The 226,841-nt window shown below is 42.2% G+C and overlaps 4 protein-coding genes across 12 annotated transcripts; 2 read left to right on the top strand and 2 right to left on the bottom strand.

The window, feature by feature from the left end:
- The first annotated feature begins 408 nt into the window (after window positions 1-408).
- Window positions 409-26,348, top strand: NAB1 (NGFI-A binding protein 1). Of its 5 annotated transcripts, none has more exons than XM_058809308.1 (8): window positions 409-444; window positions 5,799-6,629; window positions 12,039-12,172; window positions 13,113-13,164; window positions 18,630-18,740; window positions 21,054-21,201; window positions 22,423-22,572; window positions 23,672-26,348. In XM_058809308.1, the coding sequence occupies exons 2-8, from the start codon at window positions 5,814-5,816 to the stop codon at window positions 23,761-23,763; spliced, it is 1,503 nt and encodes a 500-aa protein (XP_058665291.1). In that variant the 5' UTR covers window positions 409-444; window positions 5,799-5,813; the 3' UTR covers window positions 23,764-26,348. The 5 variants fall into 5 exon arrangements, with proteins under 5 accessions (XP_058665291.1, XP_058665289.1, XP_058665293.1 ...); XM_058809306.1 differs by having other exon boundaries at window positions 422-658; XM_058809310.1 differs by having other exon boundaries at window positions 422-658; window positions 22,423-22,548.
- Window positions 26,349-41,817: 15,469 nt separating this feature from the next.
- On the top strand, window positions 41,818-134,028 carry GLS (glutaminase). Of its 3 annotated transcripts, none has more exons than XM_058809897.1 (18): window positions 41,818-41,854; window positions 83,143-83,239; window positions 83,721-83,842; window positions 88,550-88,679; window positions 89,411-89,490; window positions 91,109-91,272; window positions 94,137-94,195; window positions 101,699-101,731; window positions 101,981-102,039; window positions 103,106-103,172; window positions 103,716-103,766; window positions 106,166-106,342; window positions 107,447-107,578; window positions 109,298-109,390; window positions 129,210-129,271; window positions 130,196-130,272; window positions 130,418-130,481; window positions 130,814-134,028. In XM_058809897.1, exons 3-18 carry the CDS (start codon window positions 83,772-83,774, stop codon window positions 130,968-130,970), a joined length of 1,476 nt encoding a protein of 491 aa, XP_058665880.1. In that variant the 5' UTR covers window positions 41,818-41,854; window positions 83,143-83,239; window positions 83,721-83,771; the 3' UTR covers window positions 130,971-134,028. The 3 variants fall into 3 exon arrangements, with proteins under 3 accessions (XP_058665880.1, XP_058665878.1, XP_058665879.1); XM_058809895.1 differs by lacking the exon at window positions 41,818-41,854 and adding an exon at window positions 74,743-75,170; XM_058809896.1 differs by lacking the exons at window positions 41,818-41,854; window positions 129,210-129,271; window positions 130,196-130,272; window positions 130,418-130,481; window positions 130,814-134,028 and adding exons at window positions 74,827-75,170; window positions 110,225-113,314.
- A 476-nt stretch (window positions 134,029-134,504) lies between these two features.
- STAT1 (signal transducer and activator of transcription 1) lies at window positions 134,505-157,350 on the bottom strand. 3 transcript variants are annotated; one of them, XM_058809414.1, is made up of 24 exons: window positions 157,105-157,345; window positions 155,345-155,473; window positions 154,554-154,698; window positions 153,768-153,866; window positions 152,394-152,489; window positions 151,683-151,761; window positions 150,980-151,071; window positions 150,603-150,754; window positions 150,212-150,370; window positions 149,124-149,216; window positions 148,648-148,707; window positions 147,470-147,499; window positions 147,290-147,383; window positions 146,351-146,392; window positions 145,797-145,880; window positions 145,139-145,237; window positions 144,524-144,659; window positions 142,688-142,743; window positions 141,665-141,759; window positions 139,504-139,643; window positions 138,152-138,337; window positions 137,583-137,658; window positions 137,053-137,155; window positions 134,505-136,545 (listed from the first exon to the last, which is right to left on the bottom strand). In XM_058809414.1, the coding sequence occupies exons 2-24, from the start codon at window positions 155,470-155,472 to the stop codon at window positions 136,522-136,524; spliced, it is 2,268 nt and encodes a 755-aa protein (XP_058665397.1). In that variant the 5' UTR covers window position 155,473; window positions 157,105-157,345; the 3' UTR covers window positions 134,505-136,521. The 3 variants fall into 3 exon arrangements, with proteins under 3 accessions (XP_058665397.1, XP_058665398.1, XP_058665399.1); XM_058809415.1 differs by lacking the exon at window positions 157,105-157,345 and adding an exon at window positions 156,831-156,935; XM_058809416.1 differs by lacking the exon at window positions 137,583-137,658 and having other exon boundaries at window positions 157,105-157,350.
- Window positions 157,351-158,836: 1,486 nt separating this feature from the next.
- Window positions 158,837-196,766, bottom strand: STAT4 (signal transducer and activator of transcription 4). The gene is made up of 23 exons (XM_058809417.1): window positions 196,639-196,766; window positions 195,024-195,168; window positions 182,442-182,540; window positions 181,547-181,639; window positions 179,607-179,685; window positions 177,976-178,061; window positions 177,198-177,349; window positions 175,889-176,047; window positions 174,867-174,959; window positions 173,975-174,034; window positions 173,160-173,177; window positions 172,986-173,079; window positions 172,020-172,064; window positions 169,746-169,829; window positions 169,379-169,477; window positions 167,989-168,124; window positions 166,549-166,601; window positions 165,654-165,748; window positions 164,974-165,110; window positions 164,367-164,558; window positions 163,094-163,160; window positions 162,511-162,619; window positions 158,837-160,372 (listed from the first exon to the last, which is right to left on the bottom strand). Exons 1-23 carry the CDS (start codon window positions 196,764-196,766, stop codon window positions 160,346-160,348), a joined length of 2,250 nt encoding a protein of 749 aa, XP_058665400.1. The 3' UTR covers window positions 158,837-160,345.
- Window positions 196,767-226,841: the final 30,075 nt, after the last annotated feature.

A 226,841-nucleotide genomic window follows, 5' to 3' on the forward strand; every position in this document is an offset into this window, starting at 1 on the left:
CCGGTTTCTGCGTGTCGCACCCCAGGCCGGCCCTTTCAGCCCCCCGGCCGCCCCGGGGGCGGTGTGCCCGGCCGGCAGGGCGGCTCGGCGCGGTTCCCGGGCTGTTTTCCCGAGGCAGGCCCGTGGGGATCCGCGCAGTTCCCGCGGGGGGGTCGCGGCCCCGGCCCCGGCGCGCTCCGGCCGCTGGGGGGCGCTGCCGCTGCCGGTGCCGCCCCCGCCGGGCGCTGCGTCACGCGGCGGCCGCGCGTGGGCGGGCGGCGGAGCGCGCGCGGGCTCTCCCCATGTGACCGCGCGGGAGGGGGCGGCGAGCGGGGGGGCGGGGGCCGCTCCCTCCCTCCCTCCCTCCCCTCCTTCCCTCCCTCCCCTCCTTTTCCCTCCTTCCTTCCCTCCCTGCCGCCCGCTCGGCCCCCGCGCACGGCGAAGGCGCGGCCGCGACGAGGCGAGGTGCGGCGGGGCGGCCGCGCGCCCCCCCGGCGGTGGCGGCGACAGCGAGGCGGTGGCGGGGACGGGGACAGGCTCGCCCACCCGCCCCGTCGATGGGAAAGGAGGAGCCTGGGCGGGGGGGGCGCGGGCAGGAACTTCGGCGGGGCTGAGTCTGCGGCCCCGGGACGGCACCCAGGGGGGCCCCGGGCAGCCGGCGGCGGCGGCCAACTGCAGAGTACGTGCGGGGCGGCCGGGGGGCGCGGGCAGCGCGGCCCCGGCGCCGCGGGGCACGGCCGGAAGGAGCGGGCGGGTCGTGCGTGGGTGCTTCCCGGAGAAATCCGGCGCGGGGGGGACGGGCGAGTGGGAGGAAAGTGCAGAAGCGTCCCCGCCGTGTGCGCCGCGGCGCGGGGGGGCCGCGGGGCGGGGGCGGCGGGCGGGACGGCGCGGCCGGGCCGGGCGGAGGCGGCGCCCCGGCGGCGGGCGCTGCTCCGGCGGGGTCCCGGGCGCCCCCCGGGCTCTGCGGGGCCGCGCCTCTCCCCGGCGCGGACGGCAGCGGTTGTGCGGGAGCGGCGGCGCCCCGCGGGGCAGCCCCGACGGAGAAGGCGCCCCGGGAACGTTCCTGACACCGGGCTCGGCGACCGCGAACTTTGTGCGGGGACCGCGGCTGCCCGTCCGTGCCCGCCGCCGGGGTTTCCTTGCCGGGAGCTCCATCCCTCGGTGCGGGACCCTGCTCTGGAGGTATTTGTGCGCTCGTCTCGTCCTTACGCGAAGGGTGTTCTTGCATGTTTCGAGTTTCTCATTAGTTGAGGCGAGGTACGGGTTTGTACGTAAACGCGGAGCTCACTCATCGGCTGTATTTTGGCACATCTCAGAGCTAGACAAGACTATTTAATTTGCGAAGTCTCTCTTCTGCAGCTACATGTAATTTTCTCCTCCTGCTAAAAGTCCTTTGGAAACGCTGCAGAAATGTAATGAATATGCAAAGCAGCCAGCTCTCAAACCCAAACCCAGTTTGTCTTCAGAGACTTTTCAAAACGCCCAAAGTCATCAAGATACATTATGAAATAATCACTTTTGCCTAAAATACAGGGATGTGATGTTTCACACTTTCTCCTTGTATTCCTAATTTAATTGGTGACAGCTCAATTAGAATTCACCTGAAATAAAATCTCTACAATCGGTTCGCGTCGCTCGCTTGCTTTTACTTCCCGTGCAGCCTTAAAAAGCAGGAAAGCTGCTCAGGAAACCCTTGTCCCATGCGTACATCCCACAGCTCCCGAGTTTTCCTTCTGCCGGTGCTTCACCCACATCCAGCACCTGCCTACTTGAGCCGCGCATCTTCCTTCCACCTCCGGGAAGTGTGTGCGGCTCCGGGCACGGAACCGGTGCTTTCCCCGGGTTCAGGATGCCGAGCGGGGCTGCCGCTGCCCCGCTGTCTTCATAGAGGGAGCAGGAATAGGTTGTGATTCCTGCGCTAGTTGTTTACAAATATTTAAGAGTGCTCTGTGGTGTCTCTGTGGTTTTTGTTTTCTTTTTTCCCAGGAGTTATGTTTGTGGTCAGAGTTAAGGTGACAGCCAGCGTTTGGAGGGGAGGGCATGGCGTGTAGGGTGATGGGCTGTGGATGTGAATGAGGTAATGTGGAAAATCAGAATGCATGGTTGTGGGTTGCAAAGGCTGAGTGAAAAATCTAACTTGTGATTTCCTGGTTCTCCCCTGGCTATAACCGTATGCAGCCTTGTGTTTATTTTAAACAGCTTTGTCTTCTGTGGGGAGTTTTCTGGCTTCTTTGTTCTATATGTGAAAAACTTAAGAGATGGCTGCCCTTCCCTGTGTGTTCTGACTCTTCTCACTGGTATGGACAGCCAGCAAAGAAGAGGGAGAAGTAGCAGCTGAAGTGCTGTGGCTGTGTTCATTTATTCCTGTAGACCTCCCCATGCTAGCTTTGCATTCCTGCCTCTTGCTGGAGAAAGGGTTTGCAGTTGTGTCAGATGTACCTGCTCACTCCTGAGGCAGCAGATCGTTCAGGCTGCCTTCTTAGGATTTGCCAGAGGACATGACCAGGCTGTTACTCCTGAACCAGGTTGGTTTGGGATCACAGATTAGACAGCCTAAGACTTATCGAGCAGGCTGCAGAAGAGGAGGATCACACACGGTGCCCCAGGGTCTTATCCAAGATGCTCTTCCTGGTGAGGAGCAGACACAAATGTCCTGGCTGTGAGCTCTCCCTCTGTCTTCTCATTGTGTAACCTCTTCTTGTGCTCACCCTTTGCCCCAAAAGCACAGTGCCCAGTGCACTAAGAAATGAGAACAGTGGTGGAAAGCAGTGTTTCAGGGCTCTTAGATGCAGCTTAAAGGTCACCTGGAAGATGTGGGGCGCTGAGACTTGAGTGGGTGTGCTAAGGCTTTGTGTAGCTGGCCGGCTGAGCAGGGCCAGCAGCAGCAGTGCCAGGTGTCCTTGGGGCTCACAGCCTCCTCGGGCTCAGGCAGTGCTGTGCTGCTTTCTCAGCACTCCTTGCTCATTGCTTGTCCCCTTCCCAAGCCTCACTTACTCCTGCAGGTGGACTAGCAGAGCTGCTTCCCGGGCTTTGTGGGCTGGGAGCGGGGCGAAGCAGGGACTGGAGCGCTCTGTCGGGAGAGTCTCGGAAAGGGGAGGGAGCCTTCCCCTTGGGACAGTTCAGAAATAACTTGGGATGGCATTGAGGTGAGTGCTGGAGGAGCTCTGTTTAATGCAAGGAGAAGAGAGGTTAAAGGAGGAGTGTTGGAAAGTGCCTTCTCTGCAGAAATCGGTAGCAGTCGTACGTGGAAAAATTGCTCAGCCCTCTCAGGAGTTACTGCGCTGAATTTGAAAAACAGAATGGGTCTTTAAAGTATGAGACAAAGGGATTTCAGTCTTGCTTTAAATGCAAATCTCAACGCAGTCTGAACCGTGGACTCTCTGCTGGTGCCTCCATAGTACATATTAATCCACTTTTATCTGTCATGAGGAGATTTGTTGATTAGAAGCCTCTGGGTAAAGGCTGCTCGTGGACTGGTGCTGCTCTTCCAGCCTGTGGGCTGGAAAAATGAGTTCAGTTCCATGGCTTGCCTGCAGCTCTTGGGCTGTGTGTAATTCCACTGCCACCGTCCTCCCAAAATTCAATTTAGCTCTCTGCACAAAGTCCATTTATGTAGATTTATGTAGATTTTGTGCTAAGATGAATAACTTTCAGAGGAAATGGGCCTTCTTTTAGAAGTTATATAAGTTAATTTGTGGTATTGATGGTGAAAAGTCAGCATCATTTGAAATGGGAGGGTAGGAATAGTTTACTGGAATGCCACTAAACCATAAGCTGTTAATTTTGTTTATCTTGACAAATTTTGTTAAGAATGGGAGGATTTTTCTAAGAAATTCAGTGAAATAATGGCACTTTTTAAAACAGTGAATTCTGTGTCCTGTAAAGAGTTACCTTTAAGTGATTTTCTTCACTTTCCTTGTTTCTTGTATCTTTGAGTGTTGACAGTACTTGGTTGATATCCTGCAGTTACCTATTCTTTCTGAAAGCCAAACTGTGTTTCTAAAATATGTAACTCTTAAATATTTACATTTTCACCCTGAGTTCCAAAGTGTGTAGTTTATTAGCTCTTAAGCTCACCAGCAGCTCCTTGAGGTTGCTGTTTGAATCTGAACTGCTATTACTGCCCTTCTGCTTTACACATACTGGCACACATATCAGGAATGATATGTTCAGCTGGTGGTTTGGGGGTTTTGTATATTTTGAGTCTTTTTTTTATTTCCCCTGGGCTTCATCTCTCTTCCTGAAGAGATTGACTGTCAGTATCCTGTTGCTGCCACATACATTCTGGGAAGTTTCTGTTGGCCTCCTGATTTTATTTTTCTCTAGTACAGTTAAATCAGAATTTTGTAGCAAAAGCATGGTCTTCCAGATGCCTCCTGAATAGAGTTTGGGCTCTGTTTATCTGTATGTTTGACTTGCTGAAGAAGAGGCTTATGTTGTGAAAGAACAACAAAAATACCCAAACATTTTTTACAATGTTTTTCATCTTCTACAGTATGCAAAAGGACACACTGTAAAAATAATTTCTGAGTTTTACTTTTGATAACCAATCTCCCAATGCCCCATAGCAAACGTATTTGCTTGCATTGCAGTTTTGGAGGAAGGGGAATTGCACAGTATTAAAATACTGTTTCCCTAGTGCAAATCTTTCTGTAGGTGTTGTTTTTTAGGTTACTACTGTGTGTTTTTTCAAGTCCAGTGTGATAGTAGAGGCAGAGCAATGTTAGCAGACCTGCTCAATGTTTTAGTTCTGTTACTTTCTCAACCAACTATAAATTACATGCTTTAGACCTTATTGATTGGTGGTTTAGTGTAATACAGTAATACTGGAAATTATCTGCTTGTTTCTGTGAAAGCCACCACAGAGTGAAGAGGTGTGTGTGTGAGATCCTAGAATTCTCTGAGGAGTTTATTAGTTGTGCTATAACTGGATAAGGGGTTTATGAAGTTGAAACTTGTGCACATGTTTTTTCCTGCCACTGTAAGAGCTGAACACTGCAGAGATCTGTCTGTTGGGAGCCTTTAAGCACAATTGCTGTATTGCTGGTGGTATTTCATGTCTCAATGACAGGCAGCCTTGTTAGCAAATTAAACAGGCAGGTGAATTCAAACTAAGGTTTTTAAACTATATGTGTTGGAGTCCATCAGTAGTTTAGCTTTGTCTGCAGCTGCTGTTGCTGCCATAATTAAGATGAGCAGAGGCATTAGATCCCTTTTATGTGGAATAGGTAAAACTGTAGAAATACTTGATTCTTTAACACTCCTTTAGTGACCCAACTTCATTAATCCTCTGGGGTTCTGTGAACCACTTTTCTTTTTGTTTTCCTTTTGCAGTCCTCCATACCTTCTATGGGGGAAAAATGATGCGACAATTGAGAAAAATTGAAACTGATGAGATTTTTTTTTCTTCAGGGAATCAACTATTCTGCAATTGTTCAGAATGTGTTTTTGGATCATTTTGATCTTAAGATACAAAAGAGAATAGAGTAGAATCTGTGAGTTATATTGGCTGACATTCTTGGGAGCAAACATGAAGTAGGAATGTTGAAAACAAGCCGGCTTTGTGTTTGAATCATGTTTTTTTTTAGGTGCATCACAACTATCTGCTGATTTGGTTTCTTTCAAAAATGTTTCCATTAAGTTAACAAGTCAAAAAATAGAGCTTTTGCCCCTTAATCATTTCTGTGGGTGTTCTTGTAATGAGAGAAAGAAAAGCTGTCCTCTGAGTTGACAGCCTTGTGGAAAGCTGGGTGGTGGGACAGCACATCTGGGTGTCGGTGTTTTGGTGCTCATCTTCTCTCTGTTCTTACTGCTTGCAGGTTCTGTCGTCCGTGATGGCGTCAGCTCTGCCCAGAACCCTTGGAGAACTGCAGCTGTATCGAATACTACAGAAAGCAAATCTCTTATTCTACTTTGATGCCTTCATTCAGCAGGGTGGTGATGATGTCCAGCAGCTCTGTGAAGCAGGTGAAGAGGAGTTTTTGGAGATAATGGCTCTCGTGGGCATGGCTAGCAAGCCTCTTCATGTCCGACGGCTGCAGAAGGCCTTGAGGGACTGGGTCACAAACCCTGGCCTTTTTAACCAGCCTCTCACCTCCCTACCAGTCAGCAGCATTCCAATATATAAGCTGCCAGAAGGGTCTCCTGCGTGGCTGGGGATATCCTGCAGCAGTTACGAGAGGAACAGCAGCACCAGAGAGCCTCACCTGAAGATTCCAAAGTGCGCTGCCACGACGTGCGTGCAGAGCGTGGGCACGAGCAAATCTGATGTGGGGAGCTTATCACTGCAGAGCAGCAGCGAGCCCAGGCTCTGGCAAGGACACCACACCACAGAGAGTGAGCACAGCCTTTCCCCAGCTGACCTTGGCTCTCCAGCCTCACCAAAGGAAAACAGCGAGACTCTGGATGCTGCTGCTGCTCTGTCAGTTGCTGAGTGTGTAGAACGTATGGTGCCCTCCCTGCCCAAAAGTGACTCCAATGAAGTCAAGGAGTTACTGAAAACAAATAAGAAACTGGCAAAGATGATTGGTCACATCTTTGAGATGAGTGACGATGACCCTCACAAAGAGGAGGAGATCAGGAAGTACAGTGCAATATATGGCAGATTTGACTCGAAAAGAAAGGATGGCAAGCATCTCACCCTCCACGAGGTAAAACAGCCTGAGTGGAACTGGGCTTCCTCCCCTGTTCCTACACCTTTGACAAGATGTGTTTACAAGATACTCTTCTTTTATGGGCACTTCTTGCTGAGTGATGAGAGCTGTGTGTCCGAAAGTTGTGCATTGAGTGCTGTAGGCAGGCCTGGCCTCACATGGAAATCTCGGGTGCAGCCCAGGTCTCCTTTTGTGGGTGAGTGTGTGTGTATGTGCACGTGGTGATTTGTTGTCATCAGAACTGCTCACTGGCTAGTGTGGCCTGTCAGACAGAAGGTTTAGAGAGTTTGGCACCCAAATAGCAACCACTAGCACCCTGAGCATGGCCTTGGGGATTCTTAGGATTTGGTACCTTCTTAAAGATAGTATTTCCTTGCAGCTTTGAGAGTAGACTTGTTTGGATCAATAACTAAAATTCCTTGTGTCTGATGTGATTGCTACCCTCTGCTGTCTTCCCTCACCTCAGGACTCTGCTCTGTAGCTTGTGCACTTAGATGAAAAGGATTCTGTCAACGAGGTCCCTACACCCAATGGCATGGATTATTTTTTGTTTGTTTGTTTGAATTGGGATGAAGCTTAATTATATAACCTGTGGCTTTTTTGGGCATAGTGGCCTTAAGCCTGTCAAGTGACATGCAGACTGCGTGAGGAGGAAAGGAGAGGATGTCTCAGTATTGATGGGTAGTTCTAATCTGAACGTTTGTCTTTTCATCCCTGAGAAGCATCTCTTGCCTTTGAAAGTTCCTGTGGGCCTCCCTTGCTCCTCCTGTGGCATTCCTGAGGCTCACACTGCATGTGTTGTAACGCAATAGGTGTGTCTGTGTGGGGAGTCGTTTCCTAGTGCCAAAGTACTCTACAAGAGGAGAACAAACATTAATTCAGAGCTCTGCCAAAACGCTGTTGATACGAATGCTGCATCAGCATTTTCACAGTTAACAGTGATTGCAAAATTTCAGTTGGATTTAAAATTTGGCATGTAAGGCTTAGCTCCCAAAAGGAAAGGCAGTGTTTATGTTACAGGAGTGCCAAAAAAACTGTACTGGCTTTAGCCTTTTTTCGCTTCAAGAAGAAGTTTTGTAGGTGTGTGATCCATAGCATAAGACTGAGTTCTCTTTATGCTTCTGAGTAGAAGGGCAGAAGGAAACAAGGCGTATTTCTTGACATTTTTATTTACATATTTACATTTATAAGGCAACTGCACATCACCGGCAGTGACTTGACAAGGGCTTTTACTGCAGACTGGGGAGACACTTCCACAGTAGTGAGCCACATTCCAACCACACAGTTCTAGCTGTGCAGCTTACACTTACGTGCTCTGTGGCTTCATGTCAAACATTTATAATCTATGAATTCATCTACTGTACAAGATGAGATCTCATCTTACTCCCCTGACCTTGTGGAAGTCTCCCTTGTAAAACAACAAGCTGTGTATGAGATGGAGGCAGGATTTGAAAGGATTAATTGTGTAGATGCCCTGTATACATGGCTGCAGATTCAGGATTCAGAGAAAGGGGGTTCTCCTCACCTGAGGATGGAGGCACTCGAGGTGTACAACAACGTGTGCCTCTGTGTGCTTTCACAGCCTCTCTGTGGGGTAGCAACTGCAGAAAATACTCTGAAATCTGGGCAGACTGTTTGTAGGATAATTTTCTGGCATCCAGCAGTGTACTGGAAGGTGGGCTCCAGGGGCACCTTTGTGTAGGCTCAGCTGTGGCTCTGCAAAACTGGGGGGATGAACCCTGGGGTAGTAATTGAAGGAGCGGGATAGCAGTGAACTGGAAGACAGGACAACTGCTCTGCCTTGTTAATTTTTTTTAGTATTGCACTACAGATCTTTACTACATCATTGTAAAACCACGTTTAAAAATGGAATGAGAGCATGGTTTGGCTTTAGGAAATATTTCTATCGCTATTGTGATTAAGGGCACAAGATCAAAGGAGTCTGTGGTTGACTTATGCCTCACTTACGCATGTGGGGCCTCACTGAACTTGATGGGAACTGCACGCATGCAAACAAGAAGAATTTGCTTGTAATTAGTTTACTGTTGGCTTAAAGAGGCTGGATTTCACAAAGTTTTGCCTTGAACAGTTTTGTCTTCATTTTCTGTTTGAGGCAGAAAATAAATAGCAGCAATGAGACCAAATTTTTTTTGTTTAAAATCTGCTAAACCAGAGTTTGGCTTTTGTAAAATCAGCCTTAGTGGTTTTTTGGTTCTGATAGCTTAAGGAATTTGCTGCTCAGAGGGAAGGACCTTAAACAACCAGGGAGGTAAGTTCCTGCAGGTCCAGAGACTTTTTCTGCACATGTTAATACGTTCCAGAGCTGTCATTCTGCCTCACAGTTCAAGGTTTCTCCTTGCAGCTGGCAAGGAACAGCTGAAGAAACTTCTCTGTGAATTTAGAAAGCTTAAGTAATGGTTAGCTTTTTAATGTAAAGATTTGGGTATCTCTGGCTCCTCAAGCAGAGCAGGGTTGGATGCAAATTAAGATCAAACATGGTAGAATTATCAGTGGTGAATTAGTGAGAATATTTTGTTTCAGAATGAGCACTGAAGTGTCTCAGAGGGCTGGAGCAGCCATTAGAGGCCTGTGAGAGCTGCAGACACTGGGCTGGTTGGAAAGTGTGTGCTCTTGGTAGGAGTATTTGCATAAAGCATTAATCTGACGTAAAATCTTCCGAAGGCGTTCCAAAACTAATAAACATGCTGTCCTTAATCCATCCCATTGTTTCAGTGTTACACAGCTTTTCAAACACAGAGAGCACTTAATGTTTAAAGTTGGACTGGAGGAGGGATGAGTACAAGGCATGCCCCTGAACTCAGTGACCTCTGCAAAATTGAGTCAAGTTTGTAATTTGCATTTTAATTTTTCAGTCTTTGTCTCAGTACCTATAAAAGGCAAAAAAAAAAAAATCCAGTTCAGTGGAATTAGAAAAACAAGCAATGAATTTTGTCTAGCTAAGTTTCTTCCTTTTCTTTTGCTGACTCACCAAAACAGTAGGGCTTGGTATTTAATTATGTGGTTTCTAGTGGAGGAGTCTGTGAACCCCATCAGATGGAAGTATATGCATCCCTCTCTTGCATGGTTCTGTGCTGCTCCATATCCTCTTTAAGGCTTCCAGCAAACAGATTCTTTATTTTTAGGCATGCAATGCTTTGTATCTGCAGTATTATGCCTCCTGAAAAGGCAGAAAGCCATGATGCACTTCAATTCAGTGAGTCTGAATGTGACCTGAAAGAGAAAACAGGAAAAACAAGCAAATAAACATTTGGCTTTTCTCACATATTAGGATAAACAGCATTTGCCTACAACTACCCAAAGCATTTTCAGTCATTTCAACTCTTTGCAACCTTTCAGCACTTGGAGGGATAAAAAATATCTCAAATTATTTTGTAAGCATTAGCTGTATTATTCATCCTTGGCAAAGTAATAGCTATCAGTGTTACAGAAATTAATGCCTCCTTTGGATGGTAATTATTTTAATCGGTGTTGTAGTAATCTTATATTGTATCTTTTTCCCCGTTGTGTTATTTTTCTGGAAAGACAGACATTGTGGAACAGCTGCTCCTGTCTAAGGGGTAATAGTTTGTTTTTTAAGTACCTGGTATTGTACAAACATAGTAACCTGTTCAGGTTAAGCCCTTGTACATCTGATCTCTGTGAGATTTGAGGTTTTTGTCTGCACAGAGACTAAAGGATCAGGCAACATATCTAGTTCACCTGTTAAAAACAAGTTTGTGCTCTAACATTTAGATGCCATAGGAAGTGCCCTACTGAGATCAGAGGCTTTTAGGCTAAACACAGGAAAAATTGCTTCTGAAATATTAGGAGCAGCAGTTCTGTGTGAGGTTTCACTAGAAATACTGCACAGGCTGCTGAGAGAAGAATCTCAGCTCTTCTTAAGACATGTTTTTTGTTTTCTCAACCTTCCTGGAGAGCAGGTGTTGCATTGGGCAAAATAAATGTTTGATAGTTTGGATGCCACCAAGCCCCATGGTGAAGGAGAGCGTGGCTGTGTGTTGTTCATGTGCTGTGACAGCTTCCATCCTTCAGGGATGGAGCATGCAGCGATTTGCATGAGCTGCTGGCCTCTGCTTTAATTCACAGGTGACCCTGCAGGGTGGCAGGGGTCAGGAGGGGAGTTCTTGTCCTTCTCCCAAGGGACAGCTGTAAGTGCAGACCTGCTGGTCTGTGGGAGCAGCAGGTTTGGTGTCTGAGGTCACACACGTGCTCTGCCGCCAGGTGCGGGGTCAGGGATGGCACATCTCCATCCATCATGGATGTGCTGACTGTGCTGTGGAAACCAAGCTGCTCTGCAGTATTCATTCACCAGCCTGGGACAGATACTGTTGACAGTAGCTCCAAAGTAGCTGTGCTCCTTTGCCAGAAGCCAAGCCTATTCAAAGCAGCTTAATTTCTAAAAGTAAAAGAGTAGAAAGTGCTGTGGGCACTTGGTAAAAACACCTGTAGTATTCTCTTGGCCTCTTGCTGTTATGCCTCATTACACGTTCTGGTGGCTCTTCAGCTGAGGAAAAAGTGAGAAAGCCTCTTCAAGCCCTGCTTGCTGTGGAAGGAGCTTGGAATAGCCTGTCCAGCATCTCAATTTGTGTCCCATGGCATTAATAATGTTGTGTCCATAGTGCTGACCATAGCTTCTTGGACAGCAGTACTTTTAAGCTGATATAATTCATGACAGTATCACAACTTCTTATAGGCTTCTGAAGAGCATTGCAAAACCATTTGGAGCTTCAATTTCAGGCTTTTCCTCCCCCCCACCCCAACTTCTTTATGAATCTTTTGCCAGCAGCAGAGGCACTAGAAATGTGTCCTGGCAGGCTCAGGAAAACATCCTTGAAACAAGTTACATTTGATTCATGTCTGAAGATAGTCTTCACAAACACGAGGGTGAGAAACATAGCTAAAAAAAGTTTAATCGTTTCTTAAACCATCACCTTCTACAGAATTTATTCTGTATTCACAAGGGAAAGCCATCTGTACCCACACTGTCAGGGTGGTTGGTTTTTTTTTTCCCCCAAGTCTTGGGCATATTGCGTTTATAAAAATAGTCTTCCCTGTAAGCCAGGCTTTGGGAGCCAAACACTGTGAACGTTCAGAGCTACTGTTTTATCCTGAGATTTAATTAGTGCTGGGATGAAGCAAAAGCAGTGCACATTGAGACAGTCTTACAATAATGTTTCACTTTATGAACCAGCTACATTCATATCTTTCCTCTTCACAAAGAGGTTACCTGGTTTAGTGAGGGGTATAAACAAACTGAAGAAACACCCCAGGGTTTAGTGTGCAATTATAGATGATTTTACTTGTGATCAAAATTCTTTATTATTTCAGAAGATGTACATTTACAAGCACAGTAGGTGAAATTGTGCCTGTGTGTTTGATTTGCAGCTAACAGTTAATGAAGCAGCTGCCCAGCTGTGTGTGAAAGACAACGCCTTGCTGACCAGGAGGGATGAGCTCTTCGCCCTGGCCCGGCAGATCTCTCGGGAGGTCACCTACAAGTACACCTACAGGACCACCAAGTAAGGCTTTCCTTAGCTCAGAGGGTCTGCACTTTTGGGGAACCAAGCAGGCTGACAGCATTTCTTCTGAAGCACTGGACACACGTCTTCTTGCTCTTCAGTTAGTCCCGAAGCTTATAGACTGATAAGATTCAGTTGTCTTGAATTACCATTTTATTTGCTCTCTAGTTTTGCAAGTATTTTGAGGATAGTGCACATTAAGAAGCATCTGAGAGGCTGGTATTTCAAGCATTTGAGGCATTAATGTGTTTTGAGGTGAATGTAAATTGGCGTAGTAGCTAGAGATGCTCAATGCATCAATTTCCTTTTTTCCATACACAGATTTGGCTTGTTAGCCAAAAAGATAAGGTCAGGGGGAGTGGCTTACAAGCTTCCTTTAAAGGAACTGAAGCTGAGTCCTAATTTCAGTTGTTACTGTTCTGTCAAATGAACTGCTGTAATGAAATGGTGACAAAGGCTTAACAGCTTTTAAATACAATTAAAACCTTAGCATTAGTAAGTATGATTGAATATCTTGATACTTTCCTTACATTTTTAAATGCTGATTCCCTTGCCTGTAATGTAATATCCTTTCAAAATACATTTTGCTACCCTTCTAGAAAGTTTTCCTTTGTTCCCCTTTCTTCCATAGAGATTCATATAAATATACAACCATTCTGGATAAGCAGTGCCAAGGGCATTTCTGTAATTCTCTGTGCTTTCCTTTCTTTCTGGAAGGAAGAATCCATGAGTGTTTTGATGCTTCTGAAAACAACACAAAATACTTGTGTTCCTCTATACTTGAATGACTTTCATTGCCATGTCAAATTGAACTGGAGGCTTCTTTTGTGCATCTTGTTCTTCCCTGATCTGTTTTTTTTTCCCTTGACTCCTTTTCATTATTATTGATAATTGGTGTTAATGTGCTGTTTACTGATCGTGTATGTGTTTTCTCTTGTAGATCTAAATGTGGAGAAAGGGATGAGCTGTCACCAAAGAGAATCAAGATAGAGGTACAGTAATGTGACTTCTGTATTTTGACCTGTGTGTGCTGAAATTCAGTTTTGTTTTGAAGAGATCTGTCTTAAAGAAATTTGTCAGAAAAACATTTGATAGACAGTTGATGGGTATGAGAGAGAGAGGGTGGGAAGACATCACCAGTGTCTCTGTAAATGTAAGTGTTTGATGGAGAAACCTGTAGGAGCAGGGGTAAAGAGTAGGATTTGTTTAATGGTAAAGATACTCTCAGTGTTTTGCACTCAGAGTGAGTAGGAGGGGAGGAATGGGACTGACTGACTTCCTGTGGTGGAATAAGCTCAAGCACTGTAGGAGATGTCTTCCCATAAGGCCTGCTGCTTTTCAGTCAGCATGAGGTGGAGTTTGCCTAATTCACTGGAGTCAGCTGTTGATCATGTCCAAAATACAGAGTTCTGGATAAGGACTGATGGCAGAATATTAGCCATCTCTGACTGAGCCATAAATTAGGACACAGATCATATTGAAAAGTCAAAAACTATCTAAAAGGTGTATATCTCAACACAAAAGGTTGTGCCTGTAGATATTAAATTACAGCTTTTTGTAATGAGTTTTGTGTCTAATGCATGTATACATGGCTTATGTATACACTTGCACAAGATGTTGCTTAGGGAGATGATGGGAATTCCTTGTTAAGAGTGCAGGAGCAGCATATATGTAGTTTACCTTTTTCTTCAGTTACCACTGCTGGAACGTAAATTTGAGGCCTGTTAAAGTTACTTGTAACAAAAAAATAGAAAAAGCAAAACGTACATATATATACCTATTACCTCATAAGAATAGCAGATCTTTCTTTATAATTTGTGTTTTAAACAAATTACTGTTTCACCGTTACGTGGGTATCTAATTCATCTTTAGCATTGTGGGTGTTTTTTATTGTACTATCTACTCAAAAAGGTGTAGGTTAAATGTGTGTTAGAATATGAGCTAGATTTGTATGTGACACAGATAGGTGATGTATTCTCTAACTGTAGAGGAAAATTGCAACACATTCTGAAATGTGTTTCTCATATGCAATGCATTCTGTGATAAATGATGCACTGTATGTGGTAATGCTTTAATTTTTTTTTTTTCAGTACTGCAGTGCTTTCACCTGTACAAAGGCTTTTCCTGTGAGGGAAACTGGTGAGAGCAGTTAGTTTTGAAAAGGTATAGAGAAGTTCATCTTATTGAAGTGAACTTATACAAAGTTCCATCAGTGCATATACAGTTGTAGTTTTGAGTTTATGTAGTGCAAAATATACACGTGCAGTGAGGATTCACTGGTAGCTTTGATAAGTCAGCAATGTCGTTTTTGTGGGTCAGGATTTGCTTTTCACCTCTGCTTGTTCTTTGACCCACAAAAAAGAGGAGGGAAAAGCTGCATGAAATGATTTTATCCAGCTTCACCTTTATCAACAGCCTTGATCAGCCTGTTGCAGGGTGGTTGCTTGGGTCTCCTCTCTTTTGTTCAGTCCAGCCCTAATTTGCAAGAGCTGGTGGGGAGCTGCCACTCTTCTGCTTGAAGTAGTATTTCAATGACTTGGATTTCAGCATTAGAAAGTTTTTCCTTCATTCAGTAATAATTGATGATGAGCAAGTGTCTAAAATGACACACTGCTAGGGAGGTGCTTTTTTTTTTTTAAATCCTGAAGATTTACAGGATCTTCATTGAAAGAAAGAGTAAAATTAAAACCCTGAAAAATACAAGCTGAAACTCAAGGTTTTCTGGAGAGCAGGATATCTGGACAGCTTTAGGGGATGTGTAGTCTCCTATTTTCTGCATGGTGAAATCTTAAAAGTGTGGAAGGCCTGCTTCTTTTATACCCTTTATAGTTCAATAATTCTGAGAAAGGATATTTACTCGGTTCTTGTTTTATTACCAATTATATTATAAAATGCTTGTGAAAATTTCATGTCCTAATTGTACAAATGACTATTTCAGAAATAGGTCATTTTCCCAAAATAAGAAATTGAAAATTAAATTGAATTAAATCTTCAATCTGATAGCATAGCATTATTAATTTTGAAATTACTGATATTGTTATCAGTAGAAATGTCTTTTTTCCTCACAACTTTGGGAGTGTTTTAAGGAGGAGAAAAGCATTATTTCTATGCATTTTAGATTTGAGGTACACTGTAAATGTTGGGCTTTACTTCAATGAAATGTAAAAAAGATGCAGTGTGACATAGTAGATCACTGCTGGTTTGGGTTCCTAGTGCTTGCATTTTTAAAAAAAAAAAATAAAAAGTCCTTTTTTTAGTAATATGTTCAGGGATTTTTTTGGTTATGTTTTGGTTTGGTTTTTTTGGAAAGGTGAAAGTAAAAAGGAAAATGGTAGCAAATGCAGTTCTGGGTAAGATTCCTTACACTGTTTTTGTAGTTGTAATGCCTCATTGTGGATCTGTTTGCTCGCTATCATGAAAATACAGAAAGGACCTGAACATGGGGTATATTTTTTGTTGTTATAACTAGTTCTTTTCTGTTTTTTTTTTCTTTTTTTCTTTTTTTTTTGAGAAGAGTCATTTTGCCTTTCTGTTTTAAGGCTGAACTCTGTATTTTGATTCACCATTCCTTTAACTATTAGTCATTAATGTCTTCGTGAAGCGTGGCCTAAAATTACTGGGACTTCACTTTGGAAAGACTTCACAGCCTGTTTGCATAGTGTAAAAGATTACTTAAAAAAAAGATGAGTTAATTTCCTGAAATATAATAACACTTAAAAAAGCCTCCAGAGAGGCTCTGAAGGTCATCCTTGAGCAGAGCCAGCAGAGAGCTGTGTGTGCAAGCTGCAGCTCTGTCAATCTGCAGCCACATTGTAAATTTATCCTTTTCATGAATATGAAACCCGCACAAGCATTACAAAGAAACAATGTGCCATGAATTACATCAAATTACCTGTAAAAGCCTTTCTCTTCCCCTGTGAGCTCTCCCCCTCTTATTCGTTGAGTGGGTGGGTGAGCTGTGGGAGTGAAGTGTAAAGAGGAGAAGGGGAAAAAATTCCAGGCAAATGACAGACTAAAGGTGTGGAGGGAGTGAAAAAAGGAGTGGAGTAAATTGGTATTTGGGAGCAGATTATAAAAAAGGAGTTGTAGTTCCTAAATCTGCTCTGGACAAAAAGCAGGACAGGCAGATAGGGGTGGAAATGGCACATCCTCCCGCAGAGCAAAGATCAATCCTGCTTAGGTGTTGTGTGGCAGGGGCACCCCTTATTTTGTCACCTTCTGTGACTCAGTGCTGGCACCACTCAAAGCAGTGAGCTGTTGTGGCAGCAGCTTAGAAAGCAAAACAAGTCACAGGTACATCAGGCAGAGGTGGAGGAAGAGGCTCCTCATCGCTGTTGGGGTTGACAAAGTTCCCCTTCAGAGTCTGTGTGAACAGCCTAGAGAGGAAAAAAGGAGAATTTAAAAAAATATTCTTGCTGTCTGTTGTCGGAAGAAATGATTTTGTGTGTCTGTGTCTCCATTCATCTGAACAAGAGGGGTGGGAAGAGCTTTCAAAACCTCATTCCCCAAAGCTCAGTGGGAGTCAGGGGGCACAGGCAGGGAGACCTGAGCGGAGGCTGCAAGGAAGCATCTTCCCTTGGTGCCAGTATGGGTGGAAGAAGGAGAGAAAAGCCCCACCTCCACTGTTTCTGAGAAGGCTGAAAAGAAAACCAAAGTGTGGGATTTGTTTTTTTCACAAAAACAGCAAAAGCAGTAGAAGGTACTGTTTTCATAGGAAAAATGTCATTAGAGGGAGCGAAAAGGCACATGTGGGACTGGGAACATCTGCTGCACAAAACCGCTTGGAAAACAACTAAGCAGCAGCATGGCAAAACAAAAATGCTGCAGTGCATGCAGGAGGACCTCAGGCAACCATGGGGCAGAGCAGCATGGTGCTTGGTCCAGCATTCTCCTCATCCCTCGGGGCACTGGGGACAGGCAGCAGTGGGAAGGGCTCTGGGAAGGTGATCCAGAAGGTGTTATCCTTCAGGAATTACCTGCCTGGCTGAGGGGGGACTGGCACAGCAGCAGGCAGCCAGAGCCACCTTTGGGAAACAGCCTGGTTGGTTATAGGCAGGTGATCACAAATGTGTTGTGAAGCACTGTGTTACCTGTTTTGTTGCAAAAATAGGATCCTGAGTGATAGGGTTTTGTGTGTTCAGCTTCTCATCTTACTACACACAATCATTTTCCTCTCCCAAACAGATGCAGGTCTTAACTGTAGAAGTGGTCAGTGCTCATGGAAATGTGCTGCAAAGCCTTTGTTTCCAGCTTAGGCTAGAGGCTTTGTGGCAGTTAACCTGGCTGTTGTGTTTATTTGTTCTCTGAGGGAGCGTGTTGGGTGTTTTAAAGCAATATGCAGCGTTCTGACAGATTTTAAGGTGTTTCCCTGAGCATAAAGAATAGGTTTAATGGCATTACATTGCACTGAGGTCCTGGCCATCTGCCTTGGGTCAGACCCCTGCTCTGCAGGTCAGTGGGCAGCCTGCCAGTGGAGGGAACCTTGTAGTCCTTCCCCTGTGTTTTTTCTGGAAGATCATTTCTATTTTCCTTGGGCTGTAACCCTTTTGTCCATCTGTTGTCGAAAACGTAATTATTGACATGTATGTGTCTTTGGAATCTACAGGGCAAATCTGTCTAATTTAGTGTGTTTTTGAGACTGAGGTCTGTAGAACCTCAGTGACAGATGTCATTGTTCTCAGGTTTGGGTCTGTCTTAAGATCAGTGGCTTCCTCTCACATTTCAACAGAGCTACCTGTACTGTGCTTTTGTAAACATTTCTGGATGTTCCTCTAGTGCACATGAGCTTTCCTTTTGTAACACCAAGATAGATAAACCCTTCATTTTGAACCTTTGCTTCAGTGATTGTTTTAATGGAGTCTGGCAGGCTTTCACAGGAACTTCATTTGCTTTATTGATACATATGCAAGCAGCAGAAGAGATTTGCATGTCATAAGAATTTCAGACTGGAAGAATTATTGAATCATGCTTTCTCATAGTCTGTAAATTTTCCACTGTACTTCTGAAATGGTGATATTTCATTTTGTGATACAAGTGTAGGTTCTGTGTGAAATATGTTGAATTTCAGGAGGCTTTCCTCAGTTTCACAAGGTTAGTGTATATCCTTGCCTACATGTAAACTTGATTCCTGAAAAGTGACAGAAACCATAGGCCTAAATCTGCCTGTCAAGGCTGAATGTAAACTAGTTTAGTGTGAGTAACAAGGCTATTCTGGATTCACCTGAAACTTGAGAGAGATGAGATTTTCTGTGCCATTAGGTATATAGCAGTTGCTGTGGTTTATGCACAAACTTAAATGAAGTGGATAGCCCAAACATGTAAATTGCAGTCCGGAATTTTCACAGAAGTTCAGGAATATGATTTTTAGGTTGTGTTTTTTTTTTCTTCTATGTGTACATAGAAGGTAAAGAAAAAATAATATGTCCCTCTTGGTTTGGTTTCTTTTTATGCTCAATAGGATGGTTATCCTGATTTCCAGGACACAGTCCAGACGCTCTATCAGCAAGACAAAATGCCACTTGCTTTGGCTAAAGGAAAGAGTGAAGACCCAACAGCTCTTAATTCCCAGGTAAACCAACTACACTGCGTTGTGAATAATACAGGCTGTGTCTTTGTACATTGGTTTTGATGTTGTTGTTTTGATGACTAAATTAATTCCCATCAGTTTTAAAAGGCTACCTAGCTCAGCTGTGATTGCATCACTCTTAATTTGGGTTTACCTCCCGAAACTGTTCTGTCACAGTACTACAGCTTTGGCCTTGTTAGTTCCAAGGAGGTAAGATGCAGCATAGTAGGCTTGAAAATCTGTGGTTGCCTGTTGGGAGCAAGTAGGGTAGTATTGGTACAGTCTGTGCTGTGTTACTTGCGTTATCCATTGCTATAAATGGAAAGCTCAAGTTTCTGAGGCGAGAGGAATAGAGTAGGCGATCTTGGAGTCCTCTCTGCTGACATGTCTTACAAGAAGAAAGACCAATGTGTTTAGGAAATAAGGAAACCTCTGGATCTGAGAGGATAAATTGGCTTCCTAAACAGCACCTAGCCTGGTGGAAGTGCAGTGTTCTTGAGCAGACAGAAAGCTTTGTATAAATGAAGACAGGTTGCCAATTTTTATTTTGTCTTTTCTGTAGCGTATCCCAGCCTCGAGGCAAAATACCCATCTCCTACTGCCAGTTCTTGCCAAGGAGGGATTTCATGCTAAGTTGCAACAAATTTGTTTTGTATAGATGATTTGGGGCAAATGTAATCACCAAATTTGCACATAAGATTACATTTAGGAGTTACCTTCCTGTTTTCTGAGAATGGATGTGTTACCCTATCATTTACTTCCTTCTATTGCAAAGCAGTGTTAAGTCACACAAATCTGGGATACATCAAATGCAGTTACAGCACATGTTCTGATGTCACAGAATAATTACATGAATTGTTTTGTATATAAAGTTTTTGTTGGTCGCTGCCACATAACAATGGACTACAGATTTAGTTCAAGCTTAAACATATCTGCAACTCAGTAGGTTTTTTTGTGGTGATCAGAAGCATAACTGAAGTTTAAAATTCTGGTTTTATCCCAAGCAAACAACAAAGATGGCATGAGTGAGAAATATTTTATTCCTTTTAAAAATTAATGTATAGTTCAAAAGTTGGTAAGAGGAGTGACAGAATAGCAAAGTTAAACCACACTTGTAAGTAAACTGAAAATAGTTTCTCTTTTTACCTTCCTCCCAAAACAGTGCTGGAGCTCTCAGTGTTCTTCTGCAGACCCTGATGAGCTCTGAGCCAGATTATGTAAATGCTGGCCATGCCTTACCCTGCTGTCAGGGTCACCATGGTGCTGGAGAAGCCCAGGGTTTGCTGGGTCTGTTAGGCTGTCATTGTACATGTTCAAATTATTGAACTATGCTGAGCAAGCAGCCTTTTGTGGGAAGTCAGGGCTTTCAGCATCTCCCCTGAAAAGTGAAATGCTCTGCAATGAATAGACCTCTGTAGCAGTTGAAACAATTATGGCATTACCTGGAAGGAAAATCAATTTTTCCTATCAATTGTACGTGTTAAGTTTGTGTACTTTCTGTTCTTATGTTCATTGTGGCTCTTCTAAATCAACTTTCTTGACTTGTGATTTTCTTCTTATTTTTGCAAGATGCTTATTTACATTCTCTCAAGAACAAGATTATAGTGAAAGTTAGAATTCTCTTGGCATTAAAGTCAATGACAAACATTCAGACGCCATTTCCTCCCACATTGCGCTGGATTGTTTAGCTCCACTCTCTAGAGGTGTATAGGTCTTGTTCTTCTTCTAGACAGACATTTCACACCTTTATCCCCCACAAACATACTGTCATCCTACACTTTCAGAATGGCAGATTTTTAAGCTTGTGTAGTGCTGTTTCCTAAAATAAAGATTCCAAGATGTCTGGTGAAATCTTGGCATAAGTTTTTAGCAGATGTTGCCATTGCATTTAGAATACTTTCTGGAATACTTTGTGAAGGCATATATTTGAACAGAGCTAACTGGATAATTAAAACATTCTTTTTTGCTTTTCTTGAGATTTTCTTCACGTAACCTGCAGTCCTAAAGTGCAGGAAGTGATTTTTGTGTGTTTTTGAAAAACAGAATTTAATGTTGCATTTCTGGGTAGATGAACTACAACAGCTTGCATTTTAAGTACTCTTGAGTGACTCAGATGTACATTATGAAAATCTCTATGGGTGCAAAAATATTTTGTTTGCTTCATAGTTTTGAAGAAACCGTAAAATACACATCTGTACATATGAGTCAACAAAAACCACTATCTAGGCTGTTAGTCTTTTCATCTGATCCTGTTTTTCCCCCTGTGTTTTGACTTGCTCTATGTATGTATATAGAGAGAATCTTTTTTTGTTTCAGTTGCAGTCGGAAAAGGTGATGGCAAAACAGATGGAGTTTCTCTGCAACCAGGCAGCGTTAGAGAGACGTCTTTCCACAGGGTGTTACAGGCAGAACTCAGAAGAGCACAGCCCCAATGGCATGTCATTAGATAATGCTGATGGACAAGGTATGGTAGCTCCCATAGCTCCCAGGCACACGCTGCTGCCAGCACGGACATTTGATGTTATGCAACCTGCAACCTCTGTCAGTGGTGGTGTTTATCTCATGCAGAACCCTGAGCACTGAATGGACAAGACAAGATCTCTGTCTCTGCCCTGAAGTGCTTACTGTGTAAATAATGCAATCAGATGCACACTGGGGTTCTGTTCTGTTCCTGTTGTGCATCTGGGCGAACTGCTTTCCCCAGGGATAACTTGGGGAGGGCAGGAGGTTGGGTGCACTGCTGTTCCTGACAGCAGGACTTTGCTCTAGCTTTATCCTCAGTTTTGAAAACAGAGCAGAGTGTTGCATTTCATTTGTGTTCTTGCTTTGAGAAATTGGAAATAAAGGAGGTAATATAGTTGGTACCCCTTTTTGTTTACCTGTTTGTGCAGTCTAGGAACAAAACCTGAGGAGCTGGCTATGTAAATTACTTAGCACTAAGCATGTTCTAATGATGTTCTTAGTGGCTTGTTATTCTTCAAAAAGCTTACAGTTCTGTGGTTCTCTTTGATATACGAACTGGCTATTCCTTGTCTTGAATTAATTTTAGGAGTGTTTGTTTTGCTTGAGCATTTCTGTTTAGATCACTTTTTTTACTGTTGTGAATTGAGACAAAATGTTGCAAACAAGAAATACAACCAGAAGTTCTTGTGTCTGTTTTTTAAATGCTAGTTTTTCTAAGGGGGTTGAAAAGAACAGTAGAGGGACAACTAAGGGAATCAATACAAGCAAGTGTTAAAAACCAGATTTTCATTTGTGTGAATTGGTCAAGAACGAGGTACAGAAGTAATCATGAAGAATAGGTGTGTGGATCCAGCTTTCCTTGGCCCAGCAAGCTTCTTTGTGCCATTTAGCCATTGTGCAGGGAAACTGGAAATTTTTTGGATCTCGGAGGGATTGTGCAGTGGGAGAGGAAAATTTTTGTATCTCAAGAGGATTTTTGAGCAGGATAAAGGGTTTTTTCAATTTTTTTGTTTTTGTCTGGCTGAGTGTCCCTTCCTAGCAGTGCCTGTGAAGTAGTCTGCAAGGCAATATATTTACATAAGCCTCGTTTTGCTAGAAAACTTCTCTGAGCAGCTAGAATCTAGGATGCACTTTTGCTGGTAGAATTAACATGTATTTAAGTCTGTTTTTTCATACTGATTTTCTTTTAATGCATCAATATCTCACTGTGAACAACCTGCAGGTGAGAGACCACTGAACCTGCGGATGTCCAACCTGCCAGGCAGACAGATGCAGCACATTTCACTTGATGGAGAGCAGCACGTTGGGAAATCTCTGTGCAGTGACTTGATCCGGCTTTACCCCAGCGGTGAGGCAAAGTCCCAGTCCTCGGGTTAGTGCTGCCCCTGAGAAATTACCCTCCATTCCTTATTTTCTGTGATCTCTCTGAGGGAAGCAGCCAGGAAGGCAGGCTGGCATGCATTGTGTGTAACCATGCCATCAAGGCTTTGGAGAAAACTCCAAGAGGAGTGTGACTTGCTAATCTAGAGTCAGGTTGAATATTATTTGGGAAAAGTTTAGGAGATGCAGTAGCTGGGATCAGATAATCAAGTCCTGACATGTGTCTGTCCTTGGTATTGACCCAGATTACTGCTATTAAATACTTACACTGCATCACAGTGACAGCAACATGATTATGACAAGGCTTCCTTCTGCATAATAGAATCAGGCTTTTTATAAAGAAGATGTCTTTATTTTGATTTATAAGGACCTAGCACTGTTTCTCTGCTGTGAACTGCATGTCATGCAGTATGTCTTTTCCACCTGGGTTTCTCATTCAGTGACCTCTGCTCACTGCCAGTCTTGTCATTCACCTCTGGCACTGGGAGAAACCCACTCTAAGTTTGATAGAAGAGAGCAAGAATCTCTGTGGGTGGCTTCAGTGTAATACTCAGTGCACTGAGCTAAAGCCAGGAGTTCTTGAGAGTCTTACAACTTCAGAAGCAATAATTAAATCCCACCTGAGTTTTAAAGATGCAGTGGCAAAGAGGTTATTTGAAAGACAAGGTGCAAAAATAGATGTTTTGAAAACCAGGCAGAATCTTGTCTGTTTCACTTTGGGATACTGCAGTCTTGGTTCACCTCTTCTGCAGATTTGTCCCAGTCCCAGTGCTAATACACTTAGTGAAATCTCTAGTGGAAGATTTTTACCTATTTTCTCTCAAAATGCAAGTGCAGAGTGCATCTCCATTAGCCCCTGCTGCCAAAGGGGTTGAAGTGAATCTATGATGCTTCTCTGTCATCACTGCAGTGTAACCGAGGTGGTTCTAACCCAGCTGGGTAGGTTAAACACCAGGAGGAGGAGGCAGAATTTATTGTTTCATCTGTTGGTATTTATGTGGTTCTTGGACCTTTTTGTTAATTTAAGAACAAAACATATTTGCTTCCAAACAGTGTTTCAACTTCTTTCTTTCTTTCTTTTCTCAATGCAGAAGGCCTTGGTATATTAAAGGATTTTCCTCATTCAGCTTTCAACAACATTGAAAGGAAGGTCATAAAAACAGAACCTGAAGACACAAGATAGTCATTCTGCTCTGGAAAACAGTGTCATAGTAAAGAATGAAACTTCACAAGAGAAAAAAAACCAGCCTTAATAACCAGTGTTGCCTCATTCAAATAAGAGATTTCAATAGCCAAAGCCTAAGAACTGGTACAGTAATCTGTGGAAACAGGAAAGCAAGAGACACTGCAACTAAAACAGTAATACAGGTGGATAAACATTCCTGTAAAAGTGGTTTTATAATGTGGGAAGATTCACAAATTAATATTGTGGGTCTTCATTATTTAAGAATGTATTATGTATTTGTATAACTTATCACAGTAAATCTAGATGTCAGGACGTGTATTGAGTCCAGTAGATGTGGCTACAGTTCATTTTACTTGAAATTTCAATGTCTACTTCCAGTGTACCTAGCGTAGATATGGTTGTTAAACATTTGAATTAAAAATCATTGGAGAATTAGGAATGCAAACCTCGTGACACAATTAACAGCAAGTTTGCAACAATATTTGTAGAAAAAGGAAAATGCATACAATATTTTCATGGTTTAAAATGTTATGTGGATATAGCATTTGATAGACCTAGACCCTGATTCTGTATCATAGCAGATGTACTTGACACTTAACTATTGCTACATCACTTCCAATGGTTCCAGCAGCCTTTGTGTAACACTCTCACAGCATAATACCTACACACAGCTCAGGAGTGTGGGAAATGCCAGTTAGAGGACGGAAGAGTCCACATGATTGGCTCCTATTTCCTCAGGAAAAACTGGGGATTGAGGTACCATATAATTACTAAATTTCATTTGGTAGGAAACTCGAGAGACCAAGTTGTATGGACAGGGCTGCAAAAATTGTCATTCAGACCATTATAACTTCTTGGACTTCTCTGTGGATTTAAAAAAAAAAAAAAAAAGGCATCCCGAGTGTGGCAAAGATGAGAAACGGTGCAGGATTTATGCATCAGTGTAAAAGGTTGCACTTGATATCCAGAAACTATAAGATTTTTTGGAGGAGAAAAAGGAGTTGTCTTCAGCACATAACTCCTTACTAAGTGCTGTCCAGCCCACATGATTCTATGAATATACTGTATGCTGCATACAGTATGCCAATACGTTTCTTTATGTATGTGATTAATTAACATCTGTATTCTTTATTTATTTGACTTTTTTTTATTTTTTGTACATGTTCACTTTTGAAGATGTCATTTTATCTAAGGAGGAGTAGTTGGCATATAACTTTGGAATTTACCATGGTGTGTGTGTGTGCATCCATCTTTCCTCTGTGCTGCTCTGCAGTCAGGACAGTTACATGTCTCCAGTTCCAAACACAGTTTGTGCTTACAGTGTGTTCTGGAGGGGAAAGGGAGAGCTGAAGAAAGTGAGTTACCATGTCAGAGGGTAAACTTCCCTATTCAGGTGTGCACTTCATGTCTGCAGTTTACTCTGTGTCCTAGGTGTGTATTAACAAACCAGTCAGTCTCTGTTGTACTGAAACGCTCAGCAAAATGTGAGCTGAAATGTCTACACTGCAGTCTCTTACCACTGTAAACATATCTAATTATTTTATCACTTGATTTGTGGAACAAAGCTTTATAGTAGAAACACCAGTAAAACAACTTTTTATACTATTAAAATGTTTGGTTTTTTTTAAAAAAAATGTTTCTTGAACTGTATGGTACTGTTTCACTTACTGAAGTATCTTACTTTAAGCAATGGAGTTTGCAGCTTTGCTGTTTAGGCATAAGAGATTGAATGTGTAGTTATATTTCCTCTTTCCTGTTGTGTGAGTTAGTAGCACGGATGTTTCTTCAGTTTGTAACATTAACCAGTGCCCTGGTTAGTACCTGAGTAGTTTTCCTGAGACGTGTAAGGAACTTGTTAAAGGACAGTTTAAGGTTTGAACTGTACAGCTTGAGCAATAGAAGGTACCAAGCAGCAAACCTTTAGAGATGCAGGAAACATTTGGTTTTCTCCAACATCTGACACCATCAAAAGTTGTGTGTGGGTCACAGAAGAAGCTCTTAAGCTTGGTGGTCTCTTCAGTTAAAGTGAGAGGAAGGAAAAAGAACTTGCTAAGCAGCACGCTGTTTCAGTTGAGTCCAGAATTTATTTTGTAAACACTAATGTATTAAATTTGCTATAAATTAAAGTCTATAACAGTTATATTTTTGAGTTGTAAATACAGTACTTGTGTCACGACCAGTTGGTTATCTCCAGAACGATATTTCAGTTTATAGTCCAACAGGCCATTTCAGTCTCAATAAGCTGGAAGCAATTTTTTTTACTGGTTTGCAGCTGTATGATTTTTATTTTTTTTTATCCTGGGGTGGGGGAGGCGGGAGGTACATTCCAAGATTGCACATACGCTTGGTAATAGCAAATACTCAAGCATTGGTCTTTCCATGACAAAGGTCTTGGTGGACTGCATCCTGGCCAGCCTCTGGAGTCACAGGTAAAGGCTTGCCCTCGTCTGCTCGGGAAGGTTTGCTAGATCCAGGGTACTCTGGATCAAAGGCCAGCCCTGCAAATGATGCCTGTTTTATTCACATGTTTATATTGTTGCTTACAAAATAAAATTCACCGTGAGAACTCTTTAGTTTCCCCAGGGTTTGTCCTTTTTGGTTTTTTTTTAATTGTGTTTTCTAAAAGAAGATGTTAATTTGGGGGGGGATAGGGGAGGAGGGAGTACCTCGAACTGCAGCTCTCAGTGGAGGAAGCCTTTTCCTGCTCTTGTGGTTGAATCCTCATTTAAGGGTGGCCTCATTATGTGCACAGCCTGCAGGGTTCAGTGGGCCCAGGCAGGAGGGAGGAACTAAAACCTGGGCAGGGTCTGCAGCACTAAGTGCTGAGTTCCCTTCCCTCCTTCTGCGCTCCTGCTTTTGCGTGTGCTCCGATTTACACGGGGTTGCAAACAGCACAGAGCTGCTACAATGGGATGGCAGGCGTGTGTGAGTGCTCTTTGGGAATGGGGGAGCCGCAGTGATCCACCCTGTCCCAACTTGCTTTCTGAGCGGCAGCCCACAGCTCTGCTGGAAGGTTGTTAGGGTGCAGAAACTGGAGGGGAGATGAGGCACTAAAAGGGAGAAGCAGCAAAAACTTCAAAGAGAAGGCAGGGGGGACAACCCCTCTGTAAACCTTCAAAACATCCAGATTGCTGAGATGGCATGGAAGTCAGGAGTGGTTTGAAGCAGAGATGGGGTCAGAGTAGGTGCAGTCCCCCTGCCTTCTCCCAGTCCAGGGAATAGTAAACATGGAAATTCTGGACCAGTGGCTCAGCATTTGCTGGCTTTTACCTTGCACTTCAGTGCAGTCTTGCCCTGTTCTAGGAAAGGAGGAAAAGGGAGCAGCTACATACTCTTGTGTGGAAGGTACAAGAGGGGGGAACCACCACTATATTGGTCTGTCAGGCTGCACACAAGTATAACTGGAAAACCTTTAGATGTCTAGTTTTTCTAATTTGCTGTGGGCTGAGCAGTGGCTGCCTGAAATTCAGTAGGAACCCAGTGGTGCTGGAAGGGCACCATGCTGCTGGAGCCCACACATTTGCTCCAGGCCTGCCCACAGAGTCAGTGTCTTACCAAGCTGTGACATCCTGGGTTGGAAAGCACTGCTGGATGGGACAACTTACACAAGGGTCATTAATGCTCACTTGAAGCTTCAGGAGGTACAGCCAAAATTTAGATTTTATTGCTGGCTACCTGCCAAAGCTCTTTTTTGCTAAATACGCATTTGATATGAGGGTCAGCCAGGAGGGCCTTCGTCTGTGGCTGAGCCTCCACTCACAGCAATGACTTTGCCCACGATAACAACAGCAGAACTCATTTCCTTCCCATTTTCTTTTCATAATACAGAGAACTCATACACAGCACCAGTATCAGACCTGATGGAAACATGTCGGCAGCCCCTGGTTAAGGCATGAAGGCTTGGAACTGTGGCAATTGAGATTTGGGAACTGTGGTTTGGATGTGGGCCCCCGAGGCCGTGAGGGGAGCACGGCATGCTCAGTGCACCCTGCTCTGCTCCCTCCCTTGAGTGTGGAGCTATTTTCCAGCTAAACAAGCAGCATCATTCCAGGCACCCTCATGCAGGCATCAGGATGTGGTTTTGGGGTGCCAGCTGGCAGAAGGAGGGGTGTATGCCCCCAACCAGAGCTAGCAGGATTCGTGTTGTTCCCAGCCTGGAGCTGGGGTGCAAGTGGGTCACATTGTGGAGCTTGCTGGCTGTCTCCTTAAGCAGGGAAATGAGGAGAAATGCCGAGAGGCTCTTTTGTGCTGTACAGAAGGGTTGAAAAGATGTTGTGCTGCAGTGATTCAGTGGGGAAAGGATAAATCCCTCACATACACCTACGCACCACCACGAGAAAGAACTCCGTGGGCAGAGAAGGAGCAGAACATGAAATATGAATTTCCTCGAGCTGCTCGGGAGGGATGGCTTCCCAGAGCCCTTCCCCCGGTGGCTCTGGGCTCCCCCTGCCTGGCTGAGCCGGGATGAAGGCCGGCCCCGCAGGGCAGGCTGCAGGTGGGGCTGCTTGCCCTGCCCCTCACTGCACCTGCAGCCCCGGGCGAGGGCGAGGCCCCCTCACAAGTGTGGGGTTTTGGGCTGTGGCTCTCAGCCGAGGACAGGGCTCCAGCTGACTGGCCGTGCCTGGCTGAGCTGGCAGTGCTTCAGGGCTGAGGGGTATGCTGGAGGTGCTTCCCACTGCGGGAAAGCTTGGGAAGCCCTACCAAAACTTTGGGTTGTCAGATGGTGTTCCAGACACCTGCTGACTCCAAAACCACCACTCAGCCTGAGTCCTCATGCTCCTGTCTTGCTGTTCTTTGGGTAAGTGTGCAACAAATACTGCTTTTGACCATTTAAAAAAATATTTGGAAGTCGTCAAATCATGTTTGTTTGAGGTGCACACTGCCTGTGATGGGTGCTGGTGAGGCAGGGGCCTTGTGGAGCCTGGGGCACATAGAGTCTCTGGAGGAGCCATGGCAGCAAAGGTAATCACTGCTGGTTTGGGCAGATTTAATTTACATTGCAAGAGGTTTTATTCAATTCTATTTGCTTTCTTAAATATTTTATATTACTTCTCAGTAAATTTGAATTCCTCCTATGTCTATGGAGCATATGGGGATGCAGTCAATTTCCTATTACCTTGGGGATTTCAGACAGCTTCATTCTCAAAGCTATTTAGAAAATTATTTAATCACCTTAGAAAATCCAAGCCAAAAAATCTTGTGTTTACTTATTACTCGGTTGTAAATTTGTGATGCAAAACATAGCAGTACTGGGTTGTAACACTGCAGATAAGCCTCCATTGAAATCCAGTGCCAAAATTAAAAAAAAAAACAACCCTAAAAGCCACACTAACTCTCTGCATGCAGTGACACTAATTTAGATGAATTTTTGCATCATAAGGTTGGGGAGGAATTTCCGAGGTTTCTGTGGAGCCGAGTAACCCGCAGATGCAGGGTAGCCGGTTGTGACACACTGAATTAGGATGTGACCATATTTACGCATTTTGAAACCCCGTAATGACTCATCCCCATGCCGTTAGAAGTCTGCTCTTCGTAAATGTGTGCTTGGCTGCTGTGAAGGGGCCATGTGAACGCCCACGGGACCTGGGGAAGGCAGCCCTTCCTCCCGCCGCCTCCGGCGGGCAGGGAATGGAGGAAGGGATGCTGCTTGGCAGTGGGTGCCTGCCTGTGACCTCCGTTCTCCTCCCACTGGTCACCAAAATGGGATTTGCATGGACACCAAGCCACTACCAGAGGGAGCCCTTAGGTTCAGCATTGCCATAAGAAGAAGTGTGAGCTGGTCCCACCCTGAATACAGAAATATTGGGGGACACATTCTTGTGTTTGGCAGGGACCTGTGGAAGTCACCCATCTCTGTGCTTGGCACCACAGTTCGTTGGACTTGAGACATGTATAAGAACGGCCTTATTTTTAAAGGACAATATCCAGCTTTCCCCCTCACTCTGGGTGTCTGGTGAACCAACTGCTGAGCCTGGCAAGGGGCACGGCCCCAGCCTGGGCTTGACGTGGGCTCCCACTGGTTTTGGTGGAGCGGTGTCAGCCCGACGCCCACACGGCAGCCTCAGGATCCGCCCTGCACTCATTCAGGAGCTGCAGCTTCTCCGCCACGCTCACACTGAGCTCAGAGCATCCCTCTCGTATCTCCCCTCCCTGGCTCCCTTCCAGACTCTCCGTGTGCGCCTGGTTATTACTGTAGCATCCAGCATGTTTTACTTCATATTCATCTCCCTTGCACGTACCGGCCCACTCATATATTAGATCTGAATCCCTTTTTTTTTGTTCCCTTTTTTTCCAGCTTGTTGCTCGACAGAGCGGTGAGGCACGACACGCTGCGTGTTGTGACACATCCTGACAGGTCCCGGCGGCATGGCGTGCCGGGCTCGGAGCTGCCATCTCCCCGTGTCCTCTTTTCCCACTGGCCAGACCCACTGCTTCCCAGGGAAGCAGAGGAGAGTGTTGGATGCTATGGGTGGTGATGGCACCCAAGGTGTCTTGGCTTTTAACGTGCTTCCTTGCCAAAGCAGGGGAAAGGCAAGGAAAAACGCAGCCACTCAATATTCCCAAAGCCTTGCTTGCTCTCTTCTTGGATAATGTTTCATTCTCTCAGGTGGTGGTGGCTGTGTTAGCTGGAGGTGGCTCCATAGGGATGGTTGGGGCCATGCTGGGTTCCCTGATGCACTGGCAGAAGTGAAGTGCCAGAAACAGTGTGAATACAGAGTTTTCAAATTGTTTTGGTGTGTTAGGCCTGTGGCCAGTTTTGAAGGGCTTGTCACTGTGCTCCTGAGAAGGATAAGAAAAGCTTTTGAAGCTGGATAGGAACAAAGAGTTGTGAATGGGAAGGAGAATGGAGTGTATCTTGCCAAGGAGCTGCTGTGACTGCCTGGGGAAGGCAGCACCGGTGCATGGCTGCAGTGGGAGTGGGGAGGGGAACATTTTCTGAAATACTGCTTTTTGATTTGCTGATTTTCCTCCTCTGAAGTGACCTACTCAAAAGGCTAAAACTAATTCTTCTGGTTGGTGGAGTCTGGGTTTTATTTAAATCTGAGGAGGAAAAAAGTCAAAATGATATTCAAAGTGGCCACCTTAAAGTATGCATCCACTGCAGGAGATTCCTGATGTAGCTGTGTATGTTTTAATTATGAGATAGAGGAGAATTAATGTCAGTGCAAATGCAAACCAAGTTTACATCTCAACCTCACGTAAGCATCTTTCTCTTGGTGGCCAGAGCAATCCCCCAAGTGTTGGTGGACTGGGATCCCATCTTGCTGCCCAAAGTTTCTTTCCTTCAAATAGTGATGAGCTGGCCTGGAGAGCAGCACACTCTGCATATTGCTTTGTTGGCCCCCCACTTGTGGCAGCTGTTTCATTTCACCCTTTGCTGTGCCCAGCAGTGGCCAGACAGTGCTGGGTCTCAGGCTGGGCACTTGCTGAGGTGGATTTGTTTGTTTTCTATCCATTTCCACGCCTTTGGAGGCAGTGAAAGGATCAATGTGAACTCCACGCCAAGACAGAGCCAGTGAAGCAGGTGGCAAACTGGCATCGGGTGCAGGGAAGAAAAAATCCTTCAAACCCAACTGAAAGCCTTTTAATTAAAACAAAAGATTAGATCAACAAGGTATTACAACAGGTGGTTAAATCCTGCGGCTAAACAGTCCAGGCTTTGTTCTCCGAGTCTGATGCATGAAGAGAAACCTTCTATAGGGCAAACAAGGGATGCTGAATGCATGGCATTAAATGTTTATTAAGGTAACACAGCAGAACTGGCCCCTGCATTTCACAGGGAGAGAGCAGAGACATGCAAATACGCAGCTCACATCGAAGGGCGCTCTCCAATGGTGTCAAAAGTTTGCGTTCCCATGAGATGGCGAGAGGCTGATTTGGTTTGCTGCTTGCTGGGGCTGTGCTGGAGCTCCTGGCAGCCCTGTGCACCCAGGAGGGGGACACTGAGGGACTGGCACTGCCTGGGCTCCTTGTGTCCTGCCCCTGCCTGGCAGGGAGGCTGGCACAGCCATCACTCCCGCACTCTACACCCTCTTTGTTGAATTAATGGGACGTGTTTTGCTCCTCATGGGCTGTGGTATTTGCAAAGCACTTTGGTGTGTGCATTGTTAGGGGTTCTGGGCAGTTCTGCAGCCATGCTGGGGAAGGGGCTGGATGTGTCACCTGCTGCTGACCCTGCTCCCAACCCCATGAGGTGCAACTGAAGGGCCTGCCAGAGGTGCCTTGGTCTTTGTAGATGAGCTACATCTCAACTTTCAGAACCACTGCACCTTATTTCAGTCTCCTGATCTCGCACACCTAAACCTCAGGACATGCACCTGATGGAATGAGTTCAGAGGAGAGCCACAAATGTGGTCAAAGGGCTGGGCCACCTCTCCAATGAAGATGGGCTGAGCTAGTTCAGCCTGGAAAAGAGGAGGCTTTGAGGAGCCTTATAGCAGCCTTTCAATACCTAAAGAGGGCCCACAAGAGAGCTGAAGAGGGCTGTTGGCAAGTGTCGGTTTCTCAACTGTTCAGGTGACCTGGAAAGGCCCGGGGTGGCCTTGGACAGCCCGCGCTTCAAAGGACGAGAAGAGGCTTCAGATCTTTTCTCGGTCTCGGTGTTTATTAATTGTTTATCTAAAAGATTTTCTCTCGGCCCGACAGAGGTCTGCACAGCAGCCAGCCATGAGCACACTGCGAGCCCCCGGGGCGGTCACCTATCTTTATACTCAAAGTTACGTATACAATATTTATCATTTTTCCCAATACCTTTTACCCTTATTAACCAGTGCACTTTTAGTAATAACCAATCCCAAAGTGCCAACATCACCACAGAAGATGGAGGCCGAGAAGAAGAAGAAGAAGGACAGGACACGCCCCAATTCCTCCATCTTACTTCTTTAGACCCCCCTGTACAGAAATCCTAAACCCTGTGTCTTACACTCTAATTAACTTATCCCTTCACCATTTACCCAGTGAAATCCTCCTATCCTCATACAGGTGTCGTCTCCTGTGTAGGATCAAAGTCCAGCCACCAGACACTTCTGGCAACATTCCAGGACTCCCGAGCCCCCCAAGGGTGGTCTCAGTCCCTCTGCACCTCAGTCCCGAGGTGCTGAGATCCCACAGGCAAGGACAGGTAGTGACAGGACAAAGGGTAACGGCTTCAAGCTGACAGAGGGCAGGTTTAGATTAGTTATTAGGAAGGAACTGTTCCCTATGAGGCTCTGGCACAGGCTGCCCAGAGAAGCTCAGAGTGTCCCATCCCTGGAAGTGTTCAAGGCTGTGCAGGGGATGAGGCCAATGCAATGGGGATGTGCTCTCACTGCAGCTGAGCACTGCACTGAAGACAAGGACTTGGGGAAACAGGTGAGTGTTCTGCCTGCTCTCACAAACACAAATGATACCAGGGAAAGGAAGCCCTATTCAGAATTGTTTGAATTCTCTTTTCAATTGAGGTTGGAGGGAAAAAGAAAAAATGGAAAGAAGAGACCCACCACTGTACTGTTTGGTTGCTTTGCTCTAGTCTGCATTCAACAGAATCTGGGGAAATTACTATCTTCCTGAAAGACAACCTTTAATCAGAAAAAAAGTCCAACCTAAAATCCTCATTGAAGTGCTCCAAAGGGAGAAGGAATTGGATTACCTATGGCTGTGCACTGGGAGAACCAACGCCAAGCTATCATCTGGTGCTTTTAAAACATAGCAGGGACACCATTTCTGGAGGCAGGTGAGTGTGGCAGGTCCCAGAGCAGTGATGCAGCTCTCCCACAGAGTGGGCACTGCAGGCACAGGCCCAGCTCCAGCGTCACTGCCAGCGCAGGATCCCTGGGAAGCGGCGCTGTTCCGCGCCTCGGCACCGCCTGCTATTTTCTGCAAAATGAGGAAAACGCTCTTGCCTGACCCAGGGGCTCCTTCCCCCTGGGAGAGCACAGATGGTCTCCTGGTGAAGGTGTGGGCCTGGAAATTGGGAGCTCTGGATGCCTTTCCCGGCTACATCAGAAACTTGCTATGTGGCACCACCTACTTCTACGCCCGCGTTTCCTCCTACTCCTTCTCTCTCGCTCGCCGCTTTTTCCAGACCTTTCACCTCGCTGCTCGAATGTGTTTTTCCTTTTGCAGAGTGCTTTTCTCAGACTCCAGAGCCTCCTGGTGTGCTGTCACCAGTACCTGGACCAGACACCCACTCTTGCCCAGGCTTCTTCTGCCTCTTCACCCTTCCCATCAATCTCTCCCTTCCCTTGTAGTGCTGCTGCTGTTTGATGTCTCCTCCTGACACTGCTCATGGCCAGAATTCTCCTTGCTCCTCTCTGGGAATGTTGTTCTCAGTCTCCCGCAGGCAAAGTGCTCAGAGGCAGAGCTGAGGTGGGTTCTGGGGGCAGAGGCAGCAGCAGGCAGGCTGTAGCCCCTGCTCGGGCAAGCCTGCTGGCAGGAGTGCTGGGAAATCGATGGATGTGACTCACAGCCTGACTCAGCCCATGGGTTTTCTGCTCTGGACTGAATTAAACCCTCAGAGCTGGGACCTGCTCGTTCTCTTGGTTGCGTTTGTCCTGAGGCTCTGCGTTTTGCTGTAATTTGTTGCTTCAAGGTGATGCTCCCCATTTTTGGCTGGAAGCGTGTGCTTCATGGAGCAGGCACTGCCTAGCAAATAAGCCTGGGACAGGTTTTTTCTTCCTTAAAGATGACCTGTGTGACTGTGCATCCCCTCCCCAAGGGCTCTTTGCAAAGGCTTTTCTTTCTGTGCTCCATCCAAGCTGGCTGTGAACATCAATTGATATTGAGTGACTAATCACAACATGCCAGTTATTTATTGTGCCTAAAAAGGATCAGATGTGCACTCCTAAGTCAAAACATCTGCAGGATTTCTAAAGCCAGATCTACTCTGTGCTGCCAGGCATGTGCTGCTGTTCCTGGTCACCCAAGGGCTGGATCAAGGTGGTGAGCCATGGCCAGCAGTGCCCACATGTCAGCAGTGCCAAACCCTTCAGCAGCATCCTCAGCAGCTGCTGTTACAGCTCACTGCTGAGAGTGAGCACCAGGGACAGTGTGGGGCTCACTTGGAGGCACAGCCCTGTTTCTCTGGTGCTCCCACTCGGGATGAGATTTGGGATGAGACTCAGGCTTGTTCCAACCCATGTTGATGCAGCTTGTGCCCCTTGGAGAGCTCTGTTCCAGCAGTCCCATCCCTCAAAGTCCCCCTTGGTCAGATTTTACCTTGGGCACACACAGCAGTGGCTCTGTGACTTCAAATCCCAGTAGGAGCCTCCCCTTGATGGAATGAGAGTGTATCTGTTGGGGCAGGAACCCGGGTAATTAATTGGGTATTTTAGTGGTGGAGTATGGGAACGCAGTGGATGCTCCAGTCCTGGTCTCCAGCCAGGAGTTTGGTGGGCAGACTCATGAAGGAGCAAGCACAATGTCATCTGGATCCAAACGTCCAGGGAGTCTGAGAACACCAGTGGTCCACTCCAAAGAGGAGTGTGCTTAGGAGTGGAGACCAGAGGCATTTCCTCCCTTCAAAACACCAGGGTGAGGAAAACTGGCTCACCTAGTCTGCAGAGAAAAGCTGGGAATGAGGGAAAGAAGCAATGCCGGCAGGATAAGGGGATGCCAGGATATAACCCTCGAACCTACAGTTCACAGCTTTCATTTTTCTGGAGATGTCCCAAAGGTGGCGCAAGCCTGGTGGTGCTGGGAGTGAGGTCTGAAGCTGGTGGCATCCCCACACACTGCAGAAGGGCAGGGAGAGAGGAGCAGCTTGGGAATGTGTGGCAAAGCAAAAGGTGAACCACAGGACTGGGTGAAAATATCTCTACTTTTCATAACCCAGCAATCCATCTTGCATGTAAATGAGGTGTCTGGAGTGTTCCCACCACCATCAGCAGGATTTCTATCTGCCTGCAAGAAAGGCAGCTGGGTAGGAACCTTGTGTTACTGAATAATCTTGCAAGGGGAGAAAATACAAGAACTAATTAAATTAAGTCTTATTTAATACTTGGCTCAGGGATAGGATGGTAATAAAAGAAGAGAAACTGTTTCCTTGTTGTAATATGGTGGAGCATTAATTAAGGGGAAAAAAAAACCCAAATGGTTGTGATGCCAAGCTGCATTAATACCCAGCTGTTGTGCTCTGCATCTGCTGGAGTGCCGAGGCAGTCCTTTAAAATATGAGGCTTTGGGTTTGCATAAATAAAAGCAATGATCAAGGCTGAGGGACAGCAAATCAAAGGGAAAGCAGAGGAGCGGGAGACAGAGTTTATTACGGACCACCAGAGGAGAACACAAACCCCTGGTCCTTCAGACCTCTCCTGCTGCCACTGCAGCCTCCAGCAAGGCTTCTGCTCAGTGGAACTGATGGGCTTTTCCTTCCCCTACTCAGCAAAAGAGGTGGCCACTAGCTGATGAGAAAAACAAGGGAATATTACTTCATCCCTAAACCTGCAATCTTTTCATCTAGAAATTGAGGATTCAGAAATGTCTTTCTACCTTTTAAAAACCTTATACAATTAACGCACAAATATTTTTATCAAAGTATTTTGACAATTTGTTTTGCTATTTTAATTTATAAATGTATTGTAAATTTGAAGAAAAATCTTAGGTTCTCTAGGACCTTCTTGATGAGACAGAAATATGCCTTTGAAATATTTTGGATTTACTAAATCTGATATTTCTTTTTGTCCTTGGAGATCAGCTGGTTCAGAAAGAATTCAGCAAACTTCTGTGATAATACATCACATACTAACCAAATCAGGCTTCAGCAGACATTATGTGAAGATGGTGTTTTATAAACCCAACATATGACAGAGAGATAAAGTTCAGGATTGGATTTCAGGATTCTTATAAAATGCCACAAAAGAAAATAATCTGTAGCTGCTGAATTGGAACAAACCCAAATATTTTCAGTTTTTCATAAACTGGAATTTGGGAAAATCTTTTTCTAATTATTATTTTTTAAATTATTTTAATTTTTTTTTTAAATTTTAGAATGCTTGAGGAAAATCTGGTTAGTGTGTGCGGATGTTTTGCCATTCCAACTTCTGTGTCATCCCTGTAAAGGGAGTGCACAGGGATGCCTTACAATTACCTACACATCATAATGTGATGTAAGAGCTTCAGCTATTTTTATTTTTAATTTTTTAATTAAGAGTGGTTTGGCTAGATACTGATTAATCTCCCTTGCCTTTGTTTCTAGATCAAAGTGCCTCATGTTCATGTTGTAACGAAACGGTTTGATGACTTCACTGGGGCACAAGCAGGAGCCACTTTGATCTAGAACAAAGAAAAGATGTCTTGAACAGCACCAGATAACAGCTGCTCTTTGTGATTGTAATGGCAAGTAAAAGGAGAATATTTCAACTATTATTCCTGTCATAATATGACATGATAGAGGAACTACTTCTGACATGTAATTTAATAGGTAAAAATAATATTATTAGAATGAAACTCCATAAAATAAGATTTTTTTTTTTAATGGAGGAGCCTTCATTTATAAAGTGGCAGCTTTCATCAGTGTGCATGTTTCACCAACAGCTGAATTCTGTTGTGAGTGCCTTTGTGACAGAAAATACTTAGTTTGACCAAAAATTAAGGAACAGCTGTCGTTAGTTTGGGGTCCTCACTGCACAGCCCCTTGGGATGCAGAGATGCTCTGGCAGATGTGCCCTGTACCAGGGGACAGGTCAAGAGCTTTGCCCTGCTGGGACAGGAGGGGGATGCTGGCCACCACTGAAACGTGGGGAAGCTGCAGGATTTCTTCCAAAAAGAAGGGTTTTCTTTGCTCAGGTGTTTTCCAGAGCTGCATGTAAACAGGCCCTGTGGTCTCAGGATGTGACTTTGTGACCTCACCTTGTGGCTCTGACTAATGTCTCTCCCTGCTGTGGGAGGGGAGGTTTCCTCATCCTCAGCCCACCACAGCTGGGGTCTCACTGTCCTCACTCCAAAATCAAAGACTCTGCCTTGCTGCCAGCTGTGGTGTCGTGTGGCCATGACCCATTAAACATCCCCGTGTCCCCTGGCAGGTGCCAGGGCAGGCAGGGACCCAATACAGCCCTTCCCCATGTCCCTGCAGCCTGGCCACCAGCACACCTGGAGGCACAGCCAGGTACAGAGAGGTCTCCTGGGATTTGGGGCCAGGAGGCCCAGTCTGCTCCCAGGCAGCAGGCAAAGTTTGCTGGAACTTCAGGAGCTGTCAGCAGGGCTGCTGGCCAGCCTTAGCCACAGGTGCTGCAGTGAGGAGCAGCAAACAAAACCCAAAACTATTTAGTGTGTGTAAATTGTCTCCTGAAACAGGCGTTTGGCAACCCTAATGGTTTTCTGCATGCCGGGGTGTATCCAGGCACTAAAATAAGTCAGGATGTAGGAGGGATGGGAGGTGGGAGATAGGGAAGACTCTTTTTATATTACTCCCCTTGCTATATTAAGAGGCACTGTTCCCTTTCCTGGCTTGAGAAAAAGCTCTCCCTTGCCTTGCAGTCTGTCTCCCATCCTGGTTTAACTGCTCACAGAGCAGGATTTAGAGATCCTTGTTCCTGGCCCCACCACCTGCATCCCTGTGACCTGCAGGGATGTGAGGAGGCCCTGGCCAAGCCTGGCTGCAAGGGTGAGGCTGTGGCAGTGCTGTTAGCTGACACCAGGCTGCAGGGGTTGCCAGTGTCCTGAGAGAATACAGGTAACTGAGCATTAGAGGGAGGTCCTGCTCTTCCCAGAGAAGGGTGGGCTGGCCGAGGGGATTGCTTCTTGCTTCTCTCATTTTTTTTCCCTCCTCTTTCCCCCCACCCAAGGCTCGCAGCTGGGTGTTGCTGGGGGTGAGGCTGACAGGGGGTGGATGTGCATGTTTTAAATCATGGCACTGAGCCCAGAGCTTTTTGCATGGGTGGTGCCTTAGTATTGTAGAAATCCAGGGAAACAACTAATCACTGACTCTGACAAAGTCTCTGCTTATGGCCGGCTACTACAGGTGAACTTCATCCCTCAACAGTGACAATTTACAAGCGCTGCAGGCACTCTGTAACTCCTGTCCTTGGAAAAGAATCAATGAGGTGTTTAACCAGTGACCTCCCCGTAGCTCTGGAGTTGCACCTGCTCTGCTGACACGACTCTTGCCTCGCTGGCAGCCCGGCACTGCTGGAAGCCGACAGCAGTGAGGAGGAACTGAGAGCAGGCTGTTTTCTTCCCGGCGTCAGTGGGAGTAGGGAGTGGGCGATGCTGCTCCCCCGCTTGTCACAGCTGTTGTTTTCCGCCTGAGCGAGGGGAAGGGATGCAGGCACGGAGAAAGCTGGATCCCACTGAATTGCTGTGCCCCACGCTCCCTCCAAAGCCCAAACCCATCCCAATCCATCCCAGAGCTCAGAGCAGTAATTAATGGGTGTTACAGAGCCCCCGAACAGAGGAGCTCAGGTGAAAAGCAAAGCAGAAACATGGATAGCCCCAGGTGCCCTTGCAGTGCCTGGCAGGTTTGGCATGGCTGGCTGGGAACCGTGGGCTCCTGGCCACAAAGAGGATGGGAGCAGAGACTGTGCCTGAGGTCAGGGAATGCCGGATAACACCCCGAGCTGTTTCTCTGAATGTAAAGATTTATTGTTTTTCCATAAGCCTAACTACCAGGTTGCAGTGGAGGTGACTGTAGCTTTTAGTTCACCAGGGTTTAGGATGAAAAGCAAGTCAGGGGAGTGATCCCACAGGGACATGTGTGGATTTATTCACCCTGCTTATTGATGTTTGTGGGCTACAGCCTGAGCAGAGCAGCTGAAATTACACTCTTTGTGTAGATATCGCTATTAACATCTACCCTTAATGACAGTGTCATCATTCCTACACAAATTACTTCAACAGACAAAATTCAGAGGGGGGGTCCCTGCAGTCAGAGCATCCTGCTCCCTCCTCACTGCTTGGTGTGTGAGCCAGCTGCTGTGGCAGAGCCACATCCCCCAAATGCTCTCCTTTTCTTCAGCAGTGCAAAGGGAGTAAAACGTGAGGTTCAGGGTGCTCCATGGTTCATCCTCATACGGGGATGCAGTGGAAACAACCCTTGCCTCTGTATTTCTGGCACGTGTAGGGATGTTGTGCTGATGACTGGGCTGTGAGGAGGAGGAGGAGGGAGCAGGATGCTCTGACTGCTACCCACAGGAGTGACAGCTCTTTGCTGGGGCACACCCAGTCCCTGTAAAACGATGGCAGCTTCCAGGAGTGTAGGAAAGACATTAAGGAGCATATATCAAAACTCAGTAATGACAAATTAACAAATTCCTCAGTGATGTCTAGAGATTTCCCCCCCGTGCTCTCATCATGTAAATGCTGATTGACTCAGGAAAACCCAATGCATATTTTAAAGCCTTATATGCCATTGTAATAACTTTGAGTACCAATTCCAGAAATTATCCACTCCCATTGCTGGAACAACACCCCACCAATTTTCCACAGTAAGGACTGTGTTTGCCTTGTGCTTTGTATCAGATCAAGGTGTCCTATAGAGCCTGCAATACCAGGAGACAACTAATACAGTGTTTTTCAACAGGAATGTTTCTAGGGGTAGAAAATAAGCCATTTGTTAGCCATTACATCTATGTAAGTGTCATCCTGAATTTTATTCCCTTTTTTTCTTCCTTCTTTCCTCACTCTGTCACTTTTTCTCAAGCTCTCTAGAAACAGCTCCTGGTGCTAAACGGAGCCCCAGTCTGACAGTGTGACTATTGAGTACATCCAAGATTTCTTCCTGCAATATCAGGTGTGCTTTGAGGATTAGACAGCAGAGCCCTCACCAGATGCCTTTGCTATCAAGCTTCATGAAATCTGCTCTGACAGGGGCAGGCGATCCCCGCTCAGAGCCTGCTGACAGGGCTGTCTGCCTTGTGATGCTCAGCTTTATTTTTGGAGCGCTCGGTGTCTTCAATGTGTTAGGTTCTGAGATGCCATTTTGCTTTCTCCAAAAATAAATTCACAGTCTTTGTATTTGAGGGCAAAAATGCCAAGATTGTATTTTTCTTTCCATTGTTTAAGAGAAGACAGAACAATTATCTTCTAAAGTTACTTTTTTAGGTATTTCAAAGAAGGAAGAAAAGGCATGAGGTCCTTTTTGCTCTGCAGATCACCTTGAATTCCCATTTGCCATTCCCACACCACCCTCTTGGTCCTTGATGAAAGAAACCAAAATACAGTGACTTTTTACTGCTTGGTTTGTTTGGTTTTTTTGTTTGTTTGTTTGTTTTTACACTTTGCTCCCCATCTGAAATCAAAGTGTTCCTAGTGCAGCTGGGAGAGGGGCAGCAGCTGACCCCTGTTCCCCAGGGACTGTGCTGTTACATTTCCTCTGGGGAGGATGGGATGCAACCTGTCCCTCCTTGGGCTCCCCACTCAGAGTCTTTACTAAAATTTCTCTTCTAAAAAGAAGGCAGAAAGCATATTTAAGCAGATACTACATTTTTACTTGTTTTCTTTTTTGCTGTGCTGAGGACTTCCCTTGGAAAGGATGGAGAAGGGAGGATGTAAGAGGATGGATGTTACCACAGTGCCTTAGTCTTTGGTGATATTAAAAAGCCTCCCTTGTGGTCACTGGAAGTTGGTAGCAGAAAGTAAAGGTGGGTGACACTGGCTTTTGCTTTGCTGTTTGCATGAAATTTGTCTGCGCTGATCTTCAGGTCAGCAGGACATCAGCACTCCTGTAATGCCAACTCAGGCTCTGTTCATGGCAGAGGGGCTCCCAAAAAAGGGATTTGTTCTCCTGTCCAAGCTGAAAAATCATTTAATTCATTGTGGGCACAGCTGGGTTGTGAATCAGATCAACAGGAGATGTTATGGGTTTCCTTGCTATTGTATGTGGTTGTAGGCACACACAGTTTGTGGTGATTGGGAGTGGGGCTGCAGCCTCATCCCCAATGGGTGCAGCTGTGAGCAGCACTGACAGCAATGAGCCATGGAGTGCCCAGGGGCACTGACCAACACCACAGGGAACAGAGGGCACACAGGTGCCATGCATCAACAGAAGGGGATAAAAGGGTGGGCTAAAGAACAAGAGCAGATGCTTGAAACCTTCTGAAGTGGTAGGCTGCCACTCTGTACATCGTGGCTGGCTCAACTGTGACATTTGCTGCACCAGGTGGGAAATAAAAAGGTATGTGGCACTTAGGGACATGGTTTCATGGTGGATGTGGCAGTGTTAGGTTTATGGTTGGACTCAGTGACTGCAAGTCTTTTTCAACCTAATTGATTCTGTAATTCCAAGGTAAATAAAAATGAACATTTAGATATCAAATATGTTGTTAATATCCCAAATGGTGTACACTGCCAGTGGGATTTGACCTAAAGGACTGACTCTCAGTGTGGCTGTACACAGATGGATTTGAGGTGTTTAACTTGGGAGTGTTTGATCGGGCTTGCTCTAATCAGGTTTACCAGACTTGGCCTTTCTTTTCCCTTCATTTGTTTAGCTATGGGCTGAATTGATTTTTAATTAAATAGACTAGAACCACATACCAAGTGAAATTGACCATTTTCTCAAGCTAAATAAATGTTTGAAAAAGGGTTTAGGCTGGTTAAAGAGTCAGCGGCGGGGGAGGTGCTGGCGCTGGGGGGACAGCCACAAGCCCCATCCCTGTGCCAGGTGTCTGTGGGCTGCCTCCCCTCCACAGAGCGCTGCCGCGGCTCTCGGGGCCCGGGGCTCCCCACCGAGCGCGGCTTTGCTGCTCGGAATGGCTGCGGCTCCTGCTGCGAGCGGAGCCAGCAGCGCCCGCGCCTTGGCATCCCCGCTGCGAGCGGCTCCCCTGGCGCGGCTCCTGCGCGCTGCACCAGCGTCACTCCCTCCCTGACACGCAGCTCCCTCCCCGCGCCCGAGCGAGAGAGCAAATGTTCCCCCATTCAGGCACAGCCAAGGGGCTTTCGGCAGCTCTCAGCAGAGAGGGAGGGCTGCTGGGGAGAGCGGCTCAGTGCCAAGATGCTGCAGAGGGGCGAGGCTGAAAATCCGTGCTCAAAGGCCGCTGAGGTGTGAGCCTCCACCAATGGGACAATAAATATCCCATGCCCCACCAATGTGCCCTTTGATCACAGATAAAATTTGCAATGAAAAAATATTTAAACCAAAAAAATTGAGCGTTGTGCAAGGCCCTGGGAAGGGCCTGAATTGGAGCGTTCACCCTGGCTTGCTCCAAACCTCTGCTCCTACAGGCAAACACCCACCTGTGCCTGCCCACACACATGGCTGTCGTGTTCCTCCCACCCCCTGCACCCCAGGATGCAGCAGATGATTAATGCCAGCAGAGTAGGCATGCAAGTAGTATTTGTCTTGATCCTAAATAAATAAGACACGTATGGAAATAACTGAATAAACAACAATATTTTAACTGCGGCTCCTCTGGAGTGTATCATTTAGGGCTGGTGTGTTAGGAATAATAGGGGAAATCAGGCAGTTTCCATGTGGTTTTGTGATTCATTTTGATTCTGCTTATATATTGCATATCCTTTATGGACCTGGAAGACAGAAATTCTCCCTCTAGTGACTTGCTTGCCTTGCTGCTTCCCACTCAGAAGCGCTGCAAGGGTCGGCAAGGGCTGAGTGCCACTTTCTGAGCATGATGCTCAGTGCTGCTGATGGCCATCAACACCCTAAAAATATTTGAGACTGCTGAGACTTCAGTTACCATATAATATCTATTTTCTTAAAACAGTGGGTATCACAGGTTGCCACTCTGGCTATTCAAAAAATGTTATTCATCTTCCAGTGAACGTGTTGAAAATTTGGGTTTGGCCCAAGGCAATATTTTTCAGGCTGGTGAAATGTGCTGTTTTCCCAGACTTGCATGCATCATTCCCATCGAGCATAAAAAAAGCACAGGGAAAGTGCAGTGCAATTCAAATCAAATCACACAATGTTTTTTCTACCCCTTTCTCTCCCTCCTCCCCCAGTTCTCTTGAAAACAAACAAAAACAAAATGAAAGAAAATGAACAAAAACAACCAGGGGAAAAAAGGGAGAAAGGGTTGTTCAGTACTGAAGTACTACATCGTTGTAGGTTTTCCAGAAAAAAAAACACCCAGGGAGTGTTAGCCCTTGCTGTGCTCCCTGGATCACTTGGGCTATTTTTGGCACTTTTTGGGGTGTCCAGGAATTGAGTTCAGCCACATTTTGCAGTAAGGATTGGTCCAGCCTCCTGATGTTGCTGTTATTCTTGTAAAAAATTACCACATTGAGATTCATGCTTCCCTAGTTCAAGATGTTCCAATTAATGAGCAGCCCCCCTCCAGGCCGGCAGAGCGCTCCCTGTGCCACACCCTGCAGTGCTCTCCAGGAGGAATTGCTGGAAGATAAAGCACTCAGCACTCCCAGGGAGAGCTGGGACCCGCTGTGGCCGGTGCAGGGGGCGCTCATCTCCACAGACTTGGTTTAAATAAACCTGTAGCTCCCAGAGCTCCTTTGCAGCTGGGCTGTGTTTTGCAGATGGATGGCCCCTGGTGCCAGGCATGATGGCAGTGCTGAGACCCATTAGGAGGATGGATGGGGAATATAAAAGGGTGAGCCCAAATATCAGCCGCTGGGAAGCTTTGAAGATTTGGCTTTCTGTTCCTCATCTGCTGTGCAGAAGGGAGTTAATTGGTTTTATACTCAGGGAGCAAAGGGAAGCAATTTGGCCCCGGGTTTCCCATCTCTAATTGCATTCCTGCAGTCTCTTCTTGCAGGGAGGTGACAGAAGCTTTGCCACAGACTTCAGGAAGCTCAGGTGTAGGCTTCAAGTTTCACATCTTTTTTTTTTTTCTTAATATTTAGCATTTTAGGCATGTCTGGGAATTATCCTTGTGACAACTCCATGAAACCCATCTGGCTTCTCTTTTTTCTTTTTTTTTTGTTTTAATTGTGCTTCAAATGCATCTGTGCAAACCTAAATAAGCCCTTAGTGATATACACCCTCTAAAGTGTGAATTCCGTGTCCTTAGAGCTTGTTATCAAGGAGTGCAAATCCACTAAGCAGGGCGTTGTCAAGGGGGCCTCCTGTCCTTGATAATTCAGGTGGTGTTTGCGCAGATAAATCAGGGCACCAAAGCATTTATTTGCTTTTAGTGACAGGCACCATCTGCTACTTGCCTGTGAAGCACTCAGGAAGGAATGCTGCCTGCCTGCTGTGCGCAGGGAGGCTGTGGCATGGGAATGATGCTGGTGCCTGCAGCAGCAGGGCTTGAGGAAGGTCCGTTTTCAAGGTTGAGTGCTGCCTGTGAGAGGGGAGGGGTAGCTCAGCTGCAGGCTGGCACGGCCTGGCCAACAGCCTCCGGGCGGGAACGAGCACCTCTGACTATCCACCCTCAGCCATGACAGCATCCTCCACAAACCACATAACGGCTGGGAGAGATGGCAGGCTCAGGAATGCTCCCCATGGCCTTTGTGGATCCACCCACAAGTGCTGCATTGATCACCAGGAGACAACACCCGCTAGGAAAGAGTTTGGGTACCCTTGGGGCACAAATCTGCCAGACAGTAGGCGTGAAGCCTTGGTGGTAGCCTGGGTGTCATTAGTGCCTTCCCCTGTGACAGGAGCCAAACTGCACTGCCCTGAGGTGTCCAGGACAGATCATCGCCCGTGCCTTCGTTAAGGTGCTGCCAGTGGCAGGCTGGCTCCTGCCAAAGTGCACTTTGAGCTTTGGCACCACCGTGCTGCCATCTGCAAAGTGAGGAGAGGGTCATAAACTGGGGAAGGTGGGAAAAGACTGAAGAGATTTGGTGGAAAGGGGTTCTGAGCATCACTGTGGCCTTGTATCCCAGAACAATGCTGTCCCCACTACCTAAGCACATGTATATAATTTTTTAAAGTCCAATGAGACTTTTTAATATAAAATAATTGCTCTTCTTTTTGGATAAGTAAGCAATTCCCTCCTGGAAGAAGTTCCCAGGAGTTTTGTGCTCTCGCACGCCTGTGCGCTTCAGCAGGGTCAGCCCTCTGTGCAAGCCAAATTCATGCAAAACACCGTACATGCAGGCTCTAGTCTACTGGGTTTAGATCAGAGACGGATCAGATGACTCACAGGAATCTATGGAAATAGATCAAAGTAGCAGCACTCATTTGAAGGGAGCGTTCGGCGGGGAGCGGGGCTTTTGGAGCGCGCCTCGGAGCATGAGTCACAGCGTGGGCCGGCGTGGGTGTCGGCGTGGGCGGCCGCAGCTGTGGGTGTCGGGCCGAGACAGACGCACAGAGATGGCTGCAATTAAGTAGTTAGTGAAATGACTGGAATAGTGAAATGAATTTAAAGGCGCAGGTTGCGAGAGCAGCATTTCCCGGAGAGCTGCTCGGGGGCCGGCGGGCGTTTCCCGCTGGATGCCGTGCTCCTGGAGCCAGTTATCCCTGCTGGTGTGGGAGGTGACTCCAGCAGCTGCTGGTTGGACATGGGCCGGTTTCCAGGTGCCCTGCACACCTCCATGGTGAATCCATGCGTGGGGCTGCAGGCGCTGACCTGCAGAGGGAAGGAGAGCTGAGGCGAGGAAGGAATGCCAAGCAGAGACAGCAAGGGAACAAGGAGAGGAGAACAGATCTACATTTACTGGGAATAGTTGCAAAACGCCCACGCACTTCTGTGGGACTAGGATCATGCCCAGAGCTCACAGAAAAGCTTGAGTTGGTGGGATTTTTTTCTTTATGTTGCCCATCACTATCACTTCTAGGGACTGGTGCTAGATCCCAGTTGTGATGTGACCCCAATACTCCAGCCCAGAAAGATCTTGAGTGCTACTGCTGCCTTTGCAGTCAACGCAAATCCCTTGCAACCAAGAGCCTCCAAGGGATGTGGGTTTGGCTCCTTTGCTGTTTGTCTCAGTGCCCCTGCAATGGGAGCAGCATCCAAATTCCGCTGTCTGGCTGACTCCATCCCATGGGACCCCACCTCGCTGCAGCCCCGTGTGGCAGATTTCTGGGAGGAGGGTGGAAGTAGAGCGAGACTCTTCCTCGCTTCTATTTTCAGGGATTGCTATTTCATGCCCTGCCAGTCAGGTTTGATGAGTGTGCGTGACGTGAGAGAAATCTGATTAAAATAAATAAATCAATAAAGCTTTCGTTCGGTAAGGGATGAAGGAAACTCAAATCTTGTGGTCACAAACCTGCATAACCAGTGGAATGGCACCTGCTTTGGGCTGATACCTAGGCTTTTGATGTTCAGGCTTCACTTCTATGCAGCAGCACTGCTGACTTAATTCATAGTATTAATTTACTTGAGTCTGTTAGTAATTTTTATCTGTCTTGAGGTGAAAAAATGTAAAAAGTCATTCTCCAAGGCCAGCTTTGCCATTCTGTTGCAAGATGAGATAAATTATTCCCTATGTTTTGCTGCCACTTTTAATGATGAATTATAATTAGATTTGCTGCCAGCAAGTGCAGGCAGCTCAGGCATCTCATGTGCCATGAGGATGCTGTGTGCTGAAGCACAGCTCCCAGAAGAGATGTCCTACAGGTCCTACAAACAGAGCCCTGCACATTTCCAGGTCTACCAGTTCAGGATGGCCTGGATGCTTCAGAAAACCTCTAAGCTTCTGATGGAGAAACAGTGTGTGTGTTTTTTAGTGGTATTTTGATAAAGTGGCTCTGCTAGAAGACATGTATGCTGGGGATTTCCTTCTCCACACAGATGGCTGTGGAAAGAAGGCTTTATAATTTATTGATACTTTTTTTTTTTTGTGGTGGTTTTGTGCACAGAGAAGGGTCCAAAGGATTTCTCTTCACTCTGATTGATATGCAGAACAAATTTTAGCAGGGAGAAAGGGTGTTATTTTGAATAATTAAAAAAACCCACCCCAAAAAAACCCAACCTCTTGAAGTAGTAGATGTGTAAAATTAATGTATTTTTAAAAGTCAGTGTAAGTGCTTCTAAATGTGTCCACTGTATCATGCTCTGCCCACGCAGTTGCAGCATTTCCCAGCACGAATGAGCAGCCCTGTCTCTGTTGTCAGAGCTGAGCACGGCCACCATCAGCTCCAGTGCCCAAATCTCACCTGGTTCCTAAACCTCAGAAACTACTCCAGGTCTGCAGCAGGCTGTGGGTGCAACAATTTGATTTTTGTGGCTGAAGAGGTCACACTGAAACAGCTGCCCAGTGTGGTACCTGCACTGCTGGTTATCCCTGCCAGCAGGGAGGAAAGGCACCTGGTAGGGACTTGAGAGACTTTGGGCTGGGTGGTGGATGTCCTGTGCAGAGGTGAGGAGCTGTACAAAAGTGAGATGAAACTCTGTCACTTCCAGCCACCTGGTGCTCACCTTACTTGCTGCACTTCCTGGGACGTGGCCTGCAAGCAGTTTCATGGAATATAAGTTACTGGAGATAGTTTAGGTTTGCTTATTAAATCTTTTTTATTTACAACACTCTCTGGCGACATCATAATTTGCAGAGGTATTACCCATCATCATTTAAAATACTTACATTTCAAATTATGGATTAGAAAGGGAGAGAAACTTAATTGCAATATGATTTTTTTTGGAGGCACATTTCTATTCCTGCCTGTTCTCAGATTGGGGTGCAATTACAGAGCTCAGGTTTCCTTTGCCCTCTTTGATTGCCAGGCAGTCAGACCCCTGCCTTTCCCCACCCTGTAATTTAGCTGCTGCTCTGCCATGACACCTGGCTCTGGTTTAATTGGGATGATCACTCAAGGGGGCTGAGGCTGGGTTCTTTGAGCCCCTCCTGCTTGAAGGCTGTTCTGGAGCCAGGGCTGCTTCACAAAGCTGTGCCCAGCAGGCCATGCACCTGGCAGGAGGGCTTTGCATCTCATGGGAGAAGCATTTTAGGCTGCAAACCAGGATCAGGGCACTGCAAAGCTGCCAGATGTGCAGGATGCAGGAAAGCCATTAACCAGCAGCTTTCTGCTTTCTCATTCTATGTAAAAGCAGGTCTTTGGTGTATTTTGCTTTTTCCCTGTGGCAATTGGAGCCCATGTGTTCTTCAAGGACCCTTCCTGAGCAGGATTTCTGTGCCTGCCCACTCCCCAGTCCTGCTCATGGCCCTCACCCCAACCCACTCACACTGGCTCATCCTCCTGCCCCACTGCACCTTCACAGGCTGCTGCTGCTGCCTCACCACTCCCTCCATCACTGTCTTTTTTCTTTTATTTTTTAAAAGCCTCTTGAAGAACTTCAAATCAAAACCAATCTTTCTTGCCATCTCCCTTGTCCACTGGGAATAGCAGTGAATGGCAGCCTCTTTCCATGCTTGTTTTTCACCTCATACTCTCTGTGGTTCAGTCAAGATATCAATCAGCTTGTGAACCTGTCCAGGTGCTTCAGGAGACAGTGCAGAGGTCCCTGAGATCCTTAAAGCTTTGTTCCCCCTTAGTCCTGAGTCCCACCTCCCAGCTGGATGAGCACCTCTCTTGGCTTTGGTTTCCTGGTTGTGGGATACCAGGTAGGAGCATAAGAAGTGTTACTTTTAAGCTGCTTCTGCTAAATGTCAGAACTGCACTGTTGTTGGACTTCGTATGTTTTGGGAATTGTTGATGCCAAGCCATCTCTCTCATCTGTTTTTCTGGATCAAAGGGTCTTTTGCTGGGCTTGCCCTGGTGCTGCCCTGTCAGCAGCTGCAGCAGGGCCTGGTGGTGGCAGGGCTGTGTTCCCCCCTCACAGCCTGTGCCCCACAGGCAAAGGTGCTTTGGGTTAGGGAAAAAACAACTCCGGTTGGAAAGGTTGCAGTGGGAAGGAGCACTGAGATGAAGAAGGGAACAAACAGAGTGGGAGATACTTAATGGATGCAAGGAGATAATTAATTCCCACCACTGGTGTTCCTGCCCCACCAGAGTTCTGACACAATCAAGCAATTTGGCTGTGGCTGCACTGGGCTTGCAGCAGACACTAAGTGTATGAAAAGGATGAAACCGTAAAATTTTTTTTTTTTTCATGTAAATGTATTAGTGTTTTTTAGTGATGGCAGTTCCCCACCTGTAAGGGAGAAAGGGCTAAGTAATTTAATGTGCAGCAGCCTGGGAGATGTTTCTGGCAGTTTGGACTTGGGTCAGGAAAGACTCTTATGGAAAAAAATCATTGTGACTGTGCTTGTGCTGTGGTCTTTCTGCAAGAGAAGGAAAATTGAGGAGCAAACCACAACTGTGCTCTTCCCAGTGTCTTTCCAGTGTCAATTCATAAGGATGACAGGGATGGAGTTCACCTGATGGAGCATCTTCCCAGGGTGAGCCTGTCCTGCTGCCCTGGCCCAGCTGGCCCCTTGTCTGCTCCCTTTCCCACCCCTCACCCTCTGAGTAAGAGGAGAGGGGTCCTCCAGGCCCTGGCATTGATGATGCTGCACTTGGTGAAAAAATTTCAATATTCAGCCATAACAAAAATGTGTCAGAGTACAGAGGGACAGTTTTGAGGCAGCACATGCTTTGCTGTTTGGTGTAACATCAGCCTCTGTTCAAAGCCCATTAATGTGCAGTTGAAAGATGACATTTAATTTTCTTCTGATTTTTCCTTTTTCCTCCTTCTTTTCTCAGTTCCAGTTTCTTTTATCTCTGCCCTGTCACAAGGCTTGGCTTTTGCTCCCCAAGGCTGTAATCTCTGAGCAAATATCCTTTGCTGATACACTTTGTGCCAGCTGAGGAGCAGCTCCGTGTACCTTGGGAGATCCGGTTTGGCCACACGTAGCATTTACAGAGGGAATTTGTTTATTTAAATAAAGTTTTGTATTTTCTCCCTACTTGAACATTGGTGAATGCTGGGGTGCCAGAGCCAGCTATACTCTGGAGAGGGAGATGGGAGCAGCTGGGTTTTTGTTTGCTGCCTGTAGCCACTGGAGCAGCAGTGCATGAGGGCACATTCCCTGCCATGAGTGTCCCAGAGCTCCAGGATGAGTGAGGACTGGAAAATGAAAGCTGGGAACAGGTGGTGGGGAAGTAGAGGGATGGTGAGGTGATGGGAATGATGGGGCCATGCAGTACTCAGGCCACACAAGCACTTCTTTCTGTGTGTTTTTTTGTCTACTCCTTTCCCTGCTGCATGGGAAGTGCCACCCTGCATCCCTGATGGAGCATCTCCCTCCTGAGATGATGCCTTCAGTTGTGAGCTTGATTGTTTTCGAGCACGAATGAGTGTGGGTCACTTCAACCCCAGTACTGTGGAGCAGTGCTAGGGCCACAGGTGTTCCTGTGCCACTTGTGCTGCTCAGGCTGAGCTGTTTGCTCAAGGCCAGGAAAGCAAATCTCTTACATTTTGCTTTCCTGAGCATGTCTCAGTTGTTGGGTCTGTATTGGTCACCGTTTTCTTTAATTCTTTAGTTTCAAAGCCTTGCTGTAGCATTTAATTTCTGTGAAACTCATGCTTTTCTTGGTCTTTTAAAATTTTATTGCAAGTCCCTTACGAAGGAGGGTGATGGAAGTACATTAGCCATCAGTCCTTACAAGTGACTCATCTCTGTTTCAAGGTATTTCAGGTTGGCAGGGGCTGATGGAGCCTGTATGCAGGAGATGGCCTGAGGGTATTGGAAGCTGTGCAGGGGGATGTCAGACATTTTTACTCCCACACTTTCACAGGGCTGTTGGAAATAGGTTTCTACAAAGCATCCATCCTCCCCTTTGTGTTTGTTCCAGGAGGGGGACAAAATATGGATCCTGGGAAAGATACCCACATTCATGGAAGCATTTAGAAGCAAAACCAAAGCAAGAGAACATGACACGACTCCTGACTTTATGAACCATACTAATCAATGGTTATATTTAATAGTTATAATTGCTTTGATTTGCTCCCCTGCTGGTCCCTCAGCAGCTGAGGCTTTGTGGCCCAGCAGCTGCTTATGTGGAGGGTTCCCCAGGTGATGCCTCCTTTCTGGGTGTGACAGAGCTGAAGCTCAGGCCTCTCCCTTTGGGCAAAGCAATGGCTGTCACTCCCTCTTAGCAGTGGTCCAGCACAGCCAAAGGCACTCACCCAGGGTGAAATTCCTGTTATCCTTGCGCTGCTATCCATCTGATGGTTTCCCAGCCCATGGGGCACCCAAGGACTCCTTTTGCAGGCTGCCTGTGCAAAGATCTCTGGGTCAGGGGAGCCTGCAGTGCCAGTGGTGGTAGAGGTTTGGGTGAGTTCCTGGTGGGGTGGTTCCATGACAGCTTCCCTCTAGGAGATGGTGCTGGGCTGATTTGTGCAGCTGCTGTGAAGCACTGATGAAGCCCCCGGTGTTTCTGGTGAGCTGATTGAGGAGAGATTTGGGCTCCAGAGGATCCCACTAAGTGAAAGCAGTTGTTGAAGTGTTTTTAAAAAATGCCCTATATAGTGTTTACCTCAAGCTCAGAAATTGCTGTGAGATGAGAAATTGCTATTTGCCTGTGTTTTTTCACTTAGCATTCACAACTCACATCTTGGATAGGGATGCTTTGGGAATCCAAATGCTTCTGAAAAGAAACACCACTCAAAGCCTTGCTCTTGCACATCCTGCTAAAATCCCCCATCCCTGCATTTACTCTGGCATCCTGGAGGACCTAGCTGTGACCTCTTGGAGAGGGCAATTCAGGCTGAAGTGGCACAAAACAGTGATATTTCCTGAGAAAAAGGGTTGTGAAGCATCGGTGTTGTTCGTGCCCCTAAGGAAGGAGCTGAGGGTCACTTGTCAGGCATCCTTGCTCTGTATGAGGGTTTTGTGTCCTGTTAGAGAAGTGCCCATTGAGAGGCAGCTCCTGAAACCCCAGCCAGGTCCCCTGAGGGGCATGTAAGGCATATCTGGGTAATTCTGGTCCTTGTCCAGGTGGAGAACAACTCCATTTATCTCATGTTCCCCAGGCACCTTGATTTGGGGTCAGCTCGTTGCCCCGGGCAGGGGATGCGGTGTCAGCTGGAATGACAACTGACTTCCATGTGACACCTGCTGGTAAGAAAAGGCACGGCTGCCCTTTGCAAACGAGACCTGCTCGTGCCTTTTTGTTTTTCCAGAAAGCACTCAGTTCCTACACCCCTCCTCTGCGGGGTTTATTTTATTGGTGCTCCTCGTTGGTATTCTCAGCACTCTGACTCATTTTGGCAGGTTGGAAAGTACTTTTTCCAGGGCGCTTATGCATACAGGATGTATCTCTTTAGGTGCTTGATTTTTTTTTTTTTTTTTTTATTCTGCAGAAAATGGGCTTTCAAAAAGCCCCACCCCTAAACTAATTAAACTTCAAATTATTTCAGTGCCAACAGAAGCTGCTCTGAACGTGAGCCAGTACAATGAGCTGACCTGGCCCACAGGGGCTGGCATTACATCCATCCACATTTTATGAGGAAAAAGTAAATATGCTGGCTGCAAAAGAGATATGCTATGTGCAGTCCTTGATAATGTTTGTGGTGAGGGCTGCTCCCTGGTTACAGTGCAAACACTGACTTCCTGAAGGCTTCTCTCTGCTTGTGCAAATCCTCCTGAGCTTATCCTGAAATCCAGCATCACCCTGAGAGCTCTGGCAGGCTTCAAACATGGCCCTGAGTGCTGCTAAGGTTGTGAACCCTTGATTTACAGGTGTCACTATATTCTTTGGCTGGCTGTTTAAGAAGAATATCATTCAACAAACAGTAGTTGAATGCATTCATGTCAAGTGAAATCATTCCTTTAAGAGTTTTAGTTGTCAGGTATTCATTAAAGCAGGTTTCACATCAAAATGATAGTCACTAATCCAGTGAAAACATCTTTTAGAGCTTTCAGGATTTTTATGTTGCATGGTATAAATGCTGGATCTCCACTGGTATGGAAATGTCTTCCTGGACCTACAAACTGTATGTGTACCTGTGGTCCCCTTCAGAAGAAAATGAATGTAGTATGTCAGTGTGGTAGGAACAAGAACATTTCCTGGGAGTCCTTTATGTAAATAGGGTGCAATGGATTGTAGCTACAACTTCAGCATAGCATTCCCATCACTTTTGCTAAGCTGTTTTCCACCTTGTAAACACTAAAAATTGGAGTTTGTATTTTATTATTTCTGCAAGGTGAAAATTGTCATTCTAACTTCATTTAAAAAAGAAAAGATTCCTGAGTTAAAAAGCAGTTCTGGCTTAAGAAATTGAAAGTAAGTAGCAATTTGGTAACTTCAGACTTTGGGTGCTTTGGAGAATTTCACTCATCTGAGAGACTGCTAAATCACCACTTAGCACAAACCAGTCCCTTTTTGCTTGTCTCAGGCTGGAGAAACCCAGAGGACACTGCTAAGGCTGAAATGGCAGGGGGTCCCAAATTCAGGTTAATGGGAGCTGCAGCAGGCCCAGCTCTTCCTGAAAGTCAGTCAGGTGCCTAAACAGAGATCCAGGCAGCTCACTTCAGACTAGCTATTTTTGAAGCTCCTGGCCCTGGTGTGTGAATTGATGGCATTTCAGTTGCAAAGAGCAGATGGTACTCGCTAGTGATCCAGGACAGCTTTTTTACATTAGTGTCAAAAATAGATCAAGTGCCAGCTGTAGCTCTTTTGGGTCAGTGGAGGTGAATTCACTCAGTGATGTGCACAATATTGCAGCAGAATAGGGAAAAATCAGGTGTCCCTTTTAGGACCCCAAAGTGCTTTTAAGTGTCTTAAACTGCTGTTTCTCACATGGTTTTGGACACCTCAATCTCAAGTGTATCCCACTCAGCAGTGAACTAAACTGCCTGGTGCTGTAACAGCATTATTCTGTGTAGCTGTAGCTTTCAGGGGGGTGAAAACTTTGGCTTTGCTGGTGGGGCACTGCCTGGGGACAGGGTCCCTTCCCAGCCCTGTGAGCTGCAGAACTCGCAGCCTTCCATGGAGCTGGAGGGAAGCAGGAGCTGCCCTGCCTTTTTGTGCCTCCCCAGGAAACCTGGTTTCAGCTGGGAAGGATGCCAGGCTGACCTGCCCAAGAGCAGGCAGTGTAAAGAGGAGTTTGGGAGTGTTTATGTTTATTAGAAAAAAACAGAGGTGATTCTGATTCTCAGCCTACTGCTCCTTTTACATATTGCTGAAGTTTTGCTGTATTGTAGTGAGAAACTACAGAGAGGTGGTGCAGCATCAGCAAGGATGATCTATTCTTGTTAGTTTAATTGGGTCATGGACTCCTTTTTTTAAAGAAAGCTACGATGCATGAGGAGGAGAGCTTGCATCATTTAAGGCAAAAAATGAGTTGTGTGCAGGAAAGCTGGTGCACTGGCACACCCCGCTGGCTTGCAGTGGGAGTGCAAAGGAAATGCATGGCTACACATTTTATGAAGAGACTGCATTCCTGTCTTTTTATAACCTAAATTAACTTTTTTTACCGTGGTGTCTCTCTTGGTTTTCACTTCTGAAAACACGAGCAGTGATGTGTGAGCTGCTAAGGAGGGACCTGCAGAAGTCAGGGAGTTGCCTGGCCAGGAATGCTCCCACAGCAGATTCCAGTACTTTTGTAAACATCTACCAGATCCTTGTGCCTACCAAAACGACTTCATTGTGCAGCTGAAACTGCTGACTTCTAAAGTAGGGTGTATAAGACATCTCCATGCCCTAAGAGAGGTAAAAAACACGGTGAGCTTGACCGTTGTTGAGATTTTTCTACATTAACAAAATTACCAGAATAGCAAAACAGAAAAACCCCCTGTTCTTTGATTCTGCTCTGGAATCTCTCCCAGATGCCCATGTGATGATTGCCTCCATATGACTTTCCATCCAAAAGAACAGAATAATAATAAAAAAAAAGAGAATAAATAATGGTCCCTTTATCCCTGAACAAAATATCTGCAGTGATTCGGAAATAGTTATTCCAGCCAATTTCTGCACACCGACCTGCTGCAGTTAACAGAGTGACTAAATTACCTGGGAGGAGTAAAGGTCTTCAGATTGGATCTGGCCTTCACAGGGCATGTAGGAAGACTGATATTTTGAAGAGTTGTAGGTGATGGTTGGCCACCCCATTTGAATCCTCTCAAGTGGAGCCAATTTAGAAAAATTGCTGTGCAGCTGAAAGCCAGGCTTTTTTAGAGGTGTCAGCCCTGAAACAAACCTTGTTCATTAGTTCTGGAGTGGCTGAGCACCTGGATTTTTCAAGACACAAATTACAATGTTCATATATTTGGGAGTCAGGAGACTGATGGGGCCAGAGCTGCCTGGGGAGGGGGATTGAAAAGACCCCTCACTTTTGGTGTATGACCCTCAGGGGGACACAGCTGACTGAGCATTAGCAGCCAGGGCTCTCCTCTTCTCCCCCCACCCCTGATTTGGATAACCCTGACAACCTGGTACCAGCACAGCCCTGCCCTGCAGACCTCATCCCCTGGCTGTGGGTTATGCTCCAGCTCACTGGACCCACGTATGTTGGTGAGACTGGACAAAAACATTGCCTGGTGATCAAAGTAATGTCCTGGGGATGCAGAAATACGGAGTTTGGACTATTTCCCTGTGACATTGCTGCAGGAAAGGGGATGGAGGCAGAAGAGGTGGTCAGCAGGGTGAGCAGGCTGCATTCACAGCTACTCAGCAAGCTCCCTGAAGAAAAGGAGCCTTCCCTGGAGGCAACCCACCTTTCCTTTTGCCTTTTCTCCTTTCTGTATCCGGTGTACGTAATGCTCTTATGGACTCAAGTGTCTGACTTGTTGGAGAAGGAGGTGATATTACAAATTCAGTGAGTAATTCACTCCAAGGACAGAAGAACTTCGAGGTAAAACCTTTATTAATATGATGATCCAACCTTCATTCAGTGTTTTTCTCAGTACCCAGTGCTTGTGTTCCTGTCAGGTTTGGAATTCCTCTTCCAGCCCCTTGCCCAGGAGGGTTAAGCACAGGCCCTTGCTCTGGAAAGGGAACGCTTGGTTGCTGGCATGGGGACCTGTGGAGCTTTCTGTATCCCTTTGACATCCACCACCGTTTTAACCCTGTCAGGAGGACGTTTCCCTGGTGGATAAGCTGCTTTTCCATGGCGGTGAGCCGCGCTGGCGCCCTCAGCCCGGGTGCAGTATCAGCTTGTACCTGTAGGTTGTGCCTCTGGATAGCTTTTCCCATCAGCTCCGATTGCTCTCCCAGAGCCAGCCCGGAAAATGACGCAGTTTCTGTCTTACTGCTCGCGGATTATCTTAGTTGGGGAAGTTATTAATCACTCGCATTTGCTAGATTACCTTTGCATCTGTATAAACCTATCATGAGCTTATGAGAAATCAGAGCGAGATAGCTGCTGCAGGGTAAAATAACCAACAAATGCAGCAACAGCCTTGGTAATAATAACAATCATCTATGCAGATACTTGCTTGTGTATATTTTATGATGCTTTCATATGATGCCAGCAGAGCACTTCAAAGCCTTGGGAGACAGATCTTTGCCCCACAGCACTCTTGGAGCAAAAGCAGTTCAGAGGAAGGGCGATGAGGGAGGGCCTTGTCTGGTTGGGATGTTAGAGCAGCGATGTCATTGAGTGATTAATTAACGTCAGTGGCATGATGAAAGTGCTGGGGCTGATGTGTTTTCTATGGCTGAAGACTTTTTTTCTGTTGAGTCCTTTGCTGTTCATGAGGAAATACCTCTGTTGCTGACCGCACCTGATAATGTGCCACTCCTCAAATGTGGTGAAATGCAGTGAAAGTCCTGTGCTGATTTTGCTGTTACAGTATGAAAGGGCTGTGCCTGGTGCTGCTAAATGGAGAAGTAGCTTGGATATGGCAGCGCAGGAGGAAACAGGCAGCTTGGCTCGGAACAAGTTGAATTTAGTTACAACAGGTTTTATTTTGTTTTGCTTAATGACTTTGTAGAAGAAACAAAAATATCCCTTGTTTCTGCATATCCAGTTTGCATTGTTTTTACAGCATGTTCCTTTCTCAGCTCTCCTCCTCCTCTCGCACATAAAAAAAGATGTTATTTTGGATTAAGCCATCACTGTGGTATGCATGGTGGTACTACTCAAGGAAGTAAACAAAACAAAGTGCACCACAACTCTTCCTCTTGCGCTGCAAACCTACTGGTCTAAAACATTTTTGTTGTTCTCTGGTAACTTTTCTGATCTCCCCGCCTTCATTCTGATTGCTGCAGTAGATTTGTAAAATAAGCCATGAAAGCAGCAGTAGACACTACGTGCCCTGCCTGACAGACAAGCCTCCTGTGACACAGTAGCCCTGGTTGTCTACAGCGAGCCACACACTGGTGCACAAATACCTTGGATTATGATGAGATTAAATTTGGGTGGAGCAGTAAATCCCCATTGACTCTGCACATGCCTCAGCGCCCATTCAGCAGGGCTCACGTGCTGCTGCTGGAGTGCAGGGTGGCAGACACAGGGAGAGGAGAAAGGATCATGGGGTCCCACAGGGAGAGGCTGTTACGTGCTGTTTTTGCAAAGTGCTCATCCTTCAAAAAGGAAACAACTCTTGGTAAGGCGATGTTCCACCAGGCAGGTAACAAACAAACCGGGCAGCAGCTGCAAGGTGACAAATTTCAGCTTCTCCCTTCAGCTGACGTGACTTTTTCCAGTGACACTATTCCAACAGAATGCTCTTGGGGTTTAAGAAACCACCACATAACTAGTGGCATTTCAGTTTTGAAAAGTGAGTCATCTCCAAGCTGAGGAGCACACAATGATGCCTTTCAATGGCTTTTAAGAGCAGGCTGACTTGCATTTATAGATCCAGTTAGCAGTCTATGAGTAGAGCCATGGCAGGCATGTAGGAAAATCAACGGTGACACTGCTAATCCTTTATTAAGAAATAATAAATTCTGGTTTTAACTATACCAAAGTAATTGCTCTTGCTTAGGAAGAAGAGGCTGACAGCTAAAGATACTCTTAGCCACTGGCTTGCTAATCCACTGCAGACAGGGCAGCCAAGGATAGCATCATCTCTGTCACTTTATTTCAATAGTTCATTGAATCTGTGCCTGAATCAGCATCTGAGCAATAGCTTTTCTTTATGAAAAGCACATTTTAAGGCAAATCTGTAATCCACTTTACACAGCTGTGAGGTGTTAACTGCTAAGACTCCATGTGTTAGGATGGTTGACGCAGAATATCTTTATCCAGGGCATCACAATTGTGCAGAGCTAGGTTCAAACTTGCATCTCTGCAGCTCCTTTGAAAATTCAGCGCTTGAGATCTGATATAAGCATTATCAGTGCAACCATACACAGGGTCAGGCTTAAACCTGGCTTCCAGCCTGAGTGTAGTATAAGTATATATACCACAATCAGAACACTTTATGTCTTCCTTTTGCTTCTCAGGATTGCTACTGCAGTAACTGAACTGCTTGTCGTCTCCAAACTGCTTTACCCTCCCTGGATTTGAGACAATAGCGGGGTTTTTCTGGCTAAGGGCTCAAAAGGGAGTTAGCTGGGCTGGCATGTTTGTTATTACCGATTCTCTGGTGCCCTTTGTGAGAGGGCTCTTGGGAGGGATGAGTCAGGGCCCAGCCCAGTCTCCTTGGAACTGAAGCCGTTTTTGATGGGGTTTTCACTATTTTCTGTAGTGCTTACATGACGGTGCTGCCCGGGGATCAGAGATGAGTGGCAGAGCTCTGCCGAGTTAAGCACTGGACGAACATGTGATGAAGAGACAAGTGCTGAAGAGTTTGCAGGCTATTGTTGGTGGGCAAAACTCATGGTACAAACATTACACATTCTCTGAGCTGATTGTTTTTGGGAGGGAGGCGGGGTGGCTTTTTCAAAGGAAGAAGTCAGCTGGCATTTAGCAAAGGCAAAAGGAGAATTCTCTTTTCTTCTTTCTGGCTTGGTACAATGGCTTATCAGAGTGCAGGACTATTTTTTTGCACTGAAGACTAAAGACTAAGGGAATAGCTAAGTCCAGCTGAGCCCAAAGCTTTGCCTTATAAGGGAACTGCCCGAAAGTGCAGCTCTCCGGCAAGCCTCTCCTCGGGAGAGAAATCAGCGCGGTGCTGATGTGTCAGAGCGGAGCTTGCAGGGATGGCCGGGAAAACAACGCTCCTTTACAGAACCTGCAAAACTTCAGCGTGAAGGAGGCCACCAGCTTCCTTCTGAGGAGCAGTGTGTGCAGTCACACCAAAGGAGCAGCAATAAGTTTGCCTGAACAGGAGCCTCCTTTGTGAGAGCCAGTGCAGTCTCCGTTCCAGGCTGGTACTTTAGCTGACTTGACAGCTGGAAGCTATAAACACTTTCTGACTACAGGCACTTTCAGCTGGACGGAGAGAGAGCTCTTTCCCCTGGTTTAGGAAATGCTCCTGGTTGTCACCCCAGGCAGCAGTGTGAGCTGTCCTCTCTGACTGCTGGGGCAGAGAATTCGTACCATGGTCTGTAAAAGCCTCACCTATGTGCAGATGTGCCCAGGCAGCTCAAGGGTTCTGAGAGAGGGAATGGGGCCCATAGATTCTCCTCTCATGCCTTGGGTCCCTTCCTGAGCTCACCTGCTGTTTGCAAAGATGCTTTGCAAAGACTGCTGGCTCAGCAAAGAAGGTCGTAATTTTTTTAATTAAAAGGCTTAGTGGTTATGAAATGTTCCCGAAGCCGGAATGTAAGTAGACATTGAACCAGTTGTGTTTGAAGCATAATCAATTTAAATAGATCTGCTGGTGTCTGCCGCGCAGCCATGTGACTGCCCTGGGTTTGGCATCTCGCAGCCGCCCTCTGCAAGGGGCGGGATGAGGCACAGCCCTGTGAGAGCACAAGGTCTGCTTTGTACGGGAGGCAGCCTCCCAAAGCACAGCGCCGTGCTCTGCTTGTGCTGCCTCTGGTGCTGCCGTCCGGGCTGTAAAGTCAGACAGAAATGGAATTTGCAAGCCAGCAGATGTGGGGAACTTCCTCATTTTAGAAAGCAAGGGCCAAAACTGGGAAATCCCCAGCAGCTTACTGTGCACAGACTGTCATCCAACAGGAGAGCTTCACCTGGTCCCACTTGGTGTTGAGCCCAGCTCTGAGTCCCCAGCACAGGGCAGTGACTGAATTCCAATACTTTGGGAATTCAGTTTGGCCAGCCTCCTGCTTCGGAGGTACATGGCTCCTCCCTGGAGGAGAGGGATACTTCTGAGGAAGCTGATTAGTGCCAACTGTCAGGGATGCTGAGAGTCTGGTTTTGACTTCTGTGGGAGCAGGTTTTGGTCTAGAATATACCTTGAGGGCAAGTGTTCATGTAACACAAAAACCTGCTTGTGACAGCACCCAAGCGAATCTTCCTCTGCTGTTACTGGATACGGGTGATGCTACTGTCACATAGCTGTAAACCTGGGGTGATTCTAGGTGTAAATGATGATACGCTGGTGTTAATTAAAGAAAGCTTCAGGTCCCCTCACTAAAAGATCAACACTAAAAACTGATTAAAAAAAAAAGAAATATATATATATACAGCTGTGCATGGAAAAAATGTTTGTGCAGAAACATCTGATACCCGAGAGCTCAATTAGGCCTGATGAAGGAGTCTGAAGTTGCACTTCAAGAGCAGCCTTCAGAAGTGCAAGGTTGTTTCCCCACATTAATTACACACACATGTAAGTGGCTCTGTAGAGGTCTGAAACATCATCTACTGAGAGCAGGTGCAGGAACACAGCACCTTGTCAAAAACTCTTGACAGATTTTAGCAAAACACAAAGCCTAAGGATAATTAGGAACAATAAATATTTTTTCATAATATTTTTTCTATCAGCACGGTAAAAATTTGAATTGAAATTAAATCAATCCCTCCTCATCAGCATTTAGTGCAGGGTCCTTTCTCCCAGAGGGATCACTTCACTATAGGTTGTATTTTACCTCGTGTGTGGGAGCAAGGCACACCAGAACCTGTCAGATCTAGAAACACAGGGAGGTACCTGTCTCTCAGGGAAGTTAAACCTGTACACTTTCATCTCAAGCTGGAGTTAATAATTGATATGCCTCAGATGTAAGCTACCTGCTTCTGAGGAATAAAAACCAAACATACATTCCTGCGTCAAACAAACATCCCTGTGCCCGAATTTGAATTGCTAATGAGTTACTTTAGCATCTACTTCAGGAAACAGGTATAAGCTCTTCTGTTTAAAACCCTTCTTGGGTAAAACTTTTATCATTGTCTTTGAAAGTACTGCAGCATCTAGCTAGGGGTCCTTGAGCATCTTTTTTCTGATCTGTGCTTTCCCTAACCTCTTTTCCCATTCTGGTGTCTATCCCTAAATGCACAATGTATCTTTTTGAAGCGGACAGTCACGCAGATGTGTTGTTTCAGGTGTGCAGTATGACTTGTGTTTGACTCAGAGGTTCATCTGAGGCTCTTGCTGTTGGTGGCTCTGGAGCAGCCTTGGCAGTTTGCAGCACTTCATTCAGCACTACAGGATGACAGCTTAATGTTGACTTGTATGATTTATTTTCTTTCACTGTAGAAGGAAAATCCCAGCTTCTCTCAAGGTGGTGGTCACCAGAACCTAATGGTGTGGAAAAAACACCACCTCACCCTAACAGAAAAAACCTGTATGGCTATTGCCCTGCTCTTCATGAAAGACAGTATGTTTGAGCACCCATCTCTAGCACTTGTCTGTACAGTCACAGACAGCTCAACCACCATGGCCATCCCTTCTTGCACCTGGAAAGATGTGTGTTGCATGGTCTATGTGTCATTGTTTTCTCATTACAGCTATCGGCTTATTAACATAATCTTTTAATTGTCATTACACTGAGGAATTACATGCTGGGTGCTGTTGCACACTCCAGGAAGGCAATTTTCCTTCCAGGCATGGCATTTGCTCCTCCAGGATGACTGGCAGGGCTTATCTGAAAGGGATGGAGTCACACCTGGCAAGCTAGGGGTGTCCTGTCTCCCCATAATTCTGTGCTTTCATTTATAGGTTCCATGTCCTTTCCTGAAACACCATGTCTTCCCTCTGGTGTATGAGTTTTTTTAATTTTTAAGTTTAGCCAAAATTCTGGGAACTCAGACCTGACTTTAGTCTGGTGACTGTAATTTTCCCATTTACTTGACAGGGGTGTGGTTTTGACTGAGCACCTGTTTGATGGAGTGGCACTGTCATATCCTAGTGCTGTCAGGGTGCCAGTCAAGTCTCTGGTTAGGGAGTCAGCTCAGAGGGTGTAGCAGTGCAGGCCCTGAATGAATCCTGTATTACCTTATGGGCCTTACTCCACAGAGCTGTGGAGACCAGGTACCTATTTTGGTGTTTTGTGAAGATGTCTGTTGTTTCAGCCTGGCTGAGATCTGAACACATTCTGTTATCTAAGCAGAGACTTCAAATAGGTAAATTAGTTGACCTGGATGCAAACCTTTATTTTTGATGTGGGTAGATGTATTTTGGCTGTGCTAATGCATCATCTGGACAGGTTGTGAGTGGTGTTTGTGTAGGAGTCTGGTCTGGTGCTGCCACTCAAGGAGGTGATGGTGACTAACAAGATGGTCAAGTTGCCATCTGTTTCTTGGTGGCTTTACTGTCTCATGTGTTCTGTAGGGCAACATTGACTCTGGGCAGCATGCAAGGAGGAGGAACTTCCCTCAGTGCTGCCAAACCACATGAGTTATGCTGGACACAGGCAGGAGCAGGGGGTGACTCACAGGATGATATGTCAGCTGTGTGACCTTCTGAGCTGGGGCCTGGGGCCAGCTGGAGACCACTGACCAGCTCCCTCCAGATAACTCATGCTTTCTTTGTTACTGTCGTGCAGTCTCTCCAGGGCCATGGTTGCTGTTGTCTGCATGTCCCAAATCAGCTGATGATGCACTTGACTGCTTGTCCTCTCAGTCCTCTAGCAGAGCTTGAGTACTGAAATTAATGTGGAGAGGTAGGAGTGGAATTCACCTTCAGATGAATGAAAAGGATCTCTTCCACTTGCCCTGTGTAAGAGCTCCTGGGATGATTTAGTATATTAAAAATGCAGGTGGTTAAACACACTACCCATATTCTTGCAAATGCTTTCCAGACAGAAGACATTGCATTTGTGTGGTCGTATAATACTATGGCTATGGTATTATGGCCTCTTGTATCCCCCACCTTTGTCAGGGCAGGAACAGCTTGCTTTGTGCAGTTGTGGCACTATCAGGTTGCTGAAAGCCCTTGCTTCATTTATCTTCAGCTCCTTGGAAGTGCTGAGGGCTGCCAGCCAGGCTGCGAGGTGAGAGTGATCATGGCAGTCCCTTGCAGCAGCAGCTGGGGAGGATGTTTTTGTGAGCACAGGTACACAGGCCTTGGCTGTGCACAGCTGAGAGCATGGAGAGGAAGATTTGTGTGTGTGTGTTTTAATCTCTAGGGTCAAGAGATGAATATGTGCGTGGGCTCACAGTGAGTGTGTCAGCCCTGCACATGGAAGGCTGCCCAGAAGTGTGGAGATGTGCCAGCAACTCTTATTTCAAGTGCTGGGGTAGGTCATGGCTGTGCTGTGACTGCCTGAGCAGTGAGCCTGCTCCCTTGCATATCCTCCCTGTGTCTGATCCACACTGCCCTGGGCATCCAGGAAATCCTTTCCACTGAGTCAGAGGAGGGATCCTGTTGTGTAACAAAGGGCTTGCAATCCATCATGGCTTCAACACAGGATTAGGGCAACATCCACACTTTCCCTAAACTAATCTGCAAGTATGCTGGCGGGGCTGGGGCAGCCAGCCTCCACAGGGTGTCCCTGACAGTGTAAAGGGAATTAAAGGGACACTGAAGCCCCTCTTTGCAGGGATGAGCAACAGGCACAGAACTTGCCAGGGAGAGCCAGGTTGCAGCTGCTTCCCATCACTTCCATTTCCTGGATAATAGTGCTAATTTCTTTCCAGATTTGACTTGCCTGGGAACTCAGTAACATCTGTTCCTCCAGGTTTCATCAAAGATGAATTTCATTGTGGCAGAAAAGGCTTTTAGAAGTTGTTTTGTCTTCCCCCCCCCCCCCCCCCCCCGGTTTTGTTCTCAGAGCAGTGACTTCAAGTGAGGTTTATCTCTAAAGGACAATTATAAAAATGATAAGCTTGCCCTGCATTTGGCTTTCTGCTAAACAGTTTCTGCTCTGACTTGCTCATGATGCCAGCTCCAAAAGCCCCTGTTCCCACTGTTCAGGGCAGCAGTCAGTGCTGGTGGCTGTGTCCAGCTCCCGTGTGCTGCCTCGTGTCACACAGATGCTGGACAGATTGGCAGTGCCACTACAACACACTGTGCTACGGCCAATTCTGCTGAGGATTCACAAAATGTAGAGGTATGTTCAATCTGCTACACTAATAGGAGTTTAAAAAAACCAAAAAGCCTCACAACAATGATAATAAACAGATTATTTTCTCAGTAAAAACAATCTCTTTAAATGGCTGTTTTCACGTGTAAGCCTGCACTCAGAGTTCTGGATCTTTTTAGTGGAATGTGGCATAGTTCATCTCTATAGGATCACTTACAGAACTTAGACTTTTTTTAATTATTTTTTTTCTTTTCATAAACCCAAATCTAATTAGCTTTGTTAAGAATGCTTACCTCATGATTGCTTGTAGCATCATTCCTCATTGCTTTTCTCTTCTTTTAATCTCATTATTATAGGGTCAAAAAAGCATGTAATTCTTTAGGAAGGAAAAGTGAAGCAGTTAAAAATAATTTTATTCTCATGCAGCCCAATTCTAAAGCATTTCAAGCACTGAGCTGTTAGTGCCTTCAGTGGACAGCCTTGTGCCACCTGTGAGGAAGGCATTTATATAAATGACCTCTCTCTTGGGCCATGGCACGGCCTTTGCACACAGGCAGGCGTGACCCAGTGGACTGGCTGTTCCCAGGAGATCCCTTTCTGCTCCAGGGAAAGTGCCCTGACATCCTTCTGCCTACTCTGCTTCGAGGTAATGTGTAACAGACTGCCAGACCTTTTGGGAATCATCTTCTCCATCCACTTGCAGCTCTGATCTGAAAGCCTGTGAGAGCTGAAGGTTAAGCAGTTCAAGTTCAGGCTGGAAGATGCTGCTGCCTTTCTATGTGAACTCTGAAACAGGCACTCAGAGGTTACCCCTGCAGCTCCGTGGCACAGCTGCCTCCTACTCATGCCCTTGAACTGACAACGCCAGGAGGCAACAGAGACAGGGACAAACCAGCTCTGTCCTGCTATGGGCAGGCTGAAGCCAGTCTGCTCTGCTGCTGCTCTCTTTGGAGCACAGCAGTCCCAATATGGAGTTTCAGTAGTGCTCAATTCAAAACTGCTCTGTGTCTGTCTGTCTGTCTGGGTGACAGCCACCTGGTGACTGTACTGCTTATGCCTTCATCTCTTCCAGTTTTTAAGGTGGAGGTCTCAATGTGCCAATAAATGTGCCCTAGACATGAGAAGCAGGCAAGAGACAGAAACAAGCTGGCAGAAAAGCACAGCTGTAATGCTATTAAAGGTGCTCATTCTTTTTCTCCTGCTTGTGATGTTTACTTGGCAGCTTTGGAGCCAATTCTCTGCAATCTATTTGGGGCTACAAAAAAAGGCTACCAGCTTTTTTTCGGAGCTACTATGTGGGAAGAGCACTGTTCCTCACAGTTTTCTTTTTCCATACAAGCACTTATCCTGAGCCAGACTCAGTGCCATTCAGGTGGGGTGTGCCAGGCAGCCAGAGCCTGGCCAATCCTCAGGAAGTGATCAGCAGCAGTCCATCACACAGATCCTTCTGCTTGTCCTGAAGTACAGGGTCATTGGGTTGAGCTGGTGGATGTTTCAGCTCATTACCTTCCTAAGTTAATGGTTCTTGTTACTCAAATTAGTACTGAGATGTAAATTAACCTTTTCCCTCTTACCTGTTAAATAAAGGGTATAATCTCTATATTCAGGATGTTTCTAGAAGATTATTACTTACTAGCACGTGGTTTCATTGATTAGTTCCAGTTGTAGCAATCATTAACAACTACTGGTAGTTTAAGAATTACTTCTTATTTCAAAGGGTGGAATTCATTTGGCTTTACACCAAGGCAGGTGCAGTAAACCCTGCTAAGCAGTTACCTTTCTCTTCAATCATACTTCTGTATAAAAAGGCAATACATTCTACTGCTTGTGCCTTTTCAACTCTGAATTTCACCTTTACTGTTAAGAAAACATGTTGACATATCAAACAATGTAACTAACGGCAAAGAAGAACAAAATGAGTCACTATTTAGGCTATTTTTTTTTTCCTTTTAGACTATGCTTTCCCTGTTAGCATATATCAATCAAAAGCCAGAAATACAACTTAAAAGGTAGATAACCAGAAGAAAAACTTGCAGAAATGTGCAAGGTGAGATAAACTGGATAGAAGAATTGCATGGAAACACGCTTAATGAAAGTGCAAGAAATGAAACAAAATGTAACTTCTTGATTAAACATGACTAACAGGGCATGTGTCTTCCTGTCTTGGGAGTTTATAACTGCTAAAGTCATGATACAGTAAGTCAATGCTGGGGAGGAAACAGAAAGGTGGCTGGATGATGTTTTCCTAACCATAATTATGTGAATAATTACATGTATCTGTTCTACATGCCTTCTGGCCCAAAATACTCAATACAGTTCACTTTTTACTTGTTGTCTCGAAGTATTTTTAGTTGAAAATATCCTCCCTACCACAGCTGGGCTGCTCAACTATGCCACTGTTCCCCAACTCTGTTTTAGCAGAGCCAGTCCTCAAATATCCAATGAGACTTTAGTAGAACACAGCACATATAGCAAACAGCCTGGAAACAAAACAAAAATTCCTACTGCATGCACCACAGTAGGGGCTTAGATTTGTTCTCAAATTAGGCCCATGATGTCTTGGGTGATTAGTGTGGGTATTACAAGGTTACTCTCTGTGCAACTATATGGCAGAATATGAGGTGTTCTAGTAACTCCAGAATTTGTATTTCCTAAAATCAATATAATCATATTATTCAGATAGGCAACTGGTTTGGCCTTATGCCTTCTTATAGGGGTATCTGATTGCCCAAAACTCCATTTGTTGATCAAAGAACCAGATGAAACTTTATCTGAATATCCCAAATATCCAAGCCACGTGGTCATAGTTTAAAAACTGCCTGTGACAGGAAGGCTGTGAAGTCTGTTATCTGCCAACATCCCTTTCCTGCAGTACAAGGCCAAGTGTACAGAGAGAAACAAAATTATCAGCATTTCTTGGCTGCTGCTCTTCCTTTGAGCCCTTCTACAGCATGCTAATTCAAAACACCTCAATACATGTTTCACAGCCTTATCATGTGAAACTCCTCTTTCTCAAAGCAGAGAATGGTGACCTGTCAGTTTGTAAGGCAGCTTGTTTCACTTCTGTTTTGTAGTTCAATAGCTGTCTCAGGACAGCTGTGGGGGAGTGACAAGCCATGGCACTTGCATGGGAATGAGTGATGTTGCCACCAGCGTTCATGTCATGTTAGAAACACACCAATTTCCACATCACAACCCAGTCAGTTGAGGTAAAAGCCCAAATAATTTGGTCTAATACTGCTATGGAAAGTATGCTGAGGGCTAAAAATACTATTTAAAAGGTAGAGTTTCTTGTCTTGTATGATTTCCCATCAGCTCCTGACTTCTGAGAGTTGTTTCAAGCCCTGTCTGAGAAGATGGAGCATTATGGAGCAGTTAAACATGATGTGAAGAAGTTCTGTGACAGCAGTTAATGTTACTGAAGCACAAATCTTTGGCTTCCACAAGTGTTTCAAGTGCACCAAAAATACCATACAAAATTTTTGAATGTTTTTCTTCTTGGAATTTAGGATGAGCATACACATGTTTAAGCAGTAGACTAGTTACTAGCAAAAACATGTACTTAATCCAGATTATTTTAAAGTCTTGATTGCTCTGCCTTTTAAATCTTGGGATTCAGTTTGCAGATCTTCAGTTTCCTGGCCTACTGTTGTGGAACTGTTCAAAAGTCCTTGGATAAACATTAAATACCCTTGGAGTATGAGGGTACACCATGTACTACTGGAACTGCTGTTGGTCTTTCTTGCTTTCACCTCGCTAAGAAAGTTACATGTTTATAAAGAGAGACTTAGATGTGGGGGAAGGAGGGAAATCTTTCAAGGTTACATCCTTCAAGAACTAAAAAAACTTGTCTGTTTTCTCATTAGTCTTTATGGGACCTTTTGTTTTTAAGTAAACAGGAGACTGAAACACTCTTGCAGCTTGGGAGGAGACTGGCAACTCACAGCAGTTGCAAAGGAAGGCTGAGGACTCAATCACCTGAAGCGTACATTCCTCTTCCCTCAGTGCAGCAAAAGAAATGAGAGGGTGCCAAAAATATCAGGGCAGAAAAGAAGCATGTGGTGTTGCTGATTAATTTGCCATTTCAGAGGCAGTGGGATTGTGTTGATGCTGGCATTATACTCTGTATCCAATCAGAGTGATTTCTCCTCTTCTTCCAGAGGAGCCTTCTGGAAGTGGAAGACTTTGAAACTATTTTGACTACCACTTATGATGAGACAGTTTCCATTACAGTCTGACTGCTTGTTTTGCTTGCTTCATTTTACCTTGTTTTATTTTGTTTCTCTGCTTAAAACTGGATGTTTTGTCCAGCTTAAGCTTCTACACGGCCACAAGTGTTTGTGAAAAAGTAAAACCAGGGCTTTTGCTTCACGGGATTATTTAATTGGATGCACTTCTATGCTTTGGATTGAAAGCTTGCATCTTTCCAAGGGTCTTTTTAATGTGCTGAAATTCAGAGCTGAAAGCAACCAGCTTAGGACAAGGGAAGGATGCAGCACACACGGTCTTCTCCATCACTTTAGGGCTGAGGTGGCACGTGCAGATCGTGGAATGGATTTGGGTTGGAAGGGACCTTAAAACCCCCTCATTCCAAACCCCTTCCATGGAGAGGATGATCTTTCACTAGACCAGGTTGGTCCAAGGCCCATCCTACCTGGCCATGAGCACTTTCAGGGATGTGGCAGCCACAGCTTCTGTGGGCAACCTGTGCCAGGGCCTCATCAGCTCACAAATGAAGAATTTCTTCCCAATATCTGATCTAAACTTGTTCTCTGTCAGTTTGAAGCCCTTCCTCTTGTCCTGGCTCTGTGTTCCCTTGTCAAAAGTCCCTCCCAATCTTTTCTGAAGGCCCTTTAGGGGCCTAATAACTAAGGTGTTAAGTCAGCCAGTGACTGCCCAGTGCTGTGGAGCTCTGTACATGACAAGGCAGCTGGGGCCAGCCCAAGTGCTCTGACCTCTGCCAAATGCAGGCACCAATTTTCCATGTCTGCTCTGAAGAGCAGCAAGGCATGAGCCCATGGGCTGCCCTGAGCTCCCTCATGCATGCTCATCTCAGGCATATGATGGGGCAGGTGGATGATGTTGTCACTTGTTTCTTTTTGCTTGCACAAGATCACCTAGGTGATATTTGAGCACTGGGTGTACAAACAGAAGATCCAAATTTGCTCCTGCTCCCTGGCCTGTGTTAATATCAAGACTGCAGTTTGAGATGTTATCAGAATTAAGCATTAAATGTGACTGTGAGTGGAATGCATGGGGTATGTAGCACTGTGATTTAGGTATATTGTAGTGCAAATAACATGCAGTGTGCTGGATGCAGCAGGGAATGCTTTTCTGTTAGCTGCTCAAGGTAGGTGTTCTGATTTGTAAAGAATTTTACATCTGAAAAACGCTAGGACTGATAATGAGAATGAGGAACAATGGTGCTGTCTCACCAACCAAGATGAAAGGAAGCAGGTTAACCAACAGAGTAATGGGAAAAAATTGTGCCAGTCTTTGCAGGTCATCCTCAATAACTCTCTTCTGTGATTTGCTTGCTCTTGTTAGGTATGCTAGAACACATCATATGCTGTCTGCTAACCACGCTAGGAATGTCCCAGGCCCTTGTAGTCTTTCTTCATGTCAGTCTCAGAAAATCCTCCAAATATTCTTCCCTTTGAATTAATTCCTCACTGCCTCTGTTTGCCTGGAATGTGAGTGATATGAACTGAACTATTGACTCATCAATGCGCTATGCAGGGAGGGCATTTTTGATTTTATTTTTATTGCTTGTCACTTGAGGTCACTCCCTCAACCATTTCTTTCCAGTTAAATAAATCCTCTGAATGTTTTCCTCCTTGTTGGATTTTTGAGCTATGATGCCCAAACATTTGAACATTCATTTTCTTAGATTAAATAGTAACTATTTACTACTTATGCTTCCAGGCTCAGAGGAAACTGTTCTGTATCCTCTGTACAATCCAACGGGGAATGTTTGTTGTGACTGAGCACTTTTCCCTTGAATCAATATAAAAATGTTACCCACAGGTGCAGCAAGTTAGCCTCACAAAATAAAAGAATAGTCTTAGGAACTGCTGCTAGAATGGGTAGAAATACTTGAATAGATAATAGTTGTCTCTGGTCCTTAGTTCACTTTTGGAAAGTATCACCCCACAACAAATGAAATGGAGCCAACATAACAATTTAAAATAGTAAAGTAAACAGTTCATGTCGTAGTCAAGATAATCCTTAATTTCTGCTGCTTATCTGAGATCTGCCCTGCTGATCTGATGGGAGGATTTAACCTTCCTGAAAGCTGTTATCAGTGTATGTGCTTGAACTGGGAAGACCTCTTTGCACCTGCTTTTCAGAGCCCTTTCTCCTAGGAGATTAATGCTGCTATGCCCCTTTTAGAAAGGAAAACCTCTGAAATATGGATTATTTTTAGAGAGCTATACTTGGAATATTTTGCTACAATACAGCTTAAGGGAAATACTTTAAAAAGAATGCCTGTTTAAATGATCCTCTTTTTTCTTTCCTGAAGAACCTTGTTGCCTTAAATTCAAATAATTTTTGTCTTACAAAAGAACATATATAGTTGTGGTAATTAAAAAGAGAATAATTGGCTTATGGTTACTGCTGGTTATGTAACCAACTCAAAATAAAAGCTATGGGGAATTTTAATTTCAAATTTCTTTGCTCTGTGTGGAAACCATTTTGTAATTTTCTGTTTCTCTTGGGATACTGTGTGAAACACAGAATGGCAGAGCAGATGGCGTGTCTTCTCTTTCCAGAGAGACAAGCAATATCACTGTGTTCAAAGGAGAAGTCTAAAGGGGGTTTCACAGGGATATGGGAAAGCCCAGTCCAACATCTGGATCAATACAAAAATCAGTGTCAGTTTAACAAGTTTAATGTATAATGCTTTCCCAAGCAAATGGTGGTGGTTTTGATGCTTTTGTTTTTACTACATTTCTTATGGCTTATTTTAAATTGGGGGAAAAAAAAATCTGTCTTCAGATTAAGAGTCTCTGGTATACCTGTGCCAGTGGGAGGAGGGGAGAGAATCAGTGGGTGAAATGTCTCAGGCTTAGTCATAGTAGGAGCAAGGAGTGATGGCCTGAATTATGCAGCAAAAGTTCTCAGAATAGTGAATGAGTCACTATTGCCCTTGAACTTTCTGGATCTGAAACTATATTTATCATTTTGCATTGTTCCCAAGCTGTGTAGCTGCAGTCCCACACACAGAGCAACTTGCATTTTCTGCCCTCACCAGCTAAAAACACAGACAGGGGAATTTCCAGGGAGAGAAGTCGAGGATCGATTTCTTTAAGTGAGTTGTAAGAAAAGCTTTAATGAAGAGTACCTGCAGTAGGAGATGACTAATGTAGTAATGTGAAGGCAATACTAAAGGTTAAATACAGGAATAAGGCAATAGTATACAAAATAATTTATTTTTTTTTTAGAAAAGGAAGTGAGTAAAATTAAAGAGTTCCTGTAGGGTCAAGTATCGTGGGGTACTGTTTTGAGAGGCAAATATTTTTTTGAATGTAGTAGCCTTTTCTTTTCCTTCCTACCACCTTCTCTGAACAGAAACCAGAGCACTGAAAGGAAAGATCCAGATCGTTACATTTTTCATTCTTCCACTTCTTCTCCCCCTACAGTATAAGAGATGAATTAGACAAGTTTTTGCACCAGGTTGTGGCCAAACAGCTGGCTTAGAAAAGAGTGCAACTGTCATACTAACAAACCACCTTGGCACTAAAATTCTGAATCTTGTAGTGTCTGCAGAACTGTGTGTTCAATTAGTGACCAAATGACAGTCTGGAAGAGACAGCACTCAGAGTCTCTGGTCTTAGAACAGCAGACTCTAGAAGAAATGAAAAAGGTGCTTGAGAGACTTCTATCTTTAGAATATTTTACGTAACACAATTTTTAAAATGAGAAATATTATTATTGGGCAGCAGGACAAAAGAGGCAGTATTGGCTTGCCAAAAAGGACTTAGCAAATGGAAATCCAAAATTAGTTCCAGGAAATATAATAGGTAACGTAATAAGTACGTGAGAAATGCAGGTACTTTGCATTTTTGTATGTGAAGTTACTGCAGCACAGGATTACACATCCCACACTGGTATTTCAAGTTTCCTTGATCAGTGGGAAGCAAAACCATTGGTGTGTGGAGGCTCATTTTATAGGCATAGATTATCAGCTATCTTTATATCTTCCTCCAAAAGCCCTCATGGCTGTTGTGACAATTTATTAGCATAGGGAATTCCTGTGGGTATTTGTGCTGCCGGGTAAGTGGAAGCACAAGGCAAGACTACTCTCCATGTCTATTTGTAGTTATCTCAGAGTGCATGAAAAATGGGTAACAGAACCTTCTCTGTTTTATGGGGTCTGTAAGAGGAAGTTACTATGCCTAAACAGCTGAAACTTTCAATCTGGAGGGTGGTGGAAAACAAAATATCAGTATCTTCAGAGTAAAGCATTTCAAATAAAGTGTGCAGCAAGATCGTTTTAACTCAGAATTGCAGCTTTTCTGCCCCCACCCCTGCCAAACATAATAAACATAGCAGATGAAATAAACCTCAATGCATGGGGAAATTGTTCACAAGGAAATTTAGCAGTAATAAACTCCCAGCTCCACAAGTATTTACATTTTTGCTCCGAAAATTAAGATTCCTAAACTGAGAAGACTAGGGACAATAAAAATCTGGTTTGCATGTTGGCATTACTGAGGAAGTAGGATGATAGGAAATCTTGTCTTCTACTGTTACCCATAATGGATAAAATTTGCTAATATAGATTTGCACTCATCCAGGACAAATTTAGCAGTTGGTGATGTGAGCAAAGTTTCACCAAGTAACTGCAAAATCTGTGACTCCCAAAATGCCATATCCTGACAGCTGTGACAGAAGCTTAAGTGTATATATAAAGAGTGACATTTACACCTTGTGCTGAAGCCCTGCAGTTATTTTCTGCTACTTTTCTCTGCTACATTTTTTCTTTTAGGACTTCACAACCATGGGTCAGTTGCTCCCAAACTGGGACCTGTAGGCGAGCAGCAGCAAAATTTCCACACTCTGATTAAATGTTTGATAATGTGAACATGAAGAATGGCCGCACCCAGTTCACCTAGGCAGCCAGGTGGTTGATTTTTGTGGGTTTGTGTTTGGTTTATTTATTTTTCTCAAAACCCAAAAAATTTGAGACATTTGACCAAGCCTTACAGCCTCCAGAGTAAGTTTTGGCAATGAGCTATGCAGTTACCCTTTTATTGAAAGTACGTGGAAACCCCTTAGGAGCTCTGCTCCTTGCCGGAAGCGTTTGACCCCAAAAATGTGGGAACAACCATTTCTTCTGAGTGCATTTCCAAGGGGCTCCTGTTCCCTGAGCCTTTTCCTAAGGTGTCTGGTGGATGATGGATGCTGTCTCTGTGCATTCTTCTCTCTCCTCTGGGCTGAGCACTGCAGTTGTGTCAGCAGAGCTTTAGGTTGGATTTTAGAATGTGTTTCACCCCGAGGATGGTCGGGCATCCCCGGGGAAGTGGTCACAGCCGGGCAAGAGTTCGAGAAGGGTTCGGACAAAGCTCTCAGGCACAGGGTGAGGGTCTTGGGGTGTGCTGTGCAGAGCCAGGAGCTGGATTCCATGATCCTCGTGGGTCCCTTCCAACTCGGCGTATTCTGTGCTCCTGCCGGCACGGCGGAGGCGGTGCGCTTCGTAATCAAAAACATACAGTTTTAAAAAATGGCCATATCCATGGCAACCTGAACCCGACACCGCCGCAGCCCAGCCCGCTCCCAACGCCTTTACACGTCGCAGAGCGAGGGAGGGAAGGAGGAAGAGAGGGAAGGAAGGAGGGAGCAGAGGAATGAGGGAGGGAGGCGGCGCCCCGGGGCCGCCCTCAGCGCTCCGGGTCCGCCCGCTTGGGGCGCTGCTGCTCCCGCCCCGCCGGCCGCGCGCGACACCAGCGGCCCCGCGGGAGACTCGGCCCGCGCCGGGGGCGTGGCAACAGCCTTGAGTGACGTCCTTACTGACCAATGGTCGCGCCGCAAGCCTGACAGTTAACTGGGTTCGGCCAATGGCGCGCAGCAGAGGGCGGGCGCGGCGCGGTGCGAGAGGCGCGGCCGGGCGGCGCGGCGGGCAGTCGGCGCGGTGGCGCAGGATGATACGGCTGTGGCGCTCGGCGCTGCTGCGGGAGCTGCTGCTGCTCGGCCCGCCGGGGGCGGCCGGCGGCGGGGCCCCGGCCCCGGCACCCGCCGCCGGGACCAGGCGCCTCCAGCCGCCGCTCGCCGCTCTCGGCGCTAGCCCGCCTGCCGCCCGCCTCGGCCCGGCGGCGCTGCCGGCAGCGCGAGGTCTGTGCACCCGCTCCGAGGGAGCCTTGGAGGAGCCGGGGAAGGGGGCGCAGGCGCCGTCGCCGACTCCCGGCGAGCCCCCCGCCGACAGCGGCCACAACAATAACCACGGCGGCGGCAGCAAGGAGATGGCCGTAGGCGGCGGCGGGGAGAAGTGAGTGTGGAGGGGGCGGCGGGCGCGGGGGATGATGCGGAGGCGCCATGTGAGCGCCGCCTCCCCCTCGCACGCGTGGTGCCTGCGGAAGGGGCCGGGCCGCGCCGGGCGGGCGCTTCCCCGGCAGGTGCGGGGACCCCGGGGCTGCCGGGTCCATCCCGGCCGTTCTCCGGGCGGTGCGGGCCCCGCTGCCGGCGGCTCGGTGCGGGAGGGAGGCAGGCAGGCGCACACGCGTGGCGGGGGCGTGCGCGCCGCTCGGGGCTCCGCTCACCGCGGCGTGCGGCCCGGGCAGTGCCCCGGTACCCCCGGCCATCCCTCCCGCCTGTGTGCGGGGGTGCCGTCCCTGGGGAGGCCCGGCACAGGTGGTAAGGTGGCTTCGGTAGCGCTTCCACTTGGCTAAAAATATTTTTCAAGAGGAGCTAAAGCTGTGTCATCTCGCATTAATTATTAGAGGCAGTGTGCACGGTGCGTAGTGCTGCCTCGGAGGTTTTGCAGCAATGTCTTCTTCTCCGTGGGTGCGTCCCTGTGTAACCTGCCCTAGGGTGACCCGGCCTTGGCAGGGGCACTGGGAACTGGGTGATCTGCAGAGGGCCCTTCCAGCCTTAACTATTCTGTGATCTAGTGCAGCCAGGCACAGATCCGTCTGTGGTGAGTACAGATGTTTATAGGTGCTGCAGGATGTGTGCCTGTGCCAAGGTCCTTGCTTGTCCCTTAGAGACAAAGGTATGTGCAGGTAGTACAATGGTAGGGCTGTATATTTCTATGAAGTTAATATTCCTTTAGTCAGAAACGGAAATACTCCTTAAAAAGAAAAACCACCCAAAACCCGTGGGAGACAGGTGTATCAGCTCCAGTTTTTACACCTGGCAATGGATACCAGAGGTTGAGTATAATAATGAGGATAATGGTTTGATAGAGCGTTCTTTTCTGTTAGTCTTCAGCATTATGCAAGTCTTGAGTATTCGTTTCCTAGCATCCCCTGTCTTGATAGTCTGTACATTGGCTGGTTGAACCTGGGTACATTTAGAATCTCAGAAAACCTTTTACAAGAAGTTTGACCGCTTAACTGCCAGCCCCATGAAGACTTCTCCTTTGTTGTATATGTTTGAAATGTACCCCATGGCATTTCTGTAGGCACCCTGTGCTCTGATTATGGGGTGGCATAATTAAAATTAAACCCAAGCTGCTTTCCCAGGCTTTGCTATGCTTATTACCTGGATGAAAAGAGCAAATGACTGAAGAAACAGGGCTGAGAAAGGAATACCTTGTTTTGACACTGAGCAAAGTCTCTGTTAGTCTAATGCTAAGAGGAAGTCTGGGGAAGATTCCACAAAGCCAGTCAGGAAGCCTTCAGCCCTTAGCTTGTTAATAGTTCTGCTTTTGAGCTGTGGTTTGTGGGGTTTTTTTTAGCATGAACTTCAATATGACAGGTGGGGAGAGAGGCTGTGACCTTGTTCTTTCCTGCTTTTTCCCTCCAGATGCATCAGCTACTCAGCCTGGTTCAGTGGGGTACAGCCTGCTTAAAAGGCATCACCAGTTACTTCTGCTGTCAGATGCCTTAAAAAATGCATGCCTGTCAGGTTATGTAACCCTGCAATATAATACACAATCATAACGGGTAGTATTTCTAAATTTATGCCCTTGTTCAACAAATATGAGGTCTTCTCTTTGAATTAGCTCTCTAGATAATGTTTTGGAACAAAAAAAATATCCTTCTGTAGTTGAATAGGTGTGGTTTATAAAGCCTGCACTTCTGTTTTCAAGCAGAAATACAGACATGAAAAACTTTGGAAAAAACCAGCGTGCCAGCTGTGATGGGTTTTTGAGGATATTGCAGAGGTGATTTATTGAGGAGGTAACATTTTAAACCAAGCTGTTATTAGCTTCCTACAGCTAGCATCAATTAGGGAAATTCTTTCATTTCTAACATGTGTGGTAAAGCTATGTAGTCACAAACCAGTTAAACAATTTAAATAATTTTTGGCTTTTGACAAAAGGATGTATTTGAAAGTCAGATGTTTGTTCTTTAAATCTTACTGCAAAATGAACAGGGAGAAATTCTATAAAACATCTAGCATGTAGTTACAAACACAGAAAAAGCTAGAAACTTTCTTTTCATTTCAGGTTGTGCAGGAGTTCCTGGTGGCACGTCAGTCAGGCTACTAGATACTTTCATTTTTACTTTTCTTGAAGCAGAACTGTGAAAGTCTTCCTTCAAGCATTTGTCAATGGTACATTCCATGTGGAAGTCATTGCTATATCAAGACAGAGTGCAGGCTCGAGAAGAGAAGTGAGGTTCTTCAAAAGACAGGTGTTTGAACTGCACTGACACCTGGGCTAAGTCACTGCAGTCTGTGTCCTGCTGATTCCAGTGCTTTGCCATCCTTAGTGTCTGAACATTTGAGAGGTGTTTGACAAGTGGATTGTGGACCTAACTGGCAGTAGCCTTTTTCTTTTTTAGTTAGTGTGGGGGGACTTTTTTTTCCTATTTGATTACAAGGTCATGGTTCTGGGATACTGAAATAACCCATGATGTCAAAAGACAGCAGTAAGGTTTTCCTGTTTATTTGCTTTCCTAACACTCCTTGTGTACAGAGTAGGAGTTGCAAGTAAAAGCCTAAAATGTTCTCTGCAAAGATTACACAGAAATTTAGAACAGTTCAATTCCTCATAGTGAGGATAAATTATGAGGTCTGTGGCTGATGAAATAACTAGTAAGTATCCCATTGCATAACCAGATCCTCTGGTGCATTTTTTTCCATAACATCTTCCACCACCTCCTTATCCCTGCTCTACAGCCTTCACACTGTGTATCCAACTGAAACAATGTATTTTGGACAGGAAAAATAATTGAGCTTAAACCGAGAGTGGTCACAGACCGGTAAATTTAATTAATAGGAATTGTGGATTAAAACACAATAGTATCTATGCTCATGCCTGAGTTATTAAACACAGTAGCCTAAGACACTCCTCAGTTACAGATGTGTATAATATTTAATACCCTTTGCTTCTGCTTTCAATGTAACTGTTCTTCATTTGTTTTTACTTTCAGTATAAGAGTTCCTTTTGTACTAGACAGTAAAGAGATGAAATAGTTTATCTTAGTAGAAGCTATTTCTAAATTAAAAAGGCCTTGATTAAGGTGAGAGGGAAAGCAAAGTGTGAGTGATTCTAACTTTTGAAAGCTAAATTGGTCACTTTTTTAACTAAATTGCAATAGTGCTAGACAGTGGTATATAGAATATCACAAAACAGTTAAACGAAGTGGTTTTGTTTTGTTTTGTTTTTAATGACAAGGGAATGGTAGTGCTCTTTTTAAGGGCAGGGATAAATTCTGGGGATACTTTTAAAAATTAATTTGCTTTTACAGACCAGATAAGAGAAGAATAACAAGTAACCACGCAGTGTTTCATTTTGCTGATACTTCTGATGGAGTGTGGATACAATATTCAGCCATGTGAGAAACAGAAGTGCACTTTTATTAGACCTTTCATACTTCTGTAGAGGCCAAGGTTTTGAAGCTAGAGTTTTGTTTTTTTTACCAGAAACACTCTAGCTATTAAACATGTCTGTCTTTGATCTAAGTTTATAAATATGTAGTTTGCTCTTGAACAATGGCAGCTCTTGGGTAAATAGCTGCCCGCCTCTGTTACAGGACCAATGTCTCACTGTAGGAGTGGACAGAGAGCAGTTACTGAGTCACTTGACAAGTGTTGGGAGATACAACCAAGATATACAGCATCTGTAGTATGGTGACAACTTCTTCACAGTGCCTGTCTTAGGTAGAGTGGCTGCTGACTGTGACTTGGAGCTTTCATAGAATCCCAGAATAGTTTGGGTTGGTAGAGACCATTTAAAGGTCACTTAGTCCAAACCCCTCTGCAATGAGCAGGGACATCTTCAGCAGCCAGATCAGGCTGCTGAGAGGCTCATGCAATCTGACCTTGAATGTTTCCGGGATGGGGACCTGTTTCCAGGTCTGGACAGCCTGTTCCAGCATTTCACCACTCTCACCATAAAATTTCTTCATTATATATCTAATATAAAGCTGCCCTCTTTTAGTGGAAAACCATTATGCCTCATCCTGTTCTGACAGACCCCGCTAAAAAGCCTGTCCCCATCTCTCTTATAGACTCACTCTAGGTACTGAAAGGCTGCACTGAGGTCTCCCAGGACCCTCCTCTTCTCCAGGCTGAGCAACCCTGATTCCTTGAGCCTTACTTCCTAGGGGGACGTGCTCATCCCTCTGGCCATCTTGGTGGCTTCCTCTGGACCTGCTCCAGTGGGCTGATGTCATTCCTGTGCTGAGGGCCCCAGAGGTGACTGTAGTACTCTGTGTGGGTCTTAGCAGGGTGGAGTAAAGGGGAAAATCCTCTCCTTGACCTGCTGTCCACATTGCTCTGCATGCAGCCCAGGACATGTTTGGCTCCAGTGCCTGTGCCTGGGTTGTGTCCAGCTTCTCCACCAGCACCCACAGATCCTTCTCAGCAGGGCTGCTCTTGGTCTGTTCTTCCCCTGGGATGTGTTGATTGCAGGAGTTACCGTGGCCCAGGTGTAGGACCCTGCACTTTACCCTGCTGAGCTTCATGAGGTTTGCACCTGGACAAGCTTCTTGAGTGCATCCAGGTCCCTCTGGATATTGGCCCATCCCTCAGGCTTGTCACCTGCACCTCTCAGCTTGGTGTCTTTGGTAAACTTGCTGAGGCTTCATTTGATCCCACTGTCGGTGTCACTGATGAAGATCTTCAATGGCCCCTGAGGGACAATTGTTTGTGACAGTAATTGTAACCTCATTTTTATGACTGGTGTCATATTTGTTACTAATGCCAGAAACTATTACTAGCAATATCATATCTGTATATCATTTGTTGTTCTGTAAATCCTGTTCTGCATTTTGGCAGTTCTATCCTGAAGTACAGAGTAAGAATCTTCCACATTATTTGAAATTTAATATTGTTTTTATCCTAGAAATTCAGCGTTTGTTAGAATGAAGTCCCCTCTCAGAATCTGGTGTAGATATTGGACTGATGCAAAAGGAAGATCTGAAAGAAGGACTGCAGAGTCCTTGTGGTTGGAATTCCTATGTTGGCTTTTCTTTGTATTTAAAAAACCAGTCCACCTGTATTGTAGTCCACAGATTAGTATACTACCAAAGAATTCTAGTTGTTCAATAGTCTAGTGCTTTTTTTTTTTTCAAGAAGGTAAAGAAAAACCAAAAGTCATTATTCATGAAATCAGGTAAACTGGAATTTCCACTTAATTTGACTGTGAAAATTGCAAGTTCCCTGACCTGAAAAACAGCTTTTTGCCATGTGTGGAACAGAATTATCTTGCTAAGTGTGTTCACAGTGCCAAAACACATCTTTTAGGTTAAGCAAACATCAGTTACTGACATCACTGATCTGATAAAGTGCAGAGCAAGCCTTTTCACCCCTATTTAGCTGATAAACTTTACCAAAAGATGGACTATTTGACAAGGAGCAATTTTCTGTAAATATATTGAATGTCATCCTCTTTGCTTTGGTCGTCTGTGCAGCTCCATTGTTTAATTAGGCTGAGTGACCCAATATTGAACAACAGCAGATGTGAAAGATATGAAAACCATGTTGAGAGGTTTTCTGCTGTGGAAGGTGCACGTCTCTAAAATAGATTAAAATCTTGTGAAGAGGCAGGTAAAATCTTGGTTAAATGGCTGAAGTACTTTTCTGCATCTTTCCAGATAGAAATTCCATACTTGGAACAGCTGTAAAATTGAGTAATTGCTCAGAAATGTGTAATTAAATAGGTTATCAGTTAACATTTCTCAGTGTGTTTGCTGGCTGGTTTTGCCAGGGTGAAATAGGAAAGTTTCCTCTGCCAGACTTAAGCAGTCCAGAAATGACTTGTGTAGCAGAGACACTGCTAAAAACATGAAATCTCAGCATTTTGGGGAGCTCAGTTGAATGCTTTGTATAAATGATGTATATGTAGGGGTGTAGATGATGTAGCTTAGCATAACTTTTAGAATTAGTTCCCTACAGAATTAGGATGCAGACGTCCTAAAGCTTTCGTTGCTGTGTTGGTAGTTCTGGTTCTGTTGGCTTGACTGGACATACAATCCCCAAAGGACTGAAAATGAAACATGCTGCCTGGAAGACCTGAATTTTCTTTAGCAAAAGGGCTGCTCAGTAATTTGCTTAAGGTAGTTGTAAGCATTTGTCCTGGTTGAATTGCCAGCCTGTCTGTGCATTAGTCAGCCAGCATAATTTAAATTAAAAAAAAAAATTCTAGACTGTAAGACAAGGAAAGTTCTGTTGGCTTACAAAGCTGTCTTCTGTTCTTAGTGTGTAATACAGGGTTTTAAATTGGAAAATGAGAGGTGATATTTTTTACTACTGGTTTTCACAGCTAGTTACAAGGAAAGGAGGGAGGCAAGGGCAATCTAGAGGTTGTCTTAAATTTATAAGGGTGTTTGGGTACAATCAGATTTTTATTAAAAATAATCATAAATCTGACTTGTGTAAGTATTGGGAGAGGAAAGGATTAAACGTCAGCCAGTAAGATTGCATTGGCCTACCTAGGGTCTGTGCTGAGCTGGAGCATTTTGTTTTTGCAGTTGTAACCCTGTGTTCTGTTATTCAGAGAATTACTAATCTCTTCAAAACTTCAGTGACTAGAATTTGGACCCACTTTTTGTAAACACATGCATAAATGTATAAAAATACATAAATTGCCACTGAGCATTCTAGTTTCAGGCAATGGTTTCTCTATTGCTGTATAGTAACAAAGTATTGCCAGTATTAATAGATTATAAGATAGACCTTTAAAACTGCTGGTTAAAATAATGTAATACTGCATACTCTACATTTAGTTACTATCTACATATTTATTTCTTTTGGTTTGATGTGTTTTTGTTTGTCCAACATTGGAACATTGGCTTTTTTGTCTGGAAACAAACCTGGGCACTTCAGGTGACCAAAGAATCAGAATCCCTTTGCTGTCACTGCCCCTCAGTCTGGAAGTGCAGTGGGCACTGCTTACTGGGCAAGTGTAAAGACTTGGGCTCCTGCCTGCTGCAGGGTGCTCTGCAATATCAAGAGATATTTTTATATTTTTTACAGGTTAAATCTGTAAACTTCAAAGGGAAGGGAAAGCTGTCAGTACTACAGCTTTCTGTCTTAGAAGGAATCTGAGTGCTTTGTGTGGTAGGTTTCCTTCAGATTTCACATGAAATGGAGATGCAGGTAATGAAAACCTGCAGACTAGGGAAGCACATCAGAGTGAAATAGGTAACACCTGGGATCCTGAGAGAGGGGTGTGTTTACACTGATAAGCACAGTGACCATTAAAGGTGCATCTACACTGGGTTTACTTAGCTAAGTAGGTGTGATGAGAGTCACTCCTTCTGCTTCAGGTGCTCCATTATGCTGCAGATGGCTTTGCTTGCCTCATGGTAACTGATGGGGCTTACATAAGCTTCTAGAAGGATAAGGACTTTAGGACTCCTCTGCGGAGTCCTGAAAATGGGATTGTTTTGAAGAAAACATTACACATTTATCCTCTCCTTCTCTTGCCTGTAGAACGGTTGGGTCGGTATGCTCTACAACTTCATTATGACGCATATACGTCCTGGAATCTTATAAATAATTTATCCTCTGCAAGTGACATACCTATCCTTGGTAACATCAGAAAGAGGGATATGTGATTAATCTGCTCCCAAGAAAACCTAAATATAATCTTAGTGGTAAATGTGTGACAGTAAAAATATGATTGAGTTGCAGTTAAGAATGTCTGCTGCTGTAAAATCTATGTATGCTGCTTGTAATATTACCATTTTTTTCCTACTTGAAGTCTAAGCTTTGTGTTCACTGATGAAAATGTTCTTTGAAATTAGTGGTAGCAGTGAAAATGTATTTGCCTGAGGATAATGCAAAAATGTGTATAAATAAAAAAATAGGCACTAAAATAATAGATTTTTTTTTCTGTTTTCCAGTAAAATAAAACAAGGTCTCCTTCCCAGCTTAGAAGATCTGCTTTTCTATACTATTGCAGAAGGACAAGAAAAAATACCAGTTCATAAATTCATAACTGTAAGTTTACTGTTCCAAAGTGCTGTATGAAAGCTAACTACTGCAAGGTTATTTTAATATTTTAAATGCAAGAATGCAAAGAAAGAACTTCTGTTGTACATGTTTATCTAGAAGGAATGTATTGTTCCCCCCAGTGATGTTTCTGTAGTTAAGTAAGAGAATGAGTATATTCATGTTATTATTCACTTCTTTGATGTGCAAAAGAGTATGCTTGAAAGCAGCTGTGCCTGTGGCATAGCTCAGTAGTATTTGTGCTTGTGTAAAATCTAGTTGGACCACTGGATTTCAAATAACATTAATGTTTTGACATAAAATGCAGCCAAAATGGCCAAAGGAAATTGCTAAAGAATCAGTAAAGTGTCACAATGTCTCTGTTGATGATGCAGTGGCAGATCTCTTACAGTGTTAAATGCTGAGCAGTAGATAACTTGATTGTAATAACACATCTTTTCACTTATTAATTGCTGTTTTATTGTAATAGGCACTCAAATCTACAGGATTACGTACGTCTGATCCTCGATTGAAAGAGTGCATGGATATGCTGAGACTGACTCTTCAGACTACTTCAGATGGTGTTATGCTGGACAAGGACCTTTTTAAAAAGTAAACTTTCTGTCAATTATGTAATTCCGAATGAATGCTGTCTGTGTGTGACTGAGGGTGTCTTAAGGAGAGACACGAGATATATAAAGCGATAAAAGTTGTTCTCAGATTTCATGCAGCAGACAGAGGCTGTGTGATCTCCACAAGAGCTTAAATTGTCAGTGTTGTTTGCATGTGTGTCTGAGCCCATACTGCAGCTCCTGGTCAGGTGCCAAACAAAATTAATTGATGCAGCATGAAGTGTTTAGTATGATTACATAAAACTGCTCTCTCTCCGTATTGTCGGTTTTTAATCAGAAGTTCAGGATGCTGCTTCTGTGTGGCAAGATGTTCAGAAGGATGTATGTAATTCTCAAAGTGAGTGTGAGGAAAACAGTGACGTTAAATTTCAGGATAGGTGGAGGTGAGAGGGGTTAGCATTGCTGACATTGGTCTGTTTTGGAAAAGATCTGTGAGCTGTATTTTAGTGATGCTTTTGTTTGGTTATTTTTAGCAAAGTCTGTAGTCAGCTGAAAGTATAAGCACTGTTCACGTTGTCTTCTGCTCATTTCAAGCACCTTCTTTGCTCCTCTGCTTTACAGCTTTTGTGTGCCAAAAGACTGGAAATGTTGAGGCTCTTAAATTTTGAAATGAAATTTTTGGACTATTTTTCTGTCTGCATTTTTATTCCATTTGCAGGGTAAATCATAATACCTAAAACTTTCTTGCACATACAATTTTCCAAGTACACACATATATATATATATATATAATACATACATTTTATGTACATATAGGTATATAAAATATATACAGTATATGCTTATGCTATACTATGTCTTATGTAAGCATAAATGTAAATATAATTTTTTTAAAAATAGATTGAGAAAAAGTTAATGTCTGGATGTGAAACAAAAAAGCCAGTCAACTCCTTAAGCAGATGGACCTTTACCTTGCTTTGTTAAGGTCCTGCATGGACTAACTTTACTCCTGTGTTAAGTTCTAGACCAGGTCTTAATTTTTTTAATTGTCAGCCGAGTAAGAACTCTAAATTGTTAGATTCAGAAACCTTCCTGGGTGCATGGATGGATTGGAAAGGAAATGCATTTGCTGTTATCTGTTATATTTGTACTAAAAGGCTTATTTGTCACAGTAAAGTGAATTATGTTTTAGGCAAGGGCTCTTCATTTGAAAAAGAATTTATTTCTAATTAGCAGGATTATCTTATGTTCTGTGTCACATCTCTGGGATTTGATCCTCTGTGTGAGGACAGTAGTCATTATTATAACGATTTGTGGAAAGCTTACATGGTTGCTTCCTGTGTAGGAAGAGTTTTGAATGTGAATCTTGTTTCACATAGCAAGTTTTTCTCTGCAGTAGCAGAAGGTTCCTTTGTCACTTTTTTTTGTGAATTAAAAACCCCTGAACTTCAATTACCTGTTTCTTGTAGGGACACTGCATTTATTGTGAAGAGGCTTGCACAGGGTCCCTGTATTTTCTTCTATGAGTATTTAAGGTGTGAAATATAATAATGTGTCTAGTCAGCTGTACTTACCTCAGGACTTGAAAGCTTCAGTTCCCAAAACATAGAAGTCAGGGGTGTAATTCTCCTCTTGAATTTGAATCCAAAGCTGCCAGATCAAATAAAGTATCAAGATTAAGTGATCTGGAGTGGTGGTAGCATAAGTTTAACTAAATCAATCAAGTCCAGTAGAAATTACCTGTAAAATACACCAGCTCATGCACCTGTATTGTCTGTCATTCTGTATGCCTTTTTAGTGGTTCTAAACATTAGGCTGCAGTTCAACTAAAATTGCATTATTTTGAAGTTTTTTTGGCTTTACAGCACTCTCCACATTAGAAAGAATCTCCATATTACAGGCAAAGCAACTTGGAGTTTTAATTTTTCATCTGCAGAATTTCATTAAATGAAGATTTCTAGACTGCACATTTCAGAGAGAGTGTTGATAAATTAATGAATTAGCTGTTAATGTTGCATTTGTGTAGCATAATGTGGTCCTTGCAGGGTGAGACCAGGCTGCTGATGAAAGCAGTGCAACATGCTGCTTAGCTTGCTATCAGAAATTTTTTTCTTTCCTTTTTTTCCTTTTTGGTACTACTTAATATAATAGTACTCTGTTATAATAGTAGTACTCAACAAATTCATCTGTTGTTAGATGAAACTTGGGCTGCTTTATGTAGGGAAGCAGTAATAAGCAATCTGAGTCAGAACTTGAAAAATAATAGATAAACCTAACAAGGTGGTAAAGGAAACAAAGTGATCCTAACTTTGTGCTAAAGAACGAAGATGCAATTTCCAAAACCCTCAAACTGTTGCTTTCAAAGTTGGTTATACAAGTCACTGACAGTTAATATTGATCATAAAACTTGTAGCCAAATCTTCCTAACCAAAATGTATTGGGAAAATTTATAGTTTGAAATTACATTTTTTAAAGCAGGGCAAGAAATACTTGGATTGGGATTTGGCAAGAGAGCTCTGGGGGTTTTTTCAGGCTGAGATTCTAAAGTTTGTTGAAATGGAAGAATGTAAAGTAGCACTTTTTAGAGTACCTATTCTGATCGCCACTAAACTATGTGAGAGATAAGGGCCAAGTTGTTCACAGTATTTGACTGTGGAAAGGTCTTTATTTATCAGTATAATTATTTACTTAAATTCCTCCCTATGATCTCTTCCTATTGCTCCACTTCTTCAGAGCCTGAGGCCAGCCATCTCCAGAGAGTTACCTGGAACATAATTAGTTAATTACCTAGGTGGGAGGAGATGTCAGCTGCAGAATTTTAGAGGCTGTCTTGGCTCATGTCCTGCCTGCCTGAAAATTGTCAATCCTGTTTACTGTCCTGTTAAAGGGAGACCCAAGAACTCTATTATTTTGTCCGTGCACCTATTGTTCTGCATGCCCATCTAGATAACCTGAACCCTTGTATTTAATTTAGTCTATGAATTCATAGGATTTGTTTGGGTTAAGGAGTACCAGGATAAATACCCAGACAATGACCTTGGGAGAGCCTGGGAAAAATTGGTAACAATAAGTAAATATCCTTCACCAGCACAGCCATTTCTGTAGTGAGTTTTAATTCCTACATTAAAAGGATTGAACTGCTGAAGTGAGCATCATGGGCTTGGTGTAAATTTTAACTATATAAATGCCCTTCTTGTTTCATAAACATAAGGTCATCTTAAGAGAACTGTATTTCAGTGCACACTGCCTTCTTGTTTTCCAGACTTTGTATAGAATTGTTCTAAAAGGTTTGGGTGAACTTCAGATATTTGTTTTTTCTTGTAGGAGGGCTTAATGCTGCCCAGATAGTACAGACAATGTAGAAGTGCATCTGAAGTTTGAACCTAGTGCATGTTGTGTTGTTAGTCCTTCTGCACACATAGCTGCCATCAGTGTTATTAATTACTTTTGAAAAGGGGTTTTGCACCTGGACTAGGTGACTGTAATTAGAAGCAAAAGCAAACAGCAGTTTTTGCAAGATACAGAAAAAAATGACAGATTGCAACAAAACCAACTCAACTGCAGTTTTCACATAGGCTAAGAAAGTGGTGTATTACAGATAGCAGTTTGTAAGGTGACTGTACATCAGAAACTTCAGTTTCTCTTTCACTTTCAGAGAGGAGTGCTTATCAGCATTTGAAATGGATATCAGTTCAATTTAAGATAAAGTCCTCGAAGTAGGAGGAGTTTAAAGGCCTAGAAAAAGAGAGAGGATTCAAAGGGAAGATAATTCGTAGCGTGTGCCTAGATGTTCTTTACTTTCCATTTCCCTGCGGTAATAGTATGTGCCTGCTTCTGTCAACAGTGCCAGAAGGCACGGTGTGAAGGTGTTAACTGTTTGTTTGCTGTCAAACCTGCCTTTGTCCTCCTTGCCCTGGATAGGGCTGTTAATGCCCTTTATCAGGTCGTATTTCAACTGACTTGATAATGGCTGCCAATTGCTCTCCTCTCTCACCCACAGCCACACCGCTTTGAGCATGTCTCAGTTTGTGTTTTCATCCTTCCTTCTGTTTGTCCTAGATAAGTCTCTTCCTTTTTACCTCATCGTTTTTTCGCTGTCCCAGATGGGCTGGCGTTCAGAGGGTGTGGCCGATAGTGTAACTGTGTTTTCTGGGCTAAAAGGCAACAGAGATTCCTTGAGTACTGGGGATTTGAAACAAGAAACTTGCAGTATGGCTCACTATTAACTTTTGCTTAGTGCAGGAGATGTTATCAAGTTTTTCCACAGGGCTTTTTCCTTATTAAGAGTGGAATCACATTCCAGTTCGGTCTGTTGGCAGAGTTTGCACCTCAGTTAGTGGTGAAAGGGTGAAATGAGTGAGAGAAAGCAACCCTGAACCTCCCAAGTCTGATTTGTTAGAACCTTTTTTAGACAAGGACTGGGTTAGATAAACTTCAGATAATTTGATCCCAAGAACTGGGTGCTTTAGATCCCTTTTGCAAGCTGAGGTGCTACTTGAAGGCAGATTGGTAATACCTTGCAGTTGAAACTTCAGAAGAGAGCTTTAAGTAGAAAGGAATAAAAATGCATGCAGTAAAGCTATTACAACTAATTTTAAAAAATGGAGTGGCAAATTGGAAAAGTAATATAGACTCCTCCTCTTAGGCATGTAGCTTCAAGGGACTGAAGGTCCTAATTAAATTACATGTAATTACTTTTTCACGCTACGTTGTCCAAGTACTAATAAATGTTTTTAACTTTTTGCAGGTGTGTACAGAGTAATATTGTGTTGCTTACTCAAGCTTTCAGAAGGAAGTTTGTCATTCCAGATTTTATGTCGTTTACTTCCCATATTGATGAGCTATATGAAAGTGCTAAAAAACAATCTGGAGGAAAGGTAATCTCTGTGTAAATTGAACTTCAAACTTCTGTAGATTTTCAGTATTAACCAAATGCATAATTTGTTAAGTAGACAGTTTTTTCTTAACATTTTTTGCAAAATTAAACTGGTAACTTGATGAAAGAGTTTTGAAATTCAGTTATGCCTGCACTGTGTAAACTGTGTTAGAAATAAAGTTCACAGCCTCTAAGAATCTTGTAGCATTTTGATGTTGGAATATGAAAAGACCATTATTCTTTCTTTATATTACATAAACTATAAAGCTGTTGAGTACTTTATCAGACTACACTTAGGCTATAGAAAAATTATACAGCTCTGCACATCTGTCTGGATTGTGTGATGAAAATAATTGTTAATACTGCACATTGGTTAGTAAATAAAATTAATTTTCATGCTTATTTTGCATATGTTAGTTGAAAAATCCCAGACTGTGTTACAAACTAAAAATTTTATATTACTTGAAAATGATGGACATGCTGTTATACAGAACACAGATACCTCTCTGAATATGCTGAAAATTTTACTTAGAAAAATGTTTTATTTGATAATGATCTAGTGAATATAATAATTTCTAATGAAATTTTAGGTATATCAAGTGATAATTTATAGAATAAATCAGTTGTACCTTGTATATAGAATAAATCAGTTGAACCTTGATATTTATTTTAATAATTGTAGAGTTAAGTATTTTGGATATTGTAATGTGTGTCTATTTCACACTGTGATAGGTTGCTGACTATATTCCACAACTGGCCAAGTTCAGCCCCGATTTGTGGGGGGTGTCACTTTGCACCGTGGATGGACAGAGGTATATTTTAACTTCTACATTTTGTAACTTCTGTTTTTTGTTCTTGGAGTAGTTGAAGGAAAGATAGAGGCAATGCTTCTGTAGCAATAATATTTGGAAGTTGAAAAGCTTTGTCTAACAGTACCTGTGCATCAAGCTGTATAGCTTTCTGTGTAGGTCACAATGTACTTAAGTGTTAGCTCCTTCTCTGCATTTTAATGTTTTAACTGTAACATTGTTATATAATCTCTGTGTCACTGAAAAAATGCGGATTCATGTTCTTTAAAAAGAAAAAGATGATGTGGGAACTGGACAGAGCTGAATACAATTTTGCTTTTCAGGTTTATCAAGCTTTCCCCTGTAAGGGTGTCTGTAGATCTGGTCAGAGTGATTTTATTTTTCTCAGTATCAGTAACTCAGAGTAGCAGAGACAGTTAGGAGCCTAGATGCAAAGGGATACCTTGCACCATCTAGCTGAGAAGTAACATGAGCTCTGTGTCTCCCTTTGTGAGTACACAATGCAAGGTGCTCATCAGCTCTGCTGACCTGCAGTTTGCTGTGCTCCTACTGCAGGTTCTGGAAACTTCAATTTTTAGGTGTGTTGTTTGTGAATGGGGCATTCCTGAGAGCATCAGACTTGCTTCTGGTGACTGTGGCTTGGAGTTCATTTTGGAGTTCATCTTGCCATGATCTGTTGAGATCCATATGTTTGCTTATAATTAGCCATATGTTCTGTAATCTCAGGGGAGGAGCTGTAAAAGTAAGCAGAAGTATTTTTTTCATCTCCCTGTTAAGGTGTCTGAATTAGAATCTATTAATAGTAAAAAACCTTATACTTTAAATTGACATTTTGCTTTGTTTTGGATATTATGTGCTAATGAAAGTTCTTATAATGTTAATTTTTGTAATGCTTAATGTTGTGTAATGTTAGCTTTTACAATGCCAAAATGGTATGGTGATTTTCACTGAAGCCTTCTAGTGTTTTCTGCAAAGAACAGAAGCAAATCCACTCCTGATTTTGCCATCAGACAAGTGACTGCTGCAAGCCTTTTGCTCTCTAGATGTGGCATATGCTGCTTGCATGAGTCACTCTTTGGTGCAGTCTGACATAGATGCTGAAAGTAAACTTTCCAAAAGATAGCAGGTAATAAGTGCTATATCTTTGCCATTATTAAAGGAAATGTAAATATGGCCATTTCATGATTGTTCTCAAATGGCAGAAGCAAGCTGTATCTCATCTTTGTTTATATAGACATAAATCAGTATAGTGGCTCTATCTGGGTCAGCTGTACCCTGCTGAATATGTGGGTTGCAGTTGAGTAGGATAAGTGTAAGACTAGAGCTTTGAGGTGATTTTTGCTCTGGTACAAACCCATTTCTGAACTTTGTTTTAATTTTGTTATCTCTGCAGTAGTCAGCAACTGACTTTGTTATTCTTGGCTTATGGAGTCAGTTGCTAAAACCTCTAAATCTCATTGTTATATTCTTTAAAATCAGACTTAGTAATAATATACTTTGGCTTTTTGGGATGTTTTTGTTAATAGTCCTTGTATGTTGAAGGATAGATGAAGCATTTAACACTCTACTGCCACAGCTGACAAACAGGAAATTTCAAGGCTGTTCATCTCTGTTTTCCCAGGCATTCTGTGGGTGATACCAAAGTTCCATTTTGTCTCCAGTCCTGTGTGAAACCTTTGAAATATGCGATTGCTGTCAATGATCTTGGCACAGAGTATGTGCACAGATATGTTGGTAAAGAGCCCAGTGGATTGAGATTCAACAAATTGTTCCTGAATGAAGATGGTAAGAGATACATTATACTTAATAATGCAAATACTCAGGTTTAGAAAATTAGGAGGCAAGCCTACACAGTTTTTTCAGTCTTTTTGGTTTTACTGTATCCTCTTAAATATTGATATATTTTGTCTTATTATTAGGCAGTGTCCCAGAATATTTTGCTATCAGCAAGGTAGACTTGGTCTCTGTTAGTCACTTTTGCCTCATTTAGAATGCTAGTGAAAGATGTTTTATTGCTTCTGTTCTATTTGCTAGTTACTGAGCTGTAGGAAAACCCAAACAGTGCAGGCATTTGAAATTTGGTTAGTTGAGGTGGTAGCAAGAGTTCTAGGTTTCTGTAAAATGGTGGTGAAAGAATCAAAAATGTTAAATTGATTTTAAAAAACATATCACTTGTCAGCCTTCTGAGAAGCAGGTGCTGGTGCCAAAGGCCAGCACTGACTAGTTTCCAGAAGGCAAAATCTTCCCACAGTTTATTCTAAATGGAATTTGGCTACTGATTCAAAACAATGTGTTTATTTTTTTCCCTGTGGCAGGATTATTTTAGCAAGAATTTCTCCTACAGCACTTACCTAGATTATTTATTTTTCATATTATATTATTTTTTAAGCATGGAAAATTTTTTTTTTAATTTTATGGGAAAATTTTGATAAAGATGACTCATGTAGCCTTAGAGGAAATACTGGATGTTATCTCTGAAACACAAATGTTTCTTCTAGTGGGTCTGTCTCAGTAAAAGAACAGGCAATGTTTCTGTTGCCATGGTATTGCAATTAATATTTAATTACCAGCATAAGGCTTGGATGACATTTTTGTCAAGGGCTGTATTGAATTCTGACTTAAATATCTGTAGTATTAATATATTAATGATACCTAATTATATCTATTATGTTTTAAATAAATGCAAATTATTTATATAAAAATTATTTATTTATACCTTAAAATCCTCTTTCCATACATAAAATTAAAATATGTCTTTGCAATTTATTTCTTCTCTTTTATTATGTTAGTAGGAATACATTGCTAAGAAAGGATTAAGCATTTTGTCAAGTTATGCCATCTTATTTTTGCTTTCCTAGTTTTTCCAAATACAGTGTTGTACAGTGTGAAGACTTGTCTTTCATATCCTACAAAAGCTCTACTATAAAAAAAGCTTTGATGGTGCTGAAAATTGCCCCTTAATTCCTTTGAACTAATATAGGTGTTCTATATTTTCTCTTTTTAATAACATGACAAAGTGTAGTAATTATTTTCTTCTTTTATTGCTACTTTTAAAATTGAACTATTGGAGAAGATTAATTGGGGGGCTGTGATCTTTTCCATTACTGTTATACTTCAAGAGTGTTTATAAGGCTGTTATACATAAGAGGATTTGGACAATTGAAGTTTTGACCAATGAACATGAACTTAATAGAGAAGACTTAATTGACATGATAGAAAATTGAGTTTTTAAGTATGTACTTCTGTGGTTGATAAGAGAAAAAAAATACTGGAATGACCTCCTTTACAGATGGCCTCTTTTACAGTCCTTAAGAAAAGACTAAAACAGAAAGTAGAAGTCTAATAAATAGAAACATTTCAGTAATAGTGAGAGAAAGGGAGGTTGAGTTTCTCCAAGTAAAGGAAGAGGAGGGAAGAGAAGGATTTAAAAGGTTAAATCTACACTTGTAGATTTAAACCACTGTATGAACTTCAGATATGCAGACTATTTGTGAGTTTGAACATCCATAAATACTTTGAAGACGAAATTTGAAAATTTAAAAAAAATATTTAATCTATTTACTTTCTAAATATTCAGACACAGTTAGATTTTATGTTTGTAATCCAGATTTTATGAAGTGATAAACAGGTGTTTGAAAACTGTTCATGCATCTGAAGGTGCTTTTTCTATACTAACTATATGGAAGATTGCTAAAACAGGATATTCTTGCATTTCATTGTTTACTAGTATTGAGATTCAAGCTGGAAAGAATGAAGAATATTTTAAGCCAGTTATAAATTATAGCTAAAAATGCCAACTTAAAACAAAAAGCTGTTGCTGTGTTTTGAGTGTGATCTGTGCTGTGTGATGGAAATTTGGAAACTTCTGCATGCTTATGAATATTGACTTTTAAAACTTGTTTTTGAAGATTGATAGTCATAGATAGCTAAGTGCCATTGACCACTGTGCAGTTTTTGAATCAGTATTTTTTCAGATTTGGAGGTAAAAGAACAGCAAATAAAGAGTTCAAACCTGTCATGGTACTAATGTACTGAGAGTTGTTTGAAGTTTTCAGATACCACAATGCCCAAAAGTCAACATCCTAGTTAAAAGGCACATCAAAAATGTTAGTTATAAAAGAGAAGGGTAATATGTGGAAGGTACATGATATGGGAAAAGTAAGATGGGTGATGAGAGGTTTTTGAGAAAAAGGAGATACAAAAGCAGGTGATTTATTCAGCAGCCAAGAACAACTTGGGAATGCAAAGATACTGTTAATATGGAGATCAGTGAGGAAAAAGGAAAATAGAAGTGTAGCAGGTATGTGCAAGTCAGCTATGAAGTAAGCTAAATTCTTAAATGAGAGGATTTGTAATTTTCAAGAAAAGAAATGATACCAAACCAAAAAAAAATATTACTGGATTATTAAGTAGCATAAGGCTGAGTGTGTTCTAAGCTGTAAAATATTGTGCTTATAATGGTAAAATATTGTGTATAGTGTTGGATGACAGTATTTTTTAAAGGTTTAATATTATATGATTGCTATTCTGTAATAGTAGCTTCTCAGTCATACTTAAATCTAGAATAGTTTTTCACTTAGGCACCTCACTGGTTTTGTTTGACAAACATGTCTTGGAATATATTTGTAATTGAAAACTTTATTTCACAGACAGGCCTCATAACCCTATGGTGAATGCTGGAGCAATTGTGATCACATCTTTAATCAAGGTAAAAAGTTAATTTTTAGTTTCTCTCTGAGTATTTTAGTAGAATGTAGAAAAAATGTTTTGTGCACATTATAAACTATATTTGATTTTTGTCTGCAGTATCTGGTGACACTTTACTCATTGGCAGGTAGACAAACTGATATTTTGGGAATTGTAACCCTTCCAAATGAATGCAATGTTAGAATGACAGTTTCTAACAAGTATCAGTGCATCTGAAAAACTCTTTTTCCTTGATGGTATTAGATTTGTTTCCTTCTTTAGCTGCACAACACTTGATATTCTCTTGAGAGTGTTGCCTTCTACTTGATAATTGCTGAGGAAGTATATTTCTCAGGAATATACTTTCTAGAACTCAGAAGTACATTTCTGAGTGTCTAAGTGCTCTTAAAGAGCATAAAGTTACAAGAGTATTTCTTGCAGTGCAGAAGAAATGGAAGATGCTGTAATTTGTACAGGAGCAATGCTGCTATATCTGAATGTCAGTCTTATGTTGAATTTGTGTGTCATTAACATCCTGCACCACTAAATTATGTTGAGCTTCTATGGTACATAGTTGCTTTTGGGATGTAAGTGTGCTTTCATAAACAAGAGTGTTTGAAAAGAGGAGCTTATTTTGCCAAGCACACCAGGTCTGAATGACTTTACATCTTCAGTCCATAATCTTGATACTTTTGGAAAGCTCTATTTTGTTTTTCCTAGAACAGCTGTATAAATGTCTCGAAGTTGTTAATGGTATAAACTCCATGTAATGTTAATGCTTGCCTGATACTTGACTTGTATTTTCTGCTGGTTTTAGTAGCCATAGGTACAAAAAATTTTTTTTTTTTCCTAAGGGTACCTGCATAGAGTTCTGGGGAACATGTCAGTTCCCTGGAATTTTTGAGTTGTGAACTTGATACTGTTACTTCAGAGGTCTGAAAGTCTTGTTTACAATCTGTTTCTTGGTTGCATTTCTAAGTCCATTAGCTACAGTGTGTTTCCTACCCCCTATTTCCAAAAGGTTGATTTTAAAATTACTTAGATCATGATTTTCTGTTATTTTATATTTAAAGAAGGTGTAAGAACTCCTGCTTAAAGACATTTATCTTTGATAGCTGTAGGTGAAAGAAAATGGCCTTAAGTATGACAGGTAAATTTATTCACATTTAATATTTTTTAAAGGTTGACTGAGCATTGAAATTCACTTGGATAATAGTGAATTTTAAAATCTGACTTAACACATTTGTCTGAAATGTTAAAATGTTAGTCCAACTCCAACTTGCCCTACTGATCATAAGGCAAAACAAAAGCCTGTGCCTCTTGTAGAAGGCACGTAGTTCTTGATAAATGGTGTACTTCTGAATAGATAACATGGATTTGTTTAATGCATGCAACTGTGCTATTTGTTAGAAGGATTGGGGATTGGTTTTGCTGGGTTGCTTTTTTTTAACTTTTATTTGGGTTTTCTCCGTAATGTTATAAAGAGTATTGCATTGCACTAACATTTCTGCATGTGGTAACTGCACGTCTGGACTCGTATCTTACTTATCACACCATTATTTGTTCTCAGTGTGATTAAAATGTAGATTTTCTGTACTGCTTTCACTAAGATCCCATTTATCATTTGAATAACTAACCAAGCTAAATATATTCTGAAGGCAATTACATAGAGGGTCACCAGTACAAAACTACTTACTAGTTGTAATTTTTGTGAAGTAACTTCTTTACAATCTGCAACTTAACATTATTGCTACTAACCAGTGAAATACATAATTCACATTTGTATTTGATCTAATATCAAACTTACCTTTTTTTCTGAAAAAGGTGGCTTCATTAACTCATGTTTTACCCTCAATTCCTCTGCATTTATTCATTTTATTTAAGGTGTTACTTACATGTCTTGAAAACAGTGTATGGCTCTTAAAGTGCAAGAAAATTTGAATTCACTGTGCATTGCAGATTTATCTAACTATAGCATGTTGATAACCACAGAGAGATTGTTGCTGTATTTCATGGTTAGGAATGCTTTTACCTCCTTTGGGATTCATTATCTCTCTCTGAGAAATGGACCTAAAAACTCTTTCAGTGTTTTCACACATTGTACACATTGAGTTGAGCAGCTATTAGTAGATGTGATCTTGCACCCAGCTGTCCTTGGAGCCTGGCACAGATTATGACTGTGGATGAGGGATGATGCTTGGAGTAATCTATCAGAATATATTAACCTGCAATATGTTAACATTTTAGGGTTAAAAAAGGCTCTTGGCATCACATACCCAGCAGTTCTGAGTACTGTCAGAATTTGTTGTTCCTGCCTTGGAACAGATCAGGGAGCTAAACTATAGTGTTATATTGTCTTTGCAATCCATAATAATAAATAATTAGGGGTATGTGCATGTTAAGTGACAGGTTTATTTGAGTTGCTTTGGCATGGCTGTATCCTACTCCTGCCATCTTAAGTGATTTTCCAACTGCCCTGTGTTTGGGATTATGCTGTATTTACATTTTGGTGCCTTAACCCCTGCCCCTGTTCTAATTGTACATCCATTACACTCCACAGACTGTTCCAGCAGTTCAAAGCATGTGTCTACAGTAAAAATGCTTTAGCAAAAGGACATCCTGCAGGTCACTTTTAATGAAATAAAGTTTAAAAAAAGACACTGAGGACCTTTTCCCTTGTTGATAATTGTACAGCCATTTGCCTGTATTACTAGTTATATAAATGACATAGTTACAACAATTTTCAAATAATTTTTATCAAAAGAAATTGTAGTGACAATTACAGGAGTTTATGGAAAAGTGGTATGAGATAAAACAGTAATTTTAATCATGTCTCCAAGGAAATACAGGTGCTTGAAAGAAGGTGATTCAACTCCTGTATGGATTTAGTACAGATCCAGTGCAGCTTTCTGTACATCACATTGGCTGAGAAAAGTCTTTATTGCCTGTAGTATGGATAGATTTTACTGCTTTGATCTGTTTAAGTTTTCTTAAACCTAAACTCAATTCTCAAAGCTTGTTAACTCCAGGAATATCAGTGGTTTTGTCAGGAACTTCCCACTTCCACATTACCTTTTCTGACTGTCACATTAGAAGCACAGGTGAGAGGAAGAGGAAGGGTTTAGATAGAAATATGTGGAAGAAGGCAGATGGCAGTGGGTGGAATCACCAGAGGACAATGGATTAATATTAAATATTTTTTATTGTATGCTTTAACATTCCATCTGTAGATAAAAGTTTTCCTAACCTAACAGCAAAGGTTCAGGCAAATACAGCATCTTTAGATCTTTTAAGTGCTGGTAGCCACATGCAGGACCTTTTTTAGGAGTGGAATGCTCATTGAAGGGAGGTGTGCTGTGGTCTTGGATTATATGGGAAGCATTTAGACATGTTGGCAATAGCAAAATTCATAGTTTTTGCAAAAAACTTGGTGTACTAAAAATGAAAAGGCTGATCTTTCTGACCTTTAAAAAACCTTAGTTCAGTGGAAGCTTATTTTATTTTGTATAAAACATGGAGAGGGTTGTGATACATTTAAGAACTTGCTGAATATGCTGATAAATCACAAAGTAAATGAGGCAAAGAGTGGTAGAAAAAAACGTGTCTAGCTGTGCCAAGGGTCTGTTTGCTGTCAGGATTCAGGTATTAGGAAACCTATGCAGTTACAGTTCAATACTTGAGACGTGGGAAAATGCATGGTTTATTTGACAATACAATTACAATGAATACTACTGATTTAGCTTAATTGCTTTATGCTGTCACTGGAGTTATCCTTCCCGAGAGGCTGATGTGTGAATGTGCATACAAACCACTTTACAATGTGTTGGTGTTGTGATCTTCTCTGCCAGATACTTGTCTTCACTTTGGTGACATTCCCTCTCTTCCTAGATTACTGATTTTCTTACGGTAACTATTTGGGATAGAACTTACATCCATGTTCTTCTCCACTTTTTGTTAAAACTCAAGTATATTGGATGTTATCTGACATAGAATATGTAGTGGATTCTGTGAAATAACATGTGTTAAGTGATCACATGTGCACAGAAGTGAAGGATACAAAAAAAATCTTGCAGGTGTTTGAAATTTTGATAGTGTTGGACTTAGGTCAAATACTGTCTGTCACAGTGTACTCTCAAGTATTTTAGAGCTGAAAATGATGCACTAAACTGAAGACACAGAACAGGACCATCTTAACAAATGAAATATAAAAAGTGTGTAAACAGAGAAAGCTAAAGTAAAGGCATCATTAGTTAACTTCATGAAAAATGCAGACGTGTTTTAGAAAAAGTTTTATTGCACTCTGACGTAGAATTATGATTTTTTTTTGTTTCTGGATATTTTCATCACAGTATAGTGTTAGATTATAAATTTGGCTTTAAATATTGCAGAAATTAATTTTTAATTTATCTTCTATTATTAGAAGATTATGAACTTCTCATGGTGCAGGTGTATTTATTAGTTTTGCTTAGGTTCAAAATTGAGAAGTTGCTTTAACAAGAGACACGTGGTAAGAGCTTATATGTTCTAATCATAGAAACAGTGTTGATCAGTGAAAAGTGGCTAATATTAACTACTTTTCTAATAAATGTTGCCTAATTCTGTTGTTGCAAGCTCTGGTAAGTATCCATGGGTCTCTCTTTCCTATGTAGACATGTAGCTTTTGCAACTGTTTATATGTTTTAGTAGAAATACAGGTAGTACAGTACAAGTACCTTTTTTAGAAAAAAAAAAAGGGAAGATCACTAAAACCTGACACAGTCAAAAAATTCAAATTTATGATTGACAGCCATAGTGTCCATTGGAGTTTTAAGTGTTTATAAAATTGTATTGAGCTGTCTTCTGAAAGTTTGAATTTTCTGCCTATCAAACTGCTTCAGTCTTAACATTGTAAATTTAATTTTGTATTCATTTAGAAGTGTTTTTTCATATGCATATACACACAAGCATGTATAAGTGTGTATATGAACATGTTCCAGTAAATGTACAAAGTGTTTGTGGAGTTTAGTGCATGGAATGTTTTCTTTGGTGTTCTAGACAGGTTGAATTGCATCTGAACCTTAAAAATGCTGTTTAAGAAATGTTGTGCCCCCAACTCATAGGTTTTTACAGTCAAGCTTAAAATAAGAAACACTTGTGGAAGAACAGAAGTTCCCTTGTCCCTTTATATTTGTTTAAATTATGATGGAAAAGCTGCTCAGTACTCTGAATGTTAGGATTTTATATTTGCAATTGATTTTTAATCATAGAATGTGTGTTGCCACTGTGTCTCTCCAGCTTTTTAGGAGGAGCAGGACACCTCTGTCAGCTGCTGGAAGAGGGGAAATAATCTGTTGGGGTTTTTAGTCATCATGCGTATGGAAGCAGAGTTTCTCACTTCAGTGACGTGTTGTAGTAAATCCCTGCTGAGGTTGTGATCATGTGGTTGCTTCAGCAAATAGTTCAGGTGTATGAGCAGTCTGGTTTCAGTGACAATGCTTTTGTGTGTGATATGAAATACCTCTACAAGTGCGTGGAACATCAAGGACTAAAAACCCATCATCTGGCTTAGTGTGCAGAAGATTTGCTTCCCAAAATACGAGTTTAGTTGGGAACTTTAAAAGGAACTTTTTTTTATAAGAAGTCGATGTGGAAAACGTTTGCATTGAGTCTTTTGCCCACCAATTTTATGTGCTGCTGGTAAAGCCATGTTTTTGTTGAGGGAATATTTTTTCCACTGGGCAGAACAAAAAAGTAAAGTATTATGTATTTATATTTTTGCAGAAAGCATGATCCCTTTCTCCCTCTTTTCTTTTTTTTTAACAAAAGAACCTGTTTCAATTTATTATACATGTCTAACCATACAATTATCAATGCAGCATCCCATAACTAATGCTGACCCACTTTCCCAGAAAAAGATGTTCATTGTGCATTTGAAAGGTTAAAAAGGTTTTTGTGGTTTAAATGTTGTTACATATTTTACAGCATTAGGATCTATGGAATATTTTGACAACTGCAACAGTTCAATGAAGTTGGTAATTTCTTCTTTTAATTATTTTTCATTGAACAGATTTGGAGTTAAATTTTTAAGATTTGTGTTCTGGTATATTATACAGGAACATTTTGATAAAATGTATCATGCATTTTTTATCTAATTGCAAATTAGCTAGAGTTTATTGCCTTTAGGAGTGAGGTTATTAGCCTTTAAACATAAGGTAACCACTGGCACATAATTTTGAGAGAACAGTGTGGTGCTCCTTTCACCAGTGATTGTACGTGTGTGTCTGCACATCCTCCTGTAGATGAGCTGAAGCATGGGCTTCCAAGATTATCTGCAACACCCTAATCCACATACAGAGTGGGAAATGAGACTGGCTTTATGCATTTAATTAAGTAAAATACTGGTTGATAGAAAGCTTCTGTTTTTTCCACTTTCTTCCCCATCCCCACACTAAACACAGTGCAAGTAGCGTCTTGAATTGTTTGAGATTTGTTAGTCTTGTTATTCTAAATAGAATGTCTTTAATATTAAAATCCTGTATTAAAATATCTTCTCCAGATACATTGTTCCACTTGTGTATGTGATGCCATTGGTTTTTAAACTTCCTCCAAAAATTCTACTTGGCTACTTAAAAAAAAATTAAAACTCCCCCCAGTGGACCCCGTGCTATCTTTTACCTCCCAGTCCTCTTTGAATCTCTTTCTATAGGAATTTGTGAAAGGTCACCTATCAGAGACCTCTAAAAAAGTAATGTCTTTAACTGGCAGCTACTAAATTTGAGAATGTTCTTGAACAAGGAAAGAAAAAAAATCCTCAAAATAACAACCCCTCATCCTCCCTGAAAAACCCAAATCAAGCCCACCCTAAGAATTAAGTTCCACTGTCATCCTTATTAAGTTGGGTTTAGATTTTCCTGTACATTGTTAGCACAATGATGTGCCCTATAATGGAAAATTCTATTTTCCTAGCTGTTCAACAATTATTAATAGGTAGGACATTATTCAGATATTTTTAAATTAATTGCATTTATTTTCATAGTTAGGGATAACACTTCATTTTAAGTCTTCAGTCTAAATTCTTAGTATGGGCGCTGGCCGTGGAAATATTAAGTAGCCTGAACCTCCCTATGCTCAGCTCTGTTGGTAATTTGAGAATACCTTTGCCTTACTAATCTATAAAAAGTTAGTGTTTTTACTGTAATTATCCTGTTTGTAGTTACTTTTGTATGTTTTTGCTTTAGCTACTGCATTTACTTATGCTAAGCATGTAAAGTTGAATAGAGAGCACTTAAAATAAAGCATACCGTTTCCAATTTAAATTAATCTCCAGCATACAGGTGTTTAAGATGCATAGGATTATTTAAATGATAATTAAAGATTTACTTATCTAACATGTAAATTTTTTCATAAATTTATGAAGTGATTGTAGTACCTTATTCTTAATTAGACTCATACCTTAGTTATTTGCATTAAAATCCTAATACTGTTAAGTGAACTATCTTTGCTCCTTTGTTAACAATTTTTGTAAATTATTTTTCTTTTCTTGCAGCAAGGAGCAAATAACGCAGAAAAATTTGACTACGTAAGTTAACATTTTAACTTCTCTTTTTAAACTAACTTCAGTGATAAAAGTTTCAAGATGGCAAGGGAATTGAAAGTGAAATTTTAGTCATAGCCTGGGCTTTATCTTTGTAGATGTACTTGGTTGCTTAAACATTTAGTTATTTGTATTGCATTTCTAAAATGGTGTTGCAAGATTTAGGGTAAGGCTGGGTTGAAAGTTCATAACCTTTTTATGTGTAAAAATACTGCTTTTCTTTGTCTCTGCCAGGTGATGCAGTTCATGAATAAAATGGCTGGTAATGAGTATGTTGGATTCAGTAATGCCACGTAAGTATTTTTTTTCACTTGGTTAGGTGGAAAGTGGTTCAACTGATAACTGATATTTTGAGCCTATGAGAAATTCAGTTATTTACATTTCAACCAGCATTTCATCCCTTTTATTGGAGAGTGTCTTTCACTTAACAATTTACAACTAAAGTTGTGCATGTCTCTGACATCAGTGTGGCTAAATTTCACCTAAAAGTGTTGGTTACCTCTTTGAAAATGTCATTATTCTGTCTTAGTGCTCTGTTGGTGCTATGGCAATGAGAGCTGTAAGTGCAACTCTTCTCTTCCTGGCATTCATATTAAAAATTAAACTCTGCATGTTGGTGGCTGCATATCAAATACTTAGGAGGTATAGTTGATACAACTGGGACTTCTGCTTTTTTTATTTTGCATATTTAAATTCTTTTCTCAAACAAACAGTTCCCCTCATAAACTCAGTGTATAGCATTCCAAAAATCTTGAGAGCTTTATCAGGCAGCACAAGGTAAATTATGAAGATTCCCTTTAGCAGAGTTGTTTCCAGTGCATGTGCAGAGGTGTTTTCCTGAGCTTTATTTCAGTAAAAGGTGTGTACTGCAGAAGGAACCGGGCAGGAGTTCCTCCTTTAGGTTTCATCCTTTCCTCTGTCATCCCAGTGAGGAGTGCAGCCTTTGTCTGAGCTGCTGTGTGATCCTCACGTTCCTGTGCTTTGGGCAGGGAATAGTGACCCTTCCACTGTCCCAGTGTGGGATGGTCCATCCCACTCTGGCCTATTCAGAAATGCTTCCAGGATGAGGATTTTACCTTCCTTTGCCTTCTCTCCAGGTCAGCTTGTGTTGTGTAGGTAACCAGTGCTGTGTGTATTTGGATGTCAGTGCTGATTCACTCCAGCTGGGTGAACTGGGATGAGCTGCTGTGGCCACTTCTGTCCCATTAGTAGAATAGTTGTGTTCAGAAGTGATGGATCCTTTACATGGAATTTTACTGAATTACTTTATACGTCTTGAGTTCAGCGATTTTGGGGGTTTTTTGGAAAGTCTGACATGTTGCCTTGTCTTTTTTTTTTTCTTCTTTTTTTCTCTTTTAGGTTCCAGTCTGAAAGAGAGAGTGGAGATAGAAACTTTGCAATTGGCTATTACTTGAAAGAAAAAAAGGTTAATTTTTTTTTTATCTTAAGTGTATTTTGAAGATGATTTGCTGGGTTTTATTTGTAATATGTGAAGCCTTTTAATTTATGTACAGTAGGGCACAAATTCATACTGGACATGTCTTACCCGTGTTATTCAAATGCTGTTGTTTAAAAAGTGTGATATTTATGCCATTCTTATAAAATACCTCTAATATTTTTCTGTAACATAGCCTTGGCAATTTGTTTTCTTTGTTGTAAAAAGTGTAATCTGTGCTATAGAGGTGACTTTATAAAACTCCTGGATGCATTTTTCCATTTGCTTATGTAAAGATGTTGAAAACTATACTGGAAAATATTTTAATACCTAGTTTATTGATATTGCTGCACTGTGTTATTTTTAAGTCTGATGTCATTAAGTATTTCTACTTACTACATTTGAATATTTATATTAAAATACACCTAATGTTTAGTATGCTGACAACAGTATAGCTAAAGGTATGTCTATCTAAAAGTGATACTTAAAAAAAATAATCATTTTATCTAAAGACTCTTCCTTTTTCTTTCTCAGTGCTTTCCTGAAGGCACGGATATGGTTGCTATACTAGACTTCTATTTTCAGGTAACTGACTTTAAAATTGAGACTCACCATAGGCTTAGAATTGCTATTATAAGCAGTAGAAGCTGATGTGCCTAGACATGGAAGCTTTAATGACGTGCAGTTAAATGTCAGCTTCTGTTTAACTCTGGAAATGACAGATGTATGTGTGATGTATCCAGATTTGCTTTTGTTTAGGTGATCTACTCAGGTGTCTTTGTTGCTAATACAAACTAGCATTAGCCTTTAAATCACTTGAAGTTAGAAGCTTGAAATGTCTTGTATAACCTCAGTGAGTTTGACAAAACACTTCCTCTTTGGGTAGCTGCTTCTTATGGTGCTGTGGAGTAGTTTAACCTCTGTGGCTGGAGAGTGCATGCTGAGCTGTAGGCTTGAGGGAGTGCTACAAGGGAAGGAGTGGGAATATCACCTCCTTTTGGTTTCATTCAATGCTTTTGAGTAAGAATATATATATATATTTCCCTCCCTCCTTTTTTTTTTTTTCTTTTTCACTTTCAGCAAGTTATTTACAACTGTCACAAAATGAGAACTTGCAAGTGTGAGGTATTTCCTCAGTAAGCGTTTCCTAATGTTCAAATGCTCACAACTCAGCCCTGCTGTGTAGAGTTCTCAAGAGGCAGTTCAAGTTGTGTTACTGATTCACTTCATCTGGGAGAGTTTAAAAAAAGAAATACAGAGTTCTCAAAATCTGTTTTTGACTTGGAGATTCGCTGTTACTTATGCAAATTGTAAGGCATTATTTTCAAAATGCAAATTTTATTTGAGTTTTTTGTGTGGGGATGCACCTGCTCTCTTATGTTTAGATTGGATGAGTGTTTATGAAGTAAGGTATGTGTGATTAGGTGTAGTTGACCTCCTGTTGAGTTAGAAACTAGGTACAAGCTAATAGTCTATTATGAACTTGTGACAAAAGAGAAAGTGTAATTTATATGAATTTACTGTATAAAAATGCTTTTTAAATGCCTTGTATCCCACTGCCTGATGTGTTTTCTAAGTGGAAGTTATTCATAAGTTAAGAAATGCTAAAGCTTACTTTTCTGATGTATTTTAATTTGGCCTCATTTTTGTGCATTCTAATCTCTGATTTAATGACCGTGTGTCATTGTTTCTTTTTTCCCTTGAAAAATCCCCTTTTCACTCCATGCTCAGGAAAAGAGTAGCTCATACACGAGCAGCATTTCTTTTTTCCTGTTAGGGTACAATGCTTACCTTTCCAACACTCAGATTCTACTTAAAAGTCTAGTTATTTCTTTTCTTTGGGTTTTCTGTAATGCTCCTTCTTCCCTTTTGTGACTGGGAACTTTCTGAGCAGGAATAAACGTACTTGCCTATTATCTCTGTAAAGTGAGGATGGATAATTCTCAGTTTAGACAAACGAGGTACAGAATGCAGGTGCTTAAACTGAGAACCTAGAAACAATTTTTTTTTTGAAAGTAGGTGATATTATGTATTACTTCATATGTTTAAAACACAGTTGCCATTTTAGATGCGTCTCTGACAATCTCTTGATTTGCAACTCCAGTTGATTGGACTAGGATGTATTGAGTTTGGCACCCGGAAAATAAGAATTCCAGGTAGTAACTACTCATGCAAACGTGGCTTAGGTAACTTCATGAAGTATCATGTAATGACTGTTTGGCAGAAACAAGGATAGGAGCACTAGTTTGTTTACTTTTTAGAGCAGCATTTCAGCTTCAGGTTGAAACCAACTTATCTTTTGGTTTCTGCAGAAATGAGGCAGCATCAGGTGATGGCATCTTATCACATTTCCTGATGTGTCACCAAAGTATGTATAGTCTGTACTGAAGCAGGGATCCTGGGAAAAACTATGGTGTGGTTGTATCATTACTATATAAGAAATTAAATATGAGAAAGGTGAAATAAGGCTGCATCAGCAGGAAGTGCTGGCATTAACACTTGCATGTGCTAGAATTTGCAGCTTTAAATTGTACTTCTAATAATGTGTGGGATCTTCTAAGGCTTTAAAATAAAAAGAACCCACCACACGAAACAAGCTCAAATTGAAAAAAATAAAAACCAGTCATTCTGTGGCTTTGCCATTTAAGCAGATGCAAAATACTTTTTTAGAGATTGTTTTACAGACCTCTTCCTCTCAAAGGAACATAAGGGGGGTGGGGGGAGGAATCGAGCAGAGACACTAACCCATAAAAATACTGTCCCCAGCTTTTAAGAGGGCTTACAAACACTGTCACTGGGATCTTTATAGCAGAAAGATTCAGACTGTAGTAATTGATGCTACTAGTGTAATCTGTAAGAAATGTTATGCTACAGGTGATTCTGAGATATTATTTTAAGATTTCAGTATTTTGTTGGTCCTGCTGTAGTTGGCCTCACTCTGCTAGAAGTACCAGTGCTTATAATCTCTATTTCTTTTCCATAAGCTTTGCTCAATAGAAGTAACATGTGAGTCAGCAAGTGTGATGGCAGCAACTCTGGCTAATGGTGGCTTTTGCCCAATCACTGGTGAGAGAGTCCTGAGCCCCGAGGCAGTCCGGAATACCTTGAGTTTGATGCATTCCTGTGGCATGTATGACTTTTCAGGGCAGTTTGCCTTCCATGTAAGTACTTCATGGGTTTAAATTACAGCTGACCAGGAAGGTTAATTTCTGCTAGTATTTTCTATGTTCTAAGGATTGCTTCCTTGTTTTGAGGCAGAAGAAAAGGTGTTGCATGAATTGTTTAGAAATTGAGCGCACTGTAAGGGAAAGTCTCACCAAGGATTCATGGCTCTGCTAGTGTCACATACCCTAGAGCACTCTGCCTTTACTTCAGGGAATCCTTTTCATATCAAAAGATAAGTCTTCCTTAGGAAGGCTGTTCATGAGAGCAACAGAAGCAACATTTCTTCATGGCTGAAGCAATCCTGCTGTATGGGAGTCAAGGATAGCAGAAAGCCTTTGCAGACAGTTGATTTTTCTTTAGTAACTCAGGCTCAGAAATTGTCCTTATATGTGTGAAAATGGCTGTCACACATGGCACATGTACTGTGCTCCTGTTTTCTAGCAGTGTTTTCCTTACATGTTTATAATTCAAGATGGAGTGTATCTTATGCTTTCAGTATTTTCTTTTCAGCATTTTTAGTTTTTCCTTACTGCATACACATAAAATTGATTATGGTGCATTGTGTGACATAAAAGTTGCTGCTTGGAGAGCCATGAGGATATGTGACATGTTAGTTCCTAATAAAAAAAGTAATGCCTTTGTTCAGATTGTAATTAAGTAGGTTATTGTATTATTTCATAGATACTTTCCAATTTTCTTGTGGTTTTTTGCTTTTTATCTTTTCCAGTCAAGATTTTTACAGCTTCATTCTACCACCTTGTTGCAAACTGTTTGTGAGACATACTCTTGTTTAGTACTGCTCAGTCATAATTACTTTTTAAAAAAAATAAATTTAAATTATGTTCTTTCACAGCATTATTGACCCACTGTATTCCTGTGAGCAAATAGTTTTATGATTGTGAACCTTGGATTGTCACAAACTGCATCAGGTTATTGTTTATCTAAAAAGAGATAAGTAATAATGCTTTCCCAGCTTCAAGTGCCTTCCAGATACATGTTTTATTAATGCTGCACAATAATCTTCAGGAAGATGCTGATGCATTGTGTTACAATAGTGAGGAACAATTGCAGAGGCCAGTGATTCTCTGATTATTCTGTAGGTTGGTCTTCCTGCCAAGTCTGGAGTTGCTGGTGGGATTCTTCTGGTTGTTCCTAATGTCATGGGCTTGATGTGCTGGTCACCTCCTTTGGACAAGATGGGCAACAGTGTTAAAGGAATTCACTTTTGTCATGTAAGCACCATTGCCCTTCGGGTTTGGGTTTGTTTTCTGGGTTTTTTTTGCTTTTGCAGCTGGTGTTTACTGAGCTTCAGTTGGCATAGCTGAGATCTAAGTGAATTAAATAGTGATTTCTGATTGTTCCCTACATAGCAAGTTTCATCTGGTCCAAGGGTGAAAGTCGAAGAATAGTGTTTGCTTTTTAGTAGTAAATAGCACTTGATTTCAGTGAGCACTGAAGAATGATGCCAGAAACACTGGAGAAATTGTTGTGAAAAAGCTTTGAGAAGGACCACATCATGGGGAAATGAAAGTGCTGGATTCCAGTATATTGCATTAAAACTGTAGAGCTCTATTTAGAGACTTTTTTCCCTTTCTTGTCATAAAGTGCAGTTTTCAAAACACTGGAAATGCAACTCTTATTTCATTGCAATAAAAGAAAAAGACTGTAATGAAATACTTCCATTTTGATGTATTTTTAAACTGATTATTGTAAACCATCTGACATAAAAGATATCTTCATAGATGATACCCAGATGTTGGGCAAACTCTTCCATGCTTCATGTTGAGCCAGTGAAAGAACTGTGGATAGTCTGCTGATAGGAGCATTAGAAGCAGGAGAGATTTTGGGGAGGACTTTGCAATGATTAATTAAGGTGTTCTGTGGGAGAGGAGAATGTAAAAAATTTCTTCCTTTTTTCTCCCTAAAACTGCCTAGTAATGATGATTGCTTAATTATAAATGGGAGGTTGAGCAGCAGTTAAAACTTTCCATGCTTCTATTTATCTAACATTTACATAGTTTCAAATTAAGAAGTTACTGATTCTAGTTAAAGCTCTTTAAAGCTTCATATTAAATGGTGTGGTAGCGTAATTCTAAATCCTAGAATAGAGGGGTGGGTGAAGAATTTACTGCATCAATTCTGTGTTGCAATGAGACCTAAAAACTGATACATGATTGTGGCATACAAGTAACATGAATGTAGCAGTCACTTTTAAAAACAGAACAGCATTGCCAAGTCTTGTAATTATAGTCTTTCATGTTGTAATTCATACTGATTGAGAATCCCTTATGTCACTCATTTCCTTGTTTCACCCTTTTGATTGAAATTTTTCTGTTCCTGAAGGGTTGCATACAGCTCATTTATGCTTTAAATCCCTCCCTTTTTTAATCTAAAACTCCAGACTGTTGATACGTGAGTTTTGCCTAAAGGCAGAGTTAGTTTTTTCCTGCCCGTTTTTTTGACCCATCTGGATTTTCATGAGTTTAGGAAGATGCATAAAACAGAGCTGATGTTCTCTGAGAAAGCAAGCTGCTCTTAATTAATTTGTTCAGGTATTGTTAATTTTGCATAAACATTTGAAAAAGCTCTGACTAAACCCTGAATAATCTTCATTTAGCAGAGTATTGTAAAAGGATGGGCTTCCTGTCTTCAAGTAGGAATTTATTACAATAGATATTTTGCAAATTTGCTCCTTGTTTCATCCTTCTGTAAGAAGGAAGATATTATAAAGGTATTATTTCAAGGTATTATTTCAAGGCATTATTAGAATTTTATCCTGTAGATCTATTATGTTCAAAGTGCCTTATGGACATGGGTATTGATTTATTAAATAAACTTCTTACTGTTTAAGTTACTAGGATATGATGCAAAATGTAAGTGGTAGTATTATTATTGAGAAGCATTTGGCTATCCTATGCAGATAATAATGCATGTTCTCTAAATACTTGCAGGATCTGGTTTCTTTGTGCAATTTCCATAACTACGATAATTTGAGACACTTTGCAAAAAAGCTTGATCCTCGCAGAGAAGGAGGTGATCAGCGGGTAAGTTACTGTCTGTGTGCAGTGAGTATTGCTCATAGACTTCAGGGGAAATATGGCAAGTTCTTCTCTAAATGCCAAACTGCTCAATGACATGTATTGCATCAAAGCTTTCAGATCATCTAGTTAGTGTACATTATTAGTGGGCACGCACCTGGGTGGACCACACTGTCACAGGGTTTTGTGTTAGGAGAATTCATTACTAAATTTGTAACTCCATTTCATGCAGTTCATCCCCCCTGCTAGATTAGGTAGATGGTATCTGATGGAGGTTGCCAAGAGTTTTACTGTACTGGTTGCCTTTAATAAAGACTTGACCAGCTTGTGGGCTTAGCCTTTCTGGTGTGTGCTGCAATGCACGAGATCTGTGTGTAGCTGTGTTTTCACAAGGATATCTCTGACACCACATGACCTGCTGAGAGTTGCACAGGCAGTGAATTCGGGCATGAATAGTGCTGCAGACAAGAGCCTGCTACTTAGGGAGCAGCATAAGCAGTGTCTGGGAATGAACTGAATCCACTCCAGCTGCATTTTCAAATGATACAAGCATGAGGGCATTGAGATAAGGAAAACCTCTTTGTTTTCAATACCATTAATGTTTTGACTAAGGCATGAAAATTTCAATACAGTAGAATGATTATTAAAGTGCTTCTATTTGCATGTATACATCTAAAAATCACCCAGTTTTGAGTTTAATTTTTTTATAAGTGGAAAAGTGAAACTAACAGTTTATGTGAAGAGCTGAAACACTTGAGTCTGTTAGCAATGACTGCAAGTATGGATTTTTTTTTTCCTTCAAGTACACTAATAAATAATGTATGTTGCTTGAACAACTAGCATTCCTTTGGACCAATGGACTATGAGAATCTCCAGCAAGAACTTGCTTTAAAAGAAACAGTATGGAAAAAAGTGTCACCTGAATCAAACGAGGACATCTCCAGAACCGTAGTGTATAGAATGGAAGGTCGGGGAGAGCAGAACTAAACAAATGGGTTCTAGTTCCATTAAATTCTTCATTTTAAAAACCCTCAAGCATCTCTAGATTTAATTTTGATTTGAATATTGTTTACCTGGTGTTTCATTTATATATATTTTTTGTGTAAATTTTGTATGCTATACCAAAAAGATTGTCAAAGTTCAAGGGTGTGTGGGAAAAAGCATGTGCAAACAACCCCAAAGCTGTAAACTGACTTTTGTAGTTACTTAGAACACATTTAGTTAAAAAAAAAAGGTAAATCTTAGTGTTTTCAAAGATACATACCACTTTTGTGGTGTATCTGTTTATTTTTGTTTATATCTGAGATTTTTAAGTATATGAACTTTGAGAATGGGTAAAAACTTGTGTCCACTGAGCAGGGTCAGCATGTAAAGATAGAATATTAATTAAAATATAAAGTAGTATTTGGCAAAATACAGCAAATTCCTGAATTTCTAAATAATTGTATATTAAGTGGAGATAGGTTCTGAGTCATATTATTACCATATCAGAGTTTCTTTAATATGAGCTTTCAAATTTGAAGAGAAATGGACCTTTTGCATATGCCATGCTAGTGAAGATTATTTTTTCTTTTTATCAAACCATTAATAATTATTAATGCTAATATTGTAATAAAGGGAGCAAAAATGCCTGGGCAGGAGTGGGAGAAGTGGGGAGGAGGAGGAAAAAAACCTTTCTTGTTTGCAAGTTTACTAATGCAGCAGAGAGATTTCTGTCCCAGCTATTTGGAGTGTCTCTCTTGCTGCCTGTGCTGCCAGCTGGTAGTTATGACTCAGAAATCTGCCTCACTAATAGTGCTGTGCTCCACCCTGGAAAGGAATGTAAGCAATCTGGGGCTTTGACTGGTAATCAACTGAGCAGTGAGCAGGAAATATGTTCACAGGGAAGCAGATAGGTAGATCTTATTGGGACTGTTTAGAGCTGTTTTTCAAACATAATTCTGTGCATATGTTCATATATGAGGTTTCATGTACACAGGAGCAAATTCTTAAGTTATAATTAATTGCTATTTTTTTGAAATGATTTTGGGTTTGCAGCTCTGTCAGCTTACTGAGGAAGAGGACTTGCATTTTTCCACAGCCAGCTGCATCTCTTAAGCTGCATAATTTGATAATTTGAGTATCTTGAGTAGGGTGTAGCTCCAAATGATATATTTAAGCTTCAGATAGGCTCAATAGGCAGTTCTGAACAGAGGTCAACAACTTGCTAAATTCTTAACACTTGCAGGAATTAGATTCTTAATAATGCAGAAAGTCTTAGAAAAGCATTCTCTATATAAAAAGTTTTCTCCTCTATAAATGTGCAAATAATCTCATGTGTCCCATCCCTAGTACACATCACACAGAGTCCTGGTTTATCAAACTGGAGAAACTTGTCCAAGCCATGATAAATGGTATTAGCTGGTAGAGGATTTTAAGAGACAGTGACAAGCAGTTCTGTAGTAACACCTTCACCTCTTCTCTCTGCTTCCTTCTCCAATCCTTCTCCCTTTTTTTTTATCTAAAACTCCAAACTGTTGATATGTGAGTTTTGCCTAAAGGCAGAGTTAGTTTTTTCCTGCCATTTTTTGACCCATCTGGATGTTCATGAGTTTAGGAAGATGCATAAAACAGAGCTGATGTTCTCTGAGAAAGCAAGCTGCTCTTAATTAATCTGTTTAGGTATTGTTAATTTTGCATAAACATTTGAAAAAGCTCTGACTAAACCCTGAATAATCTTCATTCAGCAGAGTATTGTAAAAGGATGGGCTTCCTGTCTTTGAAGCCTAGGATGGAAATATTTAAGCAAAACAGTACAGAACATCAATTTTCAGTGAATTTGATGCCCTACTGGGATGAAGAGGTAAATGTTGTGCAAATGTCAGTAATAAGTGTCAGTCATGAATTGCTGAATAATAACTATTTTATAATCTTATCTCTAATGATAAGGTTAGGTTTGTTAGTGTTTATCCTCAGAATAAAGGCAAAGTCTTCAATTATAAAAATGTCTTGCCTGTTTGAGGATTTTGCAGTAAACTAGTAGCTACAGAGACATAACAAGTATTCAGATCCTGCAGAACTACTTTACCTGAAATACCCTCAGTTGCAAGAGGGAACATAATGTGTCTGTGCTGCTAATGGAAAGTATTTACAGTGGTGACATGTTGCTGGATGACTTGCTGATTTAATTAAAAATGGAAAAGGCATGATGCAGGATTTGCTTGGTCTGACTCTACCCACCTTGATTTTCAGTACTGTTTGAAGCCACTTCTAAAGATGTGGTTGAAGATGGACAATTTTTCCATATGTGGTAGAGTCAAGTCCTGCATGGGAAATACAAAAATGAGAAAACTACTAGGTCTTTAATATGCATAATAAGAATATTTAGGGTACAGCTTAAACAATCTTTAAATATATATATAAATATATTACAGTTCTGTAATATATGCTTTTGAAGCCTGCCTCAGAATTGAAGGCAGCTTCCAGCTAGGAAGGGTCGGGAGGAGACTCCTCTGAACCAACTGTTCTGTAACTTGCCCACACTTGTTGTTTCCTGCCCTGGCTGCTGCCACGTGTGCAGATGGCTCCTGTTCCTGCAGGGCACCTGGGGGCCAAGGTCACCCACCACGGGCCAGGGCCACCGAGGTTCAGTCATTCCATGTGTGAAGTCTGCAACGGTTCTAGTGTTCACCTGTGCTACAGTAATAGCAATTCTTGATATTCAAGCATTTTAGCTGTTTGTTTGTTTTTCTTTGTCAGCATCATTAACATTTCATTAGAAATGTAAATGCTTTTTAAAGATTTATTTTAGCGTTTGTGTTGTACCTTTTGGCTCAGTTGTTAAGTTACCTGTCTCGTTTTCCATTTTTCATTTGCATTGTATGTTATTTATGTATCTTGATTTCCAGCATGCTTATTTTTGTATTGTTTAATAAATTTATTTTAAGCTGATTTTTTATTGTATTTTTTTTTTCTCAATGGAGAACAGATTTATTCAAACACGTTTTTTAGATTGAAGTTGAGATAGTGAGTACTCTGTTCGAAAAAAGATTCTGGAAGAGTAGGTGGAATAAGCAGTTTTAGTTAAACCAGTCACTGAAAACTTTCCTAAGATTTTGTAAACATTTTATACAATAATTATTTTTCTATTTGAACTGTTATCTTAGGAAGTTGAAGGCAAAAAATCAAGGTAGCAAAACTTTGTCACTATGATTTTTTAATAAAGAAGTCCTGGTGCAGGTGAATTTTAACATCACTGTGCTTTTGTCTGGTTTTGAAGATACTGATTCAGTCACATGGAAAATGTATGGTTAATGGTGCCAGTGTAGTAACTGCTGATCCTGAGCATTATGAAGGGAAAAAATACAGCTTGTGTAGCAAGGGAGGTGGTCCAAGCCCCACATTGTTCTGGTAGTGATGCTGGGGCCTGCCTCTACTGAGGATGGTCAGAATTGTTAATTTAGCCTTTCTGCAAACTGGTTTATAAGCTGAAGTTCTTTGTCCTATGGTTGTAAAATGAGCTGTATGTTCATTATACTTAAAAACATCACATATCAAAAGAGTTTATACTCTAAAAGTCATAAAGATGATGAAAAGAAAAACATTAGTAGGTACACAGAGCCACAGGTGATTTACTGTAGAATTATTTTGGCTCTTATATTTTGGTTTTCAGTATATATTTGTGTCAGAAGACCAATGGGTGGGTAGATGAATAAAAAGGCAACGAATTCTGAGGAGGGAGGGTGGGAGGGGGAGATGGATTATGTTGGTTTTTTATTGCTCATGTATCTCTTGGTCTTGATACATACATGTCATTGATGCACAGTAATTTGTGAACAAAGGAATTAATTATGAGCATAATTAATGTATGATGTTTTAGTATCCTATATGTTGTTTGTAGGCATGTACTGTTTTTCTTTTTTTAAATTTTAAATAATATTTCTGTAGTTTTTTTGAAGGTTCAGAATCAGTTATTGCAGTGAAACAAGAATAAACTTGTTTCAGCAGGTTTCTTATTAGAATGACAAATACACCTAATAATTTGCCTTCAGTGCAGTCTCCTTGAGGATTTGAGTCACGTGTGTCTGTGGTGGTTGGAGGGTTGGCAGGAGGCTTTAAATTGGGTAGAAATCTTAACTAAAGCTATTTTTTTTAATCATGCTGGTACCTTGTCTGTTCCACATTTGTCTAGTCTGGAAAGTGCATGACTAACTAATATATGTAAAGACATGGTTGAATCATGCACAGCCCCACTTTCTTTTAGGAATTCGTGTCCTAGTGTGTTGAAAAATTAAAATAGTCTAAATTATTAAACTACCTGCCTTGAATCAAGCATGGTTTCTGACTTGCTGTTTGCTCCTAGAGTATATTGTGTGCAAAATTAAAAATGCCCTCTTTTCTTTTGGTTTTTTTGCAAGTAGGAGTTAATTTTCTTACTGGCATCTAATCTTGCTTTATGCAGACTTTTTGGTATGACTTGGACATTGAACATTTAAATCTTTTTGCAAGGCTTGAGTGGCAGCACTGTGCACATGGCTCAGCTAATCCTGAAAACGCCACGTGCATTTCTCCTGTGCATAGCAAGGGTGCCTAATGGTCACATCTGAGGCTGCAGCTTAGCTGAATAAAGCCTGGAATGGAGTTCAGTGGCAGAACTGTGGTGGGGGCAAGGTTGTTGGGTATTTTGTTTGTTATTTTGGTTTTTTACCAGTTTAATTTGAGCAGGACTTAACTGAGTCAGTAAAGCTGGCATGGGTGCTTGACTGAGGACAAGGCAGGTGGATGTCTGGAGAATAATGGACACTTTGCACGTCAGCACTAGGACTGGGGAGGAAATGGGGTTGAAGGAAGGACAAGGGGAAAAGGAAGTACTTCCAGAATGTCTTCCTATCCTCAAAAATGTTCCAGCCAACCAGACTTTGATGTATTTAGTGCCAAGCAGGCACGTGAGGCAGTGTATCTGCTGTAAGGTGCTGCTTCCTGTTGGAGCTGCTGCTCTGCTCTGACTCTGACTCAGCTGGCACATAGTTGTGCCTTCATCTGGTTTTACTAGCTCATGTGCACACTGTGAATTGGACATTTATCTTCATATTGTACCTTGCCTTAAAGGTCAGATTTACTCAGCTGGGTGCAGTTATTGTAACCTGAGGTTCAGGGAGTGCTAGTGACTGTCAGCAACCTGAGGAGGAACCCACGAGGTGACAGAGGCTGGGAGGGATCTCTGGAGATCTCAGAGTCCAGCCCCTGCTCAAAGAACCATCTTGTGTCACTTGGATTGTGTTGCTCAAGGGCTTTGCCAGTCAAGTGTTGGAAACCTCCAGTGATGAGGTTTTATCATCTGGCTGGGTGAGTTATCCCAGTGCTTTAATGCTTTGATTAAAGAATTTTTTCCTAACCTACAGTTGGAATTTTCCCTTTCTATAGTTTTTGATGGTGACTTCTGTGTTTTCACTGAATGTGATGATTTTACCATCATGCTGTAATCTGTTGGCTTTTGGAGAGTCCTAGAAGTGGCATAGGTAAAAGTGGCTTTTGGGCAGCAGTAATTAGTATTTTCACTTCCTGCTGTATTTTTCCTACCGGGTTCTAAGTATTTTTTCATTATGTCATTGGAAATGAAATGATTTAGGGATTTGAACAGGCCATATTCCCTTTATTTGTCTATTGAAGCCCAACAGGCTGAACGCAGACATGGAAGGGTGCTATTTGCTGAGGGATGGCATGGTGCTGTTAGGACCCCTTGTGATCAGAGCACTTGTCAAAACAATGAACTGAGAGCACAAGTGGAGTGATAGGAAGAGATAATGCTACTCATTTCCTGTTGATGTCATCCACTAGCCCAGCTTTTTCCTTGAGGCAGGCAACTTTATTGTTTGTTCAGGAATTACTCATGCAATAATCAGGGTTTTTTTGGACTCATAGACCTGCTTTTGGTTATATGTGTAGCTTTTACTTTCTGAATGCAAAGTACATTTCACACTTCTTTTCAAGGACCTCTCTTAAAATTCTTCAGCCTGTTATTATTGCAAATCAAATAATTAAAATGTAATCTTGATCTGAGAATGAACTGTTTTGATTAAACATGTTTTAAAAAATCCCCACTCATTGCAGAGCAGGATTAACAATTATGATTGAGAGTATAGAAAAGCAGGCTAAAACAGCTGAGTATATTTTATTCCATCTACCAAGGCTGCTGGGGAGTAATATGACTGTTTGCAGTGTTTAAAAATAAAAGCAGGGAGGAACAGGATTTATTTAAGGTAATAAATATTTTCAATACACGGAAAACTTACCTTTCAATACAAGGTATGGAATGCATAGCCTAAAAATAATAAGTTTTATAGAAACTTGATCATAGTATTTAGAGAGAACCTTCTCAGCAAGAGCAGAGTGCAAGCATCTGGTAAGATTTGCCCATTCTGCTTTCAGCCTGTAGGGTGGAGTCAGTCTGTTGGCAGTGCAGGTGCCCTGTGTCCTTCTGGAGCAAAGTCCTTCCTTTTGGCTATAATTCCAGTTCCAAACCTGTATTTAGGAGTAAACTGTCATCCACAAATTGTGAGTGCCTACAGGCTGGGAAGCAGGAGCATTGCCCGGCTCTGCTCTGTTGTGTGGGTATCAATGGTGTCAATAGGTCCTTGAAAAGGCAGACATCCTTTTGTCCTGTCTGCTTAACACAGCTCTGCCACTAAAGCAGCCATCAGCATTCCACTGGATTCATGTGACAGCGTTGATCCCAGTCCTTTGGTCCCAAATCTTGCACTGTTAGTGATGTCTGTATCCATTACTTCAAAGGCTCTTGTTATTTTCACCTGCATCCAGGATCAATGGCTTAGCATTCATTCCCCCTTTTAAGGTTTCTCTGTATATTCCCAATGTTCTTTGTTGCAGGGGTTTAGTCTTTGAAAAGGAGCCACCAAAGTAGGTATAACATTTCTGCAATAGTTGACTGCAAGAATTGTTTTACTGTTTTTTAACTTCCAGCCATCATTGTTTGCTGGCAAAATGTTTTATTGCTGATGAGAAATGCTGAAAATGTTTCACAGTGTGGAGTAAGTTAAACTATTTAAAAGGGTCATTTTTAAACAAAAATTGGATTCTTTGGACATTGGTGTCATTACTGAAGTATTTTCATCCAAGCTGCTGATGGCAAATGCATGCCACCTAGAAATGAAAATTTGGTCTTAACCTCAAAGGGTGGAAGTCTTCATGCTTTAGATCTTTCACTTGATCTGGTGAACTTTTTGTTGAATGGATTAATCGACCTGCCATTCCTTTGCCATACTGTTCATGGCCAGCAATGCAGCAGTAACACTTCTGGTCATCCAGGACAGGAGCCAGGCCAGGTTTTTCTATGACTCCCTCTTGTTAATTTGCAGTTCTGTGGAACTGCCTGATCCATTATTATTCACTACTGCTATTCTAATTTGGTTTTCTTTATTAGGTGCTCAAGAACTTCTCTTGCTGGCACAATTGATGAGATTATGGATGTTCATGAAAGATCTTCATTAAAAAACCAAACAAAGTGGAATCAGCCAACTTAGCTTTTAAGTCTTGTGAAGGATAATTCAATTCTCACTTGATATTTTGGGTGTCTTTTCAGTGATGTGCTTAATTCTGTTGTTTCCAAAAGCAAAAAGTGTGTTCATTCATTGGTACCAGAAGACATTGGGAACAGCAGGTGGAGGCTGTAATCTAGTGAAGGCAGCTTTGGTGCTCAGTTTTCTCTCTTCTTCCCAGTATTTGTACCTTCTGAAATCAACAGAATCATCCCCAAAATAAAGGGATGGGATGGATATACCCATACCAATGTGGGTATTAAGCAAAGGATAAGACATAACAAGAAATTGTTAGTGAGTAGCTCTTGAGATCAGCTCCTCTTCTGCCGCTCATCTGTTTGTCCAGGCACACACGGAAAGGGGCAGGGGAGCTCTCCAGTCACAACATTGTCATCTGAGCGCTGGTGGAGCTTCAGCATTAGGTGCTGTAAGGCCTCCTGTGTTGCAAAATTTAGGATTATCTCTTTTTCAGGGGTGTCTGTGACAGCAGTTTTGGCTGGGTCCATCCTAGTACCTGTTCTTGATGCTTCATATCAGGCTTTTTTTTTCCTGGAAGTTTCTTCCGACTAAAGAAGCATCTGTTCCTGGGATCCTGTAATCTAATACTGATGGAGTCAATGGCTCTGAATCTTGAGCTCTGATTTCTGTGGAGTTTTTTTTCTGTGTACCCCTTGAACCTAGTTCATTGTTAGTATTGGTTTTATCTGCTAGAAAGGGGAAATACAAACCCAGTCTGCTTCCTACAACATTTCCTGCTGTCCTGTTCCTGATGATGGCACTGGAAAGGAGAAACTGCCCCATCCACTCACCCTGGACATTCTTATGATACTATGTAATTTTCTTGTAAAATTGAGTTGGATGCCTTGATTCCTGGGGGAGAGGAATCACCTTGTGTGCACTTTGCTTTGCGTCACCCACCCTCCACCTCCGGAGATCAGGATTAGGGAATGGTTGTTTCTTCTGCCTCCATCAGGGGAGGCAGAGGTGGGAGTGGGGCAGTTCAGGAACATGGCTGGCCAATGTTCCAGCTTGTCTCACCCTGTGGGGTTTGCACATCTCAGGAGTGGAGTAGATGGGCATGGTCTTTGTGAAGGAATCTCAGTTGCAGAAGGTAAGTAGATGTTTCACTTATTCTAGTAAACATTTTGTTTAATTACTTAACTCTTAATTCATCATGATTAAATAGTCTTATCTGTAATTTAAACAGCATCAGTTTACTAATACTTCAGAATGAATCAATAGTCAGAACTGTAAATAACAAGGCATTACACATTCCCAGTGTGTGTTGCCATGAAACAAGGTTTCTGCTTCCATGGCTTGTCATCATCGAGGGCTGTTCTGTATTTCATGCTCTTGAGTAAAACCAAACACAGCATGAAGCAGCCTATACCTATGGAATCACACACTATATTGGAAACACAGATGATTTCAAATTTCATTTACAGGATTCTAAATCCCATTTAAAAATTAGAATAATTAAATGTAATAATCTCTGAGCATGCACTCGTTGAATTAATGGTATAACTGAGCTCAGTCCTATCTGTGACTCTATTCTGTATTAATCAAAGAATATTTTTGGGCAGTTGAAGAACTTGCACCTCCTGCCTGATAGTGTTTAGGGTGATTTCACAGGTAGAGAGATGTTGTTTTGAGGAATATAGGTGTTACAAACTTCTTCCAGAAATTTGTGTCCACTTCATGTCCATCTTATGAGCATGGGGTTGGTGCTGAAAGAGATGAATTCTGTCTTTCATGGCTCCAAATGTGATTGGAGGAAAAGCACCTTCTGCTCACTGTTACTATTTCCTGTCTCCTTAAGCTTTTTAAATTTTGTGCAAACTAGTACAGTAGCAGAGAAGAAAAAAAGGGACAAATTCTTATGGTATTGTGCTCATTTTTAGTAAATGCAATTTTAGATGCTTTTGAATACCTCCATTAATTTAAAGTATTTTGACAAAAAAAAGGGCTTCAGGCAGAGATGGATGAAGAAATGCAGTTTACTGTAACATGTGGTTTCAATACTGTAATTATTTGCAATTTTGGGTGGCATAATCCAGTTCTTATCTCGAAAAGGCTTGAATCAGAGGGAACTGATGAAATCCATTTGATGGATTGAATGATGGAAATCCATTTGATGCCAGTAGATGGAAGAGGGGAGCAAACCACCCCTGCTCATCCTTCCCTCCAGGAAAGCTGCACTTCTCCTTTAGTGGCCTTTACTGTCTGTTTGCCAGTAAAGCAGACTGACACTTGTTCTTAGGTGGAAGAAAGGGTTCTGGTGTCAGGACAAACCTTGGATGTGTATATTTGGTTTAATTATTTCTTACATTCAGCTGCATGCACAGCTTCTGTGACAAGCTCCAAGACTGAGCTGCTGGTTACAGGCTTGTTTCCATGTTCATGAACTGAACCTAGTCAAAACTCCTTGCTCTGTTTTTGGGTTTTAAACAGACACTTTTAGGACCATTGAAAATTCTTTATTGTCAGTTCTACCAGCTAGGATTTGAAACAAAGTGAGTAGTTGAATTGCAAGAAGATATTTAAATACCTACTGGGATTTTGCCCAGCTTTAAATAAAAGTAATAACTAACCAGTGTGCAGGCTTGCCTGAGGGTTTTGCAACGCTGGCAGCACAGTTGGTTTAGAGCTGCTTTGTGTTTGGATACATGAAAATACAGCCTCTTGTGTGCCTGCAGTCTAGACATCACTCATGGGAGAAGCAGCTTTCAGTATTTCAGTACATGGGTTGTGTTTGAGCAGGGCTGCTGGAAACTGGAGTGAGGAATAAATAAGCGTTTTGTCAGTCTGTTAGTTTGATATCAACAGCACAAACTGTATGGGTAATTGCTGTGCAAATGGCATTTCAAGTTAATTCCACCAGGAGACTCCAGAAATAAACTCTGTGGTAGCAGCTTTGAAAGTCACTTATGGCAGCTTTGAGTCCAAAAATAAACCCTGCACCCACGGCTGGTAGAACTGAAGGAGCTGGGTGTCGGCCTCTGTCCCCAGCTGTGAACAGGGAGGACCTTGCACCATCTAGAGGAAAAGAAAGGATAGTCAAAGGGTTAGAAAAGGAACTGGGGAAAAAAAACTGACAAAATCTTGTTTCCTGTGGCAGTTTTAAAACATGGCAGAGCAGATTCTAAAGTTAGTTTTGCACTTTCGTCACATTACATGAGGAAACAAGGATCAGTAGTGCAGAAAATAGCCTTAAGAGGTGGTGGAAGTTATCAAGAAAAAAAGTGCAAGTTTTATGGAATTAACCTAGTCTATATTTTCAAATGTATCAATATTTTAATGTGTGAAGGGATATGCATTAATTTATTCACACATCATCTAATTATTTATAGTGCGGTGGGAACAAAGGCTCTCCCAGAGAATTCTAAGTTTATAACTTCTTAAGACCCTTGTGTTTGTTTGAGGTCAGGGCAGGAGGCTCTGTCAGAGGCAGTAGGTGTTGTAGAGCTCTGTGAGATCATTTGATCGCTTACTGAAAGCCTCACTTCTGTGTGCTTCAGGAAGTTATTGAGAGAAATTGCCTGTTCTTGTGGAACTGAATTTTCTGTAGAATAAGGTAATGTTGAGGCTTAATCCAGAGGGTACTTCAAGTGCCTTCAAGGACTGTCCATCCCTAAAAATATTCATGGGCACAACCTCACTAGCAAGCTCTGAGACCACTTCAGAGCCAGTCCTCCCCTGGGTGAGCATCTGAATTATTCTGGGATTCATTTAGTGACTAAAACATGGCACTTAGGCTGGGAGTTGTGTCCTGGCAGGCAGCTGGCACTGCACTGGGGCAGACAGGGCAGGTGAAATGGAGATGGCTGGGCTTGGAGGGCTTAGGGGTTGGTTGGGTAGTTGTCTATAGTTCAGTCATAGTTTTGACTCTGTAAAATATGTGCTTTACTTACACTTAGATAGTAACGTTGACTTTATTTCATGAGAAACAAAGCAGAAGTTCAATTGCAAAAACAGGCTTTGAGATTTCTTCCCTTATGCAGTACAACTTACCTTCATATTGAACATGGTATTTTAAAGGAGGACTATGGCTGTCTCTTTTAGATCTGGATTTTTTTTCCCAATAATAGCCTTGTATGTGGACACTGGAGAGTAGATTCCAGGTTATTGAAAATTAAATGTAAATGCAAAACTGGCCTATTTGTAAAATAAATGATCCTATCTAATGTCTGAACATGGAGATACCTGTGTTCTACTCTCAGATCCATCCCTGGTTTATTTTTGTCCTTTTAGGGACTACTTGCATTCTAGTTTCGGAGTTGAAACACCAAAATTCATTTTGTGCAGGTTTGAGGGTGTTTTTTTCTGTTTGTTTTTACTTTATTTTTAAGCCCTCCATGCCAGGAAAAAGCCATCTAAAGGCTCCAGCATAGGTGAGTTACAAGTTCAGTGTGTAAAAACTGGATGACTAAATGGTTTGCTTTGTGCTCTAGGTTTGCTTTTCATGGTATCTGTAGGTCAGCACTGCTGTTTCAGAGTTTATATTGGCATCCTAGGTTTCAGGGATTGTTTTCCATTAATAAAATAAGCAGCTCTTCCAAAGAGCAGGAGGAAAGATTGCCTTTTGGTGGTGACCCTCATCAGGGGATCAGCTTTAGGGAAAGCAGCTGACCAGTGCTACTGTGAAAGTGAATTCCTGTTGACTTCGGAGCTTTTATGACTTTGTGGAATCACTAGTGACTCATGTAAACTCCTTGCTCCTGCCTTCCCTGTCAGTGCCTGGCTGTTTGCAGAGGATGGGGATAGCAGAGTCCCTGTGTGGAGCATTAATCCCTGTTCCCTGGCCGGGTGCTCACCTTGGGCAGCTTATCAATCTATTTTCTGCCTCCTGAGCTAATGCCGTGCTGAGCCGGATTAGCCTGGCCGTGTGCTGGGAACAATGGAGGGAGCCAGGCGTGTGCAGGGCTCCTGTGTCCCCTGCCAGGCCTCAGTGTGGGACAGCAGAGCCTCCTGGCCTGAGGGAGCAGTGTGCAGCTGGGATGTGCAGTTTGGAAACGCCACCTGATGGGTTTTCAGTCTTGTGTGCTGTGTCACCCTCGGTGCAGGTGGCCCAGGGAGGCAGCCAGGCTGTCACAGGTGCAGATCAGCTGTGCTCAGCTCTGTGGGGGTTAGTGGCATGGAGAAGTGTGCCTTGGGGACACTTCCAGACAGGGCTGGGCTGCTTGGATATGAGGAAAAAAATTTTAACTGAAAGAATAATAAAATACTGGAATGCTCTTCCTAGGGAGGTGGTAGAATCACCATCTCTGGGTGTGTTTAAAAAAAGACTGGACATGGCTCTTGGTGCTATAGCCTAGGTGAGGTGTTAGGGCCTAGGTTGGACTCGATGATCTTAGAGATCTCTTCCAACCTCATTATTCTGTGATTCCCTGGTGAAGAGCTGCAGGAGTGCATTCCAATTGCTGTGCAGCTCTCCTGGGGCTGGGATCAGGAGCCTGGGGGGACATAACCCAGATCCCTGCTTACCTGGGGGGACATAAGCTGGGGTCCCTGCTTACCTGGGGCCCTTTCCGAGGTCCCAGTGCGTCAGGCCCTGGGGTTGGTGTGACAGCCATGTGTCATTAGGCACTGAAATTTAAATGCCAGTTTATCTCTGCACCTCTGTGCCATGCAGGGCAACATTTAACTTTGTTCTTCAAGCCAGTTGGCCAGAAGGGCAGGGTTCCCTGAGAGGAAGCATTGTGTCCCATTTTAAGCACAAAAATGGGATGTGAGAGAAGAGTGTGGTGCACGTGTTCTCTCAACCAGCTCTGCTCTCTCCTCTCTCTTTCTAACTCTTCTTGTTGTATTTGAAAGTCTCCTGTCAGCACACTTGGTCTGGTGCACAGTAAAATTCAGATACAGCAAAGTTCCTGAGAAACAATATCCATTCAAATATTTTTTCCTTAATATTTTGAACATCTCTTCAGAAGGCTAACCTGTGGTTATCCCTAAATATCATGGAAAGAGCATTGGCAAGTTTAGGGGAGTTGTTTATTTATCCTTGTTTGGCTTGCCTTGAGCAGCACTACTATAAACTATAGAACTTGACTATATTGCTGAGCCACCTGGAGAAACATAAAGTTGGAAGTAATACTTTTTGTTCAGAATGTTAATTCTGTAACATTTTCAAAGAAATTATAGGGGGCGGAGCATTCTCAGGAAGCAGGACACGGTAGGAAATTAAAATCCAGATTCACTGACCTTTTTAGCTAAGAGCTTCTCATGGAACTAATCCAGCTTTGAGCTAAATTAATTTTTCCTGAAGGATTTGCTTTCTGTACATGCACAGCTGTTTGGCTTTTGTCTCCTGACCCAAGTGCAGTGCGGGGCAGAGGCTCTCCCTGCTGTGCTGGAGGCACTGGAGCCATGGCAGAGCAGGACAGAGCCCTGTGGTGACAGGGACACGTGGGCAGGGACACAGCACAGTGTGCTCAGCTCCTGCTCGAGCTTTGGGTGTTCTGCATTATCAATGAAGGCAGTGGGCAGAAGGTGACAGGCCACTCTCCCTTCACCATGAGACTGTAGCAGTTCATTTCCATCTCTGGGCCTCAGTTTCCCATCTTAGTGCCACTAACCATGTCAGGGTGCTGTCTCTGAGGTGTTTGGAGAGGTCTTCTGTGGATGGCATTAGAGCCAGGGAGTGGTGGACACCCTTGTCTTCAGTTAAAAAAAATATCCTCTGAACTGGTCTCTGTTAAGAGAGGAGTGATTCTGTCTCAGTCTTGTGTGGGCATTTGCTGTTAGTCATTGTGAGATTATTTAAATAAGTCTGCATTTGGGTGTGCAGCTCAGGTAGGAAGTTACAAATACTTTTTTTGTTTTGTTGCAAATACTGCACCAAGGCAATTCCTACATTCCAGCCAAGCCTTTCAGATCAGTTAAATGATGTTGAAATTTCACTTGCAATGAGTAACTTCGGCATATTAATACTTAAGTTAAACTTTTTTGTTTAAAATTTAATTTTTCCAGTTGGAAATTGAAAACTGCGAACTGAGAAATTGAAAACCAGCCCTGAAGCTCTCCTGTCATGCCCAGGTCCTTTGTGCTTGCAGAAAAGGGGAGCACAGCCATGCTCTTGCTGTGTGCTGGGCCACGTGCTCCCCTCTGCAGTTCCTCTGTCCCTGTGCATCCGCTCACGTCAGCACTGCTGCTCGAGGGAGGCTTCTCTGAAACTGTCACCATAACCAGGCTCTGGAGATGTGCAAAACAACTGATTTAGGAAAGCTTCGGGCTAGGAGTCACTGACACTGAGTTTCACTTTGTAACTGGCCCTGTGGCTCACTCAGTTTGTCCATCTGGGTTTTGGAGTGGTGTTTTTGCTCTTTCGTTTTTTGCCTTTTTGTCCCCCGTGTTTGTCTGAAGTATCTGCTGCAGCGCTGTGACTTCCTGCTGCTCTCAGCTCTGGCTGTTTCCTTGCTTTAGCTTGACCTCAGTGCAGTCCTTGAGCAGCAACACTCTTGATTTTTCTTTCTTGAGCTGCTCACGTGCTGACCCACAGACTCACGGAGCCCTTAATTAGAGAGGTACCTTGGAGACATTGGTCATTTCGCCACCTCTGATGTGAGGCAGGACTTGGCTCATTCATTGCTTTGTCCAGCTGAGTCCAAGAGCTCTAGCACCTCCTAACCTGACAGTGAAACTGTGTTTCTGATTTCTGCCATTGAGTGACATGAGTGTTTGTGTCCTTGCTGGTTTCACTGCCTGGATAACGAGGATTGTACCCAGTGCTGAGGAAAGAGTGCTGAACAGAGAGGGTCCCATTGTAGTGAGTGAGCCGAGCTCTGTGCTGTTGGTGTGGTGAGAGGAGAGCTGCCAGGTCCCTCTGATTCAGTGCATGCAGCTTTTCCCTCTTGTTTCACAAAAGGTGCAGCAGTTTCTGCTCTGGTTTGGTCCTGCCATGCAGCTGTATGGCATCCAGCTCCTAGAAAGCAAAGGGACTCCATCCCTTCTCCTTCTGTTGCATTTTCAGAGTCAGGGAAGTACATGCAGTAGGAAAAGGTTGTGAAAAACAAACTTTGTGTTTCTAAACATTAGGGAGGCTTGTGTTCACCAGGGCAGTTATCAAAACACCAACACTGAATGTTCATGAACCACTTGTTTAGAGACTCTGCCAGTGAGTTTCTCACCACTTAAATTAGTTGCCTTGTGCCCTACTTAGTTTGAAGGGATGGAGCTCATCTGTCATGTTCACTCTTTTTTTTCTCCCCAAAATCGTATGTTTGCTGCTGCCACTTCAGAGTTTCTTTTGCCTTTTGCTTTTTTTTTTTTTTTTTTTTTGCAATGAACCTGTTATTTCAAACTGGTGCTGTGAGTTTTGAGTAGAGAATTTGAACTTGACTTTGTGGCAGCCTGAGTGAGATTCTGCACAGATACAAAGCTTATGGCAGCAAGTGCTGTTCACTTAGTAAAGGTTTTCTCACTGTAAATGATAACCTGTTACATAATGATTTAGTATATATGCTGCTTTGATTAATATTCTCTTCAAAGCTAAGGAAGACCCATAAGATGCTTGTGGAGATGGTATATTCTTACTTTGAGTTCAAAATGTATTTTGTATTTGCAGTTTCCTAAATTTTATTCAATTCACTTTTTACGTGGACTCAGTAAAACTTCTTTTTTTCATGGCTGCCTTCCTAGTAGTTTAATTTCATACCTTATGAAGTTTGTTAATTTTTTGGCCTGGTCTATGCTGCTGTCACAGTAGGGTGAAGTTATGGGGTCAGGGTGTGTTTTGTTGGTAGCAAATCCAGTCAAATTCTCCCATAAAATCATTGAAGTCTCTCTTAGAAGCAGGAGGGAGTTGTCCCAAAAGGATTTTTTCAGCTATGATGGCCACGCTTGCCTTATTTTAATTTGAGTTCACCTTTGACCAGCTTTGGGTAATTACTCTGCTAATAATTGTCCCGCTGAATTTGTGTTTCTCCTGCTTTTGTATCCCATTACTTTTAATATTGGACACAGAACAAATTTCCTTCTGAGGTAAACAAGCAGAGATGTTTTTGTCTGGACTTAGATCAAAACAAAAACAAATACATCAAGAAGTTCAGTTTTAAAGTAAAGTAACCTTTGATTCTACTTTATCTTAAGGAAGGAGCAGCTTTGGCCTCTCCCAGACTGCTGAGAGATGTAATCTAAGGTGATTGTGTTACAAAGCCTCAGGAATCTCCAAATTACATTTTGTCACATGTTTATAGAAAACAAAAATCACTTTTTAGCAAAATGTTCAGCTGAATCCAGGATTCTGGGTTCTGCCTGCACTTGGAAAGTTGTTTTTTGAAGCAAGGAATGCGCGCTATTTTTATTTTATTACTTTAATATATATTTGCGTTTCCCAGAAAAATCAAGCAGCCCAGCCAAAATGGTCAGTTAGCTCTGAAATGGTTTTTGTGTGAGACAGTGTGTCCTTTGCTCATCCCAGCCCCTGGAAAGGGAGAGTATTCATCACCTGCAGGAGCCCTGTGGGTGCCCCAGCCTGGTCTGCCTGCGGGTTCGAATGCCTGACTCATCTCGCTGAAACGCAGAGATTTTCCAGCTAAATTCCCCCTCACACCTGCACTCAGCTGCCGTCTCTGGGACAGCGTTTGGCATTTTGGGCTGGCTGTGGTGCTCCCCATGGAGACCCCAGGGAGGGTGTTTGGGTGGCTGCTGCCCTGAGCTGCCCTGGCTGCTGCAAGTCCGTGTGTCCATGTGTCTGTGTGTCCATGTGTCTGTGTGTCCGTGACCCTGCACGGGCAGAGCCCAGCCCTGGGTGCTCCCAGCAGCTCTTCCCAAGGGGCTGAGCCCTGCATGGAGCTGCCGTGGGATGAGGGCTCAGCTGGCATGGCTGGCTCTGCCTCCCCAGCAGGGCCCCACAGACCTGCCTCGAGTCGTGGTCACTGCTTTGGCCTGTGGCAGAAACTCTGAACAGAGAGGTCTCTGTGGCAGGAGTGGAATCCCTTCATGCCAGCCCTCTGCAAGGCTGGAGAGGAGGCTGTGGGGTGAGATGTCAGGTTTGCCACAGCTGAGGGTGGTGTGGGGTCAGAGCTGAGGGAGCCTGAGCAGGGCCCAGCCTTTGGGACCACTCAGGTGTAGGGACAGCCCAGCCCTGAGAGGGGAGGGAATCCTACAGATCTGCATCCCACAGCCCCCATAGTGCAAACTGCAAAGGAGCTGCAGGGTTTGTGGGTGGCTCTGTGTCCCCTTTGCATTTCCATCCTGGCCTTTGTGCCTCCTTCCCCCTGCGTCTCTCTTTGCCTCAGTGCGTATTTACACAACAACAAGCAGCTCCACAGCTTTGGTTTAGAAGAGACACAGATGTTGGCTACTCTGTGGCCCTGTGAAAATACACCAGTGTTCTTGCAGAAATCTGTGGGAGACTTGCTTGTGGGTGGGGATTTCTCATTCTGTTAGTTTCTCCTCCTTGGTGTAGAAGGTCAGTGCAGCATCAGCTCCCTCTTTCCTCTCTGTTACTTTGTAGGCTCAAAAAGCAAAGCAGCATTTAGAAAGTTTGCTGGAAATTACTGGGAAATGGTGCCTAGAAGTGACTCTGTCAGTTTATGAAAGAAGCTGATGTGGAGACTTAAAACCATCTAGCATGTCATTTTTGGCTCTTGTTAAAACCTGCAGAGTTGTTATAGCCAGGATGTATTAGAAATATGCATGGGACAAGGTTGGTGCACCCTGACAGTATAATTTCTTACTAGAATAATTCATACAGCTGAGAAAAAGCACTTACTTAGCAGAGACTTTACCTGTGTTGTGCTTTAAGCCCATATTTATCTAAAAAGATCCAACTTTATCTGCCTGGAAAGCTTGCTTGTTACATAACAGAACTGCTTAAAATGGTTTTTTTGAGCAAAAGTGTGTACATTGGATGTGTGCAAGGATAGTCTGTAATACATAGAAAAAAGGGTAACATTTAAATAAATTTATGTCTGCTGACATAGATTTCTCCTGGCATTAGGAATCTTTGCAGTTAATAACAAAAATAATCCTACTTTTCCAGAGGAGTACTTGTGAGGAGTTCATGGTTTTATAAATTGGGCAGAGTGATGCTGTCTGTGCAATTCAATACTTGGGCAACTGAAGAGAGAAACACAGTTTGCCTATAGAGCAAGGTTCATATTTTTTCCCACAACACAGCAGAAATTAATTTGTTTTAGTTCTTTTTCTGTCCTTAAGGACTTCAGCCTTGGAAAGACAGACCTTGCAGTGCTGGTAGCAAGTTCATAATCACTGGACCAACTGGCCCCACTGGGTTTTCTGTTTGAGGGAAGAAGATCAGTAAACTGGAACTTGATCTCTCTTTGCAGGTGAAGTCTGTGATAAATCTGCTGTTTGCTGCCTACACAGGGGACGTGTCTGCGCTCCGGAGGTAAAAACCAGTGGGGGTTTGGGAATAGGAATTTGGGGACAGGAATGCTTCTTGTTTGGTTCCTGCTGTTGTTGTTCAATTAGGAACATGCACATTCACTGTGTCTGGGTTGGGGATATTGAGCTGCATGAGCTAGAGATTGAATGTGTTCACCCAAAACCCAACCAAAATCTAACTATCAAAAAGGTACCCTGACACTATCCTGAATCCCACTGTGTTCCATTTCTTTGTATCATAGTAAAACAATTTATTTAACCATTTTTTATAGCAATGGCAGAAAATCCTGTCTATACTCTTACCTGCTCTAATATTCAATTCTGAAAGTGCCACAAAAATTCAGATTGGAAAATGCACATTGTTATTGGACAGGTTAGGGCATCTAGCTTTGCTTTTGAAATCTGGAAGAGAATCTGGTAACATTTAAGTTAATAATGATAGTAGACTAAATAAGCATTAATTTGTCTAGAATATATCTAAATATAATTAGTGGGTGGGAAAATCTATGGCGTATAGTTTAACTCTGCTGTCCCAAGGAATCAGTGTGAAGCAGGAACCCTCCCAATCCCTTAATGCTGCTCAGGATTTTCAGACTTGGGAGACTTCCTGGGATTTTCTCACCTGGTACAAATTTACTTTGCCTTAGGTGGCTTGGCTTGGCCATGGAAGATTTTAAATCAGTTGTGTTGACTGTTATGTTTTCTGCAAAGATGTTTTATTTTTATTTATAAGGAACAGAAAGGAAGTTAAGTTACTAAGCTGGTTTTCAAAGCCAAAGCCCTTTTCATTATTAGCAAAGATACAATATGCTCCTGGTGCTGCTTGCAGCCTCTTGTGGCAGGGCAGTGTCCTGCCATGCTGGTTTTGTGATGTGCTCTAAGACTTGCCTCTGCAGTCTCCTTTATTGTGTTTTATTTTGTTTTTAAGGTTTGCTCTGTCAGGAATGGATATGGAGCAAAGAGACTACGACTCGCGGACAGCCCTGCATGTGGCAGCTGCAGAAGGTACTGTCTCCTCACACAGCATTTGCTGTCTGTCTGTCTGTCTGTGTGCTTTAGCACACCCTTGCTGTCTCTGCATAGCTGCTTTTGTCTGCACATAAATGGATGTATAGAAGTACAGGCACTCACAGAGCTGCTTTTCCTGCAGGACACGTGGATGTTGTCAAGTTTCTGCTGGAAGCGTGCAAAGTGAATCCTTTCCCCAAAGACAGGTGAGTGGTTTTATTGATGGTTTGGAGGGAAGATGCTCCCATAGCACTTCCCTAGTGTCTGTGAGGAGAAATAAGAGTGGAATGTGTTGAGCCAGGCCACTGGAGCAGGGGAATGGGATCCTGCTGGTTCTCTGTAGGTTCTGCAGACTGAGCAGGAATGAAAAATGAGCCACTAAACCCATTATTTCAAAGGTTATGCTCAGCTTAATGAAGTTCCACAGTTACTGTACTGAATGGGGTCTCTGTGCTGAGCCATTAGTGCAGAATGTAAAGAACTGGATTTGTGGTGCTCTAATGTGCTGATCTTAAAAATCCTGTGCTGCTTTTTGTAGGTGGAACAACACTCCTATGGATGAAGCTTTACATTTTGGACACCATGATGTTTTTAAAATTCTTCAAGAGTATCAGACCCAATACACGCCGTCAGAGGATAACAACGACGGGAAGGAGAACCGAACGGTTCATAAAAATCTGGATGGCTTGCTATAATCATCTCCAGCTAGACCCTAAGAATCAAATCACTTACCTATTTAATTGTGGTATGCATAAGTAATGAAGAGCGTGTGTGTTTCTATCTGATAGTGGTATATATTTTACAGAAGTCTCTGTTACTTCAGTGTTATGTTACAGGAGTTTCTATACGCACAGGACAAATCCAATCTCTTCAAAAGAAACAAAACCAACTAAGAATCTCCCTCCATAATGTGAGCAATATTACCTCATGCTGCATATAATTGATGTATAAAAATATTTAGCTGTTGTTGGCTTTACTGTGCACTACTTAATTTATTTTTGTGTTCTATGTGAACTCTAGTCTGTGGTCAGGAACTTTTCTGCTGAATTTTTGTTTCTTTAGCCCTCTGTTTCCAGTATGGCCAGGATGAGCCAGAGTACTGTCAGGTGTGAGCGTCAGTGAGGTTTTTTGAAAGCTGAGGATGCTGATGTAGATGTATGCTGGGTGTGTTAAGTAAGGATCTGCACTTATCTTTGGGAAAAAATAGAAAAAAGAATTCCACACAACCTTGTTTACATAATATAAATATCACAGAGTATATAGGTGACACTTGTCAATGGTCTAGGCTTGTTCTTAGAGATAGTTTTGTCAGGGAACGTGTTTTTAAGGTTTGTTTGACCAAATGGTGTAGGGGAGTGTGACGTGTAGCTGGGTGTGTAGTGGGATTTGTGTCTTGGGAGCGTTTCTCTCAGTTCCTCTGTCTTGCCTCCCTCCTCTCTCTCCACGTTCAGCTGCTAAAGTACTTCCCTGTGGCCAGGGAATGTGGGTGCTTCCACTCCGTGCAGGTGTTCCTTGCAGGTGTATTTGCACTACCCTGGGGGGCTGGCAGGGGCTGCTCCCTCCTGGAGGCTGCACCAGGAGCCAGCCAGGGCATGGAAGTGCTTGAAAGGCAAAGAACCAAACCAAATACAATCTGAGCTCATTGAGGCTTGTGGCAAGGAGCACGCATGGAGTGAAACAGCTTTAAGGAGCATAGAGCCAATCCGAACAGGAGCAGAGCAGGAGATAAGCCAGGTTTTGGGATATGTTCTCTTCTTGCACTGCCATCAAACCAGGGAGCAGGATATTGCATCACTGGGATTCCCCTGGTGTAGGACAGGAGTTCAGCACCAGGAGCACAAGTGAGTAAATGCCTTTTGTGGTGAATGGTGGCATTCATTGTCTTGCCACTGAAGCCAGCACGACACGTGCCCTGTTGTGGAAAATGTAGATGCAGGTATTTGTAGCTCACACAAGTCCAATATTGCCACAGCTCCCTGTCCCAGGTACAATTGCTTCTGCCAGTAGTGTGGCACAAACCTCAGAAATGGGCAGTCACTTCAGATACTCACAACACACTGTAGTTGTTGGATGTAGGCAAGGATTTTAGCACAAGAGTTTTAGGCAGGAATCATTTAGCACATGGAAAAGGAGATTGTGCTTGAGAGTTGTGTATATGGTGGTTTTTATCCTAGCACGTAGTGTACAAGTCATTAGTAAATCTCAGAGGTCAAATTTTCTGTGTTTTGGCACCAAAATCTCCTGGAATCATGCCCAAATTCTTCCTAGAATGCCCAAGCACTTTATAAAGATGATCTGAACCACATTACCCTCCTTTAGCAATGAGGACACTAAGGCTTGGAGAGAAGTCACTTCTCCAGAGCGACCCAGCAGGTCAGTATAGCTGAGAATTAATCCTTTTAAGTTCCTGTACAGTCTCTTGTCCAAATGCCATACTGCCTCCCTGCAGGGAGGACAAGCCACGTGGAAAAGTGCTTGGTACTCATCACAAGCTGTGACTGTCTTCATCATGAACGAGTCTGAAAGTCTAAAGCCCTCAAACAGCATCTCGAAGCTGGCTGGCATGGTTATCAAACACTTTTTCTTAAGAATCCTCCTCTTCTTAAGCTGGTTGGGTTTGTTTTTTCTTTTTGTTTTTTCTTTTTTCTTGTGTTCTTCTGAAGATCAGCTATTTTTCTGAAGGCTTTTAACCCATTCTCTTCACATCCTGTGTCTGGCCACCCCTGTTGTAAACAAGAACTAAATGAAATGGCCTCTGGCTCTTTGTTGAGCCACGTCAGTCACTGGGTAGCACAAGGGAACAAAATTATGAGCTTCAATGTAAAGGAATATTTTTAGATGGATCCTAGTTCAAAATGATGGATTTCAGTGCTAATCTTCCCTATCTTGCCCCTGTTACAACACATTCTGTAGCTTCTCAGAGAAATACCTGATGTAGCTTTATTTAACTGGCATTGTGTTGTTCAAACTGGCATTTTTAAACATAGGTATGTTATATTGTACACATGATATAAACAAACCAAAACCAAAAGGATTGTAACTGAGCTAACATTAAAGATCATGGCTGTCCCTAAATTAATGCTTTCATCCCGAGTGCTTTTAGCCAGCCCTAGCTTCAGTGCATTTTTGCTGGTTAGTTTTAGTATTTTCTCATTGTGAGAAGATGGATTATTTTGTAATGTCCAATTCAGCGATGCAGCTACTTAGACATGGCGTTATTTATAAATAGAAATATATGCAGTACTGCATTGGTTTGGCTGTTTATCATTCATGACACTGACATGTAGATTTTCCAGTAAATAGCTTTTGGTTATCTTATCCAACGCTGACTTCCTTACGCTCCAAAGAAGATTCCCCCCACTCCTTTGTTTTTATGTCATATATGTTTCTTCTGTATCACAACCTACAATCGTTCAGCTAACTTAATGCTTTGTACTCAGAAATATTGTGGTAGTCTTAGCATTAATTAGCCTTTGTGAACAAACTGTATTGTACCAGATTTTTTTTGCTTCAGAGCTGGACTATCCGTGACTATACTTACTGGCAGTGTACTTCTGGTCATTGTAACTGACTGGGCTGATCTTGACTTTTAGATTCTGTATTGTGGGGACTAGACAGTGATGAATGTATTTCTAGCAGTTTCCCATGAATGAATCTAAACTTGAGCTGTACTGGTTCTGAAAATGAAAGTTATTTATTTTAAGAAATAAAATCCAGATAGTGTTGCTTTTTACAGCATAATAAATGGAAATACCAAGGTGATGGTGGTGCTGGTGAGTTTTATTGGTTGTCTGTGAGATTGCCATTGAAATAAGTCTTCATTTGTGGGAAGGCTGTCCTGGAAAACCTACTCTGGTCATTTCTATTGTTCAAAGTATGCAGGAAATCAGAATGAATTTCTGTAATGCAGTGTTTTCCTGATTTTTTTGGTGTTTATTTTGAAACCTACATTTCCAGAGCTGTGACCTTTCACTGGTGGTTGCTTTTTGTTAATGCTGGAATTCTGACCAGGTACTCTGGACAGGTCGAGCTTTCTCTTGACTTACTCTGTTGTCCTTCATCACACCAACAGTTTCCTGTATTATTTTTGGCTGTACAGTTCATATAAAAGCTGACAAGTGTGAGATGAGGGATTTTGTCACTTACTAGCCCCAGAGAAAAGCAGCAGGCTCCAGCTTGCTAGCCCACAAAGATGAGCCATGGATCAGTTATCCTACTGAGGACTCAAATTAGAAATTCAGGTTCAGTTTATTGAAGGTTGTGTGGGGATGGAAACAAATGAATGAAGGGATACAAGCAGTAATAAAAAAAGGTAACAGCCACCTTCTAACAACTGCAGTGCAGACAGGCCTGCCACAATACAGAGAATTAAAAGCATGGAAACTGCCTCAGGCTTCAGAGCTGTAACTCTTTAGTTGCACAAGCAAGTTTAAAATGAGATACAGAGTAGTAAAATACAGACTGGCACATCCACTTCATCATAGACGTAGCCAAAACATGAGAGAGGACAAAAGTGGCAACTGAGAGTTCCTTTTATTTAAAATATATAAAAGAATATTCCATTGAGGAAAAGTCACTGCTTCTAGAATTACTGGCTATGGAAAGACCAAGCTGTGAATAAGGCCACTGCTTTAAGTCCCACAAAACTGAAGAATAAAATGACTTGTAGAACATGAATACAAAGCATAGCTCAAAAAACAACTTGATTTTTGTATTAGCAACAGATACACATCCAGCTGTTACAGTAAGATAAAAGCATTAAGTCATTTCCTGTAGCACTGTTAATCCCAGTAACTCAGGTCACCAAAAAGAAGTCAGTTTGCAATGCTTTCATTTAAATACACGTGTTACATGCTCTAGGTCCTTTAGTTTTTCTAGGAAGCTTTTTCAGGGGGCACATCAGATGTCTTGGGCACAGCACACCAAACTGAAGCAGCCCTTTTGTTCCCAAGCAGCAGCTGATGGGTGTGGAGGGGCCTCTGGAGGTGCCCCTGTCCAAGCCCTGCTCAGGCAGGGCCCTGCAGTGTCCCTGTCCCTGGACAGAGGGTGCTGCTCCTGCTGATGAGCAGCTGCACTAACAGGGACCCTCAGGGAGACACAGCTGCCTGAACAGCCTTGCCTCTCAACTGAGAGCTGTTCACTGCCTTTAATGTGCTGAGAAACCGACCTGTTCCTCCTCTGGTGGAAGCACAGCTTCATCCTTTAGGTACTGCAGACTGCATACCCTGCAGCCATTGCTCTGGATAAACTTCTTCACTTTCCTGTGCCTTACCCCTAATTACAAAACCACCTCATTATCAAAACCTGTAAAGTATTTTAGCCATTCGAATTAACAGTTAAATAAATGCCCTAGTTCATGATGCATGAGAAAACTGAGTTTCATTCCACCTATTATAACCTACAGGGGCTCTGTATTATTGCAGAAAATGGGGGTAACCAGATCCTCACCTTGGCAGATCAGGCACAGTAAATAAAATCATAATTCAATCCCTTTTGCAGTCCTCTAAGAGGAAATTCTGATTCTGTCTGATGACTGCAGTCTGCAGAGGCTTTAGTCTTGATTATGCACCTTGGGTTCCAAGCTCAGCCTGTGCCAATGCAGCTTGAAGGTGGTGTCCTAAGAAATGCTTTTTTTGAGAAAGACTGTGCTAAACATCCCTACACAAGACTGTGCCTTGTGAAAATGAAATGCAGGTAACATTTTGGGCTTCTGCTCTCTCCGTGGGCCATGCCCAGAAGAGCTAAAAGCACAACAAACCAGCAGCACATGGATTTGCTGTGGCATGCTATGTGTAGAGTGTTTCCCTTTTGTGATGCAGACAAAAATTCAAGGTGTAACCTTTCTGAACAGAACCTCTGTAAAAGAAGCAGCTTTTCTTTGAAGCCTTCTATTTACAGTTAACTGTTTTAAACTTGTAACTAATTGCTTTAAACAATGAATGCATGTTTCTGCCATCACTGTCATTGAGGAGCTCACAATCTCCCCTTCCTCTTCCTCCACTCTGGCACAGTATCTTGCTAATTAAACAAAGATGTGCATGGTATCTTGCTAATTAAACAAAGATATGCTTGTAGGGAGGCTGCTCAGGCTGCTGCTGTTGGTACTGCCATCAGCTAAAACTGCTGCAGGACCTTGAGGCTGAGGAACCAAGGAAGGGAAGCGCTGTCCCCAAGGCACTGAGTGCAGCACAGGCGGCGTGAAGCGGATGGGCCGTGCTAATGACGCAGGGGAAGCTCAGCCAAAGCTCAGAGCTGGATGTGTGTGCACATCTGCAAGGAAAAGGAGAAAAGGAAACCTCATTACAGAGCCCCAGCCCTGCTTCTCAAGTCCTTGCTAACCACAGAGCATGACCACCTTTTGTGTTCCAGCCACACTGATTCACATCAGCATTCAGCTGCTCAGGGTGGGGATCACTTGAATTTGTTTCTTTTCCTGAAGCACACCCTGGCAGGGCAGCACTTCCAAACTGCACTGCTGCTAGGGCCCTCCCCACACAGCCCCCACCAGAGGCACCACAGGGATGCTCCTTCCTCCCCTGCCATCTCTCCTCCTCCTACAAGGCCCACACAGAAGCTTTGCTCTCCTGTCCTTCTCCTGCAGACACATGTGAAAAGCAACTGCTGGCAATCCCAGTCTAACTCTGGATCCCAGCTTTTCCTATGCTTGTGGAGAGATGTGTTCTCTGCCTCAGTATCTGAGGTATGTCTCAGGGGAAAAAAAAAAAAAAAAAAGGGAAGAGCAAGCTGTGGCTGAAGCCTAGAGCTCCTGGTACGTACCACAGTATCGATCTCTGCGGGGCCCACCATGCGAGACACCTCATCAAACTCCTCGGGAGACATGGGCAGCAGGTTTTCTGGAGACTGCAGCCTGGAGGGGTGCCTGAGGGACAAGAGCAGGGATTAAAAGGTGCCTGAGGGACAAGAGCAGGGATTCACTGTCACCGAAGAAATGAGGCACAGCTGGGCTACTCTGCCTGGCCACTAACCAGGCCTCTTGAGGAAGGGCAGCCTTTGCAAAGCCAACCTGGCTTTAAATGAAACTCAGACTACTCAGGGGTGCACATCCTAACCAAAGAAGTCCAACAAGTCTTTGAAAATGTGCTTTTCACGAAATTACTTGCCTGTACAACTCCCTGCAAGTTTTTTTACCTAAAAATGGTGTTTTGAACACAGCAGCACATTAATGTGTTGTAATCAGATTCCCCAAGAATCTGGGGCATCTACAGCTTAAACAATGAAGAGATATGAACTACAACTAAAATCTTATGATCAGTTCTTAAAAATCCAGCATTTTTGTGAGAACTTACACTTCTGATACAGAGATTAACTCAGTCTTGATGTAGCCAGTTCCCTTGGGACCATCCAAATCCATTGGCTCTGGTGCTTCAAGGAGAGAGAAAAAAAAAAGCTTCTGGGTTTTTTTTCCCAGTAAGTTTACATCACATTTTCACCTTCATTGTACCAAAAATACAGCCTATGACCCAGATAATGTGCAAATCTCTCTGTTATGCATTTTATAGCACTATGGTTAATATATCCCATTTTTAGTCAGTTTTTCATCTTTTCCTATAGAAAATGGCAAAGAAACCCCTCCCATAACCAGTCATGGTCAGGGCTGTCAGTAGGAGCCTAAATTTCTGGAACGGCTCACATGACAGCCAGTGACAATTAGGGGTTTCAGTTTTTGGTCTGATTAAGTCTCATGTTGTGCCTGTTTTAAATCAAACCTTTTCTTAACCTATAAACATGGGATGGGCTGCCAAGGCATTCAGGCCAACTGCTCCCTTTCCTTCCATGCCCCAGGAATTGTGCAGTGCCCCAGCAGCTGAGGAGCAGGCAGACAAGCTAAAAGGCACGAGCCCCACACAGCACTCACCCTCCTTGGGCCTGGAGTAGTACTTGCCAAAGGCATTGTCCTTGGGGATGTTGGGGTACAGGAACCTCAGAGGGTTCTCGGGGATGTTTTCGGCTGCCATCACTTTGTAGTTGCGGATGATGTCGGGGAAGGTCACGGCAGAGAGCTCCTTCTTGGTGTAGGGCTCCACCGAGTGGAACTGGGGCTCTGCGGAGGAGAGAAGCAGCACTTTGTAAAGCTGGCTTCAAAGTTTATTTCTGAAAGTGTCCAGAAAAGCTGCAGCCACTTCCAACAAATTCAGAGATCACGTGAGCAAAAGCCTTGCATGGATGACACCTACAGTGCTGCAGGAAATATTTAATTCCTGCCAAAGGGAGCACAATTGTTCTGTGGGGTAGGGAGGTGTGGGGGGATAGCACACAGTGAGGGCTCTTGGTGTGTTGTGTACTCAGAATGACTGGTGTGACTTGTCCATGGAAATTAACTGCAATATTTCATTAAGTAATTTAGCTTGTGCTGCCTTTTTAACCTTCTTCCAAATGATGTAATTCAAACTCTGCTGTCTGTTAGGGAGTTTGATCCAAATACACCCCTTGAGGCTTTTATGAATCATCAGGAGAGACATATAAGCCTTCCTGAATGCTGCAAATACTATCAACCTTCTTTGAACTTTTGGATGTCTCAGGAATGAAGGCAGCCAAGGAAAAGAAGTCACCCTTCAGTACATCAGCAGTTTCTCTTCCACCTGCTGCTGGTTTTGGGCCCATCAAAGTGAAGTATCAACAGCTGCCCCATGCAGGTAGGTGGGGCTGGTAGGGAGTGTGATAAGGGGAGAGCCCTGACTGGGTACAAGGGAGGCTTTAACTTGTGGCTGTGATGCCTCCAGGCTTCCTTAGGAGAGGATGAGAACTAGTCCAGCTCACAGGAGAAGCAAGCTCTTCACTGATCCATTTGGCCAAGGGGAGGAAGGAGAACCACTTGGAAAATGAGTGAGTACATAATTTATCCAGGGGGAGTGTGGGAAGGAAGGAAGGAAGGAACAAAAGCTGCATTTGGGCTTGGAAGGAGATGCAATTGTGTGTGTACTGAAGGCTGGGAGAGAGCCTAAGGAGGCAAGGAAGACAGTCTGGGCAGTTTTTCCTTTCCAACTTCCAGGCCAGAAGCAGGGCTGGGAAGTGCTGCTTGTCCTAGCTGAAACCTTGATCCATTGATTGTGTGGTTTGAGTTACCCCAAGTGTGGTGTGTCCCTGCTATTGCCTGTGCCCCGCTGCTGCCAGGGGTGTTGTGCTGGTCCTCAGGGTGGAGGAGAAGGGCCCAAAGACTTCTTGTTCTGGTGCAAGCAGGTCAGCAAAGGCTCTCTGTTGCTGACTTACCATTCTGAGACTCCTCTACCCAGGTAAAGGTGATTGCTCCCTCCCTGCTGCTTTCACTGAATCTCAATAAAAATGTTCCTGGGCTCTGGTCCTTCAGCAGAGCACGTTCTCTCTCTTTGCTGATGAAGCCCACAATGCAGCTGTAATGTTGAAAACAAAGAGCTGAGTTACTCCCCAACATAAAAACCAAGCTGTGCTGTGCTAGATGGGAAAACTAAAAAGCTCTCCCTCACTTAAAAGAGCTGAAGTGCTGGTGGAAGCCCCACAGAAGGCTTTGTCCTGTGGACAGCTGGCAGCAGGACTGGCTGGCTGCAGTCAGGGGGTGATTCATGCCTCGTGGCAGTGTGAATCACCACAGCTTCCCTCAGCACTCTCACTTCAGCCTGGGGGCTTAGACAAACATCTTTCTGCACTTGGAACAAGAATGATTGTCCATTCTGCTCTCAAAGCTGGGCTGTGGGAGCAGAAGTGACATTACATGTGTGTAACAGGGGCAGACCCCAGCCAGCAGTAAGTCTTGGGTTCAACAATATGTTAAAGGATAGTTGTTTCTCCTTTTTGGCTGATGAAACAAATTTTGCTGGCTGCCAGATTACTCTCTTAGAGGTGTGGGGTTTGCTTTGGGCCTTGAGCTTGTTTTCTACAGGAACTGTTAAACTTTTGTGACTTTTTCACTGTACTCAGCAAATGTTCCTGTATGGACTAGGAGGCTGGTGTGGTAATTGTAAGAGATTGATGGATCTGGACAGGTACTGGGGAGGGATTTGTTCAAGTCAGCACCAGGGTATGACCCTGGCCAAGCCCCAGCTATTTGGTTTGGGTTGCTTTGTTCCTTGGTATTTTGCTTTTGTTGGTGGGTTTTTTTTCCCCAAAGGTGTTCTCTGTTTCTTATTCCTCAAAATGCTCCATCAATAATGATCTTTTGAGTACTATGACTGTCCTCGAGTGCACTAAGTTAGGGAAAGTGGGGTTTGCACAAAAACTCCCTAAGCAAGCATTATTTTGCTTAAGAGTTTCAGATGCAGTGAACTGCCCTGTTTTATGGGGTTTGATTGGTGAGTTTTGTGTTTTGTTTGGTTTAAATGCCATGCTTTAGGTAACAAATATGTTCAGTAGTTAATATCCTGTGTGTGAGGGAAGTCTTCTGCCTTCCTATCTCTCAAGTATGAAGAAAGGCAAGTGTTCCTGAGGTTGTATTTACTCTTTTGTATACAAGGGGAGTCTCTGCTCTTCCAGTCTGTCCCAAATCCACATGTAATCCCAGGCCCAGAACTGCCACTCTGCTTCAGGAATGGTGACAAATACTGCCACTGCACTGTAGCACAGAAAGGGGGAGGTTTGGGGCAGGGAAACCTCCTTGTACTGCACAGGGCTTTGACAGAACTCTTCTGGAGTTGGGGGGCAAAAATGTGAAGCCCACTGCTGAATGCAGCAAGGCAACGCAATCCTGCTGCTGCAGAAGTGTGAGACACTAGGATGCTCCACTGTGAGTGTGCTGTTTGATGAGGTTTCATAACGTGGCTAAAATTAAAACCCAGGATTGTGACCTTGGATAAGCCTAGTTTGGGCAGAATTACATCTGAAATCGGAAATCCCAGAATGAAAAGTTTACTAAACCAGTATTAAAAGGGCAAATGGAACTGTGTTCCCATCTGGCAGAGTCCTTCTACTTGGTAATACTCTAAAAAAATCAGTGAAGACTGCCGGGTTCTGGGCACACGGTGCAGGCACAGCGTTCCGAGCCTGGCTGCTGCCACCTCCAGGCAGCTCACGGTAACTCTCCTCGGGCAGGGAGCTGGGTTAGGGGTTTTAAATGGATATTACCAGGACTTACACTTTCTTGTGCTTCAGTTTTTCTTGGCTGTGTTCTAGGATGTAGGAAGAACCGACTAAGAGTGGGAGCAAAGGCAAAACAAAATCTAATCTAACATTCAAAGCCCTGCTCTGTGACTTAAATGGGACAAGTTGGTGATCTGATGTTCTTGCTTTTACCAGTTCCTCTTCAGAGGATTCCTCCCTACTAGAATTCATTTGCTTCAGATTTTTCCAGTTTCAAGATCCACCCTCTGTACAAACAACCTCCCAGCCTGAGTGTGCAATTGCTAGCCTAAAAGTGAAGTCTGAGGCAATGACCACATCTTTAAATTCACTAAGGTCTTACCCATCATTCCAGAGACACAGGAGATGTTTCTTAATAAGCTCCAGGATTCCCTCAATCCACAGCCAAAAGGGGAAATTTTTATCATTTATATTTTCCTGAAATTCAGAATATGGAAAGGCAGGGATGGGAGGGGGGGAACAGGGATAATGAGACATGAGTTAAAATGCCTGTCTGAGCCTCCAGTACCCATAAATGCGTGATCCATCACCTCTCACGTGTGACAACACTGGTCTGAGAGCAGATAAAAGGCTCTCGTGCCAACAGGGATAGCCTGGGTGCTATTGGAGTTGTGGGACATGCCAAACCCATGCCACTGGGGTTTTGGAATGGGTTGGCTAGCAGAAAACCTTAGAGACACTTTCTGTTGAGACCTGGATCTCAATGTCTCATGAGGCATCCATATCAATGGATTAAAGTGCTTGTAGGTCACCAGAGCCTTGCTCTTCCCCTGGAGCCTGCTCCTGGTTGTTGTGATCTTCTATTTATCTACACCAGCTTAGGGTTTAAAGCTGAAAAAAATGTGAAGAGTCCTCCTGTCTTGCTTCAGCAAGGGTTGTGAAATTCCTGATGTGGCTTTGTCATCATAATGCCACCCCATGTTAATCCTCACCCTGGTCCAATTTCCCCTGGTCTGGGGAATGTCCTTCACTAAAATACAGAAGATCTGTTCATCTTGCTGGTTTTTTGTTTACATTTTCTGTAATAGTCAAAATGGAGAGCTATTCTATTAATAGCAGCTGCATTAATAATAATGGAGATGCTGTGTTTGAAAGATACTTTTTTTCCCTATGGAGTTTACATGGATCAAAAACAGTCTCAAAATCATCTACTCCTTGCCACTGCAAGCTCTTTTTCCTCCTGCTGCTACTTTAACCTCACCATCAAAGCCTCCCATGACCATGTAAGGGCTAGAATAATTAGGGGATGCTACTAGAAAAGTAGGCACCCTGGGGGGGAAATCAAACAAAACCACAAAAAGGTGAGATCCCTCTTCCACCTCAGTTTTTACAATGGTGTGCATACCTTGCAGAATCTTGTCCAAGGAATAAGGCCATCCTGAGATCCTCCAATTGTTGGCCCTGAACACAATAAATTTGAGTTCAGTCATGTTCCAGAAGTTAGTAAGGCTAAAAGTACTTAGCAAACCAAGTTCAGAGTGTTTGTTTGGAAGGCAGCTGTTGGACTAAGAAAGAAGAGAAAGGGCAGGCTGCTGTGCTTTCACAGATACTGCAGGGGAGATTTCCAAGTTCCTCTCTGGGAGGTTTTACTGTACCCCAACCTGTGTGAGCAGCCCTGGTGTCATGGGAACCAATCCATCCTGACACTTGCTGTGCTGCACCAAACACTTGCCAGCTTCAGAATGCTTCCAGGAAGGAAATTGAATCCTGCAGTTCTTGCCAGCACAGCAAGAAGGCTGCAGCCCACAAGCTCCTCTGCAGGCTCAGCAGACCCTGCAGCACCTCTCTAAGATTGAGCACTTTCTTACCTTGATTCTGGTGATTTGCAGGATTTTGCCCCAGAAACTCTTGACTTCTAGGTCTACCCCAACCACAGACTCATCTTATTCCTGTTGCAATTGTTTCCTTCAGCCTTGTTTGTCTGTTCACAGTGTTTCATAACCACATCCAAAGCACAAAAAAAAGTGCTATGCTGGGCCTACAGTAGCTGGGAGCTTTGCAGAGCCTGACTAGTCACAGCCAGATTCTTCCCATTAAGGATCATGCTATGGCTTCCCATAAATATGCTTTTCCCTGTCATTTTTCTAAAAATAAACTGGGTTAGGGAGCTTATTACTGATACTGCTGGTGTTAAGAGATGAAGATTCTGCCAACTTTCACATTGCAAAAACAGCAGCCAGGTTGTGCCCTGGCACCCTGCTGGTTCTGTCTCCTTGCACTGAGGAATCCTGAATATAGTGTCCAGCAAGCAGGATTTTTTTTCAGCTGGGTAATATTTTTATCTATACAGATAAGATTTAAGTAGCAACTCTACCAGAGCTCAACAAAGCCCCTGTAGTTCTGAAAAGCAAATTTGCCATAGAAATAGATCACTGGTTGCTTTATGTTGGTTAATTAAAAAAATAAAATTATTCTCCTTGTAGAAATTTGAAAAGAAATCTAATAAATTAAGAGCTTTTTGTCAGATCTTATGTCTGGGGGAATTAGAGAGTGGAATGCTGCACACTTGCCACTTAGACACACTAATCTCAAATCCTTTTAAATATAATTTTTTCCCTGAAACTTAAGGTTGATGAAACATACTGAATCAATAGTATTTTTCATCTAGAGTCTACTGTGCAAAATCAGTAGCAGTGTAAAGTGCTCTGCCTATTCAGGCAAACTGCAAGGCGTTTGGAAACAAAACCCATGGCAGATGAGGCTTTTATTAAGGACCCTCATGTGGGAGATAATTCAGTTTGCTGTTCTTTAGCAGTTTCATAGTGTTTGCATGCTGATACTGCAACTGTGTTTATGCAGAGTGAAACCCCACTGTAGCTGGGGGCATGCATGAAGTTAAAATGAATGGAGGTGGATTTAAAAAAACCCCCAAGGGATGCCAAGAAACATCCACTTCACAGACTGACTAAACATGAGTGTTACTTCAAAAGGCAGAATTAGGCTCAGTCTGTGGTGCTCTAATGCATAAAACTCCCAAGTTAGAACTGGAGAATTTTTTCACGATATGATCTCATTTACAAACCCTGCCATACTGAAAAGTGGAAAATGCTTCATTGCTACAAAGTTATATTGTAGGAGGGGGAAAGCTGTGAGAGGAAAGGAAAACTTAAAATGGGTTGCAGGAAAAGATGCAGAATAGCTTCAGTTCAGACAGGCCATCTGTGATGAAAGCAGACCTTACCAAGAAGCTTCTCCCCCAGCATGCTCAGCTGATCTGCATTAAGTCCTCTCTTTGTTACAGAAGAAAACTGCCAGCTCAGAACATCAGAAAGCTTAGACCACTTTGCACAAGGTGGATTCAGAAAGAAGGACAGGTTCTAGAATTGAAGAGAAAAATACAAGCTATAGTTAACAAACATTAATTTTGGAATGCCACTTCAATTTTTGCAGTGCCCAAACAAGCTCCGTGTTTAAGAATGGATGTCAGCTTGAAATAACTTTGCAGAAGCAGGCAGCTGTACTTCCAGGCACTCGTTACCAGGAAAAGCAATCTCTGGGGTTCTGGACAGGTCTCCTCCCAGCAGGCAAAATTGCTGGATCACTTAAGTGCACCATAATTGAGCTCTTCAATGTTCATTTGGCTTCTCACTGTGTGCTGTATGCCCTGAATACATGTACACTACCCTTCTGTGGGTTTCAAGCATTGCTCTGTTTAGGTCAGGGAAGTCACTGCCCCCCTCTACACCTGAAACTCATTAAGAGTCACCTGCAGAGCTCAAATGCAGCAGCCACTTGCAAACAATGCTTGAAAACTAGACATAGTACCTGATAAAACTTTTTTTTTTCTTTCAAATACCTTGGGATCAGTAGACAGCATGTTGAACCACAAGATAGAAGCCCATCCACTGGGAAGCTGGCTCACATTTGAGATCACAACAATGGGAAGGGATGTGGTCTGAAAGGAGCACAAAAGCAAACATGTCCGGTTACCCTGCACTGTTGCCACAACCCTCCTTGAGATTATCCACACGCTCATTTCTGTTTTAATTCCCTGCTTGCATAATCTTGACTTTTTCTGTAAAAGTTTGTATGTAGGGGAGAAAGTATGATGAAATACTGGAAAGACTTGGGTGATTTTTGTCTAATAAGGACTTTCATTTAGTGTTATCCCAGCACTGATAGTGACAACAGAGTTCACAGCAGACTGCTTCTGAAATAAATGTAAACTGATAACCAACCCTGTGGTTTCAGCCCTCTAGGTATCAGACATTTTGCAAAGTACATCTCTTCATATTTACCCAGAGATCTGACAGAATTCTTTCTGTGTCTATACAGAGTTGTGAAGAGTCATTCCCAGAATTTGAAATAACTGAAAGTACGTGATATCCCAGTACTTAAAAAAAAAAAAAAAAAAAAAAACAAAAAAAGAAAAAAAAAAAGAGAGAAAAAAGTAAAGATTGTTAGCACAAGTGACACACAGGAACTGAAGTGCATCTGTTTGATCTAAGACTTACCTCTAGGTCTATTACTAAACCAGGCTGGCACAGCTGTGTCTCAAAACTCAGAGAATGAAGCTCTTCTGTCACAATCAGAGGACCCTTGAAAAAAATATAAGAACTTTTCAGGGACTGAAAATTCCTAGGGTAAAGTAATGGGGTTTTATCATGGGGAAAACCTTTGTCTGCCCATGGTCATTAGGCTCCAGACCTCAGTAAGAGCTTAAAGTCAAAGTCAAGTGACAGTGCTGGCTTCCTAAAACTGCCTATCCTGGCATGATTTTTGGTTTTTTTGTGGCAACTACCTGTAAGTCATAGAAAAATCTGTGCTTGCCAGGAAGCCCTGTTAAAGGCAGATGCCAGTGTGGGACAGTCCCTCACTGCCATTTTGGCAGTAACTCTCCTTGCAGGCTCTTCCTATATGGATCACTCTGTAGAAACACTGAATTCCTCTCCTATGGTCTCTCATCCCAAGTGTATCTTCATGGATCTGAGCAGAGAGCATTGTCTTAAATGAATGCCTTGTTAGTATTCTGCTAAAACTTGTCAAAGCAAAGGTTAGTGCTGCTTACCTCATTTGTTCTGCTCCCTGTGTTTTTCTGTTCTTTCAGTTGCTGCAAACAAACAAAAAACCTGTCACTCATTTATGGCAGCCACAAATGGAAGTGGTAGAGTTCCACTTGCATGTTCCACTTGCTCAACTGTATGCAAACTTGCTGCACTAGTGTCTCTTTGGCTCTAAACTGTGGGAGCCAAAGGATTAAACTGTAGGTAACTACTACCCTTTTATAAACTGTTCATCTGTGAAAAAAGATATTGCACAGTTATGTTGCAGTGCCTTTATGCAAGAGGCCTTTTAAGAACAGAAGCAGTATGAAATCAGGATCAGATGGAATACTGGTTTATCAAAGTACCCCTCTGAATCAGATAACAAGCTCTAGACAGTCTCAGCTCTGGACAATGAAGGTAGAGTTCCATGTTCCCTGGTTCTGGACTTGCATTTTTCCTGCTGTAGTGATGGAACCAGAGTGTTCCCTCACAATCTGCAGATCAGAAGAGCCCCATAGCCTGCCAAAGGCACTGACTCTCTTGCAGCTGCACACTCTTTGACAATTTTCATCTTCCAGACTCAAAGCTCTGTAAACTATTCCAGACTTCCCTACCTATGGAACTTCCTCTGAAAGAACCAAACCAGCCTTTCTAGGCTTTCTTAACTTCCTTCTCCCAAGAACCCATTTCAGCATAAGCTGTATGGCAGCAAATACTCTTGTTTGCACTTCTGTCCCTTTTTCAGTGACAAGCAATCACATTTTGATTGATTCTGATTTTGAAACAGGCAAAAAATATTTTAAAAAGGACAGATCAAAGAAAAAGGAGAGATAATCACAGTTCCTCTTTACACAAAAAATGAATGACTTCAATAAGAAAAGCAATTTGTTTCCTTCCTACCATGCTCTACTGCAAAATTAAGTGGCTGTATCAGTAATAGAAAGAAAAAAACAACCCCCTACCAAGTGCCTGAATTCTGCTGATAGACTTCCATTAGTAGATTCTTCCATGTTCATTACTTTTGTGTTTGTTCCCAAAATATTAAATTTCCTGAACCTACACAAAGAGAGAGAAAATGTAATGAAATCTCTCATTCATTGAAAGAACCTAATGTTAATATATCAAACTCTGATGCCACATACCCTTTGACCGAGTTCTTCTCAGTTACATCTCTGTCAAGAAAAAAAAGGACAACATAATCTTTTAAAGATTCTGCCAAAGACACAGAAAATGTGCATGTTTTAGTAGCTGACAGTGCTGACTGAGAACTGGTAAAATGCTTTTGTGAAAATATTGTGCAAAAGATGAGGCAATTGGTTAAAGCAGTCAAAATAAATATTGTGCTACAGCCTGTGTTTTACTGAGGCTTGGTGTTGCTATGGGGGCTTTATAATCAAAAGAAGTACTTTCTTTTACTATAAAATTTTAATTCTTGCTCTGAGAAAAAAAATATAGTTCTGCCACTCTAAATCTGCATAACTTGTTGGATAAATTGCTGCATCACTTGAATTGGTTTTCCCAGCACTTGGGATTTTACTGATTTGCATTCTATCTAGCACATTTAAAGACTTGCACATAAGAACTCATTTTTTTACTTTTTTACTGTTCTATGCAAGTTTCTGGAACCTAGAGCCATTTCAAGTGAACAAAAATCACTTGGCTGGGAAGACAAAAGCCCACTTGCTTTTTTGAAAGCACAGTTCCTGCCATCATTTTGGACAGCCTGTCACACTTCTTTCCCTGACCTTGAAGTAAGTGCAAAACTCATCTGAACTCCTTACAAAATACAACAGATTGGTATTAATCTGTTTCAACTGCCGTAATTTTTTTCTCTGATTGAGAACGTGACATATGTTACAGGTAGGCAGATTACACCCCTTATTCAAAGGCAGCTTGAGGATAACTATATTCCTTACTAAACTCTACCCAAAAAGGAAGGGATTTTAGAGGTGACTGAATTATGTGACAAGGAATGGTGGAGTCCAATTCCACACTGTCACTCATGCTAATCCAGGTGAAACAGCCCAGCAGAGTGGCTGCTGCCCAGGTGCTGCCCTGTGTCTGATTTAGCAGTAGTGAGCTCTTCTCTGTGGAGCTGATGGTGAGAAGCTGAGGCCATCCGCCCTCTGTGACATGTCTCTGGTGGCAGAGAGAGATTTAGAGCAAGGGAATGGGTAAGGAAAGGGGAAGGATGTACCTGCTGCCACAGAGAACCAGCCTGCTGCTGGCCTATCAACACTTCTAATGTGTCAGCTTTTGGGTTTCTGACTGTGGGAACTGTTTACCATTACATAAGAGGGATGAAATAAATGCAACATACTTGTCAAATAAAACTTTCACTTTCAAGTTGTAGTTCAGTTCCTGCAGTCTCACCAGCAATCTGGAAAGAGAAGTATATTTTTAGAAAAATATTGGTTCTCTTCTACTGTGTTGCTTACCACAGATATTTCAGCACACTCAGGGGCCACATGCAGGCTCCAAGCTTGCTCCATATCAGACAGCATTTAGAGATAAAACTAAATGGGCAAATGAGTTACTCTTTGGCATGGCAAAGTGCTCTGCATGTCTCTTGCTGTTTGGTTGTGTTTGTGACACACTTGGTACACCCCACTTCTGGGAAAGGGTAAAAGCTGACTGTGAGTCAAGTTCTGGCAGAAGAAAGCCCCTGCCCCTGGCACTTCCCTCCTGCCTCAGCCCCTGGGCTGCAGGGCAGGCTGTGCAATCCTCTGGGCTGCAGGAAGCCAGTGACAGGAAAGCCTTACCACAAAAAAGGAACAGGGAAAGGGGAAAACATACCTCAGCTTCACAGTGAACTGCACTCCTGTCTTCAGGACTAGTGGCCTCTGAGGATGTGTTGGCATGCAAGGCTGCCTCTCTACTACAAAGGAGCTATGGGAAGAACAGATTAAAAGCACTATGATTTATCTGTACAGTTCTTAAATAAGAAACCATATAAAAGTGAACTTTGAAAGAAAGCTGATTTACCAGTAATACTATACACTTTATTCCCTCAGCTTCAATCTGCACAGAGGTGTGTGACTCGGTTCCTTTCAATTGTTACAACGGGGCTAGAAATGGTGATTTTTTAAGTGTTGCCTTTTCTGCAATACATTGATGGCTTGAGGAGGGAGATTGCTACACCACACTTCTCTGAAATCAAACAGCAAGGAAACACTGTGCTGCAATTAGCATGGTGCAAGTGAGGAGTGTTGTTTTGTTTGCCATTCCCAGGGCTTCCTGAATTCTTACAGTAACAGCGCTGTGTAACAACACATGCCCAGGGCATGGTTACACTAGCAGGGGATTTGATGAGGGCCAGCTAACTCAATGAAACAAACTTTTGGGGCTAGCCTGTTTTGATACACCCCAGATTTTTGTCTACTGTGTGTTTACAGAATAGGTTTCTGATCTTATGTGAGGCACCAACCAGCTACAGTAACTTGCACCAAAAAGGTGGTACAGAGGCAGGGCTGGCCTCCCCATGCTGTGTCCAGTGACAAAGGACTGGAGAATCTAGTGTGTATCTATCTTGGGCACAGCTTGATGCAGATTGTTTCTTGCCTCTCTTTGCTTGAACTCTGAAGCTTTAAGTGAGAAGTGGACTAACAGACTGAGAATTTGACTCTGTAATCAATGTGTACTGCAGCAAAGCTCCTGCTAACTTCAATAATGACTGAACATAAAACCCTTCCATAGGCCTGAACCTGTGGAAATCCTAGATGGGGTAAATCTCAAACCCAGTAATTCAGTTTAATGCTTGACAAACTTAGGAAAACCTTGGAAAATGAAAAGATACTATGTAGGAAATACTGAGGGAATGGTAGGGAAGGTATTCTTTGTCTATTTATTCATGGTAGCACCAAAAGATCATTATGGTCTATTACCTTTGGATGAGCTGCTGGAAAAGCTTGTGTGTTAGGTCCTGCAGAAATTGTTTATTTTTTGTGATGGGATCAGGGTCATAGGTAAATTTCTGTTCCAGTTCCTCAAGCTTCTTGAGCTGCTGACGAACTTGCTGTAAGCTTTCAGCAACAATGGTGAACCTACAATTGACACAATCTCATTACTTTGAGCACTTTTTAATATTTTACCAGTGCAGAGGCACCAGCCAGGTGAGTGTCCTTGAGGATGTGGCAGTGCCTGGAGTACACTTTGTGGTGAGGTAATAAAATGAATGCAGTTATGCTAAGACAGAATGGAAATAGATCATATAAATAATCAGTATATTTCCTAGATGTGGTGCTCCTTCATGACATGGTTTAAATGTGGTCTTACCAGTTCTGCAGCTGGTCAAGGCAGGCGTTGGGTGGCCCCCCAATGCACGCTGTCTGCTGCCTGTGCTTCCACTCCACCAGCTCTTCATTAATGAGGGCAGCCTGTGTGTGCTCTGTGCTCTGCAGCAGCTGCACTATCTTATTCACCACCTCCTACACAGAATAGGAGATTACCCTGTTTATTAGAAATACTTCACACAGGAGAATTAAGTAATGTTTCAGTTAGTGCTCATCTGTTTTGCAAAACGCTGCAAATATCTCAGTTCAACTGACATATTAAAAAACCTTTCCTACTGCTAATTTATGTCAATTCAATGAAAATGAACATGTGCTTAAGATGAAGAGCTGCTGACTTCTGAAAGAAAACTTGAATGCTACCTTTCTCTTGCGGTCCAGTGATAAGAACATGTGCTGGAGATTCAGCTGCTCTTTCTTGTATTCCTCCTGAGACATACTATTGGACTCATGTTCTGTAAAATAAGTCCAGATTGGGAATGTGAGGCTGAAGGAGTGCTGAAGGAAGGGAGGGGGAAATGCTGAGGTGGGAAGGGGACAAATACAAAAAGCAAGATGCTGGCTTAGTGCTTCCCTTAGTACCTTCTGAACATGTCCCTGTTCTAAGGGAGAGTCAGCTCTGCCAAGCTGTGTTAGAAACTAAAGCCTTTTCTGGAACAAAGAATTCAACAACAGAGACAGAGCTGCATAATGAAACCAGTGTGGACTCTGTGGGTTTCCCTTGGTACACAAGAGCCTACAAAACCTAAAGCTGGTTTGGCATTTGTGAAACATCACTAATTAATTAAGTGTATGGTTGAATGGTTACAGAGCCTATAGGGTTTGCTACTTCTAGTGGCAGAGGAATGCTGTGTTAACAAGTAGACTCTCTTACTTGGAACAAAAGATTCTTACTTGGAACAAAAGACATGCAGAAATTTAGCTATCAGTGTGAAGCAGAGGTAATCAACAAGGGACATTAACAGTAAGTTTGGCTGTGTTATCATAAGGCCCAGTGCCCTGACACAAAGAGCAGTTTACTCTGACCAACTATATGCAATAGGGATGTCTCTGGAAAATGACTTACCTCTGTTCTGCAGTGTTTTACATTTGAAGTCATATTCATCTTGCATATCCTCTAATGTCTTGATGTCCTGCTCCACATCCTGTAATGCACAATTGAGGGTGACCACAATTATTGAATATTTTCAAGTAATGCAAGACTTGATCTGATTAGGAACTGCCTGGTACCAGCCCTGACAGATATGAAGTCCAGTTTTATAGCAATGTCTGTTCCTGGACTAACAGGAAATATTTCTACATTTTATCACCTTCTATTCATCCTTCCTCCTTCTCAACTAACTGAAATCTGTTAATTATAAAGTATGGAAATGCCCTTGTGGTCAAGCCATCTAAGTTCACAGAATTTATGAGAACCTAGGCTACATAGCATTTTAAACTTTCAAATTCTTACATACTATTTGGAGAAAAGCTTTCTATTGTGACTGTATTTATTAAGACAAATGTCTATATGCTAAAAAAGTACATTTTCTAGTTAGCAACAAACTGGTCAGTTATGATTTAAGAGGTTTTTTTCTTTTCCTCAGTTGCTAGTATTTCAGATGGGTAAAATGCTTTTGTTACTAAAGTTTAGGCACAAGGCACTTCCTATGCTCAGGAAATCCCCAGTTTATAGACTTGAAAACCCCACCTTACTTTTATTTGTCATTTTATCAAGTCTAATTTTCAGCATCTGCAAATCAACAAACCCTACTGAGAAAAGTTATATAATACTTACTGTAACACTGGTTTTTACAGCCCTAACTTTGGCATCAAGCTCCTTCTGCTTGTCTGGCATCCCAGTTGCAGTGTTTTGTACATTCCCTACTTCCATCTGAGGGAAGAAGCAGAACAAGTCAAAAGAGAGTGACCCATAACTTTTTCCATTACTGGAAATGAGTGGCATTTGTTGACAACAACCTGAGGAAGCATGGCTTGTTCTGATGAATCATACTACAATTTTGTAGTGGAAAAAAATCAAATTCAGGTGAATTTGAAAGAAACAAAGTATTTATTTTAGTATAGTGCCAGAGGTCCCCCATCACAGATTTAAGTCAAGCTGTATTGGGCTTTGAGCCACCCAGTCTAGTGGAAGGTAGATAGTCTCCAAAGTCCCTCCCAACCCAAACCATTCTGTAATTGCCTTTCCCTTTTTGATACACATCTATTGTGTACTGGAAAGGCAGCAGCAAGTGCTTTATGTCACATGCCAGGACCAAACAGCTGTGCTGCAGCTCCAGGGACTCTGTCAGAGTCACACTCTTAGAGCAGCTGCTTTGGACACTGCTGCAAAGGGCCCCTTGTTGAAAGCCCCTGCCCAATGCTCTTCCCAAGCTGCACATCCAAAGCCTTTCTATAAATTGAGGTATTTCCTTATTAGAAATTAACATGCTTGCTCAGTCATCACTTCATTTGTACATGAGTGGATTACAGCTATCTATAGATTTTGCATGCCTTTCCCAACTGTGGAATTTTTATTGTGAAACAGTTCTTGCAAAGGGAAAAAAAAAAGGCGAGAAGCTGGAGAACAGATGATGAAGGAGAAGATATGGCTTTACCTCTAATTTAGAAAAAAGAAAAGGGCTTCACTATAAAACACCCCAAAACACCACCAAAATTAGAAATACTTGAAGAAGGAGAATGCTGCATCATTTTTCCAGAGATAGTCCAAAGAAGCATGCTCAGCTGCTTAATAGAGAGTAAACTGGGGAGTAAAATGCAGAAAAACAAACTTAAAATCTTACTGGATATATGAGTTAAGCACTTATTATTAAAATAAAATCCAATTGGCACATCAGACTACATCGTACTACAAAAGCATTAAAACAACCAGCATAGCTTTTATGTCACTCAAGGAATAAAAATTATTTCCTGCCCATTTATCCTCCAAAGGCTTCATTCAGCAGAAAAAGCCATGCTGTCCAGCCATGCTGGTACAAATTAGTGTTCTCCAGCTGGTACATATCAGTGCTCACTCTTCTCTTTTTTAAGGAACCTCTTATTGGGCAGACAGAGGATAGCCTGTTTCCCCTGTCAGTCTTCATCCACTTCCCTTGTCCCAAACAACAGGCAAGGGAAGATAAAACTGCAGCAGATATTTCAAGATTGTTACCTCATTGCATGCCTGGGCAGAGTTCAGTATTTTCCTCTCTTCTTTCAGACAGTTGTGGATGATCATTGCCATGTGTATTGGGTCTTCTTGGAAGTTATCCTAGCATTAGACACACAGTCTATTGTTAAAGTCCATACACATAATTTTTTGTCTTTCAGTAACTTTCAGAATGGCAAAAAAAATTAGGGTATGACCCCAGTGTGAGCCTCAGGGAACACACTGGTCATAGCCTGCTCCAGGATTACAGCCACAACCAGCTCAAAGAGTGAGTTTCCATTGTAGCTCACTGGCATACAGAGACAGGAAAGGGTCAGAGACATTCCTGGGAGATGAGGGATACCACCCTACAGTCCTAGAGAGAGCTCATCCCTCAAGAGGCACCCTCCCACACCTTGCTATGGCTGCTGGTTTAACACACAGTCCAGGCTGGATGCAAATCCCACCTTACTGTTATACCTGCACACAAAGCTGAAATGGGCTGTGGATTGAGTACTGCCCTGCCCTGCTCAGGATGGTGCTACCCTGGGGGGTTTTCTTTTCCCTAGAGTTCTCAGACTGTAACTGAGCTGAAAATTAAACTCTAACTTTCTAACTGTAGCCAATCAAAACAAAAATGGAGCAACACTTGAATTCTGGCTTTTCAATACGGATTCTCACACATCCTCTGTGAAAATCCCTCACAGCAGGGTAGCTGCTTAGAGGCATCCAACTGCACTGAAGCAAATGAAGCACATATATAGATATATAGATAACATACAGATGTGTAGATTGTACAGATAAGCCTACCTGAAGGTTACGTTTGCTTTTCCTTATGTTGTGCTGCAGCAAAAAGTTGTTTTCTATCAAGAATCTACTGAATTGATCATCAAGCTGTGACAGCAGCTCATGGAATAGGAGTATAGCAAACGATTCATTGTTGGCTGCATGTTCCCTGGAATCATTTAAAGCATGCTTGGGTTAGATACACTTCCAATGCAAGAGCCAAGAAATACATACAGGTGCACTTGATTTTTAACCCCCAACTCCAGCTGTAGAATATGCAAGCACGGAGAATTGCCTTCAATGTAAGCCAGTTTCATTCTCTTAACTGACTTTACTTTCCTGGATACTGAAGTCTTGTTTTTCTATTATTTTTGCCACATTCTGTTCAAATTCATTTACTCAGTCCATGCACACCAGGAACCTCAAAGTGACCCTGATGTGTGTGCATGTTGTAGCACCCCTCAAAGAGAAGCCACTCCACAGAAAGTCTGGCAGAAGTTCAGAGCCTTTGATGAGTGAGAGACTGCTGCTACCAAGGTAGTAACTAACTGGTCCTAAAACAGACCTTTTTGCTCTGGACCACTGACAACATTATGAGCAAGGACACTTACTCCAGGTATCAGCCCCTCCAGAAAGCCCTGAAGAGGGGCAGGAACACAGGCTGGAGCACCCACACAGCTACTGAAGCATCCCACCAGCAAAAGATCACCCAGCAGCTTGCTTGCTTCCCCAGCAATTCTGCTGCTGCCTGTAACTGCCCTTCTGAGGGCACTGCTTATCACACAACCCAAAGCTGAATTAATTCCTGGGCTTACCAATCCTGGTTTTCCAGCCACTGTGCCAGGTACTGCCTGATCTCCATAGGAAAGCTGTCATCATACAGCTGGTGAACTTGCTCCAAAAACTTGGAATCGAGCTGCTGTAGCTGATACCACTGAGACATTCTGAGGAAGGGGTGAAGAAAAGTCAGTGTAAATGTTTGAGTAGTATTTGGACTGAAGTGGTAAAAAATAACTAATTTGAAGTTTTCATGAACATCGACAGAATTGGACAATGTGCTGATTTTGGCTGGGATAAAGTTAGTATGGGCTGGTTTGGATTTGTGCAGGAAACAGTGCTGGTAAGACAGGGATGTTTTGTTACAGCTGAGCAGGGCTTACACAGCATCAAGGCCCTCCTGCTCCTCACCCCACCCCAGCAGAGAGGAGGCTGGGGGTGCACAGGGTGGGGCAGCTGGAGGGGAGGGGACACAGCTGGGCAGCTGACCCCAGCACCAAGAGTGTGAGTGAAAAATTAGGGACCCTCTAAGTGCCCCTTTTCAGTTGCTATTTGTGTCCACACTTGCCTGCTCTGAAAATGGACTACATCTCAAGTCACTTTAAATGGAGAAGGACTGGAAAGATGTTTTTCAATATGAGTTTTAGTTCTCATGACCATAGTTTTAGGCTAAATTCAAGTAACTTGTGCAGCAGATACAGGGTGATTAAATGAACTAAGACTGTGCAGAATGCCTTCTCTCAGTCCTAACACTTTTGTGAGAGTAGCTTTAGCTCTGATGTAGGGTCTCTAGAAGCAGATCACTTAGCCTTCTAAGGTGTATGTTATCAGCTTGTAGTGGAAATGGCATGTAAAATACATCTAAGGAACAGACCAGGCTGAGAATGAGTGGTGAGAAGCAAATCCACTCACATCTTTGTTTTTTCATGGCTGCTTATAAGACCCATCTAAACAAACAGGGCAGCATCGGGGTGAAGGACTATCTTCTCTGTCTCTTCCTACCAAATCCTTTAGTTTTTATGTGCCAGTGCCCTCAGCTGCTGAGTGTGACGTGTGCTAGGTGTGAGAAGCAAAGGAGTTAAAACAGTTATGTTTAAAGTGAGAGCTTGGATGAGGGCTTCTGATGCGTGCTTTTCAGATTACAGCTAACACGGCATTTGAGTGTGCCCAAATAGCAAGTCCCAGAGAGGGAGACTCCATGACCTCCCTGGGCAACTTGTTCCAGCGCTCTGCCACCCTCAGTGTTAAGTTCTTCCTCATGCTGAGGTGGAACTTGCTGTGTTTTAGTTTGTGGCCACTGCTTCTCACCCTGTTGCTGGGCATCACTTGGAAAGAGTCTGGCACCATCCTCTTGGCACCTGCCTTTGAGTTATTTATATGTAATGATGAGATCCCCTCTCAGTCTTCTCTACCCCAGACTAAACAGCTCCCGCAGTCTCTCCTTGTAAGAGAGTGCTCCAGATCCCTCATCATCTTTGTGCCCTTTGCTGGACCCTCTCCATCAGTTCCTGGTGGTTTTTGTACCTGGGCACAGCACTCCAGATGTGCCTCACTAGGGCTGAGCAGAGGCGGCTGATCACCGCTCTCGGCGTGCTGGCCACCCGGTGCCCCCCAGGGCTCCTTCCTGGCCCTCCTCTACCTCCTTTCCTGCCACTCCCGGGGATCGCGGCCGATGGGGAGCAAAGGGCACGGTCAGCAGTCCCAGCCCCGGGCCGGCTCCGTGCCCGCGTTCCCCGCGCTGCCGGCCGGCCCAGCCCAGCCCCTCGGGCGGGTGTGAGGGAGGGAGGGAGCGGCGCACCTGTCCAGCAGAGGCTGCCCAGCGGTGCTGGAGGCGCGGGATCAGCGGGAGCAGCGTCAGCCGGGCTGGGCACAGGGTCCGCTTCGAGCGCTGCCGGGCAGGGCAGGTCTGGAGAGGGTGAGCTGTGGAGAGCGGCTGTGGCAGCGGAGCGGGGGTGTCCCTGCCAGGAATGAAGGAGGCACCTCCTGTTTCCCCAGTGCAAGGACACCACAGCGCAAAGCTCGGTGTCGCTTCCTCGCAAAGCTGAGGAAGCGACAGCTTTAGTTACACCGGGCATTGACCCCGCCAGCCCCCGAGCGCGGGCAGCGCCATCGCCATCCCCCGGCCCCTCACGCCCCCTCCGCTCCCCGCTCCTCACCTGGGCTCCGGCTCGGCGCTGTCACTGCGCCGGCTGCGCTCGGGGAGCCGCGCGCCCGCCCCAGTGCGCGTGCGCGGGGGCGGGCCGGGGGCGTTCCCGGGCGGAGGGAGCGTCACGTGACTTCTGGGAAAGGCGGCGAAGGCGAAAGCGAAACCAGCGCGGGGCCCTGAGGGCTCCTGAGGACAGCGGGGCGTCCTGAGGGCGGGGGGTGCGCGGCTGCCCCGGCTCCGCGCTCGACCACGCCGGCCCGCTTGGCCAGCCCCGGCGCCCATAAACTGAAGGGGGCTGAGCCTTCCCTTCCCCCAGCGTGGCCTTTTTGGGTTTTGTCTGGTGCTTGAAGCTGACAAAGAGCAGGATGTTGAAGTCCAGGCTTTGCTGTGGGTTTTCAAGTGTAGTCGGTGCCCCTTCCCTCCTCAGGTGGAGGAGGCAGGTCTTAATGAAAAAAATAAAGTAGGTCTGTTTGGTGAATGTCGTGGTGTGAAATATTGGGGAGTAGTAGATCTATAAACATGTCTATGAATAAAAGCAATGGAAGAAGGTAACTAACAGGTTTTATGTTTTTTTAATTAGGATCTTACAGTGTCACACCAAGACAAAGCACAAAACCGTCACATTTTTTTACTTTGTCATTGCAAAACCCAGAAAAAACACAAGCACAGTTAGTAGAACTCCTTAAAAGCAGATTTTTTTTCTGGTTGCATCTCAGCACCCTGTTTTTGTGGTTTTCACTGGAGAGCTGTGTTCTTATTCATTGTGGCATGAGGACAAAATTCTCACTTTTTTAATGGAAGGAGATTTGGACTGTATGTATTCATCCTACAGATAAATTATTCCAGTCTTCCTTTAAAGCAGTGAAATGATTTCAAGGCAGATCTTTTCAACAATATATTAAGGCTACCCTATGCAGAAATCTGTTCTGAAGCAATAGCAGGAACTGTCATGCCAAACCCTGATCCATGGTGCTGTTCAGATATTCCATTTATACTGAGGTTAATATTTGGGAGTCTTGAAGGGTTGCCTTGCACGGAGAGCAGGAAAGAAAGAAAAAGCAGACTGGTTCTCATGCCATGTCTGATCTTGTCTTACAGTACTTCTCATGAACTTGAGGTGGTCAAAAATAAAAGTATCCCCCATTTTGTTTGTATTAAAATTGTGAGAAGAAGTTAGAATGAAAGGGCATGCTGATGTCAGGCAGGTCATGTTTCCTGCTTTGGAATTGTGCTACTGTCTGTAGCTCAGTTTAAGGTCAACCAAAAGGCAGCAAGACTGTTTTTGTTGTGCCTTGGAAAAAATCCACAGAGTCCGGGTATGCAGCCTGAAGCCAAAATCAGATTTTATTCATGCTGGTTATATAAATTACAGATATGACCAAGCTATATACAGAATTGCGCTTCTTTTTTATTTTCTGCATGATGCTTGCTGAACTTACATGCAGCTTGCTTTGAATCACTCAGTGTAATGGACAGAGATGTGCCTGTTTCTTTGAAATTCACTTCCATGTATCACAAAAATATTTCATTACTTTTTTTCTGCTCACTCACTTTCAACTAACCTAAATAGCATGGGTGAAAGGAGAAATGAAAGTAAAATCTATGTCTTACTGATTCAAGGAGGTCCTGTTTTCATCACAGAAGTCTCATTTATACCTGCTTGAGAAAGCTGTAAGGTACAAATGTTCAAGGGTTTGTGTTTTAAGAGCTTTGCATGCAATAACCATGTGTGGGCAAAGCTTGCATTTTGGTCGAGCCTGCATTTGTGAAATACAGGGACCTTGGAGTTGCCTGTTTATTATTCTATTAACAGAGGTTTTAGGGATAACACTGGGGGAAATAAAACCAAAACAACAAAACCAAACAACCCAAACTCAGCAGTAAACACGTCTGAAAGAAAAATGAAGAGGGCAATTTACTGTTTTTACAAAAACTAGTTGTCCTGCTTGTTAAGTGAGCCTGTGACATGTAATATCCTGTCACACAGCACAAGTTTCCAGGTGGTCAGCATATGCTGCAGCTTTTCAGTAAATGTTTTTTAAAACTGCTTCCCTGTTGCCATTGACCAGTTAGCATCCAAACTGTCAGATTGGGTTTTTTTTATTTGTAGACTTTCTGACAGTACTTGCTGGGGTATCTGAGTGCCTCCTGCCCAAACAGATTTACTTCTGCAACTATTTTGTGAGAGGGGAAGTTTTACTAACTCTCTCTTCCAGTGGAGAAATGGAGACAGCCTTTTTAACACCACAAGTTTTATGTCTGCTTCCTTTCTGGAACTCCCTTCTCTCCCCAGCCTCACCTACCTGTCTTCCACAACTTCTGCTGTGGTGTCAGATAAAAATCTATGCTGATGGCAATTCATCTTTGGAGAAAAGCAATCCCCAGATACCTCTGGAATATCGCAAGTCAGGGGAACAAGAAGCTTTGCTTTGAAATAGTATTTGAATCAGTGGTGTATAAGATTATGAAAAAGCAGAAAGTATTTAACATCATAAATCCTAATTTCTCCAAACACATTGTCTTTAGTTATCTTTATATGCTGTCTTCAAAAGCAAAACATTTTGTTCTTATGCTCTTATATTTACAGCAATTCTATGGAAATTAGTTAAATTAGCAAGTAAAATTTATGTCTGCTGGGACCCCACTGAAGTCAAATGATGCCCAAGCCAGAAAGGATTTGGTCTTTTTTCAGTGACAACAGCAAATCTGACTTGCAAAAGGCTGTTTGAATCCCTAGGGAGAAAATTCCTTGTTTATGTGTTGTTGAAAGAGGCCTAAGAATAATGTAATGGTTTCCAGAAAAGCTGACTTTCGAGGTGACAGAAAAAAAAATTATGTCTTCTTTAACCCATCCAATGTTCACACAATTACTGATTTTTCCAATATGTGCACTTCAGTCAGTTGAGTAAGGAGAACTCAGCTAGAAGGAGAAAAAGGAAAATATTAGTCTCATGGCATTCACAGCTGTTCATTCAAAAGATAATGCAGATGAAAGCTTCTCTGGCTCAAGGTAACTGCAGAGTCACTTTGAAAATGTCATACAAACGGATAAGGATCTTAAAATCCTGTTTCTAGTTGTTTATAAAATAGAGGAATGCTCTTTACAAGACGCTGTGTAGGAAACTGTTGCAGTAAGAATAAGCATGGTATTTATTTTTGTATGAACTTTGTGGTTCTTGAAGCCTGTGGATCTGTATAGCAGGGTTCTTCCTGGAGTCTTGTTCTTTTGATGGATAAGGGAAGCTGGATTGGGGGGGAATAGAAAGGAATTCAGCAAGACTGCAGAAAGTATATCTTGCTAAAACTGAGTTACTTAGTTGTAGGATATTTTGTCCTGCTGCAGATTGCGCTCTTGTTTTCTGTATCTCACATAATGCTTTTTTATTGGCATTTCATGGTGAAAAAGTATTGCTTTAATAGTGCAGATTATCTGCTTGCTATACTCAGCCAGCTCTTCAGCAGGGTAGATTGTTGTGTGAGTTTGATAAAGACAAAATCTTCCTATTTTCCTCATTTCCATTTAGCAAGGTAAATTGAATGGAAAAGGGACGGAAGGAATTGTTTAAAAATCTTCTAAAACTATTTTTCTCATGCAATTTCCAGCAGAACTTTCTAATAAGAGCCTACAGAAATATCACCATCTAGCAGCACTGAACCACTCATCTTGGTACCTTTAAAATTGTATTTAACACTTGCAGTTTGCTGCCAGGCACATTCGTTTTGTCAGGTTCTGACCTTAAATGATGGCCATGGTCACAGCTAATTTTGAAGCTCTGAATAGAGCTGGTTTGAGATTTACTGAGCATGCAAAAAGAAACCAAAAATGTTTGGAGGCTGATGTTAACTGAAAGTGAATCCAACTGTTCTTTACTCTGACGAAAGTTCAGGGAAGCAAATGTGTGCGTTGTGCGTAAGTGCAGTTGGGGAGGTCAGAACTATTTCCACATGTTATAAACCAAAATAGAAATGAGTGGGGACATATCCTGGATTGGGTGGGGTAGGTTTTAATGCAGAATTTTAATTCAGGCTGGTTATTTCGTTTTCAGCTAAAGAACTAATTTGTCACAAGTGCTATAGGAGAAAAATGTGAAGAATAAAAAAAAGATATCTTATTCTTGAGTGGATTTTCAGGTTGCTGTATTAAAGAACTCATCCACTTGTATATAAAGTTTAACTGTACTTCTAATTACTGACAATCAGGATTCTGGTTTAGTTTTGTTCTGTTTGTGGGTAAGGAGAAGTGTTTACAGAGAGGCATTTGAAGGGGAGTTGGCAGGCTTTTAAATACATGACGATTTTAAGATCATAAATCATTGAACATACACAAAGTTAAGGGCTAATGTTAAAAAGATGATTTTCTTCTAAAGCTGCTAGAGCCAAACCACTGTTGTGTTTGCTGAGAAACATCTGCTGGACAAACTCCCACCTGGCTATATATCATTGTTCTAAAGACTCTGAGCCATGATGATTCAGAACAACATTTCTAGTCAATAAGGAAAAGAAGAATTAAAAAAAAAAATTATGTTCGTGGAGTATTTTCCTAACCTTTCTATATACTAAGATAATATCACTTTGCTGAAAAAGAAAAGTAATATCTATCTTTGTTTTAGTTGACTTTAAATTTTGTACTTTGAAACTTCATGTAAAATCGTGCAGTGTGAAAAAGTTGTGCAAGTTTGCTGAATTGGAAATTATCATATTCCTTGAGCAGCTCCCCTGAGCAAGTCCAGGCTTTTGTGCTGTCCATAGAATTAGTCTAGGTGGCATGTATTTGTCAGGGTAAAGCCTTCATTTGTGCAGGAACTCGGGGATCTTTGTGTTTTGGCATTCATGATTCATTTCCCAGCATGTCGGGCAATTCCAGTGCTTTCAAGATGCTTGCAGTATCCTGCACCATTTAGAATAGGAAATATCTGCCCCATTGTTTCAGAATGTAATGCAGCAAGTGATGAAAGAGCTCTGACTCACAGTTGTACAAGCAGCCTTTCATGAAGCAGCATCTGTGCTGTATCCTGTTTGCTTAATATTTATTTATGAATGGGAAAGTTCACAACTTACAGCAGTTTCAATGGCTGTGGGACTCAGGTGTTCTCTCAGCACAGCATAAACACTTGGAGACATTGGAAGAAGATCTGATGGAGAATGTGGTTCTGTAGAGTCATTTAAGCTAAAAAGAAAAAAAAAAAAAGCAAAAATAATCTAAGAAAAAACTTGAATCCCTCTATGCATATCAGTGGACTATGATGAATGTTTTTTAGGTTTATTAACCCTGTACTCAGGCTTGCTGCTGGCCCTGTAAGCTCATGCAACAACCTGATATACACTTAAAAATGTAGGAGATTGAGTCATGTTTGTCCTCTTTCCTTGCCCCTGACATCAGCTGCTGGGGAAAAAAAAGGAGTCAGTGAAAGAAAAGTAGATCAGAGTACCATAAAATCTGCAATTTTAACAAATGGTTTGCCCCATTAATGGAAAAAGCACTCTGCAGGTGAAGTCCTTTACTTCCCTTTCTTGTCTTTAGCAGTCCTTGCAAAACTATTTCCCAATAGTTTGGGGAAAGGAGGCAGGGGAAACTCAGAAATGGGATGTAAATGAAATAAAAATAACTGGTAAAGTGTAACACACCTGTGAGAATACTTACATTTTGGAGACTGGGATAAATACAGAAGGAACATAACCTTTCCCTCCTCCATCTGAGGGCTTTGAGACTAGAATAAAGAGTAGAGAAATTAAATATTGTCTAGTCATTGTATAATCTATTTGAAATAGATTATTTGCCAGAAGTGCTGCGGGCAATAATAAATTGTAAAGTCCCTGCATAAATAAGTAGCCATGAAAGTGAGAGGAATTTCTGAGATTAGTCCTTGAGTTCAGATCTTAGTCACAGAATTGCCTGTGCTCCCTTGAAATGAAACACAATATAATAGTGCAACTGATGAAAGAGATTTCGTTAGGCCTTGAAAAAAAATATACAATTCTTTAAGTTTGGTACTCTGAGCCTGCAGATCTCAGTTCTGCAAAGGCTTGGAGCTCTGCCTCTACAGATATAGCTTTGGCAATGTGCTCTGAGTTCCAATTCTTTTGCATGAAACTAAGCATATATGTAAGATTTTAGATGATTGGAGCATTAGGCAAAGTCTACAGAGTTAAAATGAAGAGGGAGAAAAGTACTGCAGCCTCCAAATATTTTTGAGTTGTGTAGGAATTTGAGTTCAAATGGAATTGTAACCTTTGAAACTGAAAGTCTAGAAGAATGTGTTTTATCTATTAAAAAAAAAGGCTTTGAGGGCTTTCTTTAAGCGAGAATGAATTTTATCTAAAAATGAGCTGACTTGTAACTTGGACAAAAAATAATGTGGGCCTGAACATATTTGGAACCATCCTTGTTTAGCCTTTTTGCATTTTCCAGTGCAGTTGCTAGGGGCTTTTGTCTGCCATAACAGCTTGGTAATTGTGCAGTATATTGGGAAAAGGTGGTGCAGATAAGCAGCCTTTGTTTTAGGGTTCCATTGTTCCATGAAATGAAACAAAATCGGGCTTCCAAGTTTTTTGGGAAATACTGAGTTTTCTTGAAATGAAAGAGACAGTACGCTACAGTGTAACACAATAAGCAGGATGACTTTTCAGTTTCCTCTCTGTTAAACACCCAAGCACTGAATTTTGTGATTCATCAGTCAGAGAAAAAAAATTCCATTTCTTAGCTTCTTTTAAATATTGTCATCACCTCTACTGTAACCTCTAAGACCAGGGATGTATTTGCAAAATGAAGCTGTCTAAATGACAGACACATGTTTAAACAGTTCTCATGAAGATGACTATTACAGGAGGCATCTTAATCTGTTCTCAGTGCTCAAACTGCCTCTTGACTTTGCAGCTGCTGTGCAGGAAGGGTAAATAGAGAAGTGGAGCCTAACCTTCGCTTGGCTGACAGCTGTAGTGTTTGCCAAAGGCTTTATCTTTGGGGATATCTGGGTACAGGTACTTGAGGGGGTTTTCAGGAACGTTGTCTGCCATGATAACTTTGTAGTCGCGCAGTATGTCGGCAAACGGCAGGGCAGATAAGCGACCTTTGTTGTAGGGTTCCACCGAATGAAATGTTACATCTCCTGCAGAAACACAAAGGAAACACAACCTGCAGATGAGCAACTGCAGCTGGAACACGTTTTTGCATTTCTTTTGAGGTTTACACTTGTACAGGCTTTACCTGTTCTTAGCTACATTAGTATCTTTCAACATTTAATTTCTGCATGTTTGGAAACAAATCTAAAGTATGCAGTTAGCAGGTGCACCTCATAGAGAGTTTTGTTAATATAAAGGGCTCAGAGGTAGAATGTCAGAGTTTTGGTTTGAGAAATTATGATACTTGTATCCTGTCCAAAACCATACTATGACATGATACATGTGAATTTTACTTTCAAACCAAACCAAACTCGACTCCTGTATTGCAGGTCTATTGCAGAGTTTGGGTTACTTTTGATTTAGTTGTTGGCTTGGTTTTAAAAAAAATTTAATTATACTTACCATTTTCTAGCTGATCCACCCAAGTAAAGGTAATTCCACCCAGATTGCTCTCACTAAACCTTAATAAGAATGTTCCTGGTGTCTTGTCTTTCAGCAGAATTCGTTCCTTTTCTTTGCTTACAAATCCCATTATGTACCTGAGGGTAAAATAGAAAATCATGGGTTTACTTTTGGGAAAAAATACAAACTTGGATCTGTGCGATGTGTAGAATAATAGAAGGGCCTGGGTTGGAAGGGACCTTAAAGTTCACCTGGTTCCAAACCCCGTGCTGTGGACAGGGACACCTTTCACCAGACCAGGTTGCTCAGAACAATCCACCTTTATACAGGTGCTCAAAACCTGGTTACAAAGCTTTATAAGGCTTGGGAATTATGACCAAAACTTTGTGTGATTAGACATGGAATATGGCATTGAGCTCAAAGTACTAATAACCCTGGTGAAATTTATCCCAGTACTTGATTGCACAGACAGAACTGAAGAAGAGATCTAAACCTACATTTCCAGGAGATCCCATGTTGTTCCCCTTTGACAGCAATTTCCAAAAGTTATGAATGGGAGAAGGGAGACAGAAGTGTTAAACTCATTGCAAATACTCCTCTGCATGGCTAAAACTGAGATGAGTAAAGGACAGAGAAAATGTGGAGAGAGATCAATCTACAACAGTTCCCTTGTTGCTCACCCATCAATCCAAAGGGGAAGAATGTGTTTTTTAATCAAGTCCAAGATTGCTTCAAGCCAAACCCAAAAGGTGAAAGACTTCCCAGGCAAATGTTCCTAACAGTTAAAAAACAACCACAAAACACAATCAAAACCAACACACCCGAGAGGAGAATCATGAGAGTGGTGTTACCCAACATTCACATGACAGTTTATTCTCAGTTTCTTAAGAATAAGCTACTTTTCTCAAGTGAGAATCACAATTTGAGCTGTGGTTTTGAGTAACATCTCTCTTTCAACCTGACATAAAACCAACTGATTTTTAAGATATGCATTGGAAGCACCTAATTTTTCAAGGAGAATAAAAATCACATCTGTGGTTTCTTCCTAGTTATACATTTATATTTTGAGTGCAAAGAAGATGAGAAAGTTGAACGTCCGTCCAAGGTTCTGCACATGTTTAAATAATGTAGTTAATATGAATTAGAGGAGCTTACCCTTCTTTATCAATACATTCTCTCTTCCTCATCAAAGTTATTGCATATATTGACTGTCTTGAAATAATTTAGGTCAAAACTAAGCTTATGAAAAATCTTACTTATGCTCTATGAAAAATGTATTGCATGTTTGGTAAGACTTTCAGTTGATCATATACAGAAATATATAAGGCACGCTCTAATGGCAGTTTCTGATATCTGTAGGAATATAATTAAGGAGATCCCAAATCCCAACAGTTTCAAGTGTTCTGAAAACACTTTCAGAAGCTTTGTGCTTTTTACACGGGATGTGATTATGTTGAGCTGAAAGTCCCACATATGGCAAGTGGGAATCTTATCAGCAGCATCAGAGAAACAAAGATAGGCATGGCTGTGGGTGTTATGAGAAATAAGAGTTTAGTGTTATTTTTGGCACAGTACCTTGCAGAACTTTGCCCAGGATAGTTGATAATCATTGTAACTGACTTGCTGTCCTGAAAGAGGAAAAAAACCCAAAAACCCCAAATGGGGCATGTATTATTCTGAAGTTATGAAATAGATATTGCTTGATATCTGTATAGTTGGGTAGGGGGTGAGGGGAGAAGTACAATCCATCCAGACTTGGGGAGGGAGGGATAGGGGCATGCTAAGGGACTGTAGATCTGGTTTTCTGTATTCTTTTGAAGCAGGTGATAATAGTTTTGGAAATATTTGTCTAAAGTAGCCTGTGACTTGGTTTTTGCAACACTCCATGCTCAGTTTCTGTTTTTAGCCTAAATGTTACTTCTCAGCTTTTCCCAGGGCCTTTCCCTTCTGGGGCACACTTGGGTCTCAGAGCACTCAGTAGTTCATCTTGCTGAGGTTACAGGGCCTCTTTGCTGTGCTGACACCAGTGAAGCATCTCTGGTGAGGCCCCAGAAATGAACAGACCCACAAATATAGGTACTTAAAATGAAAAAACCCCAAACCAAACCTCATAAGCAAGCAAAAATACTTCCTTTTGATTTCAGATGTATGAGATAATTGTTAAGGAGGCAAAATAACATCACAGTTCAGTGTGAATTTGATGCCCTCTTCCTTCAGTTGAGCAGCCTGGAAGTTCGAAAGTTGAATTACTTTGTGATAAGAATAAGCTGATGCCTGCTTTTCTTCAAAGAAAAAAATGTCATTGTGACATTTTTGACATCAGCTCTGGAAATGGAGGTCATGTCTTGCTGGTTTTGGCTGGGGTGGAGTTCATTTTCTTCACAGCAGCCAGTGTGTTTTGGATTTGTGCTGGAAACAGTGTTGGTAATACAGGGATGGTTTAGCCCTTTCTGAGCAGGGCTTACACACAGTGAAAGTCTTTTCTGCCTCTCAACCCTCCCATGAGCAAAGGGGCTGGGAGTGCTGGAAGCTGGGAGAGGACACAGCTAGGACAGCTGATCCTAACTGGCCAAAAGGATATTCTGCACCGTATGGTGACATGCTCAGCATGTAAACTTAGGGATAAGGAGGAGGAAGGAGGGGATGTTTGGGGTGATGGCATCTGTCTTCCCAAGTAACTCCTTTGTGTGATGAATCCAGCCGGATTTCCAGGCTGAACACTTGCCTGCAGATGGGAGGTAGTGAATGAATTCCTTGTTTGCCTTGTGTGCACGTGTGGCTTTTGCTTTATGTGCTAAACTGTCTTTAGCTTGACTCATGAGCTGTCTCGCTTTACCCTTTTCTCACTGTACCCCTCCAATTCTCTCCCCATCTCACTCTGGGGGAGTGGGTGGCAGTGTGGGGCTTTGTTGTCAGCTGGTGCTAAACCACAACATGTGCCTGAAGTCCCTACCTGTAGTTACCAAATATAAGAACCCCAAAGCAAATAAAATCTGTATATTTCTACACACTTACCTGTAAGTTTCTCTGCCAGCATGTTGAGCTGTTCACAATTGAGTCCACGACCAACATATGATGAGAATTGCCAGCTCAGGACTTCTAAGAGCTGGCTCAAAGTGGCAGCAGGGGGGTTGTTGAAGAAAGACAGATTCTGCAACAGAATGAATGCTTTGTTTACATAGCAACCATGAAATACATATCAGGCTGTAAGAGGAGGGTGCAAGTGCTTGAGCAGCATCTGGAAGTGTTGAAAGTGAGCTCTGTGTGTGGGGAAGCACTGGGGCAAACGTGTGGGCCCTCCCACCTGCAGCACCCAGAAAAGTCCAGTGGGGTGCCTGAGCAGGGTTGTAGGGTGAGACACTCCTAGAGAGAGCTAAACTCCCTGTGTGCATCTTGGATGTTAAAATGCCTTGCTATGCCTCTGGTAGTGTCCTGTGTAAAGGCAGTGACAATATGCTCCCATCCTGTCCAAAAAAAGTCTAGATGTTATCACTATATTTTAATGTTTAGTGTATGGAAACTTTAAACCATTACATACTGATATGGTGACGTGCTGTTGAATCATTTGCCTTATCTTAGTTTTTTCAGTTGTGGTTTTTTTAATTCTACACACAATGGACATACTGAGGACTGTGCAAAAACTCTTTGGAGTACCACAGAGTGATAATGCAGTCTAGCCTGGTGGTCAGCTGGCCTGCCACCATGGCAGACTGTCTGCCCCTTTCCCTGCTCTGAGCATCTGTGTGACTGCACTAATCCCCAGCTGAAAGCCTGAGAGCCACTGACAGCCCTGTTCCACAGCCTGCAAATACAGCAAAAGTGGCTGAATCTAAAATATGTGCTGAGACAGCTGGAGCCTTAGAAAGAATGATTCTGCCTTTGCTCAGGGTTAGAGCCACTAGAAGTTGCTCTTAACATTTATAATCTTCTCCACAGAAAGCACAAGTTGCCATAAAATTCATGGGGGAAAGCAGAATTTAAGTACACTACAGATTCACCTATATGCCTGCTTTCCTGGTCTGGAGTTGTACTGATAGAATTATTTTCTAACAGGTCTAGTTTTAGTCAGCTACATCCAAGAAAGATAAACTAAATCTAGTGAAGTCAGAGAAGTTGTGGAGAAGGCCGGTCACCTTTCCTTAGTTTAAGAACTACTACTTTAGGATGCAAAAAGAAAAGCTAAGGGTGCATGTGGTTTTTATAGCTGGGCAGGGAAAGAAAGATAAAGAGAACAACAATAAAGTGTGATGTTGATAACCGTGTACGTGACAAAAATGAGGTCAGTTCAAAAGGGAAATACATTTTTTTTTTACACTTAATGTAAATAATACAAATGTGAAATTGCAATAATAATAACACAAATGTGAAAATGCAGAAAGTCAGTATTTGCATACTGAGGACCTACCTGAGGATCATTGGTTGACAGGTTGTACCAAATAATGGAAGCCCATGCGTTGGGCAGTTGGCTGACATTGGAAATCATCACCACAGGCAAAGAGCTGGTCTGGTGGAGAGAATGAATGCCCTGTGTAAATGCTGCTGAGGAAAGTATTAGTGCTGTGCTGTGCTTTGGGGTTTTAGCCTCTCATTCTTCCCAAAGCACAGGCTTCTTTTCCAGAAGCTCTGGAAATCTTGTGTTAGCTTGTGGTTACTGCTGGGGGCCTCACCGAGGGCAGGCAGACCTGTGGTGTGGCCCAGCACAGTTGTACTTCTATAAACTGCTGGAAAATGCCTTTTTCTCCTGCCCCAGGTAATCTGTCCCAAATACTCACTTCCAAGTTTATGGTCAATCCATACAGGCAGACCTGTGTCTCAAAGCTGATGGAGTGCAGTTCCTCGGTCACCATGTGAGGGCCCTGAGGGAATAACCAGGTTATAAAACTGGGAGTGCACAGCTGGCATTTAACACTGGTTTACTGATCCAGCTGCTGAGGTTACACTTGGAAAAAAAACCTCATATCAAATATATAAGCAGAACAGGAAAAGAAGTGAAGGAAACAATTTGTTCAACTCTGACATTAAATTAGTCCAGAAGTCTGGTATTTTTTCTGATGAATCTAAAAGAACCCTTTAATTTTGTTCTAGACTTTTATCTTTTTCTGAAACGGTACTTTTAAACACAATTTGCACACAAGAAGTTAACAGATAATTTTGTGTGTCCGATAAAGGTTGTCTCCAACTTTCCTTTTCCTAAAGTTTCCTGACTGATTGACAATTGGACTTTAAACAGAGATGTTCAACTTCAAGGAGAAACAAACCAGAAACAAAGCAAATAGCCACAGCTTTAATGACAAATGGGCCTTCATCCAGGTTTGCTGTGGGTTCTAGTTGAAGGACTAGAGGCCTAAATCATTAATCCGAAGTAAATCTGGTATTAAAACCCCGTGCTTTTCTTGGATGAAAAACACTAAAATCTGTTTGTCATTGTTGATTAAAGTTTGTAGTATTAGCGTTTGTTTTGATTACAAAGCAGCATAGCTCTGCAAAGATCCACATCTCTGCCTCTTAGGAAACAGATTTCTTGAAATACATTTCCATCCTCAGAACTCAAAGTATAAAAATATATTTGTTCTTTTCCAGTTTTCTTTGTTGTTGGTCTTTTCCCTCCCCATCATGCATTTGTTTTGTCAGACTTTTCTTAAAAAAAAAAAAAAAAAAAAACCTGCAAATCAAAATGCTTTCCCATGATGAAATATCCAGCTCAACCTGTATTTCTGACACAAAGTTGATAAGGATTGGTGAAACAACCCTTCTTCCCCCATTATGATTTTGCAGAAGCAGATTTTTCTCATGGAAAAACCATCTAGGCAAAAAGATACATCTGCATGAAAGAACAAATCTAAAATAGAAAACTTCCACTTTTTTCTTAATGAGGCCAGTTATATTTAACTACACTTTTAGCATACTGAACACCCTATAACAAACCAAGTTTTGAAAGCATTATAGTTGCTGTTAACAAAGAAAATCCCAACTCTTGTTCTGCTAATAACCATTTTCACAGACTGACTTGGCCAAGGTGAGGCTCTGGTTGAGGAAATCAGCAGTGAACCAGGTCACAGTCCAGCTGTCCTAATTCTCCACAGCCCTATGATAGCTTTATATAGTTTTAAAGGCACAATGTGTAGAAATGGGAGGAAAATGCTGCTAAAACTGGAGTTGCCAACATTTCTTAACCTACATTTTTGGATTTGCTCGTTGTGGTGTCAGTGATTTTGTAAGCAGCAAAGTAACGGGGAGGTGAGCCTTGAGTTTCAGTCTTGCTAATGGGGTGCTGAGTTGTTCTGTTCAGAAACGTGTGTGAAAGGGGTACATGAATCTTCTGCTTTAGGTTTTGCTCAAATTCCTCATGCTCATCACACCTTCTGCTTTGTACTTAAAGAACACTGCAAATAACTCTTGTGCTTGTATAAATACAGCTACTTGGGCTGTGATGTGAATGATTTTATTTTTATATATGTTTTTTGTTTTTTAACAACTTTACTCTCAGCTATGCTGGATTTAGTGCTGTCATGCCATACACAGAGTCACCACGAGAGGGGAACCTACGACCAGGCTGGGACAAGTGCAAGTAAATTAGACACATTTTTGATCCCGGCTGAGGCAGCAAACCCCTTTGATATAAAGATAATGACACCCTGACTTTAGCTCTGAACCTGACCAGCAGAACATATATTTAAAGGACTTTTCCTGTAGGAAACAATTATTTCAACAACAGAAAAAAAAAAACTTTAAAAGCTTATTTGGTTTTGGTTTTTTCTTTTTTTTTCAAAGTCTAAATGACCAGAAAGGTAACCTTTGAGTGGAATGCACTCATTTGAATATAACTCTCTACCTTTTATTGTAACTTTTTCAATATACAGACTTCAGGCCCACAATTACAATTTGAGTAATTCCAAAGAGTTCTCATCACACTTATACTCACATAATTATTGGATCCTGTACTTAGTATACGTTTCAAAATATAACAACTCTTTGACTTGAATAAAATCAAATCTGAAATACTTGTGAGAGTATGCAAAAACAACATGCAAAATAAATGCACAAACCTCATTTCCTTTGCTTCCAGCACTTGTTTTCATTTCCTTGGGTTGCTGTATAAAGCAAAGCAATATTTATATGTCAGAGATACTATACACAGAAGTACATATAAAGAACGTAATTTATAACCAGGATGTTCTTAGTTATAATAAGATTTTATTTGCAATATGCAAATGAAGTCTAATGAAGACTCTGACACTGCACATTGAAAATTCTGTTCAGTGAGGGGTCTTTTGATATTTTTAAAGAATTTTTAGGAAACTAAGTTAATGCAACAAAGCATTAATTAGGGTGCTTGCCAAGTGTATGCCACAAAACAAAAAAAAAAAAGCTAAAACCATCGATCTCAATCTCCTTTTGCAAAACTACACTGATGCACTGCATCTGTGGTTAAGCCCCAAAATTACCACAGGCAAGAGAATGATAGTCACAATGCAAGACTCACTGGGCTCTCAGAGAAGTTACACAAACACTGCTCTAGTCTCTCACGAGGCTTTATCACAGGCATTAATTTCTGATAGATTTCAAGCATTCAATTCTATCTCCCCTAGAAAATTGTGGTGTGGTTTAAGGTTTTTTGTTTGCTTGTTCTGTGTGCTGGGTTTTTCTGCTTGGTTTGTTTTTTATTTTTTTGCTGTTGTTGGTTTGGTGTTTGAGGTTTTTTTTAACCAAACTGAGTTTCTGTGAAGCTTTTTAATTCAGCAGGATTACTCTTTCCTTTTCTGGTGGTAATTAGGATTTGCTTTCTCATTTCTGTGAAAATGTATAGTCTTATTTTAGAGAATGGATGAGGTATAGAATGGCATAAAGAGGTTCTAAGAGTAATCTTTTTGTACAAAGAGAAAGAAAATGAGTGTGGCCTTGACAGTAATACACTTCTCCTTCCAGAGTTTCTAAAGAATCTTTTTAATTTCTCTACTCTCAACAGTAAAAAAGTACTGTTTTTTACAATAGTAAAAAAGTGTCAAACCTACCAAATGTCGAAATTCTACTGACAAGCTCCCATTTGCAGACTCATCCATGTTCATGGCTTTCACATGTGTTCCACACAGAACAAATCTACGGTTACTGCACAGGACATGACAGTTATGGACTCAAATACCAGTGTATTGGAAAAAATTAATAAATATTGTATTTTATTGTCTTACCTTACAGTTGAAACATTCCTAAAAGAGAAGAGGGGTGGGGAAGAGGAAAGGCGTCGTGAATCAGTAAATGTGTAAGACAGAACTTGTACTGAGAAGCATATCTGAGATGGTAGATTTTCCCTGCTCAAAGTTGGTTTGTATTGACCCTACAGCTACAGTTTTTAAACTGAAGAACTGAAATTCATACTGTCCACTTGGACTTTTGCATCTGGCCATATGTAGGTAGTGTATTTTATCTTGCTATTTATTTTAGTGTATTTTATCTTGACATTTATTTTTAAGTATAAGGCTTCAGAGAGAAACAGCCTTGGCTTCTCTTGCTCCCTCCTCATGGGGTTTTTCCCTTTTTCTTGTGGGCCCACATCTACGTCCATGCAGCCAAGGTGGTTTTTAGGGGCTTGCAGAAGGAGGGAGGTAGCTGATACCTAGGGCTGGGGATGTTGCATTGTGAGAGCTCAGAGCTATTTCAAAACTAACTATTCCATAAATGCAATATAGTTTGATTTCAGACTTTTGTGTAATGCTGCTGTATCAGTCTGCTGAATTTTTTTCTGTCTTGAGACAAATCTTAAATGGACTTCTTGCCTCTAATTTGAAACCATCAATTAGACTTAGCAGCTTTGTTTGTAAAAAAGAAGTCTTCCACATAAAAAGAATTGTTACTATGATGTTTTCACTGGTGGTTTTCAAAATTTTCTTTTCCTTTTCCTTTTCCTTTTAAAAGCAGTTTAAAAATCAGATAGGGTAGCCACTGGAAAAAAACTGTGCTGTCTCTGTAGGGAGTAAGAGAATAGCTTCACTTTTAAGTTTCTTACTTGTCAATAGTTGCTTTCACTCTGATCTGGTAGTTCAGCTCTGGCAATTTAATTAGCAACCTTCAAAACAGAAAATGAGAGAGTGGATATTAATAAATGTCTCCCCAGAAAACACTAGACTGGTTGCTCCAGAGTAAAGTATCAGAAATTACTGTCATCTGAAAACAGATTAGGCATCTAGGATTACAATACAATTTACAGGGTTGTATACTCAGAAAGAAGAGCTGGGCTGTTCCTGTGCAGAGGGTGCCCTACCTTCCCTCTATGTGTGTGGAAAAGTTAGCATGTGTTTGAGGGAGTGGCTGGAGTGACACCAAATAATTAGGAAATGGATTTGTATGATCTCTGACTGCATCACAGGTGTGTGTGTGCTTTTCTTCATGTACCTCTTCTCACCACCAGCCTTCCATGAACTTTGTGCTGCAAGGTGGAAATGAAATGAGAGTTCCTCTCCAACCTTTGCTCTTTCACAAACTCAGGGAAGGACCTTCTGGGAGAGAAAGAACTTGTCTGTGATTCACCCAAGACCCCCAGAATGCAGCTGTTTCTTTGTCCTCTGTGCAGAAGTGGCTCTGAGTATTCTGATTTTTGGCTTGTATGATAAGGATCATTATTTACTCAGTTTGTAAAGTCATGCATACAAGAATTCAATGCATACAGAACCCTGAAGGTGTTGCCTTTAGCTTCAATGTGCCTTTCTTCCTTGTGTTTTACTCTTTACTGCCACTTGTTCTGCGTGACAGATTCTGTGGACTTGATATCCCCATTCCAGAAAATTTCCCTGCAGTTGAACGGATCTCTAATGCAGGTTGGCCTGCTTTGCTTTCTAGATTCTCCAAGGATAAAATACTGTACACAAATGAAGGAGTTTATATCAGATTTTTTCCCTTACCTTAATTTAACAGTGAACTGTATTAAAGTTTTGAGAACCATTGGCCTCTGGGGGTGTGTTGGCATGCAGGGCTGCCTTTCAACCACAAAGGAACTGTGTGAGAAGAAGTGAAACAAATAGATTTTTAGGAATAGGTATGAGCAAACAGATGGGTTTTTTTTTTGTGGGGAGGGAGGAAGGGAAAAGGGCTGCTATCTCCTAAAGACTTATTCTCTGCAGATGCTGAAGTAGGAGCTATGTATTCCAACTCCCAGTTCTCAAACTGATTCAGTGGTCTAACTGTCCCTGAAATTGTTCCCATAAGAAACAGATATTTGAAAGACATTGAAAATTATACCAAATTCTATAGTTCTAAAATACAATGATGACAAAAGTCTTGGTCTCACAAAATTTTATCAGAGCCATAAAACAGAGTATGAAAATACACTGAGCATGGCTCCAATGAAATTAAATTATAATAATTAAACAATCATTGTAATTTTTATATATATAGAGAGCAAACAATTGAGACCACTTTAATTTTTATGTATATAGAGAGCAAACAATTGAGCAAACTTCAGAGACTCACTTGTGGTATATGTCTAGTATAGCCTGTACAAAAGGCAAGAGAAATGATGCTAATATTTTATCTACTAATAGAAGTGTGAGTTGAGAGGGCAGCAGGAAGCATAGCTTGGGGAGACAGAGGAAATAAAAGGAACATTAACTTAAAAAAGGTAAGTGTTTCTCAGCATTCTTTCTCAGCAGAATGTACATAACTCCTCCTAGAATAAGGGGATTTCTGGCATTTAGTTAAGAGTCAGAATTTGATGACAAACCCTTAAATGCTACCCATGAGAAGCTGCCTGGAAACTTCCGTTTCTATGAATTCTGATGACAGCTGTACATACATCTTGTGTTAGGAACCTGGTGCTTAGAATCCTCAGACATTCAAACTTTTTTTTTCCCTTTTTCTTAACAGTGTGTTCTCATGGTTGTACCAGTTGAGGTAAAGTTCTGCACTTTGGCAGTGGCTTACGCACTTGCGGAAAAGGTTGTAGAGCAGAAAGTTGACTTTTTCCAGCAGCTGAGGTCTTTGCACAGGAATAGGGTCCCCATCATAAGTCAGCCTGGTCAGGAGTTCATCCAGTTTTTCTAGTTGCCTTCTGACTTGAAAGAGACTCTCTGCCAACAGTGTAAAGCTACAGCAAGACAAAGAATTAGTTTGCAATCTTTCTTGTAAACAGTTTCTTGGAACACAAGAACTACTGAAGTTCTTGCTTGGGGAAAATCAGAATCTGTATTGAATGGTGCTTTCCAGCTTTGCCCAAACTCCCATCCATTCATCTTTTGTTTACAGGACTATATAAATACATTGGGCAAATCACCTGCTTTATCTTCAAAGATAAATGTTTTCACAACAATGCAACACCGTCTGTGATAATTTGGAAGAAATATATACATGGTCCTAGTGTTGTACATGCAGGGCACTTGTGCCAACATTAATTATTTCCTATAGCTCAGGAGTTTTGCAAAATGTATTCTTTAAAAGGACAATATTTATATAGAATGAGCAAGTTAACAAGACTAAAGAAGTGTAAAAGCAGTTAGGAAAAAGAAATCCAAACATACTTGATAACAGTCCAGTAGGATATGTGCGTATAAAATTACAATTTAAAGCTATTTTTAGCATGTTCATTCGGGAAAAAAGAAGTACTCCAGTGAAAAAAAGAAAAAACCTACACAGAATAAAAAAGCAAACGACCACTTTTTTTTTTCACTTTTAAAATTTTCTTGATAATTTTCCTTCCTTTTTAACTATTACATTTTACTTCACCTTTTCCATATGAGAGTTTTGATGGGAGAGTAGTGACCATGATGTTGTGGCGACATTTTGTGAGTACACTATATTTTGAATATAATGCTATTTTCATTTTATTTGCAATCTCTTCAGAGTTGCCATCACAGAGACTACTGCCATTCAATCCCTACACAGTGTAAAGTCTGGAGGAGTGAGTCAAAGCATAAAGCCTCTACCCAGCTCCTGCCTAGACACAACTCCCACTGCCTTCAATGACAAACTCAGCACCATTCTTACTCAAGCAAAACTCCCAAGTGGGTATGTCTCATGTATCTGGAAGATACAAACCCAAAAATTAGCGATTGCAACGAGCCAGGCTAGTGTTCATTTAGAATGATGAATGTTGCTTTTAGTGAGCACCTTTTAGTTATTTACTCTCTTAGCTGCTGGTGAATTTGCTGCTGTTGCAGCTGATCTAAAGGAATGATCATTTCAAGTGCAGCAGACTTCCTGTGGTTTTCGGTGGAAGCACGAGGTCAGGGCAGGTTTACCAGTTCTGGAGCTGGTCGAGCCCCCCGTGGAGGGGCCCCCCGATGCAGGCGATCTGCTGCCGCCTCTTCCAGTCCAGCAGCTCCTCGGTCAGCATGTTGCTCATCAGCACATCGATCTCATGGATCACACGCCCGATCTTACTGAGCACCTCCTGGAAAAGAGCAAAGGTGCCACTAACTGACCACAGGCAACAGCTGCAGAATTCACCAGCCAGCATGAAGCACTTACCATGTTTTTTTTCAATTATTCTGAAAGGAACCGTGTTTAGTTCCTATTGCTTCAGTGACAGGATTCGTCATCCACTGTATATTAATTCTGAATCCCTATGAATTCTTCTTCAGTAATTTTTTTTTTTTTGGGAGGGTAGGAGGGAAGAGTGTGGCATTATTTGTGGGCATAATATCTCCAAGATTTTGAGACTTGCAAGCTCTGTCAAGTTCAGAAAATTCTGCTGTTGTTTTGCATCATATAAAATGCATTGTGTTTTTGTTTGCTTGATTTAATCATAACCCTGCCCTCATGGACTCAAATTGCTTCACTCTTAAGCTGTGCAGAACCATATCCTTGACTGAGCTGTTACTTAATTGCCAATTTCTTAACTTCTAGTTCAAATCACCCCGACCTGCCCAAACATTTTACAAATTTTTAACTCCAGTGAAATGAGTCTGCTCTTCTGAGATGAAAATTTAGAAAGGCACACATATGCATTTGAGTATTTGGTGCGAGAATAAGGGGAGAAAGCAGATAAACCACAAATGACAAAACATTGTCACTAACCTTTCTCTTGTAGTCTAAAGTATTGAGCATTGCCTGCAACGCCAACATTTCCTGTTTAATGAGGGCGCTGTTTTTGTCATTCTGCTCTGCAGGGGACGAAAAAAAATCAGTATAAATACGTGTGGGTGTGTGTGCCTGTTTATAAGGGGAGATGAGGAAAACAAACCACAACCAGGCTGTAGCAAGAACTAGTGAAAAAATAAACTGTGAACATCAGTAGATTATGCAACAGACTATTTCATTTGAAAGGACTAGCTTTAGTAAAAGTTTAACACAAGGTTTTATGGATCCTGTCTGTAGATGTGTTTGTGGGGCAGGAAAAGGCAGAAAACATACAGGTGATAGCCAGAGTTCTCTAAATTTCTCATCCGTGTGCATACTCCTGTGTATTATGTACATCTGGCTTGGATCAATGATTGATCTGTAAACACAAACAGCTCATGGTGTCAGCAGTTAGGCTAAAGCCCTTTGGACTTGATGTGAATTACAATGTCTGGCTGAGAGGCATTTGCAACAGAGATGAAGTGCTCATCACCAGGGGAATTTCAGCAGCCAGGAGTACTGGTCACTGGGCATTTCCCCCTCTGTCTAGTGTTTGTCCTTCTCTGGGTCAGGCACTAGTTTCAAGAGCCCCCAAGCTCACCCATGCTCTTTCACATGCAGCTCTTTCCCACCCTCACTTTCACCAACCTTTTGCATCTTTAATGCTACATTCAAAAAAGAAATTGGTGCCAACTGTGTGCCTGCCAAGCTCTGGATGGATGCCTTCCTATTGAGTCAGGGTAGATGTTTCAGTAGAGGCAGACCAGTAACCAGCACCACCTCAGCCACAGCAATTGCTCCCACACACTCTGAGCTGGCTGTGCTGGAGCAGAGCAGTGAAATTTAAGCCCTGAAAGTCATTTATTGTCAGCATGTCTTATGTCAGTCCAGCTTTCAGGTATCTGTGTGGTCAGTAATTATAATTGACCTGATGACTAGAAACTCATGGCAACTCTTCTGATTGCTGGGTCATATCCAGCCTTCAACATTTAGGACCGATGTGCTTAAGGACTTGGATGTTTTAAGCCCAGCATCTTTGCAGTTTCAAAGGAAGGTAATATAAAGATGTCTGAGCAGACACAAGCAGACCCCAGTTTCTTTTCTGAAAGAGATCATGCAAGGACTGCTCCACATGCAGATCTCAGGCACCACAGGCTGGTGAAACATGCATTCAGAGTGCTTACCAGCTGGTTATCACCACTGTGGTCAAAAAAGAACAGAAAGCCAAGTTAGAGGCAAGAAAAATCAGTTCTGCATGACTCTGGGAAATAGGAGTCCCTTCCACATTCTCCCAAAAAAAGGGCCATGTAAAAGGTGAGGATATTGAGAAATAGGTTCTTTAAATTAAGAAATGTACTACTTTATATGCCATTAGGTAGCTTATCCATAGGAAATAACTATACTTCCTTTACCCTCTTAACCCCAAAAGAGTAATTTTGTTCCAGGACTAAAACTTTATATAAACCAAAGATCCATTTTTATGTTTACATATATTAATCAAGTAATGCACACAACCCCCTGATGCTGTAGTCTAGCTGCAGAACCAGCCATTTCCTAGCGAATCTTAAAATGAGTATAAAAACTCTTACCTAAGCTCTGTATTGTTTTGTACCTGAAGTCAAATTCCTCCTGCAAGTCTTCCAAGTATTTCACATCTTGGTCAGTCATCTTTGACAGGAGAGAAATGAACAAATGCATGATGTAGTATTTTCCTGTCTTACCACTTGAAAACCCCTGAACAGTTCTGGGAACTCTTGTTTACTGTCTTGTAAACTTTATAAAGTACGATTGAATAATAAATTTATAGCTACAGATTTATTTTACTTGTTTAGAAAGTCAAATATCATCCTCTATCCTGCATTTGACAGTGGTTGATTCAGCTTTATCCCTTCATGTTTACTAGTGCAATGACATAAAAGAAAGTACGAACAATTGTGTTAGCCTGAGCTAAACTGAAATTGTTATGCCCATAATGCATAACATTGAAACTTTAAAGCAGGGCAAAGGGATAATTTTACATTTACTTAAATGGAAATTTAATAGGGGTGTGCAAAGCCAAAAAAGGTGGAGTCACACAGGAGTAGAGCTCACAGAATTTATTTACAGAATGTCTTTAAAATTTGGATACAGAAATGAAACATTTTTGCTGCTTTGGCATTTTGCAGCTTTCTTTTCATATGTGCTATTAAAAATATTAAAGATATTTTCTAGTAAACAATCAATAATAATTCAAAACACCCCATCAAAAGAAGGAAAATAAAACTGTAGGAAATTATCTGCTGTACTTTGAAGGTCTATTTCTGTGCTGTTTATAGGAAGCCTTGATTTTGCCAACAACTCATAAACAATCCTTTTTGGTTTCCGAAGATGTGCACATTAAGAGTCTGAAAATACAGAAACTTGTTTGCTAAAGGAGCCCACACACAATTAGCCATTTTGGCTTACTCTTTATTTTTGGATACTAAAGTTTTAAATTATATGTGTAAAGTATGAAATTACATGCACGAGGAGCTGGCTAATTTCTGCGTTCAACTTAATTACCTACTAAAATAACCCAGCCCTGCTATCTAGAAAATGTTCTCATTTTCAGTGGTCCTTCAGGGGTGGCTGTGCTTCCCCACACAGGCAGGATGAGCAGCTTGACAGGCTGCTGCTTTGTCTGCTCTGCAACTCTTTATCTACACATAAAGTTGTAAGATGAGACCTAGTATTACATTCTTCTGAATCTACTTTATCCTTCTAAGGGTTTGATCTCTCTAACCCTTCTTCTCTGTGAAAGAATGATGAGAGAATGCTGCTAGGATCTCTTTCCAGTATACCAGAAGTGTTTCTCTTGAACAACATATGGAGAAGTATTTCAAATATAGTTTCTACCCTGAGACTGCTACAAAGCTGAAAATGGGGATAGCAAAAAAGCCGTGGGTACTTTGAATCCTTATCCTGCCTTGAACTGAATGGGCATTCTCTGAGCTTTCAAGGTCTCTGGGACATAGCTACAGGTTTGGCTCAGCCCAGCTGTGGCCTGCCATGGCATGAGAAACTCCTGGAGAGTGGTTACCATCAGCTGCCAGTGTTCTTGTCCCCTCATGACTCCAAACCACGCAATTGTGTCACGTAGCCTTCAGCTCGACAAAGGTCTCGGTGCATGACTCAGAGCTTGGGAAGGTTAAGCTACTGCTGACCCAGCTAAAGGAGGTGAAATTGCAAAAATACATTTTCTGAACTTCTCATCTTTTTAGAGACTGTAGCTATGCTTTTACTGCACTCAGTGGTCTGCCTGCAACTTCCCTGGGGATGAGTGTGGCAGCTTTAAAATAGGGAGCTCTCACACTGAACCCAGACAGCTGCTAATACCCGAGGATCCAGGTGTGTCCTGAGCTGTCAGTCTGGGCAGATGTCCTTGGAATAATGGAAAATGGATGGTGTGTCTGTTGGCAAAAGTTGTTGTGCTACTCAGCCTAAAGATAGCTCAGGTGTGTCTATATGAAAATCAGGTAGGCAGAGACAGCACACAGGACAAAAAAGGTACCTGAGCGCTGTTCTTGATTGCTGACACTTTGTGTTCTACATTTCTTTGACGTTCTGAAACCACAGAGTTCTGTAGAGACTTTTCCAGTGGCCCCTGGAACACATTGAACAGATAATTGGTGGGTGAGTAATATTAATAATAATAATAGGTGATAGAAACTGTACTGCAAGTTCCAGCAGAGAGAGGGAATTCCAAAGCCAGTGTTCAACCATCTGCAGACTGCTGTAAACACACAGACAAGTTTAGTTCTAAACATTTGAAAAACATGAAGCTTTAACTTTGAAATCCAAGAGATTAAAAGGTGTGGGTATACTGCAGGTATTAAATATCAGGTAAATGAAATATAGATTATTAGATTTTTAAAAAAATATCCATGGCACAAGACTCATATAGGAATATGTATTACATCCATAAGTGATTAACAAGAACATGTTTGTCTTAAAAATTCTCTCTGGGTTTTCATCATGTAACAATTTCCCCAAAATAAGTTTCATATTTAATTTGACTTTTTTTTTCTCCAAACAACATAAAAATCATCAGTAACTCTATAAATCATCCAACTGTATTGGATGGAATGTCTTTTGCATTTCATAGTTAATATGAATTAATGCATTGCATAATTTAAAATACACACATCTGTTTTGCAAAGAATAATCTCTTTAAAACCTTTCCTACAGATTAAAGTCTTTGAAGATTAGCTGTGACATGGAAGTCCCTCATAGCAATGTTTCCAGCAGAAGAGTCACTAATGAAGTTCAAATGTGAGTTTAAAGGGCAACATTTGGCAACCCCGAGTGCACACAAATCACTTCAGTGGAATGAGGGGACAGGATTTGGTTTGAAAAGCATGTGAGCAGATTAACATGGAGCAGATTAGTGAAATGTAATTCATTACCTGTACAGGCATGCTGGCTGCAGCCAATATTCTTCTTTCTTCTCTTAAGCAGTTTGAGATGATCACTGCTATATGCATGGGATTACCATGATATTTGCCCTGCAAGCACAAGTAAATACAACTCAAAAAAATTCCACAATTCAGGATGTCCCTCTGGAAATCACAAGCAACATGATGTATGAGTGTCTATGAGGTGCAGATTGGTGTGGGTGGAAAAGAGTCCCCTTTTCATGTGCTGGTTCAGCCTTTCAGGGCAGCATCAGTTAGTGCCACCGTCATAAAATATTCTGAACAATGTTCCACAGAGATTATAAAGATACAATTCTGAGATGTATATAATTTGGAGATCAAATTGCTCCCCTGCTAACACAGCTGTTTTGAAAGGGCTTTCCTGTCAGCCTATTCTGGGCACGATTTTATCACACCTTCGATTTTCAATAGGAGGCTGCTGCTTAGCATGTAGCACTTCTGCCAACAAATAAAGTTTGTAAGCATATCAATATGATAATGATGCAAGCAGGAAAGCTTCCTCAGCATAAAGCACAAGACTTTAAAATTTAATGTCTATGAACAATTTTTCTCTTTTAAAAAATAATGTGCCTGAGATGAAGGAATAAGTAATTTTTGAACCAAGCCAAAGAATGAAAAAAAAATCTATATTTTTATACCACCATAAATAAAGTGCTGAATTGCTGACGCGTGACTGAGGACTGGGCACAATTTGAACTAATATTGGTTTATGCTGTATTTATAAAATTGGAATGATCCAGGACTCTCAAGCCGCTTCCTTTATGGTGATATATTCATTCATTGTTTCTCAGTATCCTTCATGCCTTTCATTCAGTATCATTCATTCAGATACCCTTCATTCACTGCTCATAGTGTTTGTCCATTCATCAGAATTAATCCATTTAATTTCTCTTCCTGTACAGTTCCCACTTCTGGACTTACTCTATTTTTTCCTCTTTATCATTAGTCTTTATTTCCATCATATCTCCCTGCCACTCAGAACCTCTTTTATTCTAGCTATCTCTGAATGTGGCACAGTAAGTTTATATACTTTGATACTTTATATTCTTTAATTGATGCCATATCTTCCTTTGATATCTCACACCAATTGTTATGTTAGACACAAGGGTGTGAATGCATCTGACAGAAATGTGAACACATTGCTTCTGTATGCAGCAAGTACTGTGGCATTAAACATACCTTTCTAATGCTTTTCACTAAACACTTCCTGTGAGCTTATGCATAAAATGTGTAATCTGAAATATGCTTTGACTTCAATTGCAAAGTAAAGAAATACCATATTAAAAATAATAGTTTTGATCATGGCAACTTGGTTTGAGTTGCTTGGTATTAAATACAATGTGTACTGTGGTTCCAGGTATGGACTAAGGCAAAAGATACAGGGCTCTTAAAACTAAATAACCAAGGTACCAAAAAGTTCCCTTCCAAGAAAGCTTTGACTGCCCTGTCATTGTTAGCAATGAAACAAAACTTTGTTTCTATGGTTTCTGAAATCTTTTCAGGACAGGAAAAGTACATGCCCCACAGTGCAGCCAGTGCACACCCAGAGTAGCCCCAGTGCTGTGCCTCCCTTCATGTCCTTAAAAGCAGTTCAGGAAGGTACTTTGCTCCAGCAGCCATCTGTATCTGAGGAGCAGGAGTTATGAACCTGACTGGTTTTAGGAGCTTCTCTGTAAACAAGAAGCGGTGAGTAATACTACCCAGGACACACTATGCCTCAGATCAAACACCAAGCACTCCCTCCCTGCCTGCTCCTTCCTGGGCAGTGGGAGAAGACTCGATTGAGGATACACTGCTGATTTCCATGTCAAATAACAGTGCCAAAGATCTGTCACTACACATTTCTCCCTGGCAGCTCCATGGCTGTGAGGCCAGTAACTACAATGTCGCTGCACGCTTCCTTCAACACCACTGCACTTCAGGTCCAGTAATGTATTCACAGTCCCCTTCACTGGGCATATTCCCAATCTCTCTCTCTGTAGGGTCAGGATGTAGCTTTGGGAAGGAAATAGAGCCATGTGGGAAATGGCTGTGATCTTCCTGCAAAGGACTGAGTGAGGTGTCATGTGGAACTGAGGTGCAACAGCCACAGCCAGGGCAAATTAACTGCAGCAGAGAGTGGTTGTGCTTCTGGCTGTGCTCCAGCTCAGTGCCTGACTCCTTAGGGAGCCAATCCAGGCTGCTAACTGGCATGGAAATGACTCATGCTTTTTTTACTGACTGGGTTTTCTGCTCCTTGGTGGACTGAAACTGCTCAGCAAAAGATCAGTTTATTATTAGGGATGAGCACAGGTGAAGTTGGGAGAGGGGGAAACAGTCCTGCCTTGTTCCAGCTGTTGTGGCTAAGCCTGTCTCATCCATCTGTACCTTGATTAGAGGGGAAAAAGTCCTGTTACTAATAAGGTTTGGGATGAAAGCTGTGGGGAGAAATCTGCCACTGCTGTAAGACCACTGATTGGCATATTAATTCCTCTGTTAACTTCTGCTTGTGGCTGTTACTTATTTTTGGTAGTAAAACAGGGTTTCACCTTCCCCTAGATGACCAGTAAGTGTTCATGCCATACACTGGTACCTGAAGCTACAAAGCCTAAGGTTCTCTAGCTTACCTTTGAGGCTTTCCTTAGTCCTGGCTTACCACTGCCCAACAGAATTCCAGCACTGCAAGGGTTTAAAGGGGTCCAGAAAAACTATTTAACCAAGTCAAGAAGTAAATATCCTCTCTTGGAGCTGGAAAAATGCATTTATGTAGAAGAGGCTCTTAAAAAAATTGTGACAGTGGGATGTGTTAAAATTCCCCACAAAGGATACCAGTTATTAGGGACTTCCCTAGCGTTTCTAGACACGATTCATATGCAAAACTTTCAAAAGCTCTTCCTTCCTCTCCCTTTCTTTGTTTCATTAAGAGAAAAGCATCTGAATCAAAAGGTGCAGTGGAAATTCACTTTTTTTTCCTCCCTTTCTTTCTTGTCTAACTCATAAATCTCTAGAAACAAGCTGGGTCCATAGTGATTCCCATACTTATGCCAGGCTGGTGCTTCTTCAACTTGATTCAGCTTGAGTAGATGCCAAGAAGGTCAATAGAGAGCTGCCACCTGTGCTCCTGGAGCAGCCCCTTTTGCAGTAAGGGAACAGATGGATTGCAACTCATCAGTAATAAATGGATAAGTGAATTGTAACACTAAATATCTCAATAATTGCAACTTATTGAATAACGAATGCTGCTAAAAGCCACAACAGCCATGTTTTTGACTCTGGAAAAATAATAATACTAAAAAACTTCTGCCTGTGTTTTGTACTTCTCAGGTGTAATTACACTTTGGAATGCACAGCTTGGTATTCCCTTATTATTCACCTACTGCCAGCTCTTGTTGCTCTGCACTTCCATTTTGCCTTCAGTTGAGGGCAGAAATTGCCCAACATGACCTTGATTTCTGAATGACTATTGAAAACCATCTCTTAGCAGCAAAGAGTAGTTTAAGTTGGAAAATTAAGGAACTTTAACCAAAAATGGCTTGTGAGATGGGGGAATCCTAACTTAGAGTGAGATGAACACTAGCAGCCAGAAGAGGAAGAAGAATGTGGATTCTTTAGATATGCAAACTCCTATTAATAAGTTTAAACATGTAAGGAAAAAAATTATATTTGTCTTTTGACAAATACCAACATAGAGAAATTGACGATTCACTTTTCTTCTTTCAAATCAAAATATCTGCTAATACTACTGTAATTGTGTTGTTCTTAGAAGTTTTCTTTCTCCTCTCTTCTGTTCCAATGAGGTCTTTCCATGCCATGAGTTACAACAAACAACAAATTATCTTATTTGGACTGGATTCTTCTCAAGAACTAACAGCATGATGCTAAATTTAAGCAAACAGGGGGAACTTGAACTTTCATTCTGAGCAGGTGACAATTTTCTGAGAATGCTGATGACATTTCCTTGGAGAAAACCTTCCTACTGCCACCCGGCATGCACTCTTTCCACTCCAGGGACATCTGTTGTGACAGTACCTTACTAGATCATGGAGAAAAACAAAGCCATTTCTGCAAAAACAGTCTGTACGTTATAGCATGCAGAGTTTATGCCCTTTAGCTAAATTTTAAAACAGCTTGAACTCTTTGGAGTATGTTAAAGGTGCATGAAACAGTGGCTGGGGAAATGCAAGGTTAGGTTCTGTAAGCTGCAAGGTCATGGAGAAACTTTAAAATACGTATTATGACATTTTAAATTACACGTGCTTTCAAAAAGAACACCAAATGACTATCTGTTTTAGTATCTGCTTACTCTGACAGAAATGAAGAAATCCAGACCAGAGTCTTCTCTTACTCTTCTTTTCTTCCCATTTTTTAAACTTCAACATTTTAGCTGATTTTCCTGTGGGTGGCTCCATCACAAAGTGGATCATTCCCAGCCACACTAACACTGACTGCTTTCCATGTGTCAAAGGGCTCTGTACACACCTATCAGTGAATACTGGATGTGCACTATGTGAGCAGCTGGCTCTGTTTTCAGTGGGTAAAGCAGGGGATTAGCTGTTGGTCTCGACTTGTGATGTAGAAGGATGTGCTATGAAACTTTTAGGAAGTCAGTCAGGGGTTTGCCTGATTATCTCTGTGTTTTCAAGGTGACCTATAAAAGGACTTGAGTAGGTTTTGGTGCTTTCCAATTCTGAAAATTGTCTCAGAATTTGGTCAGGTTTTAGCTCCTTTTCTCCTTTTTCTTTTATTTTTCTTTCTTTCTTTTTTTTTTTTTTTAACTCTCAAAACCATCAGCTGTATTTCTTCTCATTTCTGCTAGAAAAAGCCCTTCTTGAGCCTTTTAATTGTATACAATAGGAGCTTTACTTGGAGGTGTGGCAGCGTTATTTAGTATGACCATTGAAGTGTTTGTTCATAGTGAATGAATATTTAAAGAAGCTAATGGAAGGGAGGAGAGATAGGAAACAGCAAAACAAAGTCAAGTAAAATTACATTTCCTTCCCTATTGCTTACTTGTGATATGATTCTTTTACAAAGTCTGGTACTCAGCATCTTTCTGGAAAAGCAAATATCTCATCTTTCATAAAATCAAAAACAGGGAGAAAAACCCCTTTTGTCTATCATTTCATTTTTTAAAAGAAAGAGAGATTTGGTGTAGCTGTGTATCTCGGATGTGTGGGTGGGAAGGCATAGCTGTACATACATATTTCCCGTTTTCACCTTCAAATATGACAAATAACACTTCACCTTGATTTGTTTTCTATCTTTGCTTATGCATCCAGGCAGAAAGTCTAATGAAGACAACAGCTGAATACAAAGAAAGAGTTGGTCCTTGTGTTAGCCTGATAAATACTAAGTGCTTGGGAGTTTTTTGAAAGCTTGTACTTAAACAGGCAGTATTCTTACTAAAAAATCTTCTACTAGAAAGATGCCTCTGTTTTATCTAGGTCTTTAAGAGGAAGTGCCTGTGACACTCTCTGTTTAGACTGCTCTTGTTGTACTTTTATTTTTAGATTTCTCCTTCCCCCTCTCAAAATAGGTGAGAGAACTTAAAGGCAACCTCATTGTTTTAGAAAACTCCTATGATGTGTGGGAAGTCCTAATACACAGCTTTGTAGTCTTGTAGTTTTCTCATAGTGTATGATGCATAACTTCCAGATGATCATAATTGTTTCTGGGGACATGTGCAACTAAATTGCAATAGGCAAAGCTGTAAAAGCACAGTGAATGAGCTGTGAAGGCAGAGGTTTTTTCTCTACTCCTCAAATTCCACTGCTGGGTCCTTCCCAGCAGACTCTAAAACCACTCAAGGAATAACCTACAGAAACAGCAGATTTCTGTGCAGGTAGGGAGAGATAAAGCTACAGGAAATACATTTCTGTAGAAATCATCATCATACAATTGAACTGTATAGACAGGGAGGGGTGAATAATGTTGGGTAGTTCTTATTTGATATTTACTTGAGAATAAATAACTTTTTTTTTAAAATGAGATTTATCTCGAAGTGGGCAAAAATACCATGTTCCTGATGAAATAGGGTAAAACGTCAGAGGACAGAGAGGACTGATCTCCACATGCCCCTCCTCCTCTGGGCACAAAGACCTGAGTATTATTAACTAATCTCTCAGGCAGATGTTCAACTGCAACTGGGCTCTTAATTCTTCAGAATGAACAAAGCCCACAAGAGGTTATTTAGCTTGCTTGTATTTTTACTTCTGCCTGCAAGTTAACTCTTTTTCATTCTACAGAAACAAACTGAAAGTTTAATAAACTTTTTTTTGTGTTCTTTAAATAATAACTAGAAACCCCAAAGTATTTTACTTGTAACAAGTAACTTTTTTCAGCCTTGTACCAGTAATTTTTAACAACCTTTGTTAGCTGCAGTCACCAGGCTGCAGTTGCTAGGAGCAGACACCTAGCTGCTTCAGCAAACAGACTTCTGTGCGGGGTTTCCCATCTGCACGCCAAAATTTTCTGAAAAACAGCTTTAATGGTTGTACTGAAAAACTCACTGGGAGCAGTCTAATACAATCTGAATTGTGTTAGGCAGCAGGACATGCTGGTTCAAAACACATCCGACCTTACCGTGTTGAGTTGTTGATCTGGCAGGCTACACAAGTGCTAAATACGTGTAAATAACATTTTGAAATGGATCTTCCGTGGTTTATTAGGAACTTTCTCTATTTTGTTCCATTCTCACTCGTTTGTAAGCTTTAACAGGAAACTGCAACTAAAACATCAATGGCTGTTTCCACTCTTTGCAACTGTTTCTCAGCACAGGGCTTATTAGAATTGTTTGTCGAGCACCAGCTGGAATGTCTTGTTTTGGATCTAATGCTGTTTTGTCCACTTTCTTTGATGTACTGAAATGAATACTCTTAGGATTGTTCCTTGAATTCCTTATGCATGTTCCTTTCTGGTACAGAGGCTTTTGTAAACTGTCACTTGAACAAGAGAACCTTTATTTGTTCACTTAGTTCTATCTGGAGAAGCACAGGGTTGTTCGGTGCCCATTACAGATGGAAACAAACTGGGCAGTATAACCAGGAACATGACACAGAGTCAGGAACGCACTGCTGGGTTACTGTTTTAAGCAGCATCATGTAAAGATGGATTTGTAGGAGAAAAGTGCCTTAATATATATTGTTTCAGATGACAGAAGATACTTTCAGAAGCTATTCCAGACCTTTCCATAAAAACAGCCAGAGCCGTGTAGGATAAAGTAATGTAACTAAAGAACTATTTCCCAGCTACTTACTGTAACTTCCAAAAGCTTGATTTTATATAACTGGTGGGTGCGAATCAGCAGCTCTGGTGCTTCTGCCTGACCTCTCCCTTTGTAAACAGACCCTAAGGTGTTAATGGTGTGTGTGCCCACAGACCTGCTCATCCAGGCATAATCCCATTACCCTCCCTCTCCCCATCTCAGGCTCTAGCAGGGCTGGGGAGGTGGTAAAGTTCACCAATACTGGAGAATCTGCTGTGAGAATTAAATGAATTTCATGAATATACATAATTTACAGCAAATTGTTCCCCAGAGCACACACTATACTCATTAACTCAGGCTTCAATGGTAAATGAGCAGAGCAGCCCTTCTTACTCCTGAAATCTGTTATTTCACTTCTATAAAGGAAAATTTATGTAATCAGATTTCACCCTGAATACCATAAATAGAGAAGTGACACAGATGCATGTTGCCATTAATGAGAAGGGATTGCTTTCAGAAGTTATCTTGAGACTAGAGCATAAATAAGGGCTTCAGTTATGAGTAGGATGATTCTGGGAATTTCTGCTTTTGTCCTGATGGCGTTGTCCTGCACCTGTCACAGGGCACAGCACAGACAGAGGCTCCTCCTGAGAGCTCACCTGAACCCACACTTGGGCCAGGCTGCATTTCATGGAGCTAATCCTTGTCTATGAGGAGTGGTCCAGCTTTCCAGCTTGGAGTGTGTGTGGGGAAGGTCATCCCAGAGCTGAACAGGCAGTTGCCATCAGCACCATTCCTAAATGGAGCGGTGGGACATGGGGGCACATCTCTGATTCCCAGGCTGCCCTGGGCTCCCTGGCTGCTCTGCAGCCTGCCTGCTCTCTCCCAGCCCAGATTTTGGCAAGTGAGCCAGGAATGTGGACAGTGCCTATCTTTCATGAGAGTCTCTGAGCACTGAATCCACTGGGGGCTTACAGCAGGGACAGGTGAACGCTGTCACAAACATTCCTTCTGAACACGGGGATGTAAGCGTCCACAGGCCAAGGTCATGCAGACTCCTACATCTGCAATTTGGTTCCTAGAAGTGCCAGGCAGCTCTTCCAAGCTTAACATCTGCCCTTTACATTTTGTTGTCATAACAACAGCACAAACCACCTCCTTGTGACTAATCTGCTTTGCTTTTCTCCGTTTAGATTTTAAGGAGAAAGAACTGTAAGCGTGGTTTCCCTGCTCTTTCCCCCACTGCCTCTGAACATTTTCTCCCTCTTCCCTTTCCAAGACTGCTGCTGGGGGATGCAGGAGCTCTCTAGGAAGATGGACAGAGAATTTAACCTTAGAAAGAGACTGTGCTGTTCTGTCTCCCACTGAAGAGCACAGCAACAAAAGGCTGCTCTGCTATAAAAACGAATCCAATTTACTGACTTGAGAAGTAATAATAATGTAGGAAGCAAATATGAAGGATTTTAACCTAAAATGCTGACCCTGATTTTAATACAGTATGTGCATTTATACTAGATTAATGTCAAGAAGAAGAGATGTTTCAATGAAAGTAAGAAATAGAGAAGCGAATTACAGAGAGCTAGCAGTGACCACAGCTGCTTAGCTAAGTTTCTTAACACTATTTTTGAGTGCTTATAACTTTTTCAAATTACATATTTCCTGAAACACTATTCAGTGTTTCTTTTTGCCTGCAGATAATTTTGGAAATGTAAGCAGTCTAAGCAGCAATGCCACACTCCATAGTTATTTCTCTAATGTTGAGAGAATAGGGATGGTCCCTGTGATCTAAAAGCAGGGGTGCCAGGCAGACTCATCTTCCTGCTTGGACTTCTGCTCTTTGCCCTTCAGAACCCCCAAGGTTGCCCAAAACTTTGTATTGCAACTGAGGCAGGCGGATTCTCCCTTCTTTCACTATTTCCATTCTTATTTTCACAGAACAACTAACATATTTATGAATGATGTTTCAGTAAACAGAATAGAAGATTTTCTCAATTTGATAACAAAAATCTCAAGGAAATCTTTTAGGTGAGGTGTGCTTGGTTGTGGTGCTGGAGACTCCTAGCAATAACACTCTCCAGACTCAGGAACAGCATGGGGAATCTTGATCCTAAGGAGTCCTTGTCTGTCTAGAAAACAGCTGCAGAGGCCACTTATGAGGTGTGCATTGCTTCCTTTCACTAACCATCCAGTTGTATTTCTGATTAAATGTTAGCCTCTCCTTTTGTGTTTTGTCAAGAACTGCAGGTAGCTTTTGAATAGCTTTTGTGTGTTCTCTAATTGAATTTTTCTTCATTATTGCTATTGTCATAGCCTTTCCCACAGCTCAACACACTATGCTGTGTACATAGTGATAAGTGCTGGTTTCCAGCACTATCTATTTTGTCAAGTGTTACTCAGTAGGGTAACACAATTTGGCTCAAAGCAATGAACAAACATTGCACTCGGATCTTGTATTGTGGTTGGACAGCTTTGTGTGTGTGCACCATGCACAAGGGTCTGTGCATCTGTGTGTGGTTCAGAGGGGAAGGAAGAGGAGGGAGCTGTGAAATTTCAAAGAAGTGCTTGCACTAGAGAGCTAACCAGAGATAAAGGTGGACTTATGGTAACTAACCTTCAGAGAAAGTCAAACCAACTCTGTTCACAGAGTCACCAGATAGGAAAAAATGTTTACAAAAGCAACTTCCTCCCCTATTTAGGAACCCAGTCTTTCCTTCATCAGTCACTGAAAAACCTCATTAGTTTCACAGCATAGCATTCCAGCCTCCTGTTCCCTAGGTGGTGTGTTGGGACAAAAAGGACCGTGGCATCCTGCTCTGTACATCAGTCACATTTTTCTGGTGCTGTCTCACAAAGCTGTCACAAACTAGCTCAAACTCCAAGAGTTAGGTGTCTGCAAGGGCTTCCAGCTGTGGCTGGGAAGCCAAATGCCCGTTTCCAATCTTCTCACATATTCAGCAATAAAATGCAACCAGCCATGCGTTAACAAAAGATTAGACCCATAATTAGATAATTTGTATACTCAGAGTTAAGGACATTACAGAACATACTGTCCATGCTATGTGTCATATTCAGTCCATTAATAACACTTGACAGTTGATAACAAGGATGGGCTGTCAGCTGATTTCAGCTACTGTAGCATTTCTTTACTGATGTGCTTACCTAATCAGTGAAGAAATAACTTTAACAGCTGCAGCAGGAGCTGTGCAGCTCTACAGAACATGCAGCCCATACCTTGCCTGAAAATGCATTTATCCTCCATGTCCTATACCTTCTCACTAGTAACACAGTGGTTTACACAAAAGTCAAAAATTCTGCTGTCACAGATTTCTTAAGACAGTATAAATTATTTTTCTTATCCAATAATAGGTTGTTATCAAGCTTTGCAAGAGCCTGGTCCTACTTCAGGCTATTCTAATTATTTTGGAGATCAGAATATAGGCTGTGGGTGATAGTGTTCAAGACCAGGAAAAGCTCCAACAGTGAAAGTGCCATCCATGTTTACATGTGTATTTTGGAAGTGAATGGACAGCTTTTTTTGTCTAAATTCAGGTTATGTGTTGTCTTAACACAATGAGGAAAGGTCAACATTAATTAGTGATGGGGAGAGCTGCTGTTTTGTTTTTTTTTCCTCACCTAGAAACATTCTACTGCAATATTCAAGATTCTGATCCTGTTTTATAAGCAGTATAAATAATTGCAGTATCACACATGTGCTCTCAAGGACTTCGTAACACTGTTCAGCTGTAATGGGGAGGCCGGAGCATTTTGGCTTGTTCTGGAATTGCGACTCAGACCCTAGCACCTGAGAAACCATTTAATTACAAATCACCTGAAACTCCCCTCCTCTGGCCTTTCTGGAATGACCCTCCTTTGCTTTGTGCTCTTGCTGAAGCACATAATTATACAATTTCCAAACATGACAGGACTTGAAAGAAAGAGTTTTTATTCAGGCCATTTTCATACTGATTATTACATGAACTCAAATGAGTTCACCCAAGGCCTGATTGCTTGGCTTGGTGTGCCCAATTTGGCAGAGCACACAGAGGTGATGCTTCAAGATTTGGTAAAAAAATTAGAATAAAACAAATGGGGCAGAGAGTAGAAGGAACAACAACGAGAGGCTTTAATTTTGTATAGCTTGTATGTAAATATGTTCTAGTCCTTCTGCCTGTGCACATTGTGATGGTACAACCATAAATGCATTGTCTTTTAAGGCAGGAATACAGTAGTGTAACTGCTTGGCCTCAAATGCTCTTTCCATGGATCTGCTCCTGTAGAAGAATCCTTTATAAGGTGATACAGCTTTGTGGTAAAATGTGCCAAGATCATTGCAAAAACAACAGGATTTCTGCAGTTGAGTAAATCTAAATCTGGTGTTTGAAGAGTACTGAAGTTATGAAAAGTGCCACTCCAAAAACCAGAAAAGAAACAAACAGGAACTTTATTTTTAAATTACAGGAGGCTACTTGCATAGCATAGATGAAAAAGTGGCAGCAATGGAAATAGTGTCATATTTTTAAGAGACACCACTAGGGATAATGAGTAGAAAGACACAGCTATGGAGAGAACCAAGTAATTGATGAAATCATGCTAAGATTTTCCAGGCCAGTGTGTATGTATGTACATATGTCTCAAATAAAGAAAATGTTTGGCAAGCAATGTAATTATTGTATAAGTACTTATGGAAAACACCATCAAAGAAGAGAAAATCCCCCACATTTTCACTGAACTCCATGGCATATCTGCTTTGTGCAGAAGACAGATAGGTGTCAGGAAGTAGGTGACTAATGAAGTGGAACTCTGAGAATCCTTGCCTTAGATACACAATTATTACAGAAACATTCAGCCAATCAAAATAAATATCATTTTGCAGAAGCCTAACGGTAAATCCTGTACGTAATTCATAACAAATAATCCCAGAAAAGCAGCAAGCATGCTAATGATTTACAGAGGTTCCTTTTTCATGGTGCTGCCTTAAGCCCCAAGCATCTATTTTATTCCTTAGTTAAATATCTGTAGGTGTCTGAGAGGTGGTAATTACATTTGTAATAAACATGAGCATCTATAAGCACTGTATTTGTAAGAGCTCAGTGAAACACAGATACGCACAGAGCTAAGAAGTCACAGCATTTGTATCCAAGCTGCATGCATTGAAACAGGAATTACTGCTCCACAGAAAGACAGTGGAGTTGTTATTTGGAATTATCTTGCGGAAGGCTCAGTTTTCCCAGAGCTGCTCGGAGTCTGCGGCAATCGGGGCAGCTCTGAGCTGGGCACTGGAACAAACTGCACTCCACAGAGCCCAAGCACTGCCTCCAGAGAGCAGGGAGAGTGTGCAGGGCAGTTTGGCCTTGGAAGCAATGACCCACCTGCAGCAGCTTCCTGACTCTCTTCAGGTTGTGGATCAAGAGCAGATTCTTCTCCTGCGAAACCCGGTCCAGCTGTTCGTCCACCTGTATTATCAGATTCTGCAAAAGGATCATTGCCATTGCTTCATTGTTGGCTGCAGCCTCCCTAAAGAGTCAATGAACAACAACAATGCACATTTTAAATGCTGTATGATGTGTCAGTCTAGCAGTACAGAAAATGATAATCTATTCAGAAATCTAGGCAGCAAAAAAAAAGATTTTAAGTATATGGTGACTTGCCTATAGTAAGAGCTTGTGAATATTGATTTTTATGATTTTGTGGGTTTTTTTATTATTCCTATAAATATGCATATAGAGAGGGTGAGGTGTTAGCACAGACAGTAGAGTCAGCCAGAGGAGACAACTAGGGTTTTCTAGCCTCTGGTCCAGTGAATATTTAAATAATTCCAGCTCACTTGTCAGAGGAAATGGGGCTTATGCAAACTGTCCTTCTCACTCAGTCACACAGATATAATTTCTGAGTTTGCTGCCCAGTTTCAGACAAAGTTGGCAACAGGCCTGAAGTCCAAAAGATAGAATTCTTACAAATTTCATGGCAATCTGGCAGGTTGGTAGAAGAAAGAAGTCCAAATTAGCACCTCCACTGAGGGAAACAGCAGCAATAACTTGCTCCAGGAGGCAACAGCCAGATGGCCAGGCAGAAGAGACATCTCTTCACACCAGGCACCAGCTGAGCCTTCCCCCAGCCAAACTATTTGGGGATACAGGAGGACTCTGAGGCTACTGGTCAAGGGTATGTAGGGGACACAGACACATCCAGGCTTTACTGGCTGTGATGATTGTGGTACAGCTTGATATGTGCAGGGCAATGAGAAAACTGAGGAGGAAAAAGTTTGGACAGCATGGCAATCTTGTCCTTGGGATAGCCTCTCTCCTTTCCTCACAAACAGCAGGTGCCTGTTTGAGATATGCCCGCTAACTCCATGTCTGGCAAAAAGGAGATTTTAATGTTACCCATGTTGCCACAGCCCCATAAAGATGGAGCTACAAACCATAAAGAAAGATTATATTCCTTAGCAGATTTTTCCCCTCCCTGCACAGTAGTCCTCCAATAGTCCTGTGGAGTTAGCTTGAAAAATTGATATGTCTCTTTCTGGTACGACTAATAATTTTTTTCTTTGCATTTAGTTTTGAATCTTCTTAAGATAACTCTCAAGTGAATTGAATCCAAATTTGGACATAAATGGACCTCCTAGAGAACAGTTCCTGTAAACAGCTGGCTTGTTCCCCAGAATTATCCAACTTTAAATGCAATTCTGGACAAGTGAATAATTTTATGCTGCAAGAGGTAAGTGTATAACATTTCCATTTAAAATTAACTTGTATTTTCTTTAAATCAATTTTTATTGGATTTTGTTTAGGAGTAGGTTCCAATGTGAATCTTCACCTCCCAATATTCCCTAAGTTGAAATGGCTAAATCCATTAACTAGTGAAATAGTATTACTGGAGTGTAGATACCTGCACAGTTTGTAAATGAGCACCCTAAAGCCTTCCAGCAAACAAAAGAATTGTTGGTGATTGAAATAAGAGGAGACAGAATGGATGAAATCCTACCAGTCCTGGCTTTCTATCCATTGTGCTAGCAGGTGTCGGATTTCCATGGGGAAGTTATCATCATAGAACTGGTCCACCTGCTCCAAAAACTTTATTTCCAGTTGTTGAACTTGACTCCATTGGGACATGCTACAAAAGAAAGGAATTAATGTTTGCAACTGAAAAATGAACATGAATTACTAATGTAAACTGCAGAAATTGGTTATTTTCATTGTTGCTCTTATATACTTTGACATTTTATTCTGTCTTTCAAAACAGGTGGTACTTGAGTAATTTTAGTCAGTTAAAGGGAAGAGGGAGAAAAGTCAGCAAGGCCATTAAAGAAGTTTTGGTTCTTACACTTGAATGGGCACGTCTGTCAATTCCCTTCCTTTATGTAAATTTTTGAGATACTTTATGATGCTTATAACATGACAAAATTTACACACCATCTCTCATCAAGAGAAGAAGTTTAGGATTGTACTCTTCAAACCTAGGTAGAACTATTGTTATTGAAGGGTAGTGGAAAGCAATGATTTTGCTCTCTTAGTGAATTCATACCACTCAAATTTTTCCTAAAGTCATCATGGTTATGTGTCACTGTGTGTTCCTAAAGCACCATATTTTCTGTTAGGAGAGTACTGCTTTACAATCTAAATCTAGTAAATCTCTACCTTAAATTGCCATAGAATTATACTTGATGTGCCCTGGGGTCTGAGTTTAGTGGGCTCTGCCAACACCCTGGTTCCACAGCAGAGGTGTTCTTCCATTTCATCTTAACAAAAGACACAAAATACATTCAGGGCTAAAGACTGAAGTGAGTCAACAAACTATGGATCTGTTGGAACACTTTTGATAGAAACTTTTCCTGAAGAAAAAGACAAGATTTCATCAAAATGGATATTTTTGTAGAAAGCTGACCTTTTCATATGCAGCTTTTCTATTTCCAGTTCAGAATTTTAGTTGCAGAATGTCAACAGTTTCAAATAAGGACATCATATCTTAATGCTGTAGTCTTTCATTTTGCATTTTTAAAGCCAGAAAAAAAAAAAAAAAAAAGTAGTATCTGAAGGTTTAATGGAGTCCTGAGCACTTACTCATGCAAAAGTAAAAGTGACAGGTTTTAGTTTCTCAAGAAAGGCTGACAGGATGATTCTGTGTGTGCTATGAAGAACACTGTATATAACGTCAGTGGAAATGTGCCCAGTGACTTTTCCCTCCTCTTTATTACTTCCATTCTGACAGGAAAAAAATATTGCCTGAATATTTACTTTGTTTTGTAAAATTGCTGAGGAGGAGTTAGGCACAGGAATGTTTCACTGTGTTGCTGTATTTACAGTTAGAAAGAATCCCAAATGTTATTTCTGGTGATGCATACAAGGAATCAAATCAGAATGCAATAATAATTTATAGAATAAAATCTGAGAATTGTAAAGGTTTGGAAGGGACCTCCAGGATCACTGAATCTGACTTTTTTTTTTTTCCTGAACTCACACTCGGGAAAAAAAACGAAACAGATTTTAAAGTCTGTTCACTTTCAGTGGGAGTTTTTATTGTAAATGCTAGTGACTAAGGAAATTTAATATTTTTTATCTAAAGTTTAGAAAAATAAAAGAAAAAAAGGCAAGATTTTGTCCGGCCTGCAGCCCCCTTAGGGCTGCCATGTAAGTTGCAGTGATGCTCCCATGCATTTGCAAAGCACACTGGTAGCGTTTGTCCCTGGGATTTTTGTGATGAGCTCCCTTTGCACAAAAGGTTTTTCAGGGACAGCTGAGAATGTGGGGCAGTTGTAGCTCTTCGTGAATGCCCCCTGAAGGGAACTGAAAGAAAGTTTTCAGGAAAGATGGGGCAACACTGTCTACAAGAGAGGACGGGGGAATAGTCTCAAAATGAAAGAGAGTAGGTTGCGATTAGGCATTTTAAAAAGTTCTTTACTGCGAGGGTGGGAACAGGCTGGCCAGGGATGTGGACTCCCCATCCCAGGAGGTGCTCGAGGCCAGGTTGGATGGGGCTCTGAGCATCCCGGTCCCTAGTGCAAGCTGTCCCGTCCTAACCACCTGTCACTGTAAGGCGGCCGGCAGGGAGCGGGTGCAGCGGGGATGGAGCCGTGTCCGGCCGCAGACCAGCCTCGCTTTTCGGCTACCCGGCTGCCGCCTTTGCCCTGAGCCCGCTCCCTCCGCCCCGCCCGTGCCGGGGGTCGGTGCGGGCCCCGTCCCATCCCATCCCGTCCCACCTCATCCCGTCCCATCCCATCCCTCTCGGAGCGCTGCCCCCGCGCCCCGCCGCTCTTGCCTGTGCCGGCTCGGGCCGCTCTCCGCCGCCGCTGCCGTGCCCCGGTGCCTCCCCGCGGGCTTTAAGCGGCCGCGCCCGCCCCCGGCCCGCGGCAGCAGCGGCGCCTTCCTGTGCGTCAGCCCCGCTGGGCCCGGCTAGGCCTGCCCGCCGCCTCTCGCAGCAGCCCTGGTCCCCACAGGGAGCTGGGCAAAGATCGGAGCCTGCAGGGAGCTGCTGGCCTTCAGGAAGCTGATAAATACCGAGATATTTCCCATTCGTGCTGCCGGGGCAGACGGCTGGGTCCCGCCGCGCCGGGGCACCGATGGCATCCCAAAAGCCCTGGAGGCACCGGTGTCCCCACGGCCCGAGCTCTGCTCAGTGAAAAGGCAAAGGGCAGCTCTTGGACGAGTTGGGCCGCGGAAGAAACTCCCCAAACTCTTGTGAATTAGAATCACAGAGGTTGGACCACACCTCCAAGAGCATCGAGTCTAAAATTTGGTTAAACATCACCACCATATCAACGAAAGACCCACAGTCAATTGTTTTATTCAACACCTCCAGGTGTGGTGGCTCCACCACTGCCCTGGACAGTCCATTCCAATGCTTGGCCACCCTTTCCATGAAAAAATTCTTCCTGATGTTCAACCTGAGCATCCCCTGGTGCAGTTTAAGACTCGATCTCTGCTCAGACCTGCCCTCTGTCGTTCAGGGTTCAGCAAGCATAGGAGGCTGGTTAAATTGTGTGGACCACGTCAGGACAGCGAATTAGTAATTTGAGGACCACCCAGGAAATATAATTGATTAGCAATGTGATTTTGTGCTGTCAGTAGGGGGAACTATTGCACTGTATTTCTTTTAAATAAATATTGGTAGCTATTTATTTTTCTTTTTACATTTGGCACTCATTTTCTGAGCATCCTTAAGCAACTGCTGTCTGTAATGATGAGAACACAGGTAGTTCATACCATTTGCAACAAAACAAGATAGTAACAGGTTTTCAATCCCCTTTTTGCTTGCTGTTTCTCTGCTTAACTGAGAAAATAATCTGTATGGTGGAGTGGTTGATATTAAGACAATACAATGTTTCCTATTATCTGATGGAAGTATCTGTTCAGGCTTCCTTCAGGAGGCCATAACCCAGAAGTTCAGCTCGGTGACCTCAAAATCCAGGGTAATCAGAGGTCATTCTTCATGAGAGGTTTGGAGATCAGTTTCTAGGAAGATAGTTCCTGTGCCCTTCTTCCCTCCTTTCTCCCCCCACTTCTTGGCAGGTAGGGCATGAATGCAGGGCAGTGGCTGGGATGGAGACCAGCTGTGGAGCCAGCTGTTGGGGGTGCAGGATGCTGGATGGGAGCCACAGCTGTGGAGGCAAGAGAACAGGGGCGTGATCCTCACAGCAAGGGGAGCAGGAGGATGGACGGAGTCACTTGTGATGTTACAGTGAGGCAGGGACCTCTGGGGCTTTGCAGAAGCTGATTGGAGAAAGAGGAAGGGAAGGGCACTTTGTCTGGGGGAGAGGAATAAAGAGGCTTGTGGTCCAAGGGCATTCGAGCTGGATTGTCAAAGGCATTGAGGTGTGGCTGGGTGTGAAAAGGCCTGAGGTGTGCAGGGACAGCCTGGTGGGGCTGTTTGGGGACCACGGGTCGGAGAGGAGGGTGGGGAGCAGCAGGGTCAGGGTGGGGAGGGCTGAGGGTTCCCTTCTGAGCCTGAAGCATAGCTGAGGGCTCCCTTCTGAGCCTGAGGCATAGCTCAGCTCTGTGCTCTTGGACAATGGTCAGAGGGTGTGTTAGCACACTGTGAAGGATGTGGCGGTGTTTGGAGGTGTGAGGGAAGCTGCTGAGGAGCAGGACTGAGGTAGGAAAGGATGGCCTAGGTGAGTTCAGGTAAGCTCTGGAGGAGATCTGTGTGGATAGGATCCTGAAAGAGCTGGCTTGAGGGGTGTAGTGGATACTGCTGGTCTAGCACAGGAGGAGGCTGTGAAGGGGCAGTGCCTGGGCTGAAAGGAGAAGTTTAGGGGCAAGGAGTTGTGGCTTACACTCAGTGAGGAGTTCAGTGAGTACAGATAGGGCAGGTCAGGAAAAGTTAAAACCACCATTGGATTGGATGGGTCAAAGTTAATCTTCACTGTGTAACATTTCATTCCACTTCATCGGTGCTTCAGCACTGGTCAGAGCAGAGCACAAGAAGCAAGTGTCTACATTGTTTAGGCTGTTTAAGGGATGAAAAGGTCTCAAGAGATGAAGAAGGAATTCAGGACATAGTAATCTTCTCATCAAAAGTTCACAAAGGTTTTTCTAGGAACACTGAGCCAATTTATTACTTTGATCTCTCTGACCAACCTGTAATCAAGATTACCATCTCTCATGTTTGGCCTCTAGTCATTATACTCCTTGACTAACCTTTAATTAGAGTATGTATCATCTGTCTTTTACATAAAGGAGACACTCAGCTTGTGCATGCTCTACATGTGTTATGTCTTGTATCTGAACTGTCCATAGCTTTTTTCTGTGCAGTCAGAACATGGACTTCTCGTCTCAGTGAGGCAAGTAAACACTGCAATTGTGAGAAGTTGTCCTGCTGGCAGTGTAGTATCCTTCTAGTCAGCACAGCATAAATCAGTAGTTTTGTCTGTAGGTCACATCCCTTATTGTTCTCTGTTTGGAGAAAAAAGACAGAAACTGTTATAGGCACACAGTTTGTGGTGATTGGGAGTGGGGCTGTGGCCCAGCCTCATCCCCAGTGGGCACAGCTGTGCAGGACAGGTGAATGCTATTGAAGGTAACGAGCCATGGAATGCCCAGAGGCACTGACCAACCACCACAGGGAACAGAGGGCACACAGGTGCAGTGCATCAACAGGAGGGGATAAAAGGTTGGGCTGAAGAACAAGAAAGAGCTGTGCACACTTGAAGCTCTCTGCAGCAGTATGGTGTTACTCTGGATGGGAAGATGCCTGAAGCCTTCTTTGGTGTTGATTGTGCCTCCACTGTCGTTCCAATAAGGAACAGCAGCATTGAACTAAAGTTAAGTGTTATAATAATCTGTTTATGAATACTGAAAAGAATTCTTATTTCTGTGTTTGTATGTAGCTAAAATAACAGTTGTTATGCCTAGAAAAAGAGGGGTTTGGCTGTTTGGTGGTTCTTAACTGCTGAAATAGTTACTGCTTTCCTTCTTCCAGTGGTGAGCGAACTATATGTGTAGATGTTTAATCTATCTAAAGATACATATCTTGCCCAAATTCAATGTGACATCAACTAGAAAAAAGTTGACTTGCTGCATGGAGAATAATGAGAAATAAGGAATTATAGAAGCTGAAGTTTTCTCCTGCTGACTTGGGTTCAGGTTTCTGCTTTCAGGGCAATTTGGCATTTTGATACTGCAGTCTCTGTCCTTTCTTTTTTTGGTAGTTGCAGGTATAGTGGCCACTCGGCAGTGCACAAGCAGGTCAGAATGAGTGACCTGAAGGGAAATGTCTCCTGTCCTTTTTGCTGCCCAGGCCCTAATGGAGGGTCCATGCCCATCCCTACCACTGGGGAGACGATCTTCTACACCAGTTCACAGCAGGTGAGAGGTTCTGTTGAGCTGGGACAGTAGGAATTTTCATCTTGTATTGTCTGCTATCTTTGAACAACAAATATGTTGTTTTGATGCATGCCTTTTTTATCACTTTACCTCTTGATGTCATATCTTCAATTTTGCACTTGGTGCTTCAATGTGTATCCTGGGAAGACCTGGAGGTGTTTATTCTCAAAAGAAAAGATTTGTATAGTTCTGGCGAGACTTTTTTCTTAAAGAGAAAAAGCCTGTGCTTCTTTCCAAAATATTGTGGAAATTAAGGCCAGTGCCACTTGGGGTCCTACAGTCACCATACAAAATTCTACACTGACAAAATTAAGGTAGGAAGAAATTACACAAAAGGCCTTAATTCCACCAGAGTGGCAATCTGTCATTGTTTATGGAAAGGACAGGTGCAGAGAAATGTAGGAAAGAAGTGAGGGTAAAGACAGAAATTTAGAAGAGGCAGAAGGAGAGAAATTCTGGGGATCTTGTATTAATTACCTTGTAGCATAAATGGAATATTGCATATGCAGAACACCACTGAACATAAATTTTGCCTTGTATGTCTGCTGCAGTCATTATTTTTTCAGCAGTTTTCTCTCTTGAAATGTGTGATTTAACCTGTCCACTTCCTGAATGATATAATGCAATTTTGAGTTTTACTGTTCCTGAATTACTCTAGAGTCAGGTTTCCTTTTTTGGTTGTGATTAGGTAAATTGTTAGGAATGCTGGTAGTGTTACCTTAACAGGCTTTTTCACTCAGTATCCTCTGTGGGGGCTCAGGAAGCTTTTCTCTTACACAACAGCTTCCCTGACAATTGGCAATGATTACTTTTGGTTTGTGCAGATCTTGAAGACTCTAAGATTAGTGGTTTCCAAATTAGAATGTGAGAAAGGAATACAAAATCAGTGTTATCTGGTGAATGCTGTGAGGTTTTTATATATATGTACCTGTGAGGTAGAGTTTGGAGGGTAAAACGAAGGCCTCTGCTGCTAACTTGGTTAGCAAATAGGTTGGCTGGACAAGAGAAAAGAGAATTTTTTCATAGTTAGCTCACTTGGGATTTGTGCTGTCAATAGTTGATTAAGTTCTTACTGCCTTCCTTGCCTGGGGTCAAGATGACCATGCATAATGGGAATTTCTGAGCCTACTTAGGAATATTTTCATTTTGTAGTCTCTTAGTGGAGACCTTGAGTTTTATTAAGCCTGCTAGTCTATGCTAATTGCAAAAACCAGTTTGATGCCAAGCTATGATTTCCAAATGCAAAGATCAATAATTTTAGAATTAGTAGTGTATTGTGGACAGAGAAGACAACTTGGTTAATTAATTTAATACAGTATTTTCATGAAGGGAGCAATTAAACTGAAACCTGATCATCTCTGCTTGATAATACTTAAAATGTTATATATCAAAGTTACAGGTTTTACCTCTGATGGTACCAAGAGGATTTCTTGATTTGTTATTCTCTGAATATTGGTATTCTTTGTATAATAAAGCACCCATCTTCAGAAATAATGTCAGCTTTTTGCTTGGCTAGGCAATAAGACAGCAACAAATCTGAAGCAGTTGTACAGTTGATCATAATTGTATTGTTGGATATCACAAGCAGGATGGCGATGCCACACCTGTTATGGACTAATTGTCTTTCTTTGGGGCTGGACAAGAAGTGGTATTTGATTGGATTATGATATTGCTTCTGGTCCAGCCTCCTATAAAAAAACCCAGGTCAAATGAGATTTTATGTTATTTTATTACTGTAAACCTGTTTTTTTCTTTCTGGATCTCAACCTCTCAGAATGCTGTAGATAAGGACCCTTGTGGTGGGAAATTGAGCTGCAAATGGCATATTCCCTGTTCAGTGCAATTCCTACGGCAGCAGGAAAGGAGGAGCATTATTGGATGAGTGTAGCCATGCTTTATTTATTTTGAAAATGTCTGAATTTCCTAGTGGCTTTTTATAGGATGTTTCAAAGTTTTCAGGTGAAACGATCTTTTAGTCTAATCAGTTCATACCAGAAACAAAAATGGTTCAATTCCTGTTTGTTTGGGATGACAAAAATAACTGAGGCTATATGTAGAATTTTAATGTTGCGAGTTGTTCTGTTGATGCAATCAATACTCATATTGTTCCTTTGCCTTCCCAAGGAGAAAGAAAAGTGATTTCTAGGGCTGGCTAGCATGAGGTGAAATGCCAGTACATAAGAAAGCAGCTTGTGGCTGCAAAAGGACATGAGTAAAACAAAAGCTCGATTCTTTCGCCAGTTTGTGGTTATCAAGTTCTTGTCTTGCACTGCCCCTGAAACTGCTCTGCTTGTGAGGCTCTTGTAGAGTGGAATGGGTGTTCTTCTATTTCTCTTGAGATTTGAAATTCAAGGAGGCCATTTGCTTATTCGCTGCTGCCGGGTCACTCAGACAGTCCAGCATCAGAATCCAAGGATCTTGTGCTTAATAGGAAGAAGTTATGACGTCTGATACAAGCATAAGGAATCAAAGCCCAGTTATCTTCCCAGTAAAAGCTGAGGGCCTTTGTCTTTGGGCATAATGATGCTTTCATTCCTGGTCTGGGTGAAGTGGCTTAGCTTCAGCTGGGGGAGAAAATACATCCTCCCTCTGCAGTTTCAGGATTGCAGGAGTCTGCTGGGAGAGGAAAAGACAGAATATGTCTGGGCTCCTTCAGTCTGGTTGGGAAATTGAGTCCTGCTGAGTGCTTTAAATACTGACTTAATGGTTTATTTGCAATGCAGGACATGAATTTGAAGGGAAGGGTGACGTTTGCAGCAGGAAATCCTCCCTGAGACTGGAGTGTGTCATGTTGTTTGAGATGTGTTCTGGGTTAGAGCATGCTGAGACTCCCAAATTGGAGGGTCCCACATCAGAACAGGGCTGGGGCTGAGTGGGCAGCAGGCTCTGAACAAAGCTGGGTATGGGCAGCACAACTTGAGTGGCATCACTTGAACACCCACAAATTCTGGGTGTGTGAAAGATTGCACAGAAATTCCGGGGATGTGCTCCCCAGCTTGGCTCCTAAACGCTGCCCAGATTCCATTTTAAGTGCATTTGGGATCTTGTCTTGAATTAAAAATGAGGTTTGTGTTGCTGTGCTGCCTTGTGGTAGACAGCCAGCCCCTGCTTTGCTGCTGCTCTGTGCATGTGGCTGTGTTGGGTGGATGGGTCACAGGAAGGAACTGCTTCAGTATTTCTGTATCTGTCCTTGTCAGGCCTTTGTGTGCAGGGGAGCATCCCAGCAAGCAGTCTGCTCTTAGATTCCCTCTGGGTAACAGGAATTGAACCAGGACTTTTTCTCTTCCACGCTGTGTCTAGTAATGTAAATGTAGCCAAAATGTGAAAATGGTGGTACTATGTTAAAATGTTAGCCATAAATCCCTTATTTCCTGATGAGACCTTTGAATCTTTTATAATTTCTAATACTTGATTACATGTATTTATTACAACTCTCAATGCTTTGAACACAGAATAAGTAATTCCTTTTTGTATCATTTGTATAATTGGTTCTAAACCCAACATGAGTGCAAATCTGTGATCTCAATTTTCCTTCTCTCCTCTAGTTCAGGGTCCCCAGCATCAGCCTGGTGAGAATCTGCAAGTGACATTTTCAGGCAGACAACCTTGGTGGTGAGGCCATCTAGACCAAGGGTTTTTTATGGCCTTCTAAACTTCTTGGAAAAAATCTGAGAATTGCCTAACCTCTTTGGGGGAAAAAATGAATCACAAATGCATTGTGGAGTGCTGCCACAGTAGTTATCATTTGCAATCAAAATAATGAGGCAAAGCTTTTGAATTATTATCATTTTTCCAGTGCTGATTTTGTTTAGTTCTTTCCATTCCAAGGAAGGTACAGATATCTTCTAAAAACGTCTTACTCTGAGTAGAGTTGTTTTGCAGACTGCTGAGTGAAGGTTTATGACCTACTTGTGACCTGAGAAGTGCTGCACCAACACTACAGGAGTGCAGATAACTCACACCACTAGAACTATCTTTTGTCAAAAAAGAAACCACTGGGTTCTCTGAACTCCTGAGAACTGAGCATGAGGTTCTCAGTTAAACTCTTGTGGTATTTATTTTTTTTTTCAAACTTTGTTTTACAAACCCTCTGTTGCTGTTTTTAAGGTGCTTTTTTACTGAGAAGGAACTAACCTAATGCTGTATTTGAACACGCAGCGCTGGGAGGTGCAGGGCACTGAGAGAGGTGAAAAAGAGAGATACTATTGAAGGCTGAAGTATTTTGTAGCACATGGCCCTGTTTGCAGCTTCTTCCCTTGGTGCCCTAGACATAAAGCAGGCAGCTGAGGGGTTTTGCCCAGCCTGCTAACCATTGCTGGGAGAGGGGGCTGACCAGGGACTCATGGCTCAGAAGGGACCTGCACAAACCCTCGAGGGAGGGAGGCACAGCTGGGGTCTGTGTGCTGCACTCTTTGAAGGCCACACCTCATAAAGTGCTGTTTCCTTTGTGTGCAAGTGTTTTTTTCTTTAAATTGAGGTTGTTGAAGCCAGGAGTGTAAGTGCACTCCTGTAAGGAGGGGACTGCCCTGCCTGTGGAAGCCAGTGATCTCTGCCCCTTAGTGGCTCTGGTGTCACCAGCTACAAAGACAAGCTGTACGTAGAAAAAATTTACATTTCTCAGTATTTAGAGAATATTTAGCCATTCATGCAAATTATTCATGCAAACTTAAATGGCCATCCTCAGCTGATGAGAAGGACAATCTTGATGAATACTGTTAAGTTTTGCATGCTTCTGCAGCTAGATTTGAATCTTCTGTCTCGAGCTCACTGCCAGTGTTGTGTAAATCATACCATATGTTAGGCATCTTCAAAAGGAAACTGAACAAACCACACAGTAATTAAAGTGGGTTTTTTGAAAAATCAGACTCTTTTTTTGCTTATTTGAAGATTTGTTGTTTTGCAGTTCTGCTGAGAACAAGTATCTTTACATTGCTACGTGGACTGCATTTTTTTTCTCAATGGGGGAATAATTTTTCTGAATAAATGCAGAATCTATGGTCTTTGTGCTGTACCCATTAGCATTAAGAGGGGAAACAGCTCTGAAGGGAATCCCCAAATTCAGCATATTATAGCTGGGGGACAGCAAAGCCTGCTGCTGTCTCAAAACTCTTCCTGTTTCATCAGTCTGAAAAGATATGTGTGTTGATAAGTTTAATGAGGCTCTCAAATTACAGGAGGCTGTGTGCTGATGTGGGACTTGTGTGGTAACTCAGAGGTGGCAGCATTTTTGTGAATGCATTTGTTTTCAAGAAGTGTGGTTGTGTTGCTGAGTTCACCAAGATAAACACTGGGTTTTCCATGTGGCTTTCTTTGCCAAAACCTAGTGTTGGGCAAGGTAACAAGTAATTATATAGCAAGGAGGTGGCTATAAAGAGTTATCCTGATGTAATTACCAAAATTAAAAGAACTGTGTTGCCATTGAAGAAGATCCTGTTGAGAAAGACAGTACCTAAAATTAGGCTCTATCTCATAGTATGGAAAGGAAACAGATACTGAATCACAGAAGGATTTGGTTTGCAAGGGACATTAAAAAGCATCTAGCTCCAATACCCTGCCATGGGCAGGGACAACTTGCATGAGACCAGGTTACTCAGAGCTCCAGCCTTGAACATGCCAGGGATGGGGCATCCACAGCTTCTCTGGGCAGCCTGATCCAGCGTCTCACTGCCCTCACAGTGAAGAATTTCTTTCAACTATCTCATCTATATCTACCCTCTTTGAGTTTAAAACTGTTACTCCTCATCCTATCACCACATTCCCTGATAAAGAGTCCCTCCCCATCTATTCTGTGGGCCCCCATAAGTGCTGGCAGGCTGCTACAGGCTCTGCCTGGAGCCTTTTCTTCTCTAGGCTAAACAACCCCAACTCTCTTTGTCTCTCCTCGTAGGGAAAATGCTCCAGCCCCCTGATCATCTTTGTGGCACTCCTCTGGACCTGTTTGACATAGCTTTTTTCCAAACCAGATTTTCCTTCCATAGCTACTTTGACTTGCCTAAACATTGTCTTGGCTTCATCGTCTGCCAGCTGGGTAGGACATGAAGGATCACTTGAAATGAAGCCAAAGTAACGGGTGTTATGGGGTGTGTTTAATTCCAGCATTTTGTAAAGCAAGTTGTGTCTCGCCCTGAGATTCAGACTATCCAAGGGGTTGTTGCCCATGAAAACATGAGATCAGCATTCTTCCATCAGTTGCAAATAGCCTTTGTGAATATGGAAAATTAGTTAAAGAGAATGCTGCTTGGAAAAGGTGCTTCAAGCAGTCCAGGAGCAAAGGCAAGATTTAAATTGTAGGAGCCCATTTCTTTCATCAGCATTCAGGTTTGTCTGTGTCACAGTATCTGCCAGATCACAGCAGTAAGCATTTCTCCACTGTAATAAAATATTTCAATCATTCTAGTGCTTGCTTTACTTGCTGTTTTGGTATTGTCTGAAAAGGGATTTTTCTAGTTATGGTTCCTTCTTTGTTCTTTTTTAGTGTTTATATCTTAATCTCTAGTAGATACTCTTGTTTTACCTGGAGGAAAAAAAGCATGTTCATAACAAAGGTTCTCCAGAGTGGTGAAGTTGTGCATAGTTTTGTGAAATAGAAGTATTAGAGCTTTATTTCAGTAAAATTTCCCTCTTGCAGTCATTCTTTCCCATCCATCCTACAGCCAGCCTTGGGACTATTGCCACTCTGATAATGTGTGTGTAGTGATGATCCTTAGAGGCCCTGGCTGCATTTTGTTAAACACTGTATGCATGTCTCAACCCGGGTGTGCAGTTCAATAAACACTAGAAATGCAGAAGGGGGGTAGAAGGTGGAAGCAGAGCAATTTGAAGCAGTAGTCAAGTTGCTCAGCTGAATATCTAACACAAACTTTGAGGCAAAGCCCCTTAGGGTGGAGCTTTTGGCTTTCAGTGGCTCTGTTTCCCTATCTGTAAATTGCATGTAGCTATATCCATCTGGAAAGTGTGTTTCCTGGCAAAGTTCTTGGTTTTGCATAACAATGCCATTGTGATGGCAGTGGCATTATTTTTGCTAATAGGGGCTTATATTATGATTGGAACTGTCTTACCAAACTTTTTTTCCCCTGAGACTGTGTTATTAAAATCATCATAATAGAAATAAATAAGGATATTTGGATACAGCATAGGAAATTTTGAAGATCACCTCTGCCTTTATCTGTTACCTTGTGTTTCCTTCTTTATTTTATTTGTATCCCTGTTATTCTTTTTGGTTTTCTGGGGAGGTGTGCTGTGGCCCTGACACATGGATCCCAAACCGCCTGGGTTTCTATTGAAATTGACTTTCTGGGATATGATATGTAATAAACAAAGGAAATGCTTGTGAGATGACACAAACAAGTAACTATAGGTTTAATTTGGCAGGTTTAGTATTAGAAATGTGTACAAGCATCTTCCAAACTAGGTTATTTATTATTGTTTGTGTTCACAATGTAGTTTCTACTTGGTGATTATCTCCCATGGATTCCAAGATTTCAAGCCTTAATAAATTAAGACATTCAAATAAGTTACAGATTTGAATCTCGCTAAAATTAGCATTGAAACAAACTCCTTGTGCAGAGTTTTCTTAATCCTTCTGTGCAGTTTTAACAATTCTGTCTTTCATGCTTCCTCTCTATTGACCTTGACTATATGGAAAATATCTTTGAAATATATGTTTGAAACAGGATTTAGAGTCAGGAGCAGACACCCACATATGCTCATCATCTGGAATTTAGTACTTTCATGACAAAAGAAGGTGCAGCATAAATCTGTTTGGATATAGTACTTTAATTGAGCAAGAGCTGCTTGTAGAGACACCGGTCAGGTTGTGTTGGGGTTTTTTAATAAGGGAAAGATGATGCAAGTGCAAATTGTTGTAATGCTGAAATACTGTAGGTGTAGTTTCAGTGGAAGAATAATACAGTCAGGGCTAATGCCTCTGATATCTCATCCTGCTGGTTATTTGAGGGTAGTGAAATACCATTTCATTGCACACGTTAAAACTTGCAACTATATTGTTTAACTGCTATCAGATGAATATTTAATTTAAAGGAAATATTAAAAAACCCCAAAGGTTTATTTTTCAGAGCTTTGTCAAACTATACTCACCCAGAAATTGTGCCTGGGTTCCCTTTAAATTCTCTTGAAGCTCAATAAGAGAAAGCTTGTCAGGATTTTGAGGCTTGCTATGTGCTTAGACAGCTCAGCTCACAACTCTGGCTTGGAGGCATCCTGAAGTCCATTACCTATTTTTGTGCTGCTCCTAGCAAGAATTGATCTAGCCTGGCACCCTGGCAAAGCACAGCTGTCTTTCAATACTGCACTTGAATGTGCAAGCCTTTTTATGAGCAGGTGGTCTTATTTGCAGTAGAATCACTTTTACAAAGCCATGTAGTGAAATAATGACAGAGCAACACATCTGCAGGTATGTCAAAATGAGGGCAGTGGATAGCCCTCTGCTATAGGAGTGTGTGCAGTGTAATATTGAGCTTCTCAGCAGGGACTCCTAAACTGGGAAAACCAACACATACAGTAAGGTATTTATAAATCTAGGCAATGTCAAAGTTCCTGTTGTGGAATGGAAAGTGCGGGATTTGCTAAATCACGTTATTGCTGCGAAGCCTGGTAATGGCTTTTTCTTGTTTCTTTTCTTTCATCACTACACTAAACGCCTTGAGCTATCTGTATAATTATTTCAGGCAGCAATCCACATTGTTAGCTTATTTCCCCTGGGTACGTTTGGTGCATTTTTGAAAGTAGATTTAAAAATTGCATGGGTCCATTTGGAAGGAATACAGCAGTTTCATTCAGTTTTGCCTTATGGGTGTCTCTAGCAGTCTGAATTACCAGAGGCACACAGCTTCTTGGAAGCCTTCTGTGAAGTGGTAGACCATAGCCCCACAGGAAAGGTGGTGTTAACACATCATGGCTCTGGTATTTGATGCTCCAGGTGAAGAATTGCAATACCGGGAAAAGAGAATCATGTACAAGTAATACCTGCACTTAGTCACTGAGTCTGTATGGGCAGATGCCTCTGCTTCCACTTGGTGCATCTGCAGGTGATTGAGCAAGGGAATGAGCCAACCTTTGTCACATTTTCAGCTGTTGAATTCACTGAAACTTTAGTTGAGACTGAGCCTCTGATTTTGCTTGCCATTAAATAAAAGCACCCAGAGTTTAGAAAGCTGGGTAAAGCTGATTTACTTATTTTGTATTTTCCAAACCAGAGCCAGTTGAAGTGACCCTTCAAATCTGCAAAGGTCAAGGCTGCACAGTGTGCTGAGTTCTGTAAATGGCAACTGGTGAGCACACTCCTGCACCTCTCTGTGCCCTGCAGTGTGACTGGTAGCTACAAAGATCCTGAACTGTGCCCAGTGGCTTGTGTCTCAGCCACACAGCTCCTTGGCCACATCTCACCCAAAGGCTTGGAGAGAAATTCCCTAATCCTGGGAGCACTTGTGTTCTGCCTTGCTGACTCTTACAACTGCTGAACTGCTTCCCTCACACCTGCATTTCCTCCTTTCCCAGCTACAAGCTCTGAATCCAAAAATGTGGCATCATTAGAGGCGGTACTGCCAGAACTACTGTCCCTTGAAGCTTTGCCATCTCTAAGGACAAGTCCTGTGCTATTCTGGATTCAGAGAGAGAAGTCCTCTGAACAGCTGCTCTCATCTTACCCATCCTCAAACCCTTCTCCCAGCATTAACTGCTTAGCCAAAAACCTGTTGCTGTTGTGTGCATTTCCATTTCAGATTGCAGCTCCCTGGTGCTTGGTGCTTCTGTCTCATGTCACACCTTGCTAGGGAACAGGTGCTGGTGTTTTTCTTTCCTCTCAGTTACTCCAGTGCTTGTGTCTAAAGGCCACCGTGGTGGCACCATTCAGATGCTTTCCTCTCCTTTAAATGTCACTACAGCTGGGGGATGCATTGATCTGCATTTCCATGTCAGGATTTCTAATGGATTTTTCATATCTGTTTGACCATGGCCTCAGCATTTAGCCTGGGTCTTACCCCTTACTAAAACCAGAAGAACTTTTTTTCATCTTCTTCCAGGGAAGACCATTTGTTAACTTTTCATTTGTTAAAGCTCTTCTTGTGATCACTGTGGAAATGCTGTTATGACTGAGCAGAAAACATAGGTAAATATGTTTGCAGTCCAGACATCTGTGCTCTGTTGTTCTGCTGTTATTCTAGAAAAAACTTGTTTGGATTTTAATTCAACTCCTTGTTTAATTTTAGAAGAAGATGTTTTCCTGTGATCTAATTGTTGTAATACAAAATTGCCTCAATCAATAAGCAAGAGGTGGAATTCAGAGGCTCAGCCTACTGTGTGTATTGCAATGTGCTAAATGCAAGAAATTGTCCTCTTTACTGGGTTTACATTTCCTGCAGACACCTGAAGTACGGACCACCTCAACAGTTTATCCAGGGTAAAGCTGGAGTATCACTGACTTGCCTGAGGAAAGAGATAACAAGACTGCACTTTAAAAATATGTGATGATTACTTAATCTTACAAAAAGAATATAAGCAAACCTCCTCCTGCTGGCCAAGTGTGAGGAACTCCATAGAAATATTTGATTTGGTTGTGTGTGTGGTGTAGATGCTGAAACTGGCATCCAGCTTTCTGCTGAATTTCAGCACAACTCTGAAAAAAGCTGTGCAGGAGCACACAGAGGCAGGGCTAGCAGACTGTGCAATTAAGTACTTTTGTGGATTTGCAGGGTTCTAACTCTTGATCAAGATGCACAACCTCTCAGATAATGCCAGGTGTCTGCTGATTGACTGTCAGATAAACACAGACTTCATAAGGCATATTCCTTGGTTTTCACAGTACTTTGCATGTTTGACAAACATCCAATCTATGGATCTTGGGATGGTCTCAAAATTTCCCTCTCTAGTGGTTTGGGTTGACTTTGAACTTCAGAGAAACAAGTTTTCCTTTGTGTGCAGGTGGTTGAAGGGTTTTACTGTTTGGTCCACTCTCAGGCTTGTACATTTAGTGAAAAATTGTAAGATCTTCATTTTTACAAAGGTATCTATTTTTAAGCCATGTGTAGAAGCAGGGAAAAATTTGTGGGAAGTTTCATTTCATTGCATTGCCATGTTGAGGGAAGACTGACTCATGGGTGATAAAATTTTGGATGTGTTTGTAATTCAGATAGAGTTGTAATCCAGGCTCATATGATCCCATTGGGACAGAGGTGATGTGGTTTCTTTTAGTAAATGAGACATCTAAATGGAGTCCACTTTTAAGGAATACACAGCACCAGAGGATACTGCAGGTGTGAAGCCACACACTCTTGCATCTCATGCCATGTAATGCTTCTTAAATGATACACTGGGGACTATTTTATGTAACTTGCCATCAGATGACATAAATTCTCTGACAACTCCTAGCTACACTGAAGCAAGCATTCTTGGAGTAGGCTGCAGTGCTGGAGCCAAGCAGTTAATCAGGTGTAACATGAGGTTTGGAGTGATTTACTGCCTGCTGGTAGCTTGTACTGGGACTGTATTGTCCTTCTGTATGTACTGTATAATAGTTTTAAGCTGTCCTTAGACAGGACCCTATTGTAAACATGCTGCCTGGCTTAACTGGGATGTTCTGTAAAAATATGTTAATAAAAACTAAAGTAGTTTTAAGGGGTCCTATTCCTAGTATTTCTGTTTCCCAAACTATTCCCACCAGCAAAGTCCAGGCCATGCTCTTAACTCTTGCTGTGCTGATGCCTTGTTAATGCCTGCTAGAGCTGTAATTCTTGTTTCAAAGCTGATCAATCATTGAGTACCCTCTCACCTGGCTGCTACAGTGCCTGAGTTCTCTTCTGCTTTGGCTTGCACAATGCAGAAAGTACCAGAGAAATAAAGCTTGTGCTCAAGGGCGTCACATAAATTTATTAAGACTTGATTTATCTCATGTCCCTTTTTGTCTCAGCTTACTCAGGTCTATGGAGTGACTTCTGAGGTAATGCTTTATTTAAGTTAAAGGAGTTTTAAAACAAGATAACTTGTGTTTGAAATCTGTATTTGCCAGGTCCTTGTAACCTGGAGCTAGCAGGTCATGGTACAGCAGTAAACCCTTCATGGGGTGCAATTTTCAGAAGGATATGCTGAAAGCCATCATTAATTTGGACAACTTTCACTAGACTTGCTGCCTGGGGACAGATCCTGAAAATGCGAGTTCTTGCAAAGTGAGGTGCTCCTTTAAACAGAAAGATGCACTCTGGTGGATTTAGACATGCTGAACTTTTTAAGGAAACAGATGCAGAGAGGTGCATTCTGAGGGGTTTGTCAGAGAAATCACTGCATTTTATAGGCAGGGTGAGACATTCAGGAGACACTCAGAGGAGACAGGACCTGCACGAAGGGCTCTTGTTTCCTGACCTGCCTGCAGTTTCCTGCAGGACCAACGCCTCAGTTAGAGGGATTGCAAACAGTAGCAGTTAGCAGAGAACGATGCTTTGGAGGGATTTCTGGTTCCTCTGTCTCTTCTTCTCACCCTGGAGCTCTGCAAAGTACAAATCCTCTGGGATATGGCCACCAGGATTTTAGCAGGACCTCAAAGGGACTTGCTGACAGCTCTAGAGGAATGCATCAATCCCAGTTTAAAATAGCCCCCAGCCACTTATTTTTTTTTTAAAGAGAAAATTGTGATGTCCTTCCTTTTGTGAATTAATATGTAATTTTGAATATAAAGCAGGCATCAAATGTTTTAGTAAGGATTTGAATTGCCCCCATAGCTGGAAACAATACTTGTGTGTTGGGTGGTGGTTTGGGGAGGGAGGAGGGTTGTGTGTGTGCAGCTGTTGCAGGCCATTAAAAAGTGACCTGAGCCCCCCTGAGAGCAAGTCTGGCATTAACTGTAAATTGATATACTGGCTCTCAAACACTAATTTCAGATTTCTGCATGGCAGGGTTTTGCTAAATGTTCTCATTCTAGGTATTCTGGTTACACTAATCTTTCATGTACTTTTAAAAATAGACTGCACAACAAGCGATCAGCTGTTGGCACAACTTAATAATTGAAGAGTTAATCCTTCAAATCTGAAACAGAAGAATGAATTCCCCTGATGTATTTCCAGCATAGTAGTTAATTTCAAATTTATCTTAAAAAAAAAAAAAGGATATAAAGAAAGACAGTTTTGATTTTTATCTTACTAAAGGAAAATTATTTTTCTTGGTTGATTTTTAAATTAAGAAATTTATGTTGTCTTTGCTCTGGTAAATGTTTATCACTGAATGCTACAAGACCTACTATTGTGATTGTGCTGCTTAAAGTTTTAGCAGAACTTGGAAAAAAATTTGGCAGACCAAAAGATGGTGGGTCCTGATTTAGATTTGAAAGAAGCTTGCAAGCAAATGTCCCATGACGCAAACACTGCTTCCTCAGTTCTGGCATTTTTTTCCCTTCCCCTTGATCTGAGTAATTTAAAGTTGCTGCAGCGAACTTTAAAAGATGGGTGTGGTGGGTGTGTTCCAGGCATTGGTAACAAAACTGAAGTGGCTTGATCAGGATGGGGGAGATGGGAACCTGTGTTAATGTGTTTGCAGGGACACAATTCCCTGTGAAATCCCAGACACGGTGCCTCGATATTGCAGTGAGACAAAGCAGAGGGGTTTGCCTCCCCTAACAGGGGTGGTGTCTGTGTGGGGCTGAGGGGACAGTGGCAGAGACCCAGCACCAGAGCAACTCATCAGGAAAAATGAACAGTTTTGAGGTGGCAGAGAGCTACAAGGAGCTAAATGCTCCAGACAGCCTGAAGATGGTGGCAGCTGTCTGGCTGGCAGGGCTGGCGCTGGAGCGTGCCTGTGTTTGCAGCTGCCTGAGTGCTGCCATGTGAAAAGGAGCTGCCAGAAAGACTTGGAAGATAAAAAGCCATATTCTTGAGTTCATGGAAGTGCTTATGGTTTTTTTTTTAAGGCCACAGTTATTATTTCTTTTGATTCCTGTGAGTAGGATAAGTTCCAATGGCTCTGGAAGGAGCTATGCAAGACAGTGTGCACCTCTTTTCAGTGGGAATATAGAGCTGATGAGTTAGTGTGTACCTTTTGTGTCTGCTTATGAGATGTTTATGTTATTACTATTATAAATAATTTTTATTTTTGATGTCTTTTTTTGGCTGTTACCTTAATGAAAACACAAGGAGCAGAACCTAATTTTTACCATCTGTCTTCAAAGCAAGAAAACCAAGAGCAATCACGTAATGATGCATGTAAATGAGCATCAATGAGCTTTGAGGTGAAATACAGGTAAATTGCTTGTTTTCAGTAAAAAAGACTCTCCCTTTACTCCTTTTTATTTTTCAGCTCCTGTCTGCAGCAATTTGTATGGGAGTTGCACAACTTATTTCCAGGTAAAGCTGAATGTTTTCCTGTTCTGTAGAAAGGTGATGAACCGTGGCCCTCACAATACCAAATATTCACCAAATATGTTGGTCATGGTAGTCATGTCTTGCAAAACCTTTTGCCCTAACTTGTCTCTAAATTTTTCATTGTTGCAGCTCAGATTCATAATTTGTTTCCCTCCCCAAGCCAGTGAGATTTAGGAAGGAGTCATGGCAGAAGGTTAAAACCTGTTGAATAACTCGATGTTTAAGCTGCGTGCCTTTTGCATACAGTAAAAGCATCAGGGATTAATGAAAGCATTTTAATGGATTTCTATGTTCCTGAATCATAGCAGAACCATGAGATCACTATGGATAGCCTGACTACCAGGTTTTTAGGCTGGGTTGTGGTCTTCTATACTTGAGTAGAGTTTTTGGATACATTTGAAAAATTACATGAATGAATGAATTGTGGTTTTATGTTTGCCTTTATTTTTTATACTGTATAAGATGCTAATCAAAAGAAATTTGACAAATGCAGAATTAATCTTACATTTAATTACAGATTCATGTGCTTTCTACACTTTTTCTCAAAAAGTGAAGCCACTCTAAAATGTCATTTCACACCACCTGTACTCTCTGGATTCACATTCATTCCCTATTGATGATAAAAAAGTGCCTATAAATACATTGAAGAAATAACACCAAAGTAAAATAATCATGTGTTTATTTGAAGGTAAGGTCAGAATACCAGTTACATCTGCCTGTGACATGTAGGTTTTCTCTTAGCATGTGGAACAATTGCTCTGTGTGATGCCTGGAGCCAAACTGCTTAGTGCATTGAAAGGTGATGTCGGAAATGGCTGGAAGGGTAGGACAGAACATGGGCTTGGCCATGAGCAGTTTGTGGTGCCTCTGCAGCCACTGTTCTTCAGTAAAGCAATCTAGACTAAGCTGAATTGGAAATAAGTTAATATTTCCAGTCATTCTTTTCACAGCCTTAATATATTGACCTGATTTATGATCCCCATCAGAGTTCTCTAAGGAGAAACTGTAGGAAGCTTCCTTTACCATGGATCTTGAGGGGTGCAGGGACCATGTTGTAGTCTGGACAAAGGGGGTTTCTTTTGTCTTGTGTCTTGTATGCCATACCTTATCCATGCGGCTTTACACAGCCTGATTATAAAAGTGCTGAAATCTGAATTACCTTTATTCTGCCACCAAATTACCAATGTCAAAGTCTGTAGCATTTTGAGTACAGTGGGCACCAATTCTGAACACTAGACTAGAAAGCTGTTGCTTAATGTTGCTAATAAATTTGTTGATGAAATGTCATCATATGGATCACTGTCATGCATGCAAAAAATAAAATCAGTGTGTATGGCTCATAGTTCTCTTTCCCTCTCCCTTCAAGTGCTAGGGGACCCCAACTTCTCCTTTGGTAAGGAGACCCCAACTTCTCCTTTGGTAAGGAGACCCCTTGACTTCATTCTGGCATTGTCCCTGGGCCTTAGGCTGAGTTTCATATGGTTCCTTGAAAGTGCTGTGCACTGCTGGAGGGAGCCATAAGGAGTATTTAATGCAGATGTAAATCAGCTGCAGCAGAACACAATAGCTCTCTTCATTGCTCTGTTTATAAAGTCATTAAAAATGAGAAGAGTGACTTCAAAATAGCAGAATGAGCAGAACGTGTCCAAACTCCATTAGAAACTGGACAAACTGGACAGAAATTCACATTTTCTTATAGAGTGATAATTGTTTGTTATAGGGACCATATGGAGCTTGACAAGAATAGCTGAGATGAGACTAAAAGTTTTAGACATGAGCTTTCTTTAACCAATCATCAAACTGGTTAATGGCTTTTCTCCCCCCACCATAATCAAGATAAAGCAGCTGCAGTGAAACACTGCAGTGGATAATGCTGTGAGAGACTTTGCATGTGGATGTAAGTTTGTCCATTTTGCAATGACAGCAACATTGTTTTGAAGAAAAGGGCAGCACCTGCCTTTAAGCAGACCTTGGTTAGTGGATTGCAATTCTTTGTACAATCTCTGACTGTGTGCAGAAATGCAGGCCTGGAGCACACAAGATTTAATACATAGCACTGTTCCAAAAAGACTGTTTTAGGGAGCTGGGGAGAATTCACATCTAATTACTACTATGAGTGTCTTTTTTTCAATTTTCCTGATTTAGTTTCAAAGCATAGAAAACACCATTTTCCCTCTCCTTTGATTGCCCAAGTAATGTTGATTGTTAAAATACATTTTGTATAATTTCTCCACTTAGCCTTACAGTGCCCCCTTTGAGCATCTCTTTTAATTATACTGAATCAAGCTATGATTTTGCTGGCTTAAAATATCCAAGACTGAATGCCAGCAGCAATGTGTTTGGCTACTGCCTTACTCTAGCTCTGCCAAAGCAGAAACTCCCTAGGCTATTTGCTCCTGGTTTTTAAAAATATTTTTTGGGGGGTATTAAACCTTAAAACAAGAGATGTGTGATTCAGTGTTAGTTTTGATTGACTTTCAGACTCATTTATCAACACATGTTTTTTCCTCTATGCAAAAACTGTACATAGGAGATCCAAAATAATGGAAAAAAGAAGCAGTGCTTGCTTTAGCAGTGAGAAGAGAAGGGGTTGGGATTGGCTCAGCATGGAAATGTAATGGTGGTGAATAGTAAGCCTTACAGATAATGTTTACAGCTGTAGAGGATGTTTTCTTGTAATCTCATTCTTGCCTTTATAGTTATTACACAGAATAACTTATTCTGTTTGCTCAGGAGACGTCTGTGTTTGGCATCCTGCAGAGTGGGAACACATAATGCTTTCTTCATTTTCTAGGAAGTGTACACTGAAGGAAGAGAACAAGACAATGTTTAGCACATCCTTTGTGCCAATAAAATGAGCTACCATACATTACTGTTGTGTTAGAAAGCAGCTATAGCTAAGAGATTAACAAGGGAAGGGGCAGGGGAAGGAAATGCTGCTCAAGATTTCTCTTTCAGAGAAAGAAAAGAACAAGCAAATGAGCAAGGTTTTTCTTTTTTTAAACAAACAAAAAACCAAATAAGCCTGTTTTTTGGTTTACTTTTTAAGTGTCCAAACTGAAAAAATGTGATATCTAAGATCAGTTATCAGTCTTAAAAATATATATATATATTAAGGCAGGACTATAGCTATATATGGTGCCCCTAGTTAAAATTAAAAACTGTTGTAATATTAAATTAAGTGGGTGATTATGTCTCAATAGACCAACTCTATGGGAACACCTGCAGTGAGGACTAAAAGATGACTTCAGCTCATGGTAGGAGTCCTTGTTATGCCCCATTCCACCCTGACTATGCTTTTGGCCCTATCAAAGGTGGTTCAGGAGTCAGTCTGGGGCTCCCAGCCAGAGTGTCAGCTGCTGTAGCTGGTATTCTCCTGACATCTGGAAAAAGGGATCCTCTTCCTTTCCTTTCTTTTTTCAGCTTCAGCTTTATTTCTGTCAATACTTGTAGGCACAGTTTGTGGTGATTGGGAATGGGCAGCAGCCTCATCCCCAATGGGCACAGCTGTGAGCAGCACTGACAGCAACGAGCCATGGAGTGCCCAGGTGAGCTGATTCACAAAAGGGAACAGAGGGCACACAGGTGCAATGCATGTGGCATGGAGGGTATAAAAGAGGAGAACATGCAGCAATAAAGAAGAGCCTTTGCTTCTGTCTGCCTTGACTACAACAAATATTATGGGAAAATGCAAGTTGAGAGGAGCAGTTTTCTCAGCTGTGACATGGTCTTCTGCTGAAGAGGACAGAGGATCTGTGTCCTAAAGGAAAAATTTGCTATTTCAGTGATAAGTGGGTGTTCTTTTGTTGGATAACAGTGTGGTGGTGAATTTAACCCTGTATGAAGCTGTGGCATGATCCTGCACTTCCTGAAGCTTGGGCTTCAGGAAGTTGGCCTTGCTATATGTTTTTTTCTGAAGTACAGAGATAAAGTTGTTCTAAACAGAATGCCCTGAAATGTGTGTCTGTTTTAAAATATCCTTGTAATGTGGACAGGGGATGATTATGGTAACAATGACATGTCCCTCACCTCTTTCTGTAATTAGCTTGGACTCTGGGCTTTGTGGTGTGTTGTATTTGGAGTGGTGGCAGATAAGAAGAGCGTCAGAAATAAACTCAGGCTTTCCTGAGGAGGTGTTAATGCAGGATCAAGCTAAAAGGTGATGTCCTTCATCCCCTGATACCTGCAGAGCTCCAGGGTAAGTGCATGATTTGCAGAAAGCTATTTATTTGCTGAGTAGGAATTCTACTAAATTTCCTGAGAGTTTGTTTGGAGTGAGGACTGAAAAAGCAAGAAGGATGCAGAAGTAGCTTCAGTATCACTGGCAAGTAAGGGTGCACTTGCCCCCTAATTAGTTGAATATTGCTTGCAGAGGATAGGGTTTGGTTCCTGCAGATTGCTGAACATATTAATTGCTATTTCACACTCCTTTCCACACATGTTTTTCTGTTGCAGCCCTTTTTGAAAAGCTTCAAAGATTAAATTGCAGTATTACTGCAAAAGTGAATAATACAGATGCTGAGTGAGCCTGTGCAGTAAGAAAGGATTCTGCCCTGAGGGGAAGAGTGGGAAGCTCCAGTGTAACATATTGAATGCTTTAACAGTGATATGACCAGGATTAATATGTTCATGAGGGGCTATTGTGTGTGTGTGTGTGGGCACTGAAAAGGACAGTAGGTAAGCATTTGAAAAGCTTTCCTTTAGTAGACTGATAATTATGCAGGGCTATTATAATTTCACAAGAGATATTTCACTGGATCAGCTAAACCAATAGATATGAAAAGAATAAGTTCAAAAGGCTTCATAAAATCTAATGCTAGTAGAAATAGTTTCATTATTAAAAAATTGCACAAAAGCTTTTTTATTTTAAATTGAACACCTGTGTGCTTTTTGTAACAATATTGCAGCTGTAGACTCCTGGCATAATCAGAAGACAATAAAATAACTAATCAATGGATTAAAGGAACCTCTATAAATTCACCTCATAAATGAGATGAAGGGACTAGTTTTCTAAAGGGTTTGTTTTTAAAACCAATATTTGGTTTCTAGTTTTCAGTATGGTTTTTAATTTGGAATCCTCTCTCCTAGCATGAACAAGAAACAGCAAATCAGTACATCCAGTTGTGTTTGACTTGTTACCTTTGGCATAAAGCTTCAGCATCTCTTTTTAGCTTTTAAATACACAAGCCTATTAGAGTGAGGATGTGCCTTTCTGTTTTCCAATCAGACTCCAGGACAGCTTCCTTTAGTCTCTGGATTTACAACGACAGCCCAAAACTTAGCATAGCTGGCTGAGGCAAAATTGCATCAAATCCTGGACATTTTGCAATCTAAAGTCCAGAATTCAAGTCCAGCCACTGCCACTCAGGATAAGCTCATTCCTTCTGGCCTGATCAATGCTTAGCAAATAAAACCTGGCTGTTCAAAAGATTGAGGACATGATAAACTCAGACACTTGCCATATCACAGTGTGGATGTTTAAAGAATACTGAGTTGTTCATTAACATTGATAGCCTTAAAAGAAATCCTTCCTTGCATCTGAGCTTGATTAAGGCCTCTTACCTCTCAAATTGCACTGTCTAAGGGTGGGCAACTGTAAAGTAATGAGGATTGATATCCTAGTTTCTGCTCTAGGGGGGAAAAAAAGGCAATTTTCTTTGTGAGCTTTGAAATGTCCAAGTGGCAGCAGTTGGTGAGTGTTTGTATGAAATGTGCAGTGGTCTCTGCACTGCTCCTCCATTCCTCTGGGCTGGAATGTCTCACATGGAGAAGTTATCTCTTCTTTAAACAAGAAAATGTAAATTAATGTCTTTTGTAGGAAACGTGCTGAATAAGGATCTCCTACAGACTTAGTTCTGTATGTAGGCTGAGACAGTTCCTGGATTTGAGCCATGCATTTTTCTCCCTACAGTCAAAAACATTCATTATAGCCTACGTAGCCTTACTGAAGTCTACCAGCTTTGTTTTCAGTAAAGATTTCAGCCTTTTGGAGACTTTGCTATCCTTTTTGCTGTGCTATCTTGATATAGACACCAACCTAATTCTTCCAATGAGACAAATTGTGTTTTAGCCATTCTTTCACCAGATCACAGAATCTCCTTTGGTAGATATGGAGCAGTACAGCAAGAATTTTGATCAGTCTGGACTCTTATTATTTTTGTGTTAAGTAAATGGGCTGGGTAAGAGGAGCAGGCACTGTTTCCTCATCAGTTTTCCAATATTTATAATATGAATGGCAGAAACAATCCCTGTGCTCTCAGTACACTGCATCTGACTCACTGGGACAGGTGATGTGCAGGAGGAAATGGTTGGCTTTTATCTCATTCCCTCAGGACCTCCACTGCCTTTATTTTTTAAGGCAAAAAACCTAATTGATCCCTTAAGCAGGCACTTCAGGGCTCATGGACAGATTGTGCAGAAGAACAGGCAGCTTTTAGCTGTTTTCTCTCTCAGCTGTGCTTTCCTAAAGAGAATAATCATAGAAACCGTAGGGTCGTGGTTGAGCCCTTTATAGTTGTGTGTGTTATATTAAAACAGTAAATCACTTTCATGAATGTGCTTTTTCTGTGTGGAAGCTGTTGGGTAATTTAGTCCAAAGTCAGCTGAACATCTCTAGTTACTTCAGAGATAGCGTGTCCTGCAGATGGTTTCAATTAATACTTGTTCAGGGCTGTCTAAAGAAAGTATCCAGTCTGATTGCTTAGTAAGTGTCAGTTAGAAATATCTCTGTATATGCCCATGAAATGTGACCTTCAGACCTGTTGTGGTCTGCTGGGTAATACCCCCAAAATGTCTTTGCATGGGGTTTTAATCTGTGTTGTTCTCTCTTCACCTTTTTTATCCCATATTGGAAGTGGGCACATTTTGTGGAATTGTCAGTCCCAAACCTGTGCATCTGTTTGAGGGAAAAAACCCAGTAATCTATGTTAAGCAGTTAATATGGATTTTACAGAGAATATTTTTCTGTTCAAAGCCTGGCTCAGGCCAATTATTCTGCTTCAAATTAGCATGCATTTAGGAATAGCACTTAAATGTGAACATGGCTTAGGAGCTTCACTGGCTGCAGCCCTCTGAGAATTAGCAGAAAGGCCTTTTTAGTTAAACCAGTATTGGAGGTAAAGTTAGTTTATTACTTGCACAATACAGATGTTTTTTAATAATTGAAGATGAAATAAACTGAATATTTTGAAGAAAAGACAGGCTGTAAGGATTAATTGAGGTGATCTATGAAAGCAAATGGTTTGTAATACGTGTGGCAGGACATGCATAGGACCAAGCACCATAAATACATAGAATGTGAGAATGATAATCTGTATCACAGAATAGCTAAATCATACACAATCAGTGAATCAATGGAAATGTTCCCATAAATTGCACTTTTTACAGAGAGAGACTGTTTAATCTGGTGACATTTAATAGAGTATATTCTTGGATTCAGCAGGCACTGGAACAGCTCAGGAGCAGCACTGGTAAGGAAGAAGTTTCATTTCTGTTGCTTTGCTTCTTTCAGCAGAACTGCAGTTGGTTCCAAGTGGCCTGGCTGGGCTGGGTTCAAGGTCCTTGCTTGAAGAAAGTTGTAAATATCTTCTCTTGCAAGCACTGCATTCACCTGTGAAGGAAGCAGACACACACCACATACATATGCTCTTAATTTGCTGCTTCTTGGCAAAAATTTGCACTCCCAAAGAGTTCACTGTGCTGTAATAAAGCTGGAGAACAAAGAAATTGCTCTTTGCCCACATATAAGACATGCATAATCCCCAGTGAGGAGTTAACATTTGGGGAACATAGGAAGAGCTCTGGTGCTGGCAACATCTGCCTGGCATGTGCAGTCACATCCTTCACGGCTGGGTTACTTTTCATGGGCATTTCTTGCAATTAAGGTGGAAGAAATAATTGTTCTTATGTGCCCTAGATAAGTTGATCTCTTTTCTTTAGCTGGCAGGCAAAGTGGAAGGCTCTTGGGTTTACAGAATTATTAAGAAGGAACTTCCAGAAACATCTAATTTTGAAGTTCTTTAGCCATTGATTTTTCCATGCTGTGATTCTTCCTTATTCCTACTGCTTCTATCATTGCTGCCATTTATAGACTTGTGCATAGCCAGCAAAGAGCCTGGCTGAATTTGTCTGCACTGTTGCTTAGACTCAAAAAGGGTTTGGATCCAGAGCTTAAAACTTGCACAGTCAGTTCCCTTTTAAACTCTTCTTTAGGGGAGTTATACATTAAAGAAACCATGTGCATCATAATTTCTTTGTCTGTAAACTGCCTGGACACTGTTCAGTATTAGTATTTAGGACAAGATCTCTTAAAAAGTCATTCTCCTTTCAATTTCTGTAGGCTAAAGTGGTGCAACTGCTTTTCTAACACCACCTTCTGTCAATTACTTATGTAAGGAGTGGGTGTGCCTTTAAAAATTTCTAGTGGAAATTGCAGACCAGTTTTAAGTAGTGTGGAAAATAATAATAAAACATAACTCCTCAATAGAGTTTCACATCTTTTCACAGTACCACACAGGGATGGTCATTCCCAAACATTAGCAACTTTTTACACCTCAGAATGTGGCATGGGAGATGTAGTATTATAAAATATACTTGGGTTTATTCTGAAAGTAAGCTTGTATATACTTAGAGTTCAATTTCAATGCCTTTGTGTTGGGTGATTTTGTTTGCAATAAGAGACATTTCCCTGGTGCTGTGTGGATTCAAACTGAGGATTTTTCTCTTGCCATTAAATGTGCTGAGTGATCTGATAAGAACTTTTGGATCTCACAGGACACTGGGCTTTTCCCTTTCCTAATTACAGTTTCTGTGACTTGCTTGAGGGGGTATACTTGTGAAGGGATGCATGGAACTATGTCTTAAAAATACTTCTTTTGCAGAGGGAGGAAAGATTAATTTGTTCTACTGAGAAAATAGGACTTTCTTCTCTTCTGTAACATCAATGATAAAATCCTTTGTGAGAGTGGGAAATATTACTTAGGAGATCTGCAATTTCAAGACTTACCTCTGATCAGACTTTTCCCTAAACTCTTGAAATATGTTCCAAGTTTCCAGAATTACCAAGATGGCAATTCAGAAGGTTCTTGCAGTTCAGAAGGTTCTTGCAGCTTTCATGTTTGTAATTCTTTATTTTTTTGGTTTTTTCTTAATTTTAATGGGTGTACTTACTTTTGAACTGAAAAGCAGAATTACTAAGTGAACCCTGCTTGTCAGATCCTGTACTTCATCCTGTACTTACACTAGGTAAGATCTTTCCTGGGGTGACCTCTTCCCTTAAATTCTGGGTCTAGACCTTCAAGCTGGTCTTTGCTGAAAGGAGAAAAATGCCATGTTATTGGAGAGGTATTGCTGCCTCTGGACAAAAAGCCAAAGTCCCTCCTTGGCAAAATGAGGAAACTTAACAGCAAAATGGAAATCTGATGGTGTTTTGCCAGGTGGAAATACAAATCCTGTGTAAGCTCCATCTCAGAGGAGGTGGATGATCTGTCTCAGTACTGAATGAATTGATGTTTTCCAAAGCACCTGAAGACAATTCCAGCCAGTGGCTGTACAGAGCCACTAATTGTGTGCAGTTTAATTAGCCACAGGTGGGTGAAGGAAGGATGAGCTGTGCTTTCTGGGTTTTTTGACTAAAACCTGGAATTCTCTGGACCACTGGCAGCTTGTTTTTTGAATCATTCACTTGTGTACAGCCAGAGCTCAAATCTGTAGCCATTTTCCATGGCAAGGAAGCCAGAGTCTGTTATTGTTAAACCTTCTGCTCAGTCCTAGAGTAAAATCTTCTGTTGTTTTACAAGTACTGGAGTTTTTTTTGCCGGAAGTAGAAAAGTATTCTAACTGCTGTAAAGTATATTCCCACAACTCCTGGTACACTTAGAACAGAGGTAGAGCTGCCATATTTTATGAACGTGCAGAATTTTCTCACTGATTATAGGCAAAATGGCTAAGCATGCTCTTGTGGCTTAGAAACATTGACATCTAAACTGTCTTCCACTCTATCAAGGAAATG

This window comes from Ammospiza caudacuta, chromosome 8, assembly GCF_027887145.1.
Source record: "Ammospiza caudacuta isolate bAmmCau1 chromosome 8, bAmmCau1.pri, whole genome shotgun sequence".
Lineage (NCBI taxonomy): Eukaryota > Metazoa > Chordata > Aves > Passeriformes > Passerellidae > Ammospiza > Ammospiza caudacuta.

What these genes read in the sequence shown, in the direction of transcription:
- GLS (XM_058809895.1), top strand. Translation starts at nt 74,743, where the DNA reads ATGGCGCGCAGCAGAGGGCGGGCGCGGCGCGGTGCGAGAGGCGCGGCC. An exon ending in GTAGGCGGCGGCGGGGAGAA is followed by an intron (nt 75,171 to 83,142) that starts GTGAGTGTGGAG and finishes TCTGTTTTCCAG; the next exon opens with TAAAATAAAACAAGGTCTCC. An exon ending in GTTGGATTCAGTAATGCCAC is followed by an intron (nt 102,040 to 103,105) that starts GTAAGTATTTTT and finishes TTTCTCTTTTAG; the next exon opens with GTTCCAGTCTGAAAGAGAGA.
- NAB1 (XM_058809308.1), top strand. Translation starts at nt 5,814, where the DNA reads ATGGCGTCAGCTCTGCCCAGAACCCTTGGAGAACTGCAGCTGTATCGA. An exon ending in TACACCTACAGGACCACCAA is followed by an intron (nt 12,173 to 13,112) that starts GTAAGGCTTTCC and finishes TTTCTCTTGTAG; the next exon opens with ATCTAAATGTGGAGAAAGGG. An exon ending in CAACAGCTCTTAATTCCCAG is followed by an intron (nt 18,741 to 21,053) that starts GTAAACCAACTA and finishes TTTTTGTTTCAG; the next exon opens with TTGCAGTCGGAAAAGGTGAT.
- STAT4 (XM_058809417.1), bottom strand. Translation starts at nt 196,766, where the DNA reads ATGTCCCAATGGAGTCAAGTTCAACAACTGGAAATAAAGTTTTTGGAG. An exon ending in CAGTTCACTGTTAAATTAAG is followed by an intron (nt 174,035 to 174,866) that starts GTAAGGGAAAAA and finishes TCTGTTTTGAAG; the next exon opens with GTTGCTAATTAAATTGCCAG. An exon ending in CCTGGGCAAAGTTCTGCAAG is followed by an intron (nt 165,749 to 166,548) that starts GTACTGTGCCAA and finishes TTTAACTGTTAG; the next exon opens with GAACATTTGCCTGGGAAGTC.
- STAT1 (XM_058809414.1), bottom strand. Translation starts at nt 155,472, where the DNA reads ATGTCTCAGTGGTATCAGCTACAGCAGCTCGATTCCAAGTTTTTGGAG. An exon ending in TGGCTGGAAAACCAGGATTG is followed by an intron (nt 154,699 to 155,344) that starts GTAAGCCCAGGA and finishes AAATGATTCCAG; the next exon opens with GGAACATGCAGCCAACAATG. An exon ending in CAGCAGAATTCAGGCACTTG is followed by an intron (nt 146,393 to 147,289) that starts GTAGGGGGTTGT and finishes GTTTGTTTGCAG; the next exon opens with CAACTGAAAGAACAGAAAAA.